The sequence below is a fragment of the Aulonocara stuartgranti genome (genome assembly GCF_965226115.1).
Source record: "Aulonocara stuartgranti genome assembly, chromosome: 2".
In the NCBI taxonomy this organism is placed as follows: domain Eukaryota; kingdom Metazoa; phylum Chordata; class Actinopteri; order Cichliformes; family Cichlidae; genus Aulonocara; species Aulonocara stuartgranti.
The window spans coordinates 10,935,768-11,181,115 of NC_138940.1; the positions used below are offsets into that span (position 1 = coordinate 10,935,768).

The 245,348-nt window shown below is 42.9% G+C and overlaps 4 protein-coding genes and 1 long non-coding RNA gene across 12 annotated transcripts; 1 reads left to right on the forward strand and 4 right to left on the reverse strand.

The window, feature by feature from the left end:
• Nucleotides 1-3,617: 3,617 nt before the first annotated feature.
• LOC309717088 (transcription factor COE3) lies at nt 3,618-144,956 on the reverse strand. Of its 6 annotated transcripts, none has more exons than XM_082551367.1 (17): nt 144,945-144,956; nt 143,325-143,443; nt 125,962-126,118; nt 123,527-123,590; nt 120,847-120,902; nt 115,720-115,793; nt 105,788-105,856; nt 51,920-52,001; nt 51,721-51,838; nt 47,601-47,734; nt 45,684-45,810; nt 30,709-30,797; nt 17,930-17,995; nt 17,085-17,259; nt 13,144-13,326; nt 9,836-9,925; nt 3,618-7,697 (listed from the first exon to the last, which is right to left on the reverse strand). In XM_082551367.1, the coding sequence occupies exons 2-17, from the start codon at nt 143,414-143,416 to the stop codon at nt 7,666-7,668; spliced, it is 1,608 nt and encodes a 535-aa protein (XP_082407493.1). In that variant the 5' UTR covers nt 143,417-143,443; nt 144,945-144,956; the 3' UTR covers nt 3,618-7,665. The 6 variants fall into 6 exon arrangements, with proteins under 6 accessions (XP_082407493.1, XP_082407496.1, XP_082407492.1 ...); XM_082551370.1 differs by lacking the exon at nt 144,945-144,956 and adding an exon at nt 143,960-144,628; XM_082551366.1 differs by lacking the exon at nt 144,945-144,956 and having other exon boundaries at nt 47,601-47,731; nt 143,325-143,866.
• A 1,557-nt stretch (nt 144,957-146,513) lies between these two features.
• On the reverse strand, nt 146,514-155,542 carry LOC309717555. The gene is made up of 3 exons (XR_014279736.1): nt 155,022-155,542; nt 151,032-151,145; nt 146,514-146,650 (listed from the first exon to the last, which is right to left on the reverse strand). It is a non-coding gene; the product is annotated as an uncharacterized lncRNA (long non-coding RNA).
• A 1,572-nt stretch (nt 155,543-157,114) lies between these two features.
• Nucleotides 157,115-163,936, forward strand: LOC309713283 (ubiquitin-conjugating enzyme E2 2-like). Of its 2 annotated transcripts, XM_082544806.1 has the most exons (8): nt 157,115-157,548; nt 160,941-161,004; nt 161,094-161,125; nt 161,405-161,482; nt 161,610-161,715; nt 162,719-162,812; nt 162,923-162,973; nt 163,482-163,936. In XM_082544806.1, the coding sequence occupies exons 1-7, from the start codon at nt 157,525-157,527 to the stop codon at nt 162,969-162,971; spliced, it is 447 nt and encodes a 148-aa protein (XP_082400932.1). In that variant the 5' UTR covers nt 157,115-157,524; the 3' UTR covers nt 162,972-162,973; nt 163,482-163,936. The 2 variants fall into 2 exon arrangements, with proteins under 2 accessions (XP_082400932.1, XP_082400933.1); XM_082544807.1 differs by lacking the exon at nt 162,923-162,973 and having other exon boundaries at nt 157,120-157,548.
• Nucleotides 163,937-164,965: 1,029 nt separating this feature from the next.
• On the reverse strand, nt 164,966-195,111 carry nfkb1 (nuclear factor of kappa light polypeptide gene enhancer in B-cells 1). Its single transcript, XM_082509267.1, has 24 exons — nt 194,807-195,111; nt 191,156-191,202; nt 189,653-189,743; nt 186,666-186,706; nt 185,416-185,514; nt 175,326-175,477; nt 175,085-175,248; nt 174,841-174,999; nt 172,445-172,549; nt 171,568-171,659; nt 171,345-171,483; nt 170,828-170,959; nt 170,606-170,725; nt 170,061-170,222; nt 169,691-169,832; nt 169,488-169,602; nt 169,205-169,406; nt 168,521-168,690; nt 167,270-167,372; nt 166,961-167,106; nt 166,814-166,883; nt 166,509-166,672; nt 166,253-166,379; nt 164,966-166,168 (listed from the first exon to the last, which is right to left on the reverse strand). The coding sequence occupies exons 2-24, from the start codon at nt 191,192-191,194 to the stop codon at nt 166,074-166,076; spliced, it is 2,829 nt and encodes a 942-aa protein (XP_082365393.1). The 5' UTR covers nt 191,195-191,202; nt 194,807-195,111; the 3' UTR covers nt 164,966-166,073.
• Nucleotides 195,112-200,027: 4,916 nt separating this feature from the next.
• dgkq (diacylglycerol kinase theta) lies at nt 200,028-233,110 on the reverse strand. 2 transcript variants are annotated; one of them, XM_082551128.1, is made up of 23 exons: nt 231,740-233,110; nt 227,288-227,367; nt 222,165-222,264; nt 221,985-222,070; nt 220,256-220,381; nt 218,958-219,111; nt 217,538-217,615; nt 217,290-217,381; nt 216,205-216,419; nt 215,760-215,850; nt 215,546-215,600; nt 214,328-214,389; nt 212,615-212,765; nt 212,355-212,393; nt 210,794-210,909; nt 210,413-210,564; nt 209,169-209,317; nt 208,863-209,041; nt 207,876-207,976; nt 207,523-207,669; nt 207,332-207,443; nt 207,102-207,254; nt 200,028-204,860 (listed from the first exon to the last, which is right to left on the reverse strand). In XM_082551128.1, exons 1-23 carry the CDS (start codon nt 231,963-231,965, stop codon nt 204,762-204,764), a joined length of 2,763 nt encoding a protein of 920 aa, XP_082407254.1. In that variant the 5' UTR covers nt 231,966-233,110; the 3' UTR covers nt 200,028-204,761. The 2 variants fall into 2 exon arrangements, with proteins under 2 accessions (XP_082407254.1, XP_082407255.1); XM_082551129.1 differs by having other exon boundaries at nt 210,413-210,561; nt 231,740-233,109.
• Nucleotides 233,111-245,348: the final 12,238 nt, after the last annotated feature.

Below are 245,348 nucleotides of genomic sequence, written 5' to 3' on the forward strand. Positions count from 1 at the left end.
AAACACTACATTTTTATCTGCAGGCACCAGACTGTGATACCTGTGGCTGTAAAAAGACTTCAGCACTATAGAAGTATATGGGAAAACAGCTGTGTTAGCCTCTGTGAACATTTACTGCTCAGGTTACAGTCTCAGTCCCTCATTTTGGGTCATATGGATCTTTTGAAAAGCACAACTTTTTCAAACGCTGTTTTAGATTAACTTAAAAATTAGCTTTTTTAAAAACAAACTCCTTTTAGATTTTTAGAAACTTGCTGCCTTTACGTTTGGATAAGAAGGCATCAGACTGTGTTTTATATTTGTAGGCTTCTGATCGTCCAGCATTGCCACGTGTTGCTTTGGCATGTTCATGATAGTAGTAATGATTTCTTTGACCTGTATTTTTTTTAAGGTGGAACGATTGTACGGTGTATTTAAAACAGTTGGGTGCACAAGTTTGGATTTATTTTTGATTTTCTCTAATTCAGAAAGGTTAAAATGTACACATACAGATTTAAATTTAATTTGACCCACTCTTCTTGGCAGTATTGGTAGAGTTCATTTAAAATGGTTGGTTCAGCCCATGTTTGGTTTAGTAGGGTTGAGGTCAGCACTTTGGGACTTTTGGGAGGTAGAAGCTTCATGGAGTCATTTCTAAATAACTGCAGATTCAGCAGTTTAAGCAATGATATGTAAGTACACCTTATTTGAATATGTCACCACTCGGCCTCGAAGAAGTCCTAAACTGTTACCTTCAGATGAAAGGAAACTGGTTAGGAAGTCCAGGAACAACCCAGGAACCACTAGAGCTCAAGCCTACCATCAACACCAGTGTCACTGTCCACAGTGAAGCCAGTCTGGCATTGCCATGGACTAAGAGGTTCCAACCAAGAAAGAAGGCACTGCGACAAAATCAACACCCTCAAAGCTCAGTTGAAATTTGCAGTGGCCTACATGGACAAGCCAAATGCTTTCTGGAGAAAAGATTGGTGGTCGAGAAGACAAAGATTGTTCCTGAAGACAAAATAACTTTGGGAAACTCACCATCTTGGTTTTTTGAAATCAGATGTAATGGGGTGACAGAAACTGAGGAGGACTGCTCGCTTATTAGCGAGCACAAGTCAGTTAAATCACAAGTTAGTTAAAAAATACTCTGCATGTCCCCTTTCAGTCTAATTGGACCACAATTTACAAAAGGAATGTCATGTTGTCTTCACTAACATTTTAAACTAGGGAATTAGGCTATAAATTCATCAACAATGTTTATTCCTGAGGTTCTGCATCAAGTGAGCAGCAGGAAACTTTCCTTCTATAATCAGACTTGTTTTTGCAATCAGAATAGTCATTGGGATTGGCCTAAAACCACATTGAACTTTTAATATTGTTGTTATGACGCTCCATCAGGACCTTTGATATGTCAACTGTTCAAAAAGATGTGTAGAATTTTTCTAGAGTGTAGAATCTGCCTCTGTAAAAGCCAAGCCACAGTGCACAGGGTTCTCTTGCATGTAGGAATCATGATTTACTTCTTTTGTCCTGTGGTTTTTACGGTCGGGACAAAACCCAAATGACCTACCGCACATCATTTGGGAACGACTGGCTATGTGTACTTTTATTCTGTGTATGAAACCACTTGGTTAGGTTGGGTTTTATCTTTGATGCTGAAGCATCAAACTCCTGCAGCTTTTCGTGGAAACAGATGAAAGCACAATAAAAACTGCATAATTAATTTTAGGACTGGACCTGTAGCTTCAGGGCCCGAGTAAATCTCTGAGGGCGCATTTCCAGAAGGACTCCTGACTGTCGACAGAAACCTCCTGAATCATGCCGTCCATACAAACCTTCACTTCATCCTCGGTCGTATTTCTCTTTTTATCCCGGCTGATGTTTTTACCTGCTGCACGGTTCTTTCTCTGACTGCTTTGGCTCCGAGCTGCGGTGATTGATTCGCATCAGTTCAACTCAAAACGTCAATCAGAGCTCCGTGTTCATCATTCCCCGCCGACAGTTTCATCATTAACCAAAGTCTTTGGAGGCCGTTTGGAGAGTATTCCTGCTGGAAGAAAACTTTTGGTGATGTGCGTGTGTATTTTTCTTTTTTTCCAAGCTGATTTCAGTGGATATAGCTGCCCTGGAGATTTTCTTCCTGTCAATATCTACCTGAGTTACTTACCTGAGTTTTAATCAGAGATAAAATCTGCTTGGGCATGACTTTCTGTCCTCTCTCTTCTATCGTTCTTTAATGCACTAATGTCATCGTGTATGTACAATATATATCTTGAAAAGCTTTAAGCGGACAGGGAGCTTGAGGGTCCTGCACAGTATCTTAGCTGTTCCTACGAACTCCCTGTGGTATGCTGTCCAGCAGATCACTGTCTGTGGCTCTTCTGAGGGTACTTCAGCACACTGTTACAGTTTCTAACAAGAAAATGCGGTGCGGTTACTATTTTTCAACACACTGACGGTAGAAGCTGTCTTTGAGTGACACAAATAATTTGTGTGGCACCTTATTTGATGCAGAACTCCTGATTGGTCTGTAAATAGTTTGAAATGGTTATAAAAAACAAAAAAAAACCTTGACTGCATTTTTAGGTAAATAGCTGCATATAACTTTGTTGTTTGCAAAACTTTTGCATAGGTTTTTTAAAATTGACAATTTATATTTGCATTTCCAGCTATGAAAACGAATTGTTAAACATGTTTGTGGTCGTTACTTTTTTTTTACTCAGATTTCATGTTTTGTGTCAGATTTTAGATCAATTGTGTTAATACACTATGTCAATTTAAAAAACAAAACAAAACTGTAGATTCAGACATCAAAAGACTTACTTTTTTAAAAAAAAAAGGTCTATCTTATTTAAGATTTAACTAATAAACTTGGTCCCCAATCTTGGGTGGGCTGCCCCCCCCCCCTACTTGGGTCACTCAGAATCAGAATCAGAAAGATTTTATTTATCCCCAAGGGGCAATGAACATAAAAGGGGCCATTAAAATTAACATGCCAAGAAGTAGCCCACTACAAATCAGTGCCTGGTTCCTCAACACCTGACCTTGTTGATCTCTCTCACTCATGTCTGCTTGGTCTAGCCCAGGACCCTTACTGGATGCAGACACCCCAGTATGTGTATGTGTGTGTGAGATAGACGCAGATAATTTCTCATTAAATAACAAATGTGACTATTCCAAATCTTTAGATTTTTCTTAAATTTGTCTTACCTGTTTTAAATGATGTTGCTGTAAAAACGTCCAACTTGCAAAGCAGTGCTGCTGGACTCCAGAATATGTGCTGTCTTAAAAGTTTTAATAAGAAGAAATGAAGGTTTTTATATTTCTAATATATATTTTTCATAATTATTTATAATAAAAGTATATACGTTTGTTTGTTTGTTTTTTAATAAAAAAACAACTCCTGTTTTTAAATCTATCTGATGTGAATTAACACGTCTGCTTTCTCTGTCTTGAACGGTTTCATTTGCAATTTGAAAACTTTTAATTTTGATTAAATCATTTTGAGAGCAGATCCAGGTTCTTCGTGAAGTGTGTAAACATTAACTCTTTACTGGTACTTGTGTGTGCTGCCTCCATAATTAGTTCCCCCCCCCCTTTTCTTATTTGAACATCAGCGTAAGTTTGAGAGCTTCGAGCCAAATGTAATCTTTATTAGATTGTTTCTGTACAAAAAGCACTGGATCACAGAGAAAAAAACCAAACAAACCAAAAAACAGAAGACATGCATTTATTTACAGCATGGCCAGAGACAGAAAAAGAAAAAACCTGGGGGTGACACCCCTGTTTGTATCCTAAAGACAACTAATTAAACATTGTGCTTTGATATACTTTGATGATATATTTAATATTTCACAAAAATGCAGTGCCTCTGCCCTCTTTCACATTGAAGTAAAACATAAAAAAGTCTATTTTTCAGTTTAAAACCCAGACGGTGGGAAGCGAGCTCGCTGCGACTGACAAAAAGAGAAAGAAAAGCTGCGAGCTGTTGGAGGGGACTGATCAGGGAGGTTGGCTCTGCTGCCTGGGCTTCATTAGTATCACTGATAAAGGGTCTTTCCCAAAGACGCTGAACAGATACCAGCAAAAAGCTAACGTGACAGCATCCGGGTGACACTGTGCAGAAACTGCTGGATTTGCATAAAGTCAGATGTTTAATCATTTGGACTTCAGATTCCTGCATCAACTCTGCTTTTAACATTCATAGAAATACAAATAAAATTTGTGTAAGTCTGAAGGTTCAGGTAGGTTCAAGCAGTTTGAAAAAAAATGTTTCTTCTACCATCCTTAAACTACGCAAACACACCAAAAAGGAAAAACTGGAGAGCTTTACAGTTTTTATTACTTTATTCCGAGAACGTGTTAAATGTAAAGACAAATCGTGTCTCTGTAAAATAAGATGCAGTATAAACTGATTTTATTTTTTTCAACTTTGTTTTTGGTGTAAATTTGTAATGCTAATTTTATAATCGTAATACAAGCCGACAGATATCAAATTTATGCTCCTTCTAGTCACATGATCATGGAAGAAAAGTCACACTGTCAGTGTTTTGTATTGGGGGAAAAAATGTCAGAAATTTGAAATTTTTCATTTATCACAATCCAAAGATTCCAGATCTTTATGCCAAATTATTCATCTCACAGTCTCCTGGATCTCTCTGAAATATTCCCCAGATTGAATCTACTGATTCATGCTGAAGAACCTTATTTTTCTCCTTTGTTCACTGACACGACAGTTATATCTAACATGTTGTGTTCACGTACACAAAGTGACACTTTTCCAGATTTAAGTATGTATTTGACATAAGCCTTTTCCTCGATAGAAGTTTACGTTCTTTGGTATTTCCTTTACACTTTAGTTGTATTTTAATACATTTTACTAAACAAATAATAATCTAAAAATGGGGGCCACATTTTCAAAGCCCCCATCCAAAACTTGCATGTTTATGCGAATGAATTAACTTCAAAGTCATATTTGCTGTAAACACAAACGTGATATTTCATGTCCATATTCTCCAAAAAGTAAGAATTTTTTCAGCAATTTCACTTTTTTCAGTGTTTTGATCACATTTGACACAAAGATCTCGTAGTTCTACTTTTCTATTGGGGTAATTTCTTGTAGTTAACAGATGTTAAATCACAAAACGACTCCAGTCTCCAGTTTTTCTTCTCTTTGGTGAAGGAATAAACTTCTACACTTTGTAATTTGGCAGTTTTAACACTTCTCAGCCATCAGTATCTGACGGTTAGCTTCTACAGTTGAGCATCTTTTGTATATTTCAGGGGGAAACCTGAGGGACAAAGACATCAAATCAAGAAAGCAAACAAAAGTAACCTTTGATAATTGCTGTGGAACCAAAACTTTGTCGGAAAAAAGAAAGACTTTGTTTTTAAGCGTGGTCGGTCGTAAGGCATCAAACTCAAGTCTTGGTTCTTTACATTTTTTTGAACTTTTGCCACAGCAGCGCGGGCGATGAGCTTGCATTTCAGTACAGGAGAGCAGTTGCATAAGTAAATGATCCAGATTGTGTGCAACGACGAGAACAGCACCATCGGCAACAACACCAACATCGATGGACGTTTCCTTGAGATCGGTGACCCTAAAAAACTTGGTTTGAAACTCTTCGCCGTGTTTTGAAACCGTACAGTCAATATCAGCAAAAAAAATCCAACACAAAGACGAGGGTCAGGTCGAATATTCAGATGGATAAAATGCTGACTTCTAAACACCAAACCGCCCCCCTCAAAAAACGAGTGCTGGGATATTATGACATTATAAGTCTCTGAGATATAAAAATTTCACATGACGAGGATTTTTGCCATTTCAGGATGGCAGGAGAAAAAAAAACATATTGGTGCATATCGCTCTAGCTTTCATCTTTTTTCTTTTTTTTTTCCACTTTTAGCTTTTTTCTTTTTTGCTAAGATACATTGCTCTTATTAAGTGCCCCAACAAAAAAAATAGTGCATTAAGAAATAACCATGATTATACATTTCACAATAATACACAAAAGACGAGAAGAACCAGGGGAAACAAACGATGCTGTTTACAAAAAGTTAAATATCGGAAAAGCGTTTTTATACAAAAGTGATGAAAGCGTCGTTTTACGTCCTGCTTTCAAAAACAGGGTGACCGTGTCGTGAGTTTTTTTTGTTTTGTTTTACAAAAGGGTTAATTCTTCCCACTTGTTCACTCTTTTTACAATATCTAAAAGGTATTAAGACATCAAATGTGTTTACATATATATTTGAGACTATCATTCAGGCCTAAATCACAAAAGAACTCCCCAAAACATACTTTATAAATACATATAAAATAAGCACAATCAGAAGAATAACAAGAAAATCTGGTACCTAAATGTGATTAAAACTGCTGCAAGCTTTTTCTGGTTAAAATCTACCACTCGACACACCTGCAAAAACAGAACTATTGTACTGGATTTCAAAATGAGACATCCAAAAGAAAAGAAAAAGAAAAGCTGAAAACGCTGGGCTGCCTCAACGTGTTACGGACAAATGTTAGTGGAACATTTGCTCGTCTCTCTTCGGCAGGATGCTTCATTCTTTCCTTAGCTTACAAAATTACTGCACTTTCCTCCTTTTTAGATTATGAGACACAAACATTGTTAAAAGCTATGGTACAGAAAGTAAAACGCGCTGAGACGTGAGATTCATCGGGGGCTTTAAGGACTCTGGTCCTGGGGGAGGGGCTTGTTGGGGGTTTCTGATTGAAAACCGTCTGACGGTTCTTCCAAGTTTGAAAAATGATTACTTCCTGATTTCCGGACTCGGTCCGACTCAGGGTCAGTGTCCACTGAGAGCTTTTGTTCTAGTGAGAACCAATCAGATCTGCAGCTGAAAACAGAGAAGCTCTTTTCTGCCTTTCTTTATATTTTAAAAATATTTTTATATTGTGTTGACCAAAGTTTTAGATGAGGTAGGGTTACTATTTACTGGCAAATTACCCGCTAATTTGTTTAGATTAGCTAAAAAGCACTTGGTGCTGCCCCTCTGTAGGCTTCCAAAAGACAGCCAATCAGAAGAAAAGTAAGCTTTTCGGGGAGGGGGTCAAACTGAGCTGCCTGGATAACATTACAAGGATTTTTTAGCTAAAAATTAACAGAGATTTGGTGATTTTTATTTATTATTTTTTTACAGTAATCACCAGCATTTTCAGTTTGAACAAAGCGAGGTATTTGAAGATGACACCATCCACTCGGCTGATTTTTTTTTTTCACGATATGATGATTAGCTTAGAACAGATGCTCCCAGTGGACACGCCTACTTCCTGTCTCACAGTGGTTCGAACTGATCTGAGATCTGTTCAGCCTCCACAGACTTCTCAAGTCAAAGTAACCTGTTTAATATCTCAGCACAACATGCAGTACTGCAGACACCTTTCATCCACCCACAGTTCACGCTGAGCGAGCGCTGCCTCCGCCCGCAGCCACTGCAGACGTTTCCTGTTCCGGGTTCGTAAACGCCTGCCGGTGGTGTCTGCAACGGCTGCAGGAAGAAGCGACGTCCTCGGCTGATGGTGACTGAATTGTTGAAGTTCTTCGGGTTCGGACTCTGGGTCAGACGGGTCGGTCTAAAGGATGACGGGAAGGACGTTGTTGTGGCGTTTCAGGCTGGGGGAGGGTTGTGGGGAGTCTGACGGTACCTGGCTGAGAGTCCTCCTCACATGGGGGGCACGATGAGACCTGCCATGGCTGAAACAACACAGAATGAGTCAGATCTCATGTTTCGTGATGCTCGCTGAGCATTTCAGGCTACGTCCACGCATACACTGGATTTTTCAGTTTGATTGGAAAAATGTCTCCATCTGTCGTGAAAATGCAAAGCGCTACCAAACTGCAGAGGTGGGAAGTAACAAAGTACAAATACTTCGTTAATGTACTTAAGTAGAATTTTCAGCTATCTGTATTTTACCTGTGCAGTTTTTTTTCTTTTACTCCCTACATTTATAAACAGATACCTGTGCTTTCTTCCTCACATTTTCAAAACAAGCTTTTGAGCGTTTTTATTTCACGTCACTGCGGCCTTCCCAACATCAAACCAATTTGAGCCTAAACAGAAACACATGAGAGTCACTCCTGTTCGTTTATTAATCACCAGGAGATGTTGCATAAAAACAGACGATAGAAGCAAAACTGTTTCTCCTTGTTTTGAGAGCTAACTTCACTCAGAGATGGAGAAAGATAAAAAAGGCAGGACAGGAGAGGAAGGCGAGAGCTTAGATTTAAAGAAAGGACTGCTCATTTAAAGCTCACAAGTAAGTCCTCACATTTTTAAATCACATATTGGGTCTGTACATGTGATATTATGTTGTTTCATATTGTGAGACATGCAAAACAAACTGAGGGAGACTGTTATTTAAAGGCTGCATGAAAATCCTCTGCAGGTTAGTGCAGGATAAACAGGTTAGTTTGTTGTACTGTGATGGATTTAAATCAGAAAATCGACTCAAGCTCTGAATAGAAATTATTGTGAGTTATGAATCTTTCCCCCACGCTGAGCCATTACAGACAGTTTTAGGGTTGCTCCACCTGCTGAATCCACTTTAACCCCTGACTGTCGCCCTCTACAATGTAGCAACAGGACACAGAGCTATGTTTGGTTTCCTTATTTTTCTCTTCATGTTCTGCTGATGTGATTCAAGCTGAGAATATTCGTGAGAATTAAAATGTTTGAATGAAATAAAGTCTGTACTCCCATCTACTGACATTATTTTATTATTATGTTAAAACAGCACAAGGTTCAATTAGCTTTCCACAAATATAGAAACGTCCTCCAAAAAGCTACTTTTTACTCTGAGTACATTTCAGAGCCGCTACCTTTTTACTTTTACTGGAGTACAGAACTTGAATCAGTACTTCAACTTTTACTGGAGTACTTTTTAACACTAGTATCTTTTTTTCTACTTAAGTACAGACTATCTTTACGTTTGCCACTTCTGCCTAACTGTGAAGAAATGTTAGCCAATCAAAAACCCACAAACATGGCGCACAGTTTGATATCAAAACAGGAGATAAAGGTGCACGCTGTTGATGCTGTGAGGCGAATTCAAAAAGTCCTTTTTTAGCTGAGTACATGCGGATGCAGCCTCAGTTTTTCTAAAATTCTACTTTACTGTACTTTAACATAACAATGTTTTATCATGAAAGTTTTTTACTGTTCAAGCTGCCCACTCAGAAATATTTAAAACGTCTTGGTGATTATAACTGTGGATATTACAAGACCTAAAATATGTTTTTTCATGAAGAGTGAAAAAACCTCCAGTTTTAAATAAAAACGCCTTCCTGAGAGGCACATCGAAAAGATTTAAGATACGTCTCGTGTAAACAGATCTCTGGAATAATTAGGGTTCATTTAACACACTCGCACAAAATATGCATTTGCTGTTAAAGTCTTTCTGTGAAGCGCTGAAAGGTTAAATAAAATCAGTTAAATGCCTGCGTTGTAAAAGTATTTGGATAAAGCTGAGAGATGATGTTGAAATAAAGACAGATCTACGACGGATTCTTGGACTTCACTGAGCCAAATAAAAGCTAAAGAATAGGACTCGGTTATGGGGGGAAATACTTTGCAGGGTGAAATTTGCAGCGGTATTAACTATAAAAGAAAAATGCTCAAGTTTAAGCTCCAAATTCCCCAAAATGCCAGAAGTTATGGATCAACTTTGACCTCCAAGTGTGTGAAAGCAGGAATCAACACGCAACACAGAAAGAGTCCTTCTCATACAGCGGCGCCGCGTGGACATCCACCTGCGTGTCCTGATGGGACACGAGCAGGAGGACAGCAGGGGGCGGGGGTGCTGACAGGCGGGACGGGGGGGTGGGATGCTCACCCTGGAGGTTGCTGCCATTGGTGGTGGTGCAGGTGGGGGGCGGGGAGGTCTGTGGCCGCACGACAGGGGCGAAGGCGCTCTTCTGTTTGACTGCAGAAACCATATGGACAGGAGAGAATGAATAAGGGCCTATGGGAGTAGACGAAGAGGAGGAGGAGGTGAGGAAGACAAGGGAAGGAGGAGTAGGAAGGTGTGGGGAGGGGGTCCTACAGAAGGAGGACGTGACGGTAACGAGCAGGCAGACAGACAGGAGGTGAGCGATCGGACGGAGATGAGGCGAATCATGCAGGGAGGAGGAGGAGGATGATGAAGAGGAGGGTGAGGAGGAGGAAGAATGGGTCCCTGCCTCAGATCGGGCCGAGGTCTGCAGGAACAAACATGCTCCGAGCACAAACAGCTGCACATCTGGCAAAGTTGATCCATAACTTGAAGGACTTGTTTGGAATAAACCAACCTGAGAGCAGCAGCAGCAGCTTCACCCGCGCACGCTGCACAGGTGTGTGTGTGTGTGTGTGTGTGTGTGTGTGTGTGTGTGTGTGTGTGTGTGTGTGTGTGTGTGTGAGAGAAGGCAGGTGTCTAACATCGTGCGGTAAATTGACTTTTTTCCTTTTTAATAAATCACCCACTCATTTACTCTTCGTGTGTCTTTAGGCGAACAGCTTTGAATTTTCCTGCTGCTTCTACAGCTGACTCCCGATTAAAGGAACAGTTCAACATTTTCAGAGACGCTCTTATTGATCATCATCTATCGGTGGTCAGTGCAGAGCCGGAGCTGTCCATCAGTGATGACTTGAGCTTGACATCTGTTCTTTGGAAGTTTTCCGGAAGCAACCTGAGCAGACCCGGCGTTTAAACCAAACAGAGCCAAAGTACGAGTAAACTCCTGAAGCCTTCAGTCACAACTTCTTCAGGAGACTTGTCACATGTATTTGCTGCTAAGGTGCTTTCTCCTTTTAATTTTTATTACATTTTTAATATTTTGCTCATCTCCGGCTCTTTAAAGTCACCTCCTCCTGATTTACTCATTTGAGTATTTCGTTCCTCTGAATCTTTAAAGTAGTCTTTAAACTGAAGATGTGACTTTAGAGTTCAGAAGCTTTCCGGGAAAATCGTGAGGATATGACGTTAATGTGGTCGGACGACTAAAAGTGCACTCTGTCAAACAAGCATGACGCAATGTGACGTTTAACTTAATGCTAAGCTGACCACATCTGGACTCTCCACTGCAGGTTTGAAATCAGCCGCCATCTCTGCAGTCGAGACTCTGAAATGTATCTTAACAGTGGATGTGTTGCTACCCCAAAGGTCACTGTGAAATACTGAAATTTCCAGTAAAATCTCAGACACGACCCTGAAGTTACAAACAGCAGATGGCTCCAGCTCTGAGCTGAATACATAATCATCAGCGGATTAATTTCCGTCTCTGAAACGCAGAGTTTTGAGCGCATCTGTCCAAATGTTGAGCTGTTCCTTTAAGAGCTTCCACAGAGTTTATGGACCACAGTGTGTCTGTAATGATTCAAGGACAGCATTTGAACATGGAACTGTAAAATGAAGCGGGGGAATGTAAATGTGATTTATCACTTCATGCCAACAAGCATCAGTCTGTCCTGGATCGCTGCTTCTTTCTCCTCACATTTCCTCCTCCTTGGCTCCTTCTTGTTGTTTTTCCGTTCCTTTTTCTCCAGCTGATATTAATGGATTCGGCCCAAAGCATGAATGCATGAATGCATGAAGGATGCGGTGAGGGTGTTAGTGGGGTTAGTGGAGGAGGTGGAGGGGATGGGTGAGGAGGAGTATGGACAGGGGGACAGTCAGAGGAGGGAAGGAGGAGGTGAACAATGCGTGGCAGTGTTAAGTCCACACACACGCACACACAAACACTCAGACCCTCGGCGGCGGGAAACTGTAGCTCAGCCAGGCGAGATGTGAGCCCACCTTTTGTTTAGTCGCCAGGGACGACAACATCACCTGGCAAGGAGACGCATTTTGAGCTCACTACCTTCTAAACGAGTCTCGCTGAGACTTGCTGAGCTCTTTGATACAGAAGCCAAAACAATGGAGCGCTCCCCGCGGGCGAGTTTAGTCTCCAAAACACACCTGCGCCTTCTACGCTGCTGCTCCGACTCCAGGCATGTTAATCAGCGCCGAGTGTAAAGTTTGACGAACAACACGGCCGACTCAGAAGCATCGACTCGTCTCCTGCAGCGGGAAATGCTTCACTTTTGTTTGCTCGTATTGCTCTGTGCACAACGCCATCATCAATCTGCCATCAAGTCGTTTTATTTTCAGCATCGCGAATCCATATACAGAGTATATCATCAGTACTACAAAGCCCAGTACACTGGGTAATGTGGTGTCAAGCTAGGTACCAACACTCAACAGCTCTTGGTATCTTGGTCACGTTCACGCTTGATACGGATCCTTTGGCCTTTTACTAACATTTTAAAGCTGTTAGCCAAATCACTGCTCATAATTACTCTGGATTTCATTAAAATATGATGCCTCCACCGAGGCATAAGACAAGATGAAGGAACGTTTTTAGTGCTGTTGTTTTTCTTCTCTCTCTCAGCAAGATAAAAGCAAACCAGACCAGTGGGTGGAGACGTGGGCTAAAGGTGAGGGAAGAAATTCTGGTTCAGATCCAATTTTATAAAATTAAAACATCGGCCTTGCTGAGAACATTTTCCCAGGCTAGTCCATAATAATCATAGGTGCTTTCAGTGGTTAACGGGCTCCTGAGTCCCTTAAAATATCTAAATATGCCGACCCTAAACCCCTACTTGGCTGAGAATAACTTCAGTTATTCTAATTCCTGTGCTTACTGTAAAGTTTTCAAACTTTTCCTTCTGGTTCTTCATGCTACTTGGATACTTAAGCCTCCGTTATTGCTTCACCCAACACTTCCAACATCTCCTTAAGCCGCTACCTTCACATGCAACTACATGGACCAATACAGCTTCAACTCCCATCACTTCATTACATGGACTTAATCGTTTTAATGACTCAACTGCCACTCCACCGTCAAGTTCAATTCAAACATCAGCCAGCAGCAGAGCATCAACATAAACGAGCAGCGTCCATAGCTTTAATGCAGGTTTTGGTAACGTGGCATCAAATGCAGATTTAAGCAGGAAGCACAGATTTCTTTTTTAATCGGTATTTGGAGCATCAGGAACAGCGCTGTGTGTTTTGGAGCATAAATACGTCTGATTTTAGCCACAGTTGTAAATGATCCCTCCTGCTGACTGCCTCCTGGATGGATGAGGTTTGGTTTCGTTAATGCGATATGTAAGCGTATTACTCACTTGCGTAAGCGGAGTTGGCGGTGGAGCCGTTGAGGAAGCTGGGGGATCCAGGTACGCCCAGGTTGGTCATCCCCGCCCCGTATCCGTTCATGGTGGACGTGATGGTGTTGTAGTTGGACTGCTGAGGCGTGGAGCTCGGCACGTAGCCGCGAGGAGACACGCTGTTTGAGTTACGGGAATAGCCTAAGAGGAGGAAGAAGTACTCTTCATCATGTGTCCATACGCTGACTTCAGTGTTTGGATAGATAATCAATCATCTCTCATCATTACGTCATAATTAAGAAATGAATCTTTACTTTAAGACTGTGAAATTCAAAAAACATTTACTTGATGTGACGACTTCCAAGAGTAACTGTCACTCTAAATTTCTCACAGTTTGATTGAACTGGACCCACGCTGTGCATTTCCAGCTCCAAATTTGTTATTCTGTGACTACAGTAGCTTTGCATGATTCCCAGCAGTTGGTGCGGTGCCTCAATTAATGTTCATTTAGCCCCTTCTCCTTTAAACTGTGTAGGATGAAGTAGATATAATTATTCAAAATGTTTACAACAAAATGTTATCGGGTTTTAACTCCATTAATCATCTCATGACCTTCTTGATTGATCGGGTGACCCTTTGGTCGAGAACCACTAAACCAGCAGACAAATTACTAAAGTAGTGAGTTCACTGTGAAATCTGTCTTTTAATTGCAAAGACAACGTTTTGTACAGCCTCTCTCCGCCCCAACCTCCTCCTTCTGACTCAGCCCACCTGAGCGTGAGACGTTTTTATTTATTCGTTTTTCTCAAATGCAAAAACACAGTCGAAGCCCTGTAAGGGCAAACCAGGCTGACAGGTAGAGATATGAAACTGAAAAGCAGTATTCATCACCAAGAAGATCTTGATAATGATCTTGTAAAATTATTCAGAATAAACAAACAGAATACAAAACTAATATCTTTTTTAACCCAGGAATGTAAATGTTTGGTGGTCTAAAACTGGTTTGACAAAAGGCCAACTCACATAGTAAGAAAACCTACAAATTACCCTACATTTTGCTGACCTCCTCACTGTGACCTCAGCAGTGACATCATCGCGCCTGTCACTGCTGGTCTCCTGTTATGAAGAGCTCGCCTCCCTGCAGGCGAGGTCTGCCCTTCATCTGTCACCTGACTCCTGCTTTTTACTTACCTCTGGTCTCCCTTCTCTCCCCTCTCACCCCCCCATGCTCCCACTGATTGACCCTCATCCAAGATGCATTGAATACCAATGTTCCCGCAGCACAGAGCCTGACCTCTGACCCCCTCGCGAGGCTCCACAGTTCCCACCGACCTCGGGACGAGCTCACTTAGCAGAGCTAACAGAGTGCCAAGTAGCACATTACGCCCTCTCTCTCGCCTCACCCTCCACCCTCTTTCCCTTTCCCCCAACTTCCCATTTCGGGCCAACGCAATTCCCAGCAGGAGCGGCTGATGGAGCGCTGCCCAGGGACAAGGGCGAGGAGAGGCGGCGATGGGAAACACATGTGGAGTAGCAGAGTGCAGGGAGCGGCCGAGCACTCAGAGTAAATGTAAGGATTGTTCTGTAATAAAAAAAATAATGCCTTAACAAATGGACTGAGTGTTGGGTGGTGTTTGTCTTGGTGCGTTCCCTCTCCCTATCCATTTCGCCACAGCAGCGTGGGAAGCAGATCGGATGCAGGTCACATCCTGCGCGCTCATTCACACCGAAGCCTGAAACGTGTTTGCTGCAGAGCAGTGCAGATGAGCTGGTTAACGGACAGTTTGGATTTCACTGTTTAATGACAAAAATTAACGACTAGAAAAGCTCTTTCAGAGTTAATAACTTTTTTATCAGTTAAAAATTTATTTATATACTGTTTTTGTCACTTTAACGGATTTAAGCTCTATATTTTTAATTTCTTTGCCTTCTGTATAAACCGATGACGGTTCTCTGTCTAAAATCAGAAAACTCCTGCTGCTACTCTACTGTATGTACTGTAATTATACTAGTTTAAATAACATATGTATCAGATATCTGAGTATTAGTGTACTGACAAAAAAATCATCAGGTAGTGCCTCTATGATAGCAATAATGTTGGGAAGCAAGCTAAGCCTAGCCAGCTAGCTGTAATTTAGCAATGCAGCAAGAATATGTTGCTGGTAAAATTGTAGCATTCACTAATTTTTAAATTAAAACAACCCGTTCAATCAATGTCTGAGAGTTAGCAAACTTCATTTACTAAAGACAGCATTTTGCTATGCTGGATAGCTAGTAGTTTGTCCTCTTTTTATGACTCAAATGCTCTGTGACTGCCAAAATTCCTGATTAGACAAAACTCAATTTCTTCTGGCTAGAGTTAGCTAATTTTAGTACTAACCAAAGCAGAAAAACTACTTGCTAGCCAACATATCACTTAACAGTTAGCTAACTTTAACCTGCTTCCTCACTAACACTATGGAGCCACATCAGTGCTAGTTCCTGTCCTTACTCTGTGTTCTGCTGGGAAATAGTCGTTTGATAGCATTAGCAGTTAGTGGACTATTTTTAAGCTAACATTAGCTGCTGTTGTTTATGGCTAGTAGTACAAGGGCAACAGGTATTCAGGGAATTTACTTGGAAGTGAGAATACACATCTTCAAAAACAATTAAGCCTTATCCATGATTCTGTAAGCGTTACATGCAAAGTTATAAAGAAGGCTGAAAGTGGGCAGGTAAGTAAAAATATGTTTTTGGGGGTATTTTTCCTGGTATCAGGCTTCCCTCGTGACCCCATAAACTCTGACAAAGACAGACTCCAGAGGAAAAAGCCTTCATCCTGCAGGACAATGACATGATGCTGAGCAGGCCGAGCTGAATTGGAGCTGTAAATTACCTGCCTCGTCCGCCTGATAAGGTCTGGGCTCGAGAGCTGCTGTTTTTATTAATGTTTTAATCACGGTGGATAATTGCAAGGGGCACACAGAGCCATTTCATACTTCATAACAGCGGGGAGGACGGCATTAGATCCTCGGTGTAATGTTTCCGACTGGACCACAGTTATGAATTTTCAGCATGGCTGCTACCTCGTTTCCCATGACCTCATAGATTCCTGTAAGGTGTTCGCTGCGGGGCCGATGGGAAAACCAGGCCACGGTTTGTGGTCGAAGTGGAGGGGGGGTGTCCGGGGAGTAAAAGCAGCTCGATCTGCTTCCTGTCGACGCGCTCACAAGCTGTTTGCTGCATGTTTTCCTGAGCGTTCCTGACAGAAGCAGAACTGACTGCTGAAAGGAAACACTGAGGATAACAAACCCACAGAGCTACAGTGGAAACACCACCGAACGTATCTGCTAACAAGAACTGAGATATATCAGATTTCCACTGACGTCCAAAAACTTGTAGAAACACTTCAGTGAACGTGCTCTTGTTTATTTTGACTGTGTCTGATAGCAGGTACTAAAACAATAAACATGAATTCATGTGCTGCTGAAAATAGTCTGTAAAAATAACTTTGTGGAGCCCTTTGGTAATCTATGGACGCTTGCATCCACTCAAACTAAAATGTGTGGTTTTATAACTGAAAGAGATGTGTGAACTTGAACCCTACATGGAAGTCATACATTGTTTCATGAACTCTAGTGAAGTATCCTGTAGGACTCTACAGAAATTCAATGACGTCCAGTGAACTTTCCTGACGTCCACTAAACCACTCCAGTCTACTGGACTCTTCTAAAGACTCTTTTTAACTCTCAGACTCTCAATAAAGTTGGACCCTAAAAAAGTTTGTTGGACTTTACTTAACGATACTAAACTCCCTGTCCCTGCTGGATTCTAGTGGACAGTCAACCCTGCTGGTCAACAAAGTCTACTTGGCCTCCATTTGTCTTTAATGCAGTCTACTGAGCACACTTGTGATGCGGCGTAAACCATGAGGCCTCCACCCCCTCCCTAGAGGATCATGGGTAGCAGCGCGCTCTCACCTTGGTCGGCCTGCGAGGCCTCGGAGATGTTGACGGCGAGCTGACTGCTGAATGAGTTCACTCCCATCATCCCCGAGTGAGCGGCTGAGCCAGTGAGCGACGGCAGCTGGTTGTGACTGCGAGGGACGCTGTAGAGCGCCTCGGTGAGGTCGGCCGCTCGCTTCAGGATGATTTCCTGCGAGGAGAGGGGAGGACGGGACATTATTTTGTAAGAGTTACTGTTGGCATGAAAATGTTGGAAAGCAGTGAATCTCAGTTCTGCGGTTCCCACCAGTGAACTAAATTTAGAGTTCACGGGACGTATGATGATGTTGAAGTTTGACATTTTTTGAATCTCTTGTTTTTATGTCATATTGAAGTGTGAGCAACGTAAATAGTCACTGAAAAATTTAGTAAAACCCCACATGGATGTTTGCGCTTCAGTAGAAGGTGATTGTCTGGACATATATATACAAAAAGATTAGAACTCACACATTGGAGAACAAAATAGTTGCGAAGTGCTTGGAGTGAGTGATGAGGGTTACCCAGAGTGAGGTGATTGGTGAGGTGGGTGGGCAGGGGTGAGGTGTGGGGGGACAGCATTAGTTAATTGTCTGAATGGCCCAGGGGAAGCTGTCAGTGTAGTAAATGCAGGGATTCTGTTAGACGTATGAAGTCTAACACAGTTTTTCATTCAGGAGTCTGGGATTTCTGTCCTCTGTTAGAGCCTCACTATTACATTTTTCTTATCATTACTCATCATTTATTTCTGAGATATATCCTGAGGTTTGTGATGGGATGTTTCACTGATCCTCATGTGTTTGAGTTTGAAGAGGCCAAAGGTCAAAGTGAAGGTGCTCCCTCACCTGGTTATTGTGCGGCATCCCGTACAGAGCTTCCACCAGGTCGGCCGCTCGCTTCAGCAGCACTTCCTGAAAAAAGACAAAAAAGGGAGGTTTAACAGAAAACACAACACAAGGACGACAGAAGAAGAATCAGCAGGAAGCCATATTCTCACACACACACATTTTCCATTCAGCCCACAGGAGAGGAAGCGTCCAATCTGAGAGTCTGGGTTTAATAATGTGACTGATAAACAAGTGAATACAAACACAAGAAGAGGGGGTGATGGGTAAAAAAAAAGGAAAGGAAGGAAAGAACCAAAAAAGAGAAATAAAATAAGGAATGAGAAAAGGAGACAGGAGAAAGAAAGGAATACAGGATGGAAAAAAGGAAGAAAAAATTACAAAAGGAAACAAGGAAAGAAATAAGGGATAAGGGGAAGGAAATTAAACAAAATGAAGGGAACATTAGGGAAAATTAAAGTCAGAAAAAAATGCAAGTAAAAACATTTAAATGGACAGGGATAAATAAATGATATCAACAGAAGGAAACAAGGAACAGGAAAGGAAACAAGGGGGGAGGAAGAAACAGAGAAGGGATGGAAAGAAACAAGGAAAGGTGAGGAAACAAGAAAAACCATTAATGAAAGAAAGAATGCAGGAAGGAAGGAAGTGAGGAAGGGAAATATAAAGGTAAAAGGTGAAATAAGGAAACAAGGGAGGAAAAAAGGTGATGTAAACAAAGCGCTGAATGGAGACACAGGAAAGCCTGAGGATGATCAGCTGACAGAGGGAGGAGGAGGTGTGGAGTCCCAGAGGAGCAGCAGTGGGGAGGTGGAGGCCTCTGCTGGATCTCCCTGAGGTATTACAGCAGGAGAGGGAGAGAGGGAGGCTTGTTTTTCACGTGAAGTGATGAAGGAAGAGGAGGAGGAGGTGACGGCTGCCACTCTCTAGGTTCAGCCATCAGAGCTCCGACCGCACTGCAGACGCTGTTCCCGAAAGTTCGAGGCAGCGAGGAAACTGACGGGAACTGACGTCAACTTGAGATTCGGCCCCGTGCGCCTCCCCCGGCCCCCCGACCCTGAACCTACACCCCTCTCTGAAAGGTTCGCTGACATCAGCACGTCACAGGTTTCCTTCACTTTTGTTCCGTCGTCTCCTTTTCCCTCCTGTCTTTCCTTCCTTGCTTTTATCCTTTCATCAGTTATTATTTCCTTTTTTGCCCTTTCCATTTCTTCACTGTTTCTAGTATATTTGATTTTCTTTGAGACTTCTACATCAACAGTGAGACTTTTTTCCCCACAACAAATATAAATAAATTGCAAAAAAAAAAACAAAACACAAATATAATACAAATAAAAACTCATATATGCAAATGAATAGTTAATAATTATTTTTTAATTTGTCATCGAGTCATCATGGTTCAGGCTTTAAAAGGTTAAAGAGCAGCTTAATGGCAGCGTCTGATGCCCTCAGCAGGCTTCCTGAAACTGGCCAATGAGAACAAATACAAACATTTCATGCATTGAACTAAAGTGAATGAAGCTTCCTGGCGTTCGTCTGGCATGTCAACGGATCGGTGTACTTCCTGGACCTCTGGTTATTTTTTCTTGAGGCTGAAATTTGTCGATTTGTTGTTCAGCAGCATTAAACTGTCCCTCCACAGAGCAGCGGTGCAGCTCTAATATGAAGTAAAGGAGTGCGAGAGCTCCTTCCACCTGTGATTATGAATGTGCGGCTGACCCTGAACCGCATCTTTGAACTCAGCATTAGAGATTCTGCTGCTGTCGAAGCCGCTGAGGAGAAACATTTCCCTCGTCTCGTGGCTGTCGGCACGAATCACTCCTGCCACTCAAATCTGCGCCTTCTTATTTCTGTCGAGTTTCACTGCAGAACGCAGAGATTAAAGGGGATTTCTACTTTGGATTCTACTGATTTTTTTTTTATTGCATTTTAACTTTCTGCTGGAGCTGCAGCTTCTAAACAAAAACGTCTCCAGAGACGCACTTTGTGTTCCCTCCCTGGCCAATCAGAGCGCTTCCTCTGAGTTGGCAGCGAACCGGCCTTTGACACACGAAGGTCTCCGTTTCCCACGACAGGCGATGACCTCGGGGGCAACAGTCCAGCACGCGGACGCTTTTTTCCTTGACCTGAAGCTTGAACGTTGAAGTGAACGCATCACTGTTTGTTTACACCAGAATCAGCTGTTTGATGAGCTCTGCTCGTTCTTCTCTTTGCTCCCTGTTTCCTTTCTTCCTTCCCTACCTCCTTTATTTCCTGCTTTTGTCCCATCTTCCTCTTTCCTGACTTCGTGTGTTCCTTCCTACTGTCTCTCTTTTTTAACTTTGGTTACCGATCTTTCTTTCATTCTTTTCTCCCCCTCTCTTCCTTCTTCATCTTTCCTTGCTTCTATTCCTCCTTCTTTCCTGTCCTCTGTATTCCTTCCCTTTTCTCGAGTCTACTTTTGTTCCTTCCTACTGTCTTTCCTTCTGTGTGTCCTCCTCTGCATTCCTTTTCCATCTCATTTACCTCCTATCCTCCTTCCTTCCCATCTTCCTACCTTCTTGCCTTTCATCTTTTTCATTCCTTTCTTCCTACTGCTTTTGGTTTTTCTTTCTTGTGTCATCCCCTTTCTCCCTTCCTTCCCTCCTACCTGTCTTCCACATTCCTTCCTTTCCCCCCTTCTTTTCATTTTTCTATATTCCTGTCTTCATTCATGGTGTCTTTCCTTCCCTCCTTCCATTTTTCCTTTTATTATTTATCTCCTTCATTTCCTCATGTTATTTTTCTGCTCCCTTTCCTCCTTTATCCTCCACTCACTGATATTCCTTCCTTCCTTCCTTCCCTTGTTCTTTCTTACTTTTCTTTCTGTCTATCTTCCTTCCTTCCTTTCTTAACTGTTCCAAATGTCCTTTTTCCGTTTTGACTTGCTTCCTTATCTGGGTTCCTACCTTTACTTCCTTATCTTTTTTCTTACCTCAGCTCCTTCTTTCTTCCTTCCCACCTTTCTGCCTAGATTACTGTCTAGGAAGGAAGATCGGAAGCACGAATCCTTTGCTACTTATTTCCCGTCTTCCTTTTTTCCTTCTCTCCATCACTCCTTAATTCTCTCCTTTCCTCAGTCCTTCATTGCCTTTCTTGCTTTCCTTCCCTCCTGTCCTATTTCCTTCCAGCTCCCCTGTTTTTTCTTTTTCAAACTATAACCCCAAATAATCAGCCTGACAGGTGAAACCACATCTCTGCCAGCGTGTTTCTGTGTGCGTGTTTTTATGTATGTGTGTGCATTTCTCTGTGTGTGTTTCTGTTTCTATGCGTGTGCTTCTGTTTGTGTGTGTGTGTGTGTGTGTGTGTGTGTGTGTGTGTGTGTGTGTTGGTCCTCTGGCTTCATTAATCTCCATTAGAAAACAGAAGTTAGTTAATGTCTCCTTCGGTCGGCTGCGGCAGCGAGACGCCACGCAGCAGCTGCCCGTCTCTCTCTCACACACACACACACACAGTTACTTACACACAACCGTACATACTCAAACATACACACGTTAAATATACAGTTGGCAGACACTAAAACCTCACACAGAAAAGACTTCAGCCGCTCTGTGTGTATGTCTGTGTTTTTGTGTGTTTGGGTGTGTGTGTCCTCCTTCTATTTTCATTAGCTTCTGACAGACACAACAGCCTTCTCAAGTTAATGACGCCTCCGAGGCCTCGCTGCTGCTGCTCAGTGTGGTTGTGTGTGTGTGTGTGTGTGTGTGTGTGTGTGTGTGTGTGTGTGTGTGTGTGTGTGTGTGTGTGTGTGTGTACTTGCACTTGTTCATTTGTTGGTGGGCTCTCTGTGATTTGTGAATTAGGCGCTGTACTAGTAGTACTACTACTCAGAATAAGAAAAGAACAACATGAAAACAGGAAGGAGAGACAGGAGCAGAAACAGAACATAAAAAGGAAGTGGAGAACAGAAGAAACAAAAGAAGTAACACAAGAAGAAGAACGAGGGAGGAGAAGACAGAGGAGGAGAAACAGAAAAACCATAACAGAGAAAAACAGAGTAAAGGAAGGAGTAGAAGAAAAAAGGATGAAGAAGAGGAGAAAAATAAGAGAACAAGACGGCACAAAAGGGAAAAGATGGACGAGAGAAAACAGAAAACAGAGAGAAACAAAGAGAACAATAAAAACAGAAGAAGAGGAGAAGACAGAATGAACAAAAGTAACAACAAAGGAAGCAGAACAAAATAAAAATAGAAAAAATGGAGGAGTTTTAGAAAAATTAAGATGAAGGGAAAATACAACAGGAAGTATAAAAAGAGGAAGGAAGAGGAAGCAGAACAAACGTGAACAGAAGAAGAAGAGTTGGTGTTTCCTGCTGACTGAACGAAAACGGTTTTTCCTGTTTTTGTTTATTTTCTTTTGTTTTCCTCCTTCGGATCAGATTTCCTCCCTCCTGCTGCTCGATCTGTTTCTTCCTGTCGGAGCAACTAATTGACTCCACGCCACACCGCCATACATCCTTATTCACGCCATCACACACACACACACACACACACACTAACAGCGGCCAGGCCACACCCTTTACACACACACACACACACACACACATATACACAGACAGCGCCATCGGATTCCTGTCAGAGCGAGTGCCGGCAATCAGAGCGCCGGGCGCTTTAACGGCGCTGAAAGGCCCCGATCGATGCGGTAATGCACTGGCTCCCAGTTATCATCATCATCATCTCTTATCACTGACCCACACCTCCAGCAGGAGGAGGAGGAGTGTGGGGAATGTGGGAGAAGATGGAGGAGAGAGGAGGGATGGGAGATGAAGATGAGGATGAAGAGGGTCTCTGGGTGTTTCCCCTCAGCTGAAAGGAGATGGATGGTGGGGAGTGGGGGGGGGGGGGGGGGGGGGGGGTGGAGGCTAAGTGGACATATGAAACAGCTGAGAGACGAAGGCAGCTGATTGGATCATTGGGCTCGAACATCTGGCTGGTTAATGATTGGCTGCTCAGACGCTCGCTCCAATTTGCGAGTCGCCGTTTCACCAAACTTCACTACATTTGATTTACAATAATTCAATAACTGCAACTCTGAGTGGAAGTTACGAATAAAAAGGGGAAAAAAATACAAGTACACCATAAAAATATTGGAGAAAAAAATGTGAAAATAAGTCGATGAAAATTATTTCAAAAATATATTTATAAAAACTGAATTGCAGAACAAAAGAATGCTTCTAGAAAGCATAAACACAAAAAAATCTAAAAGAAAAACAGTGGTCGACATCGTAACTACATAAAATGTATTTATTTATGGTGGGGGTAAAATCAGTGGAATGGCTCTTTGCCTTTTAGCAGTGCCTGAAATTAAACGTTTGTGTGCGACAGTTCAAAAACAGGCTGCTCATGTTCATCTGAATTGATAAATGAACTTGAAGCTCATGAAGAGACAGCAATTAAAATGTGTAGAGAATAATGGTGTGAAGACTTCCTGTGAGGAAATGAAAACACATTCCTGCACTTTGGATTGTCCCTCTGTGGAAGATTATCAGCAACTCATAACCAAAGTGTTAGTTGATACAGACACTGTCACGTAAACCACTGTTTTTTTAAACATTAACTTTTTTGCTGCTATGTTTGGTTTTTGGAGCCGCAAGATTTAGACGAAAGGGGAGTCCTAAGCTATCAGAGGGCAGAGCAGGCTGTACCTGCTGCGGAGACTCAGGTCATTTGGAGTGGAGGGCCCACTCCTGAAGACCTTCTATGACTCTGTGGTGGCTTCTGCTATCTTTTATGGTGTGGTCTGCTGGGGCGGCAGCATCTCTGCTGGGGACAGGAAGAGACTGAACAGGGTGATCCGAAGGGCCAGCTCTGTTCTAGGATGCCCTCTGGACCCAGTGGAGGTGGTGAGTGACAGGAGAATGGTGGCTAAGCTGTCATCACTGTTGGACAACATCTCCCACCCCATGCAGCGGACTGTGACAGCACTGAGCAGCTCCTTCAGTGGGAGACTGCGGCACCCACGGTGTGGGACGGAGAGATTTCGCAGGTCTTTCCTCCCCACTGCTGTCAGACTCCATAATAAAGACTTTAACTGATCAAGCACACACATCCATACATATGCAATAATACTAAGTGCAATAATCCTTTCTGTCATCGTTGTATTTTTACTCAGTTGTATATAGTATTTGTATTTGTATTCTATTTTTATCTTATTGTATATTTATTTTATTTTATTCTACTGTATATAGTATTTTATTTTATTCTATTCTGTACAGTTGTGTACTGTATTTATTCTTATTGTATTCAAATTTTTGCCTCATAACTTTTGCACTGTCCACTTCCTGCTGTGACAAAACAAATTTCCCACGTGTGGGACTAATAAAGGTTATCTTATCTTATCTTATCTTATCAGCTAACAGTAACTAGCTATGTTATTGTTTGCATCTGTGGACTGTATGTAAACATAACTTAGATGAAGATACCTGCTAGTCTGTTACTACAGTAACCTCACAGCAGCCATATTATTGGACAGTTAATCTTATTAGAAATACTCCACCAGCACAAACACGGTCCACAGGTCCAGTTCAGAGACTTAATTAGCTGAGGTGAAGCCTAGCAGACAGCTAGCAGCTACAGCCGCCTGTGTCACCATGTCAAAGAGGCCACCTCCCTCCATATATTCCTAAAATAGCTGCTCACTTTTGCTTCTGACAAAAAGGAAGAAAGCAGCGAACCAATAAGACTATTTAGGTGCTTTAGCTCTATTACTGAGCGCGAATCTGTGTCCTCTGAAATGTACTAATTTTACTAAAGCAAATTCTAATTCGACATCAAACATCTTTCAGCCACATTGAATCTTACTTGTATTTTAATAAACAGAACCACAACGACATGCAAACGTCACCACGGGAGGCAGATGGATTCAGCTGAACACATACACCTTTGCTTTCCAGTTCAGACCAGTTTATCTCAGTCTGGGAGGGTTTCACCATCATCAGTGAGTCCAGAACGAGGTGGGTCCTCCTCCTCCTCAGTGCTGCGTTGATTAAACCCACTGAGACTCGTGCTTCTCTTCACATGAAACCTCCCCGTAGCTCCTGTGTAGGTGTGTGTGTGTTCATGTGGACATGTTACAGCACTGTATCACAGAGCAGCCAACAGGAAGCAACTCCTTTGTTTTATTAAGATTTGAGGCCATTTTTTCTTTCCTCTAAAAGAACCCAGTATAGACGATCAGCTGGCTAGAGATGTCTCTCAATAAATTAAAGTAAGTAAACACTACAGAAAGTTTATTTTATCAGACGTGAAATATTAAAACATATATGCTTTTACTTAAAGTGGATCTATTGTGCTGTAGAGAAACACATCAGCATACAGGCATATTCTCTATTTAAGTAATAAAGGGCAAATATTTTGCTTTTCTTTGTTTCCTGTCAGCATTTCCTCTTCTAAAGGTAGATTTTCATGTTAAGCTTGACTAAAATTTCTAATTAAGACGTCAGTGTATAGACAGTAATCCCTCTGAACCAAAGGATCAGGCTGCAGACTGCTGGAAACTTTCAGATTTATACAATTTTTCTATGTTTTGTGTCATTTAGTGAGAATATTCCTCATGTTAAGACCTGAAGCAGCCAATCTGAAATAAAGCTGGTGCAAAGAGGGAGGAGCTGAAACTGCTTGTTTCAGTTTGAACTGACGGCTGCTCTGTGGTCGAGCGTAAACAAATAAAGATTTATATTTTGAACTGTGAGTGCAGAAGTACCCTAGTAGACTTGTCAATAATAAACAGTAAACTGATATTTAATATTTAACTAACAGTCCTTTTTCCTGACAAATAATTTCTCATCTCTAATGATTAATGGTAATATAATAAAGCTTAAGACTGTGCCTGCTTTTGTTGTTAAACACTTTGCTGGTGTGTTTATCAGCTTGGTCACTGATTTCAGGTCATTAAAAAAACTTTTAGTTATTTTGCACATTCTACTCATGACTGTGTTAAAACTTCAGTTCAGAATTGAAAACGTCACAAAAAATGTTTAAAATGTCAGCAAAAGTGACTAAATGAGCGCAGCTTAATCCCCAAAGAGGGCTTCTGGGGATTACAAATGACTGTATATCGCTGTCATGAAGATATAAAATTCACGGTTAAATATTTTAAAGCAGTTCAACTTGTAGTAGTATATGAGCAAAATCTATCTAAGACTAGGAATCACTCTTACTGTACTTCGTTTCCCTCCCAAATAACCGTTAAAAAAAAAAAAACCTCTTGGAGACTGCACCCTCGTGGCCTTGGTGCCCTTGCCCTTCTTCTGTCCATCTCTTGACATATTCCGCCCCTTTTTTCTTCCTCCTACCTCTTTCTCTCTTTTTTCCATTTGGTTTCTAGGGGCTTAATTACAGGGGGCCGGCTCCGTGGCTGAGGAGGTGCGAGGCGAACAGGGATCAGCGTGACCCTGGAGGAGAAGCCATCAGACAGCGGCCTTAACAATGATAAATCACCCTGAGCAGAGCTACAGATACAGCCGCCGCCCCACTGATCTCTATAAAATATGGATGGACCTGCAGGAGGAGGAGGAGGAGGAAGGGAGCAGTATCACGGCAGATCTTCAGATTAGCGATTATCAGGCGTAGAGGTATTCTAATGATCTGGGACATGGTGTGGGGTTAATTCCATTCAAAGGAAACGTATTAAAATTCAGCTCATGAACTGAATTCTGCTCATTATTCTCAATGAATACTGAAAATCTCCTCATTCATGAAGTGGGCCGGAATTAATAATCCCTGAACGGACGGACGCCCCCCCACAAGTCCGGATGAGGGTCAATGATCAGAGCTAAAGGTGCACACTCAACACGCTAAACACATTTAATCTCCACCCCATGGTTCACAAATCTTCATGGACCTCATGTTAACAGTAGCGTTTGTTTTTAACAACAGGGTGTCCCGTATTTTAAACAAATCTCCAACATTTATAACCTAATCCCTTTTATAGATAAAATTATATGAAACCTGATTAAACGACAAATTAAAATTAACGTGAGTGCGGTTTCATGTCTGTCCACAGCACACACAGAGTTAGTTTGGGTAGTTTGACAAACTGGGAAAGACAACTGGTCACTGATGACCTCTGGGGTTTCTCCTGGATCATTTTCAGCCCTGTAATTTCATTTCCAGCCTGGCTGGGCTGGAAGCGGACACCTCAGCGTCCGTCCGTCCGTTAGCGGGCGCATTGCGTTTAGAAGCTCAGGACAAAACAAGATATTGTGATGGAGATTTTTCTCTTCCTTGTACCATTTTTAAAGATCAAACAATGATTTACACAATAAAGAAAAAGCAGAATAATCAATAATGACCTGAAGTAATTAAAAATCTTACTTCTACATTTCTACATAGAAGCGAGATATCGTCTCACATGAAGCTAACAGTTGTTTTTTTTTGACATAGCTTTGGAGCTAAAAGACTAACTGTTTGAAATGTGTCGTGAAGTTCAGAGAATGAGAGCTTTTAAAAGAGATAAACTGTCAAGTTAGTTTAGCTTTTATGACTAATATGACTAAAAAATTATTATAAAATAGCTTAATCTCATTTATTTTATTACAATTACAGCTAATAAACAACTGCAAAACGACTTTTAATGCATCAGCAAAAATAAGTAAGCTAGTTTTGGTTAGTAATACACAAGTTGGGACGTTCTGTCTGAGCCATTTCTAAACAACTGCGGATTCTATCAGTTCAAACAACTGTACGTGAGCACAGTTATACGTATGTGTCAGCACTTTGCTGGAAGAAGATCCAAACTGTCACCCTCAGATGATAGGAAATTGTTTAGGATGTTCAGGAACCACCGAGGCTCAAGCCTGCCCTAAAGCCGGATCTGTGCCAGAAACCCAACCAGTTTAAATGAACTCGACCAGTTCTGCTAAGAAGTGCAGTCAGATATGCAGCCAGAATTATGCCAGAAGTTTGCCGATGGCTACCAAAAGCATCTGGTCAAAGTGCAACTTGCTAAGGGATGTTTAACCAAACATTAGTGAGGTTGTTTGTATTTGAGCCTGTATATAACCTTTGACCCTGTGTGGATCAGAGAAAACCCAAAATAAATTCAGATTTATGGATCTAATTCTTGTATTTTAGCAGCAGTTCAAGAAAATCCTAAAAGCCCAAAGTTACCACGACATACATGCCCCGCTGTACTCTTCTAAACACGACTCTTGTTAAAATCCTATTATCTGCTGATTTCTGTATTGTGTGACTAAATTATTGCGCTGGAAAGCGAAATGAGCAGAGGAGGTCCACCTTAAGACGATCATTTTGTTCAGTATTGTGTCTGAACGGTCGTCACCTAATCGCGCTTCCTGCTAAGCTAGGCCGAATGGCATTTCCCCATCTTTCAGCTGAAATCAGCCTGATGTTTCTCCTTCTGGCTTCCATATTCACCCTGCTTGCTGCTCCCATAATGCTCTACCTGACGTCTACAACGAATCAATCTGTTCAGCGGCGCCGTGCCTGTCCAAAAACGAAACCCAGCCGCCCAGACATCTCTGTCCACACCTGCTGCTGCTGCTGCTGTCCTCTGCAGAGCGGCAGCTGCAGGTGAAAACAAAAGAGAAGTGACAACTCGAGTTAACCCGTCGCTGCTCGGTCACTGCCAGCACGCCGTCTTGTCACCTCGCGGAGCGCCGCTCTTCCTCTTCCTGTGATTCCTCTCCCTCCAAAACGTCCAGGAGGGAGAAACCTGCAGCTTTATTGAGTTTTCTTTTGAATAAATAAATATTTAAAGGGAGAGGATGAGGGAGGAGGGTGTTTGACGTCCCACTCTGGCTGCAAATCAGGCCATCAAAGGGGCCAGACAATGTGTGCTCGCTATTAGTATCAATTTACAAATAAACTGCTTTTTTGGTGACTGGATCTCCGATGTCAGATTTTGATAAATGGTTTCAATTTGGCAGCTGTTTTCGAGTGTCAGAGCCCATCTGACGCTCGCCGCCAGCCGCCGCTGCTCGCTGCCTCAGAGAATCTGCCTCAGTTAGCTCCTCGCAGCCGCTGCAGCCAGAATAATCTCTTCATACTAACCAGGACGCCTGATGGCTGCACGCCGTGCCTCTGTGTGAGCATACAAATGTCGTTCTGTGGGTGACACCAGCTCCCTGATTTCAATATTCTCGACTTTGTCTTAAAGGAGCATTTCTGCACTTTTAAATCCCTCTTCCTCACCCGCAGAGTTTAACAGACCCTGTTTCCACTTCCACGTAGAGATATAAATTTACCACCATAAACTTTAAATAAAGGCGTAAAAATTGGCTTAGTTTTTCCATTCTGCTGCCATTTTCAGGTCCAAACTCTTCTTCAAACAACAAACAAACAAACAAAGGCTGAGAGTTAAAAACAGTCCAAATTCTTCCAGCTAAAGTGGAATGATCACTGTGCTCGTTCTCACATAAGATGTAGGCTGTAATCGAGTTAGGAGGCTGCTGGAAGTTAGATAGCGAGCTTCCATTGTATATTTCTAAAAACTGAAACGTACATCTCTAAAAAAAACTAAACAGCAGTGATGTTTGGACAGTTGGTGTAGCCGGGGTAGTTAACACTAGACAAACATCACACAGTGGTCAGTTCTGCTCATCTCCAGCTTTCTTGGACTCTACCAGAGCAGCTTTGCATGATTCAGACCTCAAAATAATCCATCTTTATGTGATACAACCCCTCATGTCTTCTGATTGGCTGTCCCACATAAACAGAAGGTTTGTGTGCCTGAGATGATCAGATAAACAGGATATCCCCGCCCTCAGTGACACCATACAGATCCAACACTTTAAACATGCGACTGCAGCGTTTCCAGCAGAATAAGACTTGTTTATGTCCACGTCAGATAAACTAAACTGAAAATGTTCAGAAGACCTTTTGATCTTCCTGAAACTGGACAAAGCTGCTTTAAAGTTTTAATGGAACAAAAGTTTTGTGTTCATTCTCTTTAATAAAGACACAATCTGATTGTATCTGATGCTTGTATTTCCTGTAGTAATGAGGCACATGTGGACCAGTTGCACAAAATAAAACCAGAGTTTGTACGCTTAAAGGAAAACTGAAAATTAATGAAGAGTTTTGACGTCTATGTTGACGTCCATCACAAATCACAAAGGAAACTAATCAAATCAAATGTTTCTTTTTTAGTTAAAGGCATCGAGCACGGAGCTTTGATTATACGAGACATTTTAAAAATGAAGTTTAGTTAAACTTTGTAATTCATGAAATGTTTTACACCTCCTCCACTTTTAGGTCCCAGAGTTAATTTACATAATTCTGATGTTTTTTTCTCTCCCTGGGCTTCTGAGAAGCCAAACATCGCCAAACCGATCACGCTTGACGACCATCCGCGCCCTCCTCCTCGCCAGTTGAGGGGAAACAAAACGCAGCGAGAGCAGCAGCAGCAGCAGCAGGATTTGCTCCCATAAACAGCTGTTTCCTGTTTGAAGGCTCGGGAACAATCTGGCCCGCTGGCAGCGAGGAGCGCCGCACCGTGCCAAGAGCGTACCGAGCAGAACCAACAAATCCAATCAGGCGACTCGAGTTCGGCCCTGTGCTGCATTAGAAGCCTTCAGCTCACAGCGCAGGTGGTCTACGGCGTCCATGGAGGGACAAAAAGCCACTTCAGTTTGAAATCAGCCCTTAATGTGGCCCTAAACCCGATTAAAGCGCCCAATTAGCAGCAGCCTTGAATGACAGGTGCATTATGGGTCATACCTGCCAGACTTAAGCCAACCTCCTGGCCTTAAATCTGACCTTTGACCCACAGCAGCAAGTTAATGAGTTGTCTTTACTGACCTTAGGTAACCTCTCAGGGTCTCCGGGGTGGCGAGGGATGACCTTCTGTAGCCTCTGGAAGCCGTAGTCGATGGTGGGCTCGTTCAAGGCTGCGGGACAAACAGAAACAGGAGAGAGGGTTTATTTAACCCCACACGCGTCTGACAGGAACTCAGCTGATTGTTGCAGTTCTGCAGCTTTCATCTTCATCATCATCTTTGTGTGGTCATTTTACTCTTTTTTGGTACTTCCATTTGTCTCTTTTTCAAAGGTTTATCTTTTGCCGTAGTTCCTGTAGTCCTTTTTCTTCTTTTTCTGTATTTTTGTCTCTTTGCATGGTAGTTTTACCTCTCATTGTTGTATTTGACACATTTTAACGTTGTATCTGTGTCACTGCATTGTCCTAGGTTTGTTTTGCGTGTTGTAGTTTTATTTTTTTTGTGGGACTTTCAGATCTTCCAACTGTGTCTTTGCATCATTCAGGAGTTTTTTATGTGTCCTGGTAGTTTTCCCTATTTTTCTAGCTGTCGCACCTCTTACTGTACTTTTGCATCTTTTTTGAGTCTTTTGCTCTGGTCAGGATGGTCTTTTTTTAACAACATATTTCAGCCTTTCCTTCTGCGATTGTGCTGAAATCGAAGAAAATAAAAACACGTCCCCAACTCGTGAGATGTAATTTTAATGCAACATTGTCGAAATGTGCTCGTCTTTTGCACACGCGTGCAAAAGCCAGGTTTTTCTTGACTTCCTGTCATTTCCTGAAGTTTAAACTCAGCAGGGATCGTTTCACCTCCCTCTCCTCTGATCTCCTGTTGGTTCGTGTCAGCGGTGAGCACTAACGGAGAGGGCGAGCGAGCGCCGTCAGCTGATCTCACTCTCTCTTATCTCGGCTGCTGTTTATCAAGTGCGAGACCTCACACTCCACCTCTCCTCCACGGCTAATTCAATCCAGCCTCCCCTCCACCGAGCCCTCTCTCTCTTTTCTTTTCTCCTCCACTCATTCACCTCCGCAAACAATCTGCCTTCCTCCTCCTCCTCCTCCTCTCTCCATATGCACTGAGCAGAGCTGGAGAAACACCCGGAAATGAGTTCGGGGAGATACTTCTCCATAATCAAGCCCATTAATCATAAAAGGCTGTCAAATTTGACTTTGGGGACAATTTGTCAGCCGATCTTGCCCACTCCGCTTTTGTCACCGTTGGCTCTTGTATTCTGTAAGGATGATTGACACTCCAAATGCTGCTGAGTAGAATAGCTAGTTTGCGCTAATATGCATAACCGTGGCTTTCATGAATAAGAATAAGGCAGCTATACGGCGGCACAGAGGGGTCTCCTTCAAAGGGCCCCGCCGCCGTTTGTCGCCAGCGCTCCAAATAGATGTTATTACCATTATAACAATATTTGTTTTCTTTTCCCGGGAATGGGCAACGGCGAGCTAAATCAAATTTGTCGGAGCCCGTTTCAAGCGGCGGCGGAGGAGAAAAAGGGCTTTCAGGCTGCAACTGGGGTGGGGATGATATCTGAAGGGTGACAGAGTGCTGAGGGACGTGGCCCTCGCCGCAGGGGCTGCCATGTTGGATTCCTCGCCTCCCCGCCTCCCTGAGAGGAAGCAGAGAGCAGCGCGGCCTGAATCTATTACCTCGGCCCGCCGCGAATGAAAGAGCGATTCATTGCAGGATCCCAAAGAGACTTTTTGGGGGGATGCGGAGCAGCAGAGGATGAATGGAGATAATGCACCGGGACGACACGAGCAGCAATCAGCGGTGAATCCCAAACTGGATTGCCTCCTGACGCTGCGTACATACATCCCAACTTATAAAACAAGTGAGAGGCACTATGGGAACTGCTGCAATAGAATAAAAAACCCATTTACACTCGGAGGGAGGGGGGGGGTCTGTGATGGTTAACTCGCCACCTCCATCAGAAGAGGAAGTATTCTCCTCTCTGACCTCCGAGCTGATCCGAGATGTTGAGAAATGATGCTGATGTGGTTCAATCGAAGGCGACATGTCTGCAGATAAACATCAAAAAACCCGGAAACTTCCTCAGCGCCAAAAGTTCTTCGAGATCTCTGAGATCCAAGTCCCCGATCTGTGCTAAAAGTCTTGGAAAGAATCTGGGAACACGAGCCTCATATCTCTGTCCTGGTCCTCTCTCTCCTTAGTTTGGACACATTTTCTGTCTGCGAGTTGCTGGTTTGAAGATTTTCTGTTTTTTTCACTTTAGTTTTGCCTTCAAAGCAGAATTAAAGTTGCTTTATTCGTCTTGTTATGTGTTGGGATGACTTTAATGTGGCATTTTTCACAAGCACTTGACAAAATTTTATTACTCAATGACAAAAATAAAATACAAAATATTGAAGTTTGGAAAACAAAATATTGTTTTAGGAACAAGTACATGGTTGAGAAGCCTGGTTTTATCTGTCAACCTCCTGCACATGGGCTCATCGCCAAACGTGTGGATGTTATCACTGTGATATCATCCAACATCAGCAGCTTTCCTGCCACCATGTTGTTTCTTCAGTGTAAGTAGTGACACTAATGCTAACAAGCTGCATCCACAGACACAAATACCTGACAATTAGTGCTCAGCAACAACCAAATAAAATCCTAGAATTCAGCAAAACCGGACCTCAGATTTCTTAGACGGTCTGTTAGTACAGTGACCTCACAGCAGCCCTTTTATTGGTCAGATCAGGTCATTAAAAATGATCCAAAAGGCTCCAACAGCACAAACACAGCCCAGAGGTCCAGTTCAGTTAGTCGAGGGGAAGCCTAGCTAACTGAACTGTAACCATACAACTGTAAGTCAAAGAGGCCACGCCCCTAACAATACAAACTTTGAGCCTGAATATAATTTAAACAGGTAAAATGTTGTAAATGGGGAAATTAGAAATTCTTCTGGCCGTAAACGTGTTTACATGGGAGTCTATGAGGACTGAGTCCTGGAGCCTCCGGTGGACGTCAGAGGAACAGCACTTTGGTTGACGCTTGGTTCACACTTAAACTCTTGGACACCAACATTCAGCCACTGACAGATGTGGTTTATTTCTGAAGTTTAAAAACTGATGAGAAGTTTTATTCTGAAAGGTCTAAAGGAGCTGCTCTGGTTTGTAGAGTCCACACCGCCCTGGGCTCTGACGAGTCCACACCGCTGTGGGCTCTGATGAGTACATTGAGTGTCTCAATAAGTCGAGTTGGTTTGATAAAACATCTGGATTCAGACGCCTCTCTCCAGAGACGTGACGGCGCTCTGAGGTTGCGATCGTTGCTGGAGGTGGAGACGACCACAGACGGAGAATGAAACAAAGACAGAAGTTTTAATGAACCTCTGATGGGGATCGACCCCCCTACAGGCATTAAGCCCATTACTTTGCCTTATTAAAATCTCGCTGCACTTTGACCCCAGCACCCCATTGGCTGCCTGCAGGGCCCCGTGCTCCTCCCAGCCAATCGATAAAGACCGCCTCCTTCCAAAGGAGCCAGTGTAATTGGAGAATGGCGGCTGGCAATGCGAACCCTGACCCCCCCTCCCCCCACCCCACGCATTACACCGCCCATATGAAGACAGATTGCCTGATTTAGTGTAAACATATGCTGCAATTCCAGGCATCAGTGCCACTTTCTCCATCGTAATTTGTATTGATTTTTCTCTGCTCCTCTTTGTTCAGCGCGAGGAGGCCACGGCCGTCGCTTTCTCCTGCCGTCTGATGCTTTTTATAAATCAGAAAAGGAGCAGAGGAAGATAATTCAGAGGTGAGAGGAGAGCGGGAGAGACAGAGGCGAGCGAGAGGAGGGGATTTTTTATATATTTCATCAAGTATTTATCTCTCTCCCTCTCTCTTTGGATCCTTTTCTCTGCCCTCGCTGTGAAGGTGATCAAACGGTCGGCCGGCATCCTGCTGAGCGGCACGCTCCGTTATTAGACCGCTAAGTGACTGAGGAGAGGAAGAGAAGAGAAGAAGGGGGAGGCGGATCACATTTGAAACTAATTTCTTCACGGCATATCTGGAGTGTCGGAGAGGAGGAGGATATTTTACGCACTTACAGGAGAGACGTTCACTTCCTGCTCAAACACCCAGCAACTACTGCTCGATTAATAATGTCTGAACAATCAAGACAGAAGCTTTAAAAAAAGAGTCAAATAAAAGCAGGAGACACATAAAATTTACAGAAGGTGATAAAAAGTAACAGGATGAGAAAGAAGGCTTTAAAACAGAGCGAAATGCTGCAGGATGAAAGTGAGGATGTAAAATGTATCCATGCTGGACCTCCATGGGTCTGAGGGCTCAGGCTTTTTAAAGTGACCACTAGTGCTTCATGAGACGGCTAAAAACTATACTGTGACACACACAGTCCCAGAAAAAACAAAAACTGGGCAAAAACTTAAAGGTCAGACTTAAAATTCTGGAAATGAGTCTGAAAACTTTCAATCACTGCATCCCTAATTACACAGCTTTTATTGTGAAAGGGTGCAGCCACACTGAAGAGCGAATGAATCAAACGCGCTTGTTTTAAAGCTGGAGCCGCAGATCTGGATTCTTGTCTCGATGCTTCTCCTGCTGTCAAACTGACCACCTGGTGCTTCTCACCTGTCCGGCTTCGCCCTGACAGCGAGCTGAAGGGGAAGCTTCCTCTTCCTCTCCTCGCTCTGGTATCATTCGCCGCTTCTGGCTGCAGATGGCGGCTGATCACAGATCAGAGGATCAGAGCTCTGGGAGGGAGGACGGCGGATTACTGGAACATCTCAGCAGGCTCATTACCCCGCTCGCTTCGGCTCCCACAATCCAGCAGGGCGCCGTGCTTCAGAGGAGAGCCCGCCTCTGTTTACATCCTCCTCCTCACTACTGTTTACATTTAACTTTCATTTGCTGCTCCTCGCCCTGAATCTGCTTTTCCACGCCGCTGGTTTGTATATATTTACCAGCCGGAGATGAAATCCGCACTTTAGGGTCTCTGCTCACCTTTACTGTTTTTGTTTTGGCGTTCACGGCCTCGTCGCAGGCGCTCTCGTGTCCCCGATGAGCCGGCAGACTTCAGTGCTGCGTGGTTTCCTCCTGTATTACTCTCATCATTTCAAATAGGCGCCGCTCATCCGTCCCGCAGTAACGTGTGCTGCTATTTCCCATCTCCCCCGGCCGCATGATTGATGCAGGTCAGCGCGGCGTTTGGCCTCATGGCCCGCCGATCGCAACTGCTGATGATTCCTCGCCTCCTTCAGTGTGTGTGTGTGTGTGTGTGTGTGACAGATGCACGACATGCCGAGCCTTAAGTGGACGCGCTGATTTGTTTTTCTGCTTGTCAAGTGGCCAACCAGCATCAGCTGGGGTGGGGGGCATGCTGACAGGCTGCCATAACACCCCGAAAGCATCTTTTCAGCGGATTATTGATCTGCTCCGACTTTCAATTCATCACTCAGTCATCGCAGAGAGCAGGGGCGACTAGGCAGGTCTGTAAATGACAGCGAGCGTAAAGTTTCCTCTGCAGCTTGTTTGTTTTACATGGATGTGCACACTGGTGTGACAAGGAGGGCAGTCCTGTGGGGACATGTCTGCACGTGTTTAAGTAAAACAAGCAGAAAATGGAAAGAGAGATAAAAATGAGCAAAAACAGATCAAACGTATGAACTCTGAGTCTATCTGCACTTTGGGGACTACTTTCAGTGGCGGATGATTCCGTGTTGCAGAGGATTTTGGCGTCAGTGTTGGTTTGATGTTGAAATGTTTTTCTTTCATTCTTTACGCAATGAAGACGCGATCTTCTGATGAAGATCAGAGTCGGCCCTCCCGAACCCGCCAGGTGTCTTCAGGTATCTTCAGGTACCGTCGTCTCGTCTCTATAACCCACATGAGCGCCCACTCCCTTCTGCTTCCTCCTCCGAGAGCCGTCGCTGACGCAACAGCCCCTGTGATTAGAGCGAACATCCGCCCCGACGCCGCGTGTTAATCAGCGAATAATTACCTCGCCGTGATTAGAGCCGGCCGAGCAGAGTGCCTCAAAGAAATAGGCCCCCCACCTGAGAAGTTATTATTTTCTGGAGTGGCCGCCGAAAATGCCCCCGCAGAAATGGCTAATTACCCGACATTAGTTCCACAAGTCCCCATTCCCAAAGTGGAGCTCTTTGATATATGAAATGTGGTGCGTCTCTGCTGAGAGTCGAGGAATTCCCGCGGCGGAGAGCACACTTCTGCCGTCTATTAAAAGACGACACGAGAGGCGAGATCAAAGGCGGGGACGCGACAGCGCTCGTGTTGTTTCATTGCTGTCGTGTGATCGCCGCTAAGTGACTGAGACGCGCATCCTGACGCGTCACATCCCGACTCTGTAACACAAACTCGCTGATCACTTTATTAGGAACACCCAAACCATAAATTCTGCCTTTATGAAGCATCTAAAGTTTAAACATCTGGCCGAGGTAAAGCAGGACGACGGGTTTCCTCTGGTGTTTTGTAGTATTGAAGAATAAAAACACATAAAAAAACCACTCTGTTTATATTTAAATCACTAAAAGATGAAAGATCGTTTTAACCCTGTGAGAAACCATCAGCGACAATCCCAGCAGCTCCTGACCCTGCGTTTTAGCTGTTTGTCTTTAAAAGTTGATTTGTTTGGTTCCCTGATTGGGAAAACTTTGGGGAACAATTTAAAAAATAAACATTTTGATGGTTCAGGTTCTCGTCCTTGCAGGTAAGACTTCGGCCGTATGCGGTTATTTTTAGAGAAAACAGAATTTTTCCGAGATGAAGAAAGTGCTGAACTTCACTGAATGAAGCCTCGACAGTTGGTGCTGTTCAAACGTGCCGAGGATGCACCGCGTGACCATGCAGGCGTCGAGTCCTCAGCACAGAAAACAAGACAAGACACGGGGAAAGAACACGAAGAGAACAAATTTTGTCGACCGGAACCCAAACTGTATCATAAAAAATCTGTAGTTTTGGAGTTTAACTACTTAGATATCGATAAAAACTTGCCTGCATGCACTCTTAAATGTGTATTTTTCCTGACTGTGAAGCACCTGCAAGGGTGTTTTTCTTCTTCTTCTGTGGGGAGCGCTTTTAATAATCCTGAGAGGACCTGCAGACAAAGGGCTGAAAAACCTTCACAGTGAATAATCTGCTGAACATCTGTCCAACATCAGGCCGCGAGCTCTTCATCTTAAAGATTTTAATTAGATAATCAAGTTTCTATTAATGAGACTTTACATGACACACACACGACGGTCAGTTAATTCATGTTCCAGTAACTTTTGTCACTTCATACACTCTGTGAGGGCGCGGCGTTGGCGGCGGCCGGGGCCGGAGCTGCCTGTCAATCACTGTTTAAAGTTCATGAAATTTCTATGAGCATCGATTGCAGCAGAGGCGGGTGTAGGAGGTGGAGGAGGGTGTTAATGACTCCACTGACTGATGCAAGCGCCTCACTTTTAATCCGCCTCCTCGCCTCGCCCTCTGTGCTGCAAACAGGTCTGACGCTTGTGAAGAAGAAATAACGCCGCCGCAGGTCCGACTGTGCTTAAATCACAGGTAACATCTGAAGCACGTCTCCTTAAACATCTGCTGGAGTTATTCTGGGCGCCGCACAGATGTGAGCTTTCAACACAAAATGAAGATGATGTTTAATCGAGATTTAGACGTCACTAAAACAAAAACACAAGAACTGACGGTTTTTAAATAAATCTACTGTCTGAACGAGCTTCACTGGGGCACTTAGAGCAACACGTTTTTTACCCAGGAATTTGCTCCTCATGCCGTGCACTAATGGCTCCGACCAGCCAAAATCTTAATTTCAATTCACAGAAATTTCCTTAATAGATCAACAAACGACCAACAAAGTGCCTTATATTATAAGGTAAAGACCCTGGAGAGACAACTGCAGAGAGATTCCACGATCCCCCGTGAGCAGCACTTGGTGATGGTGGGAAGGAAGAACTCCCATAAAACAGGAAAGACCTCTATCAGAACCAGGATCAGAGCGGGGGAGTGATCTGTGCTTTCTGCCAGGTGTTTGTGTCAGAGTTATTCTAAAACTGACTCCAGGTTTAAACGCTGGTCTGAGCTGCAGTAAAGCAGCTGCAGGCTCGTTAGCTGTGTTGTTTCTGGAGAGAGCAAATCCTGAACTTATAACCAAACTGTGGCCTCATGATTAGTACGTCTGGCCCTTAGTCTGTTCAACTCAACATGAAACAAACCCACAAACTACAAAACTAAAGCGCACTGAATCCCTCCTCCTGTAAACCAGCATTTTGTCTTTGCAAATTGTTGCTGTCGGGGCCAGACAGGGTTAAATAGAATAAAAAGACGAGGCTGAAGTGACGTTTCGGTGGTTCAGACGGAGGTTTTTCCAGCTGAATTATGAGTTCTGTCCTCACTGCGAGTCCTGCCATAAACGGCGTTTGCCTCGTCCTCTCTTTGTTTCCGTCAGCCGCTGTAAGCCGATCCCGAGCAGGCTACAGATAATTGCCTCCATGTGTTACTGCGACAGTAATTAAACAATAAAAATTCAGAAGTCAATTAGCGAACGGTGCCTCAGACGTGTCGACAGGAGAGGGGGGAACAGCGAAAACAGAGGGAGCGCCTCCTCCTTCTCTCCTCCAGCTGAGGTCGGAGGTGTAACGCCGGCCTCTTGGTTACACGTTCGCAGACCTTCAGCGAACCCTCTGGAAGAATCTGCTAATGTTTTCCATGTGTGCCGAGGAGGAGGAGGAGGAGGAAGAGCAGAACTTACAAAGTGCTTCATTGTACTTTGAGAGAGGAGCTCAGAGTGAGGAAGTTGCATTTGAGTTCAGACTTACTATTAATGAACCAGGTCTGCATCACACGAGGGCATACAGGTTCACTGATTGGTCCGTTCTAGTGATGTCATCCCAAATGATCAGGTGGTTAAATTAAGCTCAGTTTGGGCAACGCTACAGCTCCTTCGTTTATTTAATGAACGCAGCAACATAAACAACGTCAAACATCTTCAAGATCATCATGTTTAGACCTGGAATAGTCAGACCTGTAAAACACTCGGAGTATCACTCAGGCTGCCTATGTAGGCTTGACCTTGGAGAACAAACAGGATAAACTGAGATTCGTCAGCCGTCACTGAGCACTGGGAGAGCGTGAGGAGGGCGGCACTAAATCAGCAGAAGTTTGACCTTTGCATCCACAGAAAAACACTGAATCCTTTAGTTATTCCAGTAAAACAATTATCCAAGTAAGTGGAGTGGATTTTATTTGCAGAGCTGCTTAATCTCAGGGCCGGTCCCAGAGGGATCCCAACGCCCACACCGGAAAACCACCAACAAAAAAAACACGGAGCGGAGAGGGGACGAGTGGAGGGTGCATCCCAGTAACTTAAAAACCACCACCGTGAGGATTATCGCGTAACATCACTGCAGTACGTTTCCCTGCAGGAGACAAGGGACCGGCTACCTCTGAGGTATTTTGTTCTGAAGCAGTATTTAAAACCAGAGCTGGGAGCTACATTTGCTACAGTGCTCCAGCTCGGAGGTGGAAACAAGAAACTTCACCTCAGAAACAGATCTGAAATCATTAAAAGCCCCAAAGTGCAGAGACACTAAACCACCCGTTCTCTAAAAGGAGAGAAAAACTACAACACGCCATTTTAACAAAAACAAAAAAACCTTGTGCATAGTACCTGTTTAAGCAAGTCCGGCTGCGCTTAAATCACACGTAACATCTCAAACACGTGAATGAGGAAAACAAAAAGTTAGAAACTGCAGGAAACATCAGAAGAAATCCAGAAAGATTCATTTTCTATGAAACAGAAACTGCAGAACAAATCCGGGGCACTCCAGAAAAAACAACCTCCTTAAACATGGAAAAAAAACGGAATATCAGATCAGGAATCATCCTTAGATCTGCCAAAACATCTAGACCAGACCTGGAATATCAAAGGTGATCTGAAGCTGGAATAACAGGTTTGGAACATCTGGTCTGGAACTGGCAGCTGAAAAATTGAGACCTGGATTTGAGTTTTTCTCAACTACGTTTGTCATTACTTTGAATAACACACTGCGAGTTTTAAGCAGATAGTTCTACCAGTCTGTGTGGAAGTAAGTCTGACCTCTGACCTTCAGTTTTCCACAGAGGGGGCAGGAGAGGACAGGGATGAGCTGCTGCAGAAGCATAAAAACTACAAACCTGTAGAACCAGAATATTAACAAATAAAACCCAGAAAAACGGAGAAGACTAAAAATGCAGTATAAATAACAATTACTGTATAAATCATGAAATATTCACACGTATATATAAACATCCAGAAACCAGCACATTACCCATGAAACCCACAGACACTGATTTCTGCACCACAGCAGCAGAAATAACAAGAAAAAAGAACCAGTACGAAATAATTTGGCTCATTAGAGTTAAATCTCTACAAGAAAGAACAAAACCAAAAATCTGAGTAAGTAAAATGTTCCACAGGGTGAAGCAGAGAAAACAGCCAATAAAGGATAAACACAAGCTCAGTAAAACTCAAACAGCTCCATAAAAGTAGAACAGAACAGCCGAGAGAGGATGTGCTCAGTTTGGAGAAGCTGCTGTAACAATGCGGACACTGAGTGCTTCAATGCAATGCTGACGTGTCCACATACTTTTGGAGTGTACACAGCTGAGCAGCTGCAGTTCCCAGGTGTACAGAAAAGGGGTGGGGGGTGTCAGGCATGTTGAGGCCTGCCTGATGATGATGATGATGATGATGATGATGATGATGATGATATTGGTGCTGGGTGTCCTCCAGTTAATGCCTCCAGTTCGTGGCCTCCCCGCTCACACTGGGCACAGACTTTTGTTCCTGGAGGAGGAACTACATCAATAATCTGCTGCAAACATGATCTCCATATCAGGAATCAATATTTTCCCTTCTGTCTGCTTTTTAAAACCCGGGATCACATCTTTCTCCTCCTCTTACTCCTCTTTCTCCTCCACCCCTCCTCCTCTCCCTCCTTGTCCTCCCCCCTGGATCTGACTTCATCACCTTAGTTTGCAACACCTCCCTCCTTTTCTCTCTTCTCCCCCTTCATCTGACTTCATCATCTCAGTTTCTCTCTCCCTGTCTTCCTCCTCCTCCTCCACCCTTCTCTCTCCAGGGCTGCAGATCCCCAGGTGCAGCTGCAGGAGGAGGGGGAGGAGGGAGGCGCAGTGGGGATGGAGGGGTTGAAATTAATGAGGGGAGCCTGGAGGTATTGACTTTCCTGGGAAAACACAGCTCTCTAAAAATCAGTGGACGAGTGCCGCAATAACTCAGCACCCATCGATCCCACAGCTCCGCTCCCCTCCCGCGCCTCCCCCGAGCCTCCCCCCCGCAGGCTGCATTGATCCGTGCATTACAAGCACAGAGGAGGTGTGGACCCGGCAGCACCAGCGACTCAACACCCACAGCCGAGTGGAGGGAGATACCGGGAACACCAGAAACCACAGGCCTGCAGGAAAACTACACAGTACTGCAGGAGTAATTCAGCTACACTGCAGGAGTACTACAGCACTACTACTCCAGGAGTACTACAGCTACCATGCCAGAGCACTACAGGAGTACTACAGCTTCACTGCAGGATACAGATCCAGCAAGTATACTACACAGTACTAGAGAAGTGCTCATTAGAATCACAGAATACTACAAAAATACAGTGTACACAGTAAATACTACACAAAATACTACAGATACTGTGAACCTGAAAAAGCTGGAGATCCAATAAAACTACAAAAACATTAAACTGCAAAAGTAAAAGAAGTGGAAAAAAACCTACTAAGAACCAGTTCTTAAAGAAAATACTACAAAAACAAAACTACAAAACCCCCAGAAGTATCAGAAAACTACAAAAATCTAAATCTGGAAAATAAAAAATAAACAAAACTGGCAAGAAATATTTAAATTTACTGATTGTGTGTTTCTTTTTAATTTCCCAGTTTACATTAAAACAGTTTAAAGTAAAAATGGATTTATCATCGAAACTAAATGCAAATAAAATAAAAAATAAACGTTAAATGTGGCACAATGAGTCAGGTGATTTGTGTATCTCAGTGGTAATCTGCTTGCAGTGCAGATGATTAGCGAGGAAGACAAGGAGGAGGAGGAACCTTTTCAGCTCTCAGGCTTTTTGTCATTCCGCTCAGCTTTCTTGCCTTTGGCCAGTTTTTCCGAGCGAAGCCGCAGGATCAAATCCTGAAGCCGCTCAAAGCTGCAGAGAGGAAGGAAGACGGGAAATCTGGGAAACACTCGGATCCCACTGCTCGTCACTCCACCTTCAGCTCAGAGGCAGCAGGAGAGGCAGAGCAGCCGGGGGAGGAAACGAGGGAATACTAACGGGAATGTTCACAGAAGAGCTGCTCTCTGATTGGCTGGCAGAGACCCATCTCCCCGTTTAGGGTGTATAAATGTGCAGGTACGCACACTGAACTTCAACCTAACCACTGGAGAGAATCCTGAAAACCCCAACAACTTCCTCAAGGACACCTCCAACCTATTTAAAAACCCTGGAACTTGCTCAAGGGACCTTTACAACTTCCTCAAGGACCACCAACTAAATAATTAAGAAGTTCTTTAATAACCCCTGGAATCTCATTAAATAGTCTTGGCCTGCTTGAGGAACATTGGAAACTCCTCAAGGTCCCTTCAACCACCTTAATAACAATTAGGAGCACTGGAACTTCTCCAAGGACCGCTGAAATCAGCTTAAGACTGCTTACTGATACCTACGACCTCCTTACAAAATCTAGATCCTTCAAGTCCCTTTAACCTCCTTAAAGACCACTGAAACCTGACCAAGGTGTCCTGGAGCATCTCCAACTGCTGGAACAGTCTTCAGACTCTGTAAAGGATGCCTAAAATCTTTTTAAACCCCATTTGTACACTCTCAAGGAACTTGTGCAACTTCCTCAAGGACTACAGACTACAGCCTTTAAAGGCTTTAGCACAACTAGACGAAATCCTGGAACCTATCTAAGATGCCTACAACTTCCTTAAAAAGGCTAGATCTGCTCAGAAACCACTGGAAACTCATCTAGGTTCACTTCACCAGTTTGAACCCGAGAAAACTGACTCAAAGACACCTGAGACCTCGCTGCAGCCTCCTGCAGACCCCAAAGGTCCTTAAAAAGTCTCCAGGTATTCTTATGAAAACAGTAGAAGCCTTGAAGGGTTTCCAGGGGGTTTGATGGGCTTTGTTGTGTGTGGGCTCGTGAAGGAAGTGACATCAGCAGGCTGTTTTCTCTTCATTTACCTGCCGCTCGCCTGCTCGGTATCTAAAACTCAGCTCATTTTACATTCATGAACACAACACGCTGTTGGCACACTGAGCGTGCACTGAAGCGCACACGCTTGCTCCAGCGTCTCTGAACGTGTCATGTGTAAATCAGATGAAGCGGCAACGAGCGTGCACAATGCGGCCGTCTCCCTGGCACGAGTAGCGGCGGGTAGGAGAAACTGAGCGGCGTTATGATGCGGCCACCTGTCGGGTTCAGCCTCGCGATGCCTTCGGGGACGCTCAGTTTTGTTTTTCACCCATCAATCAAGCTGGAGTCAGATGTTCCCGTTTCTTGGTTGGGATTGTGGAGGCTGGATTAAAGGAGCAGACCAGAGTTTTTACAGACCGCCGTGCGTTTTTTCAGCAGAACGACTCGTTCAGCTCATTAAACCACATCCTCACCAGCCAATGCGTGCGAACATTGCATGACAGCGAAGCAGTATCTGATTCTCAGTCTAATGAACGTCATTCCCAGTGATCAATTCGTTATTTTTTCCATAAAATACACGCTGTATACATCCCAATACCCAATTAAATGTCTTCAAATTTCAATTACAGCTCAACCAAACTCCAAAAACCCAGAAAAAAAAAATCTAATTATGACATCGAAGAAGAGAAAAGCAGGAAATATGCACATAATGCATAAATGCCTTCAACCTCCAGCCTTTTTATATACTTTGCTGTTGTTTTTCAGGTAACTCTGGGGACTTTTTTCAACTCTTCAGCTCATCTGATTATGTAAAACACTTGAAGCTGATGTAAGAAAAGCTGGTGTGGCTGTTCTGTGAGCTCCTTCAGGCCTCCTCCAGCGTGTTTCTGAGGTGGAGAACATCCTCTAATGGACTCTGAGATAACAACAGGCTCTATTCACTGCACACCTCCACATAAAAGCAACGTGCCGCTCTTGTCAGTCGTATCTGTAAATGGGATCGCAGATTAGCATTGCAAAAGGAGGCGGCGGCCAGAGCGTCCATTGTGAGCGTGGCCCTGCCGTCGGAGGAGGCGGCACCCCCAACAAAGACGAGTGCGAGAGGAAGGAGGTGGCGATAAACTGGTGTTAAACAGAAAACTCCAACACGCTTGCCTCTTTCACAACCCGACGCAGTGACATTTACTTATCGGGCTAAACAGCCTTCGAGCTGACCTTTCTGCTGCTTTGAATGACATCTGGATATTCTGACGGAATAATCAGCGACAGTGGAAGCACTGATCTGAGAGTCAGATATCGAGTCTTCGGACGTTTGACTGCTGACGGCTGACAAAGACGCTGAAGGGCGCGCGGAGGAGGAGCAGAGCAGGGAGTCGTTCGGGGAAAATGTTTACCTTGCTGTCAGGACGTGGAAAAGTGTTTACAGTGACTCCTCCATGGTGAGGATCACCCCTCGAGTCTCAAGATCTGAAACCTTAAATCGCAGGTATTAACCAGTATAAACCAGCATAAACCAGTAGAACTGAGAAGGAAAGTTTGTTCACACTGAAATATGAGCGACGAGCCCAAACTTTGTAGATGTTATATAGACGTTTTATTTTGGGTGAAAGCACCACTCGGTTTCAGCCTCATCACATGACGATTTAGATCTCAGTAATGGATGGATTTATTCTCGTTTTACAGATTTAATGGTGGTGAATTTGAACTGACGGTACTTTACTATCAGTATCAAACCGTTGGATAACGATTTAAAACCTCTCTGAGGACTTCAGTGTTTAGAAAACTCCGCTTGACGACGGGGTTTGGTTTGAAAGCTTACCGGTGTACACAAAGCGTCCCGGAGCTCCTTTGCAGAACTGTTTGGACTTGTAGGACAGCGTGACCTCCACGACCCCTGGGATGTGGCGAGGGGGGGTCTGCACCCGGATGGCGTGAGGGGTGATCAGCTGAGTCAAGAGAGAAACAAAAACAGGACAAAATGTTCAAGCTGCGGTCTTTAAACCAGACAGGAATCATGAGAAAAACTTTCAAATAATCAGGACGACTTTGAAACTCCTGAAACAAAAAAACTGTCATCTTCTTCTAAGCAGTTTCCAAATATAAAAAAATAACACAACACAAGTTTAAAAACTCAAAGAAGACGGTAAGAAGTCGTTAAAAGATCGATAAACAAGTTTATTTGTCCCTGTGGGGAAAGTCAGCAGACATTTGTATACCCACACAAAAACAATCACATCAACATAAATCACACCATAAACAGAGACCTTCACCCTCCTCACATGTTAGGGATGATTAAGTGAGCCGCCTGAACCTGCTCGAGTTCAAACGTTTGATGGCTCGAGGCGTAAAAGACAGTCTGGACCCGTTTTTTGTGAGTAAGGGGGACAGTAGCCTCGTGCACCTTTTAGTGACTCCATACGTGGTCTGTCAGTACTCTGTAAGCTTGACGGCGCAAGCTCGGACAGCAAGACACGACAGTAAATGTCATCACAGCAAACACAGGAAGTTAGTGGGTGGTTAGTGCGTTTACAGAGTAACGTTTTATTTTTAGCAAACTTTAAAGAAATCTTAAAAGCGCTGCAAATTTGTGATTATCTCGCTGAGCTAAACAAGTCCAAGCTTTTATTTCCCACAGAGAATATTTTCTACAATAAACACAAACTCTGGAAAAATCCCACCAGCGTTTTTTTTTTCAGAGGGAACCGCGTAATGTTAGGCTTCAGGCAAAAAGGAATCTAATGAAGGCCTTTAACTTTTCAGGGATATTCAGATGTTTTCTCACTGACCTGCAAAGTAAATTTTCCCTTTTTTTTAACCAAATCTCAGTCAAAGATGCGTCTTCAGCAGGTTTTTGCTGGGATGGAATTTTGCAACACATGACAGGAAATCCTCCAAAAAAGCTAATTTTCTGAGCCCCACATGTTAGAGAGTTTTTACTCAAACTACAGTAAAAATGATGGTTTTACATGTTTTTAATTTGCCCTCAGCCTGCGTCTGCAAATCCATCTCTGCATCACAAACTTCTGCTTTTCTTCTTTGGAGGTTCGGCATCACGACCTTTGATCACACCCATCAGTTCTATCATCTGTATCGTCCTCAGATTTCTCCGCCTCTTCTACACGATAAATATTGAGTTTTACAAACAGCAGCGGATGTCTGGAACGATAACCGAGGAGCAGAACGAGAGCAGCCGATTCTTCTTCCTGTTAAAACTTTCTGAGTAAGAACGCGCCGACCGCCTGACTGGGATCTGGGTCAGCATGCAGTCTGTGTTCAGAGGGATGCTGGGCTTTGGAGTCCGTCTGCTTGCCGCCACACGACGCTGATCAAAGTCAGGAGCTCCGTCGGCGTGTGGAGGTGCATCTTCCCTCCTTCCCCGCCAGGTGTTCTGCTCTTCTGGACTCGCTTCAATATTTCATGGTGCACCGTATGCGCAGCTCCTCCTGCAGCTCAGCTCGCACTGAATCTGCATATTTTTGGGGACACGCAGACCCGCTGCAGACACAGACGCAGGTGTTCCTAAGATACGAGCGTGTGTGTTTGTGTGTGTGTGTGTGAAAGATGAAGATGGAGAACATGATGTACGGTTTGTGCAGTTGTTCTCGGAGCACAGGTTCTGCGCCAAAGTTATTTCTTCACTGCGATCAGCCTAAAAAATGTTAGAGTGCAAAACACGGGGCCTTAAACAACCCGGTAAAGCATTTAATGTGTGATATCTGAATAAGAGTCGTCTCACCTCGCTCCAGACCAGCATCGTGCCAAAGACGACCTGCAGGCCGTCGAAGAAGTTGTCCCCGATGAGGATGACGGTGGCGCCGCCAGTCGTCCAGCCTTCGCTCGGACTGATGGCTTTGATGCAGGGAGTGGCTGCTTCGGAAACATACAAACACATGACAGCAGCATAAGTGACAGTTGGGGTCACACAGAGGTCAAGTAACAGACATCAGATCGTTTTAGAGAGCTCATTCAGCGGTGGGACCAGCTCCACACTTCCAGTCGGCGTTCGTCCCAGACGCCATGTTCAACCAAAGTAATCACAGCAAGGCTCTCCGAGACAACCTCCAGCCAACTGGTCACCAACCAGTCTGGTTCCAGGGCTGGAGGTCTGCAGGCCTGTGTGACATAATTCATCTAAAACCTGTTAAATTTTATCTGCCAGCTTAAACACTTTGGTTCAGACGTCCATCAAATGGTGTGAGTGTGTGTTCTTCCTGGAGAAATGCCCTTTGAAACGCGCTGCTTCCTGAAAATCAGGTCAGAATTCATCCTGCATCACATGCAGACCGACGCGAGAATCATACTTTCCGCGAGCAGGAAGAGAACGACGAGTCTGATATTTTTATCGTTATTTAGATGTTTCATCTGGGGAAGGTAATGAAAAAGGCAACAAATCTTTAACAACCCTGAAGCTGTGACATTTCTTACACCCACAGAGAGCTTTCAGTCAGATTCAGTGTGTTACTCCCCCCTCTAATACAAAATGCAAAATGATTGGTTTTTCCAACGCCACAGAGATCGATAAGGTTCTCCATATAAACAGTGTCTCCGTAATGACTAGACTGGTGTCCGGACTCGAGCCGAGTCGAGTCAGACAGGCGGACGGACGCAAAGCAAGCCGAGGCTCCGCAGCTTTACAACCTTTTCCCGGACCGAGAGCTGTTTTATTGGGAGGACGATCTGATATTCCAGTCAGAGCATGAACGAGTCTCTCATTGTTTATTATGTGATCTCATCTATAAAGCTGCATTCAAAGACTCGATTAAACATCCCAGTTACAATTTTCTCCATTATTATCAGCGCGGTAATGACTTTCTGCCAGCAGTTACTGGCAGCGTGAGCTCACTGAGAAAGCTCTGAGTGATTTAGATAAATCTCTTATTTTACATTTTGTTTCTACATCTGCATGAAGGCCCGACGCGAGCAGAGACATCAAGATTCTGCTGTCTTTACTGAAAACTGATAAATAAACCAACCTGTGGAAAAATTCGACATAAAACCAGCTTAAGGTGCCTCCAGATCTGACAGAGAAGCACAGAAACCACCTTAAAGGACGAACAGGTGAGGCATCTGTAATGGCTAAAACGCTAAAAACGCTGTTGGCAGGTTTAATGTCGAATGTGGCCGAAATTAAACAAATTAAAAATCATGTAAGTAAACCCATATTTCTTTTATTTTTGTCAGAAGGCTGAATAAACACTCAGTTTACACTGAGGCTTTAAAGGGTCATAAGATCATTATTTACAAATTCACCCAATGCTGAAAGATTTGATTTGATTTTAAGATGTTTTTAAAGAAGCTAAAGTGAAGGGACTCCAGAGACAAAGCTTTCGGTTTCCATCACTTAAATACTGATTATCAGGCTGGACTACACTGGATTTGAGTAATCCAGGTTGGAAGCAAACGTGTCTTTCTTAAAACAGACCAGCGCCTCCCTAAATCAGAAGGAAATGGTTCAGCTTCATCTCCAGGCAAATCTCTGGATGTGTCAAGTTTCTAAGCAGGAAGCTGAAAGACTGAACTGATATTTAAAGACGCTGCTTTGGGAACCACACTTCAGGATGCTTGTTGCCCTTCTAAGGCTGCAGCACTAACTTCTTCCAGATGAAAAGACTCGGCCTCCCCAGCCCCTGAAGCCACTGCAGAGGGCTGCGGCTGTTTGCGGCTCCGAGGACTCGATTGTCACCTCCTTATTAATTTCCCCCTTTTGTCACAGCAGTAAACAAACAGTCCAGCGGGTGTGAAGGGGGGGGGGTTGTGCTGGAAAGGGAACAACGGGGGGTTCAAATCAAATGAACAGAACACAAAGACGAGGAGCCGGCGGTGGAAAGTTTTATCGAGGAGACGGGAGGCTGAGAGCTGGTGACAAAGGCGGGAGCAGATGTTGGGGCTTTTTATCGTCTCTGAAAACATCCCAGGCTGGATGAGATGAAAGGCCTCGAGCTTCCCTCCGTGGGCTGAGACACAGGACCGGCTGGTAAACAACGATCCCCTTTTGGCCCCTGCAGGACGCCGTACAGTACACGCAGCATCCTCAGTGCAAACACTTGTGCTCATGAATGTTTGACTGCTGATTTGATAAACTTTCCTAAATATCCCGAGGCACTTTCACAGGTGAGGCACACAAGGATCCCAGCCTGCTGAAGGCGCTGACAGATTAGTGTCAAGAAGCGTTTGTTTTAGAGCTCTGGACGTGCCACGCGGTTGGAGACGGGCCTGCAGGACGGCACGCTCAGAAAAAGGGCAGATGCTTCTTCTTTGATCGAGTAGCCTTATCTCGACTGAAATGCCCCGAGTGTGATAAACACCACCCACCTGGTGCTGCAAGTAGGTTAAACCAAACGAGACAATTACATCACCGGCTTTTGGAAAAGTCGCAGACTTTTCCAAAGTCAGAGGAAACGGCAAAGGGAGGCATCTGAGGGGAGGACACGGTGGATGTCTGGTGCTGAATTGTTTCAGGACTCTGCTGTGTGTGCCTCGGAGGGGCGGTGTTTGGCTAAAAGTGCTGGGAGTTCATGCTGCTTTCTTGATGCCCTGTAAGATCCGCCTGCTTCCAAGTGGGTTAAAACAAGTGAAGGAACGCCATCTCTCCTGGAAACACCTCAAACTTTAACGCAAGTCAAGGGAAACTTCAGAGTGGTTTGGGAGGTGTCAGAGGACTTTTTACTGTTTAAGGAGGAAGAGCGGCGTAAGAACGCCGGCTTGTCGACTTTTCTGTCACCGACAGTCACCTGACACTTCCAGCGCCCCGTACGGTGAGCCCCACGAGTTTGGCGTTCAAAGTGAGTTTTAACAAGTGAAGGAGTTACACCATCTCTCCTGGCAAAGCCTCACATCTTTAACAGAGTCGAGGGAAACAGCAAAGTGAGGTAGTTTGATGTATGAGAGGAAACGCACTGGCTCACTGCTCTGAAAAAACCTCAGGCTTTCTGTTACCCAGACGAGTTGCCAAATGGGACAAGACAAAGTGCCTAAAGAGCTGTAGACAGTAACAGGAGGTTAATGTGAACCTGTTTAGGTTGACTTGTAGGACTTGCAGGTAACCCCACCCACCTGCTGCTCCAAGGCCTAAAACTTTAACCAGGACGACGTTAAAAGAAAAACAGGTTTTTGATTTGTTCCAACTGACTCGTGTCAAAATGCTCTGACAGAATATAACAGGATGTGATTGGTGGGCTTCCTCGGTGAGCACAAATGAAATATCTTTTACTGATTCTGCCCAGAAAACCTGCTACAGCTTTGGTTAAGCCCCTCCCTCCTGGCACTCCAAGTAGGTCGAATCAAGCGAGAGCCTTATGTCATCGGGTTTTATTAGAGTGGGGACAGGGCAAAGTGGCGTTAAAGTTTACAACTTCAGAGGATATGTTGCCGCTGAGCTCCAGCTCTCAGAGTCGAGTTTCACTGTGTGAAGTTTATACGCAGATGATGCATTTTATTTGGTCGCCTTGGAAGGTGGAAGAACGGAGCGTTTGTTCGCCGTGCCCCGGAGGAACGCAACGTCCAGCAGGACACTGAGCCGGCAGAGAGTTTCATACAGGCCTGACGTTTCACTTAATAAACAACAACCAAACGTAAGCAGGAAGACCAGATTAACCTGTGAGCTGCTTATCCTCTCACCTTGTTCCAAAGAGCCAGAAACCTGCAGTCTGCTGGAGAAACCGATCCCAACCTCAGAGTTTTTTGTACTTTTTTAACAGCTGCAGTCTATTACTGACTAAACACAACTGCAGCTGAACCTTCTACACATCTTCTGATCGACATGACCGACAGAATGAGTCCTACGAGTCCTACAAACCTCTGACAAAAGCTTATGAACACCCTGCTCAATAATTTGATCTGTTTGAGTCACATCTTACCTTCAGAGGGGTCCAGTCGTCGGGCTCGGCGGCCATGTTTGGAGTTGTTGTGGACGAACATGTTGTCTGACACGGCCAGCACGTGACCATCCACGTTGACTGTAGTGGACACCACCACCTGTTGTGGACACAGCCCTCAGGGTTATTTCGGATTTTTAATTTTTCATGAAAGATAACTGCTTCCCTGCTGGACTTTTACCTGGAACCTCCTCATGTCTCTCGGGTTTCCTGCATTTTTCAAACAGTTCTGATTGCACTTGAGGAAGAACTTCAGGAAGAATCTGAAAGATGTGTAGACAAAACAGGAAAAAAAAAGAGAAATACGATTAGTTTCATTTGAACTGCTGCTCAAAATGGACGAGAACCAGAACACAGGCACAGTTTGAGAATCAGAGGAAGCCGGGCTCAGTTACTCTGCAGGACGCTCATTTGCATCAGGAGGAGTTTTACCAGCGTCAGTCCAAATAAACTTATATGGCTACGTAAAATGTTAAACTGTTAAAGCTAAAATCACACACATTTATTTAACAACCGCACAGATTTGCTACATCTTCCTGTGAAAGGCTGAGAGGACGGAGCCTGTCTCAGGGCTGAATGTGTTGCTGTTTCTTCGTGTCGGGTCACATATCGCCTCTTTATCTGAGCAGCAGATAAAATTACAATTCTGCAGCAGAGTCTTGATAAAGGCGGTCGACACTTCCTGCAGACTTATGGCGTCTCATTAGGGCCCGCCTTTTGATTTTCCTTCCTGCGCGCCCGATCTCTCGCTCGCCGCGCGTTGATTTACGGCGATTTTTACGGCAGCAGAGGAGTATTGATTGGAAATGGATATCAATGAGGATGGGCGGTAATAACCAGCAGCTTTGGAGGAGGACGGTGAAGGGAGGGGGAGGGGGGGTCAGAATGGATTGCCACCTTAATGCATTTCCCACTGCCTTGTAATCTGTGCACATCCATCTCTCGGACCATAAGCCCCTCCACCCCGTTCTCATGGTGCGCTTCCTTTTTAATTGCCACATTATCACAATAATAATCCGGGCAGTTAACAAGCGGCAAGGTCGCAGACAGACATGTCACATTAACCAGGGGATAACCTCGGCAGAATACCCACACCCCATCTTTTTCACCTCCTCCTCCTTATTCTGCTGCCTTAGCAAAGCATGCTGGGAGTGCATGAGGAGCTGTGGGGGTGCGGGAGTGGGGGCTGTGCGAGGTCGGCATCGATTTCCACCTTAATAAGACAGTAACAATATCTTTAAAAACACACAGCGGGCGCTCAGCCTGTTTCACTGTTCTGTGCAGTCTGACGGCGTTTTTACACTTCTAATCAAATTTGGACCAAAAACGTTGTTTAGCTGCTCGTTAATGATGGAACTAAGACATATTTGATAACTTTATCAGTGGATGTATGCTAGAGGCTGTTTGTACTCGCAGGACTTCCACCTTAACTCCTGATTCTCGATAATTATGTTTTTACACCGTAAACACTCTTAAACTCGACCCCTTTTCATTAAACTCTTTCATGTTTTTACAACTTAAAACAGCCGTTTCACCCAGAGGGGACTTCTTCCCCCTCATCCGGTTTATTTCAAAAGCTTTGTCCTTTTTTATTTACTTTATAACGGCCCCCATTAGAGACATAGAAACTGAACAAGATCCAGAATCCGAGCGGAGACGAGCGCCGCGGCAGCTGCACCGTAACAGCTCGTAATGACATAAGATTCCAACATAAACTTTGATTACTGAAGCACACACTCTTTAACCATCGCTCCTTTTATTCATTTCTACCTGTGTTCACAAACCCTGTAAAAACATGCCACACATTTATGCGCAACAAGTCAGATTTTTATAAATAAATGGGCTGTGTGCTCCTTTAAACGTGCTTCAAATTCTTTTAAAATTGAGGTGTTTCTCAAAGATATTTCAAAGCTTCGAGATTGGATTTAAAATCTGTTCACCATAGAGATATATAACATCCGTATGTTCCTCATATAAATTATTTGTGTCCCTAGATTTAACAGACAAATTATATTTCTGTAAGAAAGCAAAGGCCCGTTTCCTCTTGTTGTAAACACAGTTGTGCGCATGTTGCAGAAGGATTTCACACGGCTGCTTGCTGCCTGCACGCTGTCCTAAAGCAGTGTTTGGGTACTTGATCTTCATCAGGAAGTGGCTGCACTCCTGCAGCCAATCACATTCCTCAGATGCCATCCAAGGTCTGAACAGCAAATATCATTTAGGTGTAGATAATAAATAAAGTCAGAAATAGAAACACTTTACATGGAAACAATCAAATGTAATCCTCAAAATTTTGGGGTGAACTAAGCCTTTCAAAGAGACACAGCGAGGAGGCAGAGGGAGGCGGCGAGCTGTGTGTGTGTGTGTGTGTGTGTGTGTGTGTGTGTGTGTGTGTGTGTGTGTGTGTGTGTGTGTATTGACTGAAAGCTGATCTGCTGCTCTGGAGGCTCTAATGCCCTTTATGGCAGTGAACAGAATAATATGGAGCTCCATTCAGATGATACTGAGTCCTTCAGAGAGCTGATATGGATCGATACGGATTGAATTAAAACGCAGCTGGAGACAAGACCAGGGGCACACACACACACACACACACACACACACACACACACACACACACACACACACACACACACACACACTACACACTCACCCAATATACACAATGGAATACACACAATCATACAGTATATACTGTGTACACACCAACAATATTCCAGTGCAGGCACATCTAATTTCAACCACACTGGCACTTAAAGCACACACACACACACACACACACACACACACACACATTTTTTTAAATATCTGCACATGTCGACATACTGCACCCACTATTTTTGTGTAGAATCAGAACAAAGGAAGGAGTCCAAACGTAAACGTAGAACGGCCACAACATTAAAACCACTGACAGCTCGGGCATCTGGTTACAGGTCAGCGTTCTGCTGATGATGATACCCCCAACCACCACCCTCGCTGTTCTCCACCAGTGAATCAACCCGCCCCACATCATAAAAGCTGCTGAGGAACCTCCCAGACCCTGACCGGATCCCCACAGGTGGACCGGCACGATCCCAGCCAGGTGTTTGAATTCTGGGAGCGGTTCTGCAGACAGGTGTGGCTAATTGACCCTCACCGGGGTGGAGGCGCTGAAAGCTCTGTGGCTCTGAAAAGTACAGTGGCCCACCGGTGGTTTAACCCACCAGGTTATATCATCAGTGCCCAACAGTACGGTGTGGAAGGGTGGCTGTGCATACTATTTAATGTGTAAATCTGACCGGCAAGTGAAAGTAAAACGGAAAGAAACAGGGCTAATGAACCTCTTATGACACAGCTGCAGCGTATCGGCCTCTGAAACAGAGCCATGATCTCTTGGTGGCCTCTGCTTCTGCAGGTCGTATCCAAGTTACACCAAAAGCACCTCGCATGTGGACATCACAGGCTTCTAGTTGCAGTCCTCTCCCAGTTTGACCAGCAGCCTCCCCGAGCTGTCGAGAGGGAGCTGCCCTTAAACGGCCCTAAAGAAGCCCCACAGGGCAGGTCCTGCAGTCGGAGCACACATAGACATGATAAAACTGACCTCGAGTTCCTACAGTGGAAAACAGCCCGCTGTTACCTGCTTCCTGATTGGCAGTTAACCAGGCTGATATTCGCAGTACTCGAGTATTATAACCTGACATGGAGGAAGCAGTTTTCACCTGGATCGCTTCCTTTTTTTTTTCCCACTGAAACCAGATGAAAGTCTGAGGATTAGGTCGACAGCACTGCAGGTGAGAGGACGAGGAGACAGTGAAGGAGCGCCGCTCTCCTCCCTGAAAACGTATTAAAACACAATAAATAATGAAGCGAAGCGTGCAGGCGGAGCTCCGTCATTAGCCCGCCCGACTCCTTCTTCGACTCCTTCTTCTCGGGCTCTTAAAAAGGAGGTAAAGATAATGAGAGAGACGGAGTCTGCTGGTGTAAGCTGTCACCTCATTACACCGACCGACAATCAATTATAGCAGGACGGAGAGCGGAGCGTAATGCAGCTCTGAAATCAGCGCTGCCCTTCAGGAGAGCACAGCCTGGCAGGCGGCGTGGAGGGAATACACAGCAGCAGTTGTGTTCAACATGATATTAAAGTCAAAAAAGATTTCCCCTCCTAGGAACTAAAGCTAAATCACAAACCTGGTTCTCCCCTGTGGGAATATTAAACACCATCCACCAGACCGTTCCCATTATTCCCGTCACACGGAGCGGCAGCACCCGGGAAACACGCGGCTTTAAAGTGGACGTCAGGTTACATCAGTGTGGATTCAGGTGGACGGGTAACAAAATATATATAAAGGTTTCTGTGTCCTTCCCACCTGCTGCTTGAACCTTCTGTTTGAGAGGGGCAGCGAATCAGAAGAAAGCTGTTAAAAGGGCAGTTTTTTTTTCTCACTTTGTGGTCTTTAAAACCATGTCGTGTCCTTTGGGCTCCTTTTTTGTCTCTTTGAAGCCAATTTACGTCTTTAAAGTCGGCCTGTGTGTGTCATTGTGGTCGTTTTGTTTGTCTTAAGTAATTTTGTGTCCTTTAAATTTTCTTTTTGATCCCGTTTTCTCTCTTTGTGGTTGTTTTGTGTCCTGTGGGATTTTGCCTCATTTAGTTTCTCTCTACAGTTATTTCAAGTCTATTTGAAGGCTTTCATTGACCTTGTGTCTTTCCGTAAAGTCCTTTTTTGTGTCATTTTGAAGTCGTTTTATCTCTCTCTGCATTATTTCTTGTAGTTTTGTGTTTCTCCATCTCGATTTCTGGTTATTATTCAATTCTGTTTCATTGCTTTGGTTCTAATTGCTCTTGTTTTCATCTCGTTGAATCCATTTTACAGTTCAGCGCCGTTGTTTTGTGCGTCGTTGTCGTCTTTGTAGTAATTTTTCTCTTTTTAAAGCCATTTTGTGGTTCTCCGCGGTTGTTTGATGACCTTCTGTATCTCGGTTTATATATATACATTCTGTTTTTGGTCACTTATTCATTAGTTTCTGGTTATTTCTAGTCATTTTCAGTCATCCCTGGGTGACCTCTGACCTCTAGGCCCTCGATGTTTATGTGGTAGCTGCAGAAAGTCCTGAAACCTTCCTGTGAGTGGTCAATCGCTGCTGAGGCCTTTAATTCTGAATGGAAGAAGGAAAGTGACCGCGGCTGGTGTAATTGTTCCAGTGGAGCGCCTTTAAAGCTAAATTAGCTCACATCGGGGGGGGGGCGTCGGTCTGACTTCAGCATTTTCGCCGGCTACTCTAGATGATGTCAACCCCGACCACACCCAGTGCACTATGGGAAGCAATTATGTCAGGCTCAGATTACAAGGCCCTGATGAACACACACACAGTTCAAATGAACACACACACACTCTGAGGGCTGAGCAAGGATGCTCTCTCTCTCTCTCTCTCTCTCTCTCACACACACACACACACACACACACACACACACACACACACACACACAGCCCTCCCTGGAGTGTCTCACTTATTACGTTAGGCAAGAAAGAAAAAGAAGCAGAAAAAAAAATCAATATTTCAGCAGGAGTATTTTTAAAAGCTGCCGTGCTGCTGATCCTGCAGCCACCGCCGCCGCTCGCCCTCACAGTTTGATGCTCTCTGAGAAGCCACCACGCCACCCGCCGCTGCAGGTTTACCACCTGACCGCCCGGCGAGTCTGGGCCAGCACGCCGCCGCCTTCGCCACCAGCTCCAGCTCATCTTACGGGTGACAAAACTGAAACGAAACACAAAGCCAAGCGTGGCGAGCCGGGGCTGCCGGCGAGCTAACAGCAATCCGTCCTGGTTAACCCGCTAACCGCCTCGCCGTCACATCTCATTTGTTTGCAGCTAACGAACAAACCGTGGAGGATCTGCAGCTGAAAAACAAAAGCGAGAAAATAAGAAGGAGAAGCTGGGAGGCAGCTTGAGCTACAAAAACATCAGAAGGAGAGGAAGAAGAAGGGCCGCCTCATTAGAAGGTCGAGTAAAGTCTAATATTGACTCTGCCGTGTTGTTGAAACGCCCTCTTCAAATAATTACTGAGGAATTCAGATGATGCTCCTCTGCAGCTAATTAGGATATGAAACAAGAGCAGCTTCATGCCCATTACCATTACATGATGATTCACTGGCCTCAGCACCAGCCTCAGTGTGTGTGTGTGTGTCTTTGCTTTTGTCTGGCCTTATTACAGCACATGAGCGAGCAGTGTGTGGGTGTGTGTGGATGAGGGCCCTCCTTGGCTCTGCTACACGCCATCAATAATTCACAAGCCAAGATGGCAATTACAGGACCATGTACAATCAAACTAAATATTTGATGAGGCACTAAAACAGTCCCTGGAACAGATCTGCCTCTGTCTCACTCACACGCGCACACACACACACACACACACACACACACACACACACACACACACACAGCCTCTCTACTGTCTATTGTCACAACACATTAGGTCCTCGGTCCCTTAGTCCCCAGACTTTGTCTTGATGCGCAAAAGCAGTTTATTCTGCTAAAAGAGCCTCGCGCAATTCATTTGTTCCGTCTGAAATATTGAGTGCCGCCATTATGCATTCTGGGAGGAGGCGGCAGTGGCGGCGGCGGAACGTCATCCGGCCGCCCCCTCTTTTTTTTTTTTTTGGCTCCAAATGAAGCAACAGTAAGAGAGGAGCGCGTCACGTTAAATATGTGAACGTAATCAATCTGAATCGATCACAATAATAAAAAAAGAAAGCGATGCTCCCATCCCCGCCTCTTCCTCCCCCTCTGTGACCGGAGGGAAGTTTTTCTTCATTTAAAAATAAAGTGGCACAAAATCCATCGCTCCAAAAGGCTGGAAACATGATGACTCCATTGCAAGGATCAAAAGCCAAAATCTAAAAACACATGAAGAAGTTCATCTGCAGGGAGGAAGATTTTTCAGACGCTAATTGCTCTAAACTTCTCTGACCCTGATACGGTTGTTACAACAGACCGGTAACGATATCTAAATATGAAACACGTCCACACTTTAGTTAACACTGTCCCAACAATATCTTACACAACACCAGAAAACAGAATTTCACTTTATTTGAGATTTTATAACTTTTTTCTAACCAAAAACGCTAGTCTGAAATGATGCTAACGTTTAGCTAAACCAAGAAATGCAAGAACTTTAGCCAAAAAACTTTCACCTTATCCAAACTTTGAGGTAACAATACCCTAACATCTTCCAAACGTTATGCTAACAGTAAACTAAAATGTAATAATAACCTTACTCTAACCTTATCCTCGCTATGTAGTAGTTTTACCCAAAGCTTACTCTAAAATGATGCTAACATTAGCCTAAATGAAACGCTGTAACACATTTACCCAAGACCTTTCCTCACATTATCTTCATAGCAACTTAAAACAAACGTTATACTCTAACATTAGAGTAAAATTATTCTATCCTTACCCCCAACCTTATACTAACTTTATAATAACCAAAAACCAATTCTAATATCTTGCTAACTTATTTAAAACATTATATTAACCCTACCTTAATAGTATCCTAACCTTGCCCGATTAATGATACTGCAGTAATGTTATCCTAACCTTACCAAAACCTTATCCTAACAGGATACTGACCTTATAGGCTTACCAGACTAACTTTAGTCTAACCTTATCCAAACTTTGAAACAACTTAAGCCAAACCTTTTTCTAACATTGTTGAAAACAAATATTACAATAAACTTAAAATTAAACTTGTCATCCCATTAAGCTTGCTAAACCAACCTTATTGTAACATTATATTAACTCCTTCATAACCTTGTTTCATTAGTCTCACTTTACTCATCCTAATTTCATATCAAAACATTTTTCCAGCAATACGCTGACAGTAACGTAAGCCAAACACTGCAATAACCCTTACCATAACATTATCCTGCCCTTAATCTGATTAAACTAACTTTATCCTAATGTTACATGAATCTCACCAGAACCCTATTTTACCATCACACTGCCGTCCTACCGTCCCATTAAATCTAACCTTACACTAATAAATAATAACCAACATTACATTGTGCTGACAGTTAGACTCATTTATTCGTTTTTCTAATTTCCTCTATGTTAACATACAGATTATGATAATAATGATCGCTTTTGTGAGTTTGTTTAACCATCATGATCCCGTAGTTTGAATCTAAAACTACAAAAATATATATTTAAAATGCACCATCTCTATGTAACAGCCCATCAGTAAACAAGAACATGTGATTGGATCAAAGCAAGTATCTACAGCGCCCCCTAGTGTGGAGGCCTGTGGCGATAATAGAAGACGCTATAATTTATTTATTTTTTTAAACTTTTGTGACAGTAAACAGCTCAGAACGGATATTCAGAGGCCTGGATGTAAGAGGCTGAATAAGGAGTCTTGTTTGTACGGGAGTCATGTTGGAGCCAACGGGAACACAGCAGAGATGTTTTAACATGAAAGTGTTGTAGATTCTTCCTGTTCGTGTTCTGTTGTTTCCTGCTAGCTGGAGGTTAAATACGTGTGTGTGTGTGTGTGTGTGTGTGTGTGTGTGTGTGTGTGTGTGTGTGTGTGTGTGTGTGTGTGTGTGTACAAATGTTTTGGAGAGATGTTGTGTATGTACTGGAAAAAAAAACCCTGCTGAGTTCCTGGAGCACAGAGACAAACAGAACATCCCATAATTATTTCATACTGCCTGAGAGAGACAGACAGAGAGTAAACCAGTGTTTCCTTGCAGCATACACTCTGCAAAAACATCTCATATCTTGTCATATAAGAATAAGTTGTTTCACACAGCCATGTTTTCTTCACTTCAGATATGCACCATCATCTTAACCTTATTCTAAGATTACACTAACACTATGTCAAGCCACACTAACTTCTAATTAAACCTAATGTTAAAATTATTATCTGGTGTGTTTGCAGAAGCAGCACTCTCCAGCTGCACTCAAAGTTTTCTTGCAGCATCCACAAAGATGCGATGCTGGTCTAACAGTGAATAAGTCAAAGTGTGAATCCAAATACACCAATCCAACAACACCAAAAATAAACAGAGTAAAACTACAGAACTACCTAACCAGTCGCTGCACCAGTAGACTAAAAACAGCCCTGTTTTTATGAGGACAAATTCCACTTTTTATGAATGGAGTCTTGTGAAGTCCAAAGACTATCACCCACTTGAACTCATACTGATTCCTTTAGTTGTATAAAATCGTCTTAGGGGGTTGAGCCTAATAATTCCTGCTGCAGGAAACACAGCAGCTATGGTTCAGGACCTTATATAACCCCACTTCAAGGAAACTGAACTCTCTTTAACACCTTCAGTTTCCTGAAAGTTCCTGACTGGAAAACCAACTGCTTTTAAATATAAATTATGCTATTTTATATATACATATAGTGTATTACCATTACACTAACCAGAAATTAACCTTATTCACACCTTATATTATAACCTGTAAGATTAAATTAACCTTATGGTAATATTATCCTAGCATCAAACTAAGTGTACTCCAATCTTGAACCAGTTCTTCACCCACTGATTTATTGACCTTGTGGGGATTCGGTCTTTGTCCCCATAAGAAAGCGAGAGTCCTCACATAGTGACCCAATGATCATGTCCACACAACGACAGGAACACCAGCACATACTCACTCCCCCACACTGAACTCAGGTTACTCCCCAGCTGTATTTTGGCAGCGTTGTCATGACGATCAGCATATTTGTCTCTGCAATTGAAAAATCATCTGTGTGACGCAACACTGCAGCCAGTGTGTGTGTGTGTGTGTGTGTGTGTTTGTGTGTGACATCAGGACATAAATATGAGCTGGAAAAGTGAGAAATTCAGAGGAAAAACAACCACGTCCTCATAAGCATGAAATCTCACACACACACATGTAAGCCTTTTTAACTCACACCCAGACACACAAACTTGGCATAAAACACACACTCAACATTTTAAAGCAAAAACTGTAACACTAAGGTTAAAGCTAGACTCATCTGATCCGTGAGTTTTCCCTGTGAGACACTAAAATATGAGTGGATCTTACATTTTTCCCTACATTGCAAACCCTCACCCGCAGCTAAACACGCAAAAATCTAATCACCGTCTAATTTTAATGTGAACGAATCGTCTATTTTTCAAATCATAAAAACATGCAAATAAACCTTTTAGATGTTGTTAAAAACAACAATGAAGTAAGCATTTAAACAAAAGATCTTTTGTTTAAAAACTTGTAATTTTTATGACTGGGTCAAAACTAGATGGAGAGATAATCAGAAACCAAAAAGCAAAATTTTCTAAGTACAATTAAATAAAGTTAAAGCTGACTGAAATGCAGAGGATGTCCAAACATCAATCATCATCTGCATGTTTCCATTGATTTGTCCACCCCAGCACACCTACAAATCCAATCTAATCAACCTGCCTCTGCTCCTCCATGTATCCACACTGCGATATGGCCAACCCAGTGTCCCCCATCACCCAGATTCCCTCTGGGAATCCTGGGAGTTGTAGTTTACGGCAGTACATGACGAGCAGTACATTGCATGTGTACGGGTTTGTACCATATTGCTAGGCAGAGTGCACGTTGAGAGAACAGCTGCCACCAGATAAACATCCACAGACGATGCAAACAGTGAGAAATATGCCAGAACAGGCCTGGAAACAGTGTGGGAACCACCTGGAAGAAACTGGACAGAACCTGGAAGCCTAGAAGCTGTTGGCTTTCTCACGGAGGTTACAGTGAGGGGTCTGCTCTGCTAAATTAAAAAAAAAGAAATACTCTGTAGATTTAAACAGAGAGCCGCATTCTGTCTTTTTAGATATGAAAATATAATTGTTGGCTCTCAAACTGAAATCCATCAAACTCCAGGCAACCTTCAAGGGTCTTGCAGGGATTTCCAGGGGCAAAATAGAGTTATACATTATTTTACTTCTGCTAAAATGACCCCCACTAAAGTAACTCAGATTACAATATATTACAGTTTCCAAGCTTAAGAAAAGACTTTCCATTGAAAAACAATGTAATCACTAGTGTAGCTTATGCTCTTATGCTACGTTAGCAATGCTATTTATCTCAGGTTTCAAGATTTATCGTTTATCAGCAAATTTACTCCAATTTTGTTTTGTTGTTAAACTCTTTCCTAAGCACTGGAGAATGTGTTGCCAGTTATTTTCTTCTTACTTTTACATTGTTTTTTACGAAATGTCTCTTTGTACTTTTAGCTGAATTAGCCAGAGTTTTAGCCCTTTTAACTTTTTGATTTTTAACTTTTAAATATGCATTTTATATATGAAGAAATATAAAACACGTTTCAGCCCTTTACATTTTGCCATCTCAAAAAGCAATCTGTTAGGCACTTTTTTATTAGCAAAAGTTAGCATTTGTTGAAAAGGTAAACGTTTAGCCAAAACTTAGCTTTAACATGTCTTGATGCATGCTCAATCATCCAGGTAAGTAAATCCTGAAAAGTTGATTCTGTTCATCTCGAAATTGCCATACTCAGGAAGCAAAAGTAGGTTCGATTATTAGCAGGTGTAGCATTTTTCAAGCTTTTTTGGGCCAAGGTAGTATTGCATTGTCGTAGGCATATTAGCATTTTCTGGTAATTTAACTTACCTCAACTTTAATTTACCCATGTTGGAGACTTCATATGCCTTGTTAGCATTAGTTAGCAAATTATTAAGAGGTTTTCCTCCCCCAAATACATAAAAATAACTGCAAACAACAATACCTGAATTACTGTTTAAACACTGAAAAATAAGTAAATAAATAAATAGTAATAATAAATTGTTTTCTAAAATCAATAGGCCTGCTCCACTCAGTGCTGATTTTGTATAGCTGACTTGACGCTTGAATTTGCTAAGCTGGACAAAACAAAAGAAAACAGTTATATAAGTCACTTGAAAAGGTCAGACTTTGAGCTCTTTATTCCTTTTGTGTGTAGCTTTTGAAAAACTTTCAGCAGAATTTGGTCTGAAAACAAATTCCAGGAGGCCACAGTGGTTAAAATGGTTTAATAAAAAGGTCAGCAGCTGAAATCTTCACATTCAATGCTCTGGGACTCTAATCAATTCTGGGCCTCAATTCTAGCTTGTATATTTATTTACTCTGAACTACAACGATGAGCTTTAATTTTAAATGAAAAGCATGTATTTGGACTTCATGTGCTGTTATTTATTTTATGTTATATTTTGTTTTTAGGTGTTCTAAATTATAAAGTATCTGTTTAAATCCAGCAGAATCCCTGGTATTGCTACTATCATGTGAAATCCTCATAGCAGCAGTGTTGCACGTTTTTCAAGTTGGACTGAAAGATTTTTTTAATTCTCTCAGGGCCGAGAGGATCCTTCAACTTCTCATCTGATGAAATCCTCCTAAAACCCAGCAGATAAACTCCAAACTGCCTCAAGGTAAAAGTAAAAACAGAAAAAAAGGACTAATTTCTTTCCTGAAAAGTTTGACATTTTGCAGAGGTTTGACAAAAATTTCATCACAGCCAAAAAGGTTTGTGGCTAAAAGGTATCTCGGCAGCTGAACTCAGCAGCAGCATTTGTGTTAAAGCCTCCAAAGGTGAAGTCAAACCTCCAAATACCAAAGATCACATTATGAAAACATCAAGAAGACGGGATGTAAATCGCTGAAGTGAGGCCGACCTTCAGGGAAAACAAACTCTGTTTCCAGACATAAAAGCTCAATGAGTTCACGACCTGTGGACTCGTCTCTGACCTGAGAATCCCAAACTGATGCCTTCAGTTTGTTCTCATTACTCAGAGCTGCAAACAAGCAAAGTAATGGCCTCAAGGTTGAGCAGCAGCAGTGGAAGGATGGCTGAAGAGGGCAAAGGGCATAGGTCCAGAGGAGGCTTGGCTTGAAATCAAATGAATAAAATGATTATCAAACCAAATAAAAATAGAGATCGAGGCAACAAGATTTTAAAACAACTGCAGAAATGCAGTTGTTTTACTGTAAAGAGACCGCAAACTTTACAGATGCAGACCATATTTCCTCAACACATTTTAGTATAAAGCATCACCTTGATTGGCTGGTTGAAATCAGTACATTTGGTACTCAACACTTCCTTTATCCTGTTTCACATTAAGAGCTCCCTTAACAGAGCTTTTATTGTGAAACATTTATTAGGCACAGGCTGCATGAATATATTCACTGAATTCACACTGCTTGTGGAAACACAGTAAAGAGATGTGAGACACAACTACACTTAGAGAATGACTACAGGCAGCTGCAAAACCACTGCAAAGCTTCATAAAAACTGCTTCTCCGTCACAGAGAGCAGTGAAAGTCACAAAGAAAAAAGATACGTCTAAGAGCTAATGAGACAAACAGGAACCAAACAATAAAACACCACAAAGATAAAAACAACTGTATATAATACACAGGTCAACAACAACAAGTACAACTTCAGAGATGCCAAACAGCCACAAAAACACAAGCTAAATAAAAATACCACAAATAAACAAATCTACAAAGAGATGCTCGAATTAACCTCAACAAAGTATAAAACAACACATTTTTAAATAAGATCTGATCAGCGATTGATTTAATAGGCTCGATGAACCTATTTCTTATTTAGCACACAAACACACTGAGATAATAAGAACTACAACTATGGGAGTCGACTGACAGTCAACTTTACTCTCAAAATGAAGTATTTTGGATACAATTATATACAAATATATACATTTTACTTCATAAAACTGATTGTTAGGAATCGCTAAATAAAACCTGTTTTCCCGAGAGCCTTTAAGATGCTGGCGTTTACACTCGTCTACTCAGGAGTCTATATTTAGGATTTTGTTTGCGTTGTGCAGAAAATGCTCCAGTGCTGCTTTTACAAAGAGTTCAATCTTTAAAAATGTAAAGTTGTTTGTTTCTTTATGGCTATAGTCCTTGTTCTTTCTCATTTAATTCCAATTACAATCAAAATGTTGTACACTGTCACTGTCAGTGCTCTGGCTTTTCCACCATAATAATAAATAATATTTTATAAGAAAAAGAAGGAAGTATGAACAAAATAAATGATAATTACATATTCAGTAAAGGTCAAAAATAAGATTCCTGGACAGGATTTGTACTTAATGATGCTTCATATAAATCCCTTTTCTATCCTTTAACAGGTTGTATCACTGCATATGGTGATGTAGTGAATGCTAAAGAAAACATATTTTACGAACGTAAAACATTAATTAAAATCACTAGAGTGTGTGTGTGTCTGTCTGTATCTTAAATGTGAAGCAATAATTAAATCATGTTGTACATATTAAGAATTTACTGCGCAGGCAGGCGTGAGCAACTAGTGTTAAATGAATCATAAAACTGGGGAGGAATATTTTTTTTCTTTTAAATAAATGAGGCTGAAGTGCTCTGAGAAAACATCGCACCGAGGGGAACTAACCTTTAACTACATGTAACAGCAAAACAGAAGTACAGTAGAAGGTCGACATTTATTTTACTAAAAAAACAACCTTTAACCATCATCTGCAGCTCACTGTTACAGTTCTATTCCAGTGTTAACGCTCGTGTATTTGACCTGGACTGTCCTGCTCATTTCCACAATTATATTTTTATTCTTGGACTCCACTAAAACACTTTTGCATAATTCACAGTTGAAAAATAATTATTCATAATCCTATGCTGGTCTTTTGTGCAGCCCCTGTGTTCATCCTCTGTTGTAAATAAGCTGTTTTAGCTCCAGTCTCTGTTGTTTGTTAGTTTGTAGTTAATATTAATATTTTTATTTGGTTTGGGATTAATAGCTTAAAATGGATACCAGTAGACCGGAACGTGAACGAAATATTTTAAAATCCCAAATTAAAATCCCAACAGCTAACTACATGCTGAAGTAAGTCACTATAATTAAAGTTAATTTACTACCATTAAATTGCATTTTGCAATTGCACAACAATAGGATGTGCAAAACATCCTATTGTTGTGCAACTCTCCCAATTGTGTATATTTACTCTTGTGTTTGTTGTTTGTTATAAATATTGAGAGAGCTAGAACACAGAATTGTGAATACATAATGACAATAAAGAATCTTTAATCTTAAATCATCAACCAAAAAGTGTTCATAATGTACTTTAAGATCAAAGTTAGCTGGATTACCAAATATGAGTTATTTTTAAATTACATTCAAATATTCAAAAATTACATTATAAACGTTGTTAGCATCACATTAGCATTGTTAGCACAATGACATAGTCGCATTTGTTATTAACCTCATTGCTTTGTAAAAGCAACAACTGGTATATTAGCACTTGCTACTGACCAACGTCATATTATTTTAGTAACTCTTAGTTACATAGTAACTCTTAACAACTTTAATTTTAATTAGCATGATTACACAATAATAATTTTTTAAATAATTTTTTTGCTAATTGGAAACTAATTTTATGACCAAGACATAATATAATTTTTCGTTTACTTTAGTTTATTTGTATTTTGTCGTATTTGTACAGTAAGAGAGAATTTACTTTGTTAGCATGTTAGCATCTATTTGAAATGGAATGCATTCCACAAATATAAACGCTACTATACTACATTAATATACAGTTTTAACTATAATCTTCTCTTCTTGCAGTAATCAAATAAATCAAATTTATAAACACTGTCTTAAAGTCTGAACTCTTCATCACACTTTCTTTAATCACTTAGTTAGTGCTAGCAACACATCAAGATCACACACTGATATTGATAAACATCATTTCATTACCCAGCTGATACAGATGTTCAGTGTTAGAGCTTTCCTACAGTTATCATGACCGCCATTCACAAATAGAGGTTCATTACAGTGGGAACAAGAAAATCATAGCAGTCTACATGTAGCACCAGTTATCCCAGTACGCCTCCTGATCCCAGTTGTCCATCAGTCTGATCCAGTCTGCCTAAAGTCAGACTTTTCGGGTTATTTATGTGATCAGGCGGTAGCAGATTTATCTCTCACTTATCAGCTTGACAAATGTTTCTCTTTATATCCATTACTATTCCAAACAGGCTTCGCAGCTCGTACAACTGCTGAGGTATTTAATTAAGTGTCTGACTGCTGATGGCTGAATGTCCAGCTTTATTGAGCCAAAATTAAAGGAAAGGAAAGAAAAAATGTGGTCATTTGAATAAACGCCCGAGGCTTGCCTTCCAACCATTTCATTTCAATATCTCTTCATGCCACTTTAACCTTTCCAGCTGCTGCCTCGACTCAGAGAGTGAAGGGAAATAAAATGTTGTTATGTGTCACCTGAGCAGGTCCAGGAATCTAAAACACTCACTAATTACTAACACTGAGTACAAACTGTGTGTATTTATTTATTTATTTTAAATCTGAGTTCCAGCCATGTCTTCTCAAAGGTTTATATTTTTCAGCCAATTTAGTACAAATCATTTTCACTTCATCCCAGCTGAGCATCCATCAGATTCTCCTCTAATTTCCTCCGTCACAGGCAGCCCGTATGGAGGCCGTTCAGTTCCAATATTTGTTAAATGTATTGTTTGTAAAACACTTCACATTTGTATTTATCTACATGACCTGAAAATGTAAACAGCATTTCTGCATGTTTATTAAAATCCAATAAAAAAAAATCACTCATCAGAAAGAGTGAAATCAAAATAAAACATCAAAATTTTAGAATTTTGCCACATTTAGTTCAATCAATATTTATGTTTCTCATTATAAAACTATGTTTTTAAATATTTTTAGATGAAACATTTGCAAAAATAAAAATGCAACACTTATTTATAAAGTGACACATTTTTTTGTTTTTTAAATCTCCTCATCATTTATTAATGAAATGAATTAAATTGAATTGAATAAATGTACCTTATATTTAATCTCTTAAACAGAGCTTCACAACCTTCCTAAAGGTAATGTCCATCTAACAGTATAAAGTATTTGCACCTGCACTTGTTACCATAATGAAGTACTTTTAACTTTACTCATTTAGTCTGTGAAAGTACTGAAACAAAAGTCTAAAAACACATTTGTTACTTTTCTTTGGACAGCTTTGATCGCTTAAATCATTTTAGGTTTTTTAAATTTAAGGTTAAGGTTTACCATGTTTTTTAACTTCTTGATTAATATTTAACTTCCTTTTAAATATATTACTAGGGGTGATCATAACCTATTTAATTGGACTCCAGTTAACCCCCAACTCTAAAAGTTAGCTTTATTATTTCCACAGGCACCAAAAACCCACCCGGGCTTTCATGTGTGCTGATATATTTAATCAACCTTAAGAAAATTAGTTGGCAGTGACATGATTAGAGTTTTTTTTCAGTTTTCTATATTATTAATAAACTTCAGATCTTTAGAGCGAAACCCAATATCAGTATATGATAACATAGGCTCATTTTATTCACTGTCATGATGGTAAAAGTCACCAGTTTGGAGTCGTTGGGTCGTCTATGTTGGAGTAAGATGAACATAAATCACTCAGAACACAAGAAAGTGTGGAAATAACCTCTTTCCTGTTAATGAAATTATGTGGGCAGCAAAGACGTGCAGTAAACCTGGAGCCATGGGGGCTCTCGATGGCTGCAAACTGTAACTGGTGGTAATAATAATATCAGTATAAATATAGGGGAGTCCACACACACACATGCACACACATGCACAGGCTGATTGGTTGCTGATGAAGTGGAAGAATAATGATGCAAGCATTACAAAGTAAATGTAATTTATTCGGCTTTGAAGTCGGCATCGGCACTGAAACCACATTGGACAAATTAAACACACACTCACATCCAAAGTAACGAGTAAAGAAAAATTACACCTAATTGGCACAAACAGCTCCGAGAAAACATGTTTTTTCTTCTTTCCTGCTGAATCTCCTCTGCAGATTTCAGGGTTTTTAAGCTCGCCGCTATTCTCCATCTGTTTGGCGGCGGCTCCACTCTGCTGCGCTGGGACCAGCGGTCAGCAGCAAGGTGAAGCCAGACACACCATCTGGCCTGACCTTGGGCCGGACTCGGCCGATGGAGGCTGGAATATCTGAGGCGGCGTGGAGGGGACTGAAGTGTGTGTTTCAAAGGTGTTTTTAACCCACAGAGGAAAGCTTTTCCTTCTGCTTATCAGAAACATTTTAATTCTGCATCACAGAAGATAAACTGTTGTTGTTTGAAAACATGCGTAAATTAGCAGGTGAGGCCTCCTCTGAGCAATATGGCAGCTGCACTGACATCATTCCAAAGAAGAGTAGCAACATCTTTGTCTATAAATATCTGCGGTTCAAAGCACAGCGTGAAGTCTGTTTCTTCTCCTGACTGAAGCTTGTTGTAATCGCCGGGCGCCTCCATCCTATCTGCAGCATCTCCTGCCTGAACAAAGCCACAAGCTCCGCTGCTTAAATCTGACCTCATTCAAGCCACAACAGCACGTCAGGCGAACTGAATTTATATCACACTCAAAGTGTCCTGTTTCCACTTTCCCTGAGCGGCAGAGAGAGCGACACCTCGTCCACGTCCACCGCTTCATATTTGCTGCCTGCTGTAAGTGGATTACTGAGGGGAACGTTCCCAGTTAACGGCATCGCGACAGCACAGAGAGTGAAACATTCCTGCACGTCCTCCGCTCTGTTAAAGCCACACAGAAACACATCTCATCACCAGCAACAGGACACCAGATCCCAGGGTTTCACCCAAGAAATCAGCCCCTTTTCCCGGGAAAAATGGAGATACAGGAAGTCTGGATATCAGTGCTGAAGTGTTGGTGTGATTGAGCTACTTTGCACAGTAAAACATCTAATGTTCATCCACACACCAGGTCAACACACTGCTAATGGTTACATTTTAATTATGATATATTTCTAATTTGGGGAGAAAAAGCTAAATATTGGACTCGTCTGTGTCCATGATCTAGTAACAATTACACTTCTTCTTTCAGCTTCATGCTGTTTATTTATTCTTTACTTAAAAGAGAATCTAAATGGCTAAGGTCCAGTATGTCTGCTTCGAGCCGCCTCAAAGGTTATGCTGTAAAGTTCAGCTACAGGAGATAAAATCTGATTATTAAAAACAGACTGTTAGAAACACCTCATCCTGGTCCTGGAGGTGTAGCGGTGTGCAGTGTTACGACCCTCCACCTTCGTTCCTATTACTTCAGCCCCTGGTCTTTCTAACGACACCGGGCAGGTCACAAAAGCCAACACCTGGTCCTCCACCCTGGGTTTGAGTGAGGAGCCAACAACCCCACCCATTATGGAAACAATATTCTATGACCACAGAGCCTGTAGGATGAAAAACTTCAACAGGAAGTCAAAGGTATGAAATATCGTACCTCCAAAACATGAAAAACAGCACAGGTCATAGGTCAGACATCCTGAGGTCATGACCCCAGCTTTATGTTCCTCTAGAGATGAAGAGGATGAATTAATGTTCCAGCTCTTCAGTCTTTTAGCATCTCTTATACAGCTGAGCATCACCTCTCAACTCCTTTTATAAACAGCACAAGCAGGCTAAATGTGTGTGTGTGTGCATATTTAGGTTATGATTTAGAGTGACCCCCTGAGGAGCATAAAGCTCTTTTCTAAATTCTCTCCCTCTGTTCGCCACCTTTGCTTTTAACCGTCAAACTTCAGGTGTGGAGGAGCAGGTAGACGTTTCCTGCTCTGCTGCGAGAAAGCGAGAGCAGCGCAGAGCTGCATTTCAATTCAGCTTGATTTATATATCAGCAGCGGCCTCAGGGCGCTTTATACTGCAAGGCACAGACTCCACAGCATTACAGAGAAAACTCCGGTAATTAAAGGATGAGCGCATGCATGACGGTCGGTCACTGTCAGTCAGTGAAGTGTTTCACAACTCTTCTTAAACAAAAGTTTCATCTTCTTTCGTCTTTTATTTCATGTTTCACGGCTTCTATTTTTCTGTTTTCTGATAGTATTTCTACCAGGAGCCAGGAAAACGATGGAAAACAGCTGAGCAAACAGGTACCAGTTACCTGTTCACCTTAATATGGCAATCAGAAATATCATTAGCTCGCATTGGTTTAACTTTGCGTCAGCTGGTCAAACTGGGGGCTTGTGATTGGCTGAATGTAAAGTACAGAATAAAAATTTTCAAAGGTGAAAACAGAAATCAAAAAATGGAAAAATGAATCCAGGAACACGAACAGATGTTTCGATGAAGGCTGAGAGGCAGGCAGGACTGAATATCCACACTGATCAGACACAGGCGATAGTAATCCAACAAACAGGAGGTAAACACTAAAGAAAGGAACAAGAGAAAACAGGAAACCAGGATCAAAGCGCAGCAGGACACCAAAATAAAACTCAAAATCATCACATAACCCCCGGTTATGACATCATCACTAACGGTGATCTCACGTGATCTTGTCCGATATCAGAGGATCTTCAGGTGAGAACAGGAGAGTCTGTAACTAATTTTCTAACATCACTGCTTCAGCTGACTGTTCAGACAGGCTTGTAGCATGGACCTTTACCCTTCAAAATAAAAGCATCTCAGAAATTCTTAACCCAAGGCAGCTTGAATAAAAAGGACGAACCTGTGAGCTACAGGTGTGTGAGCAAACACACACATTACTCTGTAAATAAAGTTTTACTTTGCTATTGCTGAAAATGGAGACACATGCAGCTCCCAGCGATACAGGCCATAATAATCTGATCTCTGCAATACAAGCAAGCCTCAATCAGCGAGACTCACTTTATCACAAACATCATTCATGTTCATCAGGCAGATGAGGAGGAGGAGCTTCCCTTCAGCTGCAGGTAGGAACCATGTGATCATGTGACCTGAGACTGACCTGCAGAATAAACCTGAACATCTTCCAGCTTCCTGTAAAATGACCTGACAGACGGTGACCAGGTGAAAAAAATCCCAGGAACACTGTTCGCCATTTGTACTGCTGACACACACACAGGCACACACACTGCTGACATCACAGTGACCTCACCCATCACCTCTCCATAGATCCCTGGCCCCAACGCTCTCTGTCCCCTGATCACCTGATCCCAGATCTCTTTTCTCCTGCGATCCAGCGGTGCCTCTAAACGCCTCATCAACATGTTTAATCAAATTAGGCGGCAGCCAAAAATTGACGCTTTTCATTAATTATACAGGATAACTCTAATTGCAAATTCAAATGTATTCTCTCGGAACAGAAGGTGTTCAGTAATATTTCAGGGAATTTGCATATTAAATGGGGGTCGCGCTGCATTATGTATGCTAATGTATGCGCATTGTCTTTATTTTTAACTTGCGGGCCATATGCGCGGCTGCCTGCCTGAGCAGGTGAAAACAGTCCTGAGTGTTTAATTTTGCTGAACAAACGCCACGAGGAGGCTTGTCAAGTGCTGCACGGCCCGTGTCAATCTCTGCTTGCTTCTCTCTTTTCTGTTTCCTGCTCGGCGCCGGCCTCGGCTTTGATTCGGCGCAGGAAGTGAAATGTTGCCGCTGCGGCTTCCTGTTGCGGCTCGATTTTGTTGTTTTTTGGGTTGGTTTTTTTTTTTTTCAGGTTGTTGTTTTCACGGCTCTTTTGGCTGCCAGCCGTCACTGATGACACTGCACCGTCAGCGCAAACAGAGGGCAGGAGTGTTACACAGCGTGAACCAAACGCACCTCGACCACCGCCACCTTCACGCCACCGCAGTCCCATCCACACAGAAAATACACACTGACAAACTGGGCACTATTTGAAATTTTGCAGCTATGCGTCTTTTGTTTTAGCTTTCAGGAAACCTGAGTTTCATGTTTCGTTTGCAGGAGAATCAGTCTAACCGGAAAACAATTTATAAGGAGCACAAATGATGTCCTGTCACTGAAAAACCAGGTTAACTGGGTTAAAACCACAGACTGTGTATATAAGTTGGACACAAGTGCTTTTGTGACAGTCTGAAGCCTCGGTATTCGCATTTCAGCTGCTGTCATGTTGGTTCATAAGAGCTCAATAACATTGAATTTCACCAAAACTGGAGCTCAGACTTTTTGACTGCTGAAAGCCCACAGCAGCCACATCATTGGTCAGATAATGTCATTAAAAATACTCCAAAATCCTACAATTAAAACAGGTGAGTTATAAATAAATTAAGTAGATTTAAGTTATTATGAATGTGGAAATCAGCTATAGAGACCCAAACTGTAACACTGTGAAGTAAAACACGTTCCTTCCCCTCTATTTTTGGCACAAATGAGTCTCCGTAGACAGCCAGGCGAGATGAACTGTGAAACAACTCAAAGCTTCTCACCTGAAAAGATTTCAACATGTCTGACGAGGAGGAGGAGGAGGAGGAGGAAGGGGGAGGTGTACTGGAGGGGGAAACTACAAAGCAGATTTGTAGCCTTTGAGATAATAAGTGTCATTAAATTTGTAGGCAGTTTTTTTGTTTTTTTGACAGTGGAGTTGTTTAACGTCGGAGGAGCTGCCCGGTCCTCCGCCTGGCAGAGTCCCAGCTCAGCTCTATCCTCCTGTTGGAGGAGATGAAAGCCAGACTGCAGCCTGGCTTTGGGGAGAAATTGAACATCATTTACACAGAATTACAGTTTCTGTTTGAAGGGCGGCTGAGACATTAGAGGGAATACTAAAACCTGCAGCCCCACAGGTGAAGAAAGCAACACTTCCCTCTTTAACTGCTGTCAGAACACACCTGAGGCTGGGACCCTGAACGCTTCAAAAACAGTGGAAAAGCTCCACGACAGCCGCGAAACTCTCATCAAATCAAATCTTTATCGAGACGCTTTTCACATCTGAAATTCAGCTCCACCACCCCCCGAAGCTTTGGCGGCGTTTTGCGAGGTGTTAACACGACTCAGCATCCGAGCGGGGAAAACTAAAGATTAATTAAAAAGCAGCTGAGTGTGAGCGAGCGCCGCGACACGTTCGAGGGCCGAGTCGCTTAATGAACTGAGATCACGGCTCCGCCTCCTCCTCAGAGACGCCGTTTATTAGGTTGACACGTGGACACACACACACGCGCGTATATATGTTTAAAACACACTCACAGATTTACAGGTCACAGCTGAGCTTTAACTCTAGCTTTCCTTATATTTTTTATGAATGACTCATCGGTTGAAAGATGAGGGAAGAAATGAAGGAAAGCAGCCAGGACTGCAGTCTGACCTCATGAAACGATCCACAGGCAGAAACAGAAGACAAAGCGGAGGACTTGTGCAACGTGGGAAGTTAAGGTGTGCATGACCAGGAGGATCAAAATTATCTGAACTTTTTTTTTGAAGTTCATGACAACCAGCAATCAATGCAGAGTTGCAGTTCCTCTAACGTCCACTAGAGGCTCCAGCAGTGAGTCAGTCCCCTTAGAGTCCCATGTTAAAAAGTCAAATTTTACACCAGAATTAAACATGTTTATATCCTAATATAAAAACAGTTTTGGTCTCTATAGATAATTTATCCCATTAATAAAACTGTACAGCCTTAAAATTACATTATTAGGGGCGTGGCCTCTTTGATTGACATGTAGCTGTTAATTAGAGTCCTTGAACTGGTCCTCTGGACTGTGTTTGGAGCATTTTTAATGACATCATCTGACCAATAACATGCCTGCTGTGGGCTTCATGGTGCTAAGAGACCGTCCAAGAAGTCTTATTGGAGTTTAATGCTGCACATGTAGCGTGTTGTTAGGTGCTGCAGTGAAAATAAAATAAAGCGTTTATTGTGTGGTACGGCGTTACTCTTCTCAGAGTCGGTTACATTGCTGCTGCTGCTGCTGTAAACCCGGCCTGATGTGCAGATACGTGAGCGGGAACCTGCAGCGTTTAACTCATCTGATGATGTGTAATTGATCCTCAGAGGATTGCAGCTTCCACCAACTTTATGATCCGTGATGAGCAGCTTCCGGCCGATCGAGCGACACATGTTCTCTATTTAAAGGATGGGGGGCTGAAGTGGGTGGAGGAGAAATAGGAAGTGGATGATGGGAGTTTCTCTTGGGAAACCTTGTTCCTTCCAGCTGTGGACAGATGTTGCACCGCCCCTCTGGCTCCTGACCTCTTCACCTTTATACAAACTGTCAGAAGCAGCAGCAGCAGAGACTCTGAGATTGTTTTAAATCAGTCCACTGTGAAGGTTTGGAACCCGAGTACTCACTTTCTGTTTTTACAACACATTTTTTACTTTAAACAGAAACAGGTGTAAAGGAAGCCGATCTTTACCGCATTCTGGGACTTTTCTAACAAAAATTTCTTTAGACTGGCAGCAGAATAAACACAAATATTTAGTCTTTTTCATGGGCCACATTATTGAGACTTGATTGCTGGTATTAACTCATCTAAAGGTTCAGTTCAACTCAGTTTTATTTATATAGCGTCATATCACAACAACAGTCACCTCAAGGAACTTTATATTGTAAGGTAAGAACCCTTCAATAATACAGAGAAACCACAACGATCAGATGGCCCTCGATGAGCAGCCACTTGGCGACAGTGGGAAGGAAGAGCTCCCATTAAACAGGAGGAAACCTCCAGCAGAAAAAGGTTCAGGGAGGGCAGCCATCTGAGAGACCAGTTGGGGACAAAAGACACTTCTACAGGACCTGGTGTCTTTTTGCAACCACAGCTATCGCCTCGCAGGTTTAAGGCACTTCATCCTTGGCTTCTCTTTTCAGACGTGGAAGCTCTGCCCTTCTTTCATACCGCCGGTAGTTCGTGACCAACAACACGTAACAGTGCCATGGCTAACTAACCTATAAACTGGCCAGACTGGGCCCAAACTGGGAGAAACCGTTCCAAACAGGAGCTGCAAGTCTGGAACAGGTTTTAAGCACCGCATTTATCACATTAACTGTGTTCAGAGTATTTTAACTCCTTCGGACTGTCAGACAGCTCTGCATGAACAGCAGCTCTTTTAAAAGCCACCAGACTCCTTCAAAAGGATTTTACGTCACCTTTAACCTCAGCTTTAGGTTTCAAAGGTGAGACGAACAAGTGTTACGTACAGAGAGATCATGACCACAATAAAAACACATTCTGTTTGTACTCAAACAGCTTAATGACACTTAAGCGGTGGCGTGTCTACATTTATTAATCTATGTAGCGATCATCCCGTGCAGACTGTGAGTATCCTGCAGTACTTTAAGTGAATATCTGTATCTGATATCTTCACATTTCCATTCATACCTCTGTGGGACTACCATGAAATCCTGAGTTTTAGTTATTAAGTAGGAAAACCTTGAAGCTGACAGCTGCCTGTAAAGAGTCCTCCAAATGTAATCACCTTTCCTCAAATTACGTCCTAATTAACCTGCAGAGAGCACCATCAGGATCAGCTGTGAGCCGTCTTTCTCTAATAGTTAGTAACATCACGACTAACTGGAAACTCAGAAGGAGAGCGTCGCCTCCAGAGTCGAAAAACTGTTGACTGTAAATCCATTTTTGTTTTTCTGGCCCTCATTAAAACCTGCTCGGCCTGTTGGATTTTCCTGCTCTTGTTTTTGCCTCTCGGTTTTGTTTTTGTTTCAGTCTCTGTGACTTTTGGTCTTTGCTCGGCCCAGGTTGGCTCAGGTCTGGTCCAGGAGAGCCGGTTTTGTCCTTGGTGTGCTCTCCTTTGGCCGGCCTCGGTTCTTCTCTGCGGGCCGACCCGACCCGCCTCGCCCGCCGGCTGCCAGGTCGACACTTTCCCACTGAGGGACGATCAGCGGTGCAGCTGGCTGCTCGCCCTCAGCCTCTCCGTTCAGGAGGGTTTAATCAGGCTGGATCAGACGTGAACCCGTGCACGGACTTCAGAGATTTGAAAGCTTTTTAATCTCTGCATATCGCCATAAAAATAACAGAGAGGAGGATAAGACTGAGAAAACATTTACCTGTAAGTTTCAGCTCCTTGTAGCCTGATCATTAAACATGGCCTCAGTGTGTAAGAGCTTCATTAATTATTTAAATACATCCTATAAAAATATCCAAAAATAATCATTTGGCTTTTTTCCCCCTTTACAAAGTGGTGAAACATTTAAACTGTTTACTAATGAAAAATAATCCCACTTCCACCTAAAAGGACAGAAGTTTTACCATCAGAAATACTTAATAAGCGGCTTTCAGCTGCTCCCTGTTTCACAGCAGGAAGCTCTGCATGTTCAATTTTACTTTACTGATGCAACAGAGCTCAAACCGGCAAACCTGTAAACCACTGCTGTCAGGAAAAACCCTCATTATGCAGACTGTACATATGTAACTGGATCATAATAACTGATTAACATGCATATCACTAATGTTACAGCTGGTGGTGAGCTATTGTACTTGTACTTTAAGTACTTTCATGTTCTGCATCTTCTCTGTTGTATTTTGGATGCAAAGCTACTATTATACAATGGATAGAATATTAGTATAGTTACAGATAACGTTGCCCAGCAGGATGCATAATTATGCATAATTACAAGTATCACAGCTGTATTTCTGCACAAATTTTCCTTTGCTTTCATATTCCTGAACAGACTCTCTCATGTTTGTGTCCATCTACAAGAAAAAAAGCACATCTGCATCCAGATCCTCAGCTGAAGATTACTTTTTTGCAATTACTTTTATACTGCTACATGTAATAAATCTTATATTAGTATGTTTGAATTTTAAGCAAATAGAGCTATAAAAAATGAACAAGATGCAATATTTGCATCCAAAATATAATCGAGAGGAATCAGCAAGCAGCAGAAATACAGTAGAGTAAAAGTGTACTTGAGTAACGTTACATCCCACCACTTGTCCGTTCATGCTCTCTGTAACAGTAAGATGCTTCTGGCACACCTCTGTCTCTGTACGGTGTTTAAACGTTTCAGTGTTCGCTGTCAGATAAACACCGTCCACACTTCACTAACCACGAATGCTGGGAAAGTCCCTCACAAACAAACGAGTGTACTCACAGGAAGACCGCGTGACGGTTTAATGCGCTTGGCGGGACCTCGCCTCACAGATCGAATCGACATCTGCTTCTGATCAGTTTTATGATGTAATGTGGAGCTGAAGCATCGACGGCAGAAACAGAGTCTGAAACTTTAGCATCATTTAACGTAGTACAGAAAACGCATCATACGAGGTGAGGGGATGTCACCGTGGCAACCAGGAAAACACGAAGTGCCAACTGCTGCATTTAACCCAAACCACGAGCTTTTTCTAAACCTGAACCTAAAATAATAATAATAATATATTAATACCAAACATGAGTCTCAGGCGTGAGCAGTGGCATGACTGGCTGCATCCATACAATCCCTGCAGCCTCGAAATGTTCATTATTGTGTTTGAGGAAAACAAAAACAAAAAACCCCATTCTGTCCAGAATATGGAAACAGGACAAAAGGCACTCACTTTTATGAGTACAAAAGTGGGGAAAAGTGTGTTCAGATAGACGAATGAATGAATGAATGAATGAATGGGAAAATTTTCATGTGGGAAACTTTGTGTCCATAAAGATGAAAAAATGTAACAGATTGTGTCCAGAAAGATGTTAGGTCGGGTCACAGGTTGCTTTGCAGACGGACGCTCTGTCGTATGAACTGTGCGTCACGTATGTTGTACAGCAGCTCTGAGAGCAGCATGTTTGAAGCTGTCAGAGCGAAACAGATTCACAGGATCTGAGTCGGGGGGGGGTCGCTGGACGGCGGAGGACAGATGTTGCACTTTACAGTAAATCTCACGTCGTCAACGCTCTGCTCTCGGCTCTGCTTCGTGTCACAGACCAGCCCTGGACCCGAACTCCCCCCGAGACGCCCCAGATACCCCCCGTCCGGCCTCAGCAGGCTTCTCGCTCGGGGGGAAACCTGTTTCTGCTTCTCTTGGACACACAAATCATCACGAACATCTTTTCTTAATTCACCCAGATTCACGTGGAGAACAAATGGAGGGAAAAATAACCCGATGAAGCTCAATGAGACTCCATTAGGACGCCGCTGTGAAAGAACGACCCGCACTCTGTTTTTTGCCTTTGCTGCTCCAGTTACCAGCGGGGGGGACCCAGCCGCCCCCCAGCTGTTTCTCAGGGGAAGTTTGCAAGCGCCGCGCCGGTATGCAGATTAGCGCTGACCTCGGGCTGACCCGCTCCGGTTCTTTCCACCCGCCGTGTCACATCCAGGCTGCGACCTGCTGCCGGAACAGCTGGAGGTGACGGTGGTGGCGGGGATGACCGGCTGCAGGTTTTTACACACCTGCAAACACAAACTTCAGCCTCTGCTTTTACTTTTAATCAATAATATTCGCAGCATGTTGATCAGTTTGCATGTGAGGATTAATTTCTTTTGCTGGCTCTGCTTCTCACTCGTGTTTCTTACAAAGCCATTCAGACTTGGTTTAAATCAAACAGACTTCAGGATAGATGGACAACTTCAACCGCTGCACTTTAGGACTACAGAACAGTGAATTCTGGGTAAATTAAGACCGTTTTTAAAGAAAAAAAATGGCCAACCAAGAAACTGAAAATGTTTTTAACAGCTTTAAAAAATGTTTTACAGTGACTTGACTGAGAAGACACGTCTGTTAAATTAAGACTAACATCAGTTTATAAAATCTGATGTGAAAACAAATTTTTATAAATAAATAAATAATTTTACATCTAGGTTGTCAACTTCTCGTTTATGTCGCAGTGGAGTTTAATGGTTTGAGATGCTTTGGACCAAACGTCAGGAGGAAAACATAGCAAACGTTACTCGAATGGGACTCAAACATGTGGTGCGTTCACTTGCAGTCCAGACTGACAGTTAAAAAAGAAACATTTGTGTTCGGAAACTAAAAAGAAAAGACTGAATCCAGCTTTCTGTTGAACTCATCCTCATCCTGTCATCTGTTAGAGGCAGATATTTGTGGGTTCCAGTTGTGACGTATTCACAAGTAACTCAAGGTGAAAATCCACAGTTAGTGTGGATGCAAAGGCACCATTTTAATCTGTGACATGTTCAGTTGTGTCCTGAAGAGGAAGAGCTCAGGGTCTCTGATAGGTGAAACTCGCATCAGAGGTCAGCGTGCGATCAAACTATCATTTTTTGATTACATGTCGTCTAGTTTCACAGATTAGTTATCATATATTCATCATCTACTTTTTTTTTTATCCATGTCAGATTCATGTTCAGATGAGTTGACCGAAGCTCCACGGCTCGTCTGACATGTCTGTATCCGCCTGAGGAGCTGCTTTGGTCGTAGCTTGAGAAGACTGAGGAAGACTCAGAGAGCCCTTCCTCGTTCCCATCCTTCCCACTTCTTATGTTGAACATCACTTGTTTTTCAGAGGTGCTTATATGACTTCTGGATGAGAGAGACTCAGGTAGGATTTACTTTAAATGGATTTATTACATGAAAAAAGCCCAACGAGCATCTTTAAACCTGTTTTGCTGCCAAGCTGGAGAGAAAACAGACCTTTGTCCTACATTTCAACAACCAAACTCCATTCAAATTTCTGCTGATTTAACAGGGAAAGTCCAATGGTGTGTTTTCTGATCACAAACCAGAGTAACTAATATGAATCCACGGTAGACTCCATTTAAAAAAAGAGTTGATTTAACACACACCTAAAATAACTATGGAAACCTGCATTAAGCTAAAGGAACTTCTTTCTCTGAACCAGGAGGGGGGAGACTGACCCGGGTCACTCGTACACAAACATTAAACCCGGATCACAGTCGTTCAGCGGAGCAGTCGTCGGTCCCCATTCAGTCACTTCATTACCGTCAGCAGGCAGAAATCAAACACTCTGAGTGGCTATCACTCACGGCTCAGTGTGTGTGTGTGTGTGACTGACAGGTGGAGAGAGCTAACAGTGTGAGTGCATTAATTAATGACTGACGGCTAAACAGCCACAGCAGTAATAACAGTTAAGCCTGCCAGCACTCGGGGGCCACACCGACACCAATCGATGGATCAATGCTTGTACTCTCCCCCACACGCACGCATACACACTCACACGCACACACACTCACACACACACAGACACAGACACAGACACACACACACACACAGTCGAGTCTATTATCCTCACTTCCTACCTGCACAAACACACACACCTGCTATCAGAACTAGGTGCCCTGACGCCCCCGGCTCGACTTGATTTTAACGGACATCGAGCCTCCAGAGGGGCGGCGAGGAGACGAGCTCCAGCACTCACTTCGTCTTTGTCTCCTTTACTCACCCACCATTTATTCCCAGCATCCTCTAGCAAAGGCTGAGATGGGCTAATTAACGTGTGACCACAGCGGCAGCCGCGCAGATCTCGGGGGTCTTTGATCGGACGGTGAGGTTTGGTTTTGGCAGGTCGGATTAGTGAGGCACGATTAGGAAAAAGGTCCACATGAAACACGCTAAGCTTCACTTGATAGCTCAGAGAGGGAACGCTGTGCATGTTGGGAGAGAAAACAAGGGTGGACACCCCTGGTTACAAACATGGTCTGCTTAGTGGTCAGTCTGATCTAAATTCACCACCAGGATCTTTTAGCACTATATAAAAAAAGTATGAAATGTATTTAAAGCAAATATGTCCCATCCTGCTTCCCGTACATCCAGCTGTAAAGCAGCCTTTAGTGTCCAGCTGCTGGACGTCTGCGGAGTTTATTGCCTGGAGAGGACGGGGAAATAACACCGCCACCGAGGTTAACGTACGGCAGAGTTTAAACAATAGAACGAGGGAGGAAAAGAAAGGAGAGGATGAAGGGATGAAGAGGAGGAGGAGGAAGGGAACGGGGGTTTATGGGGGAGAGGGGAGTTTTGGCAGAGCGAAGTCTTCGCTCGGCTGGCGGCGGCGTGAAGCGGACTCAGGGGCGTCCTTACTGAGCTGCCGTTAGGCGTTAAATGAACACCTGGCCACCAAGTCTCAGACCGGGATGCTGAGTAGTGATGAAGAGGAGGAGGAGGAGGAGGCTTAGGCTGCAGATGGGGAGGGATCAGCTACACAGGAGGCTCCTGATGGTCAATGAAGGAGTCTTAATAAAGCAGGTATGACCTCTTAAGTCCAGCGGCGGTGCTTAAATTCTCTCCAATAATACAGCCGTCTAATAATACTCCATTACAAGAGTTCAGAAGGTAAAAGTACACAAGTATTACCAGCTAATATGACGTATCACAGAATAAGTGACTTTATCCAGCTGACAGGGTTTTTGTTTCTGTGCCTGCTCACATTTTTTGGCAGTTTAGTGTTTGTTAGTTTACTTGTTCCCAGTCGGGAGGATCAGGGCCTCTAAAGGGTCACAAGTTAAACCCTTGCTCTTACAAAAGATGTCAGAGAGAGGAAGAAAACATAAACAACTACTTCCCTGCTAGCTTGTTTGCATTTTGGCTGTTGTCATCTTTAGTTTTAGAGCTGGAAGCGAAAACATTCACCAACCACCTTCTAAATTCTGCATTTTGGAGTCACTGTGTTTGTGCTTTGTTGGAATTTTTGAAGCCAGAAGTCACAATTTCGGGATAAGACAGTGCAGTTCTTAATGGCATTTCAAAATAAAAGTCTTAAAAATACTCCAAAAGGCCCAACAGTGTTCACTTCAGTTAGCCGAGGTGAAGCCTAGCAGGCAGCTACAGCTACCTGTGTCACCATCCTCCTGTCACTCAAAGAGGCCACGCCCTAATAATTCATGGTACATGACGTGAGCACTGGCTGCACTGGAGTTTTAACTATTCATTTTATTAGTCATTTTATCTCAGCTCAGCAGTGAGTGTTTAATAGACTCTTCATTCAGCAGAAAAACTAACAAAGAAAACACTCAGATTTGTAGTTACACTAAATCAAACCGATGTTTCCCCACGTGTGAGCCCTGATGCTCACACAGTGCTCAGGCGTGTGTGAGGTTTGCAGTAATCTGCATTAAATCTGGAGTAAATATATAAAGTAAAAACGTCTCTTTGTCTTCGTTAAAAAATTATTCTAAAACACAAAAATGATTGTGGACGATCATCTCAACATCCTTTGACTCATCTGAGGAAACCCAAAGAGATGTGAAGTCTTCCTCCTAATTTAATTCACTTTTAAAGCTGGATGTTTTTTCTCTAATTTCATCTTTTTATCTTTTATTGTGAAACGTTTCTGTATTTAAACCTAAAATCTGAGACTTTGGAAGCATTTTAAACTTTTTATTTCTTCTTCGTTTGTTGCTGTTTTTGCCGTAACGTCGGTTTCACACGGCGTGATCCATTTTCTGCTTGGCTGCAGGTTTGTTGCTCCCGCAGCAGGTGAGGGGCTGTGTTGAGGTGCACGTCTGGCTTAGCATTAGCTAAAACTCTCCAGCAGCCTCCCCGAGTGTCATCCAGCATGCTTAAGTTAAGGTGCAGCGACTGGCGGTGATTTGCATAAGTAATTAGCTAATGTGCTGTTCAATTTCTCTCCCATCTGGCTCACTGAGCTACACCTCATTTCTCAAATTGACAGGCCGGTCACTATCGCTACCCACACTGCAACAAGGCGCCCACCAAATTAATTTGTCAACCTTCTCCTGTAATGGGACGTTCACCTTGAAAACTCAATTTACCTGAGGAGGTGAGAGTCCGCGAGCGAGCGAAGGAAGCGGCTGCAGGGAGACGCTGAAGATTTTTAAAAAAAAAAAATTATTTGAAGTGTAAAAAGCAGAAAGCAGGTGACAGCAGGTGAGATTGGACGGCGAGAATACGAAGGTGTTAGAGAAACAACGGCGAGATGTGTGAGAGCGTCGGGAAGGTCAGCAAAAACAAACCAGCGCAGAAATTAAACCTGTTTATGTTTCTATACTTACTTTATAAAGTCATCTCTACTTTTGAAGAAAGATCAGTAAACCTGCAGGCCGACAATCAGTAAACAGGCGTTTTCTCCCCACCCACCAAACTCTATTTTTCAACCTTTTAAGGCTTTTACTTTTTCCCTCTGTCGTCGAGCCGTTATGTTTTCTGCCTGAGAATACCGCCTCTCTAACACAGTCAACATGTTCAGTGTGTCACCTTAATCACTTTCCTCCCGTACAAAGTCCCGGAGTCGGAGTTCTTCCTGGATTCAAATCATTTTTCTTTTTTCGGTTATGTTCAAACTCAAAAATCAAAGAAATCCAGGGCGCTCTGTTTTAAATAACATTTTAAATGCCTTTATTCTCCAGGCATGGTCACGTTTAACCTAAAAAACTATTAAACATGCTTGTGCTGGAGAACAAAGGCCTTTAAAGTGTTATTTAAAACAGCACGCCCTGGATTTCTTTGATTTTTAATCCTGCATGTTTGAGCTGTTCTACTGCAGTAATTCTGCTGTATGGCTGATATATTTACATTCTACTGTTTTAAGTGTCTCATTACATAAAGTGTGAGCTTTATTTACTATGCAAAGCCTTGATTCACACTAACAAGGCAGAAATTTACAGCCTACATTCTGCAGTTTGAGTTTGAGTACTTCCCACATGGTGCACAAGTTTGGCTCTAATGTTTTGGCACCTTTGCTTCAGTTACAGCACTGATAAATGTTCTGTGACAGATGTGACCCAGTGGTCCCAACATCTGACCCTGTATAAAAAGGACTTCTTCCTGTCCTCGGGTTTCAGAATAAAAGCCCTTTACAGAAACAGATTAAGTAAATGTTTTATTTCCTTTTAAACTAATATTGTTTTTTATGTGCATAATGTTATATATGTTATACATAATGTAATATACAGCTCTAACAAGGATGTAAAATCACAGGTCTCTTTATTAAATAATTCAGTTTGGTAAAAAATTTCAGATTCAATAAAGCAAACACATTATTTGCTTTATTTAAATTTTTTCTTCAACAAATTCTGTAATTTTTTCATTTAAATATTAATTCACAAATTACAAACAGTGCAGTTCCAACTATTACAAACCTGTAATGCATATAGTGTAATATTTGTTATTGCTATTTATATTGGTGGTACTGAAAAACTCACACTAAACATATTTTTTCAGTACGAATGTCTAAAATAATAAATAATTCAAGCTTTTAGTTTCTATAACGCTGCTATCGAAGTCAACATGAGGTGATTTTCACACATGCATGTGGGAAATCTGGTTTCTTGTGTCAATCAGGCAGTGATAATACCCCTCTGCAGGCTTCCAGAAGTCAGACAATCAAAAGAAAGTTGGCTTAAAGTGGCTTGTTTCATACAGAGGACAGACTGTTGATGTTATGGCATCACACACACCTCTTCTCACTTAGGGATAATTCGGGGCTGCGTGTACGAATCGCCCCATCGGGGGACAGCACTTTGTGAGAGTTTAGAAGGATGACACAACCAACAGATTACAAATGTTGCCCACTTAATAAAAAGCAACCAACCAGTGAGGGGACATTTATTATTTAACCAGCCTTCAGGGTCACATGGTACATCTCTGGGTTTAAAAAAAAAAATCCAGCTCCTTCCTCCTCCTCCTTGTTCCCTTCATCCCAGAGCTGAAATGGACAGAGTGTGTGTATGTGTGTGTGCGTGTGCTCGGGGACTGAACTCGGGGAAATGGGCCAAAAAGTGAATGTAATGAAACCCCCCAAATTAATTTTCAGTCTCATCTTCAGCTGCAGGCAGAGAGAGAGGAGAGGGAGGACGCCAAGGGACGAGAGACTCTGAGAGAAAGAGAGAAAAAGAGAGAGAGAGAGGCGCAGCACTGGAGACAAAGGGATGAACAGAAAGAAGAAAACGAAGAAAGAAGTTCATATCGTCCGCAGAGCGCCTGACATCACTGTTTGTTCAATCAATCAATCTTTATTTATACAGCGTGTTTGTAACAGCCGTTCAGAGCGACGGCTGACGAGACAGTAACAGGAAAATATAAAAGGTCAAACAATGTTTAGAGCAAAAACAGGAACAATAATAAAAAATTACAATTAACTAGAAATAAAAATCTTAAGAGTGAATAAATAAAATGAAAGGCGGTGAAATGAACAATGATGCGTTAAAGTCCACAAGTATGCGGACGCTTTGTTCAGTTAAATTTAGGTTTCATTTGGTGCAGTTACAGCTTATTTAGGCTGTAGCCTGTGAGCTTTAAAGTTCGAAGTTTTTTTATTTTTTCACTAAAATATACAAAATATACCATTATGTAAGAGAAGTGTCTACTTTCTCACTGTAGCGGTAATATTAAATAACAGAAAGTATCATTTTTTACTGTAAATGTATCAGAAAATTACTGAAACTTTCCTGGTTTTAATAGAAATGTACTGTTAAATAACAGAGAATGCACTTGTTTTACTAATTTTATTTAATTTTAATTGACCCTGTTTTTCATTTGATTATAAATATACCATTAAATTACAGAAAAAGCCCTTTTGTTGTTTGCTACTACACGTATATATGATGTTAGAGTTTTGCTCTCAGCTTTGATATTTTATGGCTGGAAATGCGTTTCCAAATTATTATTTCTGTGAATTACTGTAATGATTTTTCTTAATTATTATTAGTTTGCTTTGGTTTTTAGTTTGTGATGCCCACAGTTACGAGCTTCGGTCAAAGTATTTAAGGATTCACTTCTTCTCTTCCTTCTACTTTACCAAAACTTCTGTTCTTCATCTATGCAGGAACGCGCATCTAAAATCCTGGATTTACATCCTGTTGTGTATGTTCGTATGAAACATGCTCAAAGTTTCACATAATGAGGTCAACGCAGTTACAAGACAGACAGACAGACAGACGGGTCGGTGGTGCAGTGCGTCATATGTGGGGGGAAGACGTCCGTCTGTCCGCCTCTCTGTCTGTCTGTCTGCCTCATTCAGCTGTTCTCTTATTAAATTCCTTTGTACTGGGAGGCTTTTCACTCCACCAGCTGCCACCTCACTGTGAGACCGTGTGTGTGTGCGTGTGGTAAAACACACACACATAAAGTTTGTTTTGTATCAGCCTGAACTCCTGCATGTGTGTGTGTGTGTGTGTGTGTGTGTGTGTGTGTGTGTGTGTGTGTGTGTGTGTGCATTAAGCTAACATAGCTATTAGCTTTGATAGCAGTAGCCCTCCCATATGGCGAGCTAGCACTGCTCTTTAATGTAGCATAGCACGGCCCTGATGTTGCTATGGCTCCAGCGGCGCCTCCTCCCCTCCATCCTCCCTCCTCCTTACCCCCCCACCGTCCCCACTGCCATTTAGCTCTCCCTTCCACCGCGCCACATGCCGTCGCGACCTTGGCGTTTTCCAGCGGCACGCCCGCTGCCATCTGCAGGCGGCAAGCTTGGGCAGTAAAGCATCGCGACCCCGAGTTTTTTAGGCCCCGTTACGCCTCCGCCAGGGGCCCCGGCCAGATGGCACTACCCACTAAGAGGGGTTTTACTGCGGGGCTGAAGGAAGACGACTGCGGGCAGGCGGAGGATGAACTCCCCCCTCTCCCCCACGACTCCCTCCTCCCCCTCCTCCTGCATTGCGCTGCCAAATTTCAGTTCGCCTCCAAAACGACGCCGCTTCAATATTTCAGTCATGATTATCCTGCAGCAGATGATCAGCCAAAAGGGCAGAGCAGGAGGAATGGTGCCGGCGTGCACCAGCGGGTTTTATTCAGGCTTCATCTATTCAAAAACAAACTTTATCGACGTGGCAGGTGAACACGGGTCTCAGGCCAGGTGAGACAACAAACACTGCAGTATTAACAAGGTTTTCTCCAACTGTCTGATCCATCAATCAATCAATCAGCTGAGCAAGAAATGAAAGAATGAGAAGAAGTTTGAGTAAATTTATTGAACTCTGAACTCCGAGCTCCTAATCAGTTTTACAGAAAATCTCTTCATTACCTGATTAAACAGGAAGTGATGCTGCACCATATTTGGCCCTACGAGTGTAAGCCTAATTACATTAAGCAATGATTAAACTGAAAGTGAACAGAGGCTGCTAACGTCATGTTTATAAAGTGTTTCTGTTTCAGAAATCGTAACCCTCGTAGGAATTTCATGCATGAGCATCGTCATCTTTAGCTGTTCATGCATGCAGAGACCCCCTTTATTTCACCTCCTGCAGCACAGGAGTGCAAATTCCCCACAAAGTGAGCAGGAAAGGAAAGGAAAGGTGTTGTATTTTGAGATCTCAGCTCTGACAGTACCGACATCAGAAAACCTGCTGAAGGAGGAAAATCCAACAGAGGCTTTCAGCTCTGTAAGCTCACAGCCTGCAGAGGTAAGAAAGACAGAGTCGGACAAACAAGAGGCAACAGAATCAGTATCAACTCGCACGCCGACCTGCAGGGCTCCAGCTTTTATAGCACCACAGTTCAGACACCAACAAGAACAACAATAACATCTGATCAAGTTTACACTGAATTATCTGCAACTGGGTCCTTAATTGTAAGTTTGTGTATTAACATAAATTTACCAGGAAGATCAAAATTCTGACCTAAGATGCAGCGTACAAAACATGACAGACAAACCCCAACAATCAAACACTCAAATCAAACAACCTCCAACTACAGAAAATAACATATTTGTTGCAGACAAAGCGAACCAGCGTTTAATCTGGGCATGCACAGACGCTCAGTGAAATGATGCAGGCAAAGGACAACAACCCCTAACACTCTGAAAAGTCATACACGAAGAAACAGAAGACTAAAAAGTACAAAGAAAACATCAGAAACTCCAGAAATGAAGGTCCACAAGGAAACGCCTGGAAAAACTGACAGAGCAAGCTGGACTGACTGGACAATTCAACACAGGTGAGAATTACAAACGTGGGAACACTAAAAAAGACCGGAAGTAAAAGTGACAATGAAGATCAGCTGAGAACCCTTTACCAGTACAGCTTTCATTTATGGTGACCATCCCAGTAAAACATGCTTCAGCTTTGGACAACTACCTGCGACCTCTGCCAGGAAGGAAAAACAATGACCAACGTAAGAGCGGACGCCAACTCTGCGTGCTAACGTGGATTTAGGAGAAGCAGGGAGTGGATGAAAGAGGAAAGACGAGCACCACCACCACGCTGGCTCTGAAGCCTCAGTGTAAATGTCTGTGCAGCCATGCTGGCCTTCTGGAGCCAAGAGTAACCACATCTGGATGAGAAGGTGGAGTGATGAGGTATGGGTGCATCACACAGTGACAGATATCAGCTACTTAGTGCAACCTCACAGCAGCCGTATTATTATTGGTGAGATAAAAGTCTTTAAAAGGCTCCAACAGCACCAACGCGGCGCTGAGATCCAGTTTGAGTGAAGACTAGCAGACAGCTAGCAGCTACAGCCGCCTGTTAGTCAGATAACCACGCCTCTGCATGAAAACAGGTGTGTGAAAAAATTCGCCCCTGCTGGAGCCTCTAGTGGACATTAGAGGAACTGCAAGTTTTCACTGACGTCACTTTTAGCCATTCAGCCACCTTAAAGAAATAATTTATTCTGTTTACATTTCATTACTAAATGCTAAATAAGTAAAAACGCACTACACACAGATTAAAGGCGTTCTTCAGAGTCTCTGTCTCTCTCTTCTGTATGCATTACCAAAAAGCAGCCTTTGACTCCTTTTAAAACTCTGCTCCTTCATTCAGAGATCAATAAAGGTCATGTGACCCATGAGTTCAACTACATTATTTATTCATGTACATATTTATTTGGATATTTTGTTGTTCGTTTTCAATGTGTTCATTGTAAATAACATGTTACATGGTTACAAGTGGTTTTTTTAAGGCTTCCGATTGACTAGAGATGTTTTAAATGGATTCTGAGGAAAATCTTTGGTATCCTGCTTCAAACAGCTCGGCAAATCAACACACACACACACACACACACACACACACACACACACACACACACACACACACACACACACTCCTTTGTACTGATTTTACTGATCAATTGATTGATTATTTACAGATTTCCATCATATGATCACTTGTACACACACACACACACACACACACACACACACACACACACACTGTTAGTGTGTGTCGTTAGTGTCTGTCTGCCAGCGGATCAGCTGAGAGAAAAATAAGAAAACTGTGCTGGTGGTCAGGAGGAAAATCAATACGTCCATCTTTACTGTATGGAGGGGGGAGGAGGGAGTGAGGGTAGAGGAGAGGAAGAGGAGGTGGAAGGAGAGGAAGAGAGGATTCTGGGTAAATCCTGTCTTCAAACTACCTTGAAAACAAACAACAGAAAATATCATTATAGCTTTGTTTGTGTGTGTGTGTGTGTGTGTGTGTGTGTGTGTGTGTGTGTGTGTGTGTACAAGTGATCATATGATGGAAATCTGCAAATAATCAATCAATTGATCAGTAAAATCAGTACAAAGGAGTGTGTGTGTGTGTGTGTGTGTGTGTGTGTGTGTGTGTGTGTGTGTGTGTGTGTGTGTGTGTGTGTGTGTGTGTATTTTGTGTGTGTGTGTGTGCATGTGCATCTTTCATGTTAACGAGTGAGTTTTTGCAGATTTGCAGATTTTGGTCATAAAATCAATCAATCACTCAAATTGGATCAAACTGATCTTGATATATGCAGAGTGTGTGTGTTCACAATTTTGTGTCTTTCAAACACAGCCACACACACACACACACACACACATAGATTTTGATGATTAATGTTCAACACGATGGCGTCTTTGTTCAGTCAGAGAAGAAATGTTCTCTTATCGAGTGTGTGTGTGTTCAGGTGTGTGTCTGTGTGTTACAGTGATGGTCAGGGGAGTGATGGGGTGTGGGGGGGTGGGGGACTATTAGCCACCATGTTATCTCCTGTTAGCTATCCAACTTGTAGGGAATAAATAAAGAAGACTTTATTCCTCAGAATCGCCCAAAAGGAATAAAATAGGGAGGAGGAGAGAGAGTGAAGGGGAGGCAGGAGTGGGGAGCGGGAGGTTGCAATGAAGAAGAAGAAGAAAAAAAACGCAGAAGAAGAAAATCTCCAATTCATTGAGATCAAGTCAATAACACTGTAATATTTATGAAGGCTGGAAGCCAGGCTGCCCTAAAACCCAAACTCCAGCAATCCTGAATTATAAATTGGTATTGATTTGTGTTGTGGGTGAGTGAGCTGCACTGTGTGTGTGTGTGTGTGTGTGTGTGTGTGTGTGTGTGTGTGTGTGCGCGCGCGTGTGTAGCAGCAGGATGCAGCTCAGCTCAGCTGCTCGATTGTTTTCACGCTCTCACTGAAAAAAAAGGAAAAAGTGGAGCTGCTTGTTTGGCAACAGTTTGTAACAGCGAGAAAAGAGGAGCTGAAGATGTGTGTGTCTGTGTGTGTGTAACTGTGTGTGTGTCACAGTGTGTGTGTCACTGTGTTTGTGTGTTTACCTGAGTGCACGTGTGTGACTCAAGTTTTTGTTTAAATGCTTGAACGTCTTTGGAAACTTCACATTAACTACAAACTGTTACTGGACCCTGAAATGGATCATGTGACCTTCACATGACCTTTATTATTTGGCTTATCACATCCATCGAGCAGAAGAAGAAACTCTGTTTTCACTCCATGCAGAAGTCAGATTTTTCAGATTTCGTGCGTTTTTGCAGCTCTTTGCGTGTTTGCTAATCTGCGGTTTTCACGATTGTTGATCATATCGATCGGAGGTTTATATTGGAAACAGAAATCTGGTTTATTCCCTAAACAAGTGTTCAGAATGTGATCGTGTCACATTAATTCCACCTTAAACTTTCCTTTGATAGCTTCTTTGTTTTTGGATTAATCTCTGGATTATTTGCTGCTAGTGTTTTTGTTTGTTTTTCACTTAGATTATTGTTTACTTTTCCAGTAATGTCCATTTTGTTTTCAGATTAATTTTAAGGTTACTGTATTATTTCTGGTACATTTAGTGGTTAATTTCAAGATTCTTTTAGTTTTTTTAGGCATCTCTGTTAACTCTGGTTTGTTTTTGAATTATTTCTGGGTCTTTATTGTTAATTTTATTTTTTGTTATACTTCTGATAAACACTGTATTTGGATTGTTTCTGGATTTCTGCAGGTTTTTGCTTATTCACCAGATCATTTCTGCATAATTTATGAATTATTTGTTTCTGGAATATTAGTGGTTTATAATTTATTTGTTTTCTGGGTTTTTATTTATTATTATTTCTGTTATTTTTTTCAATTATCATTATTTGTTAGTTTGTGGGGTTTATTACCTGGAATTTTTCCTATGCTATTTCTGGAATTATTTGTTATATTTAAAGTTTTGGATTATTTCTGATTAATATAAAAATAATTAAATATTTCTTATTCAGTTTTTTCCAAATTATTATCAAGATTTTTATTTTAAATAATTGAAAATTATTTTTCAGACATCAAAACTTTAACATTTTTAAAACCATTTAAAACATTATTGGGGGATTTTCATGCTTTTTAATGATATTTTATCTTATTGTTATTATTAATATTATGTTCCTGTTATTATTATCATCATTGTTACAGGTATTATTAATGTTGTCGTTTCATTCTGTGTTTGAGAGCTCTGGTGGACCTTGAGTTAAAAACGGGCACCGCACAGACAGACAGACAGACGTTTGGGTCGTTATGTAACCCGAACCTTCGTCTCTCCTCCCCGGCAACCTCCTCTCCCCCTGCGACTCCCCCCTCTGACTCCCCCACCTCCCCCCATATCACATCCCTCCATCTTTATATAGAAATCAATACCCTCTTAATCTGCCCTCCTTCTCTTTCTCTTCCTCCGTCTCACCCACAACTGTCTCATTCTCACCCCTCCATCAACCCCCACCCCTCCCCACCTGTCCATCTACACCTCCTCCCTCCCCCTTGTTTTCCTCACCCTCCCCTCCAGCTCTCTCTTCCTGCTGTCGTGTCTGGACTCGCCCGCCTCACATTTCACTCTTCACACACACACACACACACACACACACACACACACACACACACACACACACACACACAGCTTTATTTATTTATCTGCACACAGACGAGCTGTGTTTGTGCTTCAGGTTGTGTTTCTATGTTCCTGAGGTTAAATGTGCTCAAACTCTCAGAATAAAGATTTTTAGTGTTTTTTTTCTTCCTGTTTTCTAAAATTAGAGTTTCATCTAAAATGATTTCAAAATTAGATTTGAACCCCTTTTTAAGACCTAAACTATATTGTTTTAATTAATAAAGGTTTAATAAATGTCTCCTTGAAATGGGACGTCCTTCTAGAGGAGTAACGACGTAACGTAGCATATCTGTGCGTACCTCCATGAACTACCTTAATATTTAGGGGTTTTGTGACTGAAATGAGACTTTGGAAACTCTGGTTTGAGGCTGACTTTTCCTTCAGCGTGCACATTTGGCTGCAGGTGTGCATTGATCTTACACTTACTTCACTGATTAATCAAAGCCTTCAGCAAAGTTCCCCCGAGTCTTCTTCATTTTGAAACCCAGCAGACTCCTGGTGCCACAGCTACAGCATGCTAACGCTAAAGCAGGAGCAAACAAACAGTCTTCAGTAGACCAGGGCACGGTGAGTCCAAATCAGAGCAACAGCACCTTTGATTGTGTGCATTGTACATGAAATGTCGCATTAAGATGATGTGAATCATCTGAACAAATAAAGATGTCAGATCCATATATGAAGGCAGGAAGTTAGATCAGCTCAGCTGACCCAGAGTGGGAACTCCACCCTCCGCCACCTCCGAGCACCGTGACCTCAGACTTGGAGGTGGTGGAAGTCATTGCCAGATGAGCCATCAGAACCAGATCATCAGTTTATTCTGACTCCTCACTCAAGATCAACCTGAATATAATACCAACTAAGGCAAGCCTGCAGTATCAGGTAAGTCAGGCTTTCACATTTCCCTAAATGAAGCTTTACCAACAGGAAATAACGAACGGTTTACGGAGCCTTTAGTTTCATTTCAAAGCTCGGAAATAAGAGGAAAGTGGAATATTATAGCCGTAACGTCGTGCCTGAAATATCAACTGTAAACTATGATATACTGGGATATAGTGGGATATACTGGGACCCCCTCCACTCCCTCCCCTCAGTTTCTACCTTCATGTTACAGAAATTACACCACCTGAAAAGTTCTCGACTGCTAACCAGTGATCACCCACACAAATGTAGGCTAACATGGCTGCCACTGGATAGAGAATACACACACACACAACACACTCCCCTCCCCCACATCTGCTGGCGAAGCAGAAGCCCACGGATGGTCGTCCTTAATTAGCCACACCGCGCTCATACTCCTGATTAAACTGGTGTGTGTGTGTGTGTGTGTGTGTGTGTGTGTGTGTGTGTGTGTGTGTGTGTGTGTGTGAGAGAGAGAGAGAGAGAGAGAGAGAGATAGAGAGATGGAAGGTTATCAGTGCATTCTTAATTGGGAAAAACACTTGAGTGATTAACAGGAGGAAGAAGGGCGAGTCAGCTTGAGAGTGACTGGTACAGGGAGAGAGAGAGGAGCCGTTTCTAATCAGAGCGGGTTCTTGTGAATGCTAACAGCAGCCTGACGTGAAGAAGGACGCATCAGCCCTCCTTTAACCCCGCCGAGCGTCACACATGAAATAAAGTGAAGCTTTCGAGGTGCAGCATCCTGAGCTACGGTTTCCGTGTGTGTGTCACCCATAGATTAAGATTACTATGTCCTAATGTAATCACATTTCTGTGACTCATTATTCTCTATTATATTAAAAATACTAGTGTGTCACAGCTATAAAACAAACATTGATGCTTATATAAGTTCTTTAAAGTCATCAAACATGCTGTTTTTCCCGCGTTTGCACCACAATCAGCTGATTTCACCTAATGTGGGGGGAGCAAAGCACGAGCTACAAACTTGGAGAGGTGGAGACACAAACTTTACTTTAATTTTTGTTGCACAAACCCAGATCTGTCGCACTTTAAGCAGTGCTCGCTCAAGCAGATGTTTCACAATAAGAGCAGTGTTATCAAATAGAGGATTTCTGTCCGCTCACACACTAATTTGAAATTTCTGATTTAAAACCTCCTCCAGGAAGTTCTAAAACTATAAATACTGTTTCCTCACTCAGAGGGGAAACAGCCACAGAGTGTCGTTCTGATGCGAGACAAGACGTCCAAACATCTTGGCCAAAAACTTTATCAAAAAATGGGTGTAACGCTGGGTGTACACCGACTCACAGCACATCCAAATCTTCAATCCGAAAAACAGGTGATGGTCAAACGCAGCGAACCGGGCGGTGAGAAGAACATAACAGAAGGTTGCACACGAGGACAGCACCAGAAAACGAGAGATAAGAGCCGGCGCACATGGGACAGTCAGGGCAGTGAGAGGACAATAACTGCAGATACACGGGAACAGGTAAGCCCAATCAGGGCGGGGCCTATAGATATCTCAGAGGGTAAAACTCTGTCAGTCAAACTGACAGGAAACACTAAGACCAATGTTAACAAAATAAAACAAGAAATGAACCAACAAACTTGATAAAACTTCACATCTGGCAGTGTGAGGCTGAGCTCAGTGTCACATCTGCTCTGAGAGTTCAACCCAAACACCAGAAGAAGAAGAAGAAGAAGTGGGATTGGTGCATTAATAGCACAGGCAAGGGAGGGGGGCTCATGTTTACACCAGCACAGCGCCGACCCCCCCGCTGCGAGAGCAGCAGCAGCTGGTGCTGATGCTGGATGTCAACATGAGGATCAGTGAACAGAGATCGATAACTTTTCTCTCACACTGAAACCTGAAGTGGGTGAGGGGTGGGGGGGTTCTGACATCACTCAGCGTGGACTGCACTTATGTGTGTGTGTGTGTGTGTGTGTGTGTGTGTGTGTGTGTGTGTGTGTGTGTTACACATATCCATCCCTGCGTGCGGCCGTAAGCACGAACATCCTGAGTGTGTGCTGAGATTAACAAGGTGATTTGCCTTGAGGGGGTGAGGTGCATGCTGGGAGGAGGATTTGGCGTGGGGGGAAGCAAGGTGGGGTGTTGGTGGGTGGGGATGTCTCCCAAAGTTCCCATGGTCTCCTGGTGTGTGCCCCGCCCTGGGTAGTTGGAGGCATTTCCAACTGAGCACCGCTGGATGTTGACACTGAGGCGGCTAACGAACCCATAGGCGGTGATGTAATCACATTTGGCCTTAACTCCTCAATCCAATTAGGAGTCAACAGGAAGTGGGAACCAGTTGATGGCGGGCTGAAGGTCTGAATCGACTGGTGGGATGTGGAGATGGAGTCGGTGCTGCTTTCCTTTCACAGTGATGCGAATTTTCCTGTAAATTTTACCCACAGGCGGGTCATTCCCCCTCACTTACTCACATTTCCAAAAACATTCAGGTGAGAATTCCCACCTCAAAGAACTTCCAGGGGAACCATTTGCTTCTTAATGCCAAATTTCAGGACCCTGCTGTCGTGTTTGGGGGTTTTAGACATTTTTCGGGGGCCATCTTCAGCTAAGGAGTTAATCAAGCCTGCGTCCAGTGATGCTCCTGTCTTCTTGGCCAGACAAAAATACAAATATTAAACTAAAACATCCTGCTTTGCTTCTGAAACAATCTTTGCCTTCTCTAAAATTAAAAAAAAAAATCATACTGGGGAAAGAGAATAGCATCACAAATTTTGGATATACCACGAACAGAACTTTGCTTTCTAAGATTCGGTCCATGGCGTCGTACCTGGGTTTGAATGAAGTTTTTTACCTATCAAAACTTAATGTTTGTGAAACCTCTCAGCTGATTTCTTTTAAAGAATATTCTGTAGTTTTTATACAAGAAGCTGGAAATCAGATATCGGTCCTCTACCTCCACCTCTGGCTCCAGGCCTCCAAACCTGCTGTCAGCGACCAGACATCCAACTGTTTCAGGGACAAACATTCATCATTTACCCAAAAACACATGACGGACTGAGCGCGAAGAGTTTTTTTTGATGATGCTAGAAAAACAACCCTACGTTCATCTCTTAATGTTTTTTAAACTAATGACAGCAAAACCTGAAACTTCCATTAATTCCCATAACGTGGATCTTTCCCTCTGGAATTTATTCAATCAGGTCTGAGACGGTCGGGTGAAGGAACCAGATCGATGAACTGGAGCGACACCAGGTCCTCTGGTGTTCTGATCTGTGTTTCCGCCACCTCAGCTGCTTCTGGATCAGTTTCAGGAAATAAAGAAGCTTCATTTGCCTTTGAGCAGCACTGTAGAGGGTGAACGACAGCAGCTGTGCAGCGACATGGATGATAAAGCGATAAGGCGTAAAAACTCAAACAGACGAAACAAAAGTGAAATACTGAGTTTGAAGGCAGAATCTAGAAAAAAACACTTTACGAGCTACGTCATGAAAGCTGCTCCACATGTTTTACTGCTTAACTTCGGTGGAAACTCCACCATTCACCAGGAGACCTGACCTTCATACACCTCCACCCGCCCTCACCGCTCCCCTGTGGTAGATGGATGCGGTTGTCCTGGGCCACTGAACATTTCTGCCTGGATCACGTCAAACCTGCCCGAGCCCCGAGGGCCCCCCCAGGCCCCGCCAGGTCCCCGGGCTTAATGGAGACACCCCGTCAGGTGGAGGTGGGTGGGCTGGTGGGGGTTCTGAGGGACACAGGGGGGAGGGGGGGCATAAGGAAGACTTCCCATCCCCTCCCCTCCTCCTCCCTGCTCCCCTGAGGTTCAGACTGGGTCTCAGCTCCTCGGCTGTAAACAAGCGAGCGATGCCGTCGTGTTTGTGGAAACAGAGGCAGAGGTCACTCGTGAGATCCCATCACAGCGCTCAGAGTCATTCCAAATAAAGTAAACACAACGCTAAAAACAGGACTCATACTTGACCTCCGACCTCTTTCTCCATTTCTGTCCAAATTCAAAAAGTGGAACCCTGAAGATTCTGTGCACAAGTTTAAGCTCCAAGACAGCGATAAAAAATACTCCGACAGACTTTAAAATCGCAGTAAAAGTACAGAAGATTAAAGTACTTCAAGTACTGAATTAAACTACTTAGTGCTGCCCCCTGTCTGTCAGTTTCTCAGTGTTAGTTTGTTGGGGCCATAAGGTTTGGTCCAATAGTTTCCAATCTATGGGTCAATCTGTGTTATCATGAGGGGAAATTAGCAACCAAAACAATGGAGTCTATGGGGCTGACTCACTGCTGGAGCCTCTACTGGACATTAGAGGAATTGCAGGTTGTGGGACTTTGAGGTAGCTGCCTGGTGTTTCGAAGCTCTTCTATTAAAAACGCGAGCTGAGGACAATGTAAGCAAACATAAACCAGTGTGTTGGGAATGTGATGGATTTTATCATTCCACGTTTGGTGTTTTAAACCTCGGGGAAAGATTTGCTCCTTGATGAAGAGTAAATGGCAGCTATGAAGCTTAAAGTCACGTCTCTGTGTGTGTGGTGAACCCAATGGAGGGTTAACTCCACGGGGGGGAGGGGGGTTGGGTCAGTTATCTGCCCCTCTGGACCCTTCCCAGCAATTGTAGTGCATTGATCGGGCAAGCGAGGCCCATCGGAGCCGGCCAGATTAGGAGTATAGATTTACAATAAAAGCAGGACATTACTGAGCAGGCGAGGCCAGAATTGAAAGCAGAACGAGAGATGGAGGGAGGTATAGGGTGAGACAGAGGATGAGTCCGTGAAAGGGGGAGGAAGGCCCGGGGGTTGCTGCAGGGATTTCTGGGAAATAAGGGTCAGAGTGAGGGTGGATGCATACGGGTTTAAGGTGGTCACTGAGGGAGACCAATGGATGTTGTGTTAGACGACGTGTAGAGTTGAAATTATAGCATTTTATTTTGAAGGCTAACTCCTTCCTGTAGTTCTGAAATGACGGCTAATTACATTTCCTGAACTTCCAGGGTGTAAAAGAAAAAAACTGCACATCTCATAGTCTTCATGTTTGTTCGGCAGGCTACTCGATGTAAAAAGATGTGAGGTGGACTTTGCAGCATGTCCGAAACTGATAATGCCAAAGGTGCCTTATGGGAAATGTAGGTTTTGGCTCAAACCTCCCATCTGCATTTTGGAACCGAGGAAAAACATTATATATTAAATACCCCCAGTGAGGCTCAGCTCAGTTGTTTTAGGACTTGCTGGATTTCCAGGGCGGCACCTCAGTGGGGCTCGGCATGGATTTGAGGGAAGTCTGTGTGTTTGCGGTTGACAAACCACAAAAATATAGGGTTGTAAAATATAGATGGTGGTCAGACGCTGCAGCAGGTGGCGAGATGTTCAGACTGAATTATTCACCAAAATGCACTCTTTGGTGTTTCCATCACTTCAGCGGACAGCACACCGACTGTCATCCTGAAGTTTGATGGTTTAGGTTATGAGACTTTGGTCTTTTTGGTCCCCACAAACTGACTGCGTGACTTGAAAATTTTGGGTTGGAGGAACTGAAACTTTGAGAACGTTCAGTGGTTTCATCTCAACTCATCATCATGTGGTGATGCCAACCAATAGGAGCAAAGAGATTGTAACCAAACTAAAGAACAGCAAACTGTCTTTATGTGTTCAGGAATTCAGCTCATGGCTCCTCCTCCTTCATCAATGACATCACAAGAGTGAGAAGATATGACTGCAAAACCATGTGATCCGACTCCGTGACCATGCAGCGTGATGTCACGTGAATAAAGAAAACAGTAAAAGCAGCACGAGTGGCCTCTTTTACAACGTCTGACTAATTCCTTTAGTTTCCTCCTGAAGCACCTCCTTAAATCAAGCCTTCCTCTCCTCACCGCAGCCTTGCTGGGATTTCAGCTCCCGTGAGACGATAAAGCATCTTAACTGTGAGACAAAGATGCTGCGCAGGAGTTTCTTTGTGCAAATGATGATTAATTCTCAAAGCAGTCGGCACGCAGATGAAGTAAAACACTTTCCACAAAAAACTCCAAGCTTATTCTGAACCTTTTCACTCATTACTCTGGGTATTTCGGCAGATAGGCGAGGAGGAGGAAGGGGAGGAGGAGGAGTTTGTGCTCCTAAGAGTGCATCTGCACATCAGCTGAAGAAGACAAAGTCATGGAGCTGTAAAGAACACCTCTTCCTCTGTGGAGGTCAAAGGTCGCTCTCCATCACCCTAAACTCACCTCTCTACAGATGACATCAAAGCTGCAAATGGCTGTAGAGGAACAAGTGCAGATGAGGGGGGGGTCACGACCTCCATGTAAGGCCCGACCATTAACGGGGGAGGGCGATGGTCAAACGTTTGAAGAGGAGGGGGAGGACAGAGGCGCGGGCGGGTGAAGAGGTGCGCTCTGGGTAATTAGAGCCCGGCCTCCTCGTACATTTTGACACTCTACGGCAATTTATTGCCCCGCTCGGGCAACTTGGCCACCCATCTAATTGCAATATTAGCGTGTAATAGCAGCGGTGTTACGGCGATCCGTCAGCGCCGCTTTCTGCTGCCTCGGCAGGATTCACCCATTAACCGTAAACGAAGGAAACAAAGCGACCTCTGAGAGGCGCATCACCGCACATTTATATTCACTCACACACACACACACACAGCTGACACCGAGCTTCAGGTTCAGACCAGATTTAAGGAGCAGTCTACCGACTTTATTAGAATATATTTTTATGCATTTTTCACAAACTTGTCTTTTTAAACTTAGCAAATACGAACACAAAAACCTGCAGGCAGTGAAACGTTACAGTGACCCAGCAGCGAGGAGGTCCAGGCAGGAGGCGTTCGCCTGCTTTATTCACAGGTGATGGAGGCATGAAGGGAGACAAAAGGTCGAGAGAAAGGCGTGAAGACAAAGCAAACGAAGAAAAAAAACATGAAAAGACACGTTTCCTCATAAAACAAGAAGAGTGGGAGCGTTTGATTTACTTCAGTGAGACGTGGATTCTGAGCATTAAACTGCTTTACTGTAGCTACATCATTTGCATGATGGGTCACTAAAAACACACTAAAGCACCATCACCACCACCCCAGTGAAAGGTGTGTGTGTGTGTGTGTTAGGGGGGGTCACAGTAATAAATCCCTGCATTTTTTAACAGGCGCTGAAATGCAGAGACAAACGAAGCTCCAGTAAATCACAGCAGACGACTGACAGTGTGTCTGCACACATATGTGTGTGTGTGTGTGCGTGTATTCCCTGGGTTAGTGGACTAGTATCAGTGTCCTGTCCTAATTAAAGCGGTCAGGCTGCAGAGAAACATCCAGGAAATAGAAAATAATTTTCCAGAGTTTGTCAGGATGTCACAGAACCAGGGGACGTCATGTGATTTAGAAATTATACGTCCATGTCTGTGTTTCGCAAAAGATAGCGTGTGTGTTTTACGTGAATCTACCAGCATCTGTGATCACCATGTCATCGTCCTTCGAGTTTTGGCTCTTCTAATGGAGTCACTCTTTCTAATAATAGATTTCCATGAACCTCAGGGATTTGCACCCAAAATGTTAAAACTATTACAGCCTCGGGAAAAAGGCAGAAGAAAACCAACATAAGAAATGAACAGACCAAAATCAGCGATGCCGATTCACACAGGACTGATATTTTCACAGGACTTCTGATCTGGGTGAAACAATCTCCTTTCACTGGATTTTTTAACTTTAAAAATAACAGATGTGACAGATTTGGGATCCTGTGATTACAGTATAAGTTTAGGATTTTGAGATCAGAGGAACCTGCGAGTGTCCAGTCACTTTTTCCACCTTTTTAATCTCCAAGTGACCTGAACTGGAAGACAATCAGTAATTCAAGGAATGGGAAGCTAACTTTCCAGCACATACTGATAGATACTAACATTCACTGGGAGAAATAAAGCTCAGATTCCACTGGTTAAATTCCTATTTGGTTCAAATAGGCTTTATTAGAAGAAATTGGAATTCTGGCTAATGTTGGCCGATAAGTTTATCAGCTAGCTGGCTAACATTAGCTTGATTCATCATAAAAGAAAATCACAGCAACAATCCACTGAAGCTCTTTTTTATTGTAAAGATCCTACAATAAAAGTGTTTTGTTACCCCGATTTGTTTGTGACCTCTGACCTTGAAGTTTAGGGTCTCTCCCCGTCCAAAGTAAGTGCCCAGAGGCTGAGTGTCAAAACTTGCTTCTAGAAGGGCTGCACTTAATGCTTCAGTGCGTCACCGCAGACCACTCTGAAACCCTACACTGTAATCTGACGTGCACTTCTCTGGAAATTCGCTGCAGTTTTTGAATTTATTAGTGACAGAATAAAAATCACCGCCTTGAAATGAGCAATGATAATCATAGCATCAATTTAAGGATTGTGCACAGGTACAATGCACAATCTGTACTTTTTCTGAATATTCTAAATATTCTTAATTATTTAAACATCTTCCAGTACCCTGCTCTGTCTGCACACTACAACCTGGGTTTCCCATTTTTATCTGTACTCTGTTTTCGTAACTATTGTCCATGATGTCTTTTTTTTTTTTTGCTGTTTCTGTTCTGTGTCCTGTTCTGTTTGTACATGTGCTTTTTTTCTGCTGTTACAACCAAATTTCCCCTGGTGGGACAATTAAAGGATTATTCTATTCTTCTAGGACTCACAGGTGGCAGCAAATTCCTGGAAGGAGGGTGATGAAGGTATCAGAATATACAAAGTGGAAAAACTTGGAGGAAAAATATCTTCTAAAGACCAGACCACAACATAGAGCAAAGATTTTATTTTGTTTGTATCGTGGTTGGCTCGAGATATAAAACAACGGGACATGACCACAAGATGAGTAACGCCACGCACGAGCAAGAACGCTGCCAATGGCGCCGGACATTTAGATATGTTACATCATCGGCTCTGCAAAGAGTCAATGCAGAAGTCTGAACCAGGACTTAGATTTCACCCTGAGGTTTGGGTGGACACATTTAGAGTCCTTCACATGTGTGACAAAACACACGGAGAGGTGACAAAGCCTTTAAACACACACACACACACACATACACACACAGAGTCTGAGGTGAGAGGACACAGCAGTGTGTGTGTGTGTGTCAGTGTCACTGTGGGTGTACTTGTGTGTTTTCTCTTATAAATGTGTGTCTCAGAGCTCACACACTATGGAAGTGTGTATCACCTGTATTTGTGTGTGTGTGCATGTGTGTGGCTGAGGTCCAAGGCCTCTCTAACGAGCCAACATGGACTTGGTCCTGGCCCCCCTCCCCCCCTCCGTCCTCCCCCCTGACCTCTTCTGAGGTCACTGGCTCCCACCACTGCGACCCGACCAATTGCAGCCAGGCGTTGTGACGGACAGCCGCCGACTCCAAGGACACCGAGGGCGGAGGGATTAGACGGTGAGGACGAGCGCCGGGTTAATAAAGGATTGTGATGCTGGCAGTTGTGAGCGCCTGATTGGATGTGGGTTGTTTTTTTTTTAATGTGGCATTGGATGAAAAATAAATTAAGGAATCACGGCTGCTGTTTTAAAATCAGAAAAAAAAAACAAAAAACGTATTTTTCCGAGGGCATGAATTTATTGACATGCACTGAATCACATTTTTGGGTCAGTGTTTCCCAGCTGTAAGTTTTCATGGATAAGAATAAAAGAAAAGGAGCGTTACCGGACCTCTTTAGGTCTTAAAGAGCTGCAGACGCCGCGAACCGAAGCCTGTGATCAGCCGCCAGTTCGCACTCGTACTGCAGCATGTAAATGTTATTTTGCTGTTGCTGGTGTTGATTAAACGATTCACACGGCGGCGTCTCGTGCCGGAAGCGAGAGGTGAGAAAGAAGTGAGACGCCAAAAAAACAGAAGAAGCAGGAAAGAAACAAAAGAAATCCGACTGATGCCAGCAACAGCTGCACAGAGAGCACAGCTGGATTGCATCAACATGTGCGAGAGGTTCATACATGCAAACATTTTATGTGATCTTAACCTTACCTCCCTGCAGGCTAATTTGCATAAAAATCGCCTCACAAAAAGTTTCACGTTATTCTTTTTAAAGCTTCTTTTTCTGCTGAACGTTCAGCTATCAGTTCTTAAATGTTGGTGTCCTTAAACGCACCACTACATGGGGTTTTCATTTGCCACTTTCACAATTTACTTTCTGAATAAAAATGTAAGATATTCTTTACTTAAGCAGAATCTGTAAAAACAGTAGAGAACTGACCATCTCATTTCTGCCATAAATTCTTTTTAATATGTGGTGAATGTTGTATTTTAAGGGACCTAACAGACATCTAACAAACCAAATTCCACCAAAAACAATTTTTTTCCAATCTGAAAACATAACAAGCTCCAAGTCTAGAAATACATACATCTATTTCTGGTTTTGAGGGACACAAACCCCAGTCTCCAGGGTGAAAGTCACATCTTTGATCCTTCCTCCACAGCAACATTTACGTCTTTAAGACTTTTTTTGCTCAAAAATTCTTCCACTGCAGGACAAGTTGTGCTTTAGAGATGCAAAGCATCACAATAATACGATGGGTCAGTTGCAAGGATTCTTGGTTGTCGAGCGAGATTAATATGAAATTTAAACAATATCAGATACATCGTTAAGAAAATTATGCTAGTTTTGTTTATTTAGAGGTAATTAGTCCATCGTTGTTAGCCACAGCTTTCTGGCACAGCGTCGTCCATGTTGGCTAGCTCACCTTTATCAAACAGTCGCCATGTTTCACAGCTCGCTGAGCTCAGCGCAGCGTTTTATCTGTAACTACTGTCCTCTGGCAGCATGTCTGAGCAGTGCACAATAATACAAGCACTAAATGTAGCATCCATCTATAACTTTAACCCTGTGAGGACTAATCCATCAGTGCTAGGTCTAACCCATTTTAGAAAGATGTGTCCCGTAGAAGTTTTTTTTCTCCCTTTACAAAAACAGAAAGATTGGTATTTTAACACCATAATCCCACCCAAGCCTCATTCGTACATTACCACATGATTTCCACACGAAAGGACCGAGACAAGTGGGCCGAGTTTAATATCCTGCATACACAAACAATTACAACAACAACTCAAACTTTTGCTGAAGGCGGAGAGATGCAGATTTCTGGGAAAAAAACGGGACTGAAGTTAGATTGACTCTCAAAAAATCAGCCTAACTGATGGCTGCTATTGATGAATGAGAAGTAAGACATTCACAGTGAGAAGCAAATAAACCAAAAGTGTATTTAATCCTGTTTGCTGGATAGGAGTAACCCTGACCTGCAGTTTGCACTGCGCTGCGTTCACTTGCAGCAACTAGAGATAATCAAACAACTGATTCCCTCCATTTATACTCGGCAACAGCCAGCTTTACGCCGACCGTGCAATTAGACGTCAAAGAAACGATTCGCGATCGCAAGCAGGAGGCTAAACCAATGTCCAATCATAAACGCCAGACTCCTCACTGTGCGATCACTCCTGATGTTCATGAGCATCACAAACTGAGCCAGAAACTTGAACCAGACACAGCAGCAGAAAGAAAATCAGAACAGTTCCTACCTGTCGATGATGACGGGGTCAGAGGGCGTCTCATTGCGATTTCCACAGCTCTTCTTGTCACAACACCGGCTGTGAAAGGAAAGGACACACTGAGTTAACACGACTTGAAAAAGCAACAGATTTAAACATTACCCAAAACAGGTGCAGGTCAATGAGCCTCTCTAACCTTTAAAAATTTGTAAAACCATCAGTGATCTTCACATTCACAGCTCGCTGAGCTCAGCTCACCAGTAGTGTTAAAAAAATGCAAATTCAGTTTCAGGTTTTTCACAAATTGCTGAACATGAGTCACAAAAGAGAGAACAGGGAAATAAAATAATTCAAACCATATTCAAGAATGAAGCTTAATTGCAGGGGATGTTGAGAAAATAAGTTGTCTTTAAATTAACTAAAGTGACTTCTAACTTTATCTGTAGTTTCAACCAAATTTGTGAAAAAATATAGATTTTTAAAAATATATATATATTATTAGTTAATAATCTGCTTCTAAAATAAATCCACCCAGCTATCCGGAAAAAACTTTTATTTTGAAAAGCAAGTTGGTGTCAGATACACACACACAGACAGACACACAGCTGAGTCCAGCTGGGTGGGGTCCAAGCCAAGGTCACTAACAGTTGGATGATACCCAGCAATGGAAGCACCCCCACCCTCCCCGGTGCCATCGCCCTGACTACCAGCCAGCCAACCGAAGGGCGCCTCGCCAAACAGCCGTCCAGGTAGCCAGAGGGCGAAGCGGCCGGTGTTTCATCCAAGCGGCCGCAGACTCCAAAATTAAACGAGCCAGTAGCCCGTCCAGAGTCTGTGCAGGCATCCGGAGGGAGCGCTGGATTTCTACTTCAGCTCTGCAGGGTGGGGGGCGGGTGGAGCTAAATGAGGCTTTTGGTGTGGTGGGTCAGTGTGGCATGTAGAACAGCAGTCGGCTGAGCCCGGCACATTAATATCCATCAGATGGATGGACGGATGAGACGCCGCTGCAGACGTTTACACACTGAAACTGCAGGAAACTGTCTGAATGACGAAGCGTCCAAATGTCCTGACGGCTGGAGGCCATCAGTGAATGCATCATGAGGTGTGCAGTCAGGTGGGGGATGTAACAAAGTACATCAGTACTGACTGATCTGAATATTGATATCCAATCAAATTTATTTATAATGTGATGCAGATGTTATGGGACGGACAAGATCAAAGAATCAGGCCAAAAACCACCATCAGGTTTAAATATTAAAATAATTCTATAAGAAAAAAGACAAAACAGGGTAAAAATACAATACAGTGACTACGCTTTGGAAAGATTGTGGTTAAATCTGTTCACCCTCATGTGTCACTCCGTCTATATGGCCACAGGGACGACGGCCAGGTTTGCACATGTGCAAAGCCACGCCCCTGGGACGAGGACAGGCTGAATGACATCGTTACGTGGTGAAAGGTTGTAATTGGATATCCCGGCATCCTGACGCTTCACACCGTGTTCGTAACCATGGCACTAAGGGCCGCGCTATGTGACGGCCTGGGGATGAGGACAGGGTGGTGTCGCCATCCCGTCTCTTTAATATTTAAACATTTCACAAAAGCCAAGAGTGTAGCTCTCAAAGCACTGTGTGCTGCTCTTCTGGAGGCTTCCAGAACTTGGCCAATCAGAGCGAGGTGAGTTTTTTTTAGAGAGTCTTAAAGTCTTAAAGTGAGAGGCAAAGCTGCCCTATTAGGGTTAGGGTTAGGAGCGAGAAATGAGAAGAAGGACGCTTCAGTGACCTCTCATGCAGCCTTCAACGGGGTGAAGCTGCTTGGGCTGGAAGCTGATCAGCTGCAAATACAAACTGCAGGAGAGTTGCTGCAGAGCTGATTGGGTTTACAAAACTTTAATGTGCCATTTATAGTATTATTTTTTCAGAGGGATGTGTTGTTGTTTTCATTTGTAGTTGGTATTAATTACTACAAAAGGTGGACAAAGTCGATTTAGGACTCAGAGTTCAAACTAAACCAGCAAAATAAGTTTTTAATAAACAGTCAGTAAATCAACAGAAATAATGAATAACATTTGTGGTGTTCACTCATGTGTCTTTTTTTTGAGGATATTGACTGTGAATATTTTTATTTTTCATGAAAACATGCAGAGGATGTTAAAGTGTTTTTACTGCCCTGAGCAGTGCCTGCAGGCGTTCCTCTCAGGCTTCATGTTCAACCTCTACCAATCAGAGGGGAGGCCGAGCAAGGCCAGTTTATTTGTAGAGCACCTTTCAACAACAAGGCGACACAAAGTGTTTTACATGCAACAACGACTACACAGTATGAATAAATACTTTCATATTTAATTAATTAAAAGAGCCGAGAGGCAGATGGAACCGCGGCACACGTTTAAAAATCAAACTGAAGTATTTCTGAGATCTGAAGACAACAACAAATGTGGAGTCCGATCTTTGAATTTCACAACAGGGATGAATTTACGTGTTCTTACTAACACATTGCATGTTGATAAACATGTAAAAACTTTTTGCTTCCACTTGGGTTGAGGGGCCAATCTTCCTCATACTGTCTTGGAAAGAGTCAGTCATGCTTTTGATTTGGGAAGACAAAACCCCACTGCTCGACGTTTAGCTCAGATGAGATGATGCATCTGAGATGAGAACGTGTTACTCCGGTTTTAGCTTCACCTTGTTGGCTTATTGATTATTTTTAAGAGAGTAAATGGGTTACCATTTAGCTGACTGATCTTTTGCGCCAAGTCTCTGGAATACTGGAATTATATATTAGAACCGCCCCAAATGTTTCTGCATGTAAATGTTTATTGAAGACTGATTTCTGCTGTCTTTAATTCAAGCCAAACCTCAGCATCTTGTAATTGTTTCAGTTTTCAGGTTTTTTTTCTCTTTTTTCCTGCCTGTGAAGCACTTTGGCTTTGGTTCTTTTAAATGTACTATAGAAATAAACGTGACCTTGACCATTTCATGTAAAAATAAACACAAATCATCTGCTAGAACAGCAAACCCCAACCCCCAGGCCATGGACCAGTACTGGCCCGTGAGTCGTTTGGCTGCGAGAGTTGAGGCTCGGGTGTGAAATTTATGATTTCAGGGTTTTTAGCGTTATTTTTTTAATCATTTTTATCGTTAACTCGGTTTCCCTGGGTCTTTTCCCGTGTGTTATGAATAATATTCCTTTTTTTGGTACTGTTACTGGTTTTATTTTGTTGTATTTATCCGCGACACCTTAAAGGCCAGTCCGCGAAAATATTGTGGAACATAAACCGATCCGTAGCACAAAAAAGGTTGGGGACCGCTGTGTTAGGACATAATGACATGAGGAATGTGAACAATGATGTTTATCGGACAACAGACCATCAAACAGACCATTCCTGTCATTATCAGCAACAGAAGCTATAAAAATTATGAAAATACAGTTAAACGTCTAAAATAATTCTCCTTCAGATCTTTGCATTTTTCAAAGCCGTCCAGTGGACCAAATTGGAGTGTTGTGCAGGCCAATTCTGGGCCCCGGGCCTTATTTTTGAGATCCCTGTTGTAATCACTCAGTTTATGTTTGCATAACTTATATTCCAGTGGACTGAAACTTTAACATAAGCTTCACATTCAGTACAAAAACATTTAAATGCTGCACTTTTTGTTACATTTAAGCTCAGCGTACTTTTAAGCTGCAGCTCGGTATCACTCCCAGTTTCTCCGCCTCAGAGGACATTTTTCAGTCAACAATGAGACAGAAACGTTCAGATATTTGTCAAAATTAATTTACAATGGCGAGCTCGAGCTTTCTGAAATGCAAATATAAAAAAATCTGACACAAGCGATCCATCTATCATTAAAATAACAACACGATCCCGACACAAGATCTAATTTTCTTCCTTCTGACAAGCTGCTCTGCACAATGCTTTTCTCTTATCGCTGCGAGGGTCATTAACATATCTTCCGGTAATTCTTAAAAATTAATCATATTGCATATGACCCGTGACGTCCTGCGTTCGCCCCATGCTGTCCTGAATCAAATTGCCATTTGACAAACAAGCGTCAAATCGAGGCTGCGAATGCCAAATGAGTCGCTTTATGAATCATTTATCACACCGTTTGATCTCTAAGTACAGAAAAATCATAAACCGAGTGCCGTGTTTGTGTCTCTGTATGGACGTGTGACTGTTGCCATAGAACGCGCCACAATAATTTATTCCCCCAGCTACTTGGAGCCATTAGTGAAAGTTCCAGGAGACCAATTAGCATTGGAAACCCACTGGTGCTGCTGTGGTGACAACCTCCTCCAAACTGCCAAAGAAGTGTTATAAACAAACTGGACCCCAGGAGCACTGCCGGGGCCCCTCCAGGGACCTGGGGCCCCTTTCCAAAGACGAAAACAAACCTTGGCTGAGCGTCCACAATATCGCCCTAATGACGTTTCCCCCCGGGCCGCAAACAGGCTAACACCACGGCCGGCTAATGACTGCGAGGAACAACACACACAGACCTGAGAGGGGATGAGTGTGTGTGTGTGTGGCTAAAATAAAACAAACAGTGTGTGTGGTGTTGCTGCTGTCACTCATTTGGCGGCGAGAGCTCGTCCCTGCTGCAGAGAGAGACTGGTCGTACACGTACACACACACACTCTCTCTCAGGTCACCAAAAACATTGGAGCCACAGGAGCCAGTTTGGCCGGCGAGCCTCAGACAGGCCACACAAGCATCATTACCGCTGGCTGCTCCTCCTTGCCACTTCAGACGTCACCACAAGTGGAATCTACTTAAGCCACAAAGAGAAGGTTTGTCCAGGCATGTCGGTGCTGCTATCTCTCTCTCTCACACACACACACAGAAAGAAAATAAACAGCGATTCCCACTGCGTCACTAGGATCACAGCATCCAGATAACACAGAGTGGGACGGGCTGGGGATGCAGGGCTCGCTTTCAAAGGGCAAGTGTTGTAATTACCCAAAGGCTTGGAAAACCACAGCAGCCGCCAGGCCCGCTGATTCGCTCCAGCCCGGCCTGGACGCCACCTTCCTCTGTGAGCGCGGCAGCAGGTTTTCCTCAGCATCGCCCGAAGCCTGGCAGCCAACGAGGCGAGGCGAGCCGAGGCGAGGCGAGCGGCCCGGAGCTGGCGAGCCTCTGGGAGCCTGCTGGCAATGCCGCAGTGCCAACCTGGCTGCCGCCGCTGCAGCGCCTGCTTCTCACTGCTTCTCGCTGCTTTGTGATGGCAGAGATCAGTTTAAGAAGGGCTAATGTGAATCGGTAATATGATGGCGAGGTCAGAGCTCAAACACACAGTGAAGGAACCTGACAGTGTCCCAGAGCGGCTTCCAGAAAAACAGATACCACCAAACCCAGTTCCAACTCAGTAACTGAATAAAAATCCAGAATTTAATCTGCGATAATCCAGGAACAAACCAAATCACACCACAGATAATCCAGAAATGTGTTTCACAAACACTCAGATGGAAATCTGCACCACTGCAAACCCAAAAGCTCAAAACTTTTGAGAGTTTGTGATGTTTTCTCTGTAACTAGTAACTTAAACTGTTCAGACTGAGGGTCCCTCATTTTAACATTTACATGTACTTTCTTCAAATTAGTGCATCCGCTGCACTGATGCTGTAGCATCCTGGCTGGATGTTCTCCAGGTTTACAGGATGAAGGGACTAAAACATTCAGTTACTTAGGCTGGGATTTGTTTTCATGCTTGAATAACAAAGCTGTGACGCCATTAGTGTAGCGCGTAACTGGACAGAGTGATGCTCTGTCACTGTCACTATCTCAGTGACAATTTCTGAGTTCGGTGGTTCTTGTATGATTAAAGTGCATGAAAAAGGTTTTTTTCTACATGACTGTTAAATGTATATAAAATATAAATCTGTTAGTAACCAACAACTCAAGCAGTGAGAGCATAATGTTTCTTTTTCAGAGTTTTAGGCAGGTTTAAAACCTAAACATAGGCTCAAATCAGATCTAATACCAGTTTCATCAACATACTGACCAACATGAGAAGGATATCAGCAAAAAGTAGGATGATGAGGCCTAGAATTCACTACCAAGGGCATTCATTTCTTTCATTTTTGCTGCATTCTTCAAGATTTATGAGGGGGGGGGAAAGAATGACTAGATATCAGACTTTTAAGGTCTAAAACAAGCTCAGTTTAATGTAAATACTGACTATTTCATGTCTTTTCAGGTTTTCAGGTTTTCCTAGAAAACCTAACTACTTTAAGACCCGAAGAAACCCAGAGAATGTCTCTATTTAAAAAAAACATTAGAGGGTAACATCCTGCAGCAGGTGCTACACCCAAAGGTGCAGCATCCAGGTAGACAAACCAATGGGGACGCCCATAAAGACGACCTCACCTGGGGCCATGGAGGCAGAGAAACACGGAGCGCGTGTTAGAAACAGCGAGGCAGTCTCTGATGCCTCACTCATTAGTGAATGGAAACACAACATCCATCAGGGGGAAAGCTGGTTAATAATCGCACTCAATCACATAATGACTGAAGCTCAGAGACGCCGACAGCCAGCCGTCGTTATGGAAATGAAGCTCGTATCGACGGAATCTCGCAGGGGGAAGTGAGCTCGATAAAAAGTGAGAGCAAAAGGGAAGTTCACAGATACTCAAGTCTGGCTGAAAAAGCGGGAGAGATAAACGGCAGAGCAGGAGGCGGATGCAAGGTCGAAAATGTCAGACCTGTTCTTGTTTTAACTGCTTCAAGTTCAACTGAATGGTACAAACTGAGTTTTCTGCTCACTGTGTAAACCAATCCAACAAACATTTAAACCTGTTTATTCCATTTTTAACTTTTTAATAACATCTTAACAGTTTGAAAATCAGTCTACTAAACATTTAAACAAGTTCCACTCTGAGCTGTTGCTGGTTTTGCCCAGTTTACTCTAAAGATGACCCAGATTACTCTAAAGATGACCCAGATTACTATACACACTCTATCAGGTTAACATTGTCAATTTTATTTTCAGATTTGCACCAACTCACCACACATGTGTACACTTTACATTAAGGTTTACACCATTTTTTACCTATTTTTTAAACATCTTAACAGTGTGCACCCAATTTAACCCAATTTACCACATATTTAAACTGATTTTAAAGTTATCAGTTTCTCAAACCACTTCTAGATAAACTTTTTGCACATTTGGCTCTTTTTATTTTATAGATAACTCAGTTTAATGTCCACCTCCAAAACTGCACACCTAGGTAGCTAGGCCCGTCTTTTCCAGATTTACACCAACTATTTTACTCCAAATATGCACCAATTTATTCAAATGTTATGATGGCTAAAATTTTATGCAAACATGAACTGAGTGATTACTTAATTTAAAAATTTTGAAAAAAACTGTTCAGGTTCATACAAAGTTGTTACTATGTAAACTGACTCGCTGTACATTTGGTCCAGTTTACTGAGCAGATTACAACGTTACTGGACTATTACTGTATACTGCAGCAAACTCATAATCTCAGTCACCAAGGTCTGTAGCCTGATTGGTGACACCCTGGCAACCAAGTGATAGGAAAAATGTGCATTCCCGGCTGGCAAGTGGTGACTGGAGGTTGCTGGCAGTCAGTCGCTAAGAGGGTCCTGCACCAAAAACCTCGCTTTGGTTGCCAGCAGAAAGCTGCAGTCATCCATAGTTTGCATGGAAGACACAAACTTCTCTGCAGACATTCACAAAATACTCACCAAGCTGGTGAAGCTGTGAAAAGTGGAAACAGAAAGAGTTTCCCTTCAAGGTTTTTTCCCTAAAGATGTAACAATCATTAACCCCAGCAACCGCTCTCCAGCCATTTAGGCAAGTTTTACCTATCAGTGACTGGTCTCCTATCAGTGACTGGTCTCTATACAAAATTATACACTGACAATCCAGTTAACTCCAAATATACTGCATGTACTAATTCAATAAAACAATGAATCCAATCTATTCCCTTTATTGTTTTAATGTAAACCAGCTTGTGGAACACATTTGGCTCAGTTTATCCCAGATGAGCCAGTTTATTGTAGTGCACCTAAACCAGTTAACTCTACAAACAGACTAGTTAACATGTAAACTAATTTCTTCATTCATTCACCAATTCACTGCCCCTAAAAAGTTATAAAAGGATATAATGTCCACATTAACCAGTTTATTCACACTGGGAAACAAACAGATGAGCGATAAATAAATATAAACCATCAAAAATGATGTTTTTTTTCCTACATATGGAGAAACAGGCTGCTGGAGCTCCAACTGACACTTCAGATTCAGTTGTATTTATATATTTGTGTGTTTGTGTGTCCTATTTTCACCTTGCTACACACACACACTATGGTTGTTCTTCACTCCTTCACTCCTCGGTCTGAACCAGTAAAACCATTAACTCACAGACGACAGCAGAGACACGCAGGGCAGGAAACGTGTTGATTGGTGTGATGAACAACAACCCAACAGCTGCTCTTTTTTCCTCTCACAAAAACACACACAGAGCGTTCAGGCCAACAAATGTACACACACACTTTATCAATACAACCTCGAATAACGAAAAGCCGTACAGGAGTACCTTTAAAGTTACAAAATACCTCAAAAAGGGAAGAAATGAAAATATATTCAGGCACAAAGCTGCCACTAGAATGAAAGCAGAAACTAGAAAACACAACGGAAACCAAATCCATACACAAAATTTAAGATTTACAATTCAGGTACAGATTAAAATGTGAAGATAATTAAGAATTCAAATAAAAATGTAAAAGTGAAACTAAATTCTGATGTAAAACCATCATCAAATCTACATCTTGTAAAACATTTTTAAATGCCCTCACTGTGTAAAAGTAACATGAAAAACAGCTCAACTTTTGTGAATCACCTGTAAAATTAACAACACTATTTCGGGATTGTGTTCAAATCTTGCCGCATTTTTTTAAAACCAGGCCCTAAGGCTGCATGTTTAAATAAAGGCAGATAAATAATGTGTTCTAAATGTAAATAACAATATATCATTTTTAATGACAGATTCACATTGAGAGACAAATTTTCTAATATTTTTAGTAACGAATTTATTTATAGAATTTTAAGCGAAGATGAAATTGCCAGAAAACTGCTTGGACCCTGGAAAAGGTGTCTGGACATTTTTATAGCAAAATTAGTCTTTTCTGATTAACTTAATGAACTGACTAACGTGTTCACAAAATCTGAAGATGATATTTGTCCTAGAAGAAGCACATACACCGCTCAAACTCTGGGCTTGGAGAGGCCTCCAAAAGATTAACGCTTAACATTCCCAAAGTTGAGTGTTTTCATTTCCTCTGAAGAATTTAATCTAACATATAACAAAAAATGAATACATCATTCCATAGAAATTATACCCAAAACTAATCGACAATAATAATGACTTCCAGCTTTTTATTTTCCTTCTTGGACTCTTTTAGAGCAGCTTTGCATGATTCACATTTCAAAAATAATCCTTATTTATATTCTACTGTACTCTCTTTACACCCCCACCCTCTCTGAAACAAGACTTTTTAGCTCCCGTCTCATTAAGCCTGCTTATTTGTGATTGGCCGGCTTCTATCAGTTTCTTTGTTTTTGGACACACCTACAAAATTCTGTTATTCAGTTGTTTAAATTTGATCAGTTATTTACATTTTAAACACCTTCTTCTCTCAGAGACAAAAACTCTTCTTCACATCTAAACTTCTCCATTATCCAATCATCTTTTGGTTTAAATATCACAATCTAACAACCACGCACTTCCTCTGCAAGCATAATTAACACTCCACACACACACACACTGCAGGGAGATAATTACACTGCACTGTTATTAAACCATGCTTCAGCCTGAACAAAAACACAAATTAAAAAGTCACAGGTTTGACAGAAACTGCCGCCTGCTCTCCTGCCAAAGTGCCGCTGAGCCAAGCGCTGAATCGGTGAACAGACAGCACATCTGTTTTTTTATCTTACCTGCACATGATCTCGTGGGTGAGGAGGACGCGACACATCTCCGGGTTCTTGTCCTGTCCTTCATACAGGATGGGCTGATGGGACAGAAGCAAACAGCTGATTACGACAGAGAACTCATCTCCTTAAAACTCATCACATGAAATCGTACGGCCTACAATCTCATTTATTTTTCCTCCCACAGAGTACAAATCTGCAAATGGGTAAACAACTGTTAAACAAAACAAGACAAATCAGCTCATTGTGATTGATGCATTTTAGCTGAATATGTTAAACGAGTTAAACTAGTTAAAAGAACCAAACTCTGTCAAAATATATCTGCTTATGAGGTAACCAGTTTTCACATTCAAAAGTTAAAACTGGGCTTAAGGAGATTTAACCGCAGCATCATCCAGACTCTGAACTGAATAAAACCAGCTGGGAACCAGTTTTAGCAACTGGGGATCAGACCTTGAAGGACCCCACTGGGTGGTGGTCAGAGGTGAACTGGGCACCCTACCCTGGAGCCTACTGTGGGAGAGTTCAAGTACCTCAGTCTTATTCACGAGCGAGGGAAGGCGGGAGATTGTCACAGCATCTGCAGTGATGGGAACGAATTACTGGGCCTTTGTGGTAAATGATAAATGAACTAGTTCTAATAAAGCACTTCTCGACTCTATTGGAGAACTCAAAGTACTATAAACAACACGTCGCATTCACACAAGCACTTTCTACTTAAAATTCACATACAGTCACACTCCAATGGACGCATCAGAGAGCAACGTTGGGTAGTATCTTGCCCAAAAGGTATTTGGCATGCAGACTGGAGCAGCCAGGGATCGAATCACCAGCTCTGCCTCCTGAGACCTGTGGTGAAGAGAGAGCTGGTCGAACTAGTCGAACTACCTCTAAGGCTAGAAGCAGTGGGCAGGAACCTAAAAGTTAAACTGCAGATATCAGTGGTTGAAATGAGCTTCCTCCGAAGCCTCAGACACCGAGTGAGGAGCTCAGTCATTTGTCAGGGACTCCAAAAAGGAGGCAGTTGAGGTGCTTCAGTATCTACCCAAGACTCCTCTTTGAGACCTCGTCAGTGAGGTGTTTCAGGCATGTCCTACAGGGAGAAGACCTCAGGACATGAAGGAGAGATCACATCTCTCGGCTGGTCTGGGAATGTCTCCATGTTTCTCCAGAAGAGCTGGAGAAGGCGGCCGGGCATCTCTGCTGCCCCCGTGAGCCGAACCGATATAGGTGGCAGCAAATGCAAAAGCAACCCCCCCCCCCCCCCCCCCCCAACCATTTAAACTAGTTTAGTCTGTATACTAGCATTCATCGCTTTCCTGCCGTACATCCGGTTCAGCTTCAATCTGATCACCTGATATTTAGATGTGTCCAGGTGTTCCTTTTATTTTGTCACCCCCCTCTGCCTATCCACAGTCTGCACCAGTAATAAAGTCAAACATGGCCTCCAACCATTCACACCTCCCACCACCTCCCCTTTTGGTGGTCTCAGCCTCCTCTGGCCTTCCCAGAATTCCCTGCCAGATGGCGGGTGGCGCCCCAGGATGAAGCCCCCCTCCTCATCCTCCACTCTCCCTCCTCCTCGCCCCCGCAGAGCTGTCGTGTCAGAGTCTGGATGACGGATGACCGCTGTGAGTAGGGCTAGGTGTGCGATTGTACTCGTATATGGGTGTTTGTGGGGACCCACGTCCTTATGGGGACGTTTTTGGAAGGAGAGGGCATCAGTGCGGGTTTGAGGGCTCGGGTTTGACTCTGCCTGATTTTCACCGTGATGGGACTCCTTTATTTCAAAGAGGGCCCTCACAGAGACAGAAGCAGAAATGTGTGTGTGGTTTTTGTAATACCCTGGTTGTTGTAAATGAACTCCACTAAAAGCACACGGGTGTGTGTCCTCACCCCTCCTCCTCCTCTTTTCTTTTTTCCTGCGATGACCTACTGCTACCTCATCCACCTTTATAGTCAAAACAGACCTCCACCCTGCACACACACACACACACACACACACCCTGGGGGACCATACTTTTAGGATAACGACCACTTCTGCATTATTGATCCCGATCCTGGCTCTGTTCCTCTGGATTAAAACGCTCCAGTTTGACCAGGAGGGATGTGGATTGCATCAGGGACACACACACACACACACACACACACACACACACACACACACACACACAGAGAGAACTGGTGGTCGATATTTATACATCATCATTCCTGATGCATGAGTCCTGTGAGTGCGTGACTGCATGTCCACTTTCATGCTTATTTGCAGGTTAATGTCCCCTTTCTGCGGGGACACACCTCAGACATTTTCAGACGTTCACATGTTTAAAAAGTGAGGACGAGGCCGTTTTGGAAAAAATAATGTTGTTTATTAGAAAGTGAATATTTGGAAAAGGTGAGATGTTTTGGGCAGGACTGAGTATCTTTATTAAAATTTTGTTCTGAGTAAATATTTCACAAAAAAACTTTGAGAACAAAAACAACTGTTTTTCAGATTAAAGTTCAGCAGCCTTCAGAGTGTGTGTGTGTTTGCAGTGACACTAAAAACGCTGTTTACATGTCACTTTAAAGTGTTTCTCATTTGTCATTCAAGCACTGATGCATGTTTTGTAAAGGGAGCATGTCGGAAAGTTACAAATTTGTTTGTCAGCGAACGTTTTAAAACGTGGGGTTTCCAAAGATATAAAAAGCTTAAGGAGAAAATCATGAACCTGGGGTGTGAACGATTTGGAGCACATTAAGACTTGTTTTAGAAGAGGAGGCTGATTTTTACAAAAGGTTAAAAACAGGAAGACGAGGCCTACATTGAGGAAGTCTTCACAACAGTTCGCTTAAGACGACGTGAGAAACGTGTGCTGAACATTTCTTAACCCTTTCGAGGCAGGCGTTGCCGATTTGCAACAGTTAAAAACTAACAACCTGATTACCCCACATACATATTTTATGAGGTTTTTTTTACTCAGGAGTACCACTGCAGGACTTGGTTGTGCATTAGCAACAAAAAGTTTAATTTGAGCCTGAGAGGGTTAAATATGAGTTATTTGAGCTCAGAAATATTTTCCAAAAGGAGCACAAACACCTCCCGCGGGGGTCTCCCGGTGTGTGAGCCCCTCGGCCTTGTTGCATGATGTGACTCACTGTGCAGAAGTTACTGTGCCAGCTGCATCGCTGCACGGTCCAATCTGCATTAATGCAGCTCCTCCTCGCTCTGACAAACCCGTGGACGCGGGGCTCCTAACAGCTCCTCGACGGGGATTTATCGATCCATGGGGACTCCAGCCGACCTGTCTGTCAGGCCTGCCTCTCCACCAATGGGGTGTCGTGTACTGGGAGGTGAAGGTGTGTGTGTGTCATGGAGGAGGTGTCAGGATTATTGTCTCCAGTGTGCCGCCGCTGCGCCACATTAGGGCCTATTGATCGGTTTGGCTGACGCTTTGTCGGGGAGCCGCTTGGTACATCGATCGGTGACATGCCGACAGGGCCGCGGCAGCCGGGAGGGTTGTGATATGACGGGGGATAAATAAGCTGAAGCTGGGAGGAGAAGCGAGCACATTTGGATGTCTTTTAATATTTACAGTGACAAACATCTGAGGTAGAGCGCTCGACGAGAGGAACAGGAGGATCTGGAGGAACGAGGAGGGAGGTCAGCCGGCAGCGCTGACAGGAATGTGGAAACATTTGGAGGTTTTTGTTGGCAGCGAGGTTGTTCACAGGTTCAAATCCCACACGGGGGTTTCTGAGTGAGTGAAAACCGGAAAGATGGGAGGACGTGGAGTCAGCTGAAGCCCGAGCTACATCGAGTGGAAAGGAAAACACATCAGTGCTGCTCGAGTTTAAGAAAGTAAGGAGGAGGCGGAGGAGGACAGGAAAGTTTAGTTTTAACTTTAGGGGAACGCTTTAAGATTACAGTAGGTTTGAACTATGTGCCTGAAACCGGCAGAGAAGTCTTGTTTGTTACGCGTTCGGGGACACAATCAGGCAGACACAACACATGAATAATCCTTAGTACAAATCTATAGGAGATGCCTGCATAGCCAAAGATGGCGTCCTGCCCCCATCCACAAAAGAACCAAAGAGCAACCGCACCGGAAACAAAAGAGCCAATCATGTTGTTGTGCTGATTGCTCCGATGGTTCTGGATGATTTCCATTAACAGTAACTCAGCGACATATCAGAACAATCGTGTTCCACACTGAAAGAACAGATTTGATTTGATCTTGACAGTCGGCATTCGACTGATCCATGGAACATTCAACGATCCAACGCATTCGTCTGACCTACTCCAGTATTCTTACTCTGACAACTCAACTTTGTTCTTTGCCCACTAATTCTTTTTTCATTTGATGTATGTTTTCACCCTTTTTTTTTTTTACCACCTCTGACAATATTATCTGATTTATTTAGTTTGTCTATTTTTGACCGAGATTGGTCATAAAGTTTGGGAAGGACTTGCAAGAAAATGGCACAGTTTAAGGTATTCAGTATTGGAGTCGATCCAGGAATCCCTCAAAGGGTTTTACCTCTATAAGATCTGCATCATAGCTTCAAAAATACAACTCAAACTGTATTTGGGATGAATTTCAAAGCCACCAGTACAAAAATCTACAGATATTAATAACCTTGTGTCACCCTCGGGATTCCCATATTCTTGTCTGCCATTCACCTAGGGACCATTTTTGAACCGAGGACAACACAAGGGTTACCAACCTTCTATAGGTAATATTTAGAAACAGCCAGAAGACAGGCTCTGATTGGTTAAGATGGTTTCCCGAAAAATATCAAACGACTCTGAAAAATTGTATTTTGAGTCGTGTTCACGAGACGTTTCTTCTGCTCACCGTAAACTACCTTGAAATAGAGCGACTCTAAAACTCCAATGCAACTGTTTGCTTGATGTTTGTAAGACTATTCAAGCCCACTAAAATATTTCCCAGTTGTGATTTATTTCAGTCAAACTAATCTAGGCTTTGGGGCTCGATCCAGGCAGTCTCCAGGCTGCAGGTCGTTGTGCAGAAACACGCTGTGTGACATTTAAAACACGCCGCTGTGACATGTGCAGGTGTGTAAAACAAACTCACTCTGATGTAAACACTATGAGTGAATCAGAGCTCAGGTGTGCGTGCGCTATCTCACCTGTTTGGTCATGGAGTCTATGAGCCGGACGTAGAGATCCTGTTCTGTCCTGATGCCTGAAAAACACACAGAGAGAAGCATGAGCATACACACACACACACACACACACACACAGTTCAGATATAAATTACTGTCATCAACATGCCCGCGTTTGCCTCTTATGCTAATCCGCCCCCAACAAAGGATCTGATTCCTGATAACGTGCTGTAAATGAATTCTGTTCCGATTCATGTCCTGGTTGTGTATTTGTGTTTTCTAGCGCTCTTGTCGTCTCGCCCCGGCGTCGCTCACACCCCTCAGCAAAAACAAACAGCGGCGCTGCTCCAGAGCTGTTTATTATTTATGGGCCAGGCCGCCTTCTCCGGCCCCCCCGCCGCCTTTTTCCTCAAGGATAACAAGGAATCCTCATTCTCCGACAAATTAAATATCAATCAGAGCTGCTTGTCTTTTATTAGCCATGCATCCGGGCGTAAATGTGACACAAACACGACATGGGGTGGAGGAAGTAAATTGCAGGGAACACCTGTTAGCGGCAGAGCAGCTCTAATTGTATTGTGCGTTTGAGCTTTTTTTCCCTCTACTTCTTGCTTTGCGGGCCGTTTGCTCGCAGCTTCCTCTGCTTTCTAATTGACATGATTCACTCCTCGCTCTGCGGCTGAGCGCTGAGCAGTCTGCAGCCTAAATGGCGGCTATCCGTCCCGCTTGCAGATGAGGTCAATTACCTCTGTAAGATGCTAATCCGACGACGCCGACTCATATTAGAGTGATTTATCCCCCTTTGGAAGAAAACGCTCTTTTATGTCCCACTTTATCTGGCGTTTCTGCGGGGGTCTGAGAGCATTACGGCCGCCCTCCTCCTGCAGCTCTGGACTCGTGCCAGCACAAAGGCGAGCTGTGTGTTTTGAATCAGCAAAAGATCCCTCCACTTCCCCCACACCACACCACACCACCACCACCACCAACCGATGGACAAAACAGAGCTCAGATATTCCAGATGTCCGCCGCTCCGCGTGCTGATAATGAAAAAGTTTTTCCAGCCTCGCAGTCTTAAAAGTGCACAGCTGAGTTAAACTCTAACTCCGGTGAGGTGACCTTTAATATAAATTCCATCTCCGCTAATTCTAAACTCTAAATCATCCAGGAAAAGTTCAACCGCAAACCAACACAGACAGTTTCACCTGTGGGAAAGAGCGATCATTAACTCGACTTCATCAATCAATACTGCAAATCTAAAATGCAGCCTGAACAAAGACTCGGCTGACCTGCAGCAGCAGCAGCATTTAAAAACGGCTCACTTCGGCTTTAATTTCATGCTGTCAGTCATTCTTTAAGAGCACAGCACATGCAAATGTGTCTCCAGTGTAAGGAACATATTATTGATGGGTTTTTGGACTTGGACCTAAACAACCTGCAGCATGCTGGCAGAGCGGGCTGCTTCACATCTGCCTTCATTACTCATCACGAACATTGAGAATTAGCAGAAATATTGGCATTATTTCCATTATGCTTTGACCTCAGATTGCATCATCAGTGCTTTCGTTGTAGCTTTTTTACATGCTGCGAAAGGCAGACGCTTCTTTCTGCAACATGATTGTCTTACTTGCACTAGATCTACTGAATTTCGTCGCCGTCACGCTTACCGTAAGTACGTGACAGCCTTCTGCCTACGTAAATGTTACAAAGAATGACGAATCAGAAGAGGGATTTATTAAACCCGTTTGTTCCTGCTGTTTTTTACTTCTTGTCTTTGTCTCTACCGCCTCTGTAACCATCCTCTCTGCCTCTGGTCTGATTTCATTAACTCTTTCCTGCTTCAAACACTCCTAAAATCAAACTCCAAATTCTTTCAGCTCCAATAAACTGATCAATATGTGGCTTTTTGAAAAACAGGATGTACAAGGTTTAGCAAAGTTAGACATTAACAGGAAGTGAGCTAGCTAGTCCCTTCTACAGATGGTACAACCTAATCTGACTGAAGGATTTCTTTAAACTAAACTCTATTGCTCTGATATAACTTTGGACTTTTGTTTTAAAACTAAACAGCACTGACGTAAAATGCTAAAATAGACCAAACTTCAGCCAAAGAACCTCTGATCCATCCAAAACACGAAGTTAGTCATTAATTAGTCTGCTGTGTGGTTTGGGTTACTGTGAAGTCCTGATGCTAAACTTAGTGTTCACACTGAAATCTGAGAGCGATTCTATTCTGAATAGATATCAGTAGTCGGGGATACCAGGAGCCTGTGAGCTGCAGTTACACCAAGAGGGTTTAAAAACTTCGTCTGAACAGAAAAATAAAGGAGAAAAAACCAGAGCCTCATCCAACACAAGAGACACCTGGACCTGAAATAAAGAGACGCTGCAGTTTTCTGCAAACTGGTTTAGTGCAACTGGAAACCAGTCCTAATGAAGAAGCCCTGGTTCAGAGTCAGGAGCTACAAACGGACTAAACAAAAACAGGAAAATCTTCTTCAGGGTTCAGTTAACAGGAGGAGGCAACGGAAAAACTCTGACAGTAAATATGTGAGGAAAAAGTTGTAATTTTTTTCTTTTTCTACCTTCAAAAATGACTCGCTAGCAGGATGTTTACAGCTTACAGAAAGCATTTTCAACCCTTTTTCTTTATACAGACTTCCACCTCTGATTCCAGATCAGTGGCATATTCACACACTCGGCTCACCATTGCTGTAGAGGAGCTGTAGCCTGTAGTGGATTCCATTGTTGGTCTTCTCGCCGTTGTACTCCTGTCACAAAAACACAAAGTACACGTTAAACAACGACATCCTGACTGTGCATTTGACATGTAAGAAAGTATTACAGAAAGGTTATTTAGAAATCCTAAGAAAAGCAGATGATGATTGATGATGTGTTGAAGTAAAAGCCACTAAAAGGACGCCTCTGCTGAGCTCACCGAGCTGTGAAACATGACAAGTTGTCAACAAAAGCTGGTCCAGAGGACCCATGGTCCTTTTCCCAAATATTAGAGCTGTTAGGTATCATATTAGCCTGCTATTCATGTTTTCTGCTCCTGTCAAAGAGTAAGGAAGAGCAATGTAAAAGCTAAAAAAAAAAAAAAGAGTCTGCACCGCCACCAAACCACAGTCTAACCAGAATCTCTCAGTTAAAGGTGTTTACACACTTGGTCAAGTGCAACACACCAAATACTAAAAGCAAAAGACTCCAAGCAAATCAAAACCAAACAACACACAAAAAACAATAAGCTGAAATTAATTTAAGCTAGCAGCTGAATGACACTCCCTGTAACCTTTGACCTCTCTGATCCCTATGCTCCTCTGAAACGAACACAAAGCTCCAATAAAGTCAGATTAGAAGACGTTCATGCTCTGTGTTATCAGGACACGTCCCAGAATGCATTTCACACCCATCATTTGCATCCAAGCATCACTGTTTTATGAGGAAAATAACAGATTTGAGTTTAAGCTTTTATTTTGAAATTTACTCTGAAATGTTTTTGGAGGTCTCGTCGACAGGACAGGTGATGCCATACCTGACCTCCGCAGCTCTCTGATCACTTTCTTACCTGTGTGAAGGAAAAGTTTAGGGTTTTATTTCTAATTACGCCTAAACATGCATTTAACTGTCAGGTAATCTGTGCCTCAGACTCTGTAGTTAAAAACATCCTTTATTCTCCATCCATCCGCCTCTTTTCTCCTTTTCTTTCTGTCTTGACCTTTCCTCCTATCTTTTTCTTCTCTTCTCTCTTTCAACCTTTACTCCCCTTTTTTATCATGCCTCCCCTCCTCGCTCTCCCTCCTTTCAGCCTGCGTTGGTCGGCCACTCGGTGCCAACTGTGCCCGGGAGTGTTGGCTCAGTCCCAGTGTGTTTGTGTTGGGGGGGGGGGGTATCAGGGCGAGAGACTCGAGGTCAAAGCAGAGGTGAGGTGAGCGAGTGGGTAGAGAGGAGAATATGGTGCCAGCTGGCAGCCGATCAAAGAACAAACACCCACAAACCTGTCGGGATGTTATTATGATTATCACCAGTGTTATTAGCAGCGGAAGCGATTCTCATGTACTTTCTGTATATTGTCAACAACAGATCCAAACTTGTGTATTTTTGGATATTTACACTTCATTTTAACTGCCAAAACATTCTCTTTCAACATGGGACCCGTCTTACAGATGAAGTTCCACATAACCAGGATTTCATTGTTGTTACTGGGGCTCATTAAACCCAACAGTCACATTAAAACTGAGGTTTTCTGTATCCAGCTGACAGGGCAGCATGAGATCAGAAAACACAGACATCACAGATTTGGATCACCAGCTCAATGGGTGTAATTTAAATGTTAAAAATCAAAAAATAAAACTAATGAAAATGTCAAAAGATGCAGTTCCCCTAGTGTCCTCTAGAGGCTTCCGCAGAAGGCCAGTCTCCACGGACTCGCATGTTAAAATGTCGAACTTTAAATGATGCTGTGCGTTTAATTGTACTAACAGACTGTCCAAGAAGTCTGAGTTCCAATTTTAGAGAAATTGTAAGATTTTATCTGGATGATACTGATTAGCAGGTATCTGTTTCTGAGTGTGAAGCTATGAATGAAGCTTGCTAACTAAGCTAGCTAGCCTTAGCTGCTAACTTAGCTCTACCCTCTCGTCCAAACATGGTCACTTCTGACTACAAAAAAGTACCATGGCAGTTTTCAGAGTTAAACCTTCAAAATAAAACATAAAACAATACCCGATTCAAAATTCAAAAAACCTCTGGACCGCTTTCTGTGTTACTTTAAAATCGTTCCCTGTAAGTCTTGCTCTGACCACATGCACTGGGCTCTTGTTATTTACTGTTAATCATTAACATGTTTCCTGCTTTATTTTGTAGTCCTGTTAGATTTCTTTTCATCCTTTGTTCTCTTCCTTCGTTTTTTCTCCATAAGAGCTTTGCTTAAGATTAAGAATTAAGGGGACATTACCTGACATGGGCCTCTGATGTATGAAAGGTAGGAACATTTACTACAAATTAGATCTATTCCTGGTATTTTAGAATTTTAAGCCTAAAAACCTGACCTCTTCTTTTCCTGTCAAAGATGTAAATTAAAAAAAAAAAAAACACCTAAAATCTGAAGAAGATTCTTGAAGAAATAAAAAATCTTTTCACCTTGTCTTTCTCCACAAAGTCCACGTAGGAAGTCCTCTCGATCTCCACCGGCTGACCCTGACGGTCGTACAGCGCCAGCACGAAGTGGAAGAAGTTGGACTTCCTCAAGTTGGATGGAGGCTGTTTCTCAAAGTGAGCTCGGGCTAAACCAACCCCACTGAAACAGAGAAAGAAAATGTTACCTTCCAACTCAACAGGATCACACACACTAATCTGGACAGCACAGTGAATTGATTCATATTGATTTATAGGCCCGTGTTGCTGTGGTGGGCACCTTAAAAGTGGGATGATCATTTTCGACTTGGAGTTAATAAAAGCTCAACAACAGAAGAATTAAATGAAATGAATTCCAAATCTTCAGAGTGGACATAATCATGTGTGAACATTGGGCAAGTGGCTTCAGTTACTGAAAACAACATTAATGGTTTACAACTGGTTCTTTCTTCTGTAATCAGAATGACTAAGGTGCTTCCCTTTGAAGGTGGCGGTTTGTCACTAGTGGACAATCCAAGATCCGGATGTCAAGGTAACCGGTTTCATGTGTTTACTACCATGTCCTATATGTCAACTTAGCAGTTGGAAGTTAGTAAGCAGTTAGCTAGCTAGCTTCCATGTATGACGATATACCGTAATCTGTCCAAAGTATTTCTAAAGAACTAAAATGTACAGCAGTGATGGTTAATGGTGAGAAACATGGTGGCTAGCTACAGAGCTATAGTTAGTGTAATATGAACACATTAGCACAGTGAAGACGGAGGATGACGGTTAAACTATTGGTCAGGGACAAACGCCATCATATGACAGGAAGAAGATGCCAAAAATGGATCAAACTAAAGCCAAGCAAACACGAGACATGATCAGCGTGAGGTTAGTCATTAATGTGCTGCTGCGTGGTTTAGATTAGTCGCTGTGAAAGACAGCGAGAACGATGACTCAGGAGTTTTTGGGGGAAAACAAAAAACATTAATCCAACGCAGGAGACGCTTTGACTGGGAACGACACGCCTGATACGACATCAGCGACCATGTCTTTGTGCTGATCATCACACAGTGTCATACACGCAACGTTACCACAAAGCGGACCAATCACAGACGCTGTGGTATGCGTTGCCATTTTATTATTTAGATTTAGAAGGTTTTACAAATAAACCCGGACACATAAATAAATAAAAAATAGGGTGATGTGAGTTTTCTGGCCTTCACAAGGTTATAATTAATCTTTGCTTTTACAGATATTGGGATGTGGCGTCTCCTCTGCTTTCATTAACATTAAATAAAGAGATGCAAAGTCACATGATAAACTGTTGCTGCAGGAAGAGGTTAAATAAATGAGTTTAAAGGCAGCAAATTAAACTCTAAAGAACAAAAGAACAAACAAATTTTTATGTTAAATTATTTTTTTGTTACATTTCAATAAAAAGGGAGGCAGAAATGAAATCATTACCGAGAGTATTGCTTCTAATGCTGATTATCATAATGTAAACAACCACCGGCTGGGGGTCAGAGGTCACCCTGCTTTTGATTTCCAACCTCCAGAATCTGAGGAAGCCTTTAACTGAGTGTGAAAGCTGCAAAAACATCAACAGTGTCAGCGGCTGATTTTATTTTGGTATGGAAAAAAAATCCTTGTTGATCCTGAAATAAAATCAATGCTCCAGCAGGAACAGACCTCTGCTCTCAGCCCACAGAAGCGCGATGTGTCCGAGGGGGAGACGCTCCAAACAGCAGCTGAATATTTTTACATCAATCTCATTTTCCTGCTCGTTTTGTTTCCTAAAACGCTTTATGATCAATATGATCGCCGGGGCACAGATAAATATTTATTCATGCTCAGGGTTTGTTTTTGGAAGCTCGCCCGTGCTCTCTCTCGGTCTCCGAGCTTCCCGGCTCACGGGTGTATTCCCCAGACGGCAGATTAATACAGCCGTGACCTTTCTGCACCCCCATTACCAATGCTTAATGCCTCATTTGTAGGCCAGTTTGTTGAAAGCTAATTCCTCCAACTCGCAGCGTTTGGCCGAGTGAAGAGTCTGCAGAGAAACTCCAGGAGGAGGAGGAGCAGCTCAGGTGTGTGTCGGTCAGGTTTTAAGGGGGGCTCGGTGGGAATAAGAGCAGCTGAGTGTCAGAAAACACAACAGTGTTAAAGTAAAAATAACACCGAGAGGAATCACAGCGAGCAAGTCTTCAACACGTTCACCGACAGATATTTTCAATGAGATCCCGAGAGAAGGAAAAAACTCCACAAGCATCTGTTTTTATCCATGTTTCTATTTTCATACACCTGACAGGAGCTACGCTGGAAACACAGCGAAAAAATAAATCCTTCAACAATAAAACAGCATCGAAAGCCCACAAACAGGCTCCGTGTTTGATACGAGTCAGTAAACAAAACCGATTATCTGTCAGTTTTCACATGAAGATGGAGAAAACTGAGTCTGATTTACTTTCCTGGACCCCAAGTTCCTGATAATAGTACCAATTGCTTGTATTTCAGTGGACATTCACTTGTGAAGTCTGGTCTCCAGGTCATGGAGGCAGAAGCCAAAGCACAAATACCCAAACCCTCTTTCCCCAGCAGGCTTTCCCAGCCAGGAGAGAATAAATTAAATCCACTTCAATTTTATTTATAAGGCACCGAATCACCATAACAGTCACCTCAAAGCGCTTTGTATTATAAGGTAAAGACCCCAAATATCAAACGACCCACTTTGAGTAGCACTTGGCGACAGTGGGAAGTAAAAACTTCCTATTAACAGGAAGAAAACTCTAACAAAACCAGGCACAGGAGGGGCAGCGATCTGTTGGTACCGGATGGGGATGAGGGGGAAATGAAATGATCTCTCCAGCGAGTCTTGGGTCTGTCCCAGGGCCTCCTTCCCTAACTACTTCCGCTATCTCCTTTCAGCATGGAGAAGCAGCTCGGCTCAGCTCCTCACCTTGTCCTCTAAGGTGGTGCCCGGCACCATTTCAGAGGAAGCTCATTTTTAGGAAGCTAAAAATCCTTCATATCATCAGCAAAAACACCATTCGACCGGTGACCATCCACTTTTTCTACGCCTAGAGATTCTGTCCGTAGACGTTACGAATAGCATGGATGACAAAAGGCGACTGTCAAAATCCAACTCCGACCCTTCGAAAAATTCCTGGAGATAAATCCAGATCAGCTCAAAGTTATTCCTTTCCAAGTCATTCCCATGCAAACCTGTCCAAAGCTTTTAGAGTAATCGTGCTCACAAACACTCAAACTGCAACAATCACTGAGGGACAGAGTCTCCAACAGGCCAGCAGCCAACAAGGCAAAGGGCCGAATTCAAAGGTTTGTTAAACTCTCAGTAAAAGCGCCTTTGAAGCCTTTGGTGTTAATGGGTTTAATGTCAATAGTTCATTTTTCTGTCTCCTGGTTGCTGTGATCTCTGAAAACCTGATAGAATAAGGGTAGAGAGTTCCTCCACTCTTGGATCTGGATCAGTTTGTGATATTTTATGGAGTTACATCTGAAACGTTTGCCCCTCTCACAGCAACACGTTCCTTGATCTGGACCTGGATGAACTCCAGAAGTTCATCAGTGATGGAAAGTGATGGTCTACGGACAGGTTACCTCTGACTTCAAATGACAGGGTAAATTAAACATACACTGATGAGCCACAACATTAAAATGGAGCCTGGTATCGAGTCCGTTTCTGAACACAGGCGTCCTGTGCGATCACGCACCAAGATGAGGCCTGAATCAGCCACGCTGAGTCTAATCTGATTTTCAAAGTGTGCAAAGACACTGCAGAGCAGGAGGGCATCGGTTTGGGATGTCTGAATCCCTGTCACACTTCAGTCGTTGGGGCGTTTGCACACTTTTCTCAGATATAACTTAAATAAAAGCACATTTTTGGAGTCATAAAACCCAAAGCCTGCAGACCTGCTGGTGTTTAATATCGCTGTGAAGCTGACATAAATGTGGATTTTAAAGCAAACAAACACCGAGACAAGCGGCTCGGTGAATTTGGCACCTGTTTCATCCCGAACGCCATCAAAAGCATCGTTTCCCCCACTAAACCAGCCCATTATCCCAATTACACACAATGATCTGCAGCGGCCCGTCCACGCAGCCGATCGCCACCCTCTCCTCTCTGCTCTGCCTCCACTCAGAAGGCTCGTTAGCATTATTATTTCAATTATGCTAATTGCGGCTGCATCCACTCGTCAGCGCCGCCCGTATCCGGCTGTTAGCACTTGGCACAAGGTGTAATAAAAACAGTATCGATGGCACATGGCTCGCTCGAACATGCCCGGAGTGTAAATCACACGCCAACAGGCAGAGAGGAGAAAAATAAATAAATAAACACACACACACAGACACAGAGAACAAACACGACGAGGCAAATGAGGGCCGCCGATCTGCACGTTTCCACTGCAAAGTCTGAAATTAAAGGTCAGCAGGAGTCGTGTTGAGCGCTGTGCAAACAATTACTGAGCAAGACAGCCGGTGCAGGGAGCAGTCAGTTCATATCCACGCTCACGGTGGCTGAGTTAAACCTCCGTCTTTCCTTCTCTGGGATTCAAGCACCGCCGAAACTCGCCTCTCATCCAAACTTCTGCAAATCTGCGCAACTTCCTTTCAAATTCAGTCGCCTCCTTTCATTTACAGGTAATTATGTTAAATACCGAACTGTCCTTATTAATCTTATATTTGACTCTAATGCAGAATTTATATAAAAGCTCGACCTGTGACCCAACTGACTAGTTTCATTTTAAAGCCACAGAGCTAAAGTTTGAGCTGCCACCATGAAGTTATAACTTTTCCACAGATGATATGGGAGATTCACAGACTCAGATACCTGCTAATCGCCCTTTTAGTACAGTAGCCTTACAGCAGCCATAGTATTGGTCAGATGCAGTAAGAGCCCGGTCCAGTTCAGGTGAAGCTAGCAGACAGCTAGCAGCTACAGCTACCTGTGTCACTATCCACCTGTCAGTCAAAGAGGCCATGCTCTTAATAACGCACATTTTAAGCCATCATACCATTTAAACAGGTGAGTTTAAATTCTCACTGTAGAGACCAGACAGTTTGTGTATCAGGCTGTAAACATGTTTATCTCCGCTGTAAAACTTTAACATGGGAGTCTGTGGGGACTGACTCACTGCTGGAGCCTCTGGTGGATGTTAGAGGAACTGCAGGTTTTGGCACTTGTGCCATTGATCATTTTTTTAGCTCCTCATAAACACAAGATTTGAAGATCAGGTAGGCAGGGCATCTGTGCCTGAGATGACCATATTAGAGATGGGGTGTTTAGTCTGACCGCTCTATGACTTCTGAATCTGTCACCATGTAATCTGAACATCCACCCTGGAACTGGAGATTACGACATATATGTAAAGAAGGAAAAGCAGAATAAATCAACCTTAAAGTGAGCAGGAGACACAAACTGTGCTGCCACCATGAGGCACATTTACACCTGACATGCAGCCATCACACACACCCTGGCTGTAGGTGTGTGTGTCCTTCAGTAATTTTATATCTGCTTCTTTTTATTTTGCACATTTTGTACAGGTTTTCTTTCTCTTTACACACAATTTGTGTCCTTCTGTTTGTTTTGTCTTCATGAGTGTTTTGTGTATTTGTTTAAACATAGCTCTGGATGCAGGACCACCGGGCCCCTCAGAGCCACGCTTTCATGATCAGACCGGGTACTGCGAATCCTCCACAAGCTGGAAAATAAATCTCACACACACACACACACACACACCATGACATTAATCAAACAGGAGATGGAGTGTGACCGCTGTTTGAGTCTTTAACCAGTGAGGCCTGATGCCTCACACACTTACATATAAATACACACACACACATCACACAGGCCTAATGAGCCGTACAGCCGTACACGCACACATGCACACAGTCTGTCTGGCTGCCAGCATGTTAATCAAATAAACGGTGGATGTTTAAATCTGATTCAGTTGGAAACAAACTCACAGCAAACACACCCTGACAGGACACACACACACACACTGAACGGTAATCTCATCACAGCAGGAGTAGCAGTAACTTCTGTCAGCTCTGAATCCAAACTGCGACCCGGCTCCTACTTCCTGTTTAGCACATTAGCTGATCACAGGTAAAAACGCAGAGCAGCCGAGGCTGATGGGAACCCGAGGACGCGCTCATCAGTAACATGTAGAGGGGAGCTGTTACAGGTAGCATCGACAGCAGCTAGCTGAATCATCATTCAGGTAATCTCACTACACAAATCTACACTTATCACAGACACATCATTTTATCCTGATGAGCTCGTTTTCAATTCAAGGGTTCTGCTTTCACCAGGAGCACGGTCTGCTGTCAAACAGCAGGCAGGGACGCAAACACACACCCCCACACGCGCACGTGAAGTTTTAACAACGACGCGGCGTCGGCCTCCTCAAACGGGCAGGTGAGGTGCATCTTCAGAGGTGTGAGGTCAGAAAACAGATTGTTTGGTTACCTTCTTCTTTCAGCACGTTACTGTTGAACATACAGAAATCTCATCCTGTGCAGCCGCCCAGAATGAATGTAATTAGCAGAAACACACACACACACACACACACGCAGCAGCTCCTCTCTAATTGCTGTGGATATTGAGTTCGGCTTGTTAAAATATGCACATATTGTTCCTGTGCACTGCTCTGTGTGTGTGCGTGTGTGTGTGTGTGCTGATTTATGCAGGTTGCACAATTACCCATGAATACATTTACCCAATCAGACGTGTGTGTTTTGTTTCTCTCACACACACGCAGACACACACACCTGTTCGGTTAGCTCTTATTAGCCGTGTAATATGAACTAATGAGTCGAGGCTGAAAAGCGGCGAGGAGATGGCCAGCAGGTCGTCCGAGCGCAATCGCACGTGTCCGTCTTCGTGTGGACAAAAATTCCATTTGAAAGCATCAGAGCAAAGCGAGCTCTGCACTGAGAGCATATCTTCAAACGCCGCCTCCCCTCCCGATCCTCAGGTTTAATTATTCTGAGTAAACACAGGTATGTATGGAAAGCAAACAGTGTCAAAACACTCAGATCAGTACGACACTTCAAATGATATATTGTGGACGTACAGTGACCACACAGTCCCGTGCATGTAGATATTAAATATTTTAACTTTAGATTTTATAACTAAGTTTACATTTCTCGTTTATCGGAGCAGCTATGTTACGTCTCAGCACCAAGAGGAAATTCATCGTTTCACACATCTGAAGCTGCGATTCATAAAACAGAAATCTGCAGCCCTGCCAGCACTCCCATACTTCCTGTGTTTCTCCTGTATTTTAAAACCATCTCCGGGCCGCCTCCTGTTTTGCCGTTTATCCCAGAAAATTCCCATAATCTGCACGACTGAATAATTGGAATACATGCATGTGCAAGTTTTGTGTTGCTCTAATGTTACCTAAGTTGTTAGACTGTCTATAAAATGCAGTCTGCACACGCTAAATACAGTTTCAGCCCATCTGCTGGAGCAAAGCTCTGAAGGAGCACACGGAGTCAATGAGCTGCTGTCCTCGCTGTGGAGCGTCGCTGTGGAGCGTACGATGAGGGTAGAGCAAAGAGCGAGAATTTAACAACACACTAAAATAAATCACTGTGAGTTGAGCCACCCGTGCAACTCTGTGAGTTTGTGTAACTTTGACAAAGCTGGACAGATATTCATCGATCTCAGCTCCACCACCAAACTCCATGGTAAAAACCACCTATTTTACATCAATTGTGCAACTTGTTTTTTTATACTTTGCACAGAGTAATGATAATTTAAAAGTAATCAGATTACATGAACATGTGCTCTATGCTGTATTCCTGGAGGAACTCCACCTACTCTTCCTCTCAGTTTAAGAATGATGACGCCGTGAGAAATGCACTGTGGGTGGTTTCTGGTGGAGCGACGGTCTGCTGTGGGTTCAACGGCGGTGGCGGGCGCCGTCAGGGAGGAAACGCCCGCTGACTGATTTCCATTTATGCACCTTAATAGTGTGTGTCATTCCTAATTAGGGCGACTGGCTCGGGGAAACGGTGGCTCGATGCTGGAATGGCTGCTCCTGTCATGCTGCAATTACCAACAAATTAGTCTTTAAGCTGAGGGGCTTCTGCACACACACTTCTGACCAAGTGTGTGTGTGTGTGAGAGGGGTACGCGTGCTAATTAGTGCATTCTGTGAGGTGTTCAATGTGTGAAAATGCATCTAAGTGTAAAAGCAGACAAGATTTCACGGACGTCAAAATCCGACCTGCAGCTGTTTGTTCTGCAGTTTCACCTTCGATTAGCACGAATAAAAAGAAAAAACACAAACAGGATTAAAATCACCAACCGGTCGACAACCAAATCATTAACATTTACCTTCCAACGTCAAACCAACACACACACACACGCACTGAGAGTGTTACACGAAAAGTTAAACAGCTCTTTTTTTAAATGGAGTTTGGTGGATAAAAGCATCATCTGTTAATCCAGTTGGTGCTGCGCATTCAAGGTTAAGAATTTCTAAGTATTCCTGGTTGACCAAGGTAATCTGATTACCAGGAGCTCCTCTGTTTATCATTTTAAGGCAATTCACAAATGACAACAAAAGCATATTTGTGTGCATACAGTATGAAACAGGTTCTTTTAGAAGAGATTTGTTAAACAAACTGCTTAAAAACTTTGTCTGAACTTTGGTGTAATTATTCCAGTTTAATTCACGTATGTATGGAAAACTAACAGAAAGAAAAAACAGATAAACTTGAAATTTTGAACCCCGAAAGTAATCGATTTAAACAAAACTTTTCATGTTTGTCCTCACTGGTGCGTTCAGGGTTCCAGTTTTTAAATAAGAAAAATGCAAAACTGTTGATTTCCGAGTTATCAGACAATTTACATTTTGGCCGTTTGGATCTTTCAGAGAGTAAAACTTAATTTTATAACCTGGAAGTGCGCGGGTTCGTACAAAGCCGAGCACCAGTCGGGTTACGAGACCCGCTCGGCTCCAAATACAGTGAAGTATGAGATGTGCAGATATTTCATCATTTCAGGTTCTTTGGTCTGAAAATCAGAACTTTTAGGTCCACATGTAGATTTAACTGCTCTCTGGACCACGTCATGCATGCTGCGTTCAGGTGCATTCCTCCAGTTCCTCTGGGGGAAAGAAACGGTTCATTTATTCATCGACTCTGGTCTGCGCGGTGCCTTCGGGGCTCTGTAAATCTGAGCTTTTGTGGTCAAGAAGCCGCTTCCAAGAGTTCAGTTTGGCTTTGGGTTTATGAAGAGAGACGTCTTCTTGTGATGCTTTAATATTTTACCTCCCCTGCTGAGGATGGATGAGAGCTGAGCTAACACAGCTGCACGTTTCCTGAAGTCAGCTGTTTCCTCCCAAACACATCCTTTACCCTGTCACACACACACACAGGCCGAGCCCATTAGCGTGGTCACCTGCTCCTCTCGGGTTAATTGTTTGCAGCTTTTTTTCCTGTCTTTCTCGCCTCCCGTGATTAGCCGAGCTGCCCGTGGCGGCTGACATTCAGCAGAGTGTCGGCGTTTGTTTCTACCACTGCACTTCCAGGAGGACGGTGTGCTGGGCAGGATTTACAGACAGCGGCGGCTGTTTTTTAAGGTGTTCAGAGTTTAACTTAAGTGAGGAGAAGGAGGAGGAAATGCATTTTTCCTCGCCAGACTCAGAGAGTAAAGCCTTACAGAGAAAAAGGTGTGCGGGCGCAGGCCTCGGCTGACCTCTTCATCATCTGCGGCCGCCGCTGAGAGTTACGACTCTGATAAAAGAGTCTCTCAGCGCGAGAATCCATCACTGCCAGACGCCACAGCCCGTCTCCGAGTACCAATCCGCCCACCACGGGGGACCGCCGAGCAGAACGCCAAACGCTCCATGATTGAACTGATGACGGATGACGCCAAAGAGGGAAATCCCCATGTCGACGTTTATTCACCCGCCACCCGCCTCCCCCTCCACTCGCCCTGATCACCCCAGAGGACGAAGACGGGGCGTGGAGGACCGGATCGCTCACTCTGCTCGCTCCTTTTTCTTCCCGTTTCCTCCTCTCAGGGAGGGTCGAGGGAAATCTGTTCACCTGAAGCTCCAACACACACACATTATAAACACACACCTGCCAACAGCGTGAGAAAAATCTCCCCCTCATCGTTACAGCTTCTACAGAGTTTCTAGAAATGACCGTTTAAAAGTCGTCGCTCATTAGAAACTTCCCAAAGTTTGTTTAAGAAACAGCGGATCTGACAAATAACTGAGGTTAAGGTTTGGACGAGACTCAAAGACCTGGGTCGAGTTTTTCAGTCTTTCCTGTGATAACCGTCCCACCACACTGTGAAATCATAACATTAAAAAAAAATCATCGTAGCATAACGATGATTTTTTTGCACATTCTTCCTTGTTATTTATTGTCAGGTACCCTCAAACCTAAACTGATGAGTCGCCCTTGATGGAAACCTCCTTAAAAAATGGTTTTCCTCCAAGACTTAAAGTTTAAAGCTCAGATGTGTTGAACTGTGACGGTGATCCTGCATCAGACGCAGACGGAATAAGACTGAAACACTCGGTGAAACAACACGGGGTTCAGTCTGTGGGAGGTTTACTACAGACAGTACACATCCCAAAAACACTTCTACACTTTATAAAAATCAGTGTCTGGTGCTAAAATAAGCCTGAAATATGCAGATTTGTTTGCTTTAAAAGCAGAAAATATGAATTTCCTGGTGTACCTGAACGTAAATCAGCCCTGTGATAAATCAGACCTGTCCGGAGCGTGCCCCATCTTTGGGACAATCTCCTGAGCTGGATGATGGAGCACGAAAGTGGATGGTTAGAAATGACAGACTGCTGTGAGACTGTGGTCAGGAGTTCATCTGTGAACACTTCTGTCATATACACACACACACACACACACACACACACACACACACACACACACACTCACACACTCACTGTTTCATCACCTGCTCACCAGGCGTGTTTCTAAGATGATGGCAAAGGAGGTCTGATTAGAAGTAAATATAGTGTGAAAACAGTAAGGCGTCTATTCTGAAACACGATAAAATCTCTCCAGATGAGCCCATACAACAGTCGGGCTCTTCTTCACTGTTTGTTCCTCCTCCTCCTCAGCAGGAGGCCAGCTCCCTCCCTCCCTGCTCCCGCTCGTACAGCAGGAGCCAAACATCATGTGAACGTGTGCTTCCTTCCTCTAAAAAGGTGTAAAAGCTGGAAACAGAATTTCAAAATAAAAGCATGAACTCCTGTCTCCTGCATGAACAGCTCGTGACCTTCCCTTGTGGCTGCCGCAGATCAGCAGGTATTGATTAGACATCTAAATACACAAATACACTGCAGGATGAAACGTGTGATTGCTTTCTGCCTTTTAATCAATAGAGAGCACCGTAAACCTTTTTTTCTAATGCACGGCATCAAACACCTTACAGCTGTTCAGTGATCAGATCAGGAGCTGATCGACTCACTGATTCAGATTTGCAGCTCCACACTTTCAAAACTCTCGGCGCTTCTAAACGTCTTCTTACAAAAACAACAAAACACTGCAGACTACCTCGAACGAAGAGCTTTTTTAGTTTCCAGTCATGTGAAAGTTTCTCTCACTGATCTGAGAACAATAACATTTTAGGATTTATGCTGAAAGCAAAAGAAGAAAAAGATTAAACATCAGAACGCATCCCCTAAACCTTTCAAACTGAAGTTGAGATCGTGTCACTGAAAGGTTAAATCAATCAGCCCGGTAAGCAGGACGTTTGAAAAGTTAGAGATCAGCTGTTGAATCAGAGAAAGACCTGATTTCAGCCCGATCAGGTCCCAATAAGCGATCAATAACAGGACTGCATGTGGACGCAGTGACATCATGTGTCTGTGCTTCACGCGTCCAATCACATCCCTGCACGATAAGCCTGACCACATCAGCTCACAGGACGCATCCTCACATAAAGAAAACTTTGGGCTGGCTTCAAAATAAAACATGAATTCGGAGCTTTATTCTGAAGCTCTGGCATGATGGTTGATATTATTCTTATTATATTATTTTCCATCGTTAAAAATCTCCAAACATTTTGGACGTTCAGTAGCGAGAAAATAAAATCTGTCTGCCGCGTTTCAGTTTTTTAAAAATCAAACCAGAGGAACGCGGATGCTCGCTGGTCACACTTGTGCGTTTGTGATAGAAAAAACACTTTTTATGAGTTTACAGCGTTAAAGTTGCCTCATTTTAAAGAACTAATGAAAGCAAATGTAATCTAATTACACTGTTTGTAACCCTCACTGCATGCGATCCATACACTTTGTGTTTTTCGTGCTTTGCTTTCAGTGAATTTAAACTAAAACGGTGTTCACTGAACTTCTAATGGAACAGCTCATCGATAAAGTTTTTGTGTTTTCTTGTGTGAAACAAAGTTTATTCTCTTTGTCTCGTCGGTGCTGCCGCCATGATGACATGCGCCTCTAACTCACTGCATTCTTGGGTTTTTGGGAAACAGCGCTGGTGTATTTTTATCTACAAAACGATGCTGGGTAAACTTCCAGCTGACCTCTGACCCCTCTCAGATCACTTCCAGCTAAGCTGCATCACTTCAGCTGAATATTTCAGAGAAAGCTCCAAACATGAGTTTATCGTGCTGTTTGTAAGTTTGCATTGTGAGGCGGTGGGACTGCAAGGTTTTGTTGTGTATTTAATCACCTCCTTTGCAGATTTTTCACCCCGCCTTCTACACACAAGCTTATTTTCATGCCTGCATTTTTTTCTTCTGTCTTTAAACCTGACTTTTTATTTTATTTCTGCAGAACTTTGAATATTTTTATCTGCTTGAACAAAGGTGAGATTAGAACAGTAGTTTGATAAATGCCTCACAAAGAAACCACATTGTAACTCTCATCATTACATAAACGACTGGCTGCTGTGTAAAGGGTTAACTGCTTTACATATAATAACACCGTCTTGTCCTTATGGATGAAAACATGTCTGTTTAATGCACACGTGTCCAGGTTTCAGTCTGGGAAAATTAAAACATCTCATTCGTGAGTCGAGCAGCTCATTTCTGCGTGTCACACTTTTTCCACAGGAGGTTTAAACCCACAGAAACCTCAGTGAGATTTCAGCGTGTGTGGATGCACAGCAGAGGAAACGAGGAGTTAAAGAAATAAATAAATAGACTCGGTCTGAGATATACAGCTAAGCTGAACCACTTCTCTTTTCTATCCAGTAAAGACGACGTTCTTTCTTCCAGTCGAACGTAAGCTGCTTGTTTTCTATTTGACCTTTATGAATAACGTTCACATCAACATAAATACAACATAAACACGAGTTACTGAGAGTCCACAGAGTGAAACTGATGTAAACTTGACGTCCAGCAGTCTATTTAAGTCCAGTTTTTAACTTTAAACCAGCTCCAGATACACTCACATTTAAATGCAGCGAGTCGTCTTTGATTTACTTTACAAATAATCACATTAAACGGCTCCTCGCCGGGTTCGTTCCCTCTGAGGTGCTGCTGTTGAACCTTAACACGAGGTACTTATTTGTCCCCTTGAGGTTTGTACTTAACGGAGATCAGCTTTGAACCTGTGCTGATGATTTAGTTTCCTAATGTAAAAGCAGAAAAAAGGCTTCAGCCCCCTCACATCTGCACGTCTTTGCACTAATAAAAAAACCCAACGTCTGCAGCGCCATCGAGCAACTTTGCTTTTATTAAAACAACACACATGAAAACACAAGTCGACCCGAAGCGCTTTCTGCTCTCTCTTTTTGAATACACAAAAATATAAATGTGCCGAGAAACCGTTGAAACGCGAGCGTAAAATTAAAGTTTGACCTCATTTGTTTTCAGCTGAACTCGCACTGCATCACTCTGCTGTTACTGCTGGGATCACACACGTCTCCTTTTGCCTCAAATGAAAGTTCACGTGCAGCCACTGTGGCTCTGATAACGAGCCTGGAGGCCGTGCAGGTGAAACCTTCACTGGTGTGTTTTCATGTTTTTCTTCACATTAGAACTTCATCTGCTGCGCATTATTATTTCACCAACACTCATCGTCCTTCTGACATTTCTTCGTGATCTGTGTTTTTTCTTTTTTTTGTCTGATAACCCTCCTTTCAGTGATTTATGATTATCATAAATGTCTAAATATAATTTAAAGCTTTTTATCGGCGTTGGAAGTTTCCCTAGGAATGCTCAGAAAACAATTTCTGACCCAAAATTTAACAAACTCCGTGTGAGATTTCACAGAAATCTGAGGGCTTTGAGACGGACGAGTGTTTTTGACGTATTTACACCCCAAACCTGCTGTTTGTTTCTTCAGGTTTGACATCTGACACGCGATGATCAAATAAAGAATCAGATTTTATAGATGTAATCGTTACGATAAAGGTCTAAATCTAAATGCATAAAATGTTTGCTCAGGAGAATATTCGTCGTTGAAGGTTAGACGATGCTGAGAGGACTGTGTTTGACATTTACAGTCAGGTTTGGACTGTTTTAATGATTTTAACGCAGACGTGCAGTTTAGCTCGTCTGCGTTTGTGTTTTTTTATCCATGTCTTATACAGAAACCTCTCTCGATGTGATCAGATTATCACGTGTGGATAAAAATCCTCCCGTCAAGCGTCTAAAGCTGATTTCTGTCGGGAGTAAAGATGCAGCTGTTTGAGCTTTGACTGGCTCCTCGTGTTTAAGTCTTGGTGTGGTCGTGTGTCTCTGAGCTTCAGCGGCGCTGTTTCCTGTCACGTTAGAAAACATCTCAGACCCGCTAAGCTCAGCCACATTTCTTTCCCGTGTCCTTTGAGCACGTGCAGCTTTAACTACGCTTGCACGGGTGATGGACAATTAGTGAGGTTTTTATTGGGGAAAATTACCCTCAGATCATCATTTTTTATTGTTTTATTGCTGACTGCTTTCCACTGTGAGAGGCTGAAGGAGCTGGAGTGCCTGCCATCACTCGTCCTGTTCCTGACATTTAAAAATCCCTCAAACTGCAGTGAATTTAACCTCCCTCATCAGAATTAAACAAACCCTCGTTCATGTTAGATTATCTGAATCATCTCAGGTGTGACGTGCTTTATTCCGCTCTGCCTCTTCTTTCTGAAACTCGACTCTTTGTCCATCTGTCTGCGCTGCACACACAGCATCTCCTGCACATCTGTCCGTCCTAGAAGAGGATCCCTCTGAGGTTTCTCCCTCTTTTCTTTCCTCCTCATCGTTCCGGCTTTTGTCACTTTCAAGCTTTTGCTGAATGACGTTTAAATATTATCCACAAAAAGAAAGCAGTGATTAACGTGTGCACAATAAGTGTGGGAACTTTCCCACGCTGTACACATCTGAGTCCATTTGCTTCCACTTCTAAATGCTGCTTTAAGATTACAAATGTGCAGCTTCAGTCATTCCAGATTTTCTTTAAAGCAGCAGAAACAGTCTGCGACCTCTCCTCTGTGTGATTGAGAGTTTCTACATTTAAAGCCGAGACAATGGCAGTAAAAGCTTAAACTGATCAGCTGGCGGGATGTTTAGAAAGTTAAAGGACGTGAGCAGAGAGAAGCAACTCGGTGTAATGAGCTCAGATCCACCTGCTCGGGAAACGGCGAGGCTACAAAAACACTGAATCCAGTTATTAAAGCAACGTGCGGATGAAGGACGGACGCTCGGGATCAGCGTTAATGTGCAGGAGAGTTTAAGTATCCGTGAGGAGCGTTTGCCTCAAAGTCCTCAGAGTGTAAAATTCAAAACACAAAGAGTTGCTCTTTGTTTAAATTCAGCCAGAAACAGGAATAAAATTCAGCTTTTCTCCAGCAATATTGATTTTATTTTAAAAATCTGCAGTTTGGAGTTTTGTGTGCAGCAATACTTCTTTTTTTTTATCTGATGTCTCTGGATGCATTAAGTGCAGAGATCTCCCTCCTCTGCAGCTTAGGGCAAATTATTTTATTTTATACATATTTTTTTATCTGTATTTTGGTCTGAAAAAAATCTGTCATAAATATCTGCTTAGCTCTTCACTTTGTGCAAAATTAGGTATGCAAAATGTATTTATTGTGCAGGTTTCACACACTTTAGTCTTCAGATCTCATTCTTCCTTATTTTAAAGCTAAAAATGGTATTTTATTAATAAATCTAAAATTAAACTGAAGATTTTGGATTTATAAACTACAAATATGCTTCAGCCCATGTGTTTATGTTTTTACTGACGCGTTTTGATGAGCTGAGAAAATAATGTTAGTGATTATGTGTGCAGGTGAGGAGCTCGGACGGATTTAAACCACAGAACAAATTCAGGAGGAGATGTTTTAAAGTTTACAGGGAGTCAGAGGCCATCCCACGCCGTGGACGGATGCGGTTTCTGTGGAGCTTCTTCAGACTGCTGATGGATTTTTTTTCCTCTCTTCGTGTTCAGGTGATTTAAACCTGAAGCAGAAAAGCGCGCATTGATTTATCTGAGTGAGGCGGTCAGATTTCAGCCGGAGATGCTTTAAGCAGTTTAAACTCTCAGATTCTGCGTCGCGTTTTAATCAGTAGAAAAAAAATAAAAATGTGGAGTTTCTAGTGAAAAAACCTAAATGTAAAAACTGTCAGTATAAAAAATGTAAGAGCGAGATTTTAATTAAAAGCTGAATGAGTGTTTTTGTTGTTAAATTAAAGCTGCAGTTTGAAATTAATTTAACCTGAAAATAAAAAATAGTAAAAACACAAAAATCGTTTCAAAGTGATTTTAAATGAAGACTTTCTGCTTCCTTTAACCTGTGACCCACTTTCACGCGGGGTTATTTTCCTTCACGCGGGGTTAACTTTCTGTAATTCGGGATTATTAATAAATTAATTCTGGGTTTTAATGGTTTGCTGTGATCGTGAGAATTATTCTCTGAGCTGTTCTCAGGGCAGCGGCTTCGAGCCTCCTCGCGCTCTGTGTGCGCACCGTGTCTTCTGGTCCGCGGGGTGGGAGCCGTGGACGGTATTTCACGCTGAGGTTTGTGGAGCGCAGTCGGCGGGCAGCCGCTGGAGCCGACCCCGGCAGAGAGGAGTTGCGCCCAGGTGCTTAGCGCCTCGCGCTCCCACAGGTTTGATTATTTTGGAGGCTTCCGCCTTTGATCATTTTTATTCTCCGAGCCTCTCGGACTCACTCTGAACCTCACACTGAACCTCAAAGTCAAACTTTACAAACCGGATTTTTATCGTTCTGAAGTTTTAGAGGAGCGGAGCGCGTGGGAATCGTCCTCGCGCTGGTTTAACTTTGCCTTTTTCTTTTTGCCCCCCGCGCGCGACACTTTTCAGATCCTGCAAGATGCAAACTGCCACCTTCACCTGGACTGTCACGCTCACTCACTCACTGGCACACTCACGAAAAGTCGCCCGCGTGCTTTTGTGGGATTTTTACCTCTGTGCCGCTGTGTTGGCGTCCAAAATCCCCGCGCCCTGCATCCACGAGCGGACCGGGGTCATGCCGGTGGGGAGCGGCTCCTCCTTCATGGTTAGGGCCCCCCGGGGGAGGCTGTCCTGGATGGAGAACATCAAAGTGTCCTTCTGGGAGCTTTGTCTTCACCAGAAACACGAAAGAAGAAGAAGAAGAATAATCCTCCCTGTACCAGCCACTCAAAAAGCCAAAGGACCACCTGGATTAAGGTGGAGAAAAGAGGAGGAAGGAGGGGAGGAGGAGGGGTGGGGTGGGGGGGCACACGAGCGAGCGAGCTTCCCCAAAGTACTGGGTCCTGATCCAGAGAAGAGCCCCGGATCCCTGTGGGTGTCTCCGGGGTTGTTTTAGATCCCAGCCCCGGCTCGCAGCAGTCCGGGCTTTAAAGCTGCGCCCGTGTGAAGTTAAAGGCGGTCGGAGAGAGGAGCGGAGAGCGGGGAGAGCATCTCAGAGGAGGCGGCGGAGAATCAGCCTGACGCCGCGAGAACGGAGCGGCAGAGCCGGGATCAGAGGGAGGCGAGCAGCCGCGGATTGTGGAAAAATGAAAAGTGGGATAAAAAAACAGGCGAGCGCTTCAAAAAGGAGTAAAATGAAATGATTAGCAAACAAGAGGGAGGGCCGGGCCGAGGAAGGCTGCTGCTCCCGGGGGAGCAGGGGGATTGGGCAGCGAGGAATCTCATCCCCTCCCTCCCCGGCTCTTTATGGCTCCTCCGTCCCGGCGGAGAGCTCCTTCTCCCGGGGTCCGGGGCTCCGGAGCTCCCGGGGGACCGACGCGAAGCTGGGGGGGCGGGGCAGACACCAAATATGGGCCGCTCGTTTGAATACTGGTCGCGCCTCTGGCTGCTCATTGGCTGAAAGCTCGCGTTGCGTCATTGTTTTGCAAACCGCGCGCCAAATAAGGGTTTCCGCGTGTTGGGCCGCGCGCGCTGTGAAAAATGAAGTTTGAAGAAGTAAAAGAATCAAAGCAACACCAGCGCGAGACCAGAGCGGGCCACGCAGGTACACCGGTACCTGACACTCGTCTCACACTTGCTGCCGTCACTTCCGGCCCTCGCACCCTCGCTTCATCCGAACCTTCCGGGCCCGCGCGCGCTCCGCGTTTCACCCCGAACCTGATAACAAGCCGCCAACCCGCGGGATTAACGGGCCCCACGCGGAGTAATCTCCTCTGTCATCCCGCGTGCAGCCTCACCGACACGGCGGCACGCAAATACCACAACAGAGTGCGCTTTTTACGCACGGACATATGGCGCTCAAAAACACACACGCACTCTTTCTCTCTTTCTCTTTCTTTCTATCTCTCTCACACACACATACACACTCTTTCTCTCTCTTTCTCTTTCTCTCTCACACACACACACACACACACACACACTCTCTCTCTTTCTCTCTCTTTCTCTCTCACACACACATACACACACACCCGGAGGGAAACCGCTAATAAGCTGTTTTATTTCACACCGCTTTAAAATGTGTGTTTGATTTCAAAGTCAAAGCGAGAAGCACCTCCAAGACCTGTCACGCCTCCTCCGGCGACAGTGATAATAATAATGATAATAATAACAGTGATAATAATGATAACGGTACCGTAATAACCGTTTTCAGCTCGTCTCTCGCTGTTTTGCCTGATCTGACGTCTGCAGCAGTCATCTCTGTTGGTTTTCGTGGCAGGAGCAGAATTCCTCTAATTAAGCAAAAACTCCAGAGCAGCGCTGATTAAATATTTATCCTCCTTTAGCCCGCTGCCTCCCTCCAGGGAAACAGAAACGTCTGGAAAGCCTGGAAAAATACTTCTGTGTAGGGAGAGAAAAAGTCAATGAGACGCTGCAAACATGTTGGCGATGAAGAGGAGGGTGATGAAGACGGGCCGGATTAGAAACCAGACGGCAACAGACTCGCGAAAATATTCATTATAAAAATTATTTTACAGCTTTAATATGTAGCCTGTAATTATGTGCCTTACGTGGTGACCTTATGTTAAATAAAATTTCAGGTTTATTAATGAAATTGGCGCTATAATAAATGTAATTTATTTTTTTCCACCCTGAGAATCATTTTTACAGGTTGTGGGGGATGAAAGCTGTTTTTAAATTTTCAGTATTAATTTCATTTAATGTAAATTTGTTTTATTTTGATGGTGCTTTTGATTCTTTAATATTACTTGAAGGTAATGAAGCCTGCTGCCAAATAAAACAGCCCCTCAAATCTGAAGTCTTTTCAAGGAATCCTTGAAATCCTTAAATATGATGCTGAAACCCCCACGACCCTTAGGAAACCTTTAAAAGTCAACTGACATCCCTTAAAATCCAAACAAGGATCTAAAACTGCACCAGGAGCTGCTTCAGGTGCACCTCGCCCACCTGTAGTTGCAGCATATGCTAAAGAAACCTTCCTGGAAAACCTGAAACATTCCAGGGACTCATAAAGGCCGATTAACTACAGATCAAGAACCGCCAGCCTCTAAGTAAAAGGACCAGACGACAAGGACCTCCCTTAAATATTCCTGTAGTTAAACTCCTCTCTCCCACACAGAAATCCCCAAATCTTAAAAAATCACCTAAATGTCCCTCGTAGAACTGCCTGAAAAAAATCCAGTGAGCTGACCCTGAATTCCAGCATATCCTGGAATATGAAAACAAAATTTCTCAATATCTTCTATAATTATTTTTTTAAACACAATGAAAACTGTTCAAAGCCCTCACATCTGATAAACTGTCATCTACACCACCTGAGAAACTTTAATAACCACCCAAACATCCTCAAACCATCACAATTGTCAAAACACTCCAATAAACTGCTTCACGTGAACCTGGACCTGCCTGGAATTTCAGAACATCTTCAAGAAAACATCCTGGAAAACGCACGTGGTAGAATTTCTTCCAACTTCATCTAACAACTCCAAGAGCACCAATGGAAGGAGGTCATTACCTCCTTCCATTGGTGTCTTCTCAGAAGCAGGACTGTTTGCTGGAACCTTTGAAAATGACCTGAACTTTAATTATAACAATCTTCATTAGAAAAACCTGACGGCTCTGGAATCCAGCCTGCACGTCAGGCAGCTCATTGAACCTCCCTTTAGATGAACCTTGCTTATTCCCACACCCTCCCAGGAACTTCTCCAAATGCCCTGGCACTCACTTAAAAACACCCGAGGCCTCCACCATGGACCCCCTGGAACTGCTTCCAAGTAACCGTGGAACTCCAGAGTCCCTCATCGAGTACCCTTCATCTGTCTTCAAACCATCCTGGAGCTGGCTTAAGAGCCGCTGCCAGGCCTGTTCTCTGAGGCAGACCTACGAGAACAATGATTGGACGAGCGGGATGCGACCACACGAGCACTAAACGCACATTTAGACATACGCTGCACAGACACATGCGCATTTAAATCTCCTTTTAACCTTTAAGACGGATCTCCAACATTCAAAGATAAACACACCTTTACCTGCGTTTTATTTTTTCACTTTAATGACTTTATTAATTCTTCATAATAAACAGGATAATCTGTCGTGCATGAAACACAGATGTTGCTTTGTTCTGTAACACTGCTGCTAAAAACATAAATTCACAAGTGACTTCAAGCAGCAGCTGCAGTCAGGAGGGCTCAGTCTACAGACACAGGGCGCCACACAGTGGGCAAAGACCAGTACTGCGAGCCTGATCAGCACGCTGCGGCTCATCAGAAATAATCGTCGGTATCAGTGATGTGTCCAGCCGTGAGGAAAAATCAAACTATTCCGAGCAGTGAGATTAAAGTTTGAAACTGAAGCCACCGTAACCTGAGTGTACTTTATCTACCAGAGTGAAAGAAACAGACATTTAGAATTACAAGTCTTTGATATGAACGGCACGTTTAGTCACCCACTGATTGCAGAGATCTTCTCTCTGACCGGACTGAAAACAGAATAACAACATGAGCGTAAATCCTGACTCAGGCCCCGTTTCCCTGACTCTTTTAGGCCCCTGAAACATATTTGGGGAAATCCTGGAACTGGAGAAATTTGGCATAAAACACAACATTGTCCTTCTTTTAGTCATGATGAGTCAAAGCACATGTTAGTAGGTCACTGCGTTGTTCTGTTCTCCTGTTTAACAGATATCAAATCATAAATGTTCAGTTTAAAATGTTAAAAAAGGCTCAAACATCCTAAAAAAATGCGATTATCACATTTATTTATATCCAATTGTTTCATTTTTTTTCTCTGCTGATTTGATTTCATTCTCTCAGCCACAGAAAATTTATGTTTAAATTCTTTCACAGCTCTGCCCCCACAGTGCCGGTGCCCACCCCGGGCAAATTAGGTAGAATGAATGAGATTTCCGTACCGGATCAGTCGGGGCATGAGTTAACAACGGCCGCCACTGGTGCTGCTGACCAGCAGGGCACCGGCGGAAGACAGAAGAGGAGGAGAAGGAGGAGGCAGAGAGAGAGAAGGAAAGGCTGGAGCGTGGAGGTGAGAGCAGGGACTCTAAATGTAGGAACTATGGCTGGCAAAGGGAAAGCCGATAGGAAAGAATGATGACGATGGAGCGAGCAGGAGGAAGAAAGGAAGAGCACAGAGGAGGTTCATGGATGTAGTGAAGGAGGACGTGCAGAGGGTTGGTGTGACCGCAGAGGAGGCTGGGATAGGAGGAGATGGTGATCCCTGAAGGGGACCGAACCCAGGAAGAAGTGTTTACTAAGTTCTCTCATTACAAGAGAATGTTTCTATACAACTTTCCACCTTAAATCCACTTCAGCTTCATCATTTCAGCTCACTGTTTGGTGCTGTGGTGACGTTTCGGCTGTGAGTGCATCAGAATAAACTGCTGCGTGTGTCTTTGGACAGAATAAAATAAATCAGACTTTAATGTTGAAAACATGACACACACTGAGGACTTTTATCCAAACTCGCTGTCTGCCTGCTGATGTTTAACATCAGGATGTTACAGTAAGTTTGACTGGTTAGTCTGAGTGAGCCGCTGAGCTTTCGTTACTGCAGCACTTACTTTTCTCAAACTTCTGATTATTCATTCATTTTCTCTCTGACCAAGTTAAAAACTGACCCACAGTCAGTGTGTGCGTGAAATTCAGGGTTCAAACATTCACAATCATGTTGAGTGGGTAAATAAGCCAACCAGTGTTACACATTAAGGTGGATTTACATTAAAGACCCATTGGATCATTTCCATCTCCATAATTTTCCGCTTTAACTCCACCAGGAGAGCTTTGCATGATTCTCCGTTCAAGCTAATCTTTCTTTATCTTATCCTGGGTCCCTCAGCTCATCATCTGTCTGAAACAAGCTGTCTTAGCCCCTCCCCCTTTTAAAGGTAAACGTTCTTCTGATTGGGCATGCTTTGCAAATAGATGATCAATATGGTTACTGTGCCTGAGGTGCCCGTCCTCCTCATGACATCATGCAGATCCAAAAATGGCAACAAAAAAAAAAAAGATTTTGTCTTTATGATTGGCAGTCTGAGTTTTTAGCTCACAGGGTTTACTGTATGTTCACTGACGTTGTTATTTATTCATGGTTAATATCAGCATGCACCACCGGAACAGGATATAAGAACCAGGAAGTAAAGAAAACCAAAAGAACTCTCCTTCAAACACACGACTGCGGTGGTTCCAAAGAATCGGACGGCGTTAATGTCTTTGTCAGCCGCCATACAGAAACAGCTCTCATGGAGTTCTGATTTTCCAGAGGTGTAAAATTATTTCTTTAATAAGGTAAATGTGTCGAATTTGAACAAAGCAAAAGCTTGAAAAGAGAAAGAGACTGTCACAGAAAACAACTAGTTTAATTCAAAAACTTAAAACCAAGACTGGGTTAAAACACGTCTGTTTAATCTGACTGTAAACCAGCACTGAGGGATTCCTTCTGTTCATGTTTAAATAAAGACGCAAGGAGGGCTGGAAGGAGTGGCATCATCCAAGAGCGCACACACACACACGCATGGACACACACATGCACACTCAGAATGGGAAAATCCAAACAAATCCTTCTTTTCATCCTCTGAAGTGGGATCGAGGCTCGGTGGATCAGAGGATCCTGGAGCCAGCAGACCTCCTGCTGGGAGGGGTCATGACACCACTTCAACCATCTGAGGGGCATTTAACCTCAGAGGTGCCCCCAAACCCTCCTAAATATCCTGCAACACACTCGGTGCTAACCCGCCGCCTGCTGCTGAAACCAGAACTCAGTACGCTCACGGCAAACTTCAGGATTTCACCTCAGAGAGTGTTTGATCCACTTTACACGAGAACTTCCCCACACTGCAAAAAGAAAAGTGCACTTTCTCTGCACGTTTATTTGATATTTTCAAATTATATTTCAAATGTCTGAGTGGCGTCATTTATAATCCTCACTGCATACTGTGCTGTGATGTTTTTAATCCTAAAAATGGGAATTTGTCAAAGGGGAGTGTGAGGAATGGAAAGCTGTGTGCTTTTTAACATTACTGAATGTTATTGAATCATTTTCAAAGATTTCAATAATGTAAATATTTTGAGTGTTTCTGAACAAAATAGTTAAATTATTCCAGGTCTGCAATCCAGATGTTTTGGGGGTTTCGTGTTTGTTTGTTTTTTCAGACTTAGGCTGAAACAGAAGCATGGAAATAAAAAAAGATGAAAAAACATCCCGACTATGATGACGTCACTGTAATGTTGTAGCAGTGTAACGAGTTTGTGAGAACGCAACAGATGAGGATTTGCATATAATTGATATTTTTTTGCTCAGTTTTACATAAAAATTATTGAAAAACAAAACGAATCCCTACAGAACACTATCATGTCTTTCAGAGAAAAAGAAACTCAAACAGAGACATGAAATAGTCACTTAGTTTCGTGAAGTTTGACATCACAGCTGTTCACAATGCCTTCATTTAATTGGTCTGAAAGGTGACTTTACTGCAGCACCTGGTCTGGGCTCAGTCCATAGGCTCTCTGGCCAATCACAGGCCTCCTCAGAGTCGCAGTGTTTGGCTGGTTTGTGCAGACTGAGCTGACAGCAGCCTCTCCGTGGCTTTAATAGTTCCTGCTAACCTCAACCAAAACTCAAAGGCAGACCTGTAATTATATCTGCCAGCAGCTTATCATTTATTCCTTTGATTGTATTTTTGATCCAAGAGTGTGACCACGGCAACAATAACATGAAAGAAAACCGATGCACTTGAGAACTGTGCATGAACTGTAAAACTCACTGTATCAGTAATCTAAAGTGCATTTTTCCACCTCTGATTGTTGCAGCGATACTTTATACTTCCTCATCTCGTAGACTTCAGCTGGAAAATCAGCAGCAGATTTGAGATTTCCTGCAAAGTTTGTCTGCAGCTTACTGAATTCTGAGGCTCGAATAAACGAGGTAAACATGAGCAGCCTGAGACCGCATGCCTCCCTCCACGTCGTGCATGGACCGAGAACCTGGATCCAGAAAGAGAATACTTCCTTGGGAACATCATAACGTTCACTCCCAGTTTTTCTTATTCCAGTTTGATGTTTTTGTGAGGATATCACACCAAATATCCACTTTCCCCCCCTAAACTCCTGCATCCTGATTATTTTAGGAGCAGGGTTTGTAGGGTTTTCCAGCAGGACTACGCATGTCAGCACAATCCGTCAGCCTACACCGAAGCTAGTGAGTGTGTTACCTTATTTGACAGAAAGCTGCGGATGTTCCTGTTACTTCTCACCTCTTCCATCCTTCATCCGGGGCCTCTGTGTCTCAGGAAGCAGGAGAAGCTCAGCGGTTCCATCCTCTGATTTCTGGGAAAGACGGTGAACCACAAATCGCTCCTGTTGCATACCTGTGAGGGTGTGTTAGATACACAGTGCAGAATAAAGAGCTGCATGAATGTGTGATTGATTGGGTGAATCCATGTAAAAGGACTCTATGTAAAACCAGTGCACTCAAATCCAAACCCACAGAAAATCCAGCTAACCGTCAATTAACCAATTAAGAGTTACACATAATGGACATTTATAGGTTTATTGAGTGTGAACTGGATCAGTTTTATCTACAAATAATACAGAGACACATTCATGTCTGCTAATTTTTCTTGATACCAAACGTCAAAGGTAAAGAATCCTCCCAAAAACTCCTGGACTGCAAAATGAATCATTTCTAATCCACCCAGAACTATCCATCGTGATCCTGTTAAACAAACAAATAAACAGAGGAATAAATAATAAATACACACTGCATGCTAAATGAGGGACATTTTAGTGCAAAGCTGCAATCACATTGTTATTATTCATATTCTGTTTAGTCTCTTTGTTTTTACTCTCATGTTTCAAAATGTTGGTTTCTCTCTTATAGGTTTTATTGTCCAGTTTCAGTAGATTTTCTTCCTTGTATCTGTGATAGTTTCACAGCTTGTACAGTATGTGAGTCGTCCTCTCAGCTTTCTGAACTGCACTGATCTGGATCAGAGCTGCTTATGAGCAAAACTTTAATATTTGGATGCTGCATGTTTGTTCAGGTTCCCTAATAAAAGATGTTTTCACCGTAATCTCTTTTATTTCTGAGGCATTTGGCCTCCATCACGCGGCCTTCCTCACCAACTGAAGGCAGGGAGCGCCATCTGTTGGACAGAAGGGTGGATTACACTGCCGCTCAAACACCAACCACCTGCTTCATTAATAACATCAGTGCTAAATCATCACGGTGCATTTAGATAAAGCAGAGTTCAAAGACATGTGTGTGATTATTCTGTGTGCCTGTAAATGAGACTCAGACGATGAATTTATCACGCTCAGCATACCCATGACAGGGGTCTGCTTATTTCAGTGGACTCAAATATTTATTTCAAATAAAAACTCATTTCAAATATTTCAAACAAAATTTATCCTGGGTAAAAAAGCGAATGAAGCTTTTGATGAGCATTAACATCCTCACATCGACCCGTACATGTTTCAGTGTAAACTCTCAACAGCAAACTTTCTGGCACTTTTTAGATCAGTTAGACTCAGTTACACATTTATGCAGTGGCTCCACAGTTTAGCGCTTTAAACATTCCACGAACAAGCGAATGATCTCAGGTTCAGTCCTGAGAGAAGACTGAGGGGTTCCTTCTGCTTTGATTCTGCCACATCAGACACGCAGAGCTACTGGCTGGTTCTCCCAGCACCACAGTACAGACATTCTGTCCTTAAGTAGAAGTACAAATACTACTGTAAAAATAAACTGCAGTGAATGTTGAAGTACTGATTCAACTTCTTTACTCAAGTAAAAAATGGTAAATGGCCTGTATTTATATAGCGCTTTACTAGTCCCTAAGGACCCCAAAGCGCTTTACACATCCAGTCATCCACACATTCACACACTGGTGATGGCAAGCTACATTGTAGCCACAGCCACCCTGGGGCGCACTGACAGAGGCGAGGCTGCCGGACACTGGCGCCACCGGGCCCTCTGACCACCACCAGTAGGCAACGGGTGAAGTGTCGTGCCCAAGGAGGATTACAAGGCAAACTCCCAACTCTTGAGCCACGATTGCCCCAAAAAGTACAGGCTCTTAAATGTACCCAAAGTAATAAAGTAAAAGTAGCTCTTTGGAGGTTTTTTCTATTTTGTGCAAAGCTAACTGAACCTTGCTCTATATTAACATAATGATAAATTAATATTGGTAAATACAGACTTTAGTCTAATGTTTTTATTATAATTATACTCAGCTTCAATCTGAAAAAAAGAAGAAAAGTAAAAGTAACTCTATCTCCTGTTGCCTCCATTGTAGAGGGCCATTTTACCTCTAAACAGGAAAATGTGTGTAGTCAGGGGTTAAAGTGGATTCAGCAGGTGGGAGAACACTAAACTGGTTGTAATGGTTCAGTGTGGGAAAAATAATCATAACTCACAATAACTTCTACTGAGAGCTCCAGTAGATTTTCTTAGTGTGCAGGCTGTGATCAGCTGACCTGCTGCTCTTTGTGGATGTACACAAATGAATTCAAGCCTTTAAATAACACAGTTAGTCTCCCTCAGTTTGATTTCTAGTACGTTTCACAATATGAAACAACATAATCTCACATGTACAGACGCAATATGTGATTTAACAACATGAGGGCTTACATGTGAGCTTTAAATGAGCGGTCCTTCACTTTAAATCTAACCTCTTTTCTTCCTCTCCTGTCTTTCTTATCTTTCTCCATCTCTGACTAAAGTTAGCTCTTTCTTTTCTCTACCTGTGAAATACAGTAGCTGGGTCTTTAGTAGTGATGGGATTTCCGGCTCTTTTTAGAGATCTTTCGGCTCGGCTCACTAAAAAGAGCCGGCTCTTTCGGCTCCGAACCGGCTCTTCAGGTTGTTTTGTTGCTTTCATTAATTTATTATTAACAATAATATAAAATTATACACAAAAGGAATTACTAATGTAAAAGAAAGTGGTTTTATTTATATATGTTTATATATAAATATATGCGGTGGCCCCTAGAGACAAAGCATGTACAAACTCCAAAACACATTTCTAGCGTTAACTGAACTTCCAAAACAGAAATACCTAGATCACTTAAATTACACAATTGAAAGCATGTGTGTATTGTTTGTGTATTTATACACAGGCACTCATATATATTCAAATAATTTAAAAAAAATGTTCATTTACCTGTTATTACCACACACCAAATCCGGTCATTGGTAATTCCTGGCTTGTGTAGCCTCTAGGTAACAAAGCTCAACACTGCCCCTAGCATCCTGGAGCACTTCTGTTGTGTTTTGTACGTGTTTTGAAGTTTGTACTGTTTTGGAGCTTGTATGTGCTTTGTCTCTAGGGGCCACCGTAAATATACCTTTATTTATTCACTCCACATAAAATGTAATAAATAAATCATATAATACAAAAACCAACAATTCACATTTCAACTTTTAACTATTTAAATTTTCAGCTTTTTCCTTTTAAACAAATTTAAAGTGAAACAACACAAAACACTGCAAACCACAACACAATTAAATATAAACTAAAATATGAAAACAAAAAGAACATGCATATTCTCTGTCATATGAACCTGCATGAATAAACTTTCTGAATCCTTTATCATCTGCAACTGAAAATAGTTGTGGACAGGGCTGGACTGGGACAAAAAATCGGCCCGGGCATTTTGACTAGAGACCAGCCCACCAAAAATGTGATGTCATTCAGAGGTAACTTGTGGCAAGAGGTACTAGCCCATGCAGGCTTTCAATTGAACTCAGTTACACAGCGATAAAAAGAAACACAAAAAATAGCAGGTGTTGTGCCAAAAAGTGATTTCCGGTATTTGCCAAAAACTGATTGCTCGTATTTAAATTGCTATAAGTAACTTGTTGGGCTATAATATGTGAAACATATGTCAAATGCATCCCTCATGGATGACATGAAGTCATCTCTCCATCTCTCTCTGCTGCTCTTCTGTCTCCTCTGTCACAGACTTCTCCATTTTTGATGATAAATCAGCCTGGTGCAACATGTAAGGATTGGCACAATTTGTTAAGATTTTGAGGAGTTTGAGAAACTAACCTTAAGCATAAAATAAAATTTACTATCAGTAACTTCATAGCACCCGCCCAGCAGTATATAAACTCCGTCATGCTAGCTAGTACGCAGTACCAGTTATTCTAAGCGACTGTAAAAAGTCAGCACAACGAAAACAAACTACAACTAAACTTGGTTTATATCTGACACAGACAGCAGGTCATAACTTCTTACCTGAAGTTCAGTTCCTCTGCCACTATGACCGGCGGCCGCCTCGGGTCTCTCCTCCTCTTGCCTCCCCTTTCCCTTATCCACCTGCTGGCCTCCACCACTTGCTGATGTTGCTAAATCTGTGGAAGCTATGCCATAGCTACCGCCAAACAATTCAGTTATTTTTACACATTTGGCAGCGTCTGCCTGAAGGGCTTGTTTCTTTTTGGCCCTAATTTTTTCTGCACCTCCTTTCCTTTTTTTGTTCTCCATTTTCTTTAGTTCGTCTATAAGATTGCTAAACAAGGGGGAGGGTGCATCCGACCTCCTCGGCTGTAATTGGTCCAGCCCAGAGTCGATCATGACCAATTGGCCAATCCAACACCTTTCATTATTTATACCCTTCCAAAAAAAAAAATGATCGGCCCATAAAAACAAAAAATCGCCAGGCGCTGGCCAGTCCAGCTATGGTTGTGGATGATTACTAGACCTTTCTAATGTGACGTTGTTGTCCCTGGCTCTCTTTCTCTCTCTCTCCCTCCTGCTCTGTTCCTGTGCTACTGGTGTGTAACTACCGCCCCGCCCCCCTCTGCCCGGTAAAGCACAAGGCTCACGTGCAGAGTGAAGCGAAAAAAAGCACGAGAGAGAGTGAGAGAAAGAAATAAAACCCACGGCTCTCGATAAGGAGCAGGCTCGCTTCATTCACGTCATAGAGTCGGCTCTAAGAGCCATTTCATTCAGGACTGACACATCACTACTCAGTGATTAAACTGCCAATAACCATCTGGAACAATAGTGATCAATAGATGTAACAGAATACTCAACTCCCCAAAAAATTAAAGTCAAGTGGAGATAGAAGCAAGGAATTTTTAATACTTCCACTTCCTTTTATAACTTATATTATAACTTATTTTATTTGTTCTGTTAATTTGAATGAACGGGCTTTTTTCCCCTCAGACTTCAATGAAATAAATGTTTTTAAAAACAGCAGAAAATATGATTGTTGTTAACTGCTGTGAAAATATTTGAAATGTTGTTTATTTTCCATATAAAACCTTTTTCTCTGTGTGAATGAGCAGATCATACTTAAATAAAGACATTTATTTTAACAAAAATACAGTAATAATTAACTATTTCTGTAGTGTTAGGTTGCAACCAGCAGTTATCATTATTACCAATAAAATAAGCCAACTAATAAATATATGTTTCCTTTAAAACAAAGTAAATAAAATAATCCCCATTTTCAAACAATCTTTTCTTGAATATTAGTAAACGCAAATGAAACTGCCTTTGTTGGCATGTGTGGAGGACCCCCTTAGCGACTTTTTTTCTAAAAAGCGACTAGCGACTTTTTCTGGTGTTATTGGAGACTTATTTATGACGACTTTTTGACGTGAAAGCACATATTGCTCTTACTCTCAACAAGCAGCGGGTGCTGCCGTGGGCACCTCGCCGGTGCCAAGGCGCTCACGGGCGGAGGATAGTCCTCCCCCAGCTGCTATCAGGGCAGGAGATGTTCACATCTATGCGCCCCAACTGCAAATGAATCGCGCATGAGCGAAGCCGCTGCTCCAGCGCTGACTGTAGCAGTCAGTTCTTATTTTACTGTTATGTTGTTTTGTGGATCACAAGGTTTAAAACTACTTATAAACACACACACAAAGTAACTCAACCAGAGTGCCTATTTCAGGTCACCTACTACTACTCACCACAGGAGTTGCGTTGGAATTGTGACATTAGACATACAATAATTGCTAAAAGAAATTTTATTTGTAGTTCTAAATAAATTCTAAATGCATTTAGGACGTTTTTACTCACTTTATGTCTCTTCCACGATGTTATTTTTCCTCTCCTACAATGTAGGTTACAATTACATTAGCATGACCAATTATGCAAATTAGGCGATGACGTCATTTGAATGGTAAATGGCCTGTATTTGTATAGCGCTTTTCTAGTCCCTAAGGACCCTAAAGCGCTTTACACAACCTGTCATCCACCCATTCACACACACATTCACACACATTTAGCGATTTCTAGCAACTTTTAGGACAGCCAATAGCGATTTTCCTTACTGAGGAGTTGGCAACACTGCCTCAGACCTCTGTAGCAGGTGGCTTCGGCCCTGCTGATGCCAGTAGGTCTTCTGGATAATAAACAGGGTCGGAGTGAGACCTCCACCCTATCGGTGGTTCTTATTTGGTGTCCGGAAACAAGGTCGGAGTGAGACCTCCTGTTCCCGGTTGTCTGACAGCTGCTCGGTGTGTAACGGAAGACATTTTGAGCTTTCGGTGGTCCTGGGGCCGTTATCGGAGTGTCAGCCTGAAGTCGGGGCTGATGTGCTGGACTCTGCGACGTGAAAAAGTCGAGCTTTAACGGAACATCGCTGCAGTTTGTGTAGCCAAGCTAGCTTAGCTCACAGCCGCACAGCTAGCACACTCCTAGATGCTAGTTAGCTAGCGACACCTAGCTGGCCTCCTCCTCCTCCTGCACCTCCTCCTCGACAACCGGTCCCTTCTCCGCAGACATAATGGCTTTAAAACGAATTTCTAAGGTAACACACCGCCCTCTGTTTCACGTTCATTTAACATCGTGTGTGGCGTTTGTGTGCTGGGAGCTAGCAGTTAGCCTGCCTTCTGCACTGCAGCTGCAGCATTTCGCATTAAACCAGGTGAAATGCAGCTCCGTGCAGCCGCACAGTGAGTCGTGTTTTATGTGCTGGAATCAGCCGCACTCGGGGGCAGGTTTGAGCCGAGAATCAGCCTCAGTGCGGGTCTTTCGGGGTTCAGACCTAACGATGGTCCAGGCCTGAAGCTGCTCTGCTCTTTGGTTCCTTTTAAAATAAACTTGGTTTCTTCTCCGTGATTCCTGCTCGGTTCCGCTGAGCTCATTAGCTGTCAGAGTTTATTACGTTATTACAATTACTAACCCTTCTTTTTTAGTCTCTCCGTCACATTTACATATACACATTTTTATTCCTTTGCATTTCTCCGGCAGCTGTGATTACAGTTGATGGTTTTCACCCACAGACACGAAGAGTTTGTAAATGTGTGTTTGTGTTCACATTAAAGTGCATCTCTGCAGGTCTGTCCGTCAGGGCCGAGGGACCCTGCTGTGTTTGGACAGGTGAGAGCAGCTGACGCTAACCTCCAGGTTGCTGCTTTCAGTCCAGATGCTGACAGATGTCTTTCTACCCCTCATCCTGAATACCTTCATCTCCACAAAGTGCTCACAGTGTGACGGTGTTGCCAATTTCCAATGTTGGTAAATAGACGTTAGTGAGCAGGATTTACAAAGGGGTTATAGATAAAAGAAAGAAATTATCTGCAAGAATCTTAACAACTGTGTTATTTTACCTACATTATAACCAGTCCATGATTTTTGGTCAATTATAACATCTTTATAGATCTATTTTTATACTTGTTGCCAGATCTCTTTTTAAAAAAATATATTTTTAATGTAAATGAGACCTTTGAAGTCGATAAATGATATATAAAAGTCACTTATTGTGGCTTCTACCTTGTGACAGGAATGTTGTTTGTAGCTCAAGAAATATTGACGTCATTCACGAGGAATGCATTTTACATGTTTCACATTTTATAGGTCAACAAGTCGTTTACAGCAGTTTAAATACAGACGATCACGTTTTGGCACAAGCTGAGCTGTAGATGGACAGATGTTGGTGTTTCCATACAGAATGTGAATCAGTGAGACCGCAAAACGAGGAAAGCTCACTTTTTTGAGATGACTTCTATGCACGGACCTAACGTCAGAAATCAGTTCTCTCTGCCCGAGAGTCAGTCTTTGGAGTTCAGGGCTCTTCATGTTTTAATTCTTTTTTTGCTGTTTTCCTTCCTCCTCTCTATATATTTTGTTTCATTTTGTTCTATAAAACAATAACATAAACAGATTTTCGTTTGCTAGGAAATCTGAAATGTTAGGCGATGAAAACAGGAAGCAAAGAAATCGCAGGATTTTTCCCAGAAAGTCGTCTTTCCAGCTGTCGCAGTGGCTCTCTCTGTATAATCTGGTTATTGTACAGAGGAATAACTGAGCTCCACTGAAATGGTGGTAAAGGCCAACATGATTGTGCACTCATGTCTTCAACATGGCTGCTGAAACGACACCAAAGCCTGGCGCCCTCGATGGCGAGCGTAAACTACAAACGCAGAGGTGGACGCTGACCAACCAAGATGTCGCGTCTTCACCCTTCAGCTTATCAGGAAATCCATACAAACATCTCTACAGGGGAAAACAGTACTCATTAGACATAATGGCTGTTTTTACTGAGCGTGCTCAGTGAGGGTCTGCTGTTAGGTTAAATGTGTTTAACATAGCCAGGCTTAGATCAGTGACAACGGGAATCCCAGCGGCGCTGACTGCTGTACTCGGTTAAATCAGGCTCTCTGCTTCATACTCTTGTTGTGCTTATGGGCAATTTTAAAGATAATTTTATTTTTTAAATGCACCTTATCCAGCAATATTTAGCTTAATTTATTTTATTTACTCTTTATTTTCACTGATGTAAATTTAGTGTATCTGTAGGCTATTTAAAATTTAGAAAAATACAATTTTAAATAAATAATAATTTTTTAAAACTTGTTTGTTTTAATGTCGACAGCATTTCAGATGTTTTTATTTATTTTAATTTTGCCATTTTTAAATTTAAATCCAGCATAAAATTTATTCAAAGTATTTTTAGTGTTACTGGTGCACTGTTTATTTATTTCATTCAAAATAATTGTTCTTAACTTTAGTTAAGTATAAGTAGAATAACTGGAAATATAAATAAATAAAAATGGAGGCAGTGAGGAGTTTTTAAGGAAGCGTTTTTGTGCTCGCCTCCTAAACTCGGCCGAACCTGAAAGACGAGCCGTGTGCGCCTCGCCTGTATGTCACATACCAACACACACACACACACACACACACACACACACACACACACACGGCAGTTTGGCTTCAGGCTGGAAACACAAACCACCCGTCCTATGACAGCCGTGTGTCTTCTCGGCTCTTCTGTCAACGGTAAAAATAGACTCTGTTGCTTACACATCAATAAAAGCCTGAGTGTGTCCGAGTGTTTTAATGCAGCCTTCACACAGGAGACCAACCTTCAGGCTTTTCAAAGTAAATGCCTCTTATTTATTTCCTTCAGAATAAAGCTGTGGTCACGCTCAGTTACTTATTTGCTAGAAGAATAAAAAGTCGTTTTAAAGCAGCTCAACAGCCACTTGCATTAGAAACATCAGAAATGATCGCAGATCTCAGCAAGGAAACGCTCGGCAGGTTTCTGAACTCTCACACAGACGCAGTAACATTTAGAGTTTGATTCACCGCTGGCCAAGTTTAGCCCGTAACCTGACAACTTCACCGCGGCTATTTCAAGTCCTGACTGCTGGATTCAGACATCTTTAAAGGCCTGGTCTCCACACAGGACACACGAAGAGGCCGCTTAACTGTAAAAACACCATTGGAGGTAACCTTCGCACCAAAACTCAAGGAACTCAAAGAAAACGAGACCTTACACTTCTTCCTCATTAAAATTAAAATGCAATTAATCAGTCAGCTGAGCGTGCTCGGTGAACAGTTGGCAACATGTCGGCGACGGCTCTGAGCAGGACGTCAACAAGTCTTTGCAAGCAAAACATTTTAAAAAAATGTAGTTTCTTTTTTTCTTACACTGAGTGGCAGCAGCAGCCTCCTCCCAACCAAACTGGCTGCGGGGAGGTTTTTGGTGTACAGACTGGTAAACGGCGTTAACCACTGCAAGCCACTCGCCATCTGGTCGTTAGAAACCCATGGGTCTGCTGATGGGTTTTTATTACCATATTATCTTTTTTCATCACATTTCCAGTACAGCTGTGAACTCGATGTGACCAACATCAGTAAATGTCCTCGTTGCTGATGTCAGTCAGCAGGGCTTTAACGTCTGTCGTTCCTCTGCAGGAGCTAACCGACCTGTCCAGAGATCCTCCGGCTCAGTGCTCCGCCGGTCCTGTCGGCGAAGACAGTAAGACCACTTTTCAGTTTTCTTTACGCAAAAGTTCACAGAGAGGAACGAGTGTGCTGCACTAACCCTCGTCTCCTCTTTTTTTACAGTGTTTCATTGGCAAGCTACTATTATGGGACCTGTAAGTATCAAACAGCTGCTCCGCCTCAGAGTTTGGAGCTAAAAACTGCAGTTAGTTTGTCAAAACAAGCACAAACTGAAAGCCTAGCTGAGCGTGATTCTGTGGGAAACGCTGCAGTCGTGTTTTTTGTAAAACCCGAATCCACAGAACTGCTGCAGGTGTAACGGCGCCGGAGTTCGAGCCGATTCAGGGGCCGTTTCACTGATATTTATACAAACTGTTGGCAGTGACGTGGTGTGAGCATGTGAGTGTTTAACCTCTCTCTGTTTTTAACTGCAGCCTGACAGTCCCTATCAGGGCGGCGTATTTTTCCTGACTATTCATTTCCCTACAGATTATCCCTTCAAACCCCCCAAGGTAAAATTTTTATTAAACCTTTGAAGCCTTTTAACTTCCTTAAAATTAAAATAAAATAAAATAAATTGAATACATGTCTGAGATTTTGAAGTGATGCTAAATCGTTTCGGTTCCTCTCCCCGCTCAGGTCGCCTTTACAACGAGAATTTATCACCCAAATATAAACAGTAATGGCAGCATCTGTTTGGATATATTGAGATCACAGTGGTCTCCAGCATTAACTATCTCTAAAGGTAAGAAACATTCATATAAACGGCCAAATGTTTCTGTGTCTGTAACCCTGAAATTGAGTTTTTAAATCTGCTCCCCTTTGGTGAGAATAATGAAAAGATGTGTGAAATATATTTTTTTTAGCTTTAATTTTCTTGTAGTTTATTAATAAAGATTCTATAATTAGGCATCTCATTTATAGATAGCGACTCTAACGCTCCCGTCAGAGGGAGACAAATGGTTAAAAACTTCTGTCCTGCAGTGATTCTTTACTGTTAGTACATGTTTTGACCAGTAGGTGGAGCTGTTTGGTTGTAGTTTCACCTTGTAACAGGTAATAATGATATTTACATCAAACAGGTTTGTTCACAGAGCAGAAAATAAAGTTTGAACCTGACGCTGAAATCTGATTTTTAAAGCATTTTCATCCTTATTTATTTATTTTTTTACCTTATGCGCAATATTACTTTTAATTATTATGCTATTATATCTCCATTTACTCATATTTATGTATGTTAAATATTCCTGTTACTTTAATTTATTTTTCTGTTAATATTATAATTTTTCCATTTATTTTTTAAGAGTTACAGTTTTTTATTTTCAACTAATTTAAATAATTTTCCTGTTTATTTTTTAAATGTACTATCTTACTTTTGCTTTGCTCCTGTATATACATTTCCCTGAACATATGCATTTTCTTTTCTTTCTTTTCTTCTTTGTTTTCTTGCTGTCGTTGCAGGTGTGTCTGTATGGAGGCCCACAGCTGCCAAAACTAAAACAATTAAAATTTAAAAAAGTAAAAAAAAAAAAAGAAGAAGTAAATAATAAATAATGAAGCAAATGAAATCAGTATAATAAATACATCACATTTTCATAATAATTGTTGCCTATAATGTGATGTGTTTGCTTGTTTGTTGGCAGTTTTTGTCCCCCATACAGACTCATAATCACTCAGTCATGTGTGAAAAGCAGGAGCACGCTGCAGACCTCAGAGCTGCTCTGACTCTCTCTTTTCCCTCTCTGCAGTCCTTTTGTCCATTTGTTCTCTGTTATGTGACCCGAATCCCGACGACCCGCTAGTGCCAGAGATCGCCCGCATCTACAAAACAGACCCTGTGAGGTGAGTCCACACCTGTTAACCTGCAGGTAATCGGCTGCTCAAAGGACGAGGAGAGCGGCTTCTAGCCTAGCGGGAGGTTTATAACCGAGTGTCCTGCTGCTTGGTCTCAGGTATAACAGACTAGCCAGGGAGTGGACAGAGAAGTATGCCATGCTGTGAGGGTAAGAGTGAAGCTCACCTGAGCTGCCTGCTGATTCTGTGTCTCAGACGCACGTTGAAGCAAATAAAGCATGACTGCAGAGTTTTCTCACTGCATGGAGCGCAGGTAGGGACGACCTGGCGGACGTCACAGGGAGAGAAAATAACGCAAACCTAAAGACGTGAGATATAATAAAACTCACACATGTACAGGTGTTATGAAGGGGGAAATTATCTATAGAGACCAAACAGTTTGTGTATCGGGCTGTAAACATGTTTATTTCTGTGGGGACTGACTCACTGCTGGAGCCTCTGGTGGGCGTTAGAGGAACTGCAGGTGTTGCTGCTTGAGGGGCGTCCTGTGTTTAACAGTTGGGGTAAACTGCATGTGTGGCGAGTGGGAGTAAAGCGGTGACAATGATGTTTTGTTTCCTGTGAATGGCTGCAGGTGGATTTTGGTCTGTGTTTCTCAGGCATGGCATCGTCCTGCAGCCTCTCCCGCCTCCTCACCTTTTCTCTCCCTCCCTGCAGGTACAACAAGACGGCTCAGGACTGGACTCAGAAATACGCCATGTGATCTGCCTCCTGCTGTTTTCTCATGTGGCCACGCCCCCTCTCATCCACCTGTAACAGCAATTTGTTCACCTTTCCTTCCCGTCCCATCCTTTGATTTTTATCGCTTGTCTGTTTGGGTTTTTTCTGCTTTCCGGGTGAAGGGCTGAGACTCTGAGCCGTCAACGTGCCAACTGAGAAACCAGGAAGCAGAGCGGACTCACTGCTCCTGCAGATGAGACCGCTTTTTAAAAAAGAAGAAGAAGAAGGCTTTTTGGTTTCTTTTGTTTTTAGACCGTTAGAGCCGTTAGTTCATCCATCATCCAACACTGTTGTCCTCTTTTTGCACTGGAACACAAACCGAGCTCCCCGCGGCTGATCGATCAACTAATAGCTCCGTGATGGTTTTTCTCAATAAAGCTGAACAAATTGCAGCTCCTGTTGTCCTGTTTTCATTCCAGGGAATCACATCCTGCTCTGAGACTCCTCCTGATGAATAAAAAAGTCTGTTTCTGCTTTGCTCACAGGTGGAAGAATGGAAACAGACTCTTTTTATTCGTCACAAACACAAGCGGACTCTGAGAGCAGGAGCCGCTACCCTGACATCATCAGCCACGCTCAGAGGTCACATGAACGCCGTTATCAGCGAAATTAATCCTCCTGCTCAGGGAGGTTAAAATCGTTTCACACTGAGAGAACAGACAGATCACAAGTGGTTTGGACTTTCTGTCAGTATAAGTCACACATTAAATCCCATTCATTAAGAAATACAGAGCAATTTCAACATAATGTCACAGTTTTTCTACACAATGAAGAAATGCTGCTTAAATTAAATAAGTGTAAAATGACAAAAAAGGTTCTGGAGGCTCATTAGCCAGACTCCCCAGGAATTACAAAACAACTAAAGAATAAAAAAACAGGAGCTATTATGTAATTACTTCACAAAATAGAGTGAAAACATCTTACATGTTAAAAACTCCAATGTAACGTCTTTCTTACAGAGCAGAGCTGCTCAATTCTAGCCAAAAAATCTCAAACTGATCATTTTGGTGATGATCAGTCATGGTGATCATGATCACTGTGGATTTATGAAGCTTCAGATTTACTCGGGATTCCTTCGGACTTTGTGATTAAACGCAAAAGAGTGATGTAGAGTCATAACGAACAAAAACAGCACAGTGATTTGATCTTTTTCTTGTTTTCAGAGTAGCTGGAACACAAAATTGTAAAGGAAACAGAGAAATATAATTGCACATCTGAAATGTTTCAGAAAGAAAATTTTAAGAATTTAACTCAAGCTGAAGGACGTTCAGACTTTTTTTTCGTATCGCAGCTCAGCTTTCAGCGTTTCTTTTCAACATGTCATGTTTTTAACCACCAGGGGGCGGTGTTTAAATGTTTACCCCAGGTCTACCGCATCGTGAGGTGAGTGGAAATAAATCACAATTTGAATATTTATTTTAAAAAAACAATCAGATTTTATTTAAAAAAAAAAGGTTAAAAGCTCATGTTTGACTGTACAGTGCAGGGCAGGAACATAAATATCATCTGCTGGATTACAGAAACAGGAACAGCAGCTACCCACAGCTCTGGACTACCTTTCCCACAATGCCTTACATTTCGTTTCTCTGAGTTTCCCCTCAGCACTCGTGCCACAGAATAAAATCACGAAATAAAAACCAGGTTCAGTTCATGATGACGTCACGAGAGGAAAACATATCGTCATTGAAATTTTAGAGAGTAAATAATACTTTAAAAAAAGCGCCAGGAGGAGAGTTTCAGATGTCGGGGGGGTGTCTGAATAAAACACGCGTGATAATCTGTCCGTGAAGAGTCTGCTCATGCTGCCCAAAGCGACCACTTTATTAGGAACACCTATGCGAGTAAACTGTAGCTGTAAACCAACAGGAAAAATAAGATTAAGATCCTCACATCGTACAATAGCTGTGGCAGGTGGATTAAAGTTATCAACCCATGAGAGGCCAGTTTCATCACCATTGTGGTAAACCTCTCTTTAATCTGAGGTGTCATCACAGCGCGTTTCTGCCCTCTGATTAACACCAGACGAGTAACAGATTACAGAACATCTGATCCTTTACAATCGTTTCAGTTTCGTAGCACCTTTTCTCTGCTGGCGGCTGCAGAAAGAACAAACTGTGCGAAGCGTTCAGCGGTTGAAGTGAACAGAAAACCCCCCAAATCCACAACTTTACCATCGAATCCACAGAAAACAGAGCGCGCCTCAGGAGGAGACGTCAGCTTACCAAGGCGGGGGGGATTTTTGGTATGTTTTTCCTTTATTGGCTCCTCGGGAACAGAAGCTGCTCCCCGTCTTTGCTGGAGTGTCGTGGCCAAAAAAAAAAAAAAAAGTAAAAGTTGAGTTTGACTGTTTTCACGCGCTACAATCAAGTTTTCTTTTGACCCTTTTTTTTCTACAAACTGGTTTAAAAAGCTCAGAGAAACTTTCAGCCCTGAACCCATCACGAGGACGAGCGTCGCACTCGGTCCAGAGCGAGTCGAGGGACGACGGGTGGATGGATGGACTCAGCTGGAGGTGGACCGATCAGATCATTACGCCGTGGAAAGCTCCACCCCACTGTCGCAGACCCCGCTGTCGATTCGAGTGTCCACTTTCAGTTCCTGAACCCGAGCGCACAGAAGCTCGCCTGCGAACACAAACGCAGCTCAGTGACTCGTGGTCATTTGACTTGGCAGTCGGTGTTACGTGCACGTTATGTGCGCATGCTCACCACTCATTGCGCTGGTGGCCGGCGCTTCCTCGCTCTCGTGCAGCGCCTCCTCCAGGACGCTCAGTGCTCTGCACTCGCCGACTGACCTCAGAGCAGCCAGCAGCTCCCTGATCGTTCCACCGGAAACCTGCAGGAGAGACGGGAAGCAGTTTATCCACAAAATCCTCGAGGGGGCGTTTCCCAGGTTTCTGAGAACATTCAGATGCTGGAGTGTGTGTCGGAGTGTGTGAGATCGTGTTTTGTGTGTGTGCGTTACCTCATAGCTGTCCAGCAGGGTTTTAGCGGGGGAGGGGCTCAGCCTGAAGGCCGTGTTAAGGATCCCGAGACCCAGACTGTGAGCCAGATTCTCCCAGCATCCTTCACTCTCCAGAGTGCCACACAGCGCCTGCTTCACCTCTGTGTCCAGGCTCGCCAGGTCGCCTACACACGCAAACATGTCATCAGCAAACCGATGCGCCGATGTCATGATTTTGTATTTCGTGGTTATGAAACAATGAACCACGTCTAACACGGTGGTCAATCACAGGGTAATAAAGTGTCCACGTGTGGGGAGGAGCTCACCTTGAGGAGGGACGAAGGCCGTTTGAGGTGTTTTTGGTTTGTATTCTTTGCCGTTCAGAAGATCCCAAACCTGCAAACACACACCTGCGGGTTCATTAACCTGCTTCGTGTCGTGAGGTCCACCAGAGGCTCAGAAGCTACGTGTACCTGAGGGGTGGCAGCCATGTTGAAGGGAGTTGTCCCTGGGATGTAACCTTCATCTTCCTCCTCCTCGCTCTCCTTTTCACAGCTCTCCTCCTCATCCTCCTCCCTGAAGAACAGTGGCTCAAAGTTCTCCTTCTGTGGGTCTGCACCTGAAAAGACCCAAATACGAACTTATTAAACACGAGATCGGGACGTCTCACAGGCTTCGTCCTCTTCAGAAAGGAAGCCGTAAGAAACGATGGGGCCTCAGGTGGATGCTAGTAAATGAGCTCCTGGTGAACAAAAGAACTCTGAGCTTTAATAAAAATCTACCTGCAGCCATGAGGAGAGCCGTGAGCTTGACAGAGCCTCGACCCGCAGCGATGTGGAGGGGGGTGGAGCCATTAAAAGTGCAGCAGTCCACCTTGGCGTTTCCCTGATGGCAGAAACACACAAACAGCACTTCATGCAAAGGCAACTCAAAGGTGAAGTTACATCACACAAAGATTCCTCAGCACTGAGACGCCCACCATACACTCCATCGGTCATCTGATCCTTCATCAGTTAAAGTCAAATCAAGGAGAGAGAGAACATCAGCATCTTCTTCTTAATAACATTAAAAAACTTATTTAGGACTGTTTGACCACCTGATCAGTTCAGGTGTTAAAGGCATGTCCAACTGAGACACTCTGGAGAGACTGTATCTCCTGGCTGACTTAGGAAGGCCTCGCTGTCCACTCTGAGGAGTTGGAGACGAGGCTACAAAGGGTTTGCTTACACTCCCCAGTCAGCTGGACCCACGTAAGCCTATGAAGCTAAACGGACAGCTTTAGATATCAGAAAAATATGTAATAACTTTAGCTTTAGTGGACTGTCCAATCAACAGTTACCACTCCTAATCATTGCTGTTAGGGGAGGTTGTGGTTCCTGGCTGAAGAACTCCAGATTTCTTTGTCAGTATCTTTTAAAGTCACTTTTAAAGACACATTAGGATCTCGTTTGTATTTTATCTTGTTTTAAATTGTGTGGGTGTGTTTATTGTGTAGGTTAAGTTATACTGAGAGTTTTGAGCGCTCGTGCATGCTGACGATGCTCAGTGCTCTATCTTCCAGAACATTTCATGTAATTTATGTGTAACTACCGAACCATCCCATATTTTAGACTGACTGTATGTCATAATTTATGTTGCACTCGAGTCCTGCATGTCTCTGCGATCAGTGATTTGTAATTGATCGGAATTTATGGGTTTCTTTCTACCGCCTGTGTGACTTTTTTATTGTGTTATTCTGAAGCACCGTCACACTGCTGAACTAATAAACTTCATAATTATAATAGAATTTAAAATCTTTACAGATGAAAGTTTTGATGCTTTTGTATGCTGACGACATTAAACGTTTAGTTTCACCTGTGCATCACCTGTATGAAAATTCTTTCTCACAGTTGTGCATCTATATGAATGTGTAACCACTTTATTAACGAGATAATGATTTGCTGCAGCTCTGATGCTGAGCCAGCAAAGCCTCAGCAAAGGTCTCTGCTCTGATTGGTTGTTAGCTCCCAGTCTGCCCAATAACCCAGGCGTACCTCCAGCAGCAGGCAGCCCGCCAGCGATACGTTGTCAGTCTCTGTGGCGAGATGGAGGGCCGTTCGGCCACAGCTGCGTTCCTGGACCTCTGCGTTGGCCCCGCCCTCCAGCAGCTCCCTGAGAGAAAACAGCTGGTTGGCCAGAACCGCCAGGTGGATCGCACACAGACCTGCAAACATGTTTACCGATAGGTTTTCAAATGAGATGACAGTAACGATAACGTCTGACACAGCATTGCATAAAACGACACCCCCGCACTGTCTCTTTGACAAAAACAGGAATCTTACAAAAACAGTCGCTGTTACCTCGACTTTCTGATTTTACAGATTCAAGTAGTCGTGCTAACTCGCAGATCGATGACACCGACCTTCATCAAACAACACGAACTCCACAAAGACAAAACCCTGCTGGAGCCGCACATTTGGTGACGTTTATGATTAATGGACTCGACTGTGAAGCTATTCAGGATATTTCCATTCAGTAACTCTGGGAAGTTTTCAAGGATAATAGGAAGTGTACAGTTGATCAGGCTCTCTGTGACGTGCCCGTGTCTTTGTCTGTTAAACCTGAAAACTCACCAAGACTCATTTCACCTATAATACAAGAAAAAAATGTGTTTTTCTGTGTGTGTGTGTGTGTGTGTGTGTGTGTGTGTGTGTGTGTGTGTGTGTGTGTGTGTGTACCTGCTGTGTTGGTTTGGTCCAGCAGCTCTCTCAGCTCTCTGTGTTGCAGTAAAAACTGGATCATTCCTTCTCCCTCATGCTGAGCTGCCAGGTGCAGCACTGTGTTGCCGTGACGATCCGTCAGCGTCGGGTCGGCGCCAGCCAGCAGCAGCGCTTCCACTGCCTCCTTCTGCTGCGTGATAACGGCCAGGTGCAAAGGAGTCTGGGGAACAGAGGGAGGGTGCTTTAGCTCCGTGACCTGAAGCTTTCGGCTCTGTAAGGCTGGAGACGACGAGCTCCATACCTGGTACAGGCGGTTCCTCATGTTGAGCACCTCCTCTCCGGGCAGGGCAAACACCACCTGCGTCAGACTCTTCAGCGCCTCCTGCTGGTTGTGGAGAACAGCCAAATGGAGCCCGCTGAGAAGAGAAAAAGGAGGCGTCACTACACGGCCGAATAAAACCTTTTAATGTGCGCACATCTGATCATCACGATGCGTTTACTGACGTGTCTCCGTTTACATCCTGCGCGGCCATCAGGGAGCGCTGTGGAGCCAGCAGGTACGCCGAGTCAGCCGTAACCGAGTACTGAAAGATGGCCTCCAGCAGTCTGCTGATCACCTGATCCAGCTGCTCCTTGGCGTCGAACTCTGAAAGAGAAAGAAAGACTTGATCGGATGTGTGGAACGCCTGAACGCTTCGTAAAAACTGAATTTATCCTGAGCTTTCTGATGCCGTCAGTGTGATCTGAGCATCTTTGAGTGGACCCGGGAGCGCCACGCAGGAAATAATCCCCGGTGTCACCAGAAAGCAGCAGCGTCAGGTCTAACACCGAGGCGGGAAAAACAAACTCTTCCACCAAATTTAGAATAACTTACCTCTCTCTGCTTCAGGCTCCACACTGACCCCTCCCTCCTCGCTCCTCTCGCTGACCTCCACGGGTTCGGGCCGGGCTAGAGCTCGCAGCACGGCTCCTGATGGCGAGTCGTCGTCCGGGTCGTTGTCGTCACCGTCGTTGTCTGCGGCGCCGCTCTGAGAGGCTTTAAACAAACGGCGTTTGTTGTGTTTTCTCAGATGATTTTCAAGTTTTTCCACATAAATTTACAGATTTATAATCTCAGAGATGGAATTTTCTCATAAATGGAGATTTTATAATCTGGTTTATAACTAGATTGTCTTAGACGTCACCTAAATTTCACATAATATCAATAATAATATTAATGACTTCCAAAACTTTTCTTGGCTTTTATCCGAGATTACTGAGTCATGATTTATTTCTTCCTCCTAACTAGGTTAAAGGTTAAAAGGTCACGCTCCTAAATCTGTTACTTTATTTGTATTATAGATTATCATAGATTATTTCAACCTCTTCCAGCTCCTAAATTACTTTGAATGGCTCTACAACTTCATCGTAGCTCCTCACCGTGTTTGATCCCTCCTCCACCTCCTCCCAGACCCGCTGAGTACCCTGTGGAGAAACCTCCTCCTCCTCCACCTCCTCCTCCATAGTTGTAGGTAGTGAAGCCCTGGTATCCTGGGTATCCTGAGGGAAATCCACCCAAACACAGAGATTAATGATGACATCACATAACGTCACCCTCAGGTATGTGTTAAACCGCAGAGCAGACCAGAACACAGACTCTACCTGTGGATCCAGGTCCTCCTCCAGCAGCCGGACCTCCTCCTCCTCCTCTGTATAGACCTCCTCCTCCATGACCACTGAAGTCCTGGAAGTTGGGTAAAGTCTTCTGCCTCTTCCTCTGCACCTCCTCTTTGTCTAAAAACACACACGTGTTCATGCCATGCTAACCTCTGTGGCATCCCACATTTAAAATCATTAATAAATCAATCATGATGATCAAACAGCAGGGGGCAGTGTTGGGACACAGATACTAAAAACATTAATATAAATATTGAAATTTTCCGCTGCTATTTATTATTGTTTCCAGCTGATTTGCTTGTAATCGTTCCAGTGTTTTTTTTTAAATAATTTGGAGTTTTATTAATTTTCTTTTTGTTGAAAGTGAAAGTAAAATCAGGCTGTGGGGGAAGAAGAAGAGATAAAGGCCTGAGAGGAGTATTAGGAACCTGCAGGTAACGCATTACCTGAGTTGATTCATATCTGGCCAACTCCAGAGGAAGACCGGGGTCATGTGACTTACCTAAGATCTGGGGGTGGTAGGTGAAGGGTTTAGGCTCGCTGGTCTCGTTGTCGGACTTCCTCTTCAGCTGGACGAACACAGACGTCGGTTTCTGCAGGTTCTGGTCTCGATACTTCGGCGTCTTAAATACAATGGCGAACTGTCGGCGCAGTAACGGGCACGGTTAATGACACTCCCAACACCTGCAGGTCAAAGTAGCAGCTCCGAATGCAGGAATGCTCACCTGTCTGTGGACGTCTGTGGGGGAGAAGTCTCCCAGAGCCTCCCAGGTGAGACCCGAGTCATCCTCCTCATAGAACCGAACCTGGATGTCATCTGCAAACGCAAACATCAGGTCACCATGGTTTCATAGTTCGCTTTCAGGCCTTGGGAGCATCTCTAGCTCAGATGCACTGCATAAAGATCAACCTTTGTTCACGTGGCTTAAAATCAGCTCTCAGATCTTGATCGTGCTAAATCAGAGGCCTGTGATAACCTCAGGGGTAATCCTGGTTTTCACCTTTTGTGCAGTGTACGTCATGGAGAATCATCAACATAACGAGATCCGGACCAGGCTACTGATAATTAATAACATTGCCCCGCTGCTGGAGGCCAGACCACCGTGATCTCAGAGCACATCGGTTCTCTCAGAGAAACCTTGGAAGCGGAGCAGGCGGCAGCCCGAATCCAACTCTTCCTCCTGTGGGATTTGTACGTTGGAGGGGAATTCCCTGAAGCAGGACTTCCTCCAACAGCACTGACACAGCTCCAACCAGGAAAAACTGCTCAGATTCACCTCACTTACACTCAACTGCACGGAAACATCATCAAATAAAGTGAAAAAGAAAAAAATCACTACTTGAGAGACTTTTTAGCAGCCCTTAAAATAACCTGCATGCATGTTTGCTCCGAGGTGCTTTAAAAACCAGAACCAGCCTTCCAAACAGCCGTGCTCATTTCCAGCTGTTTACTGGAGCAGCTCTGCATGCCGTGTTTTAGCTCCTCCCCCTTTGTGCTTCTTCTGACCTCATTATTTTAAATTGCGTCCATGTTTAATATGAGCGTCCCGCACCTGACCTTATATATGTCAAACAGAAAACAGCTCTGCTCGGAAAGCTCACCTTTCTGGACTTTGTCGCAGAGCAGGTAGACCTCCTCTCCTCCGGTCACGCAGCCGGCGGTCCGATCCATCCTCACGATCTTCAGGTTGGAGGCGTTCGGAGCCTCTGAGGGCGAAAAGAGAAACAGTTGCTGTCAGAGATCTACCTACCCGAGGCTTCCTCAAGAGCTACGCATCTTCAAAGGGGAGGGGTTTTTTTTTTTGCACCATCACTCTAAGGTAAAGTAACCACACTTTTACATCACTCAAAGGTTTGTGTTCGAGATCAGGGCCAGAAAAGACACCATGAGGGGGTTTTAAGTGTAATTGTAACACAAAGTTACAGGGGCTGTGAACGGGTTCCTGTCTGTGCTGGACAGGCTGAGGTCTTCAAACCACAGCACACTGTAAGATCAAATAGAGGCACTGAGCACGTGTCCACAGATGCTAAAATAGATCACAGACGCGCCGCTTCCCCTAGACAAAGTCAACAGGAAGTTGTGAAGTTTGCAATCACGGCCAGGACGGGGCCTGGTAGTTTAGGTACGTCCATGACTGTGGACAGGTTTGTGAGAGGAGAGGACAGCAGGATTCATACAGAAAGCAGGAAGTGGAAACTGGATGAAAAGGAGCTGAGGTGGAGGTGGGTTTCAAAGCAGCTTGCAGATGCACAGCAAACGCTGGCACGCTGTAGCTGTAACAGGTGATCCACTCCTGCTCACTACTATTACACTGAAGCTGGCCTGAACCCTGAACGCTGCGGGTCTACTGCAACTGGTAAAGGAAAGTCTAGCAATTAAAAAAATGATAAGTCCAAAAACCAAAAGTAAAAGAGTGAAAACTGGCGAATCGAGAAGAGAAAAGTGTGTGAAATGTTTCCTGCCGGTAAAATGAAAGTGCAGAGCGGGGCTGAAACGATGAACTCGGAGTCGAGTTCAGTCCTCTGAGAGGAAGTGCAGCACAGAGAGCGAAGCAGCTTCAGCAGGAAGAGGGACACGAAACCGAGCGGCCTGACGAGACGCAAGCGCCGATCTTCAGTCCAGAGCGATCCTCCGATTCCGACCAGTCGCTTTATTCAGCTGTTTCTCTACATTTAACATTTTCAAACCACAAATCCAACACATATAAATGACAAACTTCATATACTTTCAACACTTCAGACCGAAACATGGGGCCTGGAGCTGAGGTTCAGTATGTAGGAACCAATGATCCATCGAATCTACGGTCCAACACAAAACTTCACACATGATCATCTCTCAGCGCAGACCAAGACTCAAAGCTTCACTTTAAAACCCGTTTTCATTTTTCTTAAAACTGATCGGAGCAAACTGAAGTAGGCGTCGAGTCCGTGTGCAGCTCGGTCTGCACATCTAACACGTTTCTCTGTGGGCTTTAATTCAATTTGTCGGTGACACCTGCAGGTGTGTGCTCCGACCGGTTGAAGGGTTGTTCACTTTGACAAACACACGGTCAGGTTACAATGACAAGATTAGAGCTGATGAAAGGAAACGGGAAAGTTTTGAGGACAAGCTCCAAATAATGGATTCATTTTTTTTAGTTTTGGCTTTTATGGACAAGGACTCAACCAGGTGGTCTACACCTGTGCCCCAAAGAGCACTAATTTATGAGCAGCTTTATCATTTCAATAATCAACACAACCTTATTAGCATTAGCATTAGCAATAACTTAGCAGGTAAGTCTGATGTTTGTACAGCCGAGATGTGGAACAGCTGACCTGCAGGATTTGCAGAACTTGGAGCATTATGACCAAACCTCACTCTTTTTTTATTGCATGCCTGGTGAGGCTGCAGGCATTTATTAAAGTCAAGGGAAAGAATTCTGTGGGCAACCAACTGCATTACATCCAGGTTGTTTCAGGTCTGTCAGACTCGCAATAATCATCGGTCATTCAGTCGGACATTTCAGTAATGTGAAACAGATCCAACACTAAAGAGAAGTACAGGAAATGGCAGCAAACTGCCTCTGCAAACCTTAATAATCTTCATCTCCTCATCTTTAAGTACACGTGTAAAAAGTCCCGCCACACAAACCGTTTCTCTGTGAGTCGCTCTTCAATAAATCCCCGTTGTAGCATTACACAGACTGTCACTACCTCAGGGACAAAGTGCAGCAACCAGAATCTTATCTCGCACATCTGTAAAGTTTGCTCAGGTTTTAGTTCGAGCTGCAGGTGGAAAAAATGAGACTGAGAGCGACACCGCAAGCAAGCACAAAATGGGACTGAAGCGAAAACGAAACATCTTTCATGTGGTTCAAAGACTCAGGCGGTACCTTCAAAGCAGATCTCACGAGATAAAAACAGTCAAAGTTACACTTTCCTCCGAGCCCTAAACGCATCGTGGACGGACCTGCAAACCTTCCTGCTGGAGGGAGAAGATTAGAAATGCCTGGACTCACTGCTGTCGTAGATCGGCTCGGACACCACGGGCTCGAGCCGCCTGGAGAAGCCGCCGTCGCTGTCGGGGAGGAACGCCGTGAACATGAGCCGAACCACGCTGAGGTCCATCTCTTTGGCCTGAGAAGAGGCAGCATTTCTGATCACACTGAGGTGGTGCTCTGAAGACAGAGAGAGGAGGGCGAGAGTCAACGATGAAACAGATAAAACATCCCGAATTTAAACTTTGTTATGTGTCTCACTCACCTGTGATTTCTCGAGGGACTCTGACCTCCCCCTGAACACTGTCGATGTCGGGGTGGATGGAGACCCCGCAGTTGTATCCCAGCTTGAAGGCCTCGATCATCCGCTCCTCCAGAGTCTTTGCCACGTTCTTCTTCGTCACGTGGAGGATCCCCAGGTTCGGGAAGCTATGAGAAATAAACTGAGCGTCACATACGATCGTTTTACAGGCTTCACTGCGTGTGTGTGTGAGAGAGATGCAGACCTGATGGTGGAGTCTTTGGACTGCAGGTCAGCAATGCAGATTCCTTTATCGCACTGTTTTCCCACCAGACTGTGAGCGTGCAGGTGAGGGACGGGGGTCAGCGCCGTCACCAGCTGGACCACCACCCGGGCCTGACCCTGGTAGTTACAGATCTGAAACACACGCACAGATAACCACCATAAATATCTGCAACTTTACTCCAAGACTCACAGTGTTAAGACTAAACCAGGCTCACTATAACCTGCTGTGAGCATCAGTTTAATGTCTGTGAGGCAGAGCAGCAGACACCACTGATGGGACCCTGGATGATCTGATCTCCATAATCCACTGGAGAAAACTTCAAAAAGTGCATTATGGGTAAACTTTCCAGGCTTATATCGGCACGTGGGATCAGCTGATGAACCTACAATTCAATCCCAGACTCGCCTTCCAGCTCTGATATTCTAATATTCTTATAAATCACATCTGAATGTGGCTCCTGGCTGTGAAATGGAGAAATAATGCCGATCAGATCAAGTTTAAGAGTTTTTCTGAATCCTGCAAAGTTCTGGATCACAGAGGGAACTTCATCTGTCATCTGTCGCTGATGCATGAAAATAATCTTTGCCATGTTTTGGTCTTCAAATCAGGAGACCAGCTTATCGCCAACACACTGAGTCTGAGAGGAAATGTGCTTCTGCTGAACCTTAAACAGTGGCTGTGCTGAAGGACGCTCGGTGTGGATTGTTAGAGTCTGTCAAATGAGGGAGAGGTCAGACTGGATGGATGTGGTTTTAGAGAAGTCATTCGGAGATCCAGAGATGACTCACGGTGACAGATTCAGGGCACTTTGGATTTTTCTGCCCTCGGCGCTTCTCTGCTGCGGTTCAGAAAAAACTTTCTCCTGGTACGGATGACTCACGATACCAGCCAAACTTCAGCGGACGCAGTTTCATGCCGCCTCACCTCCTTTTTAACGGATCTCGCAAAGACGTGTTTTCATCCCCTGTCCGAACATCAGACAGAAACATGAAAGCGCGCTGATCTCTATCAGGTGATTACATTAAACAGATTCTGTAAAATAAAAACGAGTCTGAAGCTTATGAGTTTCAGCTGTGAAACACACAGGTGCTCATTAATGCCTCATTTATATCTATATTTATACCGAAGAGACGAGGTTAGAGAAATATAACTGAAGTTTTCCCTGAAGTAAAACCTGCATTTCTTCTAAAGTCCAATTCAGACTGCAAAAGTGAGTCAGTCCCAACTGTACGGGGGGGGGCACAGCCTTCCAATTATTTCACAGCTTTTCAAGGAAACCTGCAATAACCATATTTCCAGTGAAATTTAAAAAAAAAAACCCTGCACACTTTTAACGAGTGTGCATCCTTCTGTTCCAAAGAGCTGCTGCACCCAATTCAACAGCAACATAGTAACTTATAGAAACCTATAGACACATGTGAAGGCATCGCACTGCCAGCTGGAGCTGATCGATACCTGAGAATACTGCCGAGTCATTAGAGGCGTGGCTGAAAGCTCGTTCAGTCTGAGCACAGCGCACACATCAGTGGAGATTTCGTACAGTGTGAAAGCAGCTAAACTTTGAATGAGCTACGAAACATTTTATCTCTGATAAAAAAAACTTTATCTGTGATCAGGTCAGGATCCTTTTCAAAGTCACATTTAAGACATTCAAGCCTGAATCCAGATAACTGTTCCTGTTCCAGAACTACAAAAACCGAGAGTGCATTTCTTAATCTGCCAAACCAAAACCAAACAATCTGTAAGATTCCTTCAGAGGAAGTAAAACTTCAACTTGTAGCTTTTTCTCTCGTTATGATTTCCTTCACTTTGTCGTTGAGGTTTCTCCACACCCAAAATTAAAAGTTATCTCTCTATCTAATTGCACTCTGAGGTAAACTGAGTTTGCGGAAAGGAAATCTGTTCCCGTTTCTACCGTGCACACACGTGTGCATGTACAAATGATGTTGCTGCAGACATTTGCCTGCAGGAACGTTGCAGCAGTAAATAAACACTAGCCCACTTCCTCTTCCCGGTGCTGTGGGCCACTCGAAGCGCTCTGGCAGACAAACCCAGTTCCTAGAAACACAGCGAGCATTGCTGTCTGATGGTTTCCTGGTTCAAACACGCTCACACTAAGTACCTGAGGTCTCTGACGTTCCCAGTACGGTGAAGCAGCCAAGTGGAGTTTGCAGAGAAGCGCTCAGTGATCAGCCTTCACTGCTCCCGATGAAGCTAAACTGCAGAGAGGAGGGCAGTATGTGCAATGCCAATTCCCATAATGAAACCTGAGCACTCATGTTTATCTAAGCACTGATTTTTACATTTAAACATCTAATGATGGACAATTTGCTCTCTCTTATTTTGAAAGGTCAGCTGATACAACCAGTTAGCCAGTTTCAGCTGCCTCCCAGGTTGTTGCAGGGCTGGGTCCAGTCCCCTTTGGAGGACCAAATATTAAACACAGGACCTACACTTCCTGGTGACCCCATATTGGACCACACTGAGACAAAGGGCTTGGTTATTTTACATATTAAATGTCATTGGGAGCGCTTGATTTCACTCATTGGAGCAGGCGTATTAGGAGGAGTTGGTTTGATTTAGTTTAACCTCTGTCTCTTGTGAAGGTCGAGATTTAAGCTTGTGAATGCCGGGGGAAGAGATAATTATTTATTATGTACTCACCTGAAACCTCATCTCCTCTAGTCGAGTCTTTTATAAATAGAAATTCCAAATAAATATAGGGGTGGAGCCATCACAAGTGTAAATGTTCTGCATCTCTGGCAGTAAAAGGCCCTCACTATGCGCCTGTTTACTGTGGATGGCACCATTTTTATTCATCATCCTGCTGCCAGAACATCCAGACTGGCCAACAGCCTGTATCCACAGGCTGTGAGGCTCCTGAACTCTCTGCCCCCCTCTCACGGACAATAACCATATCCAACTTCTTAATAGCAATGAACTGGCCTGCATTGGTGCATCATATCTTTATTCTCTTCCCCCTCCTGCCCCCCCCCCCCCCCCCCTCTTTCTTAAATAGATAACTATCATATCTGATATCATATCTCACAGTACAATAATATTGAATGGGTTGCATTGTTGTATTTTGTCATGTTTCTCAGGTCTTTGTCTGAATTTCTACGAACATTATTGCTAAGGATTGTCTTATTGCATTGGAGTCACACTGGGTTAAATATGTACACTTGGGTTTTAAGGGGTATTTATTATTTTCTTCTTTTTTTGGGTTGTATGGAAGCCCCAAACGCAATTTCATTGTTCTTGACAATGACAATAAATAAATAAATACTAAATACTAAATACTTCCTCAGTATCTATCCATCTGGCTTCTGTCAATCAACGTAGCCACGCCCCAACTCACCCACTCAGTTCAATTTGATTTTATTTATACAGCGCCAAATCACAACAGTTGCCTCAAGGGGCTTTATATTGTAAGGTAGACCCTACAATAATACATACAGAGAAAAACCCAACAATCATATGACCCCCTATGAGCAAGCACTTTGGCGGCAGTGGGAAGGAAAAACTCCCTTTTAACAGGAAGAAACCTCCCGCAGAACCAGGCTCAGGGAGGGACGGGGCCATCTGCTGCAACTGGTTGGGATGAGAGAATCGTTATGAAGAGGGAACCTATCCACAGAGACCAAACCAAGCTGCTCTGTGGGGAATGTTCAAACACTTCCACACCAGCTTTAGCTTTCAGCTTTGGAGGTTTGTCCTCAATAAATATGAAAGACTCTCAGCCCTCATAAAGAAGCAGAAAAGTCAAGTGAGCAGACGTATAACGTCTGATAACCGATGAAAGTGAAGCTCGGGATTAATCTACATCACCACAAATATGAAATGTCATGAACCATCAGGCTGTGGAAAATTCAAAGTGGTGACTCCAAGTGCAAAATGACGACAGTAATTTAAATCCAACAACCGAATGTGTTTTTGTTTCGGTCTCTCTGTACCTGATGAGTTTCACCCGCTGAGGCAGCCTGTAGTCTGTGCAGCACCGCTGTGCGACCACGAGTGAACAACAAAGGGTTAAATATGTCAGTATTTCTGGGCCAGAGTGGGCGCGAACGCAGATATTACACCTCTGGATGCAGAGCTTTCATCTGCGAGCTGAAACTCGGCACCTTTCCTGTTTGTGACGCAACTCCACTTCCTTGTAATTACATGTGGGTGTCAAGGAGAGGAAATTCCCAACAGACATGAAACACAGCAGAGGTGTGTTTGTGTGTGTGTGGTTTGCAGAGAGCTCTCGGACAGGTCCGGGCCAGCAGAAGATTTTGCTGAAACTTCATCTGATGTCAGAAAACTAAAGCGCTCGGAGCACAGATCCGATCCGTGCAGGAGCTCCGAGTGTTTATCGGAGTCTCGAGGAATATTGTGAGGAAAAGCAGCTGTGGGATGAAGTCTGCGTGCAGCTACTGGGGATGTTTGTTTTACGCTAATGATGCCAAAGTTGGTTCAGACACTTAGTAAATCCAAACATTCACCAAGTTGTCCCGGTGTGTGCGCTGTGGCCGGGCTGAGGCAGCGAGAGGGAAAAAAGGGACTGTTCTGATCTGAATAAATAAACTTTCTGAATGAGTTTGCATTTTGCACTCACCGTTTCTACAAGTTTGATTCGCCTGAAATAAGGCCTGTGGTTAACACGCGCTCAGACATTTTCCTGTTTTCTTCTCCAACGTGAGCGCTCCACATTCATCACACACTGCAGGCCGCTAATATTTCTATCACAGTGTTTTTTATTCCGGTGGATTTCATGCATCGAGCATAAATAAAATGCATAAAACACTTTAATGTTGGTATTAAGGAATAAAACAGGCCGTTTCCTCACTTTTTGTTGCAGCTGTTTTTGATTAAACTCAACATCCGGATTCATGAAGCTGAAGCTTCAAATCTGGTTTTATTCTTCAAAACTTTGTGGCATGGATGATCCTGTGCCAGGTAAAGCACCTGTCAGGCTCGATGATTGCCCCAGTGAGTCCATCAGTCGCTGCTTTCAGATCCTCTTGAATAAAACTTGATGTTCATGAAAGCAGGAATGACTCAGGGCACATTGATTTACCTCGTTCCACTATTAACACCATCATCAGTCACAAAAATAACTCGTGGCTTAAGCTGCTTGAGTAGATCTCTGGTAAGTCTGCTCGAGTTTAAAAAAAAAACTTTAAAGTCTTAAAGGTGTATAATGTTCATCACTGCGAGAACCTTAAAGGGAAATTCCAATTTTATCCAGAAAACTTCCTTAGAAATCTTTAAGAAACTACAGGCACGAAAAGTCAGTAGTTTAGAAAAACAAAAACTCTTGTGGAAACTTCAGGGGAACTTCACGAGCACACATTAGAGCAGAGTACGTACACAGAGCATGACACCACGGGACGCAGGCAGTGAAGGTGACAGATGCCTTATCAATTTAAAAAAAACAGAGAGATGGAGCGGGTGAGTCGAGTGAGTCAGACTAGTCATCGTCCCACTGGTCCTGCCAGAGCTGGAGGGGTTTTCCCACTCTGCAGCCTCAACATGCAAACTCACCATCATCAACATCTCTCTAACACGACCCACAGATCAAACACGGCGAGTGGGAGGAACACTTCCTCATTTGTGTCAGTGACTTCATCTCATTCATGCCTATCGTACACCCAGCTGATGCATATGAGCCCATGTTGTCCTTACGTTACGGCGCTCGGTGTACCACTGGTCACCTTCTGTTCCTTTTAAATGCTTCTTCTCCACATGTAGCATAACGTGACAAACTGAGCATCAGCCAACGCTGAAGCAACAAAAGCTGCAGCTCCTCCAAAGATCCCTCGACTTTAAAACAAAGTCAAAAACCATCGGCTGCTGCGATGACGGCAGAAAAGGTGTTTTGACAACATCAAGTTTACGAGACTGCGTGAATCACTGCCGCACAGTAACCACGACTTAGGAAGAAGGAGAAGAAGAAGAAGACGACCAAGAAAGACAAGAATAAGAAGACAATCTTGGGCTTTAGATCAAAAAGATTAAGAAAAAAAAAAGAAGAAGAAGAAGAAGAAGAAGAAGACAACCAGGAAGGAAAAGATCAAGCTTAAAAAAAAAACAATATGGCGGCAGTCAAAATGCCAGGCGTTAAACCAGCGTTTCCCAAACCAGGAGGTTCTGTCAGAGTTCTACGTCCATCTTTTGTATGTACTCAGTTAAAGGGCAGAGAGCAAAGCGTGACTGAAATAAACTTCTTTTAGCCCATTGTGTCCAAAAATGAATCATTTTTATTCAGATTCTACATCAAGAAAAAACGTGTCCTTCTCAGCTCGTACGCAACTGTTTTGACTACGTACAGAAAACAAATGAGCTCATATGATTTTTTTTTATAACGAACACTTCCTGTTCTGACCTGTGTCTGAAAGTCTGGATCTCTTTAATCAGCTTTCATATAGTTTTAATGTCAGCGAGACAAAGACAGAAGCAGGAATCTGGGGATTTCCCATGTTTTCTGGTTTGGTCGGAACATGTGGGAGCTTCAGACTCCAAACTAAACATCAACAGAAACAACACGGCAGGAAACTCGAGCTCGTGTGCTTGTGTCAGTCTCATACAGAGCGCGGGGTGGAAACAAGAGCGCCACGGCTTCTAAAGCCAGCGACGGTCACCTCCAACCAAAACCACAGTGAAACAAAACCAGCCTTCGGCAGACAATAGTAAACACCAGCCTCTCCCCTGCTCACGAGAAAAGACCGTGCAGCTTTGTAACGCCGCTGACACGACGGCTTCACGCGACTCGTTTTGACCTGTTCAAGCAGACGCAGCGACGCATTGTTTAACAGCTGGTTCCTAAATCACAAGTAAGCAGGGGCAAACCCTGCACACTTCCTTTAAATGTGATTTATGCAACTTTTCTCTTCTCTTTTTTTTACATGCTTTAAATACTCAATGCATTATTGCCCACGTGTAGTAAACGAGTAAACGAGACCTTCACTGAGGACTCAAATATCTAAATCACAGGATCCTTAAGACGACTCCCAAGAGAGGTTTGAGTCTATGATATTGTTACGACACATTCATAACACAACATTTTTGTGATTTTAAACTCGTTACAAGTTAATGCAACCCTTTAAGACACGGACGTCAGACTCGTTTCACATCGTGGGCCACATGCTGCCCACTTTGACCTTAAGTAGGGCAGACCCGTGAAACTCCCCTTCATGTCAGCATGAAAACGTCTAACCACACACTGAATCGTCATACAAGAAAAAACAAACACTATTCAGATTACATTAGACAGATTAAGTAGATACTTTAGTCATCCCCAGGAATCCACAAACATCCTAGGTATGCAGTAAATATTCATTAAAAATTGAAAAGTAAAAATACTGGACGTGTCCTCCCACGGTGGAGGTGCCGGTGCTTCCACTCACGTTTCCAGGCTAAAGCACGATATGATCGTCGAGAATATTCCCTTTGAGGCCCGGGTTGTTGTCGCACACAAATCTGCACAGTTGTTATAGTCAGTGGGAAATTGTGCAACACTTTGGTCGCTCTAGTAAATGTTTATGCTCCGAATGACGAGATGACGAGACTCTCTTCAAACCTGCCTTAAATAAGTACTCTCTCATCCCGGGGGATGATTTTAATTGTTGGTTAGACCCAGTTCTGGTGTCCTGCAGGTTTTAGATGCGTCCTTGATCCACCAGAGCTTATTTAAATGGCTAAATTACCTCCTCAACACTTCTTGAAGTTCTCCAGAGGCCTGGTGATGAACTAATCATTTGATTCAGCTCTCGAGAGAGACCTCTCACACGTGTACCACACGTATTGGAGAATCGTTTACGCTATCACTGACACTTAATGCCTGCAGCAGGTCCACTCCTGTGCCAATCGCTGTGTAGTTATTTCACACCCACCTACAACGGGATTTCAACTCAACCCTTCTGTTTAATGACAGAAGATGAGATAGGCTTTTGCTTTGCTACTAACTCCTCCCCAGAGACTTCCAGCCTTGTTGTATGGGATGCCTTTAAGGCCAAATTACTACTTATTCAGCAAAAACAAGCCGCTCATGAACAAAATATGTTAATGCAACAGGTTAAACAGACAATTTTTAAAAAGCATGTTGAACTCAAAACTAGGCTTGACCTACAAACAACATACTCAACTGAACGGCGACAAACCTGATAGATAACTGCCAAGTCTTCTTAAGGTATCTAGGGCCAAGTATTCTTTCACAGCTCATGAAAAAGTGAATCATGTATTCAGGGACATCCTGATGCATGCTCAATCATCCGGGTAAGTAAATCGCCAAAAGTCGGTTCTGTTCATCTGGATGTCCAGATGAACAGAACCAACTTTTGGCGATGTATTAAAGAACTTTTACTCAGAGCTCTACACCTCAGGATCACAAACTAACTGCAACACAATTAATGACTTTCTAGCCAAACTTAACATTCCTGAAATTCCACCAAAACTTAAAACAGGGTTGCATGAACCCATGTATCAGCTGGAAGTGTCCTCAGCCAAAGCTTTGATCTGGAAAATGCTCCGATCGGAAATGTTTCCTTTTGGAATTTTACAAACACGTCTTTACATTACTGTCTGCACAGCTTAGTCCAACCCACACTGACTGCTTTAAACTAGGATCTCTCCCTCAGTCATTGCGAAGCCTGTTTCACACTATTAAGGTAAAGATAAGAATGTATATATTAATTATTATAGACCCATTTCTCTCTTGAACATGTGAAATCACAATAAAGCAAAGAAATTTCTGCAGTAGATAGAAGAGTACCTGATATTTAACTGTTTACTCTGTATTACTCTGTTACTTTGTTACTTCGATGGTCCCGAAGGAGGTTTTCATCTGAAACACAGTTCAAAGTCAAATCTATGACCTCCTTCACATTTCCCAAAGCCGTCTGCAGTGGGGTGACTCTGGCCCATGGGCCATAAGTTTGACACCCTTGCTTTAAGCTGTATGATGGTGTCACACGCCTGTAAGTGAACACAGGCCTTTATGGCCTCAGTGTGTCCAGTGTAGTTTGGTTTTTCAGTTGAAGAGGTTAAGGCCACATTAAGCTGGCCGATGGACACAAACACCGACAGCTGGAGACCCGACAGCCAAGCAGTCAGTCCTGTTATACTCCTGTGAAGGCTGCTTGAAGTCTGCCGCCTGGGACACGTGTAGTTGGTGCACTGTTATGTAAATTCTGTGAGTCTGTGCGGTAAAAAAAGAAAAAACAGGCGAGCATGTGGACATCCACACGGATGCTCGTCATCAACGTCTGATGATGAAATTTATGGACTCAAGTCCGCGTCACGTATAATCATGACCTTAAAACTAGCTTTGATTTTGTTTTCCTACAACTAAAAACTTCAACTGGCAAGATAACGTCAGCCAAAATTAACCAAAAGGGAGCTGGTTTGATCCAATAAGGCTCGTCTCAACAAACAGTGAGCTTCAACATCAGCAGGACAGTCAGTTCACAGAGGGACCGCTCGGCCTCCAAACATCCAGGTGAGCTCGGTGTCATTATACTGATGCTCGGGTATACAGCACAGACAGCAGAGCAGGACTGGGTCTCATCGCTGGTCTTACTCTGTGTTAGCTTGTGAAAGCAGAAACAGTGTGATGAATAACTCATTTAATGGCTGCGTGTGTTATTAATAACTGTAGTTAAAGGAGCTCTGTGTTACTCTCACTGAACAATCACTGCGATGAAACTGATATAAACAATCATTTCCCAGAGCTTCAATCGCACTACGGCATTACTTTCATATTTCAGCTTCAGCTCAAAACAGGTTTAGTCAGTTTGACAACTTCAATCAGCAAAACGACAGAAACAGTCGGCCCGATGCCTCAGCAGTATTAAAGTCTCTGCAGGAAACTGTTTTATTTCCTCTTGCCGCTGCAGACAGAAGTGAACCACAATCTGATTTTAGTGCTCACTCTGTGTGCTTCAAACACTTCCTGGACCAACAAACTGGAAGAAAGTTTAAACGCTGCGCTCTGCAGGTGAGTCAGCTGACTGTAGCGAGTGCGCAGGACGAGGTTTACATTTGCACGTCCGACACCTGGAGAACAAGCGCAGACAGGAAGCGTTACCTTGACGGTGGGGTAGGTCTTCCTGTTCTTCTCACTGGTGGCCCCCGGCAGACCGCCGTGAGACGGCCCCTCGCAGCCGTACCTGAACCTGAAGCCGCGCTGTAAAAAAAAAAGACAACAGTGCACACCTGTATCAATGCATCAGCTGACAATCAGTCGCCTTGTTGTTCTAAACACACGTTCAGGTGATTATTCATTAAACAGGTGGGTGAAATCCAACTCTGAGACGCGATGCTTCCCTTTCCTCCTGTTGAGTCATCAGTGTTAATCCAGCTGAAGTTAAAGGAGCTCTGTCATCAAATAAATATATACAGGCAGGGAGGAGGGTGTGACATTTATGGGGTGAAATTAGATTAAAGGTGTAAATGTTTAGGATTCAAAGCTCAAAAATTAATGGGAAATACTCCACCCAAGTCAGTGCCCTCCCACTCCCGGGATAAACAGCGCCGCTAACACTTTGACCTTTCGTCCAAAAACATCATGGCGGTGACAGAAATGCTAATGATGAGTCTTTAAAATCAATGGGTAACGTGCCAACGGCTACATCCAAATTTACATACTTCAGTTTGACTGTAAATACAAGCTTGAACAGAAAGCAAGCAGCACCATGAGAAGCACGTTAAATAAAGACTTCCTGTTTAAAGTCTAACAGAGATCATTAATGACCACAGACGGTCACTAAAATAGGTCTTATGAGCGTTAAATGTATTTCTTCCGTCAGTGTTAAACATAACACCTGTAAGTTCAACGCAGGACCTTTTAACACCTTAACATCCTTCACTTTAATGACTGACTCTTTAATGACTCAGGGGGGACCCTGTTATTGACCCCCCCCTCAGTCTTTGCTCCACTTTGCTGCACAACTTACGGCCTAACTGTGTTTTACTGTCCATTAAAGCAGCGGTCCCCAACCTTTTTTTGTGCCATGGACCGGTTTATGTCCGACAATGAGCCTCAACTCTGGCGGCCCGGTACCAAACGACTCATGGACCAGTACCGGCCCAGGGGTTGAGGACCGCTGCATTAAAGGAAGTGACATCAGAACACGGTCAGAGTGCCGTTACAGTCAGCGTGACCATCAGCAACAAAAGACAGGAAAAGAAAACAGCAGTAGTTACAGGTGTGACTTAAACAGCCAAACATCCTGTACTAAGTCAATTCCCTTTTTTAATTCTAAATAAAACCAATTTAAAAATAAACTAAACCCAGCGGTCAGTCGTCTCTGATAAGACGGGACAGGTGAGTGTTACCTGTTTGGGCTGCTCCACGATCTGCAGGAACGGTCCGTCCACTGTAACCACAAAGACTCAGATTCAGACTCAGATTCAAACACCTTCTCATACAGCTGATTTGTTTCTTTGAAAATTCGTTTTGGGGTTTCAGACAATCGAGACATTTAGAGGTGTCAGAGAACTGAGATATCTTACACATGAAATAAAGACCGAGCTACGCTTTTCTCTACACAAAGTTTCCCTGGGGTATCTGTCACCCCTCACCCTGGGTCTGGTCTCTGGTTTGACAACCATCTGCTGACCAGCAGTGCTCTAACCAATCCTATTCAGTTTCAGTGATAAGACTCTTTGAGCTGCAGACCATCAATATTAGAGGGAGAACCCCAACAATCTCCTGTGAGCAGCACTGTGTCACAGTGAGGGGAACTCCCTTCCACGGTTTGAGGTTTCCACGGTTTAAGAATTATTACAACTATGTCATTATTACTGATAAGTAGACCGTAAAGAGTGTTTAACTGTCATGGTCCTGAGTCTGAGGACTCAGTGTTTTGTGTTTCTTTATGCTTTTGTTCATTCCGAGTGTGTATTCTGTTGTGATTTTGCCATTTGTTAGGTTTCTGTTCTTTACCTGCCTGCTCCCACTTCTCTGTGTTCCCTCTGTCTGTCCATGGTGTTATCGTGTCTGCTCATGAGTCTGCCTGTCTAGTTCAGTGTCCTGTCTGGTTCTCTGTGTCTGTTAGTTTCCTGTTTTATTCTGAAGGTTTATGTCTGATGTGAGTGTGTTCAGTTTACTTTTTCCCTGTCCCGTCAGCGCGGATTTCTCCCAGCTGTGTTGCCCTCCTGTCTCTCATCCCCTGATTACTGGTGTGTGTATTTAAGCCCTGTGTGTTCTCCTGCCTGTTGCCGGTTCGTCTGTGTAACTCCGCGTCAGTCTGTGTTCCTCGGTGTCCTGCGCGGCTCTCTGCCTCTCACCCCTTTCTGGTACCCTCTCAGGTTTGTCATTTAGCTTTCCCAGTTTAGGTCTTTTGTTTTGTCTTCTCTCTTGCCTGTTTTGCCCTCTCACCATTGTGTAAATAAACATCACCAGCATTATTATCTACTGCCTGCGTTTTGGGTCCTTTCTCCCTCCATTCCCACACGGCTCGCCTCGGCAGCCGTGACATTAACCAACATTTCAGTTTGAGCTCCTTTTTAACCTCAAACTTTTTTGATGTGCAATAAGAAATGTTTTGTGTGAGGTCATCGCCTGTAGTGGCGTCTCATTTTTTTCTAAACTCTCTTTTCAGAAATGTTTTATGTTTTTTTCTGTTGTGTTTTTTGAAATGTCATCAGTTTTTCTTAAAATATGCATCTGATAAGTAGGAGAATGTAAAACATCTTCCCTGAAATCTCGTCTCATTTGCTATCAACATCCTGTAAAACGGCTTTCAAGAAATCTGTACGCGACAGTGTTTCGAGTGTCTGCACTTCGATTGAAATTTCATGCCACCTGAAATGTCTTTTGCGGTGATCCTTTCCTGAATTGTCGTTTGTAAAACTCGTAACGCGGGCATCTTGCGCAATATCGATTTTCTAAAATGTTGAGATTTATGTCATCTTTCATTCAGTTTTGTTTGATGACACATTTTCTAAAATGTCACGTTATGTTTAATGTCTTTTGCGACATTTTGTGTTTCATGTCAGGTTTCCCGTCATGTGAGATTCTGTTTAATGTCGGTGAAATGTTGTCTCACATGAAATATGAACTGTGAAATGTCGCCCTTGTTGCGTTTCCTCTACCATCCATATGTGCAGGAGAGACCGGTTGTATTTTTCCACATGTTAAAAGAAGAAATGCTGTAATCGCCACTTTCTGCGTACCACTGTAGCCACATGTAAATGTAAAGAGGAGCCAGTTTCCCCATGCGAGCTACACCTCTGTCTCTACTCAGAGAAACGATGTGTTGATATTAAAGGGAAGTGAGAGCTGAGCTGCCGTCCCACAGCCACCACAGAGGACACGTCATGAAACTCCTCTTTCACTTTACCTTCATTTTTTCCCCCTCAACAGAAATTCACTTTTGCAAAAAGAAAGTGGAGTTTCGGAAGTTTTTCCTCCCCAGCGGCATCTGTTCAACCTGTGTGTGGTTTTAATGTTTCTTTCACACATGTTATAGAGCCTTCAGCTTCTGTCTGAACAAAGGCTTCATTCATGCCGTAACGGTCCATATAAAGCTCTCATTGTCTGACGTAACAGTCCAAGTCAAAGTCCATTTGTCTGACTTTTCCTGGAACTTTAAACCAAATCACACATGAAATTTATTGTTGGGGGTTTTTTGGTAAATAGTTTTTTTTACAGGGAATACCAGTGACATAAGTCTTAGTGGGTCCCTTTAAATTTTGAGTATTACCTAAACAACAATGATACGCGTGGATATAACGACCACAGTCAACCAAACGACGAGTGTCAGAAAGCAAACACTGCAACAGGAAAAGAACTAAACTGCTTTTCAATCAGGCTCGAGTATGTAAAGTATGAGCTCAACACAATTACACAAATGGGGCAGCAGATACTTTATCTCCACCTGCGTGTTTTTTATTTCATGCTAACCACACAGTAATAACCTCAGGATGGCGGAGTGAGTGAGACCAAAGGAAACCGTCTGAAAACAAAAGGCCTGACAGCTTTTGTGGGGACGGCAGGAGAGACAGGCGTGATGGTTGCGTGACAGTGTGGTATTTTTATGCACGAAGATTAAGCCGTCATCTCAAAATGACAAGTTTAAGAGATGATTAATGCCACCCATGGCTGCTCTTTTTTTTCTTCAGAAATTATACTATTGTTCAGAAACAAAGGGGAAATCCAGATAAAAACAACACAACACATTCAAAGTAAATAAACTCTGAAAGTACAGAGGTCAAATCAAGCCAACAGGAAAGTACTACATGACATCTTATTGTTGGACCAGCAGTCTGAAACCCAAAGACACCCATTTTAAAGATAAAGCTGATGGTGTGGGACACACCTGCAGGACTCTCACCTGTCCGCAGAGACGTCTGAGGCATCGCAAAATGTGGAAACTCCCATGACGGGTCTATCATGATGTTATCAAACATCTGCAGTAAAGACAAAAACACGAAGTCTGACTTTAGACTTAAATAAACACAGGAAGACATTATTATTATTTAGTTCTTGTTCTTCACATGTGTGCAGCTTGAGTGATGTTAACTGCAATAATTCATGTTATACCAAAGAAACAACAGTCCATTAACGAGAACAGGACAGTTATTTACAGCAGCTCGGATCAGAGCCCCACATCAGTGCTTCTCAGGGTTCAAGCAGAAGAGATACCCCAGCATGGTCTGTTCAAAGAGACTGCATGAACCGGTGCCACAAAGGAACCACGACCAAGGAGGAAGATCAATAAGAAGGACAAGAAGAAGAAGACAAAGAAGGAAAAGAAAGCACTGACATAGATCAGGAATATACAAGCAAATCAAGAAGAAGAGACAGATCAAGACAAGGAAGAACAGGTATAAGACCACGAGGAAGACAAAGACCGACAAGTAGAAGATGAAGCTGTTCAAGAAGATTAAGGCCAAGAAGAAAAAGAAGAATAGGAAATAACAAGAAGAGGGTGACGATGTAGACGAACATCGAGAAGAAGATCACGCAGATGAAGAATATAATCAATAAGAGCTATACAGAGACCAAGAAATACAAGGAAGATGAAGCTGGAGAGGAGGAAGGAGTTGAAGTTGACAACCAGGAAGGAAAAGATCAGAAGAAGATCAGAGGAGAACCACAGAAACAGTAATGATCAAAAAAAGCTAAAGAACAACTGAAAAGTGCTGCGTGGAAAATGTTCCAAAGAAATGAGTTACTGTAATCACATTACATTTGTGTCTAACACAGCAATAGAAAGTATTAGTGCACTAGACTCGATGATCAGCACAGGTAATCAAACAACAAAGCTGCTGGCCAATCACGTTCTTCAATAATCTGCATGATGTTGGACAGAAGTGACTCAAAGAGCCTTTTTTATGGCTCCGTTCACGAGGAACAAGGAACAAAAATAGCAGCACAGTTTCCTAATGTTGAGGATCGATATTGATACTGTCTCATTTACATGCACACATGTGAGCACTTCCCACTTTAATACGGCTTTTCTAAAAAGGTTGTGATACCTTGATACTGGTGTAGATCCAAGTATTTCAAAGGGTTTAAAAAGGGGGGAGATTGTCTCCTTCAGAGCAGAAATATGGGCTGTTATTTGTCAGCCTGCAGAAACTGTGACATCTCCCACTGGTTATTAAAGTCATGTTTTTGGAACCTGCTGCTTTTTTCATCATCATCTTGTCAATGACATCCTAAAACAGCCCTTGCTTTGTCTCCCTTTCTGACTACAAAAGGAGCATAATTTACCAAATCATCATCATATTGGGTCAAACACGACTTAAAATTAGTAAATGAGACTATAAGCTGGACATTATAAAAAAACATGGAGGCTGAGCCCAGGTGAGTTTACCTGGTTGGGAGTGTGTAGGTAATGGTCGTCTCCGGCCATGGTGGCGTCTGCAAAAGGTGGAGCAACACGTCAGTTAAACCCACGGAGTGACATCAGCGATTATTATTATGAGTAAGAGACCAGAATGACAAAAGTGCTCTGTTCATTCTTCTTATTTTTATGTTTTCTGCTCATCACAACACGTTTAATTATAACTGAGGCTTTTTATTTGCACTCCTCTAAACAACCGTCTTCACCTTGAATTAGAATTCTATATGAGTAAAGTGACTTACTCTCTAAATACTCTACTTTCTGTTACAACTACTTCATTCACAACTTTCTTTTTTCAAAGCGACCATTAAAAACGATCAACTGCAGAACTGCAACAATTAATGGTTAATCTCTTATTTTAGCAACAGAAAATTGACTGAAAGCAACTTTATTGACCGTTTATTTGAGGGTTAAAGGCCTTTTTAGAGGTCAGCAGTCACTTTGAACATTTGCTAAAGTTTTTAATTTAACCAGAAACTGCCGACAGCTTTTTCCATCCTCTCTCTCGTTACGTTTTCCCACATGTTGGGAAGCCTTTGTGCACTTGCAGTGACAGAACAGTGGCATTATAATACTATTTCTCTTCTCCTGTTTCTCTGTGTGCTCCACTCCGTGTGTGAGGAGGTGCACCCACAGCGAGACTGAGAGCAGGGACAGGAGGAGTACCAGCAGTAAAGACTCTCACACTCAGCTCAAATACAGAATACATTTGTAAAAGCATTTTTCTTTTCTTTTCTTTTTTGGTATATTTTATTTTAGAAAGTTAGAGAAGCAACATTAAGGCTCAACCTGATGTTAGCGTACCGATGAATGGCGTTGAAAGTTGAACTGGTGCATCCCTTTTCATGATGCATATAGGCCTGTAAATGGTAAACGAACTGGTTCTTAAAAACTGCATTTTATACCTGACCACTTAAGAGCAGGGGTGGGCAGATGTGTCTTAAACCAACACAGCTGAATTAAATTGCTAAATTACCTCCTCAGCATGTCTTGAAGTTCTCCAGAGGCCTGGTGATGAACTAATCATTTGATTCAGGTAAGTTGACCCAATGTGAGATCTAAAACCTGCAGGACACCGGCCCTTGAGGCGTGGAGTTGCCCACCCCTGACTAAGAGAGGCCTGACCTAGAGGCCTTTATAAAAGTTGCCTTTTTGTGTGTCTTAATGCAGTCTTTCGACCGATATTAGAGTGAAGGCCATTTCGCTTGTATGTCACTTCCTCCTTCACTTAACACCTAAGCTGCTTTCACTGCAGCCCAGAAACCACACAACAGCCCGATCACACAGTAAATGGTCTTTGAAGGCATGCTGTTGGACAGGAGCTGGGGGGGGGGGGGGGGGGGGGGGCTGGTTTGGTGGTGGGAGGTATAAACCTGCTGCACAGGTTTCACCTGACAGTTTTTAGATGCTTAAACAAGCATGCAGTTGTTATTTTTAACTGGAACTCAGTGGCTGTTATCATTGGAGCTGTGTGGATTAATGAGCGTCAAACTACCAGTGAATCTGTTAGAAACTGCACCTCACTTCACAATGGGGGACACACCACTGCCACTTTTTTGTTTGCTGTTTCAGTCATGCTAAATAAGGCTTTGATAAGTCCTTTATAAGGAGTAATAAAGAGCTAATATCATAGTATTTAAGCTGGTAAGACGGCTTTGGTCTTGTATTAGAGCAGGGGTGTCAAACTCAAATACACAGTGGGCCAAAATTCAAAACTGGAACAAAGTCGCGGGCTAACATTAATATTTATTGAATTATATTTATTCCTCCAGATATAAGAATGAATCTTTTCTTATGGACTCAAACACATTTTGCTAAAAAACTGAATATGGAACAAGCAAAGCTTAATACTAAACAATATATATATTAGCTGTATAATACCAGTAGGCCAGCTCTGATAGTAATTTGGTATGGCTTCGCGGGCCAAATGTAATTAGGCTGTGGGCCAAATTTGGCCCGCGGGCCAGAGTTTGACACCTATGTATTAGAGTATTTCAGGGAATTTGGAAATTCTTGTACCAAAAAAGAAGAAGAAAAAGAAGCAGAAAAGAAAAACATGGAGAAATTCCTTATTGCATTAGAATGAGGAATATGTATTAAGGTTGTTAATTCAAACTTTGCTGAGCAAGCTGTGAAACATGCAGGCAAAAAACTAAATGTAAACAGTTGACATGACGGCAGTAAACACCCGGGCTTTAGTCCCGTTGAGAAATTTACCTGCTGACTTCTAAAAAGGTGACTATGGAGGGAAACACTTCCATCTCAGTTCATCACACTGTGAGACCTCCAGAACTAACCTGCAGAAGTAGGCCAGGTGTCTCCAGCAACTAACTTCCTCAACGATTATTGAAATTTGAGCACCTTTGAAGGTTTCCTCATTTTTGCTTTCTTGCGCTTGTGCACGTGTTTCTCGTGAGTTTACCTGGGTTTTCTCCTTATATTTATCAATTTTTATCCTTTTCCTCAAAAATTGGATTTGCGAAGTGCACATTTTTCTCGTGAATCTGCAGGTCTTTCATAAATTTGCCTCTTTTTTGGCCATCTTATTAAATGTTTTTTGGCTGTTGTCGTTTTTTATTGTCAGTTTATTAATTTTATACCTTGTGAACTGAGTTTTCTGTTCTCGGAATTCACTCTTTGTTTATTATATATATAAATATATATTTAACCTTCGGTGATACACAGTTTGTAATACACAGTCGTTTAAACCCGATAATAATTACTGATTATTGATCGCTGACACTTGTTACCTGTCAGCAGCATCGCTCGTCCTCGTTCTCACGAGCGTGCCTGTGTGATCTACGTTAGCTCTGCGGCTAACAGCTAATTAGCTCCTCCGGGTTGTTGTTGTTGTTGTTGTTGTTGTTCATGTGGCTAAAGTTAAAGCAGGCAGGCTGTTGGCCGGCGCTTCCACAGCACCGACCTCAGTGCAGCTCGGGTCTAATCTCGGGCTTCAAGTCAAAGCGAGCCCCGTCCTCGCTAACCGCTGCCTGTCCTGGCTGCCCGGGAGCTAGCCTCGTAGGTTCCGTATGCGGAGAGCGTAACACAAAACTTCGTATTAAAATCTGCCAGTTACACCGTCCTTCGCTCTTCACTTCGGTACACTGAACATTGCGATATAAATGAATAGATACCAGAATCAGCCGACCCCAGTCATGTATTCGGCAAGTCTAAAATCCACACAGCAGTTCGGTGTAAATAAAAATGTCGTTTTAATTATTTTGTCAGTTTAACCATTCTGCCCTTTGGCTACCAAAGACCAGAGCGAGTTAAACGAGATTAAAAGTTGGATTAAAGTTCAAACTTTCACTAAACCGAGATTTTGATTTTTGATTAATCGTGGCCGAATTAGCTGGTGGGTGTTACAAACACGTAATGCACTTTAACGGTGACGTGAAATATTCCCGAGGCTACTGACATTACAGAAAATAAAAGCTTACCGTTTTTAACATGGAGTTTGGCCCGGGGTCCTAACAGTTACCTGGCTAATGAGGAAGTAAGCAGCAAAACAAAGCCAGCTGCCAAAGAGTTGTAACGGGTCCCGCTGAAGTTGTGATTATGAATGGAAACGTGCAGCTGGCTGGTTAGTTTAGTTAGCTGGTTAGTTAACCAGGCTGTTACCTGTTTCGGTCGGTCAGGTGAAGAGTTCCCTTTGAGTGACAGTCCTCCTCAGTTCGCTTCACTTGTGCACATCACTGCGCCATGCTGAGCTACCGATCCATCCACTTTACCCGGAGTACGTCATGACGCGAGACGGGCGCGTCATTACACTTTAACAACTTTAATGAACAATTTTAATCCGAGTGGGATTATAATCCAGAGGGAGCGACAGCAGTCCCGCAGGTGACACTGACTGACGATTGTCAGTTGAAATAAAGTTGACTTGATTTCCTTCCCCACTGGAAATTCCCTGTGACGTCCAAATGAGGCAGAGAGCGGGGAAAACCACGAGGTCTCACTTCGAGAAGAAAACACAGTCTGAAGAATATGAATCAGAAACCGAGTCCTCCTGTTTCACCTCAAAAGAGGAACTGAGCCCAGACAAAGCAAAACGCGTTGAAATACACAGTAACAGCTCAAGTTACACACATAGGTTAGTAATAATTCAGTCCTGCATTAGAAATACCACAGTAATACATTACAAAAGTACTCCAACTCCATACAGACGGATTAGCCTTGAGACACATGAGAAAGGTTTTGCTACAGGACAGACGGTGGTACAAGTATAACTTCAAGGGATCTTTTGTAATAACAACAATAATAACAGTAAAAACATTTTTTTTAAGTTTTACATCTCAGAAATAATTGGAATTGAAATTAATTTATTTCATTCTTCGAGCTGATTCGGCAACTATGAGCAGGGACTTCCGTCTAGATCATCTTTAGTTATAAATGCTGTACTTAAGGAAAGGTACAAGAAAATACCAGGGGCAGCAGTCTGAGCAGAGAAGCCCAGACCTCCCTCTGTAGTCACCTATCGCTCATCCGAGGGAACGCCGAGCCGTTACCAGGTAAGCCGAGAGACATAATCTCACCAGTGTGTCCTGGACCTATCCCAGGGCCTCAGAATCAGATACCTGAATCACCTGAGCTGGCTCTACTCTGAGTCCCTTCAAAATGGCTGAACTCCTAATCTCTAAGGGAGAGCCCAGCCAGCATTTGGAGAAAGCCCCATTTCTCCCATCTCATTCTTCCAGTCACTACACAGAGATTGTGACCACAGGTGAAAGTAAGAACGTAAATGGGCATTACACTCTTTTGCATGACAAACCAGTACAAACCAGAGTCCACATCACAGACATCTCCCGCTCCACCCTCCTCTCACTTGTGAACAACACCTTGAGGCACTTAAAGTTCTCCACTTGGGTCTCTAACCCAGAATGGGCACTCCACCCTTTTCCTGCTGAGAACCATGCTCTTGGACTTAGAGGTGCCGATTCTCATTTGTCGTGTTTCACTTCTGTCCATAAAAACTATGAACTGAATCTGTGACAACACCCGCTCAGGGGGAGTCCGACTTATTACCAGCAATGTGGTTGTACGTGGCTCATACAGGAACAGAATGATTCATAAAAACGGGCCATACAGCTCTGACTCCTGCAAGGACATGGTCGAATGATTTGTCCAAGTCCACAAAGCACATGTAGACCGGTTGGACAAACGCCCTCAAGTATCTTCGAGGATAAAGAACTGGTCCAGTGATGGACGAGCCGTTCCCCTCGTCACCAAATTTGCTTCCTCTACGGAAGACATGTCAGTGGGATTGAGCAGATCCTCGAAGGCTGGCTCCCACCACCAGACTGTATCCTTAGTTGAAGTCAGCAGGACCCCACCTCCACTATACACCATTTTAGTGGAGCTCTGCTTTCCCTCCTCAGATGGTTTGCTAGCAGTTGATATGGTGGAGTAGGGCCTCCTCTCTCCTACGAAAGACTGAGCTCTGCAGGCTCTGAGAGAGTCCTGGCACCCCTTGAATGAAGCTCATTTCTACTGCGTAAGAAGTACCTCAGTGTGAAGTGCAAGTAGGAGTACAGAAACCCTATAGGGACATATTAGCATTACCAGATATATATGTATAAAAAAGAATTCTGTAAAAGCAGAGATGGCAGAAAAGTAACTTACAGGGGAGAAAGAAAGCTTTTTAAAATGTGGTTTTAGGCAAAATCTGAATTTTATTTCTGTGTTTTTCTTTCCCAGAGACAATAAATATAAACTTATATAACACTTCGAGATAACTTCCCAAATAGGTGCCCACAGGTATTGCCGAGATGGCTGGACTTTGAAAAGTCCATCAAAAAAAATAAATAAAAAATATCCATCCAATAGTTTTCGTAAGTATAGAAAAAATTAAAGTTCGGTTTTAGCTCGTCTTTAAAAAAAAAAAGAAAAAGGTAAAAGCAGTGTGTTTATTACTAAAACTACTTCATTACAGGTAAAAACCCTCCTATTAAAGTACAAAAATGGCCAAAGTATTAGTAATGACACCATAAATACTCAGGTACAAATGAACAAAACCACAGCAGGTGTAAAAAATTCAAAGAAACAGGTAAAGTGTACAAGCACAGTAGCAAATGGTAACAAATTAAAAGTACCACAGTGAAGAAACACAGATAAGCATATAAACATATACATACATTACATATTAGTAATAAGACTTTAGAGAGAATTCTGTGGCAAAGATGGTAAAAGTATAACTTTGAGGGCGGAAAAAAAAAACGTATCTAGGGGCAAAATCTCTGAGTTGTTCTAAGTTTGATGTTCCAGAGACCAAAGAAATTCAAATCAGGTTAAAAAACGCTTCAAAATAAATCAAACAAGTGCCCAGAGGTGTTCCTAAAAAGAGACAGAGTACAGGGACTTTCCTCTAGAAGAACTTTGTCTCATCACACTCATGAACACAAGCTTTGCTGTGCATTTAAAGTATACAAATTTACCACAGTACTGGTAACACCTTATTCTGAAAAAAGTGTTAAGTAAGACTTTTAAAATCGTAGTTATAATATATATAATTATAATTCTGTTATAAATCATGCTTTTGAAGTTTTATTTAAATAAAAAAACTATCAATGTAGATTTGTAATGATACTGTAAAGGAATACTCTATTACAGGGTAACAATACCTACTAGTATTAGCAATAACACATTCAGTGTAGAAATATACTGAAACTGTTACAAAAGGTTCACGTGTATGAGCAATACCACATTCTAGAAGTACTCAAAGTATACTTTCTATTTAAGTAAAGTTACACAAATCTATCAAAATATGACTAATGACCAATATAGAACAAGGTATAAAGTATAGTATAAAGTATGACTTATAGTATAGAATGCATAAGTACAAATAAACAAAGATATTGTCATTCCTACATTTAGTTTTACATAAATTGGAGTGCACGTGTATTAGTATAAATACTCTTACAGGAGATCTTTTCCAACTTTTAAACATCGTGTATTAGTACACAAGCGAAACGACCGCAGCTTACTCGTGTTAATATACTTGCACTGTTTTCATGAACTGTGGTGCTGATTTCATGCTTGGCTTGTTATTAAAATCTTCATAATGTGGGGTGAGAAGTAGAAGTGCAGAGTGAGCAATCGTTTCCCTCGCAGGCCATCTTTGATGAGTTGTTCGCCACCTGCCCCCTGCTGGTCAGGCAAAGCATCACCACAGTTGCCGCTCTGACACCAGCACACATGAAATACAGGCGTCAACTAATGAAGCCAAAACTAGAGCGCCAAAGGTAAAAAAACAACAAAAAGAAACAGAAAAAAGCTGCAGTTCCTTTCATGTCCAGCAGAGGCTCCGGCAGTGAGTCAGTCCCCATAGACTCCCATGTTAAAAATCTTCAAATTTACAGCAGAAATAAACACGTTTACAGCTTGATACATAAACTGTTTTGGGGTCTGTAGATAATTTCTGCCTTCTTAACACCTGTATGAGGTGGAATGTTTGTTTTATTAAGGTTTAAAGTTTGCATTATTAGAGGCGTGGCCTCTTATTTCAAAGGTGGATGGTGACATGAAAAAGCAAAAATTGATTTACAAAATGAATGCTAATGCTAATCGTCACATTTACTCTTTATAATGATTAAATGATCACGTGCTTTTCTAGCTCGACTAGAATGCTCCATCAGACGAGAATGGAGCATTATATAAGAAACAGACATAAAACCATTTAATGGAATGTGAAACTGAATATTCATGGGTTTAGATGCAGATTTACAGGATTCAAATATTCAGTTTGGATTCAGGAGACAGACACTATCTCTACTTTTAAGATTAGGCTTCAAACTTTTCTTTTTGCTAAAGCATATAGTTAGGGCTGGGTCAGGTGACCCTGAATCCTCCCTTAATTATGGTGCAATAGGTGTAGGTTGCTGGGGATTCCCATGATGCATTGAGTGCTTCTTCTTCACTCACTATGTGTTAATAGACCTTCCTTTCCTTCCTTGGCTTCCTTCTCCCTGAGCCTGGTTCTGCTCAAAATATCTCAAAATTCAAAGATATTTTAAAATGTTAATTTCCCTGATTTTCATATTTACCTGTGCCTGGAGAATCACAAATGGTCTTCTGTTGTGTTATTACTCCTCATGCCACTGCCATTCTCGTCCATAATCTTGTTATCTCTCGAATTGACTACTGTAACTCACTATTATTTGGCCTTACACAAAAATCTATTAACAAGCTCCAACGTGTCCAGAACTCTGCTGCCCGTATTTTTACTAGGACTTCCTCTACCCACCACATCTCCCCAATCCTGAAGCAGCTTCACTGGCTCCCGGTTAAATTTCGCATCCATTTTAAAATAATCCTCTATACATTTAAGGCTATTCATTCTCTCTCTCCACCATACCTCTCCGATTTAGTACAGATGAACTTCCCATCCCGGTGCCTCAGATCTTCATCTTCTCTTTCTCTCTCTATTCCTTCCGCTCGTCTGATTACAATGGGGGGGCAGGGCTTTTAGTTGCTCTGCCCCTCGACTTTGGAATTCCTTACCCCCCGACCTCAGAAATATTAGTTCATTCCCTCTTTTTAAGTCCATCCTCAAAACTCATCTGTTTAAAATTGCTTATGTTTAAACCTCTGTATGCTCTAACTTTATCTGTTATTCTTATTATTGTGTATATTTCCAGTTTCTGTGTTTTTATCTGTTGTACAGTGTCCTTGGGTGCTTTGAAAGGCGCTATTTTTAAATAAAAAGTATTATTATTATTATTATTATTAATCTTTAAAGTGTGAACTCTGTGGAACAAAATCAGCAGGTTCTTATTCACAGTTTTCTTCTTCAAATACCAGACAAACCACCAAAGCTTAGTTCTTAGTCGGTCTTTAGTTTATTACAATTAGACACATAATTTAAACTCGTATGTATATATATATATATATATATATATATATATATATATATATATATGCTAGACAATTAGCTTTAGTTATGACAACATTCATAATAACCTGAACGTCACATCTAAGAGCATCTGTAAAACAATTAGTGCAATTTATAATTTACAGTTAAAACTTAAAAAAACAGCTTCTGTCTGCAAAAATAGACAAATCATCTATTCAGAGAGAATTACAGCAACAGAAAACTGGAGGCACATCAGCTCAGAAGTGAACACACCACTGCACCAGCAGGAAACACACACGTTAAACATCAGCGCACTCAGGGCGTCGAGGCGCGAAGGCCACGCCGAACTCGGCCTGGTGTCTGATACTTTGGACACTACAACGGAGGCACGGCGGATGCAGAGAAGCAGAAAGTCAAAGCGGCGAGGTTTGACACAACAGAAAGACTCGTATGGCACGGTGCGAATTACAGTGTGGCAAAAATGAATGAAGGCTTCCCCAGAAATGTGAGAAAGTGACCCAAAATCTCTGCATGCCTTTCAGCTGGGACCTTCTTTAAGACCAAACAGGTGAAACAATGCCGATGAACTGTTTTTAAAGGAGACAGGGTGTGGCCGAAGGGGGCGGTGGGGACCAGGCCCTTCTCAAAAGTGTCGTCACATCCAGATAGTCACTCCCATTGTTCTCAATGCTTCGCTGTAACTGTAACTATATAGCTATATAACTATAGACACCCCCCCCCCCCCCCCCCCCATGGCCTCACAGTGGTTTGGTCCAATGCTATTCCATAACTCTTTACTCAAAACAAAACATGTGCGAGACATTCTTCTGCCCATCAGCAGAATTAAACATATTTATCATCAATTTTGAAAACAAGTCTTCTGGTTTTGATCTCTTTCAAACTGTGAATCCATTTTAAGGATGAATTCTGGTGTAGTTCTTTTGCAGAGAAGTTACACTTCCTGCCCACTGTGGAGACACTAAAACAGAATCAACCACCTTTAACGAAAAGTTAACACAGAGGACTCACTGACCAGAAGAACGTGGTAACACATTAAGACTGGTGGGTGTATGCAGTGTTTCAAAGGTGTGACTGCAGCAGTTTTACTCATCGTCATCAGTGAAGACGAGCTCAAACGCTGCTGTAAAAGCACAAAAACGCAGCTCTACATAGAACAAAGCTACAGTACTTCATGTAACAAACACTCTGACAGTACTTCATAAGTGTACAGTTACACAGCTACATCCTACTGCCAGTAGACACACAGCATCAAGTGTAGGAAAACACAACCTGCCTGAACGCACTTCAATCAGAGGTCGACTTGCACCTCTGTTTAAAGCCAGAAACCCTCGCTGTTGTTCATTATTAATCCTTTTTCTGCAGCGCCTCCTGGTGTGTCCACCAGCTTCTGCAGTTTGTTTCTCTAGAATAGGTGAACCAAAATTAAATGTTGCTGTGTATGAAAGTGTCTTCCCACCCTTCATTTTCTTTTTATTACAAGCTGATGTCTGGTTCACTTGTGGACGACGAGTCTGGGAAACCAGGAAATGTGAAATATAAAGAGTTATAAATCATAATTTGGTAGGTTTTCAGCATTTACAACAACTAATTTATCTTTATATACTAAACACATGTGATGTTATCAGAGGAGACCTATTCTGCTTATTTCCAAACTCTATACTTTTATTCTGAGACTCCAGAGGAGCTAAAAAGCCACTTCCTCTTGATTGGCCACTTTAAGGAGGCCTACCAAGGGGCAGCTAATAGAGCTTTCAGGCTGTACTTTGTAGCCATGCACGGGTTAACTGATAAAGAAAAAAAAATTCAGGCATACAAATGCTAATTTTTCCAATCACTTTTACATATGTTTAGCTGAGGCAGTGGCTGTTGTGATTTGGTGCTATACAAATAAAACTGACTTGAATAGAAATTCAGTATTTCAGTTTTGGAGATATTTAACATGAATATCTAACAACACTGAAATGCAGAAACTTTGCATGAGACAGAAAAACGAAAAAACGGGTAACATGTAAAACAGTAGAATGGTGGAAACTGGCCAAAAGAGCGACTGCAGAAAAGGGTTGAATGAAGCCATCGAGAGGTATTTCACCTTCATTAGTCAGATTTCATAAACTTCATTTTAAGGTTTAGAAAATAAAAACAACATCCTCGAATCTCAAACCAAGCACAGAACAACTATACATATTTTATCTTCTAGCACCAAATAACATGAAAATAAATCTATTAAGCACACGTTGATTTTAAGTGTACAAGTTACAGCCAAAGTACAGTTATTGAATGTTTTTGAGGCTACATCAAGAGCTGGAACCTTCAGCATAGGATCTTTAGTCTATTTCAAAGTTTTGAGCTACTTCATACTCTGGGAATATGAACAAAGTGCCCCTTTCATTAAGTCCCTTCTCTCAGAGTCTTTAAAATGCCAAATGGAGCTCAACTTTGAGTCCTTCCTTTATGGTTAAAGAGCAGGACTCAGCAAAAAGGGGGAGATAAAAGTTAAGGTTGGACTCTGCTGGCTCTGTTGTTTTAGGTCTGGTTTAGATTAAGTTGGGATTTTTGGATAAATTCAGCAATACAGAATTTAGATCGGACGAAAGCATCATCTACAAAGTGGTACTGAAAATGAAATATTTCGATTTATTAGATTGTTGTGCAAGGTCAACACACCTCTTACACAATATTTGAATTACTTTATACCTGACCTCATTGGTTACATTTACCACTGACCTTTTTACCTTTTCTATTTCAGTAACATTCAGACGAATTGAATTTGTTATTTCATTTGTATATGCTATCTTTATAAGCTTGCTTAACACTATAGTATCTAGGTTAGTTTAACTGAAACCCTCAATTTGACTTATAAAATAAGTAGCCTAATATTACTATTACACATAGCAAAGTTCTGTTATAGCTAGTTACCCTAGCTAATATTTTAAGCTTACATTACCTAGCTACATTTTTTTCAATTTTCAGGAAATGAAAACAGAGTTTTATTTCAGTTTTTAGTTCCTGATATGGACAATGAACAAATTCAATCTTTGAATAGCTTACTTTTTTTTAAAGTAGCTAACTAGCCTGCTAAGCTAATAATTTTACTATTGAGAAAACTAGCTTAGAAGTAAGCTCTTTTAATGTAACAGGTCTTCTAGATAATTGCTGGCAACTGTAACTAAAATGGCACACAGTGAGTTAATTTTCTAATGTCTAAAAATTTAAAATAACTTTTATTGAGTGGTTTTGACCTCTGCATTTTAAAAACGGACTCAAATGAATAATTTTCAGGTTACAAAATATTAGTCACGTTTTTACACTAGCCAAAAGTAAAGATTAGTGCTAGCTAAGTAACCATTCACTTAGTTTGCATCTTCAAGATGTTTGTGTTTTGTTTAGCTGCAAATTAACTTAATGAACAAAAGCAAAAATCCTGTTTAGTAAACATACTTTCAATGTGCCTTAATGCACACAACTGACTAAAAAAAACTAGCTAACAAGCTGGCACAGTTACTAACTGCTACAGGAGTGTTATTAGGCTAATTTTCGTATCTGGTACACAATTTTCAAAATTAAATTGATTTAAATGGCCACTGTTTGGGTTGTTTCTCAGTATCTCAAATAACCTGAGGGCTTGAACAAGTGCCATCACACACTTCTGTAAAATAAAAATTAAAAAACGTAAAAAATTAAAACATCAAAAATATCAAAACAGGCTCCTGTCAGAAAACTGTTTGTCTCTTTAATGCTATCCGAACTGGATGTTCTGTAGTTCTTATAAGAAATCTGCACTTGTATGTTATACTGTACATATATATATATATATATATATGTACAGTAAACACATTTCTATGTAAGACAAGCTTTACTGCAAGACTAATCTGTGTGAGCGTCAAAAATAAACAGTTCTTCTTTCCAGCTAACCCTGCTTAGCATAGCTCACCCTGATCTGACTTTAATTACGCTCAATAGTGTAAAATTTCTACACTGTGTGTAAATATTACTAAAGGATTTCATACAAGAAATCAAGAAGAAGAAGAAGAAGAAGAAGGGTAGTGGGGCCTCCCAGGAAATTACTGCTTTCGAGAAACATTATGTAGTAACAGCTTTTTTTTTTAAAAACTGCCCGTCGCTGTCTTCAGCATCCGCTTTCTTCATATTTTCTGATGACAAACAGAACAACACTGAGGTCATAATTATTCTATAGCTGCACATTATTTTTCACGACTAAAGTTATTATATAATATATCAGCTGACACTGAGTACTGCTACTTACTGCACATATACAGTCACGTCCGGACAGACACTTTAAATACTTGTTTAGATTTTTTTTTCCAGCGCAGAGCTTATTCATACTGAGAAATGGTCAAAATTCAACACAATTTATTTTGCAGTCTATGCAGACATCTTGCTGTGAGTTATTTACTGTTAAGTAAAAAAGTTAGGAGTGGAATTATTAACCACGGTTACTGTGATTTCTGTAAATGGTCGGCGCCTGGACAGTAGGCATGAAATGCAATCCCAAGTGATCCATGACTTTCTCCCACTTTGCAAGACGGTAAACGTCCACGAGTCTGTGGTCCGTCTGCGGCCCGTTAGTGTCGCTGCAAAACTACATGAGTGAATTCACAGCTGGCTGCTGGCACCAAAACGGTTACCCATGTGCAGTAGCAGGAGGCAGATAACAGGCAGGATGGCCATTATCGGGTGATCGGGTCAGTGTCCATCTCTGGAAGAAGGACTATCCGAGTGTCCGTCCCTCATGTTAGCTGATGACTTCTTCTGCTTCTGCTTGGACTTCCTCAGCATCCGAACCTACAAACAGCAGAAGACAACAGAAGTGTAACCCTAAAAACCCCCAAACAAAGTTTTTTTCCTCACACAAACATATTCAAGGAGCGGCTCCAAACTAAAACACAGATCATCTACAGGTGTATACATAATATATAACAAGCTACATGTAAAGATAAACTACAGGAAATACAACTGTAAAGATCATCTCCAAAGTAAAGTTGCTCTTTACCATAGAACTTAACATGTTACAAAAGGTTCTACTTTTACGTTGAAGACATTCCCCATTTCCCATTCGCATCACACTTTTAATAGTTTAAGTACCATCGGGAGAGTAGTAACTTCTATGCAAACTGTAGGAGACCACATGAATTAATCATTAGCATCCATGAGGATCTGTCTGGACTTAATAGTTTAAGTTAATTTCTGCAGTTTAATTTGCAGTTTTTGCCGATTATCACAATAATTGCTGTATTTTCACAAAAAGATTGCATGTAATTGCCAACTTCACCCCATCCAATCACAGACTGATAGCAGATAAGAGATAACTCTGTCTAATTGCTGTTTCATTGCCATCTTGATGATTTCAAGATTGAAACTGACTGCGACTAGCTGCAGACCTGATCCCCGTCTTTGAAGCAACCATTTCAAAGGCGACGAGATCGCGAGTTCTTTGCACGCGGTCACAATAATTTTGGTTGTGCCACAGTCTCTGGCTACGATTTCCCTGGTGTGATTGTAAACACTGAGGAACAGGATGACTCCAGAAGTCACGGTTTTCAATTTCAGTTTGTGAATTTAGAAACAAAAGTCAAAGAACCAGCTGCTTTTTATTTTGAATTAACTACGAAAGACCAAAGAGTGCATGCCTCAAACATCCTGAATAAACTAAAATACGTAGTACAACGAGAAAACTTTGTTTTCTTTCAGTAAAGAGACATCAAAGCAAAAACATTCAAACACTACGGAATGTTCCTCTCCCGGCTATTCTCGGGGATAAACCATTATTGCAAAGTATCAAACTGCATAAAAGTACCACTGAGGATCTGGCTCAGGTTACTTAGAGACAAAATGTTTGAAAGTGATGCAAGAATACTACACTGGCCAGCATATGACACAGAATTCACCCCTGCAAAATTGATAGTAGGTTTAAATATTGGTGCAACTTTGGCATTACTGCATATTGGAAAATATCATCTGAAAAAGATTTAAATACCTTTCAACAATGTCAGACAGTAACAACCTGGAGAGGGGTGACTTCTTTAGATATCTCCAATTAAGACATCACTTTAATACAGCTATTGTGTCCAAGGAGAGAAAGCCTTTAGTTCAAATTTTTATAGATGCATGTAAAGGGAAACTGACAAAAAAACAAATCTCTATGACCTACTCAATACTACAGATAGAAAGGAAACTCTACCACTTACATTAAACTCAGATGGGAGAAAGAGGCAGAATAAACCTATCTGAAGAAGATTGGTCTAATATATGTGAAACCATAGCCACTACTTCAAGCTCCGATTCATGGCTTTGAAAAATACTCAGAGCTTCTCTTTTTTTTTTTTAAATCACCCCTAAGATTAAAGAACTCCGAAGTAAAAATGCTGAACATAGTAAATGTTGGAGGTAATGTGGATATACTTCAGTAGGCCACTTCCATATTTTTTGGGAATGTCCTAAAATCTCCCCCTACTGGACAGAAGTGGTTGAAAGAACCAAGCAGATAACTGGGTTACAGGTGGAGGGGAGCTTCAGTGTCATTTACTTAGGCAACATAACAATTGGACTGAAGAAACAGGACAGATACCTGCTACAGATATTACAGGCAGCCAGCAAAAAAAGCTATAATACGCAAGTGGTTGAATGGGGAACCTCCAACTGTTTCGGACTGGACAGAAATAACACACGAAATTCACGTTATGGAGCGACTAACCTCCTTGAGACTGTCCTCAGAAAAATGTGAAAAATACTGGAAGAAATGTAAATGTTTTCTTACTGAGAAATTACTCTAGAGCCTTGTGGTATTCCTTTGTATTACCTCTGGTAATAATATGTATCTGAGTTGTACATAATTTTCAACTTGTAACCTTGTGTATGTCAAACTTCTACCTAGATGGCCTAATCCCCCTTCTGTTTTTTTGTTTGGTCGGTCCTTCTTCTGTTGTCTTATGTTCAAATGTTATTTTCTATAAAAATGGAAAAAAACACTCACTAAAGTAAAAAAACCAACACTACGGAAGCCGTGCAGGGACAAACGGAGTGTACCTTTGGTCCAGCAGCAGAGATGATGATGTGTCCCGGCGGCTGGATCCACGGTTCTCCATCCACCTGGACTGGTATCGGTTTCCTCAATGTCAGCCTGATGTAGTTCCCTTGAGCAATGCGAATCCCAGAACGGAAACCACTCTGCACCTGGCCCTGCGCACACACACACACAGTGTGGTAAACCCTCTGGATAAAACCAGTCTGTACTTCTTCACTCTAAATTGTCTCACCATGTGGACGACCCCTGTGACCCCAACCACCTCCAACAGGCCGTCATCGATGCTGGGTTTCTCATAGCGACTGTCGACCTCTGACCCCCAGAGATCAGCACCTGAACCCCAACTACACACAAGAAGATGAACGTGAGGTCAAGACTGTGTCTGTGTGTGTGTCTGTGTGTGTGTCTGTGTGTGTGTGTTACCTTGGTATATTGAGGAAGATTAGCCCCTCTATGTTGGGTAATGGGACTTCCTGCCCATCCACGTGAAGCTGCAGCTCTTTGTGGAGACTCCTGGTGTGACTGATCTTCTGCAGGCCTACCTTCACATACACACCTTTGTTATGAAACCTGTGGAAGACAGGAAGCAAAAGGGCTGATTGGAAACGTGGTCTTCACTGTCAGAAACACGCACCAGTACTTTCTGTAAAGTGCAATACCACTGATGACCACTAGATGTCAACTAGAAAACAATCGTAACTCTTATTCATAAAGCGTCAACTTTAATGGGAAATTACAATCGACCACAAAATTCTGGCTCTCTCATAAATTTTCACCTGCTGGTGAATTTGTCGGGTTCGTCCTCTCGAGCCAGGTGGAAGTCGAGGCTGAGCTCCGCGTCGATACCGAGACCAAAGTAGTTGTTCATCTGGACAATCTGAGGGAAAGACAGATACTTCCATGATACTTTTATCCATTTTTTCCACCACAGCATCTGTATAAAAAACGGAAACATCCACAACCTGAGCGAAGTTAAACCAACCCTAACTTGTGAAAACAAAAAGAACTACAGGGATACCCAGAGAACCGAGATCTCCACCGAGGCTAATATGATTTATTTCACTTTTTCTCTAAAGTGATCCCAAAATTTAACGGCTTGTTACATTTTTACTTTGAAGGGAGGTGTCCTGTCCACCTCCCTTCGGGTTCTGTGAAATTTGTGCATAATCTTGTTGTCAAACAATCATCGACCACCATTGGGCTCCACCTTGGCAGCGGAAACTACCGTAGCTTGTGGAGTTCATAGATATCCTTAAAATTAACAAACAGTTTGTTTGGGTTTATGGGTTTTTCCTAACTCGCTCTGGCATCAGCTGTGCAAAAACATCAGTGGAGTGTTTTTGGATGACATCATAGCCCCTCTACACACCAGGAGAAAAACCACCTCCCTCCAAAGTTCAGCTGATAGCTGGAACAAATTAACATGAACAAAACTCCCAGGAAGTCCAGATCCTTTCTGTTCTGTATGAAAGGAAAGTTGTGAGCAGCTGAAACTGAATCAAATGGCAACAACAAGCTTGTACTTCACTTCTGGCATCAGGAGAATGACCAGACTGCAGGATGTTTTCAGCTGATTGGCTTTCGGGAAGCAGTCAGTGGAACTTCTTGTTCCAGCTGTTACAGATGCATCTGAACTAACCATGACCATTGTTAGTTCATGGACTTTTGCCTGGTTGTAAAGTCTAGACCACGAACATGTTTCAGGTTTTTGGAAATTATGTTTTATCTCTTAATCTAATAATGATAATGCTTTTGGATCGGACCTTGGGTGGCTCCAAGAAGTCATTCTCTTTGCCATCCTCTGAGACATCCTGGGCGTCCAGCAGGATGGTCCAGCGGTCCATCAGAATCTCATCAGCCTCATAAACCGACACTAGGATGTGGTAAGGGTCCTCACCACTGTAACCTGGACCCCACCGCAGGATACGAGCCAAGTCGTTACCTGACAGGACACAAATCAAACTCAACTGTTTACCAGCAAGTTAAAAACTGCCAAGTGCCCAAATCGACTCAACAGGAACTCGTCTCTGCATTAGAAAACAAATAAAAGGAGCAGCGTTTGGTCTCACCTGTTCCTAGTGGTACAATGCCGATGGGCGGTTCGCGACAGGTCAGTTTGTGCCTTACAGCCTCCAGCACTCCAAGCACCCAGCCCACCGTCCCATCGCCCCCGCAGACCAGCACCCGAAACCGGGGAACCTCCCTGAACGTGTGCAGGCTGCAGAACGAACAGTAGAGACAGTTTTACTGCGATGACCACAATTTAAAACGAGGTGAACATTTCTGACACCGACTGAAACTTCACAAATGTCTTTAGGAGATTGGTACCCCTCCACAGACTACCTGCCCAGACTGGAAGCAGCCTCACTGTTTGCTGCTGGGTTGAATCTGCAATGCTTTTTTTTTCAGCTTTTTGTGGCTCCGTGAGATGCTTTTATGTTACTTGGCAATGGTTTTTGTGGCTCTCGTTAGCTGTTTTGTGTCTTTTTTGTGGTAATTTCTCATCTCTTTGTACTCTGTCGCATCCCCCTGCAGTCTTATATTTATTTTCAGTTGTTCTGCATGGCGTTGAGGTTGTTTGCAACTCTTTCTAGAAAGCACAACCACTTCAGTTTTCTTCTGTTTCAAATTTTAAAAATTAGGTTAAAACCTAAACAATTACTAACAAACTATAACAATAACATCATAAATAAACAGGCAAACGTCATTTTGTATCACCTTTTAACTTTGATGGTGATAAATCCGGTCTGCAGCATACTGATGGAAATGTTGCCAGGTTTGCCAGTAAGTGTCACACACTACATGTGAAACCCACTGGTTTCCACCATTTTGAACCCTTAATATTATCTCAATATTTGGCTCCCAGAAGTGGAGCTAAGTTATCAGCTAATGATAGCTAGCTGAATTAGACACGACACAGATAAACAAAAAAAACATCCAAATAAAATCCTAGAAATAGTTAACCTCACAGCAGGTTGGTCAGATAACTGCATTAAAAAAGCTCCAGAAGGCTCCAACAGCACATTTATTCCAGTCACAGAGGCCACGCCCCTAATAATTAAACTGTAAGGTGAGTTATATAACGTCCCCCTGTACAGGTGTTATGAAGGGGTACATAACAATAATTCGTCTCTAAGTAAATTTATTGCTGGTTATGGTTCCAGTGAGGCGAAAAGTTCACCAGAAATCAGAAGAGATCTGCTAACTGCAAACCCACTGCTGTGTCTACAGTGATGATTTTTTCTATAAAATAAGTAGTGACGGCGTCGGAAAATCCTCTGCTTTCACCGAGGAGGTGTGCTGTTGTCCTCACCCGGCCAGCGGGCTTCCGTTCATGATGTCGAAGACCTGGTGAGGGTTCAGGAGCTTCCGGAAACCATAGAGGAGCTCTCTCCCCTTCAGACCGCCACTCTTCGGGTTGACAAACACCAGCAGAGGACACACGTCTGCTCCCAGCGTGTTCTGCTGAAAGGAAAACCCGATGCTGGTGAGATGTTGGGCAGAGGTAAGAGACATCTGGAAGCTGAATGGTTTTATTCAGTGTGCTTGTTTCCAGAGATTTTCCTGGAGCTCTTTAAGCACCGCAGCCTCATTACATCTGCTCGGTTCGGTAAGAAGACACCAAAAAACTCCTCGTGCTAAGAGTGTGTTCGCAGAGCCTGAGTTTAATGAGGCGTATTTGAACAACAGTTACCGTGATCGCCGGAATGACCAGCGAGGTGAGCGTCTTGTTGTTGATCGAAGTATCTTTAGTCAGCATGTAGATCCTCTCCGCTTCAGCGAAACACGAGATCTGCAACACCACCGCACCTGGACACACACACGCACACACACACTGTAACAGCAGTCTGGCAAGGAAGGAGCGGCTAGCAGGTCCAGCGGGCATGTGGTGTGGAGGTTAGCCGGATAACTCGAAGCCAGTCAATTAAATTAAACAACAGACCTTTATTCATTATCAGCAACATAAGACCATACAAGCCAGGTCTCCACGGCTCTACTCTGTCCATACATACATGTGCGGGGTTCGGTAGTCGTCGGCGCCAGGCCGTTACAACAGTAAGGTGTTTCCTCGGACAATGGAACATGAGCAGCATGGAATGGCTGCCGCTAACAACACACACCCACTAGGAGACCCCCACAACTACTACAACAGTAGGGCAACCCCCCCTAGTGGTGCTATAACCCAAAAGGGTTGTTACAACACACACACACACACACAGAGGAAAAATCTGAGTTTGATGTCTCAGACCCTCAGTTTATCTCAAATCAGCTGCTGCTAACTTCCTTCTAAGACAGCCATACCTTATAGGTTTAAACAGAAGGGGGTGGAGCATGTAGGTCTGAGATGACCATATTAGGAATATAACTCTTTGTGACATCATATAGAGCCAATGGTACAAAAAGCCAACTGAAACCAAGTGTTTAGAGCATACTAAGGCTGAGCTGTGGGATCTGTACGCACTGAGCTCATCATTAGAAACTCTGACTGTGTTAAATATGAACATTCATCACTGAGACAGGAAACCAGGTGTGATCAGAAAGAATTTGCTCTTAAATAATACAAAGTCATGGTTTTGAGGTTCATCGGGCCAGCAGTGTGACCGTCAGCGTTATCATCATTTCTTTAAATATTTGTCCCCCAGGGTTGCACAGCGAACACAGACTTCTGACGGAGAAAACCGAAGGAAACGACGCCAATGATGCCACCACTCAACGCAGTGTTCAACGCACCCTACCTGCTCAGCAGGTTTACCTCACTGCACCTTTGAGCACAGAGAAAAATACAGCTGAAGAGTCACCATTTCAACAAACCACAGGAGTTCAGCTGCACCTGAAGATGACCTTGAAAAAGAGATTTTAGATTTTTATGGAAAACTCCCCAGAACTTTCTGATCACACCTCATAAGTGAGCGTCAGTGAGTCAGGAAGACCATTTAACTGATCTGGACAGCAGCGCATTTCAGAGAGAGTCCCGTCCTCTTTAGAAACATGTATTTATCCGTCTCTGTCCATCAGGCGACGCTCGAGTCCTGCTTCCCACTCTCACCATGGTTAGCTTGCAGTTCACAGATTTCTTCTGACATAAATTCAGTAAGATGTGTTCAAATTTATTTACCCATAAGGACACAAGAAGTCCTCGTGGGACAGAACCAGTGTGAAAACTACAGAAGGTGATCTGAGCAGGAGGAGGCCAGGAAAGACTACATGTGTCCTCAAACCTGCCCAGCAGGCTGCTTTCATGACGGACGACTCACCTTGATTGAGATAGAAATTGCTGATGGTGACCAGGTGACCTGCAGAGAGGAAGAGGAGGACAGGTGAGTCAGAGCGGCAGAATTAAACCTGAAATTAACAGTTAAGGGGAAATGAGCCTGAACATAAAACTTCGGTTTGAATAAAAACACAACAGAGCTTCACTTTTTAACTTCGTCACACGCTTTAATCACGTTTGGTTCACATCCACCCACCAGAGGGCGCCACAGAAGGAAAGCATGCGTTTTTTAAAGCGACTCACTCTTGATGGCGAGGTGTTCCTCGATCAGCTGCGTGTACTTTTCTGTGGTGAGCAGGGGGGGCAGCCCTCCAATCAGCAGCTCCACCCGCACCGCCCGGTTCTTGTTCTCCACGATGTAGAACCGAGTCTGATTCATCTGCCGCAGAGACACCTGCACATAGCGCGACGCCACATCACCACGTCAGGGTGCGTCCACCATCTTTTTATTCTGTATTATGGTTACGATCTAACTGAGGCACTACGCAGGAATGACCACAAAGCTCACTGAATTCGAGGCAAGCGGTTAGGATGCAGACCACGAGTCCCCGACCTTTACCTGCCCGTCATCTCTACGTTTCCCCTCCCTCTCCCTCTCGATGGTCACAAAAACAGAAAACATGCAGACAAAATAAAAGATTATGTAAACACCTGCAGATGAATTTTGCAAACTGAATAACGAGTGGCTCCACAGTGGAGTGGTTAACACGTTTGTCTAACACATGGAAACGTCTGACAGCGAGAGGAGACTGAAATCCCTGCGAGGACTGCAGATCCTAACCACGCACAGCAGGAGACGCCGAAAGAAGCAGAATCAGCTAACTGATGCTGGCGGCTTTGCCACAGAGAAACCAAAGAGTGTCACCCTCTGCAGAAACCATTATTTTTATACTGTAAAAATGTTTATATTTGCAGCTCGGATATCCAGCTTAGCAGACTTATATACCTGCAACTAAAGTAATAATAATAATAATAATAATAATAATAATAATAATGCAAAAAAAAGAAGAAGAAAAAAAGTGATGTTTATTTTAGTGACACGTGTCTCTGTCAGAGTTACTACAGTAACTAAAATTAAACTCCAGACTAAAGCTGGGTGTTAAAAGCGTATAATCAAAATAAAAAAGAGAAGTGAAACGATGCTGTGTACCAACAACCCCGAGGTCAGTGTGGCTAAATCTGTCGACACATCAAGCATCAGCAGGCTGCGGTGCACTTCTTCCTCATGCTGTGTTTGAGCTGTAAACGCTCATAAACACTTCTTTTCTTTGTTCTTATGAAACATACTTCAAGAGGTTTGTGGTGAGCGTAGCAAACATTATGTAGGAGCTGGTAACGGATAATAAATACTGATTTGTAAATAACAGGACAATAAACAGAACTTTTTATACAACATTATACTGCAGAATACTTTTAACTATGCAGCTCATCCTCTTTTTGTTGACAGTACTCACTCCACCATAAACACAATCAACAATGGAAACGTAGCTTTAGAAAGCTGTAAATATTCCTGTTACCACTGTGACCTTCACATCAATCTACTGACCTTGTAGGAGAGGTCAGAGGTCAAATTATGTTGGACGAGACCTTCTATATGTTGAACCATGTTTTCTAAGTCAGTTTTCCACCAATTAATCATGAAGTTAAAGACCTCAGTGGATGTAAGCCAAGCTCTAATGGACCGCCAACACCAGCCCACTCTGCACTCTTACAGAGTTTTATCAGAATTCATTCAAAAAATTTTGTGCTATCGTGTTTACAGACAGAATGACACGCAGGCGCTACCAAAACCTTACCCTAACTTGGTGAATATAATCGAATATATTCATATAATCTGACCTCAGACACGTGGCTAGTCACTAATCTTTGGATGTGCAAAAGGCAACAATTAAATGCATCACTTATTCTCAGCGTTGGCATTTATGAAAGTTCATGAAATCTTGTTTGTCCTCTTACCTTCCTGATCTCCCGCAGTTTGTCCTGAAGCTTTTCCTGAGGAGTCAGCGTCTGTCTCTGCACTGGATGACAGAGACAGAAAGGTCATGACCTTCTCCGGTATCACATAGAGCTTCTGCAGAGCATGGCAAGACTCCACGCTCTGCTCTAAGGTCCAGGTTTATGGTTTTAGAAGCGCTGAAGAAGGTGCGTAATGTTTAAAATGAAGAGAATGACAGCGGCTTGTACTGTGTGCAGCTCAGGTGTGGGTGAAGTATTCAAAACACTAAACTGAGCTGAAAATATTCATGGGCCAGAAGCAGCTCCACGCTGACCACGAACCACTTCAAAAATGGATCTACAAAAAAACCCCACTCTGACGTGTTCTAGAGACCTAATGTATTTCATTGTGATCGTGCATGTTCTCTGAGAACATGGCTGAAATTTGATATTGGCTGAGCGTCTCAAAAAGTAAGTTTAACATAAAACAAAAGAAAATCAAAAGCTGTATTGGGTGTGGCTTAAAGGCAATCTCAAAATAGGGGGCGTGGTCAGAAATGCAACAAATATGGGCGTAGCCTATTTAAAAAACTATTTCAATAATTGTTTATTAATGGCTGTACAAAGTAAGATTTAAGTAAGATTGTAAGACCTGATTCATATCATATTATATTATATTATATTATATTAAATTAATCGGTGACTTAAATTTTTTTTCTCACCATAAATAAATTTGTAATCTAAACTATCTGCAATTAAAATTTTACCCTTGCAATTTCTGACCTTCATACTGGTACTCCGGTGTAAAGTTTCGCCAGAAATAAGTATTAAATAAAAGATTGTAGACGTATAGGTGTGGCTCATACATCAGAATGCTGAACTCTATGAAAAGCTTGAAATCAGTGATTGTTTTTCTAGACAAAGCTTTTTTTTAAAAACTTAAATCTATGAATGGTTTTTATTAATAGTGATAATAAAATAAGATTTAAATCTGTACAAGAACAATATGGTTCCTGTAGTTGGTCCTGCTTGGTCGAGCTGTAGAAAAGAGGCCCGTGATTGAGTGATAAACGATGTAATAGGGACATATGAATAACACCGCATCATCATCGTGTCAGCATTAATATGTGCTCTACCGCAGTGCTCATACTCGTTTTCCAGGTCAGCTGCAGGTTGGGTTATTTTTCTTCACAGTCACCAAAATGTGATTTTGTTTTTCCTCATGCGGGTAGTTCTCACCTTGCTTGCTGCTCATGCAGACCTCCAGCAGAGAGAATTTTGATAGATCTTCCTCCTGAAACCGCACATATCATTGACACCATCAGTGGTTTCAGGGCTGAACTTACATAAACAGCTCAAATTGCCGATTGAAGTATAAACTGCTCAAATGTCCTGCTCATGTTCATTCAGGCATTAATATTAGCCTGGACGCGTCTAACACTTGTAATTTTACCTGTCTGTCCAGCTTACTGAGAACCTCGGCGAGGACCGAGGACGTCGTGCTGCTGTCTGAGACGGAAACCGAAATGAAAGCAACGCCTGACCTGAAACACAAAAACAGTTAGTTGACAAAAACCAGGGACTCTATGTGTAACGGTGGACGTAGCTTCCAGGTTTGATGGGCTTAAATATGCATTAAATCCAATGACCTGCAGAGGGCGACTCCTCTGGCTGCAAACAACTGTGGCTGTACACGTTTATGGTCTCATTAGTCATTCGTTTGAAGGACTATATACAGGACGATGATCATGTCAGAAATTTTGATTCAATCAAAGTGGGCGGGGCTACCTCGTGATTCAACCAGTGGGTGACATCACAGTGGTTACGTTCATCTCTTATACACAGTACATGACAAAAGGTTGCTTTCTTGTGGTGGACAGAGTCCTGACTAAACTCACTTGGGCCAGTCAGTGTACACCTTGATGACCTCAGTGACTCGGGGTTTTGCCCTCAGCAGCCACGAGTCGCCTCCGTCCTTCAGCGAGTTCCTGTTGTCCGGGCTGCCGTTGCGGTTCAGGATGTCGTCGCTGTGCAGACGCTGCGGGCCGCCGATTTCGTGCAGCTCGAAGTCCTGAGGGTCGTCGGGGAGGTAGAAGGCCCTCAGCGCCGCCTCCTGCAGGACAACACAGGTATCATAGAGCTATGGGGGTTTTTTGTTTGTTTTTTTAAATGCCTAAAAAGAAGTATATTTTTTCAGGCATTTAACTCACTTTCTAGTTTACAGTCTTTATTTTGGTTTCAATTTGTCACTACTTAAAAGCCTTACTCTTTAGCTCATAATCTTTTTTCATATTCTCAATTATTGCTGTACCTAATGTTGACTTTTCATTTGACAGTTATGAATTTTATTTATTTAATTTATTTTACTTAAGATTTAAAATCTGAACTTTGACTGTTCTCCTGTTTTTGGGACAAAATTTAAACTTTTTTAAAGAATTCTTACTTTTTTTAATCAAAGAAATTTGACTATTTTTTTTTTAGTTTTATCATTTGTCATCTTCTAATTTATTGATTTGTTTTTTTCTTTTAAGTTTGAGTCAAATTTTGATTTGTTTTTATTGTAACTTATTGTTAATTTGTATATGAAAAGTTTTTAAACCATTTACACCATAATTTTGACTTTACTCATAAGTTTGGGGGTTTTAAGCCTTTCATATCTGTAACTATTTAATTATGTAAATCCTGGTTTTTCATTTCATAATCTTTCCTTAATTAATATTCAAATCCAACCAAGGTCAAAGTTAGACACAGTCTTACTGAGAAGCAAGATTAGTCACGGTTTTCGGGATATTCCTCTGACACCATTCTGTGTCATATTACTAAAAATAGCTTTTACAGAATTATAGCTCACTGCTTTTATTTTGAAAGTTGTGTTCCATGAAAGTTGTGTGAGATTTCGGTGGTAGAAGAGGTAGTAGTACCTGTCTTGGTGTGTGTGTGTCTGTGTGTGTGTCAGGTTTTTGGGAGGAAGCAGAGCCCTTACCACCACTTCCTCATTCTTTGTGATTGAGACCAGTCGGAAGAAACCGCGCTTGACTGCATCGTCGCCATCAAACACCTTGAGAAACTGTTTACCTGTGGGTCACAGTAAACAAACCAGACACAACCAGATGTGACTGCAACATCTGCAAGCAGAAATGTTATTCCACAGCTGTATCATCCACCAGTCGGTCATTAATAAAACCTCTGAAACACAAAGGGAGCTTGTATACAGACATACGGTGAACCGACCTGACTCTGAGGCAGCCGGCTGACCGTCTTTGGATGCTGGCGCTGCTGCAGCAGAGAGATCAGCATCATCGGAGTTATCTAATGGAAACATGGAGGAAAAGAGCCGGTCAGGTGAGACAGTTTACTGGACACAGAACTTCCTGATCAGATTTCAACAAGCTGGAACAACCTGAAACAGACCCAGATCAGCAGCTCACCTTATTCTCATTTAGAGCCTGACGTCTGAAATCTTAGTTTGTGGATTTGTCAAGTAATAGAATATCACCAGCCAAGAAAGAAAAAGACAAACGTCTTTACAATCACTGTGAGGAGGCCGCTGTGTCTGTCTCAGCTCCATGTTTATTACTGTTAGTTGTTGTTTGACTTTATTTGTCAGCACCTTTCATACAGGTGCATCAACTCAAAGCATCAGCAATCAATTAAAAAATACAAAAGGACTCTGACAGCACCACAACAGTTGGTGTTTCAGCATAGAAGCACAACACCAACCACCACAAAGCAATGATGTGTTAATCTCATAGACCCATATTTTATTCACAATTGAACAAATGTTTAAACTGAGAGATTTCCCAAAAATTATAAGCTCAATTTGAATTTGATGGCAGAAACAAGTCTCAAAATGTTGGTACGCAGCAAGAAAAGGCTGGAAACGTAAGTAATACTAAAAAGAAACAGCGGGTATAAGAAGAGCATCTTAGAGAGGCAGAGTTTCTCAGAAGTAACGATGGGCAGAGATTCACCAACCTGTGAGTTTTAGCTCATATCTTATTTTTCTGTTTACACATTTGATATGTTTTCTGTGTTCTATTGTGAATAAAATACAGATTTTAAAATCATCAAATTCTGTATTTAATTTCCAGTGTCTCAACTCTTTCTACAAACAGAGTAGAAAAGTGAGTTCAGATCTTGTGAGACTTTGGAGATCGTCTGGAGGATGAAAATGAACTCTGGTTGTTTCTGACTTTGCTGCCTTTCTTCACGCGCAGCCTCCTGAGCTCTGACTTTGATTTGTTTTGCTGTTAAGAGTTTTATTTTGGAAGAATTCTCTGGAAAACAGAAACACCCTGAAGTGTTTTTGTGAATTTTGCGATTTGGCCCTTTGAAACCTGCAGGGGCTCGTGTTTCAGCTCTCGGCGTTTGGATGTTTGTCTGCACTATTCACATCCTGACTTCTTTAAAAACATCTTTTTTCAGTTTCACAGCTCAGATCAGCAGTGAAGCTGTCAGGAAACGAGCCGAGCGTTTGCGGTTCACACAGTTTGTGTCAGTAGCGTCAAAGGATGTGGTCTGGAGGAGCATATGTGTGTTTGTTTCACTCCTGCTGTGCAGACCTGCCTCCCATTAACTCCCGATGATGTAAATCTTTATTTTTTTTGAAGTGTGAACATTTTCTGTAAGGCGGGGTTCACTGTGTGCATACCCAGCTCGTGGCTGCAGCTCTCAGCGATGCGGTAACAGTGCATCTTGCTGAAGTTTCTGGAGTCGAGGCGGACACAGGCCGGATGCAGCAGCATGCAGCGCAGACGTCCCAGAGTGCACTCTGCCGGCATGCCGAGGTAACATGCTGCATGGCTCTGCAGGCGGGAAAGCAACATGTCACTTTACACACACCAAGCTCAGGGAAGTGAAACATCATGTAACACCCGTGATCTCAGAGTTTTATCAGCCTCATCGTCTGAGGGTGGAAGACAAATCCAAAACCTGCAGTTCCTCTAACGCCCACAAGGGGCTCCAGCAGCGAGTCAGTCCCCACAGACTCCATGTTAAAACTTTACAGCAGAAATAGACACGTTTACAGCCTGATACACACACTGCTTTAGTATCTGTAGCTAATCCCCCCTTCATAACACCTGTACAGTGTTAAAATTTACATTATTAGGGGCGTGGCCTCTTTGACTGACAGTTCAGCTAGCTGCTAGCAGGGCTTCACTTGAACTGCACCTCTGGACTGTGTTTGTGCTGTTGGAGCCTTTTGGAGCATTTCTAAGTAAGTAAATTAGGTTGATAACCAAGCTAGTTAGCATTAGCTGGTAGTTTAGCTGATAACGCATGCCACCCTCTGATCCAAATATGGGTGCTCTTGGTTCCCAAAGAGGTCACAAAAAACTACAGCTGAAATTTCATATTGAGTCCAGAAACTTATATATACAGTCTAAGGCACAGGTGTCGAACTCCAGGCCTTGAGGGCCGATGTCCTGCTGGTTTTAGATGTGTCCTTCCTACAACACAGCTGATTTAAATGTCAAATCACCTCCTCAACATGTCTTGACGTTCTCCAGAGGGTAATGAACTAATCATTTGATTCAGGTGTGTTGACCCGGGGTGAGATCTAAAACCTGCAGGACACCGGCCCTCGAGGCCTGGAGTTCAACACCCCTGGTCTATGGGGTAAGGTGGATCTGTGGAGACTCAGGAATCACCTTTACTTGTTAACAGTTTCTGTATCACCAGGACCAGAGACAGCTAAATGATCTCAAAGAGGTTCAATTTAAATTTAGGAAGAGAATAGTCTGGGAATGGAGGGACTCCAGTTAGCTGGGGTGAAGCTTTAAACCTTAATGGAATTTAATTCATCAACTGTACAGGTGTCATGACTGGACTGGAGCCTCTGCTGGACGTTAGAGGCACTGCATGTTTTAGCACTTGAGCTGCTTGAAACCCAACCTAAACCCCACCCTAGAGGAAATCAACACTGACACATTTTTCGCTGATTCTCACCGTGATGCCGCACCACTCGCACCTCATCCCTGCCAGGACGTCAGACGACCCGCACGAACGCCGGCAAACCTCACACCTTGCCGCTGACGCCAGGTTTCCCTCCCTCCAGTGGTGGTGGTATGTATCCTGGAGCAGAAAGAAAAGAATGAGTTTCAGTCCAGCGCTAAAAATAGTCCCCATCAGCCGCAGCTAATTGAGGAGGATGTAAAAATGAAATGTCATATTTGTGAGGAGGAAAGCACCGAAAAAGAAAAGTGCACTGTGTGAATAGATGGGCTGAAACCCGACGACAGCTTCCCGGGGTTGTTGTCAGCCTGTCTGCCATCATCAGCTCTGCAGGAGATCAGCTTCATGCTTTTCACTTTTTATCCAGACTGTGAGCGATCGATGGGTTTTGATCGAGCTACACACACTGAACCGACAGCAGACATCCTCATTGAAGTGTCTTACAACGTCTTTGATTAAAGTCAGACTGACTGGACCTGATCAATATCACTACTTCACAGAGCCCAGTTTCTATTGTAGACTAGCTGCACAGTGGGCGCTACCTACATTTCAAACTATAGAAAATTTGTCAGGTAGGAATTCAGTTATCAATTATTTTTGTTTTCGTTTTTTAAGGTGGAAATATCTACTATCTCATCTTGTGCACATGGTATTACACTTCAATATTCACAGCAGTTTTAATCACAAAGTCTGCATTTGGTGACACTTCCCTCTCCTTTAGTGGAAAATACTGATGCATGAACTTTCTCAAGCTCCTGCTCTTCAGTTCAAGGAGTGACTGATCGTTTTCATTGTTGTCACAAAAAATGATGTCACAGATGCCAGAGGACAGAGCATCCCTGCCATGCGCCCGTTTTTTTTGGTAACCTCGCGTGCAAAGCAAGGGATGAAGCGTGAGAGACAAGGTCATTTCAGCACGTCTCAGTGATCGCTCACTGCAGGAGCACAGAGATGGAGAACACTGATGCAGAACACTTTGAGACGACCACCACGACTGCTTTATTTCCTGTTTGTGTTTTTAACTGAGTTAGACACAGTTTCAGGTTTGCACAAGCACCAACCAAAACCGCGAGATGAGTGGACGCTGAGGGTTCAGCTGGCACCAGAGAGCAGCAGGTATTATATAAGAGAATAAATTCAGAGGCCTTGTGTTACTTCTAACAAAGTCAGTATTTTAAAAAGAAATACAATAAAAATCTACAATAAAGTCGTCATAGCTATGGATGTGAGGGATCAGAATAAACTATTAAACTACCTAAAATAATTATTAAAGCGATCGATGTGCCAAACGGCTCACTGATAGATCACGTAGCTGGAGTCTACTCTAAACTACTTCCAGCAGTCATGTTTCACAGCTCGCTGAGCTCAGCTGCATCTTCCACCTATAGAGCCTGCCCTCTGGTGGTGTTTTTGTGCATTACAACATAACACACGGCCTTAACACAGCATCTCTGTGCCAGTTAAGAAGAGCCCGTTTGTTAACCAAACTGACTGAACTTCTCTGGTTCGGCCCTTTTATGATCTGATTGTGAACGTCATAGAGAAAGTCCTCATCTTCAGTGACATTTCTGTGTCACTGTTTGCGAGTTTAGGCACAAGAAACATGAGGCAGTAGCGCCCCCATGAGGTCAGACTGAAAACTGTAGCATTGGCCTACGTAGTTTTAGTCCAGCTTACTGTTGGAAACACTTTATATTTATACTGATATTTTTTAAAGCGATACCTGCTCCAGAATCCCGTCCAGTTGGCAGCTGCGACAGTCGGCACAGGTGAAGATGGCACAGTCAGCGTGGACATGCAGCTCACACACTGAAACACACACACGCAAACACACACACGCTAATAAAAAAATCACTCATGAGATTTAATCCACTGGTCTACTTGGTGATGGTGCTGGTCTGACCTTCGCAGCGCAGCGCCGTGCTTCCCTCTGTTTGTTTCCTGCAGACGCAGCAGAAACGTTTCTTCTGACCGGCGGGACCGAAGCAGTGAGCCACCGGCACCTGCAGGGGGCAGCAGCAGTGTATGTTAACAAACAGACAAAGTAAACGCAACACTGAGCCTCCAGCCTATTGGCTGTCCATGAATACAGAGCTTAATTAAAAAAACAAAATCCCAAAAACAAAACAGCACATTGCTCCTGCTGCTCCAAACAGTCTGTAAATCTGCATTGCTCCTCTGATTAAAATAGTCCCCATCAAAATACAGCTGTTGGCTGCAGTTTTTATGTTGACTTACAAATGTTGCTGTAAATATCATGGCTGTTATTTGTTGTTGTTGTTGTAATTGCCATGTTTGATCCAATGACCTCTCTTCATTTCTTAAAAAGAAATGATTAAATGCATTTTATTGCTCTGTTTTTCCTTCACTTTAACGCTCCTCGCTCAGTGTCGCTTGTGTACTTTACTGTAATGACCGAGTGGAAATGTTTATAATGAATAAAGAGACCGTCAGGACAGAGGGATCTGTTATAGTTTTGCATTTTTCCAAATCCTTTATTTATAATGAGCCACCACTGAAGCGGCATGACAGGTTATGTAAGAAGATAACATTCAAACATGAGGGGCAGAGTGAAGGCCTGCAGCTGCATCACATCCAAGAGAGCCAAACACCCCAGAACAACGTGAACGCAGCCGTATGGCAGCTCACAGTGTATTTACATTAAGTTTTAATTCTACTCCACGAATGTGCTTTAATCATTTACTTACACATTATCTTATTATTAGTGTGTGCACATTGATGTTTATATATGACATTTTTTTAGAGCTTTATTTAAACTTTTGCCCCTGAAAAGCCGTGGAGCTGGGAAGAGATGTCGGCGACATTAATGATAACTAATGCTTAACGGTGTCCCACAAGGCTCAGTTATGGGTTCAGTTGTTTTTCCAGTTTTTATATTGATGACACTGTGTTATGTAAAGTTATACGCAGATGATACCATATTATTTTGTTATGCTGATTCAGATGATCTTAAACTTGTACCGAATGTACGTAAAACCACATTTCTGTTACTCTGCTATGGCACATCTCTACTGTTCGACATTTCATTATCGAGAGAAATACAATTTGACTTGTGTCAGATGATGTCATAGATGAATATAACTGGTTATCATCTACATAGAAATATATAGTTTTCTAATAATATTACATTAGGGAAGCATGTATAAAGTAAAAAGTTTGGCTTCAGCACAGACCCTTAGGTGATTGAGGAAATCTCCAACAAAATTTGCATGCAAAATACCAGGAAGTATCCCATAAATACAATTCAAACTAGTAGAGTGCGTTTCCTTTAATGCTAATTGCGTATTCTAATTTCTTCATTACAATGTTGTGACCAGCAACATCAAACACTGCACTGAGCACAGATACCAGTCGACTATCAGAGGTGATAAGAAGATCATGATGATACTTGTCATGTAGGAAACCTCTGAGGGGCCCTGCTGCCTTCAGGTTTTGGTTTCTGTAATAATAATCTGGTAACTGTCCATCATATTTCTGTAAGCTGAGTGTTTTGGTGTCCAAACCTCCAAACTGGACTTCCTGGATCACACTTCAGTGTGTCTAGTGAAAGTATGTTACGTGAAGCACCACACAGACCACACTCTGAGCTGTTGTTTTCCATTTGTGTTTTGTTTGATTATTTTTGTGCCGTGCCGTTTTTGTGCTTATAATGGAGCTGCTGCTTGTCAAGGTCAAGGTCAAGGTCAAGGTCAGATTTATTTATATAGCACATTTCCAACAGCAGATGCTGCACAAAGTGCTTAACAATAACAATAAAATTAAAAACTACAGTGTAATACAATAATAACAATAGAAACAATAAAATAGAAGAATTGAAACAATACTAACTAATTCAGATAAATCCAAAATGCTTGGGTCATAATGTGTTAAAAGCCAGAGCGTAAAAGTGTGTCTTTAGTAAAGATTTAAATTGCTCAAGAGTTTGAGCAGATCTAATATTAAAGGGGAGACTATTCCAAAGTCTGGGACCTGCCACAGAGAAGGATCTATCACCACGAGATTTGAGGTTAGTCCGTGGAATGGACAACAATAGTTTTGAACTAGATCTCGTGGGTTTTCCTGGAGCATAGGCAGAGAGGAGCTCTGACAAGTAGGGGGGGGCTCGGGCGTTGAGTGACTTAAAAACAAAAAGTAAGAGTTTAAATTGGATCCTGTAGGGGACAGGGAGCCAGTGTAAAGAGGCTAAAATTGGGGTTATATGCTCTCTCCGTTTGGTACCAGTTAGCAGGCGAGCAGCAGCATTTTGAACCATCTGAAGGCGATGGATGGTGGCATGATCTAGGCCATAATACAATGAATTGCAGTAGTCCAATCTGCAAGTAAGAAAAAGGTGGATGATACGCTCGAAGACATCAGCCGGAAGGTATGGCTTTATCCTGGCTAGCTGTCTTAGCTGAAAAAAACAGGACTGAACTACTGCACTCACCTGCTTATTCAATTGTCAGGTCGGAGGGTAGAAATACTGAACGCTCTTTAGTTAAACCTGACCCAAGAGCTGCCTGAGCAATAATAAGGAGCCTGAGGATATTTCACATTAAAAGCAGGTGAGGAGAAAACACCACTGCTGCCGCCTGCTCGTGTTTATTGCAGGGCTATTGATCGGTGCAGCAGTTAGTCAAGCTCAGTGATCAGTGCTGTGCTGATCGATAAACATCGTGTCGGCGCGTGTGTAGCGTTTCAGCGAGGCGGCAAAAGTGAAGGAGACAATAAAAAGAAGGGCTGGAGAGCAAACTGTGAAGCTGACAGAACAAAGCAGGTCTGCTGCTTTCATTTTATAACTTTGTTGGCTGATTATGTCTGGTTTGTTCTGCTGGGTAGAGTTTGTTCACTCACCATGGGCCATTTCTAGAATGTCACCTTCACTGGAAGCACAATTATCCACTTGTTTCAGTGCAATGAAGTCTCTGCAGCTTTTCATTTCTTACAATACAGAGTGATAAAGTCCACAGCAGAAGCTAAATCCCTGCTCTGATTTGGTTTCTAAACTGTTATTTACAGTAAACAGACTCTTTGAGGGCTCTGAATGTCACTTAGATCCTGAGACAATGACAGACATACTTATTAAAGAGTGGACAGGTGGTCTGTGAGAGGTTCAGGTCCGGATTTGAAAATAAGCATTTTGTTTCAACCCTAACTCACAAAAATTGCCTGATAAAATTAACTCAAGGAATGCAAGCAGGTGGCACTATGACACTGTGTGGTGCTTGTGAATTTGAGTTGCGCAGGAGAACAACGTTGATGCTAGTTATGCTTCTTGGAGCAACTAATCTGGAGTTTTTTTTTTTCTTTAGTCCTGATTAAAAAGTTATGGTTGAAGATACAAAGTTGGCTTTTACTCTTCTGCTTGTTGGTAAATGAGAACACTTTTTGTTTTGATCCAGATATACCTCTGTTTTTATTTTTAAGGATAATTAGCATAACAAGCTAGCTGTTAGCTAAGTGCTAACAGCTAGCTAAGTCCTGTTAGCTAAGTATGTAAATTCTATTAGTTTTCTTTTAAGTGTTGTATTATTATTTTTTTTTATTTACTTGTGAGCTTAGAGTAGGAAGGAAGTACTTCTAAGTACTAAGTAAGCTAGGAAGTAAGTTTAATGTACTGTACAAGCGGTCTTTGTATAAATTACATTGCAGCCACGTTTTGTAGCAATGAGTTGCATTCTCGCAATTCAGTAAGTGGTGGATTCATGTGGCCGCTGTTCACAATCGAGAAAATGTGAATTAAATCAAATGAAATTGTGCGAGTAAGACAAATTAATCCACCTGTGATGCAAGCTGCGTTGCTTCTGGACAGATTGGCTTATGAGAGCTCAATATAACACACTACCTGGGTAGTACTGCTAACAATAAATGCTATACACAAACGCACACACACACACCTGAACTTAAGCGACTCTGAACCACTTGAGCGTGCGGACTGACAAACATGGACTGCTGGAAATCCTTATTGTGAAATATTAAATTACTGTTTACTTGTTAGTTTAAATAAATATTTGAACTTTTCTTTAAGCTGTGAACACAAAGCCAAAGATCCTAACCTACTGTGTATACACGGTATACCGTGTAACCGTGTAACATCAGCTTATTAGTCTTATTGTGGCTTACAGTGTGATTTAGTCTCCTGTTTGCACAATTACATAAAAAGTCAGTTCTCACTTAGAGGTTACAATAAAGCCACTTTCGCAGCTGAACTTTTCATGACACATTTGTGAGAATCAGACTGGAATATTCTCCAGTTTTCCTCGCTCACATGCAGCAGCGAGCAGGAAATAGTCCTCTTCAGATGCTTTCATGTTACTGGAAATATTCTGTGTGGTTTAGATGCGGGTGGATGCATGGGTGTAGTGTGCAGGAGGCAGCGCACATGGCGCCTACTTTCTACAAGTAAATGCACCAGACTCTCAGCTGAGCACATCAGCATAATTGCATTTGGACCGGGGAGCTGGTCGGTTAAAGGCCGGCTGATGTCTGATCTGATCGTGTTTGCATTCTCGTTCTCTGATGGGTAATGCCTAAAGAAGTTCAGCCCTGCAAGGTGTAAAAATAAACCCCATCTCATCACGTCTGGGGATCCCTGCCTTCGTCCCATTGGCTCCCGGACTGGGGTCCAGAGATTAAAGTAAAGGTGTTTCCTCACCTGCAGTGTTTAGTCTGTTTAAAACGGGTGCGAACCAAAACAACGACACTGAGACATTTTGGAGGAGATGGTCTCGGTGCGGTTCCAATCCGAACCAACTACCACGTGTATGTTACAGAAAACATCCTGTAGCGACGTTTGCTTTGTATTCTCAATGCAGGAAGGTTTTATAGATGTGCAAATGTCTGTACGGACTAGTAACTGGCTGTGAAATAAATGTAAATTCTCTGTTTTCTCACACAGCACCTTCCTCCTGTTTTTACTCTCGTTGCTCCCACTCCAGACGCATCGGGCCAACATTGTCCCGTGTCTGTAGTGACGCATTTTGGCTCATTTGGAGTTTGGAGCATGAGCGTATGTTGGATACTCACCTGGACCAGAGACGGAGTCATGGAGGAACAAACCTTCCGCAGCGTCTTCAGGCATTTTTCGTGACACATGAAGTTACACACTGAGGAGGAGACAGAGGAGCACAGTCAGAGACCATTAACACTGTCGGGGTTTCTCTCGGCTTTCTGAGTTGTTGTTAAAGAGATGCTTTTTCTTATGATATTTATATGATAATCTCTGCATCTCAGTGGTAAACCGTGTGTGCAGCAGGCATTAACACAAATACAGCCGTCGCACAAACATAAAAAAAAATAAAAAAGCACGGCATGAATTAAACAGGTACAGATTCAAAAAGTTTCAGTGCAATTTTGCAAACCATCACTTTCACCTGGAGCACGATTTTCTTAATTCATTACAGCTGACGTTACCTCCAGCACACCTCGGGGGTTTCTCAGAAAGCAGCTCGGACATGCAGGGCACCAACGCTTGTTTCTGTTCCTCTGCCTGACGTTAAACTTTTAAAGCCTTTTATTGAAACTATGATACGATACTGATGCTCACAGGCAGACAAAGCGGCACCGAACAAAAAGACTGATTTTGTCTTCAGATTGTGACGCTTGGAGTGGATAAAAAGTAAAAGAAAAATCAGCACAGTATCGTGATATTTTGTCATATCGTGTGGATAGATGGACACCAAATGATAAAACTACAAACAAGAGGGCTCGTCTCATGCACCAGTGTCCTCAGATAGCCTTACGTCAAACTGCCACAACTGAAAAACCATCCAAAGCTGGACACGCTGAGCTCGACGAAGACAAGTCTGAATTCAGAGCAGCTAATAGCTCATCACGCGAGTAAAAACAGGACGGCGACCTCCTTCCTTCTATAAACTCGGTCTGTTTGTGCTTCACAATTTTTAAAGCAAAAAAATAACTGACAGTATTGCAGTCGTACAGTGATAATGTACGGTGTGTCTGGTGATTCCCATCAGTAAAAAGTTGATTTGGGTTTTTTTTACCCAACTTAAATTTGTTTTTCAGGCCTCAAATAACCTCGTGGATATCTCCTGATGTTATGAGAGCTCAAAAATGCTGAAAACAATTAAAAATCATCAAATCTGGACCCTCTGTGTCCCTCACAGGCCCGCGACTCTGAAAATACTCACACTATGAGGGTAAACCTTTGAGCTGCTTTAGTAAATAAGATATTGCACATAAAAAAACATCAGCTGATTCTGAGGGGGTCAGAGTTCAGGTACTGACTTGTATTTGCCTCCAAATTCAGCCGAGTTAAATAGAGTTAAACAAAAGCAGAAACCTTTGATCTGTTCTTGCTGCTTTTACTTCCAATACTCCACCCGCCCATCCACCCCGCAGCCCTGCAGCGCTCAGATAAGAACGCTTTCACTCGAGCGCCCGGTGGAAGAGATGCGGCGTGGAGCCGTGACACCGTGAGAGCGAACAATAAAAATGTGTTTGGAAGAAGAAAGGAAGCTGTCAGCTGGATGACTGCTGGTCACGTTTGCACCTCGTCCGCTCTCGCTGTGTGTGCTGAAGTGACATTTAGTGAGTGTGCGTGTTGTTGCCTGTGCTGTCACACTGTGGTAAACCTCAAATGTTCACTCTGGCCAGTTTGAACAATAAAACCTGCTGCAGGCGAGCACGTCTGTGCACACCATCCAGACAACCAGCACAGAGTGGCAGACCGAGGCCAGAGGAGATCAGTCAGGTTTTTCCTGTCCAGGAGCTCCGGCGGGTCATTAACAGCCCCGATGAAGGCACTTTCTCACAGCCGGTGACTCAGCAATGACTGCTCAGAGTCCACGATATCACAGCTAAAACTTTAATGTGTTTGATGAGGAGCAGTTTGAATGAATTTTTGATGATAATGTCAATCCAAACATTCATACTTGACTCTTATCAGACAGTCGCTCTCTGCTTCCTGCAGCTTCACTGACTGATTTTAAATCAGTCAGTTATTTTAAATGTTGGACAGACAAAAAAAAAAACCCTTCTGCAGCCTGAACGTTTGATCAGTGTCCTGCTCTTTTATAGCTTTTCTATCTGTTCCAACAAACTAACATGGTAGCAGCCAAAAGGTCAAAGTTTAGGCTCCTGAATGCTGCGTGCAAACCTGTGTGTGACATGGTGGCTGCAACCGTCTTTTATAAGAAGTCGGTGCTCGTGGCTCCTGGCGGTGCTGCCGCTGGAAACATGTAAATTACAGCAGTGCGTGATAAGCACTCGCAGCAGCTCTGGTCACAAAGGAACAGCCGCCGTCGCGGCCCCGTGTTTTCACCGAGATACGTAACCAAAACGGGATCTATTCTGATCTGTACTCCTGTCCCAGCAGTGGCCGTTCCTTTTACACACAGTTTCTCATAATGAGCTCAGTGTATGTACAGTAATCCAGGCTGCCCTTTGTGCTCTGTGCTCACTTTATTTTTTCTGCTTTTAGCTCACTTACTGCTGCAGTCACAGCCGTAAACGGACATATATGGTATATAAGACGGATGTGGCCATTGTGACATCACCCTTCGGTTGGTGAAGTCCTGTTCTACAGCCATCTTGATGTTTTGAAACTGGCTGTGGCAAGCGAGGGGTAGATGTGACTGAGAAACCGAGTAAACCACACGCATCCTGCTCTCTGACTCTGATGGGACCCCACTTTACAAAATAAACTTCATGTTTTATTCAATAAAAGCTGAAAACAGTGACTGAGACAACAAACTCATCAGGAAAGAGTCCACTGAGGTTAAAGGTCAAAGGAGCCAAGCATCAATTTCCTTAAACATCTACAGAGTTTTTTTTACCAAACAGATACAAAGAGGTCCTCTACGTTTGTTTAAACTTTACTCAACAAAAATGTTATTTCATGTCAACTTTAATTATTTATAATGACCCTGGACGTGATAAGACCACTGGTTGTTATGGAAACGTGCATTCAGTGACTGGTTGGCGGCGACTCCTGGAGGTTGCTGGCCCGTGCTGGGTGAAGCTGGATGATTTGTGTGGTTGCCAGCAGGTTTCACGTCCGTCTGCAAACGCTCGCCAACTACATGCCGAGCGGCAGTAAACAGAAATTAAAATTGTGCCTCAACGCTGAAGCCAACATGTTTGAAAAGGTGAGCTTTTATTCTGAAGGTAAACAGCCCGTGTTTCCTGTGTTCACAGTTTCCAGTTTCCTGCTCCTGAGCAGCTGGGCAGTGTTTATGCACAAGTCCATCAAACAGTGACTGCAGCAATATCCTCGCTACCAAAGCAATCACAGCCAGGCTTTGGCCAACTGGTCGGAGAATACATGCTTTTCCCTAGCAACAGGTGGTTGCCAGGGGGTCACTGATTGGTCTGCAGCCCTGTGTGACTGAGGCTTCAGCCATCAACCACTCCACCGCTCTCCAAGCTTGTGTGACTGATGTCTTATTCACTCGATTGCACGCCATCACTGTGATTGTCATGCAGCCCCACCCCCTCCCCACTGGCCATTAAAACAAATGCAGGTTTAAGAAGTCATCTCCAGGGCGCCGCTGTAGCTCACCTGATTGACCTTGTGACCTCTATACTAAAGACTACGGAGGTCAGAGTCCACTCGGTTCACCTTTTACATAAAGGTAAAGGGAAACATGAAAATGGGCTTTTAACAACGCAGCGGACTAGGCAATTTGATGACATCACTGGTTTGTGTTAATCCAAGTGACGGCTTAAAGAAGAAAGGTTACGTAAGCGAGCAGAAGCGCTGCTGCACATTTTAATGCATCTGATGCTGCTTGTGATGAAGAGGATGGTCTCTGCTCTCACTCACACAGAGACGCACAAATACACACACACTCACACCCCTCCAACAACCAGCATCCCTGCCAGTCTCCTGTTGCCATGACAACCACAGGAAGTAAATCACGACTTGACTGAAGCTCCAATTGTGCCATAGACACTTTGCCTCCTTTAGACATGCACACACACTTAAGTGCACACACATACACACTATGCAAAACCAGTGTGTTACTGGGCAGACTGAATTGTGTTGGTGTGCTGGATGTACTCTCTGATTCTCCTCCCAATTCATGATTAAGATGTGTCGAAAGGAAAAGAGGAGGCAAGGAGAAGGAAAGGAGGAAGAAAATGAACAGGAAAGGAAAAAGGGAACAAATGGGCCCTTGTCTGTGTTGGTTAACTGCAGATGTTGCATGTTTTGGTGCATGCAGACAGACTTTTAGAGCAACCACACATTATCCTGTAAAAGTTTCCAGCTGCAGCCTGAGGTCGGACTGGGATACGGTCTGGGATCCAGCCTGGCCTCCTCAAGCGGATCAGCTCCGTGTCCGGGGCAGGTATCGGTGTAAGTCGGGTTCATCACGTTGTTAAACACACCTCAGCTCAGGCTTGGTTCGGTTCCCGCGGGGAGAACCGCATGTGCGCTTGCGAAGCTCACGAGCTGAACTTTGATCTCGTGCATAAGTAATGACCCCGATAAATAAAGCATATTTGCTGTCTTACCTTCACACAAGAAGCCGATGATCCCCCAGATGAAGTCGCTGCAGCTGTGGCAGAAGGTAGGTTTGGTCAGGGTGACTTTCTTAAAGCAGTGACCCGGTGCAGAGCTCTGGTACTTGGACCGGAGTCCGGGGGACTGCTGCGCCCTCTTCTTCCCGGCCAGCGGGCTCGCTGTCCGGCTCTCTGCGGCATCAGGGTCCGCCGGTCTGGGCCGGCCGGAGTCCGCCATGTCCTCCTGCCCCCCCTCTTATAAAAACTTCCCAACAGCAGGGCGACAACACGGGATTCGCCCTGCGATAACTCCTGGTGCCAAAAGGGCTGGATGTCTAGGAAGTAGTTCACCCGTAGTGGAGAGACATCCCACCGGGCCAAACACAGCGGCGCAGCCCGGCAAAGGGCGCCGTGCTCGGTGTGTGTCCTGGACTTTCCCCCTCGCTCTGGAAGATAATTATCCAGGTCCTAAAACACACAACAGGCCACCAGTTCACGGCTTAGTTTATGGCGATTGTGACGTCGGTGTCGCCCCGTGGAGGGTCGGTCATCGCACCGGCTGGAGCCAGCGGTGCTGCCCGGCGGAAAGGGCGCCGAGGTCGGTGTGCTGTCTGAGAATCCCGCCTCACAGGCTCGTTAAAAAACAAACTCCCTGCACATTTATCGACCAGCCACTATTCCAAATTACACGACAGCTGTTCCAGTGAGAGATTAATACTGGATTTTCGATCCTTTTCGACGGCGTCTGCTGCTCTCGATCCCCGCGATCAGAAAGACCCTCCGCCCGGAGACAGCGGTGCCACCCAGCGGCGCAGCGCGGAGGACAGGGCGCCCTGCTCGGCCACTTTCCCGAAGCTCCCTGCTAAGGAAGGTGGATGAATAAATTATGAAATATCGATCGGGCAGAACTGGATGCCGAGTGTGTCCGCAGCAGCGTGAAGTCTGTGAAATGGATGGGTGATCTTTTCAGTCTCAACGATCACTCAGCCAGCCAGGCACCCCCAAAACAGCCGGTCCAAGCCCACAGAAAGACACAACAAATCGGTGGAAAAGAAGTCCAAAAAGCGCCTCAGTACTGGAGACCGACGACAATCAACAAGTGTGAAGTCCCCCTGACGGGGGGGCTGCTTTCATTTCGGGTTTCTTCTTCCTTTTCCGAGGCTGATTCTTCTTCCGCGTCAGTCTCCAACACTGATTTACTCCTCCTCCCTGCGCTTCATCCCCTTCCCTAGTCTCCTTCGCTTCCTCCCTACCTCCTCATCACAGAGTCTCTTCCCTGTCTCACTGAATGACGGTTTCCTAAAAGCATTTATTTCTTATCTCATTTCCTTCCTCCTGATGCTTTTTTCCTTCCTCTTTTTCTTTACTCTCTTCCTCAGTCTTTCACGTTGAGTAGTTTATGAGAACGAAACATGCAAAGTGAAAGTCTGTGATCAAATTTCGGCTTCAGTGTCTCCTCACTGAAGGCTTGATTCTGAAACATCCGCTTTGATGTGGTGCAAAAGTTTTAAAGTAAAAGTAAAGAAGCTGCAGGTGAACAAAAAAATCAAGATTTAGAGAACCACGGAAAATATTAAAGAACAAAATAACAAAGGCTGCAGTGTACCGCACTGCTTCGTTAAGTGACGGCAGTGGCAAAAAGTAACTATGTGTAATTTTCAACAATTACATCTGGTTACTTACCATAATAAGAGTTGTTTTTTTAAAACACCAAATCAAATGGAACGTATAGTTAAATATTCTGAGCTGGTTGTAGACCATTTTCACATTTAAAAGTTGGTGAGAGATTCTCTCTTTAAGCTTAAGGTGGTTTAATTAAATTCAGTTCATTTGTAAAAGAAGCCAACATCTTAGTAATCTCACAAATACATCTGAGAATCTCTGTCTGTGTTCATCTGTCCTTCTCTTTGCTCTCAGCAAATTCTCATGTTTTGTAGAACAAATGCAAGATTCCAAATGACAGCAGGCAAGGCACTGCTTTAAAAAGACACGAGGACAACATTTTTTTTTTTTTTTTCCATATATTTTTATTGAAATTTTTTATAGTACAATACAAACAAATGTTGAACACCCTCACATTCACACATCCATCCATACATCAAACCTGCCTACATCACATTCAAATGTAGAAATGAGCATAGTTCTCACAGCAATACAAAAATACAATGGGTTAGGATAGACAAGATTCTCCCCTCCTGTCCTTCTTCTTTTCCTTTTTGTTCATAAATGTCCTTCACCTCCACTCCCTAAAATAGTCATATATGGCTTCCACATATTCACAAAGTCCCATTGTTTGCCCTTGGCAATATATGTCAGTCTTTCCAGGCCTAGAGAGATTGCAATTTCCTTCTTCCAGAGTCCCATGGAGGGAGCATCCATACTCTTCCAACATAGCGCAATGGCTCTTCTGGCTTGAAGTAGTCCGTAGTCCAGTAATTTAGTTTTTTTCCCCGATTGCTTAAATTCCCTTGGATATATTCCAAGTACACAGAGTTTTCCTATTAAAGGGATTTTTACCTTAAACACTTCAGACAGATATTTGATAACATCTTTCCAAAAGTCCTGGATTTTAGGACACTCCCATAGACAATGAAGAAGAGTTCCTTTTTCAACTAGACATTTAGTACAGATGTCCGGAATATCATTGGACATATGATGAAGCTTGACAGGTGTTATATAGGTTCTCATGAGCCATTTATATTGCAGTAGTTTAAAGCGTGTGTTTATTGTTTGTTTTTGTGCTTTTAAGCAAGCCTGGTTCCAGTCATTTTCATCTATGTCCTCTTGGATCTCCCTTCTCCAAGCATCCAATTTATCTGCTGCTGAGTCTTTGGAGGAAAGCATCAGTAAATTATAATATATAGAGAGAAAACCTTTCCCTTTTGTATTCTTAACACATACCTCCTCTATTTTTGTCAATGGTGGAAGTTCAGCAATCCTTTGCAGTTTTGATGACAAATAGTTTTTCAATTGTAAATATTTAAAAAAATGCTTTGGGGGTATTAAATATTTTTTACACAACTGATCAAATGTGAGCAGTATGCCATCTGCATATAGGTCTTTAATTTTTTGAATGCCTTTATTTTTCCATATTTTAAATCCCCCATCACTTTTACCAGGCGTGAACTTTTCATTTCCCCAAATAGGGGTAAATTGCGAAAGCGATGGAGGATCGCCCACATATTTATGAGCTGCATGCCAAATTATAATTGTATTTTTCAAGAAAGGGTTCCTTGTAGTTTTTTTTAATATCTTAGTGTCTGAAGAATATAGAAAAGTGTGTAAGGGAAGATCTGGAACAGATTTTTGCTCGATGTCAACCCAGGCTGGAGGTGTTGTTGGGCAGAAATAATGGGTGGCTGATGTTAGTTGGGCAGCCATATAATACCATCTGAGGTTGGGGACTTGGAGACCTCCTCTTTCATAGGGCAAGTAAAGTAGTTGTAAGCGGAGCCTTGCCTTCTTATTATTCCAAATAAATTGGTTAAATAGTTTGTTTAAACTGTCGAAAAATGAAGTTGGTAGGGGCAACGGAAGTGTTTGGAAGTAATATAAAAATTTGGGTAAAATTGTCATTTTTAGGATATTTATCCGGCCTATCATAGATACAGGCAGGTTTGTCCAACGGTTTAGCATTTCCGTGACCTCTCCTACAAGGGGATCATAATTTATTGAGGTTATGTCCTTGAGGCTTGGAGTGATCCTAATGCCTAAATATTTAAAGCCTGTTGTAGTTGTCTTAAATGGGGTGGCCACCACAGGGCTTCTTCTTTCTTCCTCATTAAGAAACATTAATTCTGATTTAGAATTGTTAATTTTGTATCCTGAAAATTCTCCAAATGTTTTTATTAATGTTACTAAATTAGGGATACTATCTTTCAGATTAGTCAAAAAAAATATAATATCATCTGCAAATAAAGAAATTAGATGGTCTCTTCCTCCAATTCTTATCCCTGATATTCCTGCATTTGCTCTCACAGCCATGGCCAGAGGTTCTATTGCTAACACAAAGAGAATTGGTGACAGAGGGCAGCCTTGCCTGGTTGATCGCTGTAAATTAAAGGGTTTTGATACGTTATTATTAGTTAAAACTTGTGCTGTTGGATGTGTATACAATAATCGGATCCATTTCAGGAATGTTTCACCTAGTCCATATCTGGGGAGCACCTGCAGGAGATAATTCCATTCTATTCTATCGAAGGCTTTGCACGCATCTAGTGATAGCAGCGCAGTGTCCTCCCTATTGTTTTTCTCATAAAGTACATTGAGGACACGTCTTATATTATGATAGCCTTGTCTCGTTTTAACAAAACCTTGTTGATCGTCTGTTATCAAATTAGGCACACATTTATCTAGTCTTCTAGAGAGTGCTTTACACAAAATCTTCGTATCACATCCCATAAGACTAATTCCCCTATAAGAGGAGCATTCAGTCGGAGGCTTATTTGGCTTCAATAAAAGGGTTATTGTAGCTAATCTCAGTGAGTCTGGGAGTATTCCGGACTTATATGACTCCTCATACATGTTAAGAAGTGGCAGTATTAATTTATTTTTAAATGTTTTATAGAATTCCATTGGAAGTCCATCAGGACCAGGCGTTTTACCGCTATTCAGGTCGTCTATGGCTTCTGACAGGTCTTTTATTGTTAAATGACTATCAAGGGCTATTTTATCCTCTTCTGAGAGGGTTTGAAATTTTAACTGATCAAGAAATGCATCTTGTGTTTCTCTGTTTCCCGTATATTCAGATTGGTATAAAGATTGATAAAACTCTCTGAAATTTTCATTTATTTTTAAAGGGTCTGTTGTTATAATACCCGATTTGGACTTTATGTGGGTGATGGCCTTTTCTGCTTGCATCTTTTTTATCCTCCAGGCCAATAATTTTCCTGCCTTCTCTCCTTGGTCATAAAATAATTGTTTGGTCCACATTAAACTTTTTGCCACTTTCTCTGCTGTTAATTTATCATACCTGGCTCTTAGAATAGTCAGATTGTTTAGTTTAGTGGGATCATTGCTCTGGTAAAATTCTGTTTCATTAGATTTAATTTGCCTTTCTAATGATTTTAATTCTTGGTTATATTGCTTACTCTTGTTGCTACTGTAGCTTATAATTTCCCCTCTTATGTAAGCTTTAAATGCTTCCCACCTAATACTAGCTGTGGTTTCATCTTTATTTATTTGAAAATATTGATCAATGCAAGTTTCTATAAATTTGACAAATGATGGGTCCTTTAACAAAAATGTTTGCATCCTCCATCGCTTTACACCTTGATCAACTTCGCCCAATCTAACTGATAGACATACTGCTGCGTGATCACTAATCACAATACTGTTATACCAACAGTTCTCAACACAAGGTAATAACTCTGTAGAGATAAGAAAGTAGTCTATCCGCGAATGACTTTGATACGAACTAGAATAACATGAAAATTCCCTGTTATTTGGATTCCTTGTTCTCCAGACCTCATTTAATCTCAAATCTTTCATATAGTTAAAAAGTATTTTTCTAGTCTGGGTATGAGTAGTGTCAGTTTGAGACGACCTATCCAGGTTAGGGTCCAGGGCGCAATTGAAGTCCCCTCCTATGATATAAAGGCCCTCCAAGGTTGATATTGTGAGAAATAGATTTTCATAGAAGGATGGGTTATCCTCGTTGGGGCCATAGATATTTATCAGGTTTATTTCTAACATGGAGATACGGCCCTGCACAATTACATATCTCCCGTTTGGATCTGTAATCACCCTCGTAGTTTGAAATGGGATTGACTTATGTATAAGAGTAATGACTCCTCTGGCATGTCTAGTAAAAGAAGAGAAATATACCTGACCCTGCCATCTTTTGGTTAATAAATGTATCTCTGATGCAGTAAGATGAGATTCCTGTAGAAAAATAATCCTAGAGTTAAAATGTTTTAGTCGGTTTAATACTTGTTTCAGTTTAGCTAACTTCCGTATCCCCCTAACGTTCCAGGTCGTAATGTTAACCTTCAAAATGTTCTCTTTAGTTGTCCTCTCCATAAAATATTGTCAGACTGTTCACTTAAATAAACAAAGTAAAGGGAAAATTGAAGAAGCAGGTTTGCACATACATTCACACACTCACACATACCAGATAAAGAACTTGTAAACAATTTCTGATTGAACATTTGCATTTCCTTGTTGGAAATGTCTCCCCCCTCCCTTGAACAAATTATTTGGAGGGCGTTAATCCACATCACTGAGGAGTAACTAGTCAACGCGACCTCTCCAAAACCCCATAAATCAGACAGTGCACACTAACCATATAATGATACTGATTCTTCCCCCATAATAAAGTAAAGTTTACCCTTGGTAGGACAAAACAAAACAAAACAAAAAAAGACTTAGGTGAGGTTCAGCTGTTAATCTACAACCCAAAAACGATTGCAATCAAACTTAGAACGAATATGCGCTTAAAAACGCCCAGTTATGGTAACATAAGTCCCACATAAATTCGAGCTCAAAATTTTATCTGTCTCTTATCAGTGACTCAATTACTGGTCGGTTATGTTGAAGCAGAGGCAGTCTTATGGAGTGTCTTAATGGTTAACCTGTTGTTTAACCAACTCACTGGTGATGAGCATCCTCTGCTGTTTCCTTCGGCAAATTCTTGTAGAATTTTTCGGCTTCTTGAGGTGTTGAGAAAAGGTGGATCTTCCCACCGTACAGGATTCTGAGTCTGCATGGGTTGTGCTGGAATCCACGGAAGGCATTGATATCAATAAACAGTTTGACAACCGGGTGAAATCCCCGTCGGATCCGAACCGTCTCCGCAGACAGATCCTGTGCAAATGTGATCTTGGCCCCATCATGTGTAATTTGTTGTTTTCTTGCTTCCCGATATACCAGTTCCTTCTCTTGGAATTTTAAGAAACGAATAAGCACCGCTCTGCTCTGGTTTGGTTTCCCAGAGGCAAGCGTGCGATGCACTCGCTCCAGTGTGAATGACTTGTCGGGCGCTAGCCCCAGCCACTTGGGTAGCATGATGTTAATAAAGTCGAAGAGTGATTGTTGCCCCTCTGCTCCCTCTTTTATGCCGAAGATGCGCAGGTTCTTTCGTCGTCCGCGGTTTTCCAAATCATCTGTTTTGGCTTCAAGAAGTGCGATTCGTTTGATAGCCGAGTTCAGTGACGTTTCTGTTTTCTCAAGTGTGCTTTCAACTTCGGCAATGCGGGCTTCGGCCTCTTCGATATGAGCCCCCTGGTTCAATATGTCTTGCTTTACCTCCGAGACTTTACCCTCCAGTGCAGTCACTGCGCTCGCCATCCCAGTCAGTCTTATATCGATGCTGTCCAACTTGGCTCCAAAATCCGACCGGAGTGATTTGAGTTCATCCAAAACCTCGGCTATGCTAGCCATGTTAGCATCTGTGTCGGACGTTGATGGTATAGCGCCTGTCTTGCGTCTTCGGGTAAAGATGTCACACTGTTTCACAGATGAAGCTTTTGACATGTCAGTGCCGTATATTCCAGACCACACTAACAGCATATGCAAGGGTTTTTTATAGAAAGTTTGTACACTGTCCTGAGAGCGACCTCGCTAAGCTGCCATCTTAATGCTTGGCCACGTGACCCCCCCACGAGGACAACATTTAATCTTATTACTGTAGATTTGTTCAGTAAAAGTGAGTTTTAAACCTCAGTCTGGAGCACGTTTCATTCAAGGTGTTAACTCTGAATGACATTACACTGCAGTAAAGGTATTAATGATATGAAAATCTTACATGGTGGAATATGCATCGCTGAAAACAGGAGTGTATTTATTTTAATATTTTAATGACATTTTGTGGGTTGTGTGCATTTGCTTCGTTGGAATAACTGTAGCAAAGGAAGTCAGTAAACTCTGTTTTGCCTCTGAGTTCATAGTTAGATGGCAGAAGTAACGGGGGGGGGACCTTCATAATGAATTTGCATGCATTCAAACTAAACAGATATTTCCTCTTTTGGTTCCTGGCTCCAGAATTCATGGTCAGCCTCTGACCATGAACCACAAATCAAGCATATGTAAATTAGTGTTAATCCTCGACTGTTACTGGTTTTGTCCATGAACTTACCTGAAACATGAAACACGGCTGCAGTGGAGCTCTGTGTGAGCATTTACTGAGTCCCTGGATTAAAAACTACAGTGTAAACATGATGATTCTGGGTTTTTTAATCACGCCCATCTGATCAGAAATGCCTGAACCTATAAATGTTGACCACAGTGTGTTAAAAGGACTTCCTCTACAATTTCTCTCTATTGTCACAAAACTCCTGAAATTAATTTTGATACTCTGCCCTCTAATGGAGAGGTTACTCCATTGCCTCTCGGCAAGAAGGCTGTGGGTTTGAATCCAGGCATCACCCCACAGTCCAAAGACATGCCAGTCAGCTCAAGTGGTGATTCTAATTTGGCTGTAGGTGTAGATTGTCTCTCTCTCTGTGTTAACCTTGCAGAAAATTAGCAACCTGTCCAGGTGTGTCCCGCCTATCGCCCAGGGACACCTGTATCTATCACCCAAGTGTGCCAGTGAACTGCATAAGCAGAGGAGAATGGATGGATAGATGGATGGATGGATGGATGGATGGATGGAGAGAGTCAGATGAAGGTTGAGCAAAAGTAAAAATAAACGCTCTGAAATATACTTGCTATCTTTGACCACTAGATGTCAGTGTGACACAGTAAAAATGAATGTAGACCACAGAGAGGGTCAAAGGTAGAAAAAAAGAGACGCCCACCTTAATAATTACTTTTGTTTCCTTAACTTTTGTCATAATAATTTCCTACTTTCCACACTTAAACTCTTATGTTGGTGCACTGGTTACACTTTGAAAAAACAGGTTTTATTCAGTGGTTTCACTTTAAAATATATCAAATGCAACACTTACTAATGTGCAACACAGCTCTTCTTTTGTATGGGATTTTCATCTATATGGTGCATGCAAACAGAAATCACATAATAGAGGGTCAAATGCATGTAAGAGATTTGTTTTGAACGGTAACTCATTTCTGGAACTGTGCTTGTTGAGCATGTGGTCATAATCAAACCCCTCGCTGACCTCTGAGGGGCTCACCGGTGATCTGATGGCCCTAAAGAGGGTAGAAAAAAGTCCTGAGATGTTAAAGGAAGAACAAATGTTTCAGACTCTGCCCCGTTTCCTGTTCCAGTGATCATGTTATGTTACCTATTAAGAGTTCTTTCTTCCCACCGAGGCACCGCTCAGATGGATTTCATAAACTCACTGGAGGCGTGTTCGGTTAAATCACCATTAGAAATGTTGCTGTGCGCCGAGGTTTCAGCCCAGCGTTGCTGACCGAGCAGCACTGCGATCGTGGGAAACCTCAGCAAAAAAACCCGATGACACTCAACACATCTGTCTGCATATAACCATCTGCAGGCCTCAGATGCAGTTTTTAGCTGACCTTAAATGTGTTTCGCAGACCCATCTCCTCTGCTTGCAGTGCAAAAGTCTTGAGCAACCTCTCTTTTCTTTCTTTTAGCTTACAAGGAGTTTCAGTTTTTAAAGTGGTCTTCATCAGTAGTTCTCCAGGATCTATTAAGGCCTTTCATAGTTATGTATCATCTGTTTTATTGAGAAAGCAATCAATAGTTTTATTTGGACATTAGGTTGCTTTTTCTCTCATTTTCAGTCCAGTCCTTGCACCTCACAATTTCCCTGAGGAAAGTTTGGGTTGTTAAGCCCCTTCACTCTGCTCCATGAATCATTCAAGCATAAAAAGCCTCCTGAATCAGTGTTGTGTCTACACATAACAGACAACATAGCACGGAACCAGTTTGAAATGTACCTTTAGGCTATTTATTAGCAGACTGTTACAAAAATGCATCATTTGTTCCCATTTCTTTAGTTGAATCTGTAAAAAAAATACCAACGATAGAGTGAAACTTACTGAAACGTGCATATGCTGTAGTTTTATGTATGTTTGCACATGCTCCAGTAAGTCGTTGCACCTATTTCCCATTTTCCTGCAAAATATAAAGAAATTGGAAGTGGCTCAGGACTTTTGCACAGTACTGAATGAGGACTCGTTAAAAAACAAACTCTCATCGACCACTTTTTGTGGTGACCAAAGTACTGGTCATCCTTTCTTTTTCTTCATGAAAGTTTATGACTTTTCCTTATCTGGGGTCATAAACTGGTGTTTAAATATGGACACTTTGATGTGTCCTGGAATGTCTTTGCAGTGTTTGTGTACAGTGTAGATGTTTCAGAGACAGAGGATCTTTCAGAGGCCGAGGACAATGTTATTGATGATCCAGACTGCCAATTGTCCGACGACGAGGAGGATTCTGAGGAGGAGTGTGCCGCCATCTCTACATCAAATGAAAACCAAGGAACGCAGCAATCATAATCCACAGAGGAGACAGGGACATCTGAAGATGATAATATAAAATGTTCATTATCACCACACCGAGGTCAAGGCATGCTGTCATCTTCTAATGCAGGGGTCGGCAATCCTGGGCACGCGTGCCACTGATGGCACGACCATAGGGTGATTTTTCGTTTTTATGGGCCAATGTTTTTTTTGTTTGTTTGTTTTTAGTAACGGTATAAACAATGAAAGGTGATGGATTGTCCAGATGCTGGCCGATGTGTAAAAATAACTGAGTAGTTTGGTGGTGGCTGTGGTGGAGCTTCCACAGAAGCAGGTGGATGAGGGAAAGGGGAGGCAGGAAGGGCAGAGACCCGAGGCGGCCGCCGGTCCGAGTGTCAGGTGAACTGAACTTCAGGTAAGAAGTTATGACCTGCAGTCTGTCTGGGTCAGATATAAACCAAGTTTAGGTGGAGTTTATGTTTACTGAACAGGTGATGGAGAAACAGGTTTACCTTTTAGGTGACATGAATGAGTTGAAGGGAAGTTATGAACTGTTTCTGAGAGACAAGTAACACCAGGATCCTTTTCTATGTAGCTGACAGGCAGGGCATTAACAGGGAGAGGGGGGCACAAAGAAATACTTTTCTTTCTTATTCTCATTTACAACGTCTAGCTTTTAATAAAAAAAATATCTGAATCTTACAATCAAAGTTTTTATCTGATGTAAAATGTATAGAAATCATACATATACCAACAAGACAGTGTACACCACTGTCCCAACAGCGTTTGTTTTCATTCAAAGGCTTTATAGTTTTTCCTATAATACCTGGTGGGCCGGGCTCTACTCAAAATGCCTGGGTCGATTTTTTGTCCCAGTCCATTCCTGGGCACGACACGCAGTGAATTAATCTGAGAAGGTGCATTAAAAAATAAATGGCCAGGCGAGCGGTGCACATCGCAAATTAGCTCGCATAGACACATTAGTTGTGCCTCTTCTTAATGACGGTATCTTAGCTTCCAACCCCAACTACCAGATTCAACTTGTAATTGGCTAAAGATCACTTAGCCTACCGGTGAGAGGGACGTTGCTAGCTGGCAATTTTTTCAAGCGATGTTGAAATTTCCACATTCCGACACTTCAAATGCTTCAGGAGCTCTCCGATCAGCACAGCATCAGCACCGCGGAAATACTCGGATACATCCGTAGACTCGAGACTGAATTCATAATGTGTTTTCTGGACTCTCAGGTGTATGGACCAATGTTTTGTTTTCTGATCAAACCAGAAAGCTTTAATGAGCAGTTGGATTTGTCTCGCACTAACTGGCTGGACAGAGAGGACATCGAAATGCAGCTGATTGAACTGAAAAGCTCTGGAAGCTGGAATCCATAGCTGTGCGTGTTCATGGAGCTTGTATTTTCACCTGCTGGACATCACTACCTGACAAGTTTAACTGTCTTCAGAACATTGCAGAGGCCTTATTAACAGTATTTGGCTCTACATATCTGTGTGAGCAGGTTTTCTCTCATGAGTGTCCTCGGGTAGCCGTCTGAATGCTGGACACTCGGAGATCTGTGTCTCTGAGTGGGAGACCAGAGATCACATTAACATGTGTATCTCTGTATTAACAAACATGCCATATTGGCCCAGTTTATTTTTCTTATCATTGTTGTGAGGAGACAATAAATAGCATTTGTATTTTCTGTTGTACAATTAATTTGCTGTTATTTATTTCTTGTTATGGATAAAAATTCTTTTTTTTGTTTCAAAATAGCTGATTACTATTCACTGATAGCTGCCAACATCTGCTAACAAATATAATCTAAAGTTGTTCTATATAGTGTGTAACTGTTAATATAGAGCGTTATTAAATTGACTTCTGAGGAAATTTTAGATGACACTCATCATCTGAAAGGTTACCGACCCCTGGAGTAGACAATCTTGACAAAGTCATAGCGACATAAAGCTACCAGCACAAGACAGCTTGTTGGCCCTTGGTAATTTTCTACAACATTTTAGATGTGTCTGCTTACAATGCCCCGTGGACTGAAATCAACCAACATTGGAATGCCGGCAAATTGTACTGATGTCGGCTTTTCCTGGAAGAACTGGGCAAAAGTTTTGTCCCTTCCAACATCCAGAGGCGAGTCAGACCAGCTTGACCCCCAGCAGCAGCAGCTGTCATTGAAAAGGTCAAGCGTGCACCATCCAACCAATCTGCAGTGGATACAGGTGTAAAGAAACGGAAGAAATGGACATTAAAACAAGCACTTTTTGTGAGAAATGCAAGAACTGCATCTGCAGAAAGAACACAGTTACATTCTGTCCATCATGTGGACAACATTGAAAATGTTGAGCATTGAAAAATTGAGAAAATCGGGCAAGTTCGAAAGAAATGTGTTTGTAAAGAAGGAAAAACTTTTACTAAATTGTTCTTGGAAATAGTTCCGGAAATTCAAACTGGTGTATGTCTGTGTTCTAAATGTTTATCTAATGGAAAATAAAGTTGCTATTGTTCTATTGCAGTTTTTTGACAATTCTGAGTAATCATTGTGATTTTTTTTTCAACATAATACAAGGGCTAGTCTCCTTCGCTTCCTCCCTACCTCCTCATCACAGAGTCTCTTCCCTGTCTCACTGAATGACGGTTTCCTAAAAGCATTTATTTCTTATCTCATTTCCTTCCTCCTGATGCTTTTTTCCTTCCTATTTTTCTTTACTCTCTTCCTCAGTCTTTCACGTTGAGTAGTTTATGAGAACGAAACATGCAAAGTGAAAGTCTGTGATCAAATTTCGGCTTCAGTGTCTCCTCACTGAAGGCTTGATTCTGAAACATCCGCTTTGATGTGGTGCAAAAGTTTTAAAGTAAAAGTAAAGAAGCTGCAGGTGAACAAAAAAATCAAGATTTAGAGAACCACGGAAAATATTAAAGAACAAAATAACAAAGGCTGCAGTGTACCGCACTGCTTCGTTAAGTGACGGCAGTGGCAAAAAAAACTATGTGTAATTTTCAGCAATTACATCTGGTTACTTACCATAATAAGAGTTGTTTTTTTAAAACACCAAATCAAATGGAACGTATAGTTAAATATTCTGAGCTGGTTGTAGACCATTTTCACATTTAAAAGTTGGTGAGAGATTCTCTCTTTAAGCTTAAGGTGGTTTAATTAAATTCAGTTCATTTGTAAAAGAAGCCAACATCTTAGTAATCTCACAAATACATCTGAGAATCTCTGTCTGTGTTCATCTGTCCTTCTCTTTGCTCTCAGCAAATTCTCATGTTTTGT

Bases quoted from the DNA above. Each gene is read 5' to 3' on its own strand.
- LOC309717088 (XM_082551370.1), bottom strand. From the start codon at position 144,205: ATGAGCAGCCAGAGGCGCGACCAGTATTCAAACGAGCGGCCCATATTT. The intron at 126,119-143,324 runs GTAAAAATCCCA...TCTCTGTTTCAG, and splicing joins GCCAACACAGCGGCACAGAG to TGGGGTTGGTTTAGCCCGAG. The intron at 51,839-51,919 runs GTAAAAGTCCAG...TGTCCACAACAG, and splicing joins GAGACATGAGGAGGTTCCAG to GTGGTGGTGTCCACTACAGT.
- LOC309713283 (XM_082544806.1), top strand. From the start codon at position 157,525: ATGGCTTTAAAACGAATTTCTAAG. The intron at 161,005-161,093 runs GTAAGACCACTT...CTTTTTTTACAG, and splicing joins CGGTCCTGTCGGCGAAGACA to TGTTTCATTGGCAAGCTACT. The intron at 161,483-161,609 runs GTAAAATTTTTA...CTCCCCGCTCAG, and splicing joins ATCCCTTCAAACCCCCCAAG to GTCGCCTTTACAACGAGAAT.
- nfkb1 (XM_082509267.1), bottom strand. From the start codon at position 191,194: ATGGCCGGAGACGACCATTACCTACACACTCCCAACCAG. The intron at 168,691-169,204 runs GTACACACACAC...ACATGTTTGCAG, and splicing joins GGACCAAACCAACACAGCAG to GTCTGTGTGCGATCCACCTG. The intron at 167,373-168,520 runs GTACGCCTGGGT...TTCTGCCATCAG, and splicing joins CGGGCTGCCTGCTGCTGGAG to GGAAACGCCAAGGTGGACTG.
- dgkq (XM_082551128.1), bottom strand. From the start codon at position 231,965: ATGGCGGACTCCGGCCGGCCCAGACCGGCGGACCCTGATGCCGCAGAG. The intron at 212,766-214,327 runs GTAAGAGGACAA...CGCTATGTGCAG, and splicing joins AACTGCGGGAGATCAGGAAG to GTGTCTCTGCGGCAGATGAA. The intron at 207,255-207,331 runs GTGAGACAATTT...GTGTGTGCGCAG, and splicing joins TCACAGGGGTCGTCCACATG to GGCCAGGTGCAGAGTGGTTT.